This window comes from Festucalex cinctus, chromosome 15 (genome assembly GCF_051991245.1).
Source record: "Festucalex cinctus isolate MCC-2025b chromosome 15, RoL_Fcin_1.0, whole genome shotgun sequence".
In the NCBI taxonomy this organism is placed as follows: Eukaryota; Metazoa; Chordata; class Actinopteri; order Syngnathiformes; family Syngnathidae; genus Festucalex; species Festucalex cinctus.
In genome coordinates, this window is record NC_135425.1 from 18,815,578 (window position 1) to 19,054,866 (window position 239,289).

A 239,289-nucleotide genomic window follows, 5' to 3' on the forward strand; every position below is an offset into this window, starting at 1 on the left:
TTAAAGAAAAGCATGAGCTTACTTTTACTTGTGTAAGACATTTATCTGTCTAGCGAGTGACCCAGTTTTGCATAAGTTTCTATGAAAAATGTGTATTATATCGTCAATGTTAGTTTTAAAACATATTTTTCTACTTTTTGAAGCGCACAATTTCTGAGCAATGTTAATATCGATTTAATATCTGAAATTTCATTTAAATTTTATTCAAAATGTATAAAATGAAACAATTGACTATGTAACTGACTGGCATGTATGACAGTAGTGTTTAAGAAAGACACAAATTTGTTCACAGAAAGTTCTCTGTTGAGAAGACATTTGTATTTGTTTAAAAAAAAATGCACTAAATTACTCACTCTGAAGAAGACACCAGTTTTAATGGGGGTTTTTTTCAGTGATGGTATGAAAATAAACTATTTTGTCATTGAAAAAACATCAGTTTATGTCTTGAGTAGATTTATCGTGATTATCGTGGATTTATTTCCTGACCAATATATCCATAATCGCAGTACCATCATATCGCGAGATAATCGTTATTGTGAGCCTCGTATCGCATATCGTATCGTGAGGTACCCAGAGGTTCCCACCCCTAATCTTAAATAGTACTTAAATACTTTTGAAATGTTTTCCAGATACTGCAATGTTGACAACAAAATAAATATTAAAATTAGTAAGTATATAGTTGATTATAAAGCTGAGCAATTGCAATAAATAATTATGGTACATTATCTGCTTTTCATCAAAACAACCAAAAATAAATGGTGCCTATGTTGTTTTCCAATTCAGGAAGAAACTGTATGTAGTACTGTATTTAGCGGACAACTTTACAATTATGCTCGTCCATAACCAAGTAGAAGATGGAAGGTACATGCGTATTAGCGTCATCTAGTGGAACAATGATGCATTACAGTGTGAATTCACTTTCACGTTAGGATAACCGACATTGCCCATAAAAGTAATTTTAAGAGTATAAAACAAATTTGGGACTGCACAGTTTTTACTTCGTAACTCAGCTCCATTCATCAATTTTCAAATAAAGTGCAATTTTGTGTAGGTAAACTTTATTCAGCCCGAGACATTCTGCTACAGTACTGCATAGTAAAAGTAGTACACGAGTAAAGACTACAAATTTTTTTGTTTTTGTTTATTTTTTTTAATTGTCAAGTGGTCATGTAATAATTAAAACAACCATTTCGTACTGGACCAAAGATTAGTTTCTAATCAATAATTTCACATGACGGTGGCATCTTTCTTAACCATATATGTTTAAGAACATTTTGCAAGTGAATAGAAAATAAAACACATTCACGTGATGTTGCTCAATCAGTTTTATTCAGTATGGGGAAGGGGGAAATAATCCAAGCCAGCAAATCAGTTCACTTCTACTTCAACATCCAAAACTGATTGGTTGAGACACTAAATCATTCCAAATAATAATAAATAGTATATGTCCTCTCTTTTTGTCTTCCTTTGTATTAAATGTCAGCCTGTCAGTCACTAAACGTCACCTTTTGCACATACATACATATACCCAGCCACATCAATATACAATATGATACACAATTACAGTATATACACCCCACTCAACTTGTTTGATCACTCAGTCTCCTTCCTCACTTTCAAAGTAACAGTGTAGAGATACCACCCAAATGTATAGATAAGTATCAGGGGTGTGCCAACTGTTGGCATAGAGAAAAAACTGAAGAGCCACTTCGAAACTCTTCAACTTTAATTTAATAAACAAGCTAAAAGTCAAACCATCACAATATTATAGATTGCGACCAGAAACTATGGGACACCCCTGATATAGTTGGACCGCTCCCAAAGATCTACGTCGTCAAATGGTGGAAGAAAATTGGATTTGGAAGGAAAGTAACAGAATAAACAAATGAAAAGATGAGGAAACCAGGAAGTAACGCAACCTCCTTTGATATGGGACATGATCTGTATGGCTGCCCAGTACAATATGAGCAATACAGTTGATGATTGAATATAATACACAAATTTGGCAAAATGTGACGGGAAAGGTTTAGTAACTCAAACTCTTACATCCAACCTACTCATTCCTTTCAAAATGGGATCCTCAGCTGCATAGGCGTCATAGGATCTGTCATCCGGAAGCTTTGTACAAACCATTTTAGTGCAATTAACTTCTATTATGTCATCAAGTCTACAAAATTATACATGAGACCCCGCCTCACACAAGCGCACCCTCCAGTTTTGGATAAGTATACATTCAAACCTGATGTGTCACAAATAAGGAGACGCGAGGCCCTGTTATTGCACTTGAGCGTAGGGGAAAAGTAGGCGGCGGCCATTTTGGCTGCTGTCAAATATACGGCTAAGCGATCTCACACCACCAGGATCTTGACCTCGTCCTGCTCGTCGGGACGGTAGAAGAAGGGGATGCAGGGGTTCTCGCCCATGAAGGGGGGCGGCCGCGGCGGCCCCTGCGGGTTCTGGATCTCCTGCAGCAGCTGCATGATCTGCCGCGCCGTGCCGTCCTCCTTGGGCTCGGCGGGGGGCGAGGGGGCTTCCTGGCCAGCGGTGGGCTCGGAGAGGGAGATGACCTCCATGGCTTCTAGGACACAAAAGAGACGTTCAGGGGCAAATTTTTCCGAGCTGGAATCCAGGCGGACTGGCGCGCACCTGCTCCGCCGCCAGCACCGACGTCGTCCCCGTGCTCGGGGTGACGGTGGTCCTCGCCAAGAGGGAGGAGGTCGGGGTTGGCCGAAGCCACGCCGCCGACGGCGCCGGCGTATCTGCCGTACCAGTCGTTGCGTTCTGCCACCAGCCTCATGACCAGGTCCTGCAGCTCCGCCAGCTTCGCCTGCCAGACAGGAAGTTATTTTGGACATGCGGTAAAATTAATCTATCGATTATTTAACAATATGTACTATGCATAAAATTACTCCCCTCCATCATTTTCAATGGGTGTCACGTATGCACAAATTTCACTATTAAATTCACTGCCTTTGACAAGTATACTTGTCAATTGTATTTTTTAGAGCGGTGCTAAATGGGGGCGAATCTGATTATGCACCACTGTAAATATCAAACTTGGAAACGACTTTACTGATGCCCAACCGCCAGTAGATGACATTATTGCCCCATTTTATACAAAATAAACACAGTTTCAGAGTCCATGGGAGAAATGGCTGTATTTTGGCAAACCTGCTTTTTTCTACTGTCAATTATAAAAGAACGGGACGGGGCAAAAAGTAGGGAGTCTATTCTGTTATTTGGTAGATTCGGTTTATATATAATTATTGAATGTAATATCACGTGAGTATTGGAAATTAAAAAAATTTCTATAATGACTGGCAGTGAATGAGTTAAGATTCTCTGCTTTGCATGACAAGTCCATAGTATAACCTTATCAAAAATGTTCCAAAAATATACAAAGTTGTTGTATATCTTTTATATATTTGTATCTTGTGTTTAGTTTCACAAGTCTGTGAAGAAATGTGTGTTAAGACAACGTCCTTGAATTTTGGGGGAAAAAAACAAAAAAAAAAAAAAAAGTCTTTGAATCCCTGAAATATCAACTTCAAATATAACTTCAAAGGACAATGACAAAAATAAAACAATAGGAAAGTGAAATAAGAATAGAATGAACAAAATAACTGAAACTGTGCATTTTGGCCTCTCGGGGGCAGTGTGGTGCGTGTGAGTACAGAAGAGAGTTCCGATTTAATTCGATTAAAATAACTTGTTTTTCACACATTGGGAAGAATTTGTGCCTTTGCGTAGTGTTATCTCACCTGTGGGTGTGTGTTCTCACAAGATTTGTGTGTAGATATTAATTATCTTAAGGAAAAACACTCCCGACGTCAATGCTAACTTCCTGTTAGCATTTGAATGGGAGCCTTCTTTCGCTTTTCACAATAGCGCTAGGCAAGCAATGTTTTAATAACAAAGCATGTTTTGTGTTTAATTATACAGTGGATGTGATTCTTAACGTCGTGTTTAGTTTCATAGGTAACTCCAACTGAAGTGTCATTGAATAGATTAAAGGACGCTTACGGACAACATAACATATGCTACACACTTGCTAGTTGCTAATGCTACGCAAGCAAAATGGTGCATTTGGGGTACTTTCACAGCGTCGGAAACTTCAGCTTTCTTTGATAACGTTTTAAGGATAAAATAATCGTCCAATTGGCCAATGTTTGAAGGCCAATTAATCGGTCGGGGAGACGTTGTCATCAGTACCTTCATTTCTTCTTTGTCCTGAGCCAGCATGCTGATGTAATGCTCCTTCTCCTGATGCTTCTGCTTCATGATGGCCCTCTGGCTCTGGTACAGGGCAATGTACTCTCCTGAAAATCAAAGCAGCGACAACTTTTAGCGATTTCACCTTCTCGCATGGGGAACAAACCTCCATTCTCACCGATGGTGTCGGTCTCGCCGGACAGCTGGATGCAGCGGTGCTCCAGCTCCTCCACGCGCTCCTTCAGGTCGGCCTTCTCGTGCATGAGCGAGGTGAAGCGCTGTTGGAGCTTCTCCATTGCCGTCTCTAACGCCTGGTGAACTTCCACTGGCACTCCTGCTTCTGGGCACAAGAGTTCATTCTCCCGCATTAGCAGACTTAAAGCAACGCATCACGGAAGTTTCGCCCCAAAAAAAATATATATATCAGAATATATCATTTAAATATCAGAAATCTATCTGGAGCCGCAAAACATTTGAACATTGTGTTGAATGAAACAGTGAGTTAGTGTTAGTCTAATGTATGTAAGGCTCATTAATTAGAGCTGGACCAGAACAGAGAAATATATGTACAATACGTATAAGTAGAGATTCATCTTCACTTGAGGATTTATTTATTTATTTTTTTAGGGGGATAACTTCATTTGCCTTTCTGTCAAATTGCTGACGTTTTTGGCAATTTTATGGACATATTGTGGTAATTTTTTGCCTCGCTTTCCTTTTTTTGCTATCAATTTTCTGAATTTTTGGCAATTTTGTGGACATTTTATGGTCATTTTTGGGATTTCTTTTTTTGTTTTGGACATTCTATGGTTACTTTTTGAATTTTTTTTCCGCCTTTTTAATTCATTTCTCTGGCATTTTTGTCAATTTCATTGCAATTTTTATGCAAATTTTCTACTTTTCTTCCTATTTGGACATTTTATGGTCACTTTTTGGGAAATTTTTATTTTTATTTTTCCCCATCTACCTTTCATCACTTTTTTCTAACATCTTGACAATTTGGACTCTTGACAATTGTTGAGTATTCATTCAATCGTTAATTTATTTTATCTAAAAAAAAAAACATGTATAAAAAAATAATAATAATTTCTACTATTTTTTTAAGAGACCCATAGGGAGCCACAGAGGAGGGACTAAAGACAACAAAACTAAAACAATCAATCATACTATACAAATGCATCTTTTCTCACCTGTATGTTGGTGATTGTGTTCGCAGTGACTATGTTGGCCCTGAGTGTATTCATGCTCGTGATCATAATGGTGATCGTGATCATGATGGTGATCGTGATCATGATGGTGATCGTGATGATCACGCCCATTGTAGCTGTGCTGCTGGAGGCTGAGAGCCACGGCAGCCTGGTGCTTTGCGGCCGCGTGGAGCCGCTGCTCCTCCCTCAGCTGCCTCCTGGCCTCGTCCCGCTCAGCTTCCAAATGAGCCAAAGCATCGCGAATGAACTGCTCCTGCGGAGTAGGTGAAAATCGGTCACAAAAGTCGAAAATGCAAGCCCACATAAACGGCTCTTACATGGCAATATTGTTCTCACCATCTCTTTTTGGCTCTCAAAGTCTTGTGGGATGATGATTGAGGATGACTCTGGAACACTTTCTTGAGGTGACTGGCTCTCCACTCCGTCTCCTGAGCAACATCAATGATGTTAATAAACCTTTACAGAGAATCTGCTAATGATACACAGTGTTCCGTCATTTATCGCGGGTGTTACATTCCAAAAACTACCCGTGATAATGGAAATACGCGTTACTTAAAACTCATTCACTGCCTTTGACAAGTATACTTGTCAATTGTATTTTTTAGAGCGGTGCTAAATGGGGGCGAATCTGAGCATGCTCCACTGTAAATATCAAACTTGGAAACAACTTTACTGATGCCTAACCACTGGTAGATGACATCATTGCCCCATTTTATAGGAAATAAACACAGTTTCAGAGTCCATGGGAGAAATGGCTGTATTTTGGCAAACCTACATTTTTCTGCTGTCAATTATAAAAGAACGGGACGGGACAAAAAGTAGGGAGTCTATTATGTTATTCGGTAGATTCGGTTTATATATAATTATCGAATGGAATATCACGTGAGTATTGGAAATGTAAAAATTTTCTATAATGACTGGCAGTGAATGAGTTAAAAGAATAAAATAAATAAAATACTGTTAATTATATATATTTTTTCCTTTATTATTTGTTTTGTTTTTAAATTTGGTATGATTTCTACTTTAATTAAATTAATTCTTTTTCATTCATCATATATTTACATTCATTTTTTTCATTAAAAGTATGTTTCTTTTAATTTACTTAGTGCAGTATATATTTTTTCATGTATACGATTTTTTGTTTATTATGAATGTTTTTTCATTCATAGTATTTTTTTTCCCCCCATTAAAAGTATATATTTTTTAATTTATTTATTATACATCACAGTATATATTTTCTATCTCCTGAATGCAATGCCGTGGCGCGACGGGACAAACACAGTTGGAAAGGTCTCATCAAGACGAAGCCGCGGATGCCCATATGTCCCCGGTTGGACGTAGGCTTCGAGAGATACGGTCAAAGAAAAAAGCACGCCGTTTAAAAAAAAAAAAAAAAAAGCACACTGAAAAATCCACAAAACAGCGAGGCTGTGAAAGGTGAACCCGCGATAAACAAGGGAACACTGTATAAAAATTCTATTTTTTCCCCTATGTTCAAAACAAAATGACATTGAGAAGTAAGAGACAAACCTTCATCTCTGGGCGCCATGGCTAGAGCTGAACTGTTGAGTAGCTCCCTCACCTCAGCCTTCAAATGCTCGTTATCTTTCACCAAATGATCTAAATGCTCCTAAACAAGGTCAGTCGTTTCATTATTTCATGAGAAGAAGTGTGGGGGGGGAGGCACATGCTCGCATACCTGCGCTCGCTTCAGTTCATTCTGGCTGACTTCCAGCTGTGCGCGGCCCTGGGACTCGTCATGTTGCAGCCGGTCCATGAGCTGGCTCTGCGTTAAATACTGCCGGTGGAGCTGCTCTCTCTCCGAGACCAGCGTCTGGTAGGCGGCGCTGTACTGTTGCAGGTGGGCCGCCACCTGGTCCCTCTGCTCGGCCAGGCCTTGAGCCTCCTTCAATTTCTCTTCCAGCTGGTGGTAGGAGAATCCCGAAATTAGCAAAATCATCTGCGATAAATGTTTGGTATGAAATACAAAAACAACATAGGACAGTGACTCCCAACCATTGTTTCGCAGAATAGTAGTACAACGGACGTAGACCTTTAGGTTATCCAATCACCCAATTTCACTTAATGGGGTCGGTTAAAACCTGATCTCCTTTCACACCTGCAACCATGTCACACTTAACGAGCCACAGGCAAAAAATGAGGGGGAAAAAGCTAAGTACGAAATAAACACCATCACTGGCTAATAAACAGTAATCAGGGGGAAAAAATGCTTTTGTAACACACTTTAATATACAATTAGTTGATTAAATCGATAGATTGATCAATTCTAAAAATATTTGATAGTGACAGCACTAGTTATGTACGGGCTTATGAGGGGACAATAAATTTACACCTTTATACAAACTGTTCACACTGTCGCAAAGTGTCATTTATTAAGTTTTTAAAAATGTGGGGGGTGTACTTAATTTTGTGAGATACTGTAACTAACTTTTTTTGTGCAAATTTGTTTGGTTGCATACCGTGAAATCCTTATGATGTAAATATAAGGTACCTTGGCTCAATCAAGATTGTGAAACACTGACGTAGAAGACCGAACCTGCTCTTTCACATTGTGCAGCTGCTCTTGTAGCTCGCCCATTCTGCGTGCCAGCTCTTTCTTAACATGCTGCTCTGACTGAATGGCGGTGGTCAGCTCCATGTTTTCATTTGACTGCAAAAAAATTGAGAAAAACATTTTTCACTTTCACCTTGGAAACTAACTTCTCTCTTGAACATGAAAATTCCAAAACTCACCAGTTGAACAAAGCCATTCTGCAGCTCAGCAAGCTGGTCCTTCAGCGTTCGGTTCTGCGTGAGAGCGCGGCTGATGGTTGCCTTGTCTGACTGAACGTCTTCGAGCATGCGGCGGCGGTCGTCGGCTTCCTGGGCCTGGCTCTCCGCCTGCTGCTCCAGATCTGACAGGCGCGCCTCTTGCTCTGAGCACAGGCGGCTCAGCTGCTCGTTGTCACGCAGCTAGAAGGAGAAAAATGCTGTCTAAAAGACGCCCGGAAACATTTCCGGGAGACATTTTACAACATATCGGTGCACCTGCGACTGGTACTGCTCATTGAGTGAGTCCTTCTCCTTTTGCAGAGTGTCGAGTGCTTCTTGTAGAGCTATTTCGCTGTTTGAAGGGCCTGAGGACTGAGGTTCGGCAGCACTCTGCTCTTCTCTCTCTTGTGATAGTAATGCTCGAAGAGATGGAAAAAAAAACAACTTTTGTCACAGTTGTGTCGTTTAGTGATAAATTACGACATGTTCCAAATTCGAAGTATGTCGCCACCGTAAGAACAAAGCAACAGCAAACCAAGGACTAACGATATATTTTAGCTTACCTGCAGCATTTTTTAACTCCCCAATTGTAGCTTCAAGTTCTTGGACTCGTTCGATGTTTCTGTCCCTCTCTTCTGCAACCAGCGACACCTTCAAGATGGACACGGACATGCATACATTAGTTTGTATGATTTGTTTGTGTTGAGTACTTCAACAATAGTCGTTTATGTAAAACGGGTTCATAATTGTGGACGTGCAAGTGATTCTGACATGATCCTCTCAGGTTTAAGGGGACACCGGCTAAATTAACATGGATGGTTTGACTGCTAGTAATTAGTTTAGCTACGAAAAGTGCCTAAAAAGGTGGAAAAAATATATAGCGTCCCAATATTGATGTATTGCACTTTTAGAGTCAAAGTTCCCCATCGAATGGCCGCAAATCACACATTCTGTGGTGTTTAGAACACATATAACTCTTGGCATGCACACAGGCATTGTCTGCCATAAAAAAGATATTTATGTAGACCAGTCAAGCTGGTGTGTGGAGTCATTTTACACACAGAGCAACATATTACTGGCAATTGTTTATAATTGCATGGGATCCAATGAGAGAGGAATGAAGCCCAGAGTAGGCACGGGAAGGCTGCATTTACAATTACACTGTTAAAAAAAAATATATATATATATATATTTGGCTCTCAGTAGTAACTGCCCCTTCATCAAGTATGACATTTACCAACAAATATATATTTTGCTACCTGCCCATTTTTGAAATGATGCCGGTTTTAAATTGTGAGGGGGAAAAAAATGCACAAGGTCTGCTTGAAATCTTGCCGTGATTTACTTGTGTTAGCAGCTGCTCTGTTTTGTCCTTCCAAACACGGCCCCCCTCCTGGATCTGCTCTGCATAACAGTCCCGCTCTGTCTTCAGCTGGGCAACCGACTCCATCAGCTATAGCATGATGAACAACAAGGGGTTAAAAGTCAAATTTGTTGAAAAAGGAAAAGCAGCAATTTTTATAAAAACATATTGCAGGTGTCCACAATAAATAATCAATGTCTGCTCGAACCTGGTGATTGTGTACTTCCACCTGCTGCTTTTCTTCCAGCAGTAACTGGATCTGCTGGTTGGCACTATTAGGATCCGACTGAGTGGAGCACTGTGCCAACAAAAATAGAAACACAGCGATAGAGAAGCGTAAAACACAAATATGATTTAACAAACTCTAATCTATGACCAAGGTCACATGTATATACATAAACTGACCTGCTGCAACATGAGGTCGGCCATCTCGAGCCTCTTGCGGAGATCCTCCACCTCCAGTCGCAATGCTACCGTCTCTTGCGATCTCTGCCTCAGCTGTTCTGACAGCTCCGAACTCTGCTGTTTGGACTCGTCACTCAAATTGCTGGAAACAAATGCAAAAAAAATATGTATGAAAAATGTAAGATTGTGCGCGGCTTTTCGTTCTCTTGGTGGTCTTTTGTGATGAAGACAAAAAACAAAAACAAAAAAAATCATTATCTGGGGAAAAAAACAAAACAACCGAAGACCTCACTTACTTTTGCCGAAATACCTCGAGCCTCAGGGCGTCTCTTTCTTTTTCTAATTCTTTGTTGTGCTGGAGACAAAAAGAAAAAGAAGAAATAGTCACAAAACTTTCGGGAGAAAAGCATTTATTGTTTTTTTTTTATGCTGATCCACGGCCATTTGCGTTCGCCTTCTCACTGTTTCCCACCTTTTCAAATTGTTTTTGTTGTGTCGATACGGATGACAGCGTTCTCTCGAGCTCCGACACTCTCTGCTTTGTTGACTGCAGTCGGCTATTCAGCTCCTCTGCTTCTCCTGAACATTCAATCACATTGAAAGTAAAAGGGACTTGCAACTAGGGATCGTTTTTTGTATTTTTTAATAGTCAAACAACATTGAATCACACCCACCTGCTTTCTGCCGTGCAGCCTGTTGTGTATACTGTAGTGCGGTTTGTAGCTCAGATTTCTCCGACACCAGTATGCCAATCGTTTGAATGTGAACCTTGGGAGATTATCAAATAGAGTACAATGTTTTGTGTGATGCCCCCTTCATCAATCACTGCATTTACAGAATAATTGCACTTCCAACTAGCCATGCCTACTCACTAAATAAATGCAGATACATTTACAGTTAGAACATAGACAAATTTCTGTATTCCCTAACGTAGCTCAGTTCATTTAGAACACCAGAAATTAAATAGCAATAATAATTACATTAATAATGTTTTTTTTTTCTCTCAATTACAAACAATGCTACAATATTTTCTCTTTAAACTCCAGCATCAACTGGAGCACAGATGCCTGGTCTACTCTCCAGGCAGTCTGTGGTCATGACATCTATCACGAAACATGTTAATATTGTTAAAAGGGAAGTCAACACAAAGATTTTCTTCACAATATGCTCTATACACCGCCACTAGTCTAAACTCGGTAACCTGATTAATATTTGTGGAATATGAATTAAGCGGCAAAATCCACCCATTTTTATCCATCTCAGGGGGCGGCCATTTTGTTACTTGCTGTCAACAGAAAATGGCATCACAGTTACTCAGGGCTGAGATAACTACCAATCACGCCTCATCTGTTTTGTTTTTTTGTCATTTGTAAGATGAGATGTTATCAGTCTTTTACCTGAGCACTGAACAACTGTGATGTAGCTTTCAGTTGACAACGGGTGGGAAAAAATGGCCGCATCCTGAGATAGATCAAAGTGGGTGGATTTTGCCGCTCAATTCATATTCGACAAATGCAATATTAATTAGAATGCAACGTTTAGACTAGTGGGGGTGCACAGACCATATTGTTAAAAAAAATAATAATTGGGGTTGACTTCCTCTTTATATCAGTATATATATGACAACAATCCAATGACAAGACCTGTTACCAGAGACATTTATTTAAAGCTTTCGTGTTTAAGTGGATAGCACTACAGACTACTAAGAAATGGTGTCTTTTCGAGTGTAGAAATAATCCATATAGTATTATATGTTACGTAACACAAAGGTCTAATTAACATGTCACGAGTATGAGGATATACCTGTAATTGCTCCCGCATGGCTCCCTGCTCTTTGGAAAACTTTTGTTCAAATTCCTTCCGCTCCTGAATGAACAGAAATAAAAATGTCACCAATGTTCACAAGTCAGATGGGCCACAGGAGTGAAGATCAACAGGTGGTGAGAAAGACCTTCTGCAGCTGATCTGTGAGCTCCTGAGATTGTTGTGCCTGATAAAGCAAAAGGACACAAGCTATCATCGGTGCATTGTGACACAATTCCACCCTTTGCATCATAGACAAAAAGTTTATAAGTTCATGTCAAAACATCAAACACTTGGGCATTTTTGTTGAGCTAAATATAATAATAAATAAATACTTAGTACACTTTTGTTACAATTTACAGAAATGCATTCAGTAATGGGGGGGAAAAAAAACTGCACGACTTCCATGCATGAGTAACCATTTAGTGAGGATACTTAAGGTGGCGTGCTATGACGTTGACGTGCAATACAGTTCGTGCATTGAAGATGACTTGACTTGACTTGTGGCATTCAAAGACTCACAAACATACACGCACACGCACAGCTTCTTACCAGCTGGTCAAGCTTGGTATTGAGCTGAGAGTTTGTTAAGTTGCTGGACTCCAGGGCAGCAGACAGCTCCTGGTTCCGACTCTACCGTGTAACATGCATCCGGGAAAGGGAGGGAAAAAAAACGTAAGAAAGGAAGTGTTTGTGGCACAAGACAAATAAAATGGATACGACAGGGAAGGAGTAACATTTGTAAATGATTAGCACGAGGGCAAACAATAGCATCTTTTATGTTTGGTGCAAAAAAAAAAAAAGTGACCAATGGGGTGAGTGGGAAAAATAATGAGCATTGTATCATACGTCCAATTCTCTCTCGCCAACGGACGGGGCACTGTCACCATTCAGATGTGCAGCAGATGACTGAAATCACAAAAATGAATGAACTTCATTTTTAAAAATTCTCAGTTATTATAGTCGGATTTGTTTTCATCAAAGACTGCCGCAACATACTTCAGAGACCAGGCCGTTCAGTTGTTGAGACAGTTGTCGCAGGCTCTCTGTGGAAGACAGCTGTCTGCAAGATAACATATGCAGTACACTCATATATTTATTATTTATATATTTTTTCTTCACGTACAATTGCAGGTTGAGCAAAATGAGCCAACCTACCTATTTTCCTCTGATAAACTCTCATTGCCATTAGTGTCAGGGTAGTCCTGCAAAGACAAAAAAAAAAGAAAAATGGAAGCGTAAGATCAAACAGAAACATCAACAAAGGACACGTTCCAAAAATAAAACTGCATCCAAATGTAAATGCTCGGATAAAAAAAATGTCAACAAGCACAACTATTTCTTTGTTTCTATTCTGTTAGATTATTTTTTAAACACTATCTTCTAGTCAACGCTGCTGTTGTCAAGCATTGCCTTTGTGTCAGTATTCTGAGTTGTTTTTTTGTTTGTTTTTTATAAACACTTTTGGCACAACTTAGATTCAACATCAATGAATTCAACTAACCAATAAACCAAACCGATCAAAACTGAACTTTTGTTGGCGACAAACGTGCAAATAGAAAGTAAAACATTACCATAATGTAAGCAATCATTTAAATCAATAAAATTGCATATTACACATGCTGTGCAATGACGCTGAGTTTATATGGCAGAGAAACTAGGAATCGAGTTGGAGTGAGACACACCTGAGGCATGTCAGTGTGGTGTCCACTCTGAAGGTTAGTAGCGGTGTTAGTACTAGTAGCGTTAGACAGGGGTGAGTGCTGGTCAAGCTCAGCCTTGGGAGGGTGTCCCGGGGACGCGATGGTCGCCACGTCGGCTACGGTCTGAGGTGGCATGTACACATAAGTATAAACACAAGTGTTATGACAGACTTGACAGTTAGGACAAAACAGCGAGGCATTTATGTGTTTATGTGCATTCATATCAAGAAAGACAATGAGACAAGCAAGCATTGAGAAGCCTGTGGAAAATACTATCATCCAAACTGTATCATTTCTAGTAAGCATGCTATATGAAATGCTCAGCAAACAATGGTAGGAGAGGGGAGAAATACATGTAAAAAAAGACCTCACGCTGGGCACGTGCTCTCTGCAACATGTGACGAACTTAAAAGCCCTTCATTAAAGAAGTCGGTCAGAATGGGGATGCGAGCACTTCAATCATAAACACATGGAGGAGCAGGAGTAGTAGGAGGACACAGATGTTAGGAAAGCATTAAAAAGAAGAGCAGACACAAGGATAGATAGAGCTCACCTGACTTTTGCCATATGCAGGCAGGGCTACTCCATTGCTTTGACTAAGTGCTTTGAGAATATTGTCAAACTACAGACACGAGGGAGACATGGAAGGAGAGAGGAAATCTTTAGAAAAGAATGACAAACGAGTATAGAAGGAAGACATTTTCAAGATTGCTCACAGAAAGGAAATAAGGGTTTAAAAAAACAAATCTGATGCCTATCAAAACGTTGCTGAATAAAATGTTAGGAACTACAATAATAGTCTTTATAACATAATAATAGTAAAAATAATATTAATAGTAATAAAATTTTAAAAGTTTTGGAAATGACAGGAAAAAAAGCCAAACAAAGAAGCAAAACACATGATCAGATTTTATCTTGTGTGTGTAGACTGTTAGAATTTTCATGAGGCATTTTTTCCTCCAAAAACTTGCAGAAGCAGCAGCTCATTGCTTGACCATGCTTACATTGTCCGGAGAATTTCTGTCAATCGAGGGTGCATCGTACTGGTTGGGTCCTTTAACCTTCCTCTTCTTCTTGGCTCCTGCATCGCCTAGAACTCCTCCTTTTTCTCCTCCAACACTGGTTGGAGTGCTCTTCTGCTGGAACTCCTTGAGCTGAGCAAAATGTGACAAATCGAGACCTAATAAATTATGTTATTTAATGTGCCTTAGCTCTGTCAGCATATAAGTAGTTCAGCTTTTTCCACGTCCCGTCTCAGAGATATTGAGACAAACGTACTGCATCACACACAAGCCGGCAAGAGAATGACGTGAGAATGTCACACACGTGACAGGAGTATGTCCCATGCTCAACAACCCGAAATCGGTACGGGTAAAGCTTTACCACTCACCAAAGCATCCTAATGATGATCTATTTATTATGGGGAAAACTGGCTCAAAGACTGCACTTCGTTCACACACTAGCCGTTTTGTGTGCCGCTTGGTGTTAGGCCATAAAGGTGACTGGAAGGAAAATTATCCCACTTCTACTGTCAAAATTGGATAAAACTAAACCTGGCTCACAGAATATTAGAGGAAGAGGAACCTGCTCGTGTTTTGTTTTGTTTTTATTCAGAGTAGAAAGCTATTGAATATTCTGAACATCCATAATGCAAATGCATCCTTTCTACGGTGAAAACAAAAGGCGGATTGTATTGCTTTTGCCTGTGACTAGCATATAAACTATGCAGATTGAGATAGTAGTCAAACGACATTTCATTACATTTTGAAATTCTCACCAATGAAATTACTACGATCGAATGTCCAATGCTATTCAATGAGCGGAGAGCTTCCTTTCACAGAGCTAACCGCCATTTTGACTTGTGATGTAAGCTTGGAATTGTCCCTTGCCATCTAGGAGACATTATAGAGCGAGTAGTTACAAAAACGTGCACTACAAGCTCTCTTACCTCCCAACATCTATTTTACAATTAAACAAACTGGAGAAGACCTGAGTTGAATAATTTTAAAATTATTTCATGGTGAATAGAGATAATTTGAACAGTATCATCTGATATTTGATTTATTCATTAACTCTGTTGTATTAGTTTTACTGCTTGTACCTCGCTCTTATTTACTGAATTATTTTTTCTGTTCTAACAGTTGCCACAGTTTGATTTATTTAACCATGCTTCCTACCTGATTCTACCAGTGGTTTCTGTTGTGTTGCAATGTTTGTAATTGTCCCTAGTTGTGACAGAATGAATGTATACTATCCTATATTTTGAAGGATCTGATACGACTGGAAGCTCAAGGTTAGAGGTATGCAAGAAAGAATGCACCCAACCCAGTCACAATGTTCGACCTCCTCAAGTAGATCATGTTTCAAATGAAGCTTGGCATAAGTAACTCAGTCAAAAAGCTAGCTTGTCGGTCTTTGCTAAGCCAAACATGCTAAAAGTTGTCAATACTAACACTTTTTTTTTTTTGGTCTTTAATAAGTTTGTCATAATGGATTCATCATAAAACCGCACGGAATTCTGGGAAATTCTTCTTTCAAAAAATGTCATTTTAAAATACTTAACCTCGGGGCTAAATGTTAGTAACAATTAATTACAATAGCTGTTCTGAGCAAATGTCGACATAGTAGCTTCCTAAAATGTAACGTCGTACATCGTAAAGGCCATATTGTAACGAGCAAACACGCCTATAAAGCCAAACACACCGCGGGACAGGGAAGAGGGGCTGTCAGCTGTCAAAACACTCCCCATCATTCTATCCGTCTTACTGGAACTTACGACCAACTTAGTAACAAAAGGCCACCCTAAAAACAAAACAATTACACGCTGGCACTCGTACACCGTGATCCATAGTTACTAGTTACCTTTTTGCCAATTTCTTATTAGCCAAGTTAGCACGTCTCGCTTCGACGTAATACACATTTTATTTTGTCAGCTGAAAAGCAACTCAAACACCTTAAAGAATGAAATCGCTGACTGTTCAGATGGTGTCGCGTGGTAAAGAGGTCACTTGGAAATAAAAACAATAACCACAATTTAGAAAAGTTGATCTTAGAAAGTAAAGGCCTCAATAAAACACCGGGCTTTCCTGCGCATCGATGCAGTAGACGACCGACGGAGGCCGGACAAGCGTCGGCCATAGAGGTCGGAAGGCGTGTTGCGATACCACAATTGTGATAAAACAGCACGCAATAAAGGTAAACAAGTGCAGCTTTAAATGACAGTCCAAAGAATCTATTTAATCGTACCTTTTTCTTGGCTGCGGCGAGTTTTATTTGCCTGCTATGGTCGGCCATCCTGCTGCTGCTCTGGAAATCAACGGCCAGGACGGACGAACCACGTCATCAGTTTGCTGTCGGATGCGGTCCTGATCTCTAGAGGGCGCACTTAAGTCCGTTTGGTAAAAAAATATAATAATAATAATAATAATAATAATAATAATAATAACCGGATGGTTAGATTGACCCTTCGTTTATTTTAGAGTAATGGAAATTATCTATCTATCTATCTATCTATCTATCTATCTATGCAATAAAATGTACCACTTAAAATTATGACAGAAGTCTGTAAATTGCGTCATAGAAAACTTATAGAGACAAGTCATTTATTATCGATGGAATTAAAACATGTTTAGTAATACATTTCAACGCAGATCATCATGATATCTTTTGTCACATCTCTATGCACAGGGTTAAGGAATCATAGAAGTAGTCATGCTGTATTTATTGTCATAATTTGTCATTATAAAGGATGTACTTTGGCAGCCATTATCCAACCTTGACCTAGTTTTAATAAAATAATATCAATACAGTTTTGTTTGACGTGACCTGTTCACATTTTGATTTTGACTTTACCGTTTTTCTGAGTCACTTTAGTACATTACACTTCTCAGATCAGAATTTAAATTTTCAAAACAATATGTGCATTTCTTAAAACAATTCGCACTAATAGTGAAACATTGTGGTTCCTCTGCAAAAGCAATTTTCTTTCTCAAAATCTTTAGTAAATCGCGCAAAATTAAATATTTGTGTCACTGAACATGCCAGGGTTGTGAGACAATTCAACCAAGATCCCTTATAATACATTTTGATGAACACTGACAGAAGCAATAATGTGGAAAAACAGCAGAGAATTACTGGACATAATCATTTGACAAAGCATTTGCAATTTGTACCAAGAATGGAGAAACTGTTTTTTTATGCGCACAAGTGACACCATGATGTAAGAATTGGAAAAGCAGTTTTGAGAAATTCAATTCTGATTTGAGAAATGTTTCAAAGTGACAGAAATGCGACTGATGTAACTACCCAACAATACAAATAATCTGATGCAACAAAATACACTGACAAATAATCTACAGTACACTAACTGACATGTTCACATTGCGTGAGTTAACGTGAGTCAACCTTAAACGATACGAGAGGGAGATCTGTTATAACCTAGGTGCAATCCAACCTTTGATGTTTAAAAAAGAAAAACTCAACCAGTCATCATGAGTGGCGTGTAACTGCACGAACCTCTTTCCTATTCCAGCCAATCAGCGGCGATCTCGTCATAGCGTCACAAAACTGTGCTGTGTGCAAATCATCAGCGGCCAGCGTGCCAAAAGCAACCAATCGGCGCCTTCCAACGCGCAGCCTCTTGGCCAATCGCTGGCCTCCACGATTGGGAAGCGGTGACGGATTATATAGGGGCATCGCTCAATTCATTTAGTATCACATCAACTTGACAAGAATTCAGACACAATTTCAACTCACAACGAGCGATATCTATTGACGACGTTCCAAGATAACCCCAAATCCTTCAAATAAGGTATGTCCGCCTGTTTATTTGAGCAATTACTATTTATTACAAGCTACTTCATGTCTAATTTATTCCAAATCAAATACAGTTACCTCTAAAGACAACGTTACACGTGTACTGTAATATCCTAAATAACTGTTGTGTCAAGTTGCAGTTTGGTGTAACTGTTTTTTTCTATTTTGATTCGGTTTTGACACTTTAAAACCTAGCAATGTTTTTTATGTGAAAATACCCATTTTCAGTCTGCCGGACAAGCTAACCGCTTAGCTAGCTACCGGCCTAGAGGGGAAAAAAAATAGAATGGGTGGCTATGGCAGTGAAAATGTTTTAAAACGCAACACATTTCACATTCTGGGAACTTTTAAGTCGATTTTGAGATTCCCGTCGCACCATTCGAACCTTTTAGTGCGGCAAGAGGCTAACGTACTTGAACAACTTGGCAGACAAGGGCTTACGTCATTATTAACAAAGGCACCGTTTTTTTTTTTCCTCCCTTACAGCTTAGTTCATTCTCAAGGCGTTTGAGCAATAATAGACAACCCAAAATGAAGCTTCTGTGGCTGTTAGCGGCGCTGTCCTGTGCCCTGTGCGCCGTGTATACTGACGACGATGACAAGAGGGAGAATGTAGGCACTGTCATCGGTATCGACCTGGGGACCACCTACTCATGGTAAGATGGATGCTTTTAAATGAATTATTAAAAATAAATACAATACTAATATTGAAAGTTCCCTCCCCCATTTTCAGTGTCGGCGTCTTCAAGAATGGCCGTGTCGAGATCATCGCCAACGACCAGGGCAACCGCATCACTCCATCCTATGTGGCCTTCACCAGTGAGGGCGAGCGTCTGATCGGTGATGCCGCAAAGAACCAATTGACCTCCAACCCCGAGAATACGGTGTTTGACGCCAAGAGGTTGATTGGTCGCGCATGGGCCGACTCCTCCGTGCAGCAAGACATCAAGTACCTGCCCTTCCAGGTATTGTGATATAATTGATACATACTAAACAGAAATGCAATAATTGAGTAAATGTACTTATTACCATAAAATACTTATTAATATTGGTGTATACCTTTTTTTCTTTCATTGGCTAAATAAGTAAATTTTACGGTCCTCTTCAGGTGAATGACAAGAAGAGTAAGCCTCACATCCAGGTCGACATCGGTGGTGGTCAGATGAAGACATTTGCCCCCGAGGAGATCTCTGCCATGGTTCTGACCAAGATGAAGGAGACAGCCGAGGCTTATCTGGGCAAGAAGGTTCGTTAAAAGTGACAGATGAATTGCAACACTCATGAGAGACAATGTTGTAACAAAAGCTCTACCTCAGGTCACTCACGCCGTGGTCACTGTTCCTGCCTACTTCAATGATGCCCAACGCCAAGCCACTAAAGATGCTGGCACCATTGCCGGGCTCAATGTGATGAGAATCATCAATGAGCCGTAAGTATTTTGTTGACATATGATCTCCTTGCCATTTTGTTTTACTGTTTTGTGCTTAAATATGGCATCCTTCCTTGCAGAACTGCGGCTGCCATTGCTTACGGCCTGGACAAGAAGGATGGCGAGAAGAACATCTTGGTGTTCGACCTGGGCGGCGGCACCTTCGACGTCTCCCTGCTGACCATCGACAACGGCGTTTTTGAGGTGGTGGCCACCAATGGCGACACCCACCTGGGAGGCGAGGACTTCGACCAGCGCGTGATGGAGCACTTCATCAAGCTGTACAAGAAGAAGACGGGCAAGGACGTGCGCAACGACAACCGCGCCGTACAGAAGCTACGTCGTGAGGTGGAGAAAGCCAAGCGCGCGCTGTCTGCCCAGCACCAGGCCCGCATCGAGATCGAGTCCTTCTTTGAGGGCGAGGACTTCTCCGAGACGCTCACCCGTGCCAAGTTTGAGGAGCTCAACATGGTAAGTTCCTTTACCTATTTAGGAGTGATCATGATCTGACAAGCTTTTAATAAAACATACTGTGTTGTCCAGGATTTGTTCCGGTCCACCATGAAGCCTGTGCAAAAGGTGCTGGAAGACTCGGACCTGAAGAAGTCCGACATTGACGAGATCGTCCTGGTTGGCGGCTCCACACGTATCCCCAAAATCCAGCAGCTGGTGAAGGAGTTCTTCAACGGCAAAGAGCCCTCAAGAGGCATCAACCCCGACGAAGCCGTCGCCTATGGTGCCGCCGTACAGGCTGGCGTGCTCTCTGGAGAGGAGGACACCGGTAAACTGGCGCCCGATGCATTGATATGTTTACAAACGCACTTTTTTTTTATTTTATTTTTTTTTATGAAATTAAACTAATTGTTGTTTATCTTCTTTCAGGTGATGTGGTTCTGCTGGACGTGTGCCCGCTTACTCTTGGTATTGAGACTGTGGGAGGAGTCATGACAAAGCTGATCCCCAGGAACACTGTGGTGCCCACCAAGAAGTCTCAGATCTTCTCCACGGCCTCTGACAACCAGCCGACTGTCACCATCAAGGTCTATGAAGGTAAAGGCATCCCGCAAAATAGCCTTAAGGGCATACTTGACTCATTGAGCCATTTTCAACAGTAAGAAGTTAATATTTTGTCTGGAATTAATTTGATAACTTCACAATTTTTCATGTATAGTTAAAACACATTTTTACACTTGCTGTCAACTTAAGATGACATCACCTGTGCTGACGAAGTAGATGACAACCAATTATGGTTCACCTGTTTTTGGGGGGGGGGGGGGTTGGTCAGCAAACTGAACCATGATTGGTCGTTACCTATTTCCTCAGCACAGGTGATGTCATAAGTGGACAGCAAGTTGAAAAATTGTTTTTAAAGGTATTAAAATTAAGTTTATCAAATTCATTGTGAGCTAAATATGAACTTTTTACTGCTGAAAATGGGTCAAGTATTCCCTTAAAGGGGAAGTCAACATATTCTGGTTAATATGAGTTAAGCAGGTTTTTATCATCTCAGGGTGCGGCCATTTTGCCACTTGCCGCGTGAAAATGACATCACAGTTGCTCTGGTCTGGGGTAACAACCAATCGCAGCTCAGCTTCAGAAAACAGGTGAGCTGTGATTGGTCGTTGCTTGAGCCCTGAGCAACTGTGATGTCATCTTCAGTTGACAGCAAGTGGCAAAATGGGTGCCACCAGAGATGTATTAAAAACAACTGGATTTTGCTTAATAACTCATATTCCACAAATGTAATATTAATCAGAATGTCATGTTTAGACTAGTGAGGTCACAACAGGTTGTCCCCCCCCGTTTTTTTTTAATTAGCATATGCTACATCCAAAGTTCGAAACATCTCAATTGTGCTATTCTCTTTTTCAGGTGAGCGTCCCCTGACTAAGGACAACCACCTGCTGGGCACCTTCGACCTGACGGGCATCCCTCCCGCCCCACGCGGCGTCCCCCAGATCGAAGTGACCTTCGAGATCGACGTCAACGGCATCCTTCGCGTCACGGCCGAGGACAAAGGCACGGGCAACAAGAACAAGATCACAATCACCAACGACCAGAACCGGCTGACGCCCGAGGACATTGAGCGCATGGTGAACGACGCCGAGCGCTTCGCCGACGAGGACAAGAAGTTGAAGGAGCGCATCGACGCCCGCAACGAGCTGGAGAGCTACGCCTACTCGCTGAAGAACCAGATCGGTGACAAGGAGAAGCTTGGCGGCAAGCTGTCCGACGAAGACAAAGAGACCATCGAGAAGGCCGTGGAGGAGAAAATAGAGTGGATGGAATCGCACCAGGAGGCCGATCTAGAAGACTTCCAGGCCAAGAAGAAGGAGCTGGAGGAGGTGGTGCAGCCCATCATCAGCAAGCTCTATGGAAGTGCGGGTGACGTGCCACCAGAGGGCGCTGAAGACAAGGATGAGTTGTAAGTGGGCTCCACTCTCAAAATGTTGCTGTACATATTGGACTGATGGGACTTGTTGTAAGAGGGAGGGGCGGCCATATTGAATCTTCCGAAAGACTTTGAAGCGAGTTTCAGCTCGTTAGGTGTTCTCTTCGCTGACGGGCGGAGATTTGACAGCCTGGATTCTCAAGGCTCACTGCTGCTGTTCTCAGGCAGTTATGATGGGGATCACGTAGTAGTAGCAGTAAGGGGGTGGGGGGAGGGAGGGAATAGGTTGCTGTTCATTGATAGGCTGCCTAATGGCTCCTCAAGGCTAAAAGTTATTTATTGAATCTGGTTGTTGTATTTCTGGAAAGACATTGAAATAAATGTTTGATACAAAATAAGTTGCTTCCACTTTTTATTTACTCTTAAGTTCATGTATGCGGCACTGTGGCTGCAATGAATGTGAAATATTGAATTAATAATTGCGTGAGTATATTCTACTCGGTCTAATGCACACTCCCCGAGTGCAAGGTTAATCTTTTCAAAATTAACACAGTTTGATGTTAAATATTAAAATATTTTTTGAGGGAGGGGAAAAAAAGGTGGAATTGAACAGGTAAATTCCAGCTCATTAAAGGGATACTTGACTCATTGAGCCATTTACAGCAGTAAGATGTTTTGTCTGTAGGGGAATGTGATTTATTTCTCATGAAAAATACATTTCAAAACTTTTGCTGCTTGCTATCCGCTGAAGATAACATCACCTGTGCTGAGGAAATAGGTTAATGACCAATCATGGCTCAGTTTGACCAAACCCTGAAAACGGTTTATTTCCTCAGCACAGTTGATGTCATCTTAGTCAACAGCAAGTGGAAAATGTTTTTAAAGGTGTTAATTGTTCATAAAAATGAATTTATCAAATTAATTCTGGACCAAAAAATGAACTTTTTAGTGTTGAAAATGGTTAATTAGTCTTTAAAATACTCTTGGTCCTACATAAAGCACACATCTGCCATCATTCTAATGATTCTGAGATCCAAATGTTATTTAGAACTTCATAAAATCTGGTTTGGTTCCCTTCCCTCCAACTTGACTATTTAAGAGACATTTCATGGAGATGATCTCGTGTGCATGTAGGTGACCAAGTTGGCCATTAGGTGTCACCAGTTTCCGTTCACAACCTATTAAGTCGAAGTGCTCATTAATATGTAAATAAACGTCGACCGATAGTTTTTGACTGTCGCTATGAATTCGCCACTTTGTGTGCTTATTTTGAACGATTAGAACAGTTTTTTGTTTTTTTTTGTTTTTTTTTGTAACATTTGGTTATACTTGGAAGATCAATAACGTGAGTAAAGTATGTAAATAGTAGGATTTCATCACGACACTGTACAGTATGTCCCAGGTCCAGCTGAGTTAAAATAGCCCCTCAATCAAAACATGATGCTGCCATTGTCACTACCAAATCTGACTTTGGGTAGTGTTCTTTTGGTGATGTTTGTGCCTAAATAGTTTTTGGAATGTAGACCAAAAAGGTCAACCTCAGTTTCACTGGACAATATAACACCTCATGTGCTTCAGGACTATTCATGTTTGGGTGCTTCAGATTTTCACAATAATTGTAATGCTAAAAATTGGTAAACATGGTCGCTACTTCAGCTTTAGATTGTAATTTGTTGTGCAAATATTACTATGTTTTTGGATCTGGGCAAACCACCAATTTTCATATGCAAGGGCTTTATGCTCTAATATTGATTCTCATATCAAAATATCGATACTTTCCTAAGTCATTTGCAGTATATTAATATATTAACACACCGTTAACAGGCAGGCTGGCTGTTGGATCCTTAAGGCTAAATGTTATTTAGTGAATAATGGTTGTGGTACTTCTGGAAAGAGACATTGAAATAAATGCTTGATAGTGATACACAACTTGCTTTCGCTCTTTATTTCATCTACTGGCCATCATGTCACCACGGTTACGGCACAGTCGCTGTGTATGACGCCTTGTGTGTCCATCCCACCAAATACAAAAGCCAAGTGTATTCTCTCTGCTGGAGCGGAATCCAGCGCATCACCGCCATCGCCCACAGTTTTTACCGTCCATGGTAGCAAACACATGCAGTGGTCCAGACGGTTTGGGGGCAAATCCCCTTCAAATTTCATTCGGGTCCATGATTTTGTTTCTGCAAAAAAAGCCAAATGTTTTGAATTAAAATAAGTTGTGTTGAACAGTTCACAATGTTAAGGAATTGTACCTATGTTGAATGTGTACATGGCATTGCTGGCGCCATCTGCCATCAGCCCACCAAGGATGTAGATATTGTTGCCCAGCGCCATGGCCGAATGTGCTGCCACGCCAGGTGGAATGTCTCCTTCGGGGTGCAACAACTCCCACGTCATATTACCTTTAAAATGCACACATTGCACATACGTAAATACATCATTTTGATATCCAGTGTAGAAAAAAAAAGGTGAGTTACTGTGTTTCCGCCAACATTCACTTGACATCTTACTTGGATCAAAAGTGTACATATCATCCAAGAGATCATCGTTCGCCATGCCGCCATGAATGTAGATCTTTGAGCCTGCCGCCACTATAACGTGCCCGTGTCTGGCTGGCGGCTGTGCGCCTTGCGTTTCTGGCTGTGTCCAGGTGGAGGACACTGGGAAGACAACAATAATGCTAACACATAAATAACATCTTAGTGGTGATGTGTGTACTACAAACGAGTCAACCCAATACTCACCGGTATCGAAGATGTGAAGTTTGTGGTCCGAGACAGGCGATGCTCCTGCTTCTCCACCAGAAAACACGTATAATGAGCCAGCCAGACAAGCTGAGTTGGTGTGATATGTCCTTGGACTTGGGGGCTCGCCTGTTATTGGGACATCCTCCCAGTGGGCTTTGCTTTCTGTAGATCACAACAGTAGGTTACATTTCCATTGCACTACCAAAGACAGCATTTTTTTTTTTTGTACCTGCTACTTTTATTTTTTGAATGCAGTTGCGGTTGCCACTGTGCTCCGCACCCCCAAACACCCACATGCTCTGTGGTGGGCTTCCGGGCATTAGTGTGCAGTGCTCGTATCGAGCCTTCAGACCCTCCCAAGGCAATGCATCCCATTCAAGATACTCTAGAAGTGTCAGAGAGGATAATATTTGCAGCAAGTTAGAAAATAACATAAAATGCAATGATAAATGCAAAAAAAAAAAAAAAAAACAGTATTGAGGAAAATAAAGGCAATATGATTGGATTCTGGTAGGTGCTACTTGTATGATCTTTTGGCAATGCCATTACTTCACAACTCTGTGCTTATAGTGTAAAACAGCCAATTGTTAAATTGTTTAATGTGTAATGTTGAGTGAATCACAATTATCAATCTGGCTTGTGAGGTTATAGAAAACATATAAAAGCAATGTCTAAATGTTTTGTTTCCAATTAAATCTCGTTTTGGAAGTACCGTTTGTGTTGTTATTTTATTCGAGTCTGTGTAAATTGCTAAAATCCGTACTCAGATTTAAGGCGTGTGTATGCGAGAAGCTGCCACCAGGATTTGCTCCACCAACTATCAGGATCCTTCCGCTGCCACCATCCCCAGGTAAGTAGGTGCAGGTGTGTCCCACGCTCATACCCGGAGACCTCCCGCTCGGTATCAAGGAATACCTGAAAGCGCAGCAAGGCTGGAAAAACAAGGTTTGCCATTTTTTATACATCGAGACTCTCATTTGCTTACCATACTCCTTGTTTGGGCTTCTCTTGAGCTTCAAGCACCGGGAGAAGCTCCATGTCTTTAGATGGAACTAAGGAAGAAATCAAAAAGCTGTGCTATATCGTAAAGCCAACTTTCTTCTCACTGAATAATCGAGAAAGATATTTCCTGCAAATTGTGACATGTTGCGTTGCTATGAGCTAAATTTTGAAACGTGAGAGATTGTGCGCGTGTGACGTTGGTGAACCAATCGTATCGCTTCTGCTGGGATCTCACACAATGTCGGTATAAAGCTTACCGGTAGTTAGTGTGTCTTGTTGGTAAAATATAATCGACTATGACAAAATTGTGTTATTAAAGATTTTTATTTGACAGTATTGATGACAATATAATGAGTGAAGCACTTTTAACTGCTTGCCAACATCTTTCTCTTAGAACATCTCTGACACTTCATTTTGTTTTAACAGTACTTCCGCCTAGAACAGTTATGGTGCGTTCGATGTTCAACTGGGCAAATAAGAATCTCAAGATTTCTACGCAAAAACACGCAATAAACCCAGCTAAAATGCCCTACTTAAACGACTTCTAAAACCCTACATTGTTGCATTACCCATCAAAGGTAAGTGTAAATAACGTGTTACGTCTTAAAGCATAATTTACCCACACGTTAGAAAAAAATCAGCTTTTACCTGTTGCTAATTCATATTTGATCTTGATCTGGTTGCTGTTGGTCGGGTGCTAAAGGTTGAAGGCGCTGCAAGGCATGTGTGACGTGACATACATTGCCCGCTTGGGCAAATACAACCGCGAGAATGTACTGTTTGTGGAGTTCTTTGTACTGTTTGTGGAGTTCTTTGTACTGTTTGTGGAGTTCTTTCTGTTATATGACGTTTAACGATACGTACGTGAAGGGGATCTTGTGTTAGACCACGCCCACGTCAACGTTTACTTCCGATACGTCTGATATTTCGTTGCTCCCAGCACATTTAGTTACAGTTTGTGTTTATTCATAAATCAAAAAACTTATAAGGTTCATATTTCTTACATGTTTAACTAATAAACCCTAACGTTTCTCTGAACAGTGTGCCTGGTTTATACAATGTAGAATTGGAATGCATGTTGCACTTCGGCATTTACCCGGTAGGTGGTGTGATTGTCTTGGCAATAGCCTGGTTTATTGAGGACCAGGAATTCCATCTTTACTTTCCATTGTTGAAATCCCCCTTTTGAGCATCACTTCCTGTTTTCCTGTTCACCCTTCACCGTGCTATATTTGCAAGATCAGCACATGTTCTGCTCTTACTCTATGTGTTTATTTTTGGGCTCACTGTGAGTAAACGATGCACGGGAAGGTTGTTCAACGGATCTTACCCTGTTTCCTGTCAAGGAAGTGCAGTAAAATTGTCCTTTTGTTTGCCCTTCATTCCAACTGATAAGGACCCGAATGACCATGGGGGATTTTTGTGGTGGAAAAAGGAAGATGATTTTATTTTAATGATCCAGAGGGAAGGACTAGACTAGAAGGGGGAAAAAAAGAGATGATTGCAGATTTGAGTTTTGTCAGCAAGAATAGCATCCCTAGGTTGTTTTTTGAAATTGGAGTGGGTGGATGGATTAGCAAAATGGGTATAAATACGGCAAGTTCATCTGTGGGTTACTTGTACACTGTTGCCAGGCGGCATGTCAAAATAATACATGGTGGCTTTGTCTGCAATTGAGTCACATTTGAACCCGGAGGTGTGTAAAATCGTGCCGTGATTAATCTGGATTACAACAATGCAACCTAATCACCATTTTAGCTTCAATACAGACACAAGTACACACACCGATGACTTAATCTGTGCATTAAAAACATGTTTTTGTCTTTTAATTTGTCTGCATTGTACTGTTTGTTGTCTGTTTCTCGCGGTGTTTTAGGGACGTGGAAAATTTACACACACACTGGTGGCAGCCAGCATCAAATTTCTCTGAGTCTTGTTTGCAGCGGAATTCTCTCTGTGATGTCTTTCAGAGTTTACCTGCGGAAACCGTCCGGAACTTTCTCCAAAGCGCCATCCTTCCTGCTCAGAACTCATGGTGAGTACTCGCGCGTGTGTATGTTTTTGGTCATTTTGTCTCAATAGTGTTGTCTTTTTCATTAAAAACCATAATGGGGACCTGTGAGAGCAGCGTCACGGGCCATTCACCAAGCGCATCCTTCGGTGTGCTAATGAGACGGCCCATTGCATCATTTATGGAGGGTATTATCCGCACCTGCACTGTTTACCCAAATAGCAAAACCTCATCTATTATCCAGTGTTTGCCTGTTGCCACTATTCAATATAGATAGGGTCTTAAAGGGGCGCGGCCGTTTTTTATTTATTTTTTTATTTCTTAGGATGTTTTGACTATGGCTGACTTTATGTTTGAGAAGATTAAAAAAAACATTTGAGTGTCAAAATTTCAGGGTTAGGCCCTACATGAGATTGCCGTCGCCACCCGTACATTAACGGTTGTTTGTCTGCTCCCAGTTTCTCCTAAATGTATTTGCATACTTCTTTGCAATCTTCTGCATGAGCTCCAGCTATTCCTGCTTCTACCATGTCAAAGACTGTGCACCTTCCTGTGCAAACTTTACAGGGGATGAAATGAGCCCCTTTTATTGGCCAGTAAGCAAGCTGTGTTCACTCCCACATTGGCGCAAACACCCTTTTCTAACTGCACCAGTCTACGAAAATACCAAATGAAGGAAAACTCCACCTATGCACACAGTTAGACCGTGCTGTATGTCCTATATGCTATTTGCGCTGGGTACAAAAAATAAGACCATAGTGTTACATTAAATCTCTAGAGTGTTAGATAACGCCACTTTCACACCTTTACTAACCTCACTTTGAGGCGAGTCAGCACTATTATTATTACTATTATTATTATTATTATTATGAGTTTCATGTTCTCCCCATGCCTGTGTGTGTTTTCTCCCACATTCCGAAAAACATGCATGGTAGTTTAATTGAAGTGTCTAAATTGTCTCGAGGTGAATCAGTGAACCAGAGAAAGACCTAATTTTTGACGCATTGAAAATAACGGAACACAAGGTGAGGACACGCGGTTCGTTAAAAGGAGAACAAAGAGCAGCACCATAGTGCCTCCCTTCTATTCCGGTTTGGACCCAATGCGCTGAAATAAATTGTACGAAGTCCTTTACACTGAACTTCCCCAAATTACGTTAGTTCTCACAGGAATCCTTCTTCATGCTCCTGTCTGCTGGAAAGGCATTTTTTGTTTTTTTGTTTTTTGTTACCACATAAAGGCTGTCAGTGCCCGCTTGGCCTGGCATTATTGGATACCGGTGGGGCGCTTTCCTTTCAGATGTAAATGTGACAAATAAGCAGCAAAGCCAAATTAAAAGACAAGGTGGAGCAAGAGGGGAAGAGGCACTCCTCTTCCTCTTTTTTGATGTAAATCGTTCATCCCATTTCCGATGGGGTCTCTGTGTGGGGGACACAGGGGGCTTTGATGACGTGAGCTGCTTCTCCTTTAAGTTATACACATATAGTTGGTCATTATGTATTCAGTTTATCTCAATGTATTTGATTGGTAATCTCAATTGAATATTAATATTTCTATAGCAACATGAAGCAAAATGTAGTGTTCTGAGGTCACATTGCAAAGTTCAGCAGAAGTTGGCTTTCTAGTTTTTCCATGATTCAGCTAGTCTACACCAAAAAACTATGTAAAAAAAATACTTGGTTTGCGTTACCACATAATTGTTAAACAATATTTATTATTGTAAATCCTCGTGTGAGTGGTCAATACATTAACTACAAGAAAAATGACAAAAAGATCAGAAAAGCTAACAGTTAGCCTAGCTTCTCATGCTACTATTACCCTATCTTTTTTGTTTGTTTGTTTTTTTCTGGCAATTTGGATGCTCTATGACACTATGCTGCCTCTTACAGGTCTGCTTTGGTACTACATTGGACATTTTGTTATTTGTCAGTGGAGATTCTGAATATACATGTGACTGTGTTGGTCATCTTGATCACACCACACACTATAAAACTGTTAAAAACAGACATTTTCTCATCATGCGCGGGGTCATTTGCATCAAAAAGGTTGCCCACTTAAATGAAAATAGGTCCAGCTACTTTCTCCCTTTTGAACCCGTCATCAACTAATGAGAATAAAACCGTCTGCTTTGCCACGTAGCCATTTTGCTTGGCCGCTGATTCGCGCTGCCGCTAACACTCTTTGAGGCAACTTCATAGTCGCCTTTGTGTGGAACAAGTTCAGATGTACCAGGAAGACATTTTAAAACGGTGTTCCCGCCTTGTTCTTCCCCATCCCCGCGTGCCAAGCTCAGTGTGGGAACGACAAACATCTCCCGTACCCACCGTGCGAGCGGGGGCCCGAGGTGGCGGCGACGTTATCAGTGCGTGGCCGCGCTCTTTGGAGCGGGATAAATTTAGACGAGAGGCACGAAGCCAATGTTAGCGGTGTGCCATGTCGACATGGTTGTTAACAGTACGGAGAAACCAGCATAAGGAGGGCGAGACGTGTAACTAACTGGGAGGACACGAGACAAGACAGATGACTGACATTCAAACACAAGCAACATTCATTTATAGCTGACAATCTTCACACTCTCTTCTTCTTCTGCAGGTCAGCTGAAGCTGTCAATCATCCAGGAACAGGAAGTTCTTGCTGTAAGTGGTGAGTCCTGAGGGGGGGGAAAAAAAAGTGAATAAAATATGAAATGTCTTCATGGTCTATATACTGTTCAGTGTTCACCCATTAGCCACAAAATTAGGTACGTCAGCAGTATTGAATACAAAAGTGAAACAAGGTCATAACTGCATTTTTATTACCTTTTTATTAGCTTTATGAGAGGTACAAAATGTAGTGGAGCCTGTAATGTCCAACATAAACTGTTTTTCCCCCACAGGAAATAGAAAAATAATAAAACTCTAAAAAATGTATTAAGTATACAGACAATATTTAATTAAATTTATTAAGTGTCATTAAAACAGAATGTAAGTATAAAGTATGATAGACTATATTATATTGTATGTATGTAAAATACCACCTTTTCAGACCAATACCAGGATAAGCAGCACTCGGTCTCCAATCCTGATACCGCTAGCATATACTGTAAAATTCTACAACAAAACCCCCAAAACAATGACAGTTAATTTTAAAGAAATACCTATATGATATGGCATGTTTCCTTTTAAAATTTAATGAAATTAATTTCTTATTCTTCTAATTTCAATTTTTTGTCCCTTATTGTAAAACGGCCATAATTTCTATTGGCAGTTTTGGAGGCACGCGGTATGTTGCACGAGCACCAAGCGTCATGTGACTCCTATGTAAAGGTATGATACACATCTCTGCTTTTGGTGTCATTGTTTTTGTAGCTGCTATTTCAAAACATAATATATAAATAAAAGCAGAATGTGATGATTTGAACATCATTTTCAACATTCATCAGTTTGAACATTAAATCTTGTAGTGTAATCAAGTTGATATAGGTTGAAAAGTATTTACAAATCATAGTATTCTGTTTTAGTTACTAAGACGTAAGTCTCACAACAACACGACGTCCCAACTTGATTGGAATTGGGGTTTGTTTTTCCTTCTGGGATTGCATTCTACTCATTCCTAATATTTCTTTAACGACAAAAAAAAGAAGCTAGCCCCTTACAGTTCTGGAACACTGCAGGATGATGTGTCATCACATGTGGGGAGCACATTTTTGATTCTTGGCTCATTATCAACATTGCATGGGTGTCAAAATTAGATTTAAGGGCCTATAATTTACTTGCTTTTTATGACCGTTTTTTTCTTTTTTCTCTTAAAAATTGTTTTTAGAATTGAATAGTGAGTTCTTGAGGGTTCAGTATCCTGACCCACGGACCATAGGTTCCACATTCCATATCGAATCACATACAGTGGATGCATTAGAAGTCATAAAAATCATTAATTCAATTTCCATAAAAAAAAAAGTCAAAAATCATGCATGTTAGGTTAATTGAAAACTAAAGTAAGTGTGTGAATTTTAGATCATTGACTGAAGTTTATTTATTTTTTTGCATGTACAGTAATTTGCCACTTACTATAATGTGACTTGAATTATCAGGTGGGCATGTTTCCAGAAAGCGAGCCCAAAGAGAGGCAGAAGACGGCAACGGTCCCTCAGTGTAACAATCATGTCTTTCTACACACCTTTTACTTGTAAGGACTCATTGCCGACAATCTACTCGTATAGAACTTTTCACCACGCTGACATGCCTTTATTTATTTATTTGTTTATTTATTTACTTTAATTACAGTGTGATATGTGACAAGGACCTTCACAAGCGACTGCTATTCACAGTGTGGAACTCTGACTGCGCTTCCAGGTATCGGTCAATGCTAAAAAAAAAAAAAAAAAAAAAAAAAAGGGGTTTAATGTATTTTTTGCTTATCGGAGCAGCCGAATGTGACTTTTTTTTTTTTTTTTTTTTTTTTTTTTTTTTTTTTTAATGTTTTAAAATGTATTTATTTAGTTGTTATTTTTACATTTTCTAAATATTTTTTTCTTTTCTTTTTTCTTTACTTCTTTACTTCTTTACTTTTTTCTTTTCTTATTTATTTATTTTTTTAAATAAAATTAATGTTGCCATTTACTCTCCCCTCTCTGCCTCATCAATGGAACAGGGTCAGTGCTGGGCAAAGAAGACTTGGCTTATACACTTAAATATTTTTATTTTTTATTTTTTAGCAGAATACTATTGAGATTGACTTTTTAAAACAAAAAAATCAAAATGCCATTGACGTCAAACTCAATGCCAAAACTACCCCCGTCAGCCCACAAACGAGAATGATCTTCAAATAACTGAACGCACAAGTTCAAATTTATGAATGCCGTACGATGTCTGGGAATGTTCGTACACACGCTTTACGCACACGTGTGTGTGTGTGTGTGTATGTGCACTTGATAAATGAGGTCCCTGGTTTGGACCGTTTCTAGGGCACAGATTAAGAGCGATTTATTTACTCATCTTTGCGAAGCAATTAAGCCCTATTTACATCAAAAGTCTGCTGCTATTTATTCGGATAAGACATTCAAATAAAAATGTTCTGATAAGGCGAATTTAGTACACAATGTCTCCATATTTTTGGCTACTCGAAATATCTTCCGCCAATGCCCTTTCCTTTGAGCAAGCAGAATATGTCCTGCTTGAATGCTATAGAAAAAAGGTTGAATAGGTGCAATTTCATTCATCCAAGGATAACACGCATTACAACACCACATTTAAAAAAAAAAAAAAAAAAAGAGAAAAAAAAACTTTGTTGTATTTGTCTCCCGAATGCATGGCCTCTTTTGATTGAACCCAATGGCACCGAGGTTGAAGTAATCCAAGGAAAGGACAAGATTCGTTTTTATGATCATCATCATCCGTAATTTTCTTGTGAAAGGCTTAAAAGCAGAGCAGAACCTTGTGTCAGTGAAAAGAACCCTTTTACCCAGACCACAGTATAGCTCCCTCATTGATCAGTGTGTTTTTAATGCTGTTCATGTGTTTTTCTTTGAACAGGATGAATGCGCTGGTGGGCTGTATGAGCTTCGGCGTGCGCTCTCTCATACAACAGCACAAGGTGAGCTCGCCCGATACCACTACGCGGAGATTCTCTTCACACTTTCTGTGCGTGCGTGTTTGGGTCATGCACGCGTGTCTGGGAGGGAGAGAGGATGGAGTGTGTCTCCACCAGAACATAAATGGAACATTTGAGTGCAATGTGAATAAATGACAGTGGCCTGAATGGTAGAGAGCAAACACTTTGGGGCTACCCGTATTGATGCCAGCTGAGACACCGTGGAAGTCGGGGCACACACGCAGACACACCCACACGCTTAAGATGATGAAAATGACGTGAAAATTCAAGTTTTACTTCTTTCTGTCCCCCTTTCATGTCTTTTTTTATTTTTTATTTTTTTATTTTTTTATTTTTTTATTTTTTGTTTTATTTATTTATTTTTTTATAAAGAGTGATTGAATTGAAAGTATCATTCAGATACAAGTAACTCAACTTGGGATTTTTTTTAATTTTATTTTATTTTTACATCATTTTATTTATTTATTTATTTATTTTTGCTTTTACTGAAGCTAATTAATGCAGAAAAAAATGAATTTTGAATCGCTACTGCCACCTGTGGCCGGAGAATGAAACTGCATTTCCCCCTTTTCACTATACAACGCGCATCCGCAGACAGAGGGCGGAAAATTCAAACCCAATTCCAGTCTGCAAACTATTGGCCACAGGCTTGCAGGGGTTCACATTATGAATAGTTATGGTGTTAATCTATTAATTAAAAAAAAAAAAAAAAAAGTTTATTTCAGTCATAAACAGTCAAATAAAAAGATGTTTTGGGCAAATTGTTAAAAAGTGCATCTTTATAAACAACAATTTGAAATGTAAATGTGGCATTGAAATCAACTTTGCAACAGGAAGCAGCGGAAAATTCAAACCCAATTCCAGTCTGCAAACTATTGGCCACAGGCTTGCAGGGGTTCACATTATGAATAGTTATGGTGTTAATCTATGAATTAAAAAAAAAAAAAAAAAAGTTTCTTTCAGTCATAAACAGTCAAATAAAAAGATGTTTTGGGCAAATTGTTGAAAAGTGCATCTTTATAAACAACAATTTGAAATGTAAATGTGGCATTGAAATCAACTTTGCAACAGGAAGCAGTTTGGACAGGCTTCATGTTGAGTGCCACTCTCAGTTGAGCTTTACAGTCATAATTTGTACATAAAAATCAAATAGAATTGCACTGTTAATTTTAAACAACCCCATAGCCTTGCCTTTCGTAAAGTCCATTTAGCTTAACGCTAAACGCCATAGACGGGCTAATGAGTAGCATCGATGTTGCATTGTTAAAGCCGTTTAAGCAACGGATATTTAATTTAATACTGGTATTTAATACTCTATGCAAAACATAACTAATGTTACTGCAGCACACTCAAGAGTTGTGGCTGTCTTCATGTACATTTCTGTATTCTACTCTGTACTATACTGCCCCCAGGTGGCCAAGGTGTGCACACCAAAAGGAGCAGCACAAAGTCTTTGTTTACATTTTTGTCCTTGATGCATGTTTTTATACAGTAAAAGATTATAGCTAGCTGTTTTATGTTAAAAAAAACAAACATGTTACAATAATGGATTATTGGATTTTCCATTCATTTCAATGTGGAAAGTTGATATTTGATGCATTTGTTTTGAGCTACGAGCTTGGTCATGGAACAAATGAAAGTCATATATCAAGGCACCACTGTACATAAAACTAATATCCTGAGCAGCAGGAGTCCTCTAATATTTGCCCTCATTAATATTGAACTGTTCTCATATGTTAATGAGGGAGCAGCTTTGACTCACAAGGTGATGTGTCACTTTGTCCCTTTTGCCTTACAGAACTTGGTGCTCGGCTTGCCGGGCTTATTATTATTCCTTAAACATGATTCTCACACTTCTTTTCATATTCTCTCATTTAGTTTCTTTTTCCACTTTTGAGCCTTTTACGCATTTTATTTTTTGGTAAGCATTTAAGGAATAATATCGTAGAATAGTGTAAATCCCTTCCTGACTCTTGATCAGCGCATCCTCCCCTCCCCCACTTTGCTGTGTCCCACTGCCTGCAGAAATCTGTCCACTTGGATAAGATGCTTTTAAAGGAGAGATTATTGTTACTGTCCACAGCATGACATTGTTTAGTACAATAAGACGGGGCTTGCGCTTGTTTGGATGTGTGTGCGTGTGTCAGTGTCAAATGACGTATGCGCTTATGACGCCAATGTCCTTATTTTTGCATGAGTGTCCGCATCATTCACATTACAAATCAAACGCCTGCTTCCTTCAGCCCGGCATAGCTTTATGTAACACGCACGCACACACGCATGCACCATCTGGCTCACAAGGCAAAAGTGCAGAAGGTGGGTGGGGGTGTCATCAGCTGCTGGAATAAACTAAAGGACTGAAGTGAATAGTGACTAAATGTGGCCCTTGGAGGAACATTGGGAGTTGAAATCTGTGTGTGTTTTCCTGTACATGTTTAACACATTCACTGCCAGCCCAGCAAAAATGCATTGCATCATTTGACGTCTTTTTCCGTCAAAGGCAGTGAATGAGTTAAGCTTGATGCTGACACGAGCATTTTCAACATTCGCCGCTCTAGGAGGTCCGTGGATGGTACTACCTGCTTGGGGAGGAAGTTGGCGTGAGGAAGCATCTTCGAGTGCCCGGGCAGCAAAACTCACATGACGCCGGTAAGAATTTTTTATAACTGAACTATACAGCACTGTGCAAAATAAATAAAATAAAATAAAAAGTCTTCTACTACCATTAGCGCTTCACAAATTTAATTTAAAAATTGAAATTGTAAATTTGAAATCCCGAAATCTATACAAATAAGGCATTTTTAAAAATCTTTACTAAATAAATATTTGTATGAAAAGACTTTTGAATGAAAAACAGGTGTGACAAATCACATGGTTCTACTGCCTTCTCGTGAAGTGTTAAAGGTGACTTTAAAGTGGGGGTGGGGTGTGGGGCGATTAAATACTGTAACTGCAGTATTTTTCTCAATTCACAAAATTAACTAAAAACAAACCAAAAAAACAAACATTAAAAAACAAAAAAACATTGAACATCTGGTTCTTCAGTTACCGATATCGGTTATTTATAAATGGTAACATGGCATATATGAAATTGAAACGCACACATTTGCGGAGCTAAATGTGTAAATAAAGAATTATGCCTTACATTTCTTGAATTGAAGGCTAACAAACAAGGTAGGGGTCAAAGTCAAAATTGACTAAATTCCAACCATCCGCCTTGTTCAGCTTAAACATTCTTAGCTAGCTAGTCCAGCTAGCACACGAGCTGGACTTAAAACTTTCTAACCTGGATATTGGTAGACTTTTCAATTGTCCAGTCTTGACACTCAATGAGTGAAAGTGACGCGAATTTTTCACTGGCCTGTCAAACCCTGTGTCCAGTCCAGAGCTACTCTGGCTAACATTGTGCATTACCTATACAAGAAGAGTGGAACAGAATCACTCAAAGGAGAGAATTTGGCGACTCATGTGGAGTATGCGTTATGATGTAAAGCCCTGGTTTGGGGCTGAGGTAGCCCAACCAAAATGAGTCTGTCTGTTAATAGGCTGAAAAGTGTTCTATAGTTGTTGTTGTTGATGATGAGAGTTTAGACTTGCCTGCTAAAGCTGCTGCTGCCGTGACTCGACCTGATAAGCGGTAGTGAATGGATAGATGGATTGTTGAAAGCATGTGACACCTGGGAACTGTTTTAAATTGTGATATAAACTAAATGGTTATAGATATTAACTCGTTCACTCCCAGTCATTTTCACTGAAGCAGCCCACTTCACTCCCGACTGATTTTGCAAGGCCCACAGAATACTGTGCTTTATTGCTATAAAAACATGGAACCTACCAAAAGAAAGATTAGTCTCTTTTTTTTTTTTTCATCAGGGAAATAAAAGTATATTTCTATTTGTTTTCGTTTTGTAGTGATTAGCATTAGAATATAGCTTAGTTTCATCATTATTTACAAATCTGTTTAAAACAGTGGGGAAAAAGAGCTTGTTGCAACATGGCCCTGGTTGATCTCATATAGTCTGCTGCCACCTGCTGGCTGTTTTTGTAATAACTACCATTGCTTCAAGCATTGTCTTCAGTTCAAAGGCTGCATCAAAGACTTCTGTATGCTCTACCATAAAAAACAAACATAAAAAACGTATAAATACGTCTTTGGGACAATGGCAATATTTAAAAGAGAGCGTATTTATACATTTTTTGGGTGCAAATAAGTTATGTCTTCCCAAGGGAAATTAAATAAAATGTACAACATCTCCTTTAACATTTATACCAATATGAATAATAAAAATTCCATTGCACGGTACAAAAAGTCATATTTGCTGACTTCCTCTTTTATCAAGGTCACATTCTAGGGATAAATATTTGCCACGCACGTGTCACATACTGCACAAATGACTTCCAAGCTTGTATGTGTGACAGGCTTGTGGCTTCTTTGGATGGGAGGTGTTTAAGCGAGGGATTACACGGGGAAGAAAGCGAGGGTTTGGGAGAGTGACAACAGAGAGAGAGAGTGGGTGGGGTGGGGAGGGAGGGGTTTCTGGACCCAAGCCCGCCGCCGTGTCGTGCTCGCCATAGAGCGACACGGAGCCGTGCTGCTCTGCTCCAGCTGCTGGTGTGGATCTCCCCTTCTCACTGCGTACACCTTTCGTGCGTGTGCTGTCCTAGGCGTGCGCGTGCATGTGTGTGAGGCTCCACAGTGACGGCAGCCTATTGTAGGTGAGTACTGTTTGCGTTACCTTCTCGAAACAGCAGAAGTAAAGTTGCAAAGTGTTTTTAGACTCCTCCTCATGCTACTCCATCATCCACCATTGTGCATCTTTGATTACTTGGCATCGTTTTCCCAATTTCAGAACCCTGCCCAAGACCACCACCACCACCCTGTGTCCCTTTTTAAGGAGCTTAGTTTACCTGCACAATATGATGATATCCAATAGCTATAATAATCCAATAATAAACAATGTTTATTATTGTGGTAGTGCCTAATATTTGGACTCATTTCACATCGTCGAAGATGACCCACATGTATCCCACCCCAGCATGCCCCCTTTTTATATGACAATTGTCTTTATAAAGACAGAATATAATTGTTCTTGTACTGGATCCCATCACATGTTGCAGAATACGGCCCGACCTGGGCCCCTTTTCTCTTTCATGGTTTTTGCCTGAACTAGGCTCCTCTACATCTCATGCAACTTTAAAACAAGTTTTCCTCTGGGTGGAAGTGCAGGATGGGATGAGGTAGCAGCAGCAGCCGACCATAGCAAGGCTTGTTCAAGGGTTAGTTGAACTTCGACATGCTTTGCCATTTTCAATAATGCAGGTCGGGGTATCGAGCAGTAGAGGAAGTTGAATTTCGTTGAATAGAAGCACATCTGGCTTCATACTGTGATCATCTCATGCAGTGGTAATACTTGCCCCACTACTGTCTCATCAGATTCATATGCCAGCGTGTCTCTCTCTCTCTCTCTCTCTTGGGGGGGGGGGGGTACATACTCATGTGCACTTGAATGTTGCCAGGCCAGCTGGCAGAATGTAGGCCATGGCTCTACTGCACAATGACGTGCACAAACATGGAAATGATCAAAAGCCCATTTAGTACAATACAACTGTGCGTGTGCCCTCCTGGTGCATCTTTGGGATCATGTTTCCGGTTAGTCGTCAGTCTGTTGCGTGATTGTGACAGTGTTTAGAGAAAAGCTAGCATGTGGCAATCCACCTCCCATAATGTTTATTACAGTGATGGTTTAGAATCTAAACAGTTTATCAGCTGGATGGAATTCCAGAGTGTGATGGGACCGGTGCAGTAACTACAGTCTATGCACTGGGCTATAAGAACACAAATGATCACATTGTTATATATAAACAGCAAATTAATGAATAACTAGTTTTGAAATTAGAAGGCCAGTAAAAATATTTGGTTCAAATACTGCTTTATTTATTATTAAGAGGGGATTGGAAACAAAATTAATGCTTGCAATATCTCAATATTTTTAAAAGTGAAGTCAATTTGCAATTTTAATTTCAATTCAGTACACATAATATGCTTTCACGGTCACATAAAATGAAGTGGCGGGCCAGATCTGGCCCCCGGGCCTTGAGTTTGAGATCTGTGATCAAAGCTGACCAGAGCGTACAATTTTTGATTGTGTTACAGGTGCAAGTTTTCCGTTTTGACCCAAAACTATAAATGTTATTTAATAATAATAATAATAATAATAATAATAATCAGTGCAAAATAACCCACCAAGTAATTAGCTTATTGCGTGACACTTATTGAAAGCTGATTTCTTAAAAAAAAACAAAAAAACTGTTCAATTAAAAAAAAAATGTAAAAAAAATATTATTAAAATATTTAAATGAAATCAAAATAACCCCCCAAATATTAGTTTATTGAGTGACACTTATTGAAAGCTGTTTTCTTAAAAAACTGTTTAATAAAAAAAAAATGTAAAAATTATTATGATTAAAATATTTAAATAAAATCAAAATAACCCCCAAATAATTATCTTGAGTAACAGTTATTGAAAGCTGTTTTCTTCAAAAAAGTATAATGTATTGTATATTGCATAATAAAAATAATGTGAAAATTATTATTTTTAAAATATTAAAATAAAATCATTAAAATAAATATTACAAATATTTATAAAACATCACATTATATATTATATTATTATTACACATTATATATTTTATTATTATTATTATTATTATTATTATTATTAAAACTACTAGCACAATTAAAAGGTAAACAAAGTGACATACTTTTTTTCAGTTAGCAGATCATTTCTGGTTTCAGGAAGATGATGTCAGCTTCGTATGATTTTTGACTCAAACTAACAGCATTAAATCCTGAATCAAAAATGCGGAGAGCAGAAGTAGAATCAGGCTGAGAATAGGTGGACAGAACTGTCCCATTTGCATATTTGCAGGTGGCGGGGGCAGCTGTTCAGTGGTGATTACAAGCTGATTTGTCAGAATCAGAATTTTTGTATGAATTTGACACATTTAAATAGGTTTATCCTCCCTTCTACACAGTTTCAATAATATTTGAATTTAAATATCACTTTTTTTTCCACCGTGAATACACAGGCCGCAAACAAAAAAACATTTGTTGGGTTCTTTTGTTCCAGTCAAACTGGCACGGTCCCTTATCTTCCAGACGATGACAGTTAATTACACTCTTGGGCTGCCATAAAATTCCTGCCTCCTAAAGTCCTATGGAGCATGTGCCGAGAGGCGGAACCCCAAAAGCGGTGCGTGAGTGGCAGCCAAACGTTCTTCAAATGCAGAAAATGACATGGCAATTGTATTTTTAGGGCCCGAGCAGCGACCGCTGCGAGGTCCCTATTGTTTTTGTAAAAATTATTATTATTATTATTATTATTATTATTATTAGGGCCCGAGCAGCGACCGCTGCGAGGTCCCTATTGTTCCTGAAGGAATTCTTATTATTCTTCTTCTTCTTCTTCTTTGTTATTATTCTTTTCCGCAAACAACCACATTTTTGAGGCACTAAACATGAACGAAAACTCACCAAACTTTACACGCAGATCGGGTCTGGCGAAAAATTTGATATTTTAAAGTCGCCATACATGATAACAGAAAAATGGCTCTGTAGCGCCACCTACATAGGTTTAACGGATCCCTGTCCCGCTCCGATTGTCCTATGGCTACGAAAATAGTGTGGCACCTGTAGCACATCCAGATGAACAAAAACCTCTTTGATATGTGTACCCTAAAATAGACAGGAAGTGAGGTATGAGTATTTGAATGTCCAATTTTGGCCCATTTTTGCACATTTACAGGGGTCATACTTTTGCCCGCTTCTCCTACACGGTTAACCCGATTGACTTCAAACTTGGGCTGTACCATCTCAACACCTGGGACAACATCATGGTAAAAAATCTAAAGTTTTTGACATACTATATGACGGTGGCGGGGCATCAAATTTACAGTTTCAAAATTCTTACTTAACGAAGCATTGCCGGTGGTACGTTTAATCTAGAGCTACGAAAATTGGTACACATATGTAACAGACTATGATCTACAAAAAAGCCTGTTGGTGCCATATGCTAAACCTAACAGGAAGTCCGCCAGAGGCGAGGCATCAAATTTTGTGTTTCAAAATTCTAACTTAATGAAGCATTCCCGGCTGTACATTTCACCTAGAGTTACCAATATTTGAAGACATATGTAACAGCCCTCAAGGTACAAAAAACTCTTTTTGAACCATATGCTAAACCGAACAGGAAGTCCGCCATTTTGATTTACTTTGGAACGTGTTGCCATTTTTTGGGCCATTTCATAGGGGTCTTATTTTAACGAACTCCTCCTACAGAGTTTATCCGATCATCTCCAAACTTGGTGTGATTCATCTTAAGATGTTGAAGATGAAAAGTTATTGAAAGCTTTTTATTTTGTCGCACGCTGTTGCCGTGGCATGCACAGTTTGCAAAGGAAAAAATTACTTCTTAATGAAGCATTCCCAGTTGTACGAAGCAGCTAGAGCTACGAAAATTTGGAGACAAATGTAACAGCCCACGATGTACAAAAAAGTCTCTTGGTGCCATGTGCTAAACCCAACAGGAGGTCCCGTAGGGGCCGGGCATCACATTTTGAGCTAAAAAACTCCTCTTTAACGAAGCATTCCCGGTTGTACGTTTCACCTAGCGCTATGATAATTTAGAGGCATACATAAGAGCCCACGATGTACAAAAAAGTCTCTTGGAACCATGTGCTAAACCAAACAGGAAGTCCGCCATTTTGATTTATGATGGGATTTGTAGACTTTTTTCGTGGCCTTTTTTAGGGGTCATATTTTAACTCCTCCTACAAAATTCATCCGACCGTGTTCAAACTTGGTGTGTTTCATCTTAAGATGTTTAAGATGCAAATTTATCGAAAGTTTTTTATTTTGTCGCACGCTGCTGCTATAGCGATGCATTGGTTGCCAAGTAAAGTGCTGCTTTGTTTTTTTTTATCTATACATGTGTGAAAACTCGTGAAACTTTGCACACACATCAGACTTGTCATTAACATGAATTTTTAGCGATTTCTTGTGCAATTTGCAATAAATCGCACCCTCTATACATTTTTTATGGAGCATTTCCGATTGGATGATTCAAGCGCAAAATAACTAAAGATGACTTGACTTGACCTAGATTTGTGAAAACTCAGAGGCATACCTATTATATTATTATTATTTTTTGTACCTTACAAGATTATCTCTTGTGCCACATTAAACCCCTTTGCAGGCCTGAGCCAAACCACGGTCCATACATTTGATACCACTGCTTTATTTCAATGGTCAAGTACTTCATAACCACACCTACTTATGCTTGTCCTTGCATATATAGTAGACAACAAAGAGCTCTTTCAACAAAAGACATTTCCATCTACAAAGTCATACAAGGTAAGCACTCTATAAATTCTGCAATCACTACACTTCTATTCCTAAATTATCACTTCAAATACCAACAATGGTTAATACAGCTACAAATTTCTTGTATGTTTATGAAGTATGATACTGTATTTATTTCTACTCCTTTGCTTTTCTACAGAACATGAACAAATCAACAAGCAAATTCTCTTTTGATAAAGACCCTCTAATCATCTCCATACGCAAAGATTGCCAACTTTTTTCCGTAAGTATACAATACATAAACTAAACAGGACAACTTTCTCAATCATATACAGTATGCCATACATATATGTATTAAGTTCTCATTTATTAACAGGTTTGTTAAAGGCACCTTTAGTGTGTTTTTCTGTTTGTAATGTTTCTCCACGAGCACGTCTAGCCATTGATATCATGTAGAACACATATGCTAACCTTTTAGAGACAATTGAAGCTTACTTGCACAGTAGCCACTATCTTAACCACTTAATTCACATGTCTACTTGACAACTTATTACATGTAGTGAAATGGTACTTTGTGCGTCTTATGCTTTTTTCTGAACACTGCTTTTCAACTCTTTCCTTAAAACCAATACATGCGGCACTGTTATACTGTATAAATATATATGTCCGTGTGTATATATTTGTATATTCTTTCAAATAAACTCGTTTTGACACACACAGCCATTGAGTAACATGCAACACGACCACAACGTTTTGCACCAACACGTTACCTCTGCTATTTAGAATCATGGAATCTAACATGACTGATTTTCATTGAATGCTTTGTCATTACAGTATGCATGCATTGATCATGCTTTCAGTCGCAACGACTTATACCAGCGCAGCCTTGATCTTCATTCCCAAATGAACCAACTAGTCCATGTGACTCGAGTCAATCGAGCACTTGAAAAACAGATAGACTTCAAAACCAAGCTTGTGAAAGAACTCCAGACTGCATTGGATATAAAGGATGCATGTGATGCATTTGTCCGTGATGGTAAGCTATATGACATGGAAGACACACAAACACTAACACAGCAAGCATCCCCATCCTACACATTGTGTATAATGAATGACATGTTTGACAATGGACATTTTTACATTTTTTTGTTAATGCACGTTCCTTTTTTTCTGTTAGGAATATCTTGAAGGTAACATTGGACTGTTAACTAAAACACTGACTGATTATTGAGCCGCAATTTCTCAATGTATATAATGTGAATACATACTACACTTGATTACTTTCAAATGTGACTGATATCATGTAGCTATGCTGCGATCTTGCCCTCTTTCATCCACTGATAGACACTTCAAAGTTCTTTTTTTTCTGTATCTTCTCAAAATAACTGACATATTCATGGAAAAGATTGTATTTAAATTCTATCGTTAATAATTACTATTATTATGTTTATGTCTTTGCCCCTGATTATGATGTTTCTATACCATAGATTTTTTTTTTTTTAAATTTTTTGGACATACTGTGACTTGACCTTTACAATACTAATTTTTACTAAGAAAAAATCAATCACACACCATAATATTTTATACTTATCCTGCATGTATCTGGACACACCATGCCAAATTTGACACTTACATAACCATTTATGTACCTGTCGTATCCTTACTTTTATTCATCATTTCATCACACAATCCTAAAACATTGCTTTTTGACCCAGATGATTCAACTATACCATTTTTGCGTGTCTTATTACTTACTAGCTATATTATTTATTAACGGGCAAAAACTATGAATATACGATCACCGTCAAATATTACGTCTGTAATATCCATATACAGTGCATTACATAATATGCATTTGTATTAAGACACTACCATGCTAAAAATATGCACACGACTGTTCTGTAAACTACACCTAAGACAACCAAGCTTCACAGATCTAACATGATTCTTCATTCTTTTTTGTTCTACAGATGTATCAAATGCTGCCACACAGACAGAAGAAGCCACTGAGGACATGCACGAAGACGATGATCACAATATAACAGGACAGGTTAACCCCCCTGAAGTTTTAGCCCGCAGGTCAAAGCGTCCTAGGACTAATTCATCCATGGAGGTTACATTATCCTAAGACAGACTATGTGCTAACCCTAACTTTTTGACTCCAAGGGATTCATCTGTCCCAGAAAACTTTTACACTAAAGAGTTTATCTGTCCTAGGGCGCTGTTAACCCCAGGTTAAAGTGTTATTTAATCTGTCCTGTTACAACAGCTATACATAAACAGCTGCATTCCTCTCCTGTTCCATCTCTCGCACTTCTTTCATCTCTTTTTCTCCTCTACTTATACCTATGCTTGCTCATGTGCTTTTTTCCCCTTTAGATGATGTCATTGGTTAGCCTGCTTCAAAGCTACATTTTTTTCTTGAATAACTGTCACACATTTACTGTTTGCTGGACCCTACAAAACTGTCACAATACTTCACTATGTCATGAATACATATGTGTTGCACAGCGACACCACATTAAGAGTCATCAAAAAGCTTTTTATTTGATCACACACCATCTCTGTGCCATGCAATGTTTTCAAATAAACAGATGCTGGTTTTGAATATCAAACGAGCGACTTTTCATGAAACTTTGCACACACATCAGAAAGTCCACACTTTTGAATTTATTTTGGGAATTGTGCATCATTTTTGGCCTTTTACTGCACCTTTTTACACACAAGGCACGGCAAATGCATTTCTATTTTCCATGGTCCTTGTCTATTTAACAGTACCCCAACGTGCAAGTCCCCCGACTTGCATATACCCCAACGTGGCCCGGGTTGCGAGGGCCCTTTATAGCTGCTCGCAGCTCTAGTTATTATTATTCTTCTTCTTCTTTATTCTCCGCAAACAATCGCGATTTTGGGTACCTAAATATTCACGAAAACTCACCGAACTTTGCACACTCCTCAGGTCCGGCGAAAAATTTGATATTATGAAGTCGTTATAACAACGCGACTCTATAGCGCCCCCTAGCATAGAAAAATAAAAACCAAGCCCGGCACGTTTGAGCTAGAGCAACGAAAATTGGCAGGCACGTGTAGCACCCCGAGACGCACAAAAAAGTCTATTGGGACCATGTAGCTAAAATGTACAGGAAGTGAGCTATGAATTTTTTAATGTCCAATTTTGGCCTATTTTGGCACATTCACTGTGGTCATGCTTTTTCGCCCTATGCAAACATTTTTCATCCCATTGACTTCAAACTTGGTATTTATCATCTCAAGACCTAAGAGAACAGCTGGGCAAAAAGTCTTGCCTTTTCGAAATACTATATGACGGGGGCGGGGCATCAAATATTGCCTTTAAAATTTCATTTGTCCAGAAAGAGCAAATGCTGAATAACTCCCATGTACAAGCTCCAAAAAATCTCAAACTTCTCAGGCAACGTAATAGTCACGGCCTGAAAACATCTATATGACAAAATTCAGTTATACATATAGCGCCACCTAGTGGTTACAATAAATGTCATACTTTACGTTTTTAGCTACTGTGCTGAGCTTGTTGAAGGGATCCATTTGAAAATTGGTCAGAAAAGCCTTAAGATGTTGATCATGCCCCACACCGAATATTGTAACTTTTCGCCAAAGGGCGTGGCCGCTACGGTGACGCAAAGTCTGAAGATTTTTCGTGAAAATAAAAGCTGCATTAACTTGACCGAGATGATCCTATCTTCTCAAAATTTCACACATTTGATGAGAGTCCAGCCCTAAAGACATCTACTGACTTATATTTCATCTAACTGATAGCGCCACCTAGTGGCAATTTTTTTTATTACGAATTTTCTTCTACATTTTTCTCCAAACACGTTAACTGGACCTACCTCATATTTGCTCAGATGAGGGTTTCGGCCTTCATGATGTCACAACACGAAGTTTGTGAGTTTTCGCGAATTGCTGTGGGTGTGGCTAAGCGCTGTTCGCCAAGAAAACAACGCCAGTTTTGAGGGTCTAAACATGCACAGAAACTCATGAAACTTGGCACACACATCTGGCCTGGTAAAATGAGCAATATTTTATTGTTGATTGTGCTATTTTTACAAAAATGACTCAATAGCGCCCCCTAGACGTTTTTAACGAAGCAGCCCCGGTTGTACGTTTAAGCAAGAACGACGAATATTTTTAGGTGTATGAGGGAGCCCAAGACCTACAAAAAAGTCTCTTGGACCCATATGCTAAAATGAACAGGAAGTGAGCTACGAATTTTTGAATGTCCCATTTTTGACAATTTTTGCACATTCACAGGGCGCAGACTTTTGCCCACTTCTCCTACACGTTTCATCTGACTGAGTTAAGACTTGACCTAGACCATGTCAAGACCTGAGCCAACGACAGGGGGAAAAATCTTGACCTTTCGAAATACTATATGATGAAGGCGGGGCATCAAAATTTGTGTTTCGCACTGAAAAAGGATATGCTTAATAACTCCCCGGTACATGCTCCAAAAAATCCCAAACTTGACATGTATGTTTATCGTCAAGGCCTGAAGCTATCTCTATGACAACATTCAGTTATATATGCAGCGCCACCTAGCCCTTGAGGCATAAAAAAAAAATACCCCACATACGGTATTTTGTACAAAAAATGTAAACTCATTCTAAGTGTGATAACTAAGTCATTTATGAATATTCTTTTAGTTTCCACCACTCAAAATGTTCACTGGCATCAGACTTATCCAAACATATATATATTTTTATTTATTTTTGATAGCCTCTGTGGACATTAAAAGCAATATCGTGAATGAAGGATATGCTTAATAACTCCACGGTACATGCTCCCAAAAAAATCCCACACTTGACATGTATGCTCATAATCAAGGCCTGAAGGTATCTCGATGACAACATTCAGTTATAAATACAGCGCCACCTAGCCCTTGAGGCTTATATAAAAAAAAAAACCCACATACGGTATTTTGTACAAAAAAATGTAAACTCATTCTAAGTGTGATGACTAAGTCATTTCTGAATATTCTTTTAGTTTCCACCACTCAAATTGTTCACTGGCTTCACACCGATCCAAATGTATGTACGTTTCCATTTTGTTTTATTCATTTTTGATTGCCCCTTTGGACAATAAAAGTAACATTGTGCAATGAGTACAACGAACGATGATGTATATATACACTTTTACAAAAAAAATACCAATCAGGGCAACTCATTGCCTAAAAATAAAAAAGGACGCTGATTTTTGCAGGTCTTAACAATCACCAAAACCCGTTGAGCTTGACACACACTGGCAAAAAAAATATTCTACATGTAAACGTTTATTATGCCATTTTCAAAGAAATTTTGCTTCCAATATGCCAGTACCCCAACGTGCCAGGACCCTAACGTGCAAGTACCCCAACGTGCAAGGACTCCAACGTGGCCCGGGCTGCGAGGGCCCTTTATAGCTGCTCGCAGCTCTAGTTTTGATTTTGTTTTTGCAGTAGAAGAATAATTGTTCGAGCAAATGCTAACCCTATCATAGGTATATCTTATCATCTTATTGGTGAATTTAACATATTAAAATCAAGCTTTAGTAACGCGTTGCTGCATGTAAGCAATGAAGTGCTTGTACTGTATCCCACTGCAGTGACACATATCAGTGGAGTGCTCCTTGTATTGTAAATAATAAATGAACCAGGTGCTCCCTTCGAACACTTTACTTGCCGGTTTAGCGTGGCAACTTAGAGTACTCATCCGCGCTTGCTGCTGTGTGAGCAGATCTTTCCTTCCTGTCGCTCCATATATTAAAAATGCCCTTTTCATTTTGTCAAATGGACAACTGCTAGCTTTGATGTATTATACACATGGACAAATGGAATGCTGGGCCTGGGAAAACAGCCTGATTATTTCATGTTTGTTTTAGTCTAGTAGTGTTAGTGGTGGTCTTTCTGTTTCATGTTACAATTTTGGCACTTTAAGGCAGTTTGGACTTTATGCCCTTGTCACCCCCCCCACACACACACTTTTTTTTGGTGTGTTCACCTGGAACTCATTAGTTATATTCCTACCAATGTCTTTCCTGTTTACTGTATCCCACAAGCATGCTTCCGATCCAAAGTTGCTCAAGTGTTTTATTTTTTCATTTTATTTGGAACATATGTCTTTTTTTTTTCTTTTCTTTTTTTTTCTGTCATCCAAATTGCTTTTTGGATTAAAAAAAAATGTCTGAATGTTTTTTTTTGTCAGAAAGAAACAATATTCTTCAATGTTTTGGACTCTATTTTCATTGACAGTTGCTCGTGCACTTGGCGGAAAAAACAGGTGCATCTGTATTTTCCTGTCAGGGCTATTATATGTTTGGGAACTTGGCAGACAGTGTTGTACCTTGATAGGCATTCTGTTGTATTGTATTGCACGTCCCTGGCACATTTGCCAATTTGGTGACCCAAAGTAGATTAGATTTAGATTGTGGCGCAGATGGTCTCCATGCCATGTAGAGCTGCGCTGAATTCAAAGACAATGAGGGGAGCCACTTTGATTGGCTGTGAGTCAGCTGCATTCCCTCCCATAACTGCGCAAACGCGCACTTCTACCTGCGCTCTTAAAGGAAATTACTAAAAAAAAAAAACTCCACCCAAGCACACAGTTAGGCTGCTTTGCGTTAGATTTGTGCTGGGCACGAAAATAGGCCCCTTTGTGTGTTATTTTATGTATAATTGAATCTTTTTTTTTTTTGTCAGAGTTGATGAAACCAACAGCACGTGGTTAGCATGTCTACCCCACAGTGCATGTTCAAATATTGTTTGAATTTCCCCCCTGTGCTTGTGCTAGTTTTTGCACTCCAGCCTCCTCCCACATTCCAAAAATATTGTTCGATCCAATAAGGATTTGGATTGAACTTGAATGATTATCTACAGTATAATTCAACTTACTATGTGGCTGCAAGCCACTTGAGACTGAATCAAACATCCATTAATGAAAAATCAGTTTCTGAATGATTAATTATTGTCGTACAATAATTCTAAACTTTGCTGAAATAGCCTGTAAAGTTGTTGAATCAACAGCACCATTTGGTGGTGGTTAAGTAGTTTAGCATCCACATTTTGGATCTATTGCATCAAAACTTTATTAGTGCACTTTTTCTAGCCAGTACAAACACCTATTTTTCTATTTTTAACAGCTTTGGTAGCGGTTTGGGCCCCAATGAGTGCTATTTTGTTCTTTCACCTTAACAGTTTGATTGTACGTATTTAGCTTCGTCTATTAACCTTCTATTCCACTCTCTTAATTTGACAATCTCATTCTCGGCCTTAGCCTGAGCATGATCATCTTTTTCTTCCTGATTTCTTTTACGAAACCCATCGTGACACGGTTGACATGATGCTCCCCGGCTGTCTCGGCACTGGAAGTGAAATGTGTCAAGCGTGGGCTGGCTGCACACGGCATGCCCGATAGTCATGGCAGTCTTTTAATATGGCAGAGTCATGTGATAAATGAGTCGGTTGCAAAGCACATTCCAAAGCCACAGAGCAGCCGAGCGAATTGAATATACGTTGTTCGTTCAGATCTGCGTCAAGTTTGATATGTTATTGGCTTTTTTAGACAGTTGTGTTTGGAGATCTGACACGTAGTAGACTTTTAGAATATGTATGTGCCCTCTTTTGGCTGTCCCGTGGTGAGACATAATTGGCTAAGTGGATTTGTGAAATAATACTAGAAATATAGTTTGCTTTTTTAATGGTATTTTCGGGGGATAGTAAATGCCTTGCTATCATTCTATTCACTTCCAACAAACCCAACAGATGCTGTTCCTGTTTTGTGATGTGCCCCTCTCAGATTAAGCCTTCACTCTTCAAATCAAATCAAGTTACTTTGTTTTGAAAACGACAGCCCAACTGCTGCTCATTGTTTTAAAATTCATTCATTTGCAATAATCTGCTAATTGATGAAGAAACGGCGTCGCGCTACAAGTCTCCACTTTATCCATCAAGAGTTTGTTTGTTTGTGGTTGTCGGAAGGTGAAAAGCAAGAGCGAGTGTCAAGTGGATGAGTGGTCTTGACAAGACTCGAGTCGACTTGTTCACGCTGGAAGACTGCCAACGTCTTTATTTCCTTTCTTTGTTTTTCTTTCTCTAATCTTCCCTTTCCCCCTTTTATTCCCTCCCGTGTATACTTTTCCCACTGGCCGCTGCCGCCACCGTTTATTGTCACTCCGACTCTCCCTCTGTTTTGATGTCATTCATGCTTCCAGCTGCTTCCACGCCATCGTGCCCGATGTCCTAAGCAGACAAAAGGCTTCACTCCTGGGCCTGACGCCAGCCAGGTTGCCCCCACTCTCTTTCCCTGCCGGACCCCTGAAGTTTTTCCGAATCTTCTTTTTTTGTTGTTGTTTAATCTTCTGCATTTCCATGACGACCGCAGCCTGGAGACTGGGCCATGTACTGTGGGATTTGGCCAAAACGTGTCAGAAAGTGATGTGTGTAATTTTCTTTTGTCAGTGTACACGGCGTTTGGCTACATTGGAACTTTATAAAGACTAGCGGTATACTCATATTACACTTAGTATTTCTAACTTTACATTTTTGCGCCCCACGTTTGCCTATATTACTTGTTTTTATGCCACTAAAAATTGGAACAATTATGTTAAAAATAGTTTTTTGTAAAATGCACAGTTCTTTGTGCTGGGTCCATCTGAAGAGATGACGTAAAAATCCTAAGTCATAACAAATCCAATAAACAAGAAGAGTTGCCTTTATTCAACGTGTGCATTACGATGACCTGATGACTGAGAATAAATAAAATAACATTTTTAAGGAGGCACATTTGTAGTTTTTTAGTTGATATTGTGATGGGAAATTACGCTATTAGGTTAATGGCAATATGACAATATTTTCTCACTTTCTGTAACATTAAAGCTCATATCCCAATAGGGCAAATATTTGCGACGGTACAAAATGTTGATTTCACATCCGTGTTTGTTTGCGAAACATTCGACCAATGTTTTGATGATTTTTTTCTTGTTACCAAGAAATTTTGAACATTTTCGTTGAGCAAACACTGCGACCTTGAACGTGCCCTGACGTAAAATCAATATTCGCCCGCATCGCATATATCCATCGCTCATGGGATACGGCTTAAGGCAAACTTTTTGATACTGCCCCTGTTGGGTCTCATTATAACCATCATCTCAGTTAGCTATTTGGCTAGCTAGCAACATGCCTTCATGGTGGGGGCAACGTACCCGTCAAAGGCAATGAATGTAAATCAATAATTTCTCAGTTCATCATGGTTGCCTAATCAGCATGTTGATTTGCCACGGCATGTCGCATGTCACGAATTCTGGCGCTTACAAGCTGCAAAGTATCTTAAAAGTTGAAAGCACTACTATCTGAAATTCACAAGTCAGTTGATGGAGACGTGACAGAAAAGGGTGTGGCATTCACGCACAGATGGTTTTGAGTGGATTTGCGTTTTCTTTGGGAAGTCAACTCAGAACTTTGTGAGAAGAGGCGGACAAAGTGATGAGACAAGCTGTAAACACAGAGCCGGAATAGTTATCGAGGCGAAAATCCACATTGTGGCCCGTGTGTTGAATGCAGCCTTTATGAGCATTAGTTAAAAGGGACACATGAGGCGGGAGTCTCCTGTAACCATGGAAACCCTCCCAGGAGCCTGTGACGGACGGATAATAGAGTGAGAGAGGAGTTCCTTTTCTCTTCTTCAGCCCTCCCTCCTCTTCCCTCCCTCTCACTTGTTCTCCCTTGCACTCCTCTCTTGGGCACTTTTGTGAGATCCTCACATCTTGTGGGTTTTTACCAAACTCTGTGTTGTCATTTTTTTTTTTTTTTCCTAAGTGTGCGCTGACAAGTTTAAATCCCACTCCTGTTGGACAGTGCTTGCCTCAATTATCCACTGCTCATCTGAGAAACTATTTTTTTTTTTTTTTTTTTAATGGACTTTCTGAACTATTTTGGGGACTTTTGCACTTTAGCATCCAGAAGGTGGTTTTGTGGCAGCGGAAATGTGCTCCAAAGGCACAGTCTCAGCCCGTGATTCTTTTGTCTACATTTCAGAGGCCGTGCTGTCGAACCATGGTGCTGCCCCTGAGACACACCGACCCGAGAATATGCAATGCTTAACGGTGAGTAGCGCACATTTTTTTCCAAATATTTTTCTTCATTCATTTAAAAGCTTTCCTTTTTACGCGTTTTGGGTTGTTTTTCCTGGTTCTCGCATGCGTGCATATTCGCGGCTGCTGAGACGGATGACCCCTGACACGGCTCGGTGTTCAACAAACTCATCATGCACAAACACACCCTTACTAAGTTATCATTTGCGTGAGTTCCGTGTCACACATTCCCAGCCACCATGGCAACTAATCGAATTTGGTGCTTGAGGTTTGAGCTGCGAACGGGGCAAAATGAATAAGAAAAAAAAAAATGTTGAAAAAAAAAAAGTTCCCATGCTTGATTGAAGATGTACTGTATGTCAAGACGTGTTTGCATGTGACTTTTATGCGAAGTGAAATGATGGCTTGTCGTGAGTGAGGTTAGGTTGTGTACATGACAACACTAGAAAATGTGAGTCCTTTGGATTTGAAAAAAAGTTCCCGTAAAGACAACAATTCTCACTATATAAACACTGTAATGTGGATGTTAGGCCATTCTAGGTTTGTGCATGGCTAACAATTGACTAATACAAGGTCAGCTATCGCCATATTTCGTATTTGCTGGTTTAATGTGACTTAGAAGTAGTTTCATGTACTAAACATTGATTACTACTTTGTTGGCGTAGTTTAGTGATGACAAATGTCTGACTTGCGTCCACATTTCGGTTAGGTCACTGCCATAGAAATGCAAATCTGTTGTACAGTAAACTGAAAACCAAATTACAGCAAATGATAGGATGTCATTTTGTGTATGGAGGCTTGAGCCATGCATGAATTTAAAACATGAAAGTGAAAGAGCCTGTCGGCTGTTTGTACAGATTTTTAGCTTGTTAGACAACGCATGTCATTGACATGCAACTGGGTTTTGGCTTGGATGACTGGATGCTGAATCTCCATATTCTTTTGTGGCTTCAGCCTCGGGTTCTTTCCATAGTCCAAAGACGACCACCTGATTTTAAGTGGTTGATTGAACGGAATGCTTTCCACACTGACAGCTATTACAGAGGCTACCGCGCAGGTTAAGCTCTATAGAAGATGGTGGATCATTACAGTCAATCAGGCTGCAGCTAACAAGCATTAGAGCATTAGTGGCGGAGATTTGGTTGCCAAGCCTTGAGTTGAGTATTTGCCCTATAAAGCTCATTGAACCTGTAGAGCTTCCTAAGTCTTCCGTTGGTCTAGTATTGAAGCTTTAATGCTACTGTGTTACTCTTGTTCAATTCTTCATATGTGTAATTGTTTGTGCTATCACACATCAGTTTTCCCCTTTTACATAAATACATAATATAAATGTCACCAGTTTTAAAAATAATTAAACTGCTAAATAAAACACCCTACGGTTTAATCAGCAATAACGCAAAAAGCTGCTATAGCCAGTTATCTAGTTAGCGGCTAACGCTAGTGGCTACTTTTAGCAGTTGATACTGGGGATGTCACGATTAAAATTGCCACAATATCGTCGTTGTCATGTTCACAATATTTAAAAAGAACACATTTGTTAAAAAAGTCAGGTTGATTTCCATTTGTGCAGTTCTAGCACTCTAGTGGCTAGTTTATTAGTGCTATTTTTTTCATTAGGGATGTTTTGGCCTTCTATGTTTAAAATCTATGCTAATTGTCAGATGAAGGGGAACCTAATTTGCTTGTGAAGCGATCAATGTGTGCTTGCATTACCAAGTAAGTGCCTCAATATTGTTATTAGAGATTGTAAGGTGGTTTATGTACAAAAGCACAATATTGTTTTTTGTTTTGTTTTTTTTTTAGTATGAGCTCTCTTTTTTTTGTTTTTTTTTACAATATTGTGATCTTTTTATATATATCGCCAACACCCCCACAATGTCGTGATAATTATCGTATCGTGACCTTCATATCGTGATAATATCGTATCGTGACCTTCATATCGTGATATCGTATCGTGACCTTCATATCTTGATAATATCGTATCGTGACGTTTGGCTATCGTTACATCCCTAGTTGATATCCCACTGTTTTTTTCCGTGTCTCTTCAGCCTCATATTTTTCACCCATTCATTTTCGATAGCACTTTTTATTTGTCTTTTTGTTAAGGTGAGCTGGATCCAGTATACCTAATTGGTCGCTAGCCAATCACTGGGCACATTTAGACAAACATCCAATCACACTCACATTCATTAGAATGGTGCCTTGATAAATTAGTTCAATTTGTTCCGCAAAGAATGCTCTTATCTCAAAACACTCGTAACCTACCTATGATGTACCGTGACATACCTGTAGCTGAGGTTCAAACACAGAACCTCACATCTGTGTAGCAGACACGCTAATCACGAGGTCACTGTGCTGCGCTGTGGAGATATGTCCCCCTTTTTTTATTTTATCAGACGTACTACTCCAACCAAACGTCATCCAGTTATATGGAATGATTGTGCTTATCCTGGCCTCCCTCGTTTGCCCTCATATCTCGCCGTGGATCAGAGCAACAGATGATTGTGTCGTTTGTGTCGGGACGGTCTCACGGGAGAGAGGCGGGAGGGGCAAAGTACATTTACGAACAAATTAGAGGGGGAATGGAAAACCATTTTAGACTTACATCTGTTTTTTTTTTGTTTTTTTTCTTTGTTACCTTGTCCTTCCTTGGTCCTTCTTACCTCTCATCGTCCTTCCGGGCCGCCTCATGCACGCTCTCCTTTTATATGGATGACGCATGAGTTTTTCAGGGATTTACCCAAGGCTCATCGTGGGCTTTGGACACTTGAGAAATTGGTGTTGATAACACTTGATGTGTTCTAATAAAATCACAAGGTTATTCAATGAACAGTACTATGTTCAATGTAGGATGTGTTTACGTACAAGGGCTGCAGCCATTGAATATTTTGGTATTTGGAAATCCGAATGAAAATTCTATTGAATAATCAAGTATATCAATTATTAGCTTGCGGCTAACTACTAGCCACTAGATGCTAACGCGGCACAAAATGTAATCAATTCTAAATGATTTTCCATTTCGTTTTTCAGTTGGCGTTTTAAAGGCTTACATATAAAAAATAAAAATTAATAAAATAAAGGAAATAAATACTAAAAATAAATGCAAAAAAATATATAAAAATAAATGTGGAAATAACTGCAAAGATAAATATATAAATAGAATTAAATACCAGTTAAAAAAATAAAAATGCTCTGCTCTCACGTTTATTTATTTCATGCTGCAGATGCTCTGTCTGCATGAAATGTTATTCAAATGAGGAGGTGGTCCTAAGTGGGTTGGACTTTCAATGCCTTTCTTTTTTTTTTTTTTTTTTTTTGGATTAAATTTTTAAATTATATTTTTTATATAAATTTTTATTTTCATTTTTATTTATTTACTTACCCATTTATTTCTTTTAAATTTTGGCAGTTTTAGTCCTCCATACCCCATTCAGCAGAGGCATCATGAGTGTTACCAGCCGCTACACCCCCGGTTACCGCGTCCCTCTGCATCACTTTGCTTGTCGGCTTGCATTAACTCCTGAGCTGTCGCTGTAATAATGGCTCTGACACATGTGTCTGTTGGCCATGTATCAGAGCGAAGGGCGAGGCGGGCCGCGAAGCGGGATTTCAGATATCCCCCGAACAACCAAGATTGTTTTGATTTTGTTGGTGGTGCACGTCTCAAAAACTTGTCACGGCTTATTCTTTGAACCTCTCATCATTTTCAAATGCACGCAACCAATGTGTTTATTTTCACTTAAAGGACCAAAGCACAGGTGGGATAGCAGGTCACCCTTTAATGGAGTGGTTTGACTTCCTGTCATCTCCTGACCTTGACAAAGATTCAGAATCCCAGTGCAGATGTTCTGGCCGTGACAGTGCAAGTGTGTGTGCGTACTGTATGTGTGTTGTACAAGAAGCAGCCACATTAGATTAAACGACCAATTAGGCAGGGTTCATTTGTAATTGAATTTGGTGATGGATCACCTGTCATCTGCCTATACTCTGAATTATGTGCATTCTCCTTGTATTAGTTTGAGGGCCATATTGGTCCATTAATGTTTGCTTGTTAGCACTATCCTGATTATTGGCCAATATCAGAACAGTTAACACTGTTGGTTTTGTTTGTTTGTTGTTGTTTTCCAATGCAGGCATGTTGTTGTCCAAAAGTATGTCAATATTTTTCCCATCGGAAATACTGTATATAGAAATAATCATGACAAATTTAATTACGGCACATTATGCACACGCAATGTTTTAAGTATAATTTGAACAGGTTATTGTCATACAAATGTAAAAATAAGACAATACGGTAATTTGCCAATGTTTTTCTTTTTTTAACTTATTTATTTGTATCCAAAAACTAAAATGTCAGCCAGGTTAATTGACGGAGTAGTAGTGCATAATATAAATTCACACATTCATCTTGTCATTGCAGTTATGAACATTCTTAATTATCACCCAAGTGTAGGACAAAGTTAACCACTGTCAAACCTATAGTCAATAAAACACTTTACCCTTTTTATAATGTGATGAAGAGTAAAACATCTTGCTATTATGCACTTGTGACAAATGTTAGTGGTTGACTCCAATGACTTAATTAAAAATAAATAGATAAATAACTAAATTTTCGCCATATTTATGTTTTTCCTTCACAATTTTATATTTCAGTTTCAGAATTGAAAAAAATAAGTTAACCACTGTAAAATGAAGTGGATAAAACACCACTTTTTATTTTTTTTATAACATGGTGATTGAAAGATGCCTGTCAGCTACAGTAATTTACCTTTTCAGAATGTGATTATGAGCAAAGTAGCACCCGACTTCATGGACTTCCAAGTCATCATACTCCGTCCACTTTCTATAGCACTTACCTCATTAGGGTTCTGGCTGAGCTGGAGCCAGGTCCAGTTGACTTGGTGTGATAACCTTTGACTAGTTGTCAGCCAAACAGTTCGCCAGACTTTCATTTACAGCACGGGGGACAACAATCTCCACAACATGGATTTGGACCCTGAAACTCACAACTACGAGGCAAACGTGCTAACCACTCGGCCATTGTGCTCCCCATTTTAATACCTTTTTGTTCGCATTGAACATTCTTAACTGAAAACAAGTGTTTTCATGGTTTTTTGGCAATACATGCCAGTTGGACAGTTGTCTCACATCCTTCTCGTATGGAACAATGTGACCTTCAAAATGTTGGATCTGCCGTGTCGGTTTGAATGCTTCTGAGGGCGCCTCCTCTTTTGATAGCTCCTTTTTTTTTTTTTTTACATCCGGGAGAGCGTGAACCCACACCGCAAAAGACCAGATTGGCCTCATCTGGCCTGTGGACAAGCATTTCAATCTCCTCTCCCCGAGACATGCTTTTCTTCTCGCCCTCTAATCCGTCCTTCTGCCCATTTAGAGGTGAACAGCGCGGCGTGAAAGCGAGACAAAAGTGTTTTTTGTGCGCTTGACGTGGTAACCCTAGCCCCTTTTCAAAAAAGCAAACAGGGAAAAGCTGCCATTACCTCCGCTATGAGAGGATCTTAGGAAAATGGGCTCTCTGCGGCCTCTTTATTAGCGCTTTACAGACTTGGGCAACGCTCTCTCCCTTTTTCTGTTCCCTCTGTTAGTGTTTCGTTCCACGAGACGACCAATGCCAGCGATGAAAGGATACAAACCGTTAATTAATGGGATTTTTGTCTGCTCGCACCGGTTGCTGACTTGCGCGTGCGAAAATTGGATGGCGGGGACACAACTCTATACACTTTTGTGTAGAAGGGTGATGAATAGATCAAAGAGCCAGGGATAGGTGAGTACCGATACCAGGTATAAATATTGCCATTAATTTCATGCAATTGTAAGGGGAAAAAATGCTATATTGGGATATGTCGATCTTTGAAATTATCTGTATTGTTTTTTTTTTTGTTTTTTGGGGTTTTTTTTGGGGGGGGGGCGCAAATTATATTGATCAAAATTACTAGTAGTATTGGTACTTGGCATCATAAAATAAAAATACAATAAGGGCTACACATTACATTAAAACGTATGTTTAAGTAAAAATGACATCAAGTGACACTAAAATTACATTAAAAAAATACATTTTACGTAAAAGTCAAGTTCAAGCTTCAAAAGTCCCCCCCAAAAAAAGACGCATAAGTATTGTTTTACCGTGTTTATTTTTTTTTTTTTAGGAGACTAAGAAATTGGTATTTTTTTTTAATCATAATTAATTTCATGACTTCAATAGTTAACTCACAGATCATTTTACATTTGTTTTAAATGTACAATAAACATGTACAATAAAATATTTTTGTTCTAGGTTTTCATACCCTTGTGAACATAAAAATAAAAAAAAATGTTAAACTAAGAAATATGGCTGCATCTTTTTGTCATTGATTCAGTAATTTCATAATAAGTAATAAAAATTTAGTTAAAATTAAAACGATGTACTGCACTGTAAAAAACAACTGTGATATTGATTTGTTTTGAGGTCCTTGTTCTGCCACTAGAGGGCATAATTGCATATGGAAGACATTGGTGACAGCTCAGTGGATTTTTTTGTTTTCATATTAAGCGCAATACTAATTAGTTTTGCACCTTGCTGGAGGTCCTTTCTCCACTAACTGTCATTATTTCTTGTTGATGTGTTTTTTTTTTTTAAATGTCAGATTACCACCACTTTCCCATGGGTGTCGATATTAAAAACAAAAATACAAGCGCTGTTTGTCTAACTGGCAGAGGAGGAGAGATTGTCAGGGATTTGCAGAGTTGTGAATTTCCGTGCCGTGTGGTCGGCAGGGGAGGGGGCGGGGGCTTGAAAGGAAAAGCGGAGGAAATATGGAAGGTGAAAACATAACAAACAAGTCTGGATAGAGGTCGAGGGAAGTGTGTACTCACTTGCGTCATAGTCTTTGCACCATAAAGTGGTGCTCGCTTGCATTTTTCGGCTGCGTAAAAAAAAAAAAAAAATCATTCAATCTCATTCACACACTTGTTGCTCAGACACTCGTCATAACAGTCTGTAAAAGTGATCTGCAGCACCTATGAGAAGCTCATAGTGTGGACACAGGAAGCAAACGGGCCTTATCGCGGGCAGACACGACATCTATGCGGGCTGTGGAGGTTGGCGAGGTATGCGTGGGTCCATGTGTGCGTATATGCGTGTGTGTGTGTGTGTGTGTGTGTGTGTGTGTTAATGGGGGGGGGTTCGGTGCTGCTGGTGGTGGTGGGAGGAACTTCCTCCTATTCTTCTACTGTTGAAGAGTTCCCATGAGCGCCTCTGCCAGCAGCGACACTGTGGCCTTAGCGCCAGTCTCGCCTCCGCGTCGCCGGCGGTCCATGCAAGCGCAGCTCAGGAGGCCACAGAGCACCAATCTGGAAGAAGAAGAAGAAGACACTGAAGAAGCTCGTGACCTTGATGACATCATTACCACCAATGGAACATAGCTCAGCAAGCGGCACGACAAACTTCCTGGGAATTTGACATTTTCCACGGAAAAAAAAAAAAAAGAATTCCTAGTTAGTTGAAGACGAGATGATCCACAACACGCTCAAGTCTCCCCAGGAGGAGGAGGAGGAAGAGGAGGAGGAGGCGGCACCAAGTCCCGCACGCACGCACTCGGCCGCGCAGAGGCGGCTGTGGAGGTACTCGGGCTGCAAGGGCGCCGGGCGGCCTGAGAGTCAGCGCCGGAGCGTGTGCGTGCTCTCGGCCGACTTGAACGGGACGGCGGGAGGAAGAGGAGGAGGGGGCGTGATGCACACCATTCACGGGCTGTGTCACCTCTGCATCGGGTGTAGGCTGCCACAGGTGTGTGTGTGTGTGTGTGTGTGTTAGCGTGTCAGATAGAGTGCCTCATAGTACAGGTCCAAAACAAGATCAGTATCAAAACCTCCTTTATTTAACAATGTGATTATTCATGTGGGGCAGTATAGCGGACGGGTGGTTACCATGTCTGCGTCACTGTTCTCAGGTTCAAATCTCTGCTCCAGCTTTAATGTGTAGAACTTGCTCTCCCTGCACTTGCGTACTGAAGGTGCTGCACTCGGTCGTCCTCACTCAAAATCGGGCGCACCAACGAGTGAGGAAGGAACACAAGCATATCTCCAACAACTAGTAGCCATATTTACGATATATTTTTTCTACAGTGGTACTTTTAAAGCGTGACTGTCTGGTCCAAAGACAGATGTTTCACTACTTCTAATATTTTACACACAGACTGATAATTGGGCCGAATTTGAGCATTTTTTGCCTCCTTTCTGATCAAAGTTTATCGCAGCTGATTATCCTGTGGAGTGGGGTGTGTTAAGTGTGATTTTTCTTCTCCAGACTGCTAAAAAAAAATATAATAAAATAAAAAAAAATTGGGTCCAATGTTCGTAAACATAACTCCACATTTACCATTTAACTAGCAATTCCTAAATCAACTCGAATTGTAATTTTGTAGAAAAAAAAAAATTTCATAGTTCAAAAAATGATAAATTTGATCATAACAATAAATTTTGAATGCACTTACTTTTTATAGCACTTTAACTGCCACATATGTTGCCCAAAGCGTTTTGACCAAGCTTCATATTCATATCGAAGTTTATACCGATGTGCTAATGCAGCTATGTCAACTTACAGAATTATTTTATTTTTAACCTCCAGTATCCTGATTGCCATTCATTGGACAAGTTCAGAACAATTTATTTATTTATTATTATTATTTTTTTGTCCTTTTGGTAAAGTTAAAGTAATTTGTGTTCTGTGACAGCATGTAGCTAGCGCTAAGCTAACCTCGAACGGTTCATCTCTCTGGTCCAGTGTCCCAAGTTTTCAAACTGCCTTCGTGTTTAGGATGTCGTAAGAGGTTTAAAGTTTAGTTTAATGTTCATTAGCCGGCTAAACATTCCCATATACACGCACAAACACTTCCGGGTGTAAATGCATGCATATTTATTACGTTACACGCGCTGCCATTCAAATATTCTTGTGACACTAGTACATGTGACAATATGTTATTCATTCTCACTCGAATCCAGAAATTCTGATTCCGCATTCGTTTTTAACGACCAATTTGCATCTCATTTCAATTCAGTAGTCAACTACTCTCCATATTGTCTCTTATTTGGCCAAAAAACCCTCACATGACCAAAATACAGAATGACATTAGTAGTTCTGTGTGCGTGTGCGTAGCTCCAGTCGCTGAACATACTGACCCAGATAACATTGTCTTGCCAAGAGGAAGAGGAAAATGACTAGTTGACCAGGAGAGGTGTGTGCGTTGTGTGACATACAACCCGCAACATGCATTAACTCACAAACGATACACGCGTAAAACTGTAACAAATAAGACAAGCGGTGTATTGCAATTAGTGACGGTTCTTCTCCGTGCGGCAGTGCGCGGTGAGTGGTGGTGCACCGAGGCGTGAATGCTAAAAAGAGGAACGCTCCGGAACTCATGCATGAACACATACTTAAGCTCATCTGGGCCCGTCTTTCTAGTGTACAAGGGAGTTAAAACCTCTGCTTTGCGTCTCCTCTATATCCATTTAGCTGAAATATTAATCCTCCTGCTTTTTAAAATTAACACTGGGAGAAATGCAATGGGATTTTATTAGTACTCTGCAGTTTTTACCTGAACATGCGAGCGGTTGAACTGTGAAATACAGCGGAATCTGATTAGTTTGTATTTAGTGTTTACCGATACCTAGTTGACATATATCCAGTACTTTTGATAATTTAATACATTTTATTGATCATTTGACACACGGACATACAAATGTAAACAAAAACAGTTTATTGTATTGCTATCATTTATTTTTCTCCTGCATGTTTTCCCTTGATTTCTGCTGCCTCAAAAGTACAATTGACCCTCTTTTATTCCTGTCTGTCATTATTGCTTCCTTTATGACGGCGTATTAGGACCATGTATAATTCTTTTTCAGAGGGGGGTAATATTCAGAAGAAAAAGAACTCGCAAATTTGCTACTTTAAGTGGCAAATTTGTTGGAAAAAAACAACTCATAAACCTACGACAAATACACGTAGTTTAGAGTCTAACGTGAGGATTCATTGGTGGCTAATGTAAGACTGTTTATAAAATGAAAAGGCAGGATGGAGACGGATTTATTATTAATTTCAACTTTACTCGAGCTACAACACTTCCTGATCCCTATCAGCTGACTAACACAAACCAACCAGAAGCCAGCATATTTTAGATAAATGTAGCTGAATGACGGAGAGCAGCGGATTCGACACATCACGAAGTTACGTCCTTAGCTAAAAATACCAGAATGTGTAAATAATAATTCTGGAAACATAAATGTACAAGTAAATACGGATTTTAACAAATGAACTTAAATGCTTCATCCTCAGTGTGTGGACCTTTGCAAAGCGTTTTTCTTTTCCCTCGCAAATCTGCCACTTTATAAAGTCGCAACATTGCAATTTTTTTTCTCTGAATATTACAAACAAACAAAAAATAATCTATCTATATATGTGGCCTTAATACGCAGTCATACTTCTTAATTTCCACTTATGTAAGTTTTATTACTTCTCTCCAGGTACTTTTGGGGCACATTTATTTATTTATTTTAACCATATTGAGACATTTATGCAAATAGAGTATAGCAGAACAAGATATTCTATATCTCATTTGAGGCGCTTCAAAACGACCCGCTTCTGTCAGTCAGGTGGGGTTGTTTGTCATTGCTGCGTCACAGTGATTTGGCCTTTTACTCACCCATCTCTTTGTCGTCTTTCTCATGAATTTGCAATCACGTCTGACGTTTTAGGGTCATTGCAAGCTTCAGGGCCCCAGAATAGTTGCATTATGCCACTGAATACTTCCGTAGAGACCAAATGGGTAGTTTTGAGTTTTGTTGTTGAGCTAGTCTATCCCTAATTTCATTTACCTCTACTCGTCACTACCTAGTAGGATTGCGGAAAAAAATTGATTCCCGATTGAACTCTGTGGAAAGGTTCAGAATTGGACGTGGACTCGCTTGCATTATTCTGGGTCAGATTTGCTCACTACTGTGTGGAAAAAAAAAAAAAAAAAAGCCATTTCTTTCTTTGGAATTTGGTGGGATCACTGGACGTTTCCTTCCCTCTCTCCACCCGAGGGTAAATCTGTCACACCACCTCCAGTCAGTTCAAACAACACATTGCGGACAAGAAAAGAAGCCGCCTGAAGCCTGAATGCATGAAAGCATGCAATCAGCGCTGAAATCACGAGTTGGACATCTGAAGAGAAGACGCGGCAGCCTTGGACAGCAAACGACTCACGCCATCGCCGGTCCTTTTGCATTAGGAGTGTGAGAATTTTAGAAAGGTATAGGTTTTTAAGAGTTTTGGTCCTCTTGAACAATAGTTAAAAGTAGTTGTTTTGCCGTTAGTTTACATGACAACAGTGTTTTGGAGACTCAAAACGCTCACTCTTGGAAAATCATCCCAAAGTGGGTGACCATATTTTCATTTCCGATAAAGAGGACACTTAAATGATACTCAAAGTTTACAGTACATTCTAAGTATTTTAATGTCAACTTCTTTTTTTTTCAGTAGGGCAGGTGGGGATCGAACCTGCACCTTCTGGTTTGTGAGTCCAGAGCACTCCCAGTGAGCTAAACCTCCAAGTTCCAACCTATGCTAACCTACTTTTAGGTTACTTTAACCTTTACTTTATGTACCTACTTTACTTTTTCTTATGATAAAAATGAAATTGTTTTTATCAATACGCCCTTTTTCCACCGTGCACCCCTTGTGATTGACTTGGGAGCAGTCTGTGGTCTACCAGTTGCGATAACATGGTTCAGTCCGCCTCCCATTTGTCATGCAGTAAAAAACAGACATTTTTTTTTTTTTTTTTTTTATCAGTTTTAACACCCCAAAAATCACCAAATACTGTATTGGTCTTGCATTTATGTGCCAGCGTCTTCAAGTACGATTCCAGTTTGGCTGAATTATTTTCCATCATACACATTGCTGTTAGTATTTCCAATCACATATCTGTCTTTTCTAAGGACTATACATTTGTCGTCTACTACTAAATGGGAGCTGGGTTACCTGGGAATGCCTCATGCGAGGCATTCCTGCTCTGACCATGAACAAAGAAAGTCAGTCTTTCGTCTCTGGGAGTTGTTTTTCTCACCAGCTCAGCTAATTGACTTCCTCAGGAAAACTGCCGTCAAGACAGTTCGCATGGGAAGCGGACTCGGAAAACAAATCTGCTTAATCACTCCTCTCGTGTAGGGAGCCCGTTTGCTCGCCGGCTCGCTACTTTCAAATGATGATCCGTTTGTGTTTTTGTGTTCTAGGTGACCATCCTTCGAGGAAAGGATGGATATGGATTCACCATCTGCTCGGATTCGCCTGTGAGGGTGCAGGCTGTTGATCCAGGCAAGAATGTTCATATTAAGATGCATCCAAAACAATATGAAGCCACGTTTCTAGCAAGCAGTAAAGTTGATATATTGATATGATTTGGAATGTTACAGCAAATCTTGATTTGGCTTGTTTTCCTTTTTAACTCGTTCACTGTCATTTTCGCTCCCGGCTGTTGTACTGGATTTTAACTGATTTAACTGATTTTAACTGAAGGCCTACAGAATATTGTGTTATTTTGCTATAAAAACATGGACCCTCCCAAAGGAAAGATCAGAGTTCTTTCTTTCATCAGGAAAAAAAAGTTTATTTGTATCAGTTTCCGTTTTGAAGCAATTAACAGTAGAATATAGCTAAGTTTTGTCATTATTTACAAACCTGTGGAAAAGACTGGGGAAAATAGCTTGTTGCAACATGGCCCTGGTTGATCTCTTATACTCTGCTGCCACCTGCTGGCTGTTTTTGTTTTGTTTTTTTGTTTTTGTAATAACTACCATTGCTTTAAGCGACCGCTTAAGGTCAGAGGCTGCATCAGAGCCTTATGTATGCTCTAGCATAAAACACACACAAAAAAAAACGTATAAATAAGTTTTTGGGATCATGGCAATATTTATAATAGAATGTGTTTATACGTTTTTGGGAGCAAATGAGTTAATCAAACAAAGATTGTCTTTCCGCAGATGTGTACTGTGATATAGTTCAGTTCAGCTCCATTTGATAAATGTTTTGAAGAGTACAACTCTCACTTTTGAATGGCACAAAGAAAACAGAAGCAGTATACAATGACGGACATCTAGAAATGTTTTTTTTCACTATATGGAAGGAAGACAAGGCGTGTCTTGTGGTATCGTTCACTTCATCTCGCTCTGGTTCGGTCTGGAACAGTAAACCATGATTTTCCTTGCTTTTACACTGTGAAGCAAAGGAAAATGACAGTCATCAATGGCGGACATCCAAAATGTTTCCTTTGTGCGTGCATTGATCAAGAGTGCCTTGCTTTATAGTGCCGTGATAAAACGCAAAAGTGAGGGTACTTCAACACCCTTGGGTGTCAAATTGACTGATGGGCTTGCCAACAACTATGAATATGTGTCGTTTTGACACCCTTGACAACTTTGTACAATGGAAATGCACTGAACTGGAGTGATGGTGGAAACTGATTGTAACTGTATAATCACACATTACCATTCACCAATTTACTTCTATTGCTCGTTTCAGTCACTCAACTGCATTTAAACAGCCTCTTTTTCACCATATCGCACCCGTTTCCCAATCATCGATCCACTTTTGATGCCTCATGAATAATTCTCCCCATCATAAAAGTTTAATGTCACCTGTGGGCCTTCTGTTTTTTTCATCTCTTCGCTTTGAGGATTACTGTGAGGATCAAGCCGAGCAGCGGGGTGTCGTCGTTAATAGGGGGAGCCCGCATCAGTTTTCTCCTTGAATCTAATAAACAAGCTTGAAAAACCCCCAAAGAATTGTACCTTGAGTGACGTGTCTTTGTTGTGTTTTGTGTGGCAGGAGGCCCCGCGGACCAGGCGGGTCTACAGCAGCTGGATACGCTTCTGCAGCTCGATGGTCAGCCCGTGGAGCAGTGGAAATGTGCGGACTTGGCCCACGCCATCAGGTAAGAAAGACCATGTCAATGCCATCTTGTTTTATTTTAATAGCATTCCAAATCTATAATGGTTACTTATCCACTACAAATCAAGACGATGATAACATAGGTGGAAAAATAATAGACAAATAATAGTCAGGGTTCATTCTCTCACAAGTATTTTCTAACAGACTCAGATTGTTTTATTCTTTATTGCTCAAAGTCTTAAGTAGAAAATTGTGAATGATAAAAACAAAAGATGGAACTGATCAAACCTAAACAAAATATTATTTTTTTAATAGCGCTTCTCATTTTGTCCCATTCATCAGCATTGTAAATGAGGTTTAATTTTAGGATTTATTAAAGTCGACTCGTTTTTTTTCTTTACAATATGTTTGTGCAAACATGGCATTTTGGTTCATATAACATTTGTGAAATATAAATTAAGCAGCAAAATAAATATGTTTTGATCCATTTCTAGGTGGCTATTTTGCCGCTTGCTGTCACCTGAAAATGACATGACATCACGCACGCCTCTTCTCTGAAGCTGAGCCGTGATTGGCCGTTACCTGAACCCTGAGCACCTGTGATGTCATTACCAGGTGACAGCAAGTGGCAAAATGGCCGTCCCCTAAGATGAAAAATGGTAGATTTTGCTGCTGAACTCATATTTCACAAACACAATATTAATTAAAATAAAAAATTATTATATTATACCAATTGTATTATTTTTATGTCCAATTTTACCTGTTTGATTGTTTTTATGTGTACATATTTGTATTTGTTTGTAAAGCACTTAGTGCTATATTGCTGGAAAGGTGCAATATAAATAAATGTAGTAATAATAATAATAATAATAATAATAAGTACAGACTCAAAAGCTCCAGGTAATTGCTGGAAAGGTGCAATATAAAGAATTTTAATAATAATAATAATAATAATAATAATAATAATAATAATTACAGACTCAAAAGCTCCAGGTAAAAGCAACAAAAAAAAAAAATACATTACATAAAAAGGATATAAAAGACACCATTCATGACATATTTACAGTGCAACAACAAATAAAAAGTCAAAAGACCTCAGAGGAGACAAACTTAACAATGTTTCCAAATTTTGGACGAATACCATGCAGTGCTTAATTTCATGCTAGTCGAAGCCATAATTATGGAATTCTCTGATTTGTTCAGCCAACGTATACATTTATACATTAAATTTCTCAACATGGCTTGCAGTGTGTTGACACCTGCAACCACGAACATCTTTTCTATTATTATTATTATTATTATTATTATTATTATTAATATTATTAATCAGAATACTGTGTTTAGACTAGTGGAGTTACATATAGCATGTTATTGTAAAGAAAATGTTTGGCTTGAAGTATCCCTGATATCTTCAAAATGTTTGCGCTTGCTTCCAAAATGATGACGCAATCTTGTCATGTGACCTCAGAAACAGCGCAAATGAGATCACAGTTGTGGTGTGGCGCAGCGGCCCCTCAGCCAAGCCCAACTTCGAGGGTCTCATCCACCGACCCTCCTACAAGCAGCCCACCTCCAACTACGAGATGCCCTCGCCGCCCGCCCGCCGCCGTACCCCGGACCTGGGCGCCGGTCGAACCCCGCCGGCCGTGCCGCCGCTCCCGGCGCACCACCGCAACACCGCCGCCCGCAGGCTTCTGGTCAACGGCTCGGACGGCGTCGCAGCTGGCAGCGGGGGCTTAGGGGTGGGCACCCTGAGGTGGGGCGCCCAGGGCGGCTCGGCCGAGGAGCTGGACGGCAAGCCGCGGCACCTTCAGCACCCTCACACCGCCACGCTGAAGGGAACCAGGGTGAAGGCGTCCAACGGGGACAACTACATCATCCTGGCCCCCTTCAACCCCGGAAGCCAGGTACCGCAGACTGGTGGTGGGCTGCATCTTCATCATCTCCTCCGCCCTCCTCATCCTCACCATGGTCACATGATGGCTCATGCTAGATATGTGTCCTTACCCTTCATCCCCGGTGCTAATTGATAGAGTGACTTTACACAAGGGCTTCCTTCAATGTTCCTTTTATTGTGAACTCAGGAAGTACATTCAGACGACAATAAAGCACTTAGTCCGCCATCCTTATTTCCGGCCATACAAAGACATCTGGTAAACAAAGCATGTTTTTTTTTATTTTTATTTTTTATAAATTCTTCATTTATCTAACAGGTATCCTATTGACTTTGACCATGTTTAAAGCAACAGTTCATGGATGACACATTTTTCAGAACTGTGTACACTATGGTTGCATCTAGTGGTTGCCTCAATAAAGCAAACTTGTTTTAAAATCACAGACTGAAATGAGTTCCTTAGTTAATAACTGTGTAATTACACGTTACTAACGTTACTAACTGTGTAATTACACAATAACACATTTATGTGTGACTAAATAACAAGCCTAACCATTACTTCTCTTGCTGTACTTATAGTGTTGATAACTAGTTTATATCATCAAAACACTCCTTTTGTGCTTCATTGAGCTTTAGTGGGTCATGTGAAAATGTGTGATTACATCTTTGATTTGAAGTGAAAGAGGAGATGATTCAGGCGGTGAAAATGAATCACAATCACTGTACAAAATAATAGGGTCATTGCACAATACCAAGAATGAATCATTTAAGTAGTTACCATTGTCTACATGTGGAGGCTAAATTTACCATCAAAGGAATGTTGGAAAAACCAACACAATGCTATCATGTTATCTCTCTGCAAAGTGACGACATGACAGCATATTCACGTCAAGTTGGACCAAACCTTACATGAATGATTTAATTTGAGTGTCAAATGAGGTGTAACGTGCCAATTTTTGTGTTTTCAGATCTTGAGGCCAGTTTATCAGGACAATCAGGGAACGTTAGGTAAGACATCCGTGATTCATTCGGCAATAGTTTTCAATCAGTTCTTTTTATACACTCGCAGGGTTTCATGTTTGGGATACAAAAAAAAAAAAAAAAAAAAAAAGATGCAAATGCTAAGCTAGGCTAACCACAAACAGTTCATTTATTTGTCTGCAGAGTGAACATTATCAAATGTGCCTTCCTCACAATAAATTCATTGTAATGTTTGCTATATTGCCTTTTAGCTAGCAGGTTGTACCCCACACGGCAGACCTCCGGTGCTCAAAGCCAGGCCGCTGGTACTACCGGTGGCGTCGGAGCATTTTCGCCCCCCAGTTCAAGCGGAGGCGGTCCTTTCTCTAGCCGGAGCGGCTTCCTGCGTCGCTCCAACAACGGCAAGACGTCCAAACCCCCCTCCACAGGTACCGGCGTGCCCAACTACCCGCAGCAGAGTGCCAACTTTGCCAACTACCAAAACTGCACCATCGTCCGCTCTCACGTCCCTCATGGTAACTATGGATACGTCTCCGTGGCGCCCAAAATCCTCATCTTCCCCATCTTTGTTCAGGTGAGTCCGTTTCTTGCCGGGACGTTAATGTTCTTCTGCTATCAATACCATAATATAACTAACTTATGTGTGTAAGCAGCCTCTGGACCTGTGCAGTCGAGCTCTTATGATAACAGAGGAGATGATTTTACACGAGAGCAAGCATCACTCGCTCAAGGTAAGTCTAACCTATTACTATTAGTTAGATTCATTAAAATTTTACTTGAATAAAGTTGTGATTCTATCAGAAAGAAATGTTGGAATATTATGAAAACAAGATGTTTTACCAGGGGGATGGAAAAACACTTTTATCAGAATTAATTTGTAAATTTACTTGGGAAAAAAATCACAATTAAAAATAAAAATGTTGCAATTTTGTGATAAAATAAATTCTGAATTTTACCTTTTTTTTTTTTTTTTTTTTTTTTTTTTTGGTATTCTAACAATGGAAAAAGCAGCATTTTGTTGTTTATTTTACAAGAAAAAAATAATTTTACAAGAAAAAAAAGATTCACTTTATTAGGAAAAAGGAACATTTTAAAATCATTTTATTTGGGTAATATTTATTGAGAATAATGCCATAGTTTTTTTAATGGGAAGAAATTTGGAATATTTAAATTTGTGTTTATTTTTAATGGTAAAACAATAAGTGGTAATTGTATGAATAAAAAAAAAGAACATTTCCTCAATATGGAACTAATAAATTATCTTAATAATAATAATAATAATAATAATAATAATAAAACCAAATGTATTGACAAAAAAGGTCATAATTTTACTAGGAACAAAAGTAATTTTGCTCCCTCCCTCTTTATGTGGGACAAATAAATACATGGTATTGCATATGATTATATTTCTTAATAATGAATCCTGTTGGTTCTTTCATTGCATCATCTATTGTAGGTTACCGTATTCGTCTACACAGACTTGATGTTGGTCACGAGAGAGGACGAGCCTGGAAAGTGTAACGTCCTCCAGAGTCCTTTGTACCTGCGACACCTGCGACTACAGGACGGTATGTTTGGATTGCATCAAAGTTCAAGCTGGGAAATATTATGTTAGCTGTGGGTATCACACAGTTTTGTGCAGTTGTATACCACTGCGTACGAAAATAATGATAAGAACAATAAACTTGTTGTTAAGTGAACCATTTTATCATGAATTTAACCCGTATAAATTTAAACTCAAAATGGTCACCACATAATGTACCTCACTACAAGGCAGTCCAAGTGTGATGTCTCCAAGCCGTTCCAATTTTTTCGCCAATTAGGTGAATTTTTACAAAGAATTTTTTAAATTTAAATTTTACTAAAGTTGTCATTTTAGTATGGGGTAAAAAAAAAAAAAAAAAAAAAAACATTTAAAAATGAGAAAGTTGCCATTTTACAAAAAAAGGCATGTTAGTGGGAATAAAGTCTGAAATTTACCACAAATAAGTCATAATTAATTGAGCGTAATTGTAATTTTGCCAGGGAAAAATTGAAAGAAAGACAATTTACCACATAAAAAACATTTTGTGGGAATTAAGTTGGTATTTTACAAAGAAAAAAGAAGAATTTGTGTTTTTTTTCTTGTTGTATTTTTTTTTTTCGGTATGATACAGGGGGCTTAAAATACAAAATGGAAAATTATCACATTGTTTTGGCGTTTACCAGTGGTGCCTATGGGGTTGTAAAAAACAAACAACCAAAAAAATCACTGATATATACTGTATTTCATACACAACCTAACTCAGTATTTTTCACATACTGGAATTAAAAGTACAATATTTAAAAGCAGTTACAGTATAAAAGAGATTTAAAAGTAAATAAATAAAAATATTGCATACTATAATGACTATAGTGGAAGAACAAGATTTTGGAAAACATGATTTTAAAAATGCCTTAAAAGGCCTTAAACATAGGTACTGGAAAATAATGTTTTGTTGTTGTTGTTGTTGTTTTTTTTAACATGGATTTAAAAGCATTTCCACTTTATTGGTATGTTTTGATTTTTTATTTATTCACATTGTTTACTCTGATAATAAAGGTTACCAGCAAATCAGGGGACCATATTGCAAGTACAGATAAGAAAATGGCGTTTTAAGGGTGAGCTTGTATGCGTAATATACACACGCGTGTGCGTGTTATTCACAGAATAAAAAAATGGACTTTAACTGGGAGAAAGTTTTCATTTTAATAAGTGAATAACTACATTCAGAAAAAAAGGTTTTCAGTTTAAAATGTTCTCGGGTTCCGCCTCTCTGAAAGTGTCAATCAAAAGTGGACATTATACTCAAGGCACAATAACTCTTGTATTGGCTGTCATGAGATTGTTCTGATTTGGTCTATAGACAACCATGACAACATAAAAACATAGACAAAGGCTTAGCTACTTTATTTGTTTAAATGTGCTTTCGGGGCATGTTGAATGGCAACATCCAACTCCATTTAGCAGTAAACCCTCCTTTGACCTCAGGATATTTAGGGAGCGACATCCCCGCCGAGATCCTGCTGCTTTGTCTTTTCATTGCAGTCCCCAGTAAACAGTCACCTCCTGTGCCAGTGCACTCCGTAACTTGGCTGCAGCCAATGACAGCCTCATGTCATGGCTCACTATAAATATTTGTCTGTAGTATAGACATGCAGGGCGGCCAGTAATATACTTGGAGCTCCTCCATCTTTTTTTTTTTTTTCTCCCTGAAGTAGCACATTGTTTCACATGAATACTGTACACCATTGTATTACTTTGTATGCTCTTGTTTTCACAAATATTATGAGTGTCACACTGTTCAAAATCTTTGATGCATAATATTCTATTGGACTAAGTGCAGGGGAATTAAATAAACACTTGAAATACTTTTATTTTATTTTTTATTTTTGTAAATATAAAATTAAATACAAACTAAAAAAAAAATCAGGCCAGTTTTAAAATACAACAAGATGAGGTAACATTTTAAATAATTTGTGTTGATTCTAGATCAAATAAATTAAAAATTTTTTAAATAAATAAACATGAAATATAATACAATCAAATAACTAATGGTTGGTTGTGCATACAAAAAAAAACAAAAATAATATAAATTGATTTATGTTGATTGCGCATAAAAAATAAATTGCCCAAAAAATGTTGTCTTAAAATAAAATAATAATGAAATGTTTTAAATAAAATACAAACTCAAATTAAAAAAAAAAAAAATCATGCCATTTTTAAAATACAACAAGATGAGGTAACATTTTAAATAATTTGTGTTGATTGTAGATCAAATAAATTACATTTTTTTTTAAATAATTAAACATAAAATATAATACAATCAAATAACTAATGGTTGGTTGTGCATACAAAAAAAAACAAAAATAATATAAATTGATTTATGTTGATTGCGCATAAAAAATAAATTGCCCAAAATATTTTGTCTTAAAATAAAATAATAATGAAAATTTTTAAATAAACAGAACAAAATTAAATTGAATTTGATTAAAACATAATTTAACAAATCAAATTCATGTTGCCCTAATTTAAATTACATTAAATAAAATTATGTTGAGTGTAGACATTTTATTGCTACAGGCAGTGTTTTTGCACTGTAAAAGTATATTATGTCAATCTGAGGTCACCCGTGTCACTTGTCCACTTGTCACACAATCTGAGGTCATCGGGGGTCATATTCAGGTTTGCTCTTCACATTGTGTATGAGTGTGTGTTGTCATAAGCGGACACATCGCCGCCCTGCTGCCTGCCTGTTATTGTTTTTTTGCTTCGGCAGCGTCAGCCAGGAAAGAGGCGCCAGTGGGGGATTGTGTTTGTTTCAACTGTTTGTGTGTGTTTATGTGTGTGCGCACATTAAAAAAAATAAAATAAATATCCAGCCAGGACAAGTTCAATACAACAGCTGTCTACACGATACTTCCATTTTAAAGAGCTATTTAGGAACAATCTGTAAGCAGAAACAATCAGCTGTCAATTAAATTTTCTAGTGTGTTGCCATGACAACGGATTTTCAGCCACTAGTGAATGATAATTGTTGAGGTGTTTCTAATATTTAGCCCCTCTCATGAACCAAAACAAAAAACAAAAAAACAAAACAAAAAAGCCAACCTAACTATAGGAGACAGATATCGCATGTTGTAAAGCAGCTGTGGAAATAAATATATACAATAGTGACCTCTGCTGGTTGATGTTGGAAATGACTCCTACTTCATACATGCATGGACTGCGGTCGTGTATTTACATATTACAGGGGGTACCAGGTGCCTATTTGCATTCATTTATTTGAGAAGTGGCCTGTTTTGTTTTTGTTTTTTCTCCACAAAATGCTTAGTCAAGTGTGGACTATCTTTGTTTTATATTTCCTCATATGTGGCCTGGGGTTGTGTACAGTTTTTACTCAACAAACAGTGAGTACCAGTACTGAGTGCACATTTGAATTGATTTATTGGAGAGGTGGCCTTCATTTTTTTCTGATAAATAGTGGTGTATGGGTATTTTTAATTTCCTCATGTAGTTGCTTGGGGTGTGTATTTACCCATCTGCAGAGAGTACCAGTCATTTATTTGAATTAATTAATTTGAGAGGAGGCCTTTAGCTACCTGGCTTTTCTTTCTGAAGAGAAATGGGAGGTTTATATTTGCTCAATGACTATAGCAAATTGTCATGATCAATGATAACAAAACATTATCTGGGTGTAAAAGCAAACAAACAAAACAAAATAGGAGAACAAGGATAATTGTGTTCTTGTTTTATTAGTTGCAAAATCCAATGAGACATCTTACCACATATAGTGTGACAACATACCCATTGGTGGGGCAACATGTCGCATGTTGACTCCCTCTATTTGATGGCTTATAACACTGCACCGACACAAAGTACGAAAATGACATAAATACGAAAAATCATCTGGTATACATTTTGTTAATATATGATGTATTGATTCCAAGAAATATATCAAAGTATAAAAAGTGATACAACTAGCCCCGGAATTAAGGTGTTGTTTTTCCCCCTACAGATTATGCTGAAGAACTCCGATTCTACCTGATTCACATGACCGAGGTAAGACCCTCATTTACCAGCGCGTGTGTGTGCATGTATCTATGTGTGTGTTTGTGATTGTGTGTACTGACGATGAGCCAATAGAGTTGACTGTTAATCACATTATTGGTAAGACACGCAGATTAGCACAGAGCTCTAATTAAAATGCATTTTCCTCTTGCGTAGCGTTCAAACGTCTGCATTGTGGTTCAAAAAGAAGTCATCTAGAGTACGTCAGAAGAAAACAGAAGTGGTAGTTGAAGTCATTGTTTAAAAACAACAGAAAAAAGGCTATTCTGGAGAGACATTTGTACCCTTGATCATTTATTTCTCAGAAGCATTGATTTTGGGGTGGAGCAAGGGGTTGCCTTTTCTGTTGGGTGCAAAATTGAAAAGAATTATCAGGTGGTCCGTAGCGGCGCTTGTACCTTGTCACCTTAGAGCTTCCTGAGCCTCTGTTGTTGCACTGAGTGGGCGGTGCAAGAGAAGCCGACGCCCGGGGGTGGGACAATTCTTGGCGGTGTGAATTTTCAAATACATAAACTTTACTACTCATTTTACTACCATATTTTTTCACTGGTTGCTAAGCGACTGAACAGGAAGTAGCCTGGTGTCTTTTCCTGTGACTTTGGACATAAAGTAGGCCATAGCACTGCAACCATGTATTTGTCAATGTTTTCTATGGAAAGTCCTGGCTTTACTTATAATGTGGAGGAACTGTGTAGTTATGCGCTATATTTTTTCAAGCTAACTTTTAAGTTATTAAAAATGCTAAAATCACGTTTATACCTCCTTTCAAAAATATTTTGTCTAATAATGAGTGGAAAACAACTGTGTGTAACAACAATTATAGTCATTATAGAAGTTGGATGATACAAGGCGCCCCAACATCACAACATTTGTGTTGCTTACTTGCTTTACAGCACTGAAATGTTCTCCAAGTCTTGCTGCTGCAGACATACGCTACACAATATGCTGCACAGCCTCATTAGCAGCTTATGAATGTTTAAACGCCCCCTCAACTTTTTTATCTTCCCGACATTCCGTACAGAACAAGAGAAGTTTTGCTATCTGTCCCACAGGCTGGAAGAAGAGGAAGGAAGTGGCTACATAGCTTTCACTCCATCCAATTAGGAAAGACTTTATAAATAGCAAGCTCTTACGTGGGACAGCATGGGAGAGCAGGAGAAGGCCAATAGCACAATTTGATTCGACATGTTATCGTAACAGCCTGGAATTGGAATGTTGCCTCCGGAATGCCCCCTAAATGCTAGCATAACTGCAAATAATGTTTTTATTTTTCCCCCCCCACAACTGTAAAGAGAGGCATCAGCACCAACACTAGTGTTAACCGAAAACTAGCCCTAATGATGCTAGCACACAAAATAATAACCTGTCAATTAAAAACGGGAGTTCCTCATGTTGATGGTGTTATAACCACACTATTCAGTAACGTATGGTGAGGGTCATGACTATTTCTATATTCCCCAAAATAGAAGATTAGCATATATTTCAGTTTGGACCTAAATTGAACCATTTGAACTGAGCAACAATGTGATGGTAAGAAAAATTAAATAATATTTTAATACCTAGTCAAGTTTGTCGTTGTTGCTGCGTTATTTTATTTTTTTTGCTGATCTCTTTTTTTTTTTTTTTTTTTTTTTTTTTTTTTTTTAATTAAAAAGCATTAAGGTCATACCTTCATATTTAATATGTTGTGAAATCTGCAATTTTAAAATGAACCACGTCTGTTTTCATAACGGCATGTGAGATGTAGTGTTGTCACAAACTAATCTTTTTCTAATTGATTATCCTATCGATTACTTCATAAGTTACGCGAGTAATTGCCACCTCCCCGTACCCCCTCTAAATAAATAATTGATGGTTAAAATAATGTACTATACAGTATCTAAATTTAATTGACATATATTTTGTATTGAAGTGAACGATACATTATGTGTTGAATTGAGGCATGCTGTCAATTAGAGCGGAGGGAATACAGTAACCTACTTTCATGATACCCTCAAGGAATATAATTATTAGAAAGTAATGGAGTCGTGACGTTTGCTAGGATACGAGGCGGTCGTTTAGGGCTGTAGGTTTCTATTTACAAGCCAGTGTACCACCCAAATGTCTTTCAGCCGGACCGTGAATTGCCTTAAAAATAAGGGTGTGCCAGTGATTGAGCCTACGGTTGTCAACGCATGATGGTGAGAACTTTACAATTTGTAATGAACTTCAAATAGGCAATGTAGACAGTATCAACCAGCGGAGACTCTGTGCAGTGGCACGAGAACGCCATAATCTAAAACAGGTTAATAAATATAAATAAAAAGTGGACCTAGCATGGAACCCTGCAGCACACCCTTGTGAGCAAACACCATCATATCCAATGCACTGTGACCTTATGCGAACATTGTTGGAAAACCAAGCAATAGCTTCTTCTCAGAAGAATTTGACAGTCGGACATGTTGCTTTAAACCTTCTGAGACCTCAATAAAAAGTGCAACACAGCGTTGTTTCTCGTCAAGTGCTAAAGGAAGGTCATTCGCTATTTTCAGCGCAGCTGTGACGGTGGTTTGCCCTTTTCCGAAACCTGATTCATATGGTGATAAAATATCATTGCTGTATAAAAACTCCTTTAGTTGATCACTCACAAGACTTTCAAGAATTTTAGCCAGTGGTGACTAATTTGATAGAGGCCTGTTGTTGTTCAAAAACATTAGGGTCACCCCTTTCAATAACGGAAGGACAAAGGCAGACTTCCAAATTCTTGGAATTTTTCTGAGTGACCACTATGTGTCTCTGGTGTAAAATCATATGCTGGTTATAAGACAACAAATCTGATCCTGTCGTGTTTTTTTTTTTTTTTTTTTTTTTTTTTTTTTTTTTTTTTTTAGGATCGAGATGTTTTTTCAAGGCCTTATTGTTATCTTGTATAGAAAAAGGCACAAAATTGACACAAAGAGTAATTTGGCTTTCTTGATAAACGAAGAACATTTGATTCTTGGTGGTCTAAAAGCCGTTCAATCAGTACAATGCTTAGTTAGCTCTTAGCTATATTTGGGTAAGAATCACAGATGTGTGGTATGCATAATGTAGCTTTACTGATGTTGTGTAGGCAACTTCTCATACTGCACATTTGTAAAGCTGGTAAAATGGAAATGTTGCTTTGCTGTTTGAGTGTTCAGGTACGGTTTGTGTGGTGCTCCCGCTGTGGTGCTTTATCGCCCATCATGTAAACAGTCATCCATTCATTGAGTCAGCAGTTCATCTCACAGCTCCAGAGGGAAACGGCAAACGACATGTAGTCGTTAGTGATGTTGTCTGACAAGTGTTGTTTGAGAAGGACCAGTTTTATCCCTCTTCTTGTCTCGTCAACCTACGGTAGCGTTCGTTAATCTCTGAGCGGTGACAGAATCTCTACGAGAAGTGCTGACAGATGGTGCGCGAAGGAAAGCCGCGTGAGGGAAATATGTCGAGAGAGAGAGAGTGATGGGGTCCTTAAATAGACAGCCTGTTGAGTCGTTTGGCTCGTACGGCGGGGACAAAGATGGAAGTTTAAAGTACTCGAGCGACCGTGACTCTCACCTCAGTGTTTGTGTTTACTGCAATGCGGAAGGTGTTTGCAATGCAATCTCACACTTGCTAGCTCAATTACACTTTCTGGCCTGCAGAGGTCACACACACAAAAACATACATGCAGATAGACCATTGGCAAAAGGGATGAAGAACGAGCATTTGGATTTCAACAAAGCCTACAATCCAAAAGGATGAGGGGTGTTCAAACTACATCATTTTTGGGGGTTAGCTTAGCAGATTGATTTTATTTTGCTTCTTTGTCTGATTCTGCTCAGTTCAGGGGCATATCATTTTTAGTGGGATCCAGGGACACTAGCCACCCCATTTTTTTTCTCCTAATCTGTTTTTTATTAATGTTTTAAAATAAAATACATCAATAAAAACAATGTGGCTGTTGTAAGAAAAACACCCCTAAAATAAACAAACATAAAGCATCCACTTGTTGACTTTGAATATTTTTTTTGAGCATCCTCTGTGACTGACTGGCAACCAAATTCTCAATTATACGGCTTGCTAGCTTAAACTTCTTGTTTCAATTGTGTTACCTGGTCAATAAAACGGGACAGGAAGAGAAACGATTCCCTCCTGAATTTGGTCTGTTCTCCTTCTATCTTTTGTGTGTGCTCTGCTATGCGGGAGGTCACCCTATTTTAGCAGTCGCTCAAAACGGAACGGATCTAACCCAGATTTACATGTGAAAGAAAAATGTGTGCGCATCTACGGGAAGAAAGTGGGCTGGTCTGTGGAAAGTCAAGTGTGTGTAAGTGTGTCAGTGATGCAGGAGGAGAGGAAGTAGAGATACGGGCCACGTAGGTAAATCAGAGTGAAAACGGTGAGGTAAGGCCTGTACTGACTTTGAGATCAGCATCCGAAGCAGGAGGTTCATCACCGGCTTGTTAGAGCAGGTGGTCATGGGAAACTTGGCTGACCGCACAGCGCCCAAGAAGTGGTTGTCCAGGGAGGGCAGCTCTCTCGAGCAACACCTGCTGTCTGACACTGCAGATGTAAGTAGAGCTAATAGAGATAAAAGGATGCTTGGATCGCAGCGTGTTTTTGATGTATGTGTCATATGCTGACCCGTGGGGAGCAAGGTTGTCATAGTTGATGAAAAAATAAATAAATAAATAAACAAATACAACTAACATTTTTCTAAAAAAAATAAAAATAAAATAAAGCAACCTTTTACAAAACAATAAGGAACTGAAACTATATTTTACATTCATAAAACAAACTAAAATTATAATTAAAGTGAAAAGTGTTCTTCATTTTCTTATGTGAGCTTTCGGATTTCATTTTAAATGTATTTATTTGGGTATTACTGTATGGCTATACTGCGATTGGCCGGAAACCAGTTCACGGTGTACCCCGCCTGCTGCCCGAATCCAGCTGGGATATGCTCCAGCACCCCTGGGACCATTGTGAGGAATAAACCGTTACATGGATGGATGGATGGACAGAAGAAAGACAGCCGTTTGGTTATTGTGCTTTACTTTAATACTTAGTGACCATTTTTAATCTTGCACTCCACAAATGCAGATTAAAAAAAAATAATAATAATACTAGAACTAGGGATGTAATGATATCAAAACATCACGATACGATAATTATCACAATATTGTGGAGAGGTAATAAAAAAGGTTACAATATTGTAAAAAAAAAAAAAATGCTCATACAAAAAAAACACAACTTTTGCATATAAACAACCTACAATCTCTATTAACACTATAGCACACATTGACTCGGTTCACAAACATATTACGTTCACTGTCATCTGACCCTTAGCGTGGATTTTAAATATAGAAGGGCTAAAACATGCCTCGTGAAAATTAAACTAAATGAAAAACTATCCACCAGAGGGGCCTAGAACTGCACAAATGGAAATCAACCTTTTTTTTTTTTTTTTTTTTTTTTTTTTAAAACAGCTACTTTTAATATCGTTACATGACGATATTGTGGCAGTTTTAATATTGCGATATCACAACATTACTGTTATCGTTACAAAAAAAATTAAGCATTTAAAGAATAAATAAATAAAAATTAACAAACCTGTTCTAAAACTTACTAGAAAACTAGTAAAAGTAACTGAATTTAAAAAATAAATAAATAATAAACAATAACAAAATAAAAAAAACTATAATTAAATATCAAAAACTATTGTAACCCAGCTGTGGGTATTAATAATTTATGTCATGTATTTATGTTGGAGCTTTCTGCGTGTAAGTAAGAATTCTGTGTATTCATATTCCCAGAAATCTCCATTGTTATCATGATTGTGTAAGTGGCCCTGCAGAATTGCAAATGTCTAAAGAAATCTCGAATGTTCTCTTTAATCAACACAGATGAGTACATTGACTAAAAGGAAGCACGTGCATTCTATAGTGTCTTTGTTGGTTAATTGTTAGCAATTTAACATGAGAGACCAGTTCTGAATGATGAATAACATTAATGAAATCATAAGTTATGCAAGTGGACTCTAATGGCAAAATGTGAAAATTCCTCAACCAAGCTAAATAAATAATACTGGCTACTTGGCACAATGTTTTGAGACAATCTTTTGTTAATGACAACATACTGCATGGTGTAGCACTATATACAGTAAGTGCCCTCTATTACTTATGTAAGTCATCATGATCATATTGAATTTTTCATTTTTGGACCCAAATGAGTTGATTCAGGATTCGCTTGGTTAAACAGTCAATATTACTTTAGCAATAATTGAACAATGTAAAATATATATATGTATATATATGTTTGGCTTATAAAAAAGGGTGCATTCATTCTTATGCAATAAAGGTGTCACTGGAATAATCATGTGAACTGAATGAATGGTTCTGATCATAAATATCATAAAAAAAATAATGCCATTGATCAGAGACAGAAACTGAAATAGCAGAATCCCAGAGGGGTCAATCATGTGCTTATCATCCCCTATGATGTCTATAGGAAGGGCCCGGGGCCAAACATTCCATTCTACATGCTCCTTTGCTTCTTTTTTTAGGCTAACCACAGAAAGGTCGTGAAGTGGAAAAGCGGACAAACAAACTCGGAATAGATGAAAGAGTGTGGGAAAGACATTGAGGCAAACTACATTCTGTGCTCTGCTTTGGAAATTGTTTGGGGGAAATGTTTTGTTTTGCTCCATCAGCTGCTCAGTGAAGTTATCAGGGATTTTACGCTGGTGGATTTGTCCGCGTATTTTCGCCATCAGTTACAGAGCAGCCAAATGTTATGGCTTCCCCGTATTTTGTTACTGAAGTTACTGAACGTCAACTCGATACGGCCGGAACACTGATTATTCCGGATAGTTAAAAAATCCAGTGACACAGTGGCATATGCTGTCGGGCCAAGTTGTTGGCCAGTACACAGTTCACATGCATGCTACTGTTGTGCGCCTGCGAGCTCGGGCTGGCTAGCTAATGTGGCTAAACACGGTGCAGAGCCGCAAGTTCACTTGGCGTCTGGTGTCAACACAAGTCACTCATCATCGCCTCTGTGACAGTGAATAAGCTACACTTCTGATTTGTATTGTTATCACAAAACTTAAGATGGGAAGAAAATAGGAGAAGCCATGCTAATTGCTGAGATATGACAGACATCGATGTGAAACATCAAAAGAAGTGGTTCGGTAATTAACTAGGTCTGGCTGGAGCCGCGTAATAGCTAAGTGTAACCAACTTTGAACGGCTGACATCTCTGATCCAATAGCTTTCAAAATCAATTTCTAGCTAGAGCTTCAACATAAAACAATTGCACCTGATGGATGGCTGAAGCCCATTTGAAAACTGGTATAGAGATGATGATAGAAATTACTTTTGGCTTTTGATCTCTCCCTCCTGATCCATCTTGTGTTCCTTCAAAATCGATAGGGCCCTCGCTTTGAACATTTATAGATGATGGGTTGAAAGTTGTAAAACATCAAGAATCATGTGCCAAGAGATCTGACTTTTTGGCTTTTTTTTTTAAACATCATTCACCTCAGATATATTCTATGTGGAATGCAATCCAAGGATCTTGATTTCACAATACAGAAATTGATGTGAAAGTGGATGATCCTGACAAAAGAGCAGGACAACATCTGGCGACATTAGTGAGGGCTTCAAGAGGCCACTAGCTGCTTTAGCGTCATTAGCTCTTGTTAACATGACACTTGAGTGGAAGCCGCTTAAACCCGTTGAGTGGCATGCTTCCAAGACACATTAAATACCCTGCCGTGTCTCTCTGCAAGCGTGTATTCCATTTTGTTTATATGCTGTGGTACACCAAATGGTCTTGGCCTGGTGGTGTGCTGTAACTAACACGATTGTGATGGAGCGACAAGTCGTCATGCTGTGACTAATGGGCAATGACGCCTCTTCGTGTGACCATGTGTTGTTTTTTTCACCGAGATTTTGCAGGGTTCTTTTTTTTTTTATCCTTTGAAGCCTTGTATAGTAAGAAAGCAACCATGCAGCGTATGTCGATTACAGACTTGCTTCCCTCCAGCTAGTGTCCAGTCTGTCCTCTCTTGTCTCTCTGTCACTTCCTTCTCATGCCTCGTTCTGTTCAACTAACAGTTTCAATAAATATCCATAATACAAATAACCACAATGATAGTATATGACACACCACTGATGCAAAATAAATAAATAAATAAATAAATAGTTCCGGCATAAAATGCATACAGACCTCCATTCTGCATGACTTGAGGTTATGGTTGACGCACGAACGCTCCAGGCGAAAATGAGACGTGCGGAATCCAGCGAACACACGTTTAGCAGTCTTCATACTCAGAGGCTTGCCTCCGTAGTGGTCAATATTCTCCCAGACTATAGGAGGCAGTGAAAAGCATCTACAGCTTATGACCAACACTTCACCACAAGAGAAGTAGAAAACAAATGTATATATTCAGCGTACCATGGTGATTTTGCATATTAAATAAAATCATTGATTGATTGATTGATTGATTGATTGATTGATTGAATGAATTCCAAGGCTCTTACGGCAAACCCCATAAAGCCAAACGTATCATATTAAATACAACACATTTTGAGCCCTCTATTTCATGAGTATAATATTTTTTCCCCCCATTAAGACCCTGACGTATATGATCTGACACATGCATTGCACAGATGATCCATTAGAGGGCAGTATCTCCCACCCGATGGCTTTTTCCAGCGACCTTTTGCCCCAATTGAGAAAGGAGAGACACCTGTACTTATTAATAGTTGGAAATGGTCTTTCTGATTTTTGGAAATACTAATATGTTTGATATGTCTCTTTATTATTTTATTTTTGTCAGTTCTAAATGCACACATTTAAAGCATTGACCGGATGTATCAAATATGACACAAATCTCGTCATATGTGGAAGTTGCTTTTAAAAAAAAATATTTTTTTTTTGTTTGTTCAAAAGGACTAATAAATACTCTATTTACAAAAAAAATCAATAAATTCTCTCATATATTTCATGGTTCAGACTTTATAGGGCTAGAACACGCAGACAAACCTCACAGCATGACTCACCTTACCACCTTCTAATGACAGGCTGCAACCACTAAGATTTACAAGTTTCTGGCTTCTGGTATACCACAAGGCCAAAATTTGTGTCAATCACCTCTTCTGGTTGTTTTTAAGAAAGCAAACAAGAGCATTCACCAGCAGGGGAGATTGTTGTTGTGTATATAGGACAGTCACGGCCAGTGCACTCATTCAATGTTACGGTTGGCCTCTTTGCTGCCTTCTTGACCGAATTTCTTCTTCGTCTGTTTGCTTGACATAACTTCTGCCTTATATGCTACTTGTACTCATGTACGTACTACTCTGAACACCCCTTTTGAAGCTGCTACTTCTTTTGGATTGAGTGTTACAAAAAAATCCAAAAAAGAGAAGGCACATCAAGAATTCCTTTGATCTGTTATAAGAAAGTAAAACAAAGTCATATACTGACGGGGGAGATGGTAGTCGCCTTTTGGAGGACATGACCTGTACTTGCCAGAAATCTTTGAAGCTCTTTTAATGTTACTGCTGGTCTCTTTCGAGCCTCTAACGCAGTTTTCTCCTCATCTTTTCATAAAATAACATACTGATTTGATCACATGCTGACAATTTCAGACAAGATATTCAAAAAGTCTTGAAACCAAGCACATTTTGGCTAACTGAAAATCAGGCTCAAAACTGTTTTAGCTCGCAGTCTATCAGCTTCTGGCTACAGCGGAGCATGTTTACCACCGAGACTGAAATTGGTATCGATCAAGACCTCTGGCCGTTGTCAAGAAAAGCAAACAAGAGCATTTAACGAGCGCTCCTTGAAGGCATCCAGCTGACGTTACGATCAAACGCCGTACAGCTGGCCTATTTGTGACTTTGAATTTGTACAGGACAGTGAAAGCATGCAAATCAGCGCTGACGCATGGTAGGTGAGCGGCAGTGACATGCTGAAAACTCATCCGCCAGATGGCTCGGGAGGAGGCCCTCAACCAAGGGAGCACTTTCATCAATCTGATTATGCTGCCTTTATTTTTAGCCCCTCCATGGCAGTTGCCAGCGGCCATTCATTGGATTTTGCCCCATTAGCTTCTCATGCGGAGCTCTCGGACTGGTGCCGGGGTCACAAACAAGGAGCTGGACGCTGGACGACAGCCACCATTCTAGCCTGATGTTCATTTAATCTAGATCAATCTGCTGCTGTAACTTAACAATGTAAAAACACACACCTACTGTATCTGGGGAAGAACTGCTGAAAACTGTTTGGAAAGGGGCATTCACATTCAGAGCAAAATCCTGAAGGTCACTGGGTGAACATTTCATCTGTTACAGTAATCACAGGCCAATCAGAGTAACAAGTGAAAGGAAACTATCAAAGCATCCGGTGTCTTCTTGTTCTGATGAAACTGCCAAACCAAACTAATCCTTGTGGCTTACTTAGAGACAGTATAGTGATTTAGTATAGATTTACAAAAACAGGTTATCCAGCAATCTGACAAATGCCTTTCCCAAAGTGTTTAAACCACACACCACCGTCATCAACCCAACAGAGATAGCGCACACTCTAAAAATAAACAAATAATCAAAACAAAGCCACTCAAGACTATTGATTTTATCGACGAAAAATCTTTCACCGGCTTTCACTCATGAAATATTCGGAAAAACTGGAGGAAAAATTACTCAGAAAAACAGAAAAAATAAAATAAAAACAGAAACTAGTGCTCTGTTTTTCGAATTATTTTATTATTATTATTTTATATTTATTTATTTATTTATTTAACCTCTGAACTCCATGTGACTTGTTGCGTACTTGCAAATGGCACCTACGTACCTTCAACTATATCACTTACTGGCTCAGTTAAAGTAATTATACGAACGAACATGTCAATTGATTGGCATGATTTTAGTAAGCTAAAAGTTACGTTTCTATGGAAACGTATTGCATGCGGGAAAGTGTCCACCATTAACAAGTCACTTGGAGTTCAGAGGTTTAAAAAAAACAAAAAAAATCAGGAAAACAGAAGCTGGTGCAGGAATCTTTTTTTCTTCTTCTTCTTTTTTTCCCCCTGTTTCTCTGAATTTTTCTTCTGTTTTCCAGAATAATTTTTTCCCCTGCTTTTCTGAATAATTTTGCCATTTTTCAGAATTTTTTATGACAGAAAAAATATGCAGTAAAACAAAGAAATATTCAGAAAAACAGAAAGTTAAAAAAAATACTCATAAAACAAAGCTCCACACCAAAAATAGTCATACAAACAGGAGTTTTTATTCAAGTGAATGCAATATGCTTCTGTACAAACTTGCACTTTGAGACCTGATTTAAATGTTTGCCTTTTTTTTGTCTCCATGCAACTAAATGAAAAGTGTTTGAGTTAAAAAACAAACAAACAAACAAGCTAATGTGTGTAGCATCGAAGAAGTACTGTGCCGCAGCTCCAGTAAATGTACATGCATGTGTGATCAACATTTATCAGCTTCTTGTGTGCTGTGACAGTCTTAAACTGGCTGGCTCGAAGTGATGGATTTCATAGAACATTGACACTGATCCCTGTCTGCTTTGCCGACGTCGCTAATTCATCATCTCGCTGTGATGTCATAAATGTTTTGCTTTCTGTTGTCTTGTCTGTTTTCACACGTTTGTCCTCGACAAAAAAATCCTTTTGTTCTTATACAGTCACATTCTTTTTGTGTATTTTGCCTACTGCTTGTTCCACTTAGTGAATATCCTCTCAGATGGGACATTGAGGGTGATTGAAAAGGACAGGGAGCAACCAGGCAGGATATGATGACTCCCATGTTGTCGGGGGGAACATGAAAATAAGCAACTGCATCGTGATTCTCTACTAAGCGGGGCAGTGAGCGTGGAGACATAACCCTGAAGTTGATCTCAAGAGGGCTTGCACAAATTGGAGCAACAAAAATTGATGCTATTTATATCCCGACTTATGTCCAAAAATGTCAGGACTCAAATGTTTTTGCTTGAAGCGAGACACCAAGATGTCCAGAAGAAAAGGCTTTTTAACAGTCTGCATGTTCTTATGTTTGACATTGCTCCCATTAAGCCTGGAAGCCGTTTCCAATGTGCTGCAAAGTGAAGCTAAATGGTACTTTTGGTGGCGCGGTAGAAGCAAATGGAGCCATGACATCATTAGAAGTTTCATAAAAAAGCCAATATATGATTCATGATGCCAACCGCAGGAGAATTGAAACCCTCGCGGATGAAAAGCTCTCAGACCACCAGCTCCCCCCGTCTTGACCGCCGATTGTCAAATACGTACTTTCATGCATTTTCCCAGCAGGGCTTTATTGATTTGTTGGTCCACATATCAAATTCTGTCTCAAGTGCGCCCTGGCCATGATCTAATTTCACTAATGCTTGCACATTTTGCCCGGCCAGAGCTTCTACCCAGGATGCTGTGTCATAAAAACTGAGCCCAAATGGACATACAATGGAATATGAATTGCCATATTATATCACATTTGAACTGAGCCATTTTCCAACCCCCCACAAACGTGGTGGACATTCCACACTGCATATTGTGCCAGAATTCGAAAGTAGCTACTTCAGGGAAGAATCCTTTCAATTTTGGCGCGGATTTCAGAATTTATAGCCGTTAAACTGCATGCATTGAGGTCATTTGGATCAGTGACTTGCCATAGTCGGCAGATGTGGTTACGGTGAAAAAAAAAGCTTTACAACTTACCCAGTGAAATCAAACAAAACTTTTATATTACAAAAGAAAAAATAAATCAGACCAAAGTCTAATTTTCAAGAGTGATCCGAAAACAAAACATTCAGTAATGACAAATGAAAAAGCTGTGATACAAAAAACAAAACAAAAAAACGTTTTGTTTTTCTCAACTGGCACAAACATAAAAAAAAATATGTTATCCAGATAAGTTCTCTCGAGGACTGGAATTGAAGTCATATTTTGACAAAACGACTCATAATTCATGATTTGCAATGTCAAGTGAGCAATTTTAATCCAGCGCAAGTAGCTATCTAGCAAAACTTGAACTTCTTTAAGATGCATGAAGACAATACAAGAACACAATTTCTGAAGTCAAAGTGAAGACAGCCAGATTAAATGAAAAGGCTAAACTCCCTTCTCATTTTGTGCACCAGTAAACCCTCGAACTATGTCTTGAATTTGGAAAAACAAACACACAAACAAGCAAAAATATTGTATTTTTTTTTTTTTTTTTTTAAAGAAGGGTTCGGTGAATGCTCATAGGAAACTGGTGGGGTTCAGTACCTCCCCCAAGGTTAAGGACCCTAACCCCACCGGTCCTAATCTTATGTGTCCCCTAAACCTAACCTAACCCATTCATTTCCAGCTAAACCTACTAACTCTACTACCCTCATTAACCCTAACTCGAATCTACCTCATATTCCTTTCATGTGCTATAAAATACAGACAGTCAATTTTAACTACTCAAATTTAATGAACTACTCGCATTTTTTTATTTATTTCAAAACCACATGCCGTCTTCATCCTCCGCCCGTCTTGTTGCTCACCTCTCTCCTCCGTCTCTCTCTCTCTCTCTCTCTCTCTCTCTCTTTGTCTCTCCACCCTCAGAAGTGCGACTGCCTGCTGAGCCTGGAAGCGTACTCGTCCGAGCAGAAGCATCGCGTGTGCCAGTGCCTCAAGGACAACATCGACAAGCAGCTCCAGCTTCAGAGGAGGGAGCCCGCCGTTCAACATTTTAACCAGGTAACGGACACTCCCGGACACTCGCGGGCACGTCCAGCGAGTGTTCTCCCCACCCATTTCCGGCCTGAAACAGGATGCGGTCAAGACATGAACATGTGCGTGTGCGTATATTTGCATGCACAGTCTCATTCACGTGTTTTTTCAATGAGCGTGTTCTTCTTCTTTGGTCAGAACTATTTGTTTCCTGCCTTTTTTTTTCTGTATTTGGTGTTGACCGGAGCTGTGGTCATGATGTTTATAGCGCCAAGGTCCTCAAGAGGTGGACTGCAGCCCTGAACTCATCCCAGACACTTTTCTGTAAAGACACATCCATTATTAGATCATTTTGATGGACATTGCAGTCTAATACTTAATATATGTGTGCAGGAAATACACCAACCAATCATATGCAAAGCAGCTTTGCGAGTGGAGCAATCGGGTGTGTGTGAGGCAGTGCAGTAAGTGCTGAGGAGAGAAGTCCATTGTAGAAATGAATGTTGTTTTAAAATAAAAGAGTGAAGAAAAAAAAATCGACTCATAGCGACATGTTGGGACAGTATGAGTTATTTGCTAACTATTTTGACTGCAATGAATGAATATAGGTTTAATTTTCTTACTATTTTAGTGGGGACATCCCATTGACATAATGCACTTCCTAGCCCCTTACCCAAACTCCAACCAAAATCCAATTCAAACCTAAACTCTTTAAAACCAAGCCTTGACCCTCTAAAGGAGGTATTGATTTGTGGGTCCTACCAAAATGGCCCCACAAGAACATGTTGGTCCCCACAATGAGAGTTAAACCAGGAATATGGGACCCCATAATGTAGCAAAAATAAAAACAAATTGCATTTGTTCCAAAATGCACAAAATTTTGACATTTTAGCCAATGTTTTTCAGTGGAACATCACATCCAAAACAAGGACTTGAGTCAGACTTTTTTTTATTTTTTACATACAAATAACAGTACATGAACCAATATCACACAATTACTTGAATCTATTACATGTTTTTAAACAGTTAAAATATCCAAAAATATAACAAGTATGAGGGCCTGCTTTCTTCTGACCAATGAGTCAACGTGTTGAGGGCCTCAGCATGCTCAAAAGTGCATGTACAGTATCCAGCTGCAAATGAACAATATGTTTTCAGGTCTCTGATCATGACCCCTGAGAACTCCCTCAGTGGGGGGCCTGTGGAAACTTTGGTAGCTATCATAACATTATGCATGAAAAAGTATCAAGGAAAAAATATATAGTATAAAACTATTGTGTACTGAATTACAGTGCACATGCCTTGACTCGAAAGAATTGTCCAAAAAAGGACCACTATAACTTTTAATCAAGGATTTTCGCTTTTCGGTGGATGAAAAGCTACTTTCATTCAGTCATTTAATTCCTCCTTTGTACTATAAAGTACCTGTATTGTGCTTTGAGTTTCCGGCTTTCCTTGAAGTCCCATTAAAATTGATCTTTGGCTAAATTAGCTAAAACTGCAATAGCTGATGGCGTCTTGCTTTGTACAAACAAGCTGTGACATCTTCAAGGCAAGGCAAGGAAGACACGTGTAGTTTTATTGCCCATTTCATACACAAGACAGCTGAATGCGCTTCAGGCATATTGCGTGTGCACAATCTGTTCCATTGTCTCAAAATTTACTTTGGTTTGGCTCACTTGGTAAAGTGCAGCACAGTTGATAATCTATTTGATTCCCAGCGCTTAACGCCTCCTTTGAGCGCAAATTATTTTCATCAGCAGATACAATGGGGGCACTTATCACAGAGGTGGTTAACACTGAACATGACTCACTTCACATTATTATCACATGAAAGAGAAGACCGTGCGCGACTGGTGCGCTTCATCCCCAAATACTGTCATCTTATATCCATGAGGCGTAAATAGCTTTGAACTCCTCGAATTACACCGGGGAACACAATGTTTGTTGTGTTAGGTCGGGCAGCAAGTTTTTGAGCTACCCCTGTTTTCTTAAAACATATTAAATAATAACAAAAATTAAAATTATTATTATTATTATTATTAATATTACCAGTAGTTGTAGTAAAGTTGGTGGTGGTATTAATCATAATAGTAGTGTTATGAATTGAGATGTGGTGGTGGATCCAGGTACAGGGAAAACAGGGCGTGGAGGCAGAGGTGCAGTCAAAAAACATTTAATTACGGTAAACAAAAACAAGTATCTGGCTAACAACGAATATGTCCAACAAAAACAGCGAGGCAAAACTCGGGGGAATTCCTAGGCAAAAACGGGCAGCATGACGAGAGGAAAACACAATGAATCAACACGGACAGCGGGGAGACAAGAAACTAAATACACATACACTAATTGACAATTAGATACAGCTGGGCAAGACGCAAGTGGCAGAGGATGCTGATTGGTTGACACGTGAGGAAGGGCAGGCAAAGGTGGACATGACAGTGCTTGACAAAACTATGGAGGACAACAAAACAAAACACAGATCATGGCTGAAACTTAAAGAAACATGAAGATAAACTCAAACAAAACCCACTCAAAACAAGAACCCTGACAAAAGCAAAAACAAAAAAAACAAACCAAAAACCCAACCCACAACATTACAAGTACTTGTAGTCGTCGTTTTTTTTGTTTTTTTGTTTGTCCCCAAGATGAAGCTCATTTAAGCGCAACAAGCTGCAAACCACAAACGGTGTGCAAAGTGCGTGCTTGGCAGCCAGGCAAACATGTTAAGCTGTGTAAATCGATCGCATATCGACAGGCGGCCTATTGCTGTGATTCCCGACCTTTATTGAGTTTCACATCTCGCATCACATCACAAAATGTAGAAATACTGAAATAGTGATCTCCTCCTCTTAATGTGCTTTAACCATACATCCATTTTCTGAACCGCTTATCAGATAGACTTCAACAAATTAATAATAATAATAATAATAATAATTAATAAACACAAATTGTCTGACAAATTAAGTGAAGTTGGATAATTTCACTGATAATGTCTGATAGCACACCTGTCTACTCACATGTAATCAGGAAACAATGGCCATTGATTTGCGTATTCAATTTTGATTAACTTCACCCGTGTTTCCTATAGGGCTAAATATACAAATATTTTTGATGCACTAGCTCATACGGTAGACGGCGTGTGTCCTTCTTCACATACTTTAGCCATCTGCTCCCCCATATTAGAAGCCTTTCACTCCTTTTAACTTTGTTTGTATCACACGTTGTTGGACGAGCTCGTCAGTGTGAAAATAACATTCACAAAACGAAGCTTTCAGGAAAAAAACAAAAAAACAAAAAAAAAAACACCATCAGTGTCTGCAAGTCCTGATATAAGCCACTACTGTATACATCAATAACATCAATAATTTGTTAATCATTTGAAGCAATTTGACGCTGCGGCTTTCGATTTGTAATGGAGTGTTACTATAATACTAAATTGTGTTATCAGTTAGAGGTTTTATTTTTGTGTGAAGGAGAACAACAAATATTTGACACCTTGTCGGTCATGCCTTTGGTCTTTGGTTGTTTTTCCTTCAGTGAGGGCGAATAGAGATTGGCCCAAAGACATTATTTTTTTTCCATAGATAATATTTATAACTACAGCCTGGATTCGTACCCCAAATCCGCGTTCACATATTTGTTGACCAAATTCCGAATCCATTCGAACGGGTTACTTGTATTTTTTTTTTCCCGAAAAACACGTCATAGTTCAAAACCTGAAAAATCCAATTTGTTCATAGTGGTAAGTGGTAAACAAAGTGTACTTTTAGAGAGATGCAGCTACATTTGTTGTCCAAAGCAGTTTACCGAGCCTCCCTCATATTCTTTTTTGAAAACAGACTTCCGTCGCAACGTTAACCTACAGAAAGTTTTTCCTTTTCAGTTTAAAATAACTTACTTTCGCCTTCAAGATCCCTCGCCACTAGCAACGGCAGAACTCGGGACACTTTTTTTTTTTCTCTTTTGCTAACATTTTAAATCCATTCGTGTCATGTCTGTTGTACTACTACCTAGCTAGCACTAAGCTAGCCTCAGATGATTCATCTCTCCGATCCAGCGTCCAAGTTTGCAAACTCCTTCTGTGCTCAGAAGGCGTCACAAACCAACAGCGGAATAACGACATAGGGTTTGTTGGGCTTTGTTGACCGATTGCTTAACAGTTTAATATAATGCTCATTAGCTGGCTAAATATTCCCGTACTTGCGCAAACAGTTGCGGGTCTCGGGTCACAATGAGCATGGAACTGCCCACATACATATCACACATGTCGCCACAAAAACATTTTTGTGACACTAGTACACATGACAATATGCTATGATGTATTCTCACTCAAATCCAGAAATTCTCATTTTTTTTGCATTGATTTTTAACAGCTAATTCGCATCTGAATTTACATTCATTTCTAATGTACTATTGTCTGTGTTAACAAATATGACAAAAATGTTCATTTAAATTAGACTTAATAGAAACTGAAATGCACCCCCATCCTCTCTCATGTCTTATTCTTATGAGCAGCCTACATTAAACCGTGATTTAATACATCTGTTGGTTCATAGTCACAGTCATACGCCTGCTATCGTAAACCATCATTCGCTTTCAATATTCGCTCCTCCTTTTCCCCCTGAAACATCTTATTCGATCTAAATGTGCGCTGTCTCGAGGGCGCGGAACTGTTTGCTTAATCATATTGAACATCTCGACAAATGAGTTCACTTTTGATTGCTTTTGTGCAAACTACCTCAGAGGCAAATAGTTTGATGTTCAGTCAACTTCAGCGCCGCATAATTACATGTCAAATCAGGGGGAGAAGGGCTCGGTTTCCGCTGCATGGGGTCATCCGGTGTGTGTTTTTCTTGCAAAATTCCACCTATGTAACCCTTATTTTGGTCACTGTGGTGTATTAGTATCAGTCATCTGCAAATGGTGTATGCATATATTGGCATTTAAGAAGGACTGGCTAGACAAGCTGTGTACAAATTTTCCGGGGCCATTAGCGTCCCATTGTCCGATTAACAGAGCATGGCAGAGCTTAACATCCTGATTAACTCATTCACTCCCAAAAACGGATTTATACGTTTTTTTTTAGGTTTTTGTTTGCTAGAGTTTTTGTATAAAGGCTTTGATGCAGTTTCTGACCTGAAGTGGTCGCTTAAAGTGATGGTAGTTATTACCAAAAACAAACAAACACACAAGAAACAAAAAAACGGCCAACAGGTGGCAGCAAAGTATAAGAGATCAACCAGGTCCATGTTGCAACAAGCTCTTTTTCCCAGTATTTTCAACAGGTTTGTTAATAATGATGAAACTTAGCTAATTCTAATGCTAATTGCTACAAAACATAAAAAAAATATATATACGGTACTTTTTTATTTTTATTTTTTTTTTGGTAGGTTCCATGTTTTTATAGCAATAGAACATGAAAATGGCTGGGAGTGAATGAGTTAATAAAGCAAATTCAGCAAATACGGTGGATTGCAGTTGTTTGCTCTATTTGAAAAATGTCTTCAGTTCAGGTTGCTCCTTTTTGGTTAGGAATGTATAGATGTGATTCTGCTGCTGCTCAGTACAGCAGCGCATGTCCTCTATTTTGCTTTGCACTGCTATTCATTAGATAAAAACATAAATAATAATTCAAGCTCCAGAAACATCTGTTCTTCTCAATAAATACATAATTTGCATTGCCCTTACTGTCTTTTGCCTCCCTGCTGCAGACGCACGTTCCTGCTCATTGTCTCTAATTAGACATGGGTGAATTGCATTTGGCTTTGCTTCACTCGTCTTTCTCTGCAAGCTATTTTTGGGGATGCAAGGTTTAGATTTACATTTTTACGGAGAAGCTGGTGCTGCCTAAAAAGAAAATGTTTAGATATTAATACTTTAACACACAATAAGTCCCCGCATGAATGAGTGCATGATAAAATTCGGTGACAAGATGTTCCATCTCGCTAGTAATGACTAAGCCGAAATATATTAAATTATAATTGACCAGTGGTAAACAATGCAAAAAGATTTTTGTGAGTACACACACAAAAATAGTGCAAGCCTAATTTAAGATTTTTTTTTTCCTAACATAAACCTACCAAATAAAACTTAGCATAATAAAGCTTATGAATAAAGCACTAATAAAAAGTATAATTACTTCTTTTTTTTTAAAATGTTTTTTGTATGTCTGCATTCACTATCATCCGCAAAACAAAAAAATATAAACATGAAAAAAAAAGGACATAAGTGTTTTTCACATAGGTAATGCAATTATTATGCCAATCAAACAATACACTTTGTGCCTTTTAAATAATTACTCTCATTATTATTAATCCATTTTCATGACTGCTACTTAAAAAAAAAATAGAATGTATAATTTCTAATTCCATTATTTGCTATGTGTAAAAAATAAATAAATATAATAATAATAATAATAATAATAATAATAATAATAATAATAATAATAATAAGAGTTTTGAAATCCCCCCCCAAAATGGTCAACCATTGTTTCAAAACATATTGAGTTTGACTTTATAATGATAATCTTATCCATGGCCATTGAAAAAAAAAAAGAAAAAAACATTTGTCCACTGAAACAGTATTGCAGAACTTTTCATTTTGTCATTTTGCGTTCAATCCATCAATTGTTTATAATCTGGCATGGCCGCTTTTGTTTTATGGCGCTCATTAAGAAGACGAATGTCCAGGAAAGCAGTCCACTCGGTTTATTATGACTCTTCTCTCAACACCACAATAATGTTTATGCAGTGGGGATACAAGATTAGATGAAATCTGCTCAAGTCGGAAACAGATGCACACATTTTAGATGAAATATTAGAAAAACTGTATATACAAATATAAACATTAAAAAAAACAAAAAACTAATACTGTGCTGCACACAAACACAAAATATGTGAGAGGGAAAACTACGCAAATATTAAAAGAAAGAACATTTTCGACAAATATGATGAAGCTTATGCGGTCAAAAATAATACAAAATATTAGGCACAAAATTAATCAAATATTAGCAAAATCTAACAACATTAGGACAAAAATGCACATGTATTAAATGAAAAACACAAAATATATTAGATGAAAATGTTTACAAATTTTTGAAAACAGCTTCTGTTTGCTGAAAAATACACAAATACTGGAAGAAAAGTATACTGTCAAAAACATGACAGATATATACTTGGAAAACAGAAACAAATATTACTATAAGATAACTTGAACTCAAAATACTTTTGCCACAAATCATCACCAATCATCAAATTGTGCGTGCAATTCAAAGCAAAACATCGGCCAAAAAATATTGGATGGAAATATGATGAAAAAAAAATCACCAATTATAAAGATATTCATACATTGAAACAAAAAAGACAAAAATACAATAAAAATATTGCAATCACCTGGGCTGTCCTCCGCCATGTTTCATCATTAATAATTTGTCTTCTTCAGTGTTTGAGTTGTGTCTTCTTCTTTTTCTTCTACTATCAATAGGGTAAATAATTACAACAATAATACAAACGCATCTGAAATTCGTTATAGGTTTATCTGTCAACCTCTTTATTGACGTGAATGTAGCTTGTAGGTGAGAGCAAACAAGATGCGATTCTGCACCGCACAACACAACTGGAAAAAAACATGTCAATGGTTACATAAGCTGAAATCTTATTTGGTAATTGACAAAATTGTCCCTCTCGCTCTATCTTTTGCCTGTCGTTCACGTCCTCCCGCTCCGAGCGCATGCAGTATCTCCTCAGACATCTTCTCCCTGCTCATTTGGCCCACTTACTCTCTCGTCCTGTTTAGCTTTTCCTAAATATGCTCACTCACACACAGAAAGCCCATCACAGCGATGTTATGTTACCCAGCAGCCTGCAGTGGATTAATTCCCCCGTCCGTCTTTAAACATTAATGGCCTCCCTTCGGTGGGCTGGCGTTTAGCTTTATTTTAGCTCGACTTTAACTATTCATAAGTGTGTTGTGTAACAGAGCGGAGCGGGTTCGGACGGGAGCCACGCAGGCTCGACCCAGAGAGGGCGTCGCCGAGCATGAGATCGGTCCGCTTCCAATTTTAATTACGTGCATTCTTCACCCTGGAAAAAAAACATGAAGTCGTGCCAAGCACGCTGTTGTGCTGGAATAATTGAATTTGCGCTAGCTCAGTGGAACGTAACATTTACATACAAATATGTTGCATAAGAAGGTCAGCATTTCATGCGAGACTTTGGCAAATCTCGTGAGACTTCCGCTTCTTTAGTTGGATATTTTTTTGACAGAAGGCTATAGATCAGGGGTGTCCAAACTTTTTCATTTGAGGGCCACATACAGAAAATCAGAAGGACGCAAGGGCCACATAATGTTATGAAGAGAAATTGTGTTTAGTCCTAACAATTGTACAAATAATTTATTTGTGCTTTTGCATCGTTAGAAAAATGGTACAGTATATAAACCAATTTATTTGTAATATGGCAGTAGGGTTATTATAGTTTTGGAATTTTTTTATTTTAGCTAGTTTTTATTAATTTTAAGGGTGGTTCTGTTAGTTTTTATTGGTTTTAGTTCTTTAATAAATGCTTAGTTTTAGTTTATTTTAGTTAGTTTCAGTATTAGTATTCGTTGTTTTTTTTTAATTTAATGTGTATTACTTGTACGCAATATTTACAAAAACACCATGGGAGCGACGTCATCGGAAGGTGCTTTTCTATTGGCTGCTCCTAGATGACGTCACTTCTGTGTGACATACGACGTCATTATTCCAGTTGATATCAAAATAAATCTACTAAAAATCACACCAAAGACTAAAACGAAGTACATTTCTTGCTATAATTATAGTTTTAGTTAATTTTGTAAACATAAAATGTAATTTCAGTTAGTTTTCGTTTTTTTTAAAAAGCATTTTTGTTTTTATTTTATTTCGTGAACGAAATTGTTTTTTTGAATTTTAGTTTTAGTTATTTCGTTAGTTTTAGTTAACTAAAATAACCTTCAATAGTGCCTGTGTTTTTCGACACCTTCCCTTCTTACTTTGACCGTCTCCAAACATTTTTGTTTTTATTTTATTTGAACTAAGTCAACTGCAATTTTTTTAGCCTATGTTACGGGCCACTAAAAAAAATGGACGACGGCCCGCAAAATGGCCCCCGGGCCGTAGTTTGGACACCTCTGTTATAGATTAAAAGAGTGAGATAACCATGGAACAGGAAGTGAACCATATCATGCTGTAGAAAACCGTCACATGTGCTACTCCAAAAAATATTTGTGTCTAATTGATTATTCAGTTTGATTCCACAAAACAGATGCTAAGGTAATTAGCATGCATCATATGACAGCGCGCGGCCCCACGTAGAAGCAATGTTTTTAAAGTGACTCATTTAAATGAAGCATTGCGCAACATCCCTGGCCTGTTACTTTATTATAGTCTTTTTTTTTAATTTATTTTTTTTAACATTTGTTTGACAATTTGAATGTTAAAATACTGCTTATAAATGCCTGTACAATTGACAACGTTCTGAACAATAGTTTGACCTGTCATCTTGCAGCAAATCTATTTAAATGTTCCTTATAGGAGAAAAACAAGTTGATAATCTCCTTAAAAAAATGTCAATGGTTAATTTTGTGGAATCAGATGTCTTCAGTCCGACATGGTGGTCGACAAAGGCACGCACCGTGTAATCGACTCGATTTAAAATAGCCCGTCGTATACGAGCGCATGATGCGATTAGATAAGGTGTGATGGGGAGCTTGCGTCTCACCCTCGGGTCGGGGTCTCGCACAGACTTAATGACACGTGTGTCTCGTGGTCCCGCGTAACTTCCTGCTCTTTCGGTGGGGTTTGATTCACGGCTTTGATTTGTAACTTCTAAAAATAGCTCACCGAGAGGGAGGCAGGGAGACAGAAGGAAAGGACACTTGGATGCTTCGCTCTCTCGAGAGTTACTTTGAGCGTTTGATCTTTTAATGACCTTCACTCTCGTTGTGTTTACAAGACATTGAAGCATCCCCGTTCACCTCAGCCTCATCTGTTCTTCTTCTTTTATTCCTTTCCTCTGCTCTGTCCTTCACTGAACCCCCACCAGCCCCCTCCCAACCTTCCTGGAGCTTTAGCGCACTGTCTTGCTCTCTCACTATCGCTTGCGCGCACATTGGAACGATCCTGAGCCGGCGACGACCCGACAAGACGAGAAGCGCATCAGAAAAGGACAGCGCACGAAAGGGACATTGGATTAGCTGCACATCAGTGTGTGTGTGTGTGTGTGTGTGTTTGCGGGTGTGTGTGTCTTCTTTGCACGCCAGCCAGCTGTGCGTCCAGATGCCCGTGTCTAAGGTAATTCTTACCTTCTGTGCCAGTGAAACAATGACAATGTTATTCCCGTGGAAGGGATTATAATGGATGTTGAAGCTGTATTTTTTATTTTATTTTATTTTTTAAAGAGGGCATTAATTAGTGGAGGTTCCTTTCCTTGGATTGTGTTGGAAGAATATGCAAGAAATGTGGCAATTGACAGTGTAGTGGTTCACATATCTGTCTCTTTAATATTCTGTGTAAAATAGCTTGGCGTCGACAAAACATGTTTTGATTTATGTTGTGTGAATACAGGATTTAGTCATACAAATTCCTTGCCACAGATTATTGGAAGTGTAGTGGTTTACATAGCTGACTCTAATATCCTTTGCAAGTGAGCCATGGAGGAAGCAATTACATTTTGGTGTTAATAAAGATGAGAATCAAGGATTTATTTTGCACATTTGCCTGTATTGGCCATTGGGAGTATAGTCTTCCACATAGCTATCTCTTGAGTATTCTTCTGTAAAGAACTGGGTCGCAGAGCAAGCTACACAATTTTTTATTTTGAGATTCAGATGTGGATCCAGAATTCCAGTTTTCTTTCTGTAAGGCATTGGTGATATAGCGGTTCTCATGAATGACTTTCTAACTGTTCATCTTAGTTGTAGATCTTTCACATTTGTTGATAGTCGTGTAGTGATTCACACAGCTGACTCTTTGAAGTAGTGGGTCACAGAAGAAACTATTTCGCTATGGATTCAGATAAAGTTGTAGCTCTTGTATTTATTTTCACTTTTGATTATATGGGTCTTGGGCAGTGTACTAGTTCACATAAATACATTTATGAACTTGAGCCAAACTATTTTTCTAAAGATAAAGCATGGATCTAGGATTTTCTTTTGTCACTGCTGTGGATACGGAAATATGTTGCATAGTGGCGCACATAGCTGACGTATCTGTTGAAAGGAAGCAGGGCATGAAATAAACGGTGCAATTTTGATGTGATGCTTCATATGGGATCCAGGATAAAAAAAAAATAGTACTATTTTTCATGTATCAGTTCACATGGAATCTATTAGGGATGGGCAAGTACCGATACTAGGTATCATTATCAGGCTGGCACCAGGAACTATAAATTAGAAGAATAGAAAATTGCAACGTTAAAGAAAATCACTGTTAGAATTATGTCTTTTTTTGTTGTTGTTGTTGTTGTTGTTTGGGGGGGCATTTTATATATCAAAATACTAGTGGTACTTGGTATCGGTCTGAAACAATTGGTATCAAACATCCCTAGTGAAGTAGCAGTGCATTGTTGGGCCTCTGCAAAGTTGTGTATAGAAATTTTGGAGTGTATCACTAAAAGGTTACAAATATTACATGTTCATGGAGTTGTTCTGTAGTTGTTCTCGTTGCCGACTACTTATGCTCCGATTCTCACGAGGGTGTGTTGCAACAACATAAAAAAAACGTGACAAAGCTTGTGGTGTGACATCTTGAAGATTCCATCTGGGCTGACAGCTTGCCACCGACAGAAGATCAAATGAAACAGTTCTCTTGAACGTTGCAAATTCTTGCGATTTGGATCTCGTGCCCCATCCCTAGTCAGCACCTCAAAGGTGAAATGCCAGAAAGTTGGATTTGATTTCCATTCACAGCCTAAATGCATATAATTTGCATAGCGGACTAAATGGAAATGTCGTGGAGCAGCCTTTGAAATCGTTTTGTTTACACTGAACCAGAATGGGTCATTCATGTCAAGGATATGGCGGCAACGTATGACTCAGTGTAATTATAGTGTGCAAACAGGTCTATATATAGTCGTTCAATACATATTGCACCGTGACCCAGACGACAGGCAGAGGAATAAGGAGGCATTTACCAGCCTGTACTGTAACGTGCTGTTATGTAGCAATATAGTGATAATATACGGAATAATGACAAATTGTCAAGGAAAAATGTGATTTCTTGTGAGTAGTCACAACAAAGAAAAAGATATTAATAATGTAACAATTAAACAGATGAGTATGATTATGGCAAAATTTTTGTTCTGTTGCATAACAGCACATTACAAAACAATATTTTTCATATTGTCACTAATTTTTACGGCTTTTATTCTTCTGAGCGACTTGATTCAGGAAAAAAATGTAAAAGTATTTTTGATATTGTGACGTTCTTCTCGTAAAATGAATTTATAGACTAGGAACGAAAAGATACGACTTTATACGTGTAAGATTACAACTTTTTTTCCTCAAAAATTTTGTTTTATATAATTATAGCTCTTTAACCAGAAAGTCAGACTTTCGTCTGATAAAATTTACATTTGTTTGCTCAAAAACATAGTCATAACTGTTTTCCGTTGCAAAAAATATAATCATTCTCATGAGATGATGGCTTCTTTGGTAGCAGAAAAATTTTATTTTTCAAAAGATTTTGACTTAATTCCATACAGGACCAAACTTGCAATGACTTTTTATTTTTTTTAATTTATTTTTGTACTCGTACCCAAAACCAACTTTATCATGGTAAAACTGTAACTTTTGTTCTAGATAAATTTTGACATTTTCTCACATATGATACATTTGACTTTGAAAACTACTACTCCTGCCATAAGAACTAATTTCTCTGCTTTTTAGCACATCCAAAAGTTTCTAAATATTGTTGGCTACAGAACGCCGGCTACCTTGTAGCACATAGCAGGCTTAGCAAACTCACTGAAACTGTTTGTCTCTGAGGGAATCATCCGGATTACTTCTTTTTTTTAAATTCAGACTTTTAATTTCTTGACATTTTGTATAGGAATGCAATAATTCACCTTTTTAATTTTTAAATGTATTGATTTTTTATTTATCCAGATAAAGCAATGCAATCTGACTGCAGAAAGACGAGTAAAACAAAGTAAAAATAAAAGCAAATACAAATAAATACATGAACAGCAAACCGTACGATGCAACAATATTTACAAAATACATCACATCATTCATTGTATATAAAGTATTAAAAGTTCGTAACAGGCTGAAAATAGGTGCAGAAATCATTTCCTTTACTATTTTTTTAAACGCTGTTTCTTGGGAGAAATGGGAACAAAGAGGCTCATTTAACTGCTGGAACGGAGAATGCAGCTGGTGGTATGCATGAAGATTGGGTGGGGTTTTGTCAACGGGTGTTTTAATAGTAAACCTGGACTACTTAGTGAAGAGAGGGCCAATTAACCTGCTGCACCGGTGACATATCGTTGAGAGTTGAGAACAAAAACCATAATAATGATCCTTTCAGCATTACAGATGTAGTTTCCAGACTTTAACATAATTGTGTTGTAACTATTATGGCAGTAATTACCAACGCTGTTAATGTAAGGCTCGTAAACGGCAATGATAGATGGAGAAACCGCCAAAGGATGTAATAATATGTGCTTAGCGATGCGTCCGCTGAGTTCATTATGGACCAGTTGGCATCCAAACATAAAAAACATCCACGCTCTCTCTTCTCGGTGCTCAACTGTCTCTTCTCGTTACCAAGACTCGGGAGTCCACCTTCTTCGCCTCGCGGGCACTCACTCTCCCCTCCCTCTAATTCCTTGCCCCCCCCCCATCCTATTCTCTCCATCCTTCTCCTCGTCTGCGTTCGCTCTCTTGTCGGCTGAGCCCACACTGACACAATCGCAGCCGAGCCTCCGCCGACGCTCACTTTGACGGGAAAAGGAAGTAGGCCACTTGAATGGGGACGTGCGGAGTCTTTTTCATGACCTTTTAGTGGACATCAAAAACTCGGGACGACTTCCACTCGCCAGGTAGGAAGGATGTCCTTTGAATTACATGACTTTTTCTTGTCTGAGCAAGAAGGAAAAAAAAGTGTTGTTTTGCTCCTGCCGGGCAGGGAGTGGTGTGCTCATATGACTGGTTAGATGTGCAGGAAGAGATAGGGAAAAAGCAATAAAGGCTTATTTCTCATTGGGAATCTTTTATGGCAAGAGTTGTTTGCAGCATGTGTCATACGCACACTCCTCTGGTCTTCTTCTCTACTTTTTTTTTTTTTTTTTTTTTTTAAGCATAACTAAATATTTCCTCCTCATTTCAGGATAAGCAAGATTTATAAACCTTCACAGCTGTTTACATCCCAGCTCAGGCTACAAGTGACACTGGATTAGCCCATCCAGCCCTGCCAGAGACAATGCAGATGTTAAAGCGAGAGCATTAACAACACTCTGAAACATGTTATAGGAAGATAGAGACTTGAGAGAGGAAGCAAACAGAGCAAGTGGAAGGGGAGGAAGCACACTTGGGTGTAATTGCCTTTCTGGTATCATCACCAGGGGAATTATGGGGATTATTTTCTTATTTGAGGAGGCACAGCTAACACGCGAGGGGTGCGCTGTGTGTCGTGTGGATGGACAACTAATGGACTGGAAAGACGAGCTTTACATTGGAGATTTGCATCTGAGATGCGTCCTCCCCTTCAGCCCCCCCATCTTCCGCTTGTCCTTGATCAATAGGAGACACTGTTCGTTGTACACGCACACATGCGCGGACTCACATGTACACACGCAGCAGGATTTATCGCCTCACTCGCTTGAACAAATTAGCTGTTTGTTACATGTTAACCTTCAAACAGCAGCGTGCTTCAGAGCCTTCTGTTGGTCCCTATTTTTCACACACAAAGAAAAATGGTCCTTCTCAGTTTAGCCCGTTTTGTTGGTTTATTGTGATTTACAAGTCAGTTGATGCATTTCCCCCCCCCCCCAAATGCAAATGTCTGCAAGTACAACCTGCTGGTTTGACAGATTTTATTTTGTTATAAATTTGTAGCCCAGCGCCAAGAGATGGGTCGATAGTGTATTTAAACATCCCCAGTTCAAGTGCCATGTTTTTGGGATATAAAAAAAAATGAGGCCAAGATAAAGTATTTTGAAACTTTTTCCACCATTAACGTGACTTATATAATGTGTACAACTTACATGAATTTTCTTTTTAAGAGGGTAAGTAAAATAAACAACCGATATAATAGGAGTCAAAACACATCTGCCATCATTTGAAGTGCCTCTGATTAACCTCAAATCAAGTTCAGAAGATGTTCTAGTAGGCTTTTATGACATTTAAATAGAAGGCGACTGGAAAATGTTATTTATTATAATGAACATTAATCAAAAGCTCATTTAGTCAAGAAAATTATCTCACTACCTGACAACCAATAAGTGAAGATCATGAAAATCTGTTACCCAGTAAAACCAAGCCTGTGAGCATAAATTGGTCAAAAGTAATATATGGTTGATGACATTTCAGCCATTTAGGATAAGGGATGTCATGATAAGGGCAATATTGTGATATTGTGATATTAAAACTGCCACAATATCGTCGTCGTCATGTTCACAATATTTAAAAGGAACACATCTGTTAAAAAAGTCAGGTTGATTTCCATTTGTGCAGTTCTAGCCCCCTCTAGTGGCTAGTTTATTAGTGCAATTTAATTTTCATTAGGGATGTTTTGGCCTTCTATGTTTAAAATCTATGCTAATTGTCAGACCTAATAAGTGCCTCAATATTGTTATTAGAGATTGTAGGTGGTTTATATGCATTGCTGTTATGTACAAAAGCACAATATTGTGCTTTTTTGTAGTATGAGCTCTATTTTTCACAATATTGTGATCTTTTTTAAATATCGCCAACGCCCCCACAATATCGTGATAATTATCGTACCGTGACCTTCATATCGTGACAATATCGTATTGTGATGTTTGGATATCGTTACATGCCTATTTAGGATAGAGGCATGTCCCGTCAACATCGTTTGTCCATATATGGTCAATTATATAACCCGTAAAACCCCACCAGCATTATGACGGAAATGAAAAAGGAAGAACAAGAGGCTTTAGAAGACCAGCATGACTTTGATGCATTCAATGGAGTCAAAAGCCTACTTCATAGGAAGCACACAAACGCAAATTTACTGTACATGCGGCTCGTTCTTTGTGAGGAGCCCTTTTCCAGGCGCGCTCAGTGGTCACATTGTCCTCAGCTGCTTGGCGTCACACAGTAAAGCCAAGTTACGTCAATGCCATTCTCACAGTGAACCTTCAGTGTCTATCAATAACGCCTTTGCATCTTTGGACCACCAGTCCTCCACCACTATATACCCCCCCTAAAAACTTTTACGATGATGGATTGACAAATCTCTGAGAAGCGTATATTGCTTATGAAATACTTCTCCCGTGAAGCATGAAGTCAGTCTTCAATAATGGTCGCACCTCCTTGTTTTCATTGATCCATCGACCCGTTCCCCACTTGTTCTCTTGCACCCTGCTTCCGTTGCCCGTCATATCCTCTTCTCTTTGCCCCATCCGAATGGACGCCCGAGATGGATAAATGGCGGTGATTGCCTCGTCGCTCTTCCGTCTGTGAAAATCGAGGGTCAGAAGAGGCCGGTTCATCGCTGTGCATATAATAAGTCCATTTTGAGATTGATCCGCTATACGGATCCTCCATACATCGCCTCCATAACGCGTTATTGCTATTACACGCAGCGGTAATGGCTCTCAAATCACCAGAGTGCAGATTGTTGTTGGCATGTACGGAACAATCCACGTCAACACACCCAGTGGTATAGTTATACAAGAATATGCTATATCGCAATGTAAATATACATGGCTTTTGATGATGAATTGTGCTCATTCATTTTTAATGAATGGAGGGATTTATTTGCATTGTTCATGTATAGCAATGATATCGCTGATGGAGCACCCTCAAACGACGTCCTATACAGTTCCCCATTGTAATTAGTCCAATGCCTTACCATACTCGCGGGTCCACCTGTGGTCACTTGCCCAAGTATACTTCAATTTGGGCACACTACAGGTGTTCTTTTGCTTAAAGATCCCACTTCAGAAATGACAGGATTCTTGAGGAGCCTAAACCTTGACCCGCTGTCCTATACAGAGACCCAATTCCGTTGGGGCTTGTCTGGGGCCACCTATCCCAAGGGTGCTTCTCATGGGACACTTCACCTTTAGTGTCAAGCTGAGAGATCCCACTTCTAACACCATTTGCCACAGACCTTTGAGGAATAGAAACTTCAGCCAACCTCTGTTGGAGTGAATCTGTGCACTAAGCATGACCCGTAAAGGTGGCTCATACCTGCGGTCTCCAGTCCTGAGGATTCCTTCCAATACTCACACTTGAACACTGATGATTTCAAAGTTAGCCGTCACATTTTTCACAGACACTTAAAAAGCAACATGCTCAACATGGTTTACATACGTGGGACTCTTAACGGTTGAGGTTAGGTTAGGAAGAGACTGAGGTTGGAGTATGATTGACGTTACAAAACATGTAGTCAATATACTATGACCCGGGTTTGAGCCCCAGTAACTCCCATTATGGTTCAGTTTAATATTTGTTTTGCTATTTACATGGCCGATAGGGGTCGCTAAACTACACATTTCAAAATGACCTATGTGGTCATATTAATTTAAGGACTCTCTCCTTGGATGGTCACATGGTTTGAAACCACATTTCTGGCACCTTTTGTCAGAGCTAAATGAAGTACCACTCCCAACCCCGATTTAAAATTTTGTCCGTTGAGAGCCTTTGAGTGTCGCCAACACCAAAGGTCTTTCCACCAGGACATGCCATGAGTGGTCTAAATTTTTGTCAGAACTCAAAGTAGCACCTGCAACTCTGATTTGAACCCTTGTCTATTGGACCAACAATTTAGCATCTGACAACAAAACATTCTTAAAAGTTGCTTGGTCGAACTGGATTGTAACCATATCTAATGGGTTGAAAAACCTCTCCACTGACCACAATAAAATAAAATCCGATTGCGCACAAAGGTCCACCATGCCGATTATCAGAGTGCCTCATTGCCGTCTGGAGTCAGTCGTTCCATCTATCCCACTTCTTATACCATTTATCTATTTTCAACCATCAAATACTCACTTTATCTTCCCAGGGTTTTTCCTATGTACAAAATTAAGAGGCGGCCACCTCCACCTAATTTGCTTGCCACCTCCAGTCTGGGACATTGCTCAACACAGCGCTCCAGCCGTGTTGATTGAAAAGACCGAAAAGACCCGAAGGAACAACTACTGAAGAAACAGCTGGTATCAGTAGTCGCCCATAGTCAGGATGGTACCACCTCTGCCTCAATTTGAGCCAGGAAAAACCCTGCTTCCATACCTTGCATTGCAAGTCAGTCCACTGAAACATCTTAGAGACATACGTCGACTTCCACGCCCTTGTCACCCATCAAAAATGACTTAACATGCAGATTGTTTTGTTGGAATCAAATCTAAACATCGTGACAGCCAACTTGGTGTTGTTTAAATCCAGCTGGGATTCGTGGGGTTGGAAGGGCTATATGGGAGTGTGGGACTGCACGGAGGCAACCAGGAAGTGGAAGGAGAACGCATGTTTGGCAGTTGGCTGTATTTCTTACCGCTTTGCTAATTGAGTTGAGTCAGATTTATTGAGATTGTGCACAGATTTGGCATGTGGCTACATTAAAGCATTAATGTTGCTGTAAGTAAAGTGGAAGGAAGAGGGCCAGTGCTGATGCGCCTTAATACTGTGCTTTACTCGAAAACAACCACAGGAAATTAAAGGCAACACTGGAGGTGCCTCGCCATGAAGTGAGGGGAAAGAAGTGGGATGACAGAGTTCATAGGTGGGGATGTAACATTTGGAAGCGGCACAGTAGAGCGCAGCTGTTCCCCAGGGATAGGTCTCTCATTGTCATGGTAACTAGGACAGAGGTCACACGATTGTCCCTGAGTGACTGTCCATGACTCTCTGTGTGCGTGTGTTTGTGTGGCCCTACAGTTCTATTTTTATTACAAGCGTTTGACCTTCAGAAAATCACAAGGAATACTGCTTGGATATTGACAATATTCACTCATAACAGCACTAACCATATGTTAATAATGTTAATAACAATGACAAAAACAATAATAATACTTATATATAAGTTTAGTTCGAAAGTTGTAAACTACGATGAAAGTTATGCCCCCCCTTTTTACATGGCAAATCCTCAAAACTGTCCTTAAACTTTGATGCAATTCTCACTGTCAATTACTGTAATCCACCTGTCTAAAATTGTGATTGTGGCTAATATGGATGAATTCCCTTCTTGGAGTGTGTCGGTATATGAGCTTAGGAATTTCAAACCAAAGCTTCTGACTAACTTAAATTTCGGGCATGGTTCCTACTGAGCATCCCACTATGTCCACCAAAGATACATGATGTCTTCAAAAGATTAGAAATTCAAAAAAATTGACATGATTATAGTCAACCAGTCACAATGAAGTCGACAATCAAAGTCCACCTGTCTTCGACGCACATGCTTAGCAGCAGTAATCGTAAATAATATCATGGCTAACCAGTGTTAACAAAGTCCAAAAGTTTGGGAGCATCAACAACCACTCACACTCACAAGCACACCTGGGTCATTACGGCCTGTGAAAGAGTAACAGTCTATCATAACATGTGATGAACGTCGTCATTCCTAATGGACTCAGCCTGACCCGTGTATCCAGATCGCTTTCCGAAGGCGCAGCAGCGGATCATTACTCCGAGTGTTTGAGTTTGTAGGAAGACCTTCATCCTTTTAATAGTCCATCAACATACAAAAGTGCAACCCTTCTAAGTATAACCACCTCATTGACCTCTCCCATGATGTTGTTTTATGCCATTCATCTATGGGCTCTCCAACCAGAGGTTCACCTGTGGTTAATTAATCGCTGACAACTTGTACTGTATTAAAAAAAAAAAAAGCAGAATAAGCAATTGTTCATTAGTATTAATATTATGTGCTTTCTTAAGCACATTATCAGGACAAATTTGAACAATCCTCTACCCCATGCCTTCTGATCAGTCAGTCAACACCCCAAAGCTAACAGTTAGCCTAGCTTATTTGGTATTTCTTCTTTGACTATTATTCCTCTCTTTTACTCATTGTTTAGTGGCAAGTCTGATGTAAAACAATGAACATTTGATGTAAAGGAGTAACATCAATGGTGTTGAGTCCCGACGCTCAGCCTGTGCTGGTGGGACAGTCTGCTACTTCGTAGTCTGCTAGCTTTGCAATGGTTAAGTAAGTACGGTGAATGATGTCAGCTGAGCTGATGTTATAGATTCCAACAGTTTTTTTGCTGCGTTTAGTACTAGTTTGACACAACTTTCATGAGCCAAAGCAGCGAGCGTGCTGACTGCCAGTCACAAATGCAACGTGGCTCCTCTTGGATTTGTGATTGGATGAGCGAGTCGGGTGGAGGGATGAGAACGGAGCATATGAATGTGCGACTCTTCCTGCTGTCTGATTGTTGATTTAGCGGGCAACTATAGCTTGATATGTTTGCGGTCGCTATCCATTGTCAACTCAACTCAAGAAACTCAAACTCTAGAAATTATAAACACAATTGACAATTCAGAGATAATGACCGTCACAAGTCAAAATGGCAGTTCACTCTGTGGAGTGAAGTTTTCCACTCATTGAAAACCATTGGACTTTGGATCCTTGTAATTTGATTTGTCAGGCTTATTTTGATTTAAAATGTGATGAAATGTTGTTTGCGTGCTATCACAATCTGCCTCATTTGTATGATGGTCACAGGCAAAAGCAATACAATCTGCCGTTTGTTTTCACCGTATATGGTGAAATGCTTCCAAAGGAGAATTATAATATAATAATAATAATAATTATTATTATTATTATTATTGTTATTATTATTTTATTTTATTTTTTACCGATTCAACGTCTTATCATCATTGCTCTCTTTTAAAAAATAAAAAATAGAAAAATAAATATAATAATTATTATAATGTCATAATTATCATACATACTTTAAGACATTATTTTGCCATTTCTTCCTTGTTTGCTATGGAAGTGACAATGTGTGGAGTAAACAGTTTTAACTGAGCTATGTCATGCAAACGTACTGTGAAGTCGTTTGAACGTATTAATCACGTTGTTTGAACATATTGGCAAATGAGGGCTAATTGCTAAAAGCATTTCTATAAAGCCATGAGGTATTAACTTGCGCATGCACAGTTGTAGCATTACCATGACACATGGCAGTTCCATGCTTCCATATTTTGCAATGTTACAAAAAAATGTAAACATGCAAGTTTTTTCATAAAGCCCCCCCCCCTTCCCAAAAAAAAAAAAAAAATCAGTGAAAAGATTCTCAAATGAATGTTGACAAATGCGAACCGTCACTTTTAAAAAGGAATCTTTCACACGAGCTTGCGTGACTTTGTCGTTTGTTTTATGCGAGTCCGGTGCTGAGAGTGTGTGAGAGGGTGCAAGTGTTTGTGACAGGTGGCTCCATTGTGTCTCTGACCATGACTTCAACAGTCACAGCCTCTTTAGTGAGGACATGACAAAAGGTGACGGTCGGTGAGGTGGGAGAGGAAAATGTAAACATCACATTGTTGACAGCTCACTTTGTTGTATAGCTTATTGTAATGCGACCTCAGCACACAAAAATAGATTTTTGGAAAACTGTTATGCTACGTATAACGTATGAAACAAAATTGGAGCTGGGGTTGCATTCTGGTCGTCATTTCAACTAAGAAAAAACACAGTGAGTGGAATGGGTTGCCTAGCTTGAATTCCCCTGGAGGATCCGTTTGTTCTTTTCTGCAAGTGCACTTCATTGTTAATATACATCTCCATGCATCACTTGTAACATCACAATGGGGCCTTTAGTGTGGTCACAAGGGGGCTTTAAGTTGAGCGCCGAGGAGGAAGAAATTTCTGGATCACCTTAAGGCGAAAGAGGAAGCATGAAAAAAAAAAAACATCTGCTTATGCTTCTCTTTTGTGCGTAACAGTAAGAGGCACATCAGCAATGCATACAATCATCATTTGGCTTTTATTCATTAAAGTAATCACATTACCTCCCAAGCAGACACACTCTCAGACTCATTAGGGCCTTTTCTTTCCTTTAAACAAACCTATATGACTTCTACACAGTGAGTCTTTCACATTTCCACTTGACATGGCTTCCAACTCCAAACATTCCTCCCTCCCTACCTGCTAAATCACAGCCGCTGTTGTGCGAATAAGTGAACATTTTAGGGCATGATCGTGGCGATCGGGTGTTGTTATTTATGTGGTCTGCTTGGCAGGGCGCAGCATCGAATCAAATTGATTTACATGAGCTTGTATTAAAACAACCTGAGCCGACCGCAGTGCTGTGCAAACATTAGAGCGAACGGGGGCAGGACTCGTAATAAATAAAGAGGTAATGTAAACTTATGAGGTCGAAACAATAAAATGATTAATCGCAAAAAGGGAAAACAGCCAAAAGCTGTAAAGTAGCACTGGGAATGGTAGGATAATATTTTTGTTGTTTCTAGATGTGAATGTATTACATACGAAATGCTAAATACAGTAATCAAATTGGATGTTTTTAAGTTGCCTAACCTCTCTAGTTAACTGTTTTATTATTTTTTATTATTATTATTATTTATTTATTTATTTTTTATGTTGGGATGGCCGAGGACTGATACCAGGTGTATTAATTTAGTTAGTTTTAATTATTTTTCCGGGTGGTTCTGTTAGTTTTTTTTGTTTTTGTTTTTGTTTTTTGTTTTTTAAATAAATGCTTAGCTTTAGTTTAATTTTAGTATTAGTTTTAGTATTAGTTTCCGTTTTTTTCCTGTTTTTTTTTTTTTTATGTGTATTACCTGTGCGCAATATTTAACAAACACCATGGTAAAATGAAAAAAGTAACACATTTCTTACGTAGCGCTACATTTCGGCTGACATAAATGAAAAATCAGGCAAGCTGAGCTATTAGAGCAAAAAGACAAGCAGGCAAATTTGTCATCTAGGAGCGACGTCATCTGAAGGTGAAATTCTATTGGCTGCTGTGAGATGACATCACTTCTGTGTCACACATTTTCAAACGTCTTTATTCCGGTTAATAATGAAATACATATACTTAAAATCACATTTAAAATCATCCCCAAAGGCTCATGTACTAAATTAATTGCCAAAAACTAAAACAAAGGACATTTTCGCTATAATTTATAGTTAGTTTTAGTTAGTTTCGTAAACATAAAATGAAGTTTCAGTTAGTTTTCATTTTTTTAAAAGAATTTTAATTTTTATTTTTATTCGTCATCAAAATTGTTTTTTAAATTAGTTTTTTTTTGTTAGTTTTCGTTAAACTTATGTAAAATGTGGTATTTACAACGGTGGACGAAAATATTAGCCATAGAAAATTCTTGCATATGAACAGGATATTGGCCATTTTCGGTGAATTCCGCGGCTTGTACTGGGGAATTGATCTATAAATTCTTGAAATAGATTAAAATCCTTATAAAACACAACACAGTTGATTCCTACTGCTCTTTGTACAGTATTTAATCACTGTGTACATGATGAAAGAAAAAAAAGAAAAAATTGTTTCAATTCCAGCGTGTCGGAGATGGTAACTTGAGGCAAACGCATTGGTGCCGCGTTAAACAGCCTGTGCAGTCTCATGAGAGGACATCCTTCTTCACAATTAGCACCGAGCGTCTTGTGACCGCGCTGCGTCATCAGGGGTCAGCCCGACCGGCACAATGAGCCCCTTCACGAGGCTCCGAGAAGACGGAATTGATTCGCTCGACTCAGCGCAAGACTTATTAATTCATACATCCACTCATGAGTCCAGTAAATAACAAGTGTATCTTAATGGATGCTGATGGAACTCATGGACATATTTCTCTCTGACTCTGTTTGCCCCTGCTGGCTTGCACAAATGTGCAATTACTGTTGTTGTGTATTTGCATTTTACAGGTAGTTATATAACTTATTTGTCTTCTTCCATTCATGACCTTTCTCCATTAAAATAATTGGATATTTTCGGTTATAACACTACTTTTACTTGGCATAAATTGTGAACAGGGTTGTCGACATGGTCGGAAGATGAAGCCAATCACGTTAAAAAAAAAGTCCGGATTTTTACATTTTCTTAATTTCTAAAGTCATGAAAAATATATTTTCTATATCTTCACTTGACATCTTGAGATACTTTCATAAAAAAAAAAAAAAAAGAGATAATTGAGACAATTTTCTTAATTGCATTTAATTTCAGATGTATTGATTGTTAACTCTGTATTGACAGATACTCAAAATCAAGTGACTAATAGTAATATTTGAATATACCAACATGCGTTTCCTCGCTTCCTCCCATCTGTACTTGAGTACTTAAACGCTCTTGGACGATATTTGTGGAAACATTCTAAATTAAGTAGCTGATGTTCCAGGTCACATTGGTACACGTTTTAGGAGGAGTGTTTATGAATATGCATATTTTTACTATTATTATTATTATTATTATTGTTATTATTATTATTATTGTTATTATTATTATTATCATCTTTAATCAGTTCATCCAGAAAAAAGATTGCAGCTCTGCTTACCTTTTGGCCTTTTCATGATAGTGGGGGTGTTGTATCCTTGTGAGATGGAGCTGTTTCTACATGACAGTGCATCCGTAAGATAGTGTTTCCAATTGTGTACTGCAGCCATCTCTTAAAAGTAACCAACCATACAGGACTGTCTCAGAAAATTAGAATATTGTGATAAAGTCTATTATTTTCTGTAACGCAATTAAATAAGCAAAAATACCATATGCCATATAAATGCCATTATGACTTTTTTTTTTTTTATTTTTTTTTTTACTTGGTCTGAGGAAATATTCTAATATTTTAGATAGGATATTTGAGTTTTCTTAAGCTGTAAGCCATAATCAGCAATATTCATTTTATTTATTTATGTATATTTATATTTATATTTATATTTATATTTATATTTATATTTATATTTTATTTATTATTTATTTATTTATTTATTAAGATGGATTTAGTTGTTTAAATTCATGCTTGATGGGTGCGTAGGCACTCCAGTGACCTAATTTGTTTACAATTCATTAAAAAAAAAAGTAACATTTTCATAATAAGTCCACTTTAAAGCAGCCCGAGAAGTCTTATTCCTGCATTTAGGTTTGCAAGCTAGCACTCTCAACCCACGCCACCCATCACATTTTTTTATGTACAGTATTTTAATGCTTTGAAAGTTATGCTGACTTTGTAGGAGTTGCAGCTGCCTCCTGGACAACGGCCAACATGGCATCGAGTCACTTTTGATATTCTTTCTCAAATCACGTCAAATAATGTTTGAACATTAAGTCTATGGAAGCTTTCCGGTACTCATTTGAATGGTCCCACATACAAATTGAAGACCTCCCCAGCGTTACATCTTCCACTGCTTTGGTCTGATCACCATGCACATTATGAGCAAGTGAGCAATAACGCCCTCACGTTAAAAGATAAAAAAAAAAAAAAAAAAAAAAAAAAAAAGCCTTGTTTGCCATCTCATTTCCTGGAACGGTAATGAGCCGAGGTACTTAGAGTCACCATGTGATGTCGTTGCATCAGCAGTTGTTTTTTTGCAGTTTTTTTTTTCACACAACAGCAGTGTTGAACATCTAATATTCATTTTTATTAGAAATTTATCATCCTGAAAGTCGTGTTCGACCATGTGGGTGCAGACTGCAGATCATTGTTGGCACACTTTCTGACAGTTCTGTGAGCTGGGAGAGGTGAAAGGCGCTCGTAGTGAGTTTTGGAAGGATGGATGGTGCGTGTGTGCTGCAGGGTTTGGCTGAGGGTGTGTTGATTTACAGTTATACTCCAGCCATTCAAATATAGAGGAAAAATTGATGATGTCTGACTTTGACCATTTATGACTGTCATAACTTTGACAGAGGCTTGTCTTTTATTGATAAGTCTGCTTTTAACATATACTATGATGTTCATCAATATTGTGAGTCGTTTGCTTTTGTTCCCCCTGGTATTGAATATTGTGTACAGTATGACTCATCCCAAAGCAAACGAAAAGTAAATAAAACTAAGTATTGATATTTGGTAATTATAGAAGTATACTTAGACTTAGACTTGGCTTTATTGATCCCTTTGGGATGGCTCCCTCTGGGAAATTTATATGTCCAGCAGCAATAAGAACAGATAATAAAATAAAAAAATAATTCAGTCAATCAATAAATAAGGTTATTACACCAGAGATTCAATTAATAATAATAATAATAATAATAATAATAATAATAACAATAATAATAAAAATAAAAATTCAATCAATCAATAAATAAGGTTATTCCACCAGATATTGAATTAATAATAATAATAACAACAACAATAATAACAACAATAATAATAACAATAATAATAATAATACAATAAAAAAAATTTTTTATCAATCAATAAATAAGGTTATTACACCGAATTAAATAAATTAAAGTACAGTAAAGCTCAGAATCCATCCATCCATCCATCCATCCATCCATTTTCTTAACCGCTTGCTCCTCACAAGGGTCGCGGGGATGCTGGAGCCTATCCCAGCTGGCTTCGGGCAGTAGGGCGGGGTACACCCCGAACTGGTTGCCAGCCAATCGCAGGGCACACAGAGACGAACAACCATCCACACTCACAAGCACACCTAGGGACAATTCGGAGCGCCCAATTAACCTGCCATGCATGTCTTTGGAATGTGGGAGGAGACCAGAGTACCCGGAGAAGACCCACGCAGGCACGGGGAGAACATGCAAACTCCACCCAGGGAGGCCGGAAAATGGACTCGATCTTGAAATCTTACAATGTGCTGTAAATGTTTTGTAGCGTGCAACAAAAGCTTAGTTGTCAATGAATGCTATGCATCATTGGAAAATACGACTGTGTGGACGAAATGAACACGCGTTCCATTTTGTGAACACAATGTCAAGATAAATGGAGAAATAAATGGACAAATGGAGACATCTCTTATTTTCCACAATCGCTGTCATGATTCATATGGTGTGTGTTTTTACAATAGTGTTTCAGCAACCTATCAGAGTTACAGCAGCCTATCAGATTCATTTGCAGACTATGAGTCGGATGATGGACGTTGTTTTTTGCCGAATTATTCCTATGCTGTGCCGGGCTCCTCTGTCATTCTTGCTCTCTTTATTCCTCTGCTCACCTCCACAGCCCAAGTTAGTTCCACGCCTCTTGATCCGTGATACCTTCTCGTTGTTTCTGGTCTAGTCGTGAGTGTGTTCCGCGTAAACAAGATTATTTGTGTCTCTTATTTGTGTCTGCGTTTTTGGGATCCAACTCCAGAACATAACAGTGTCAGGTTTAGCATTTTGTGTGTGCAGTATGGACAAAGCCGTTATTGGATTTAGAAATGTGTGTTGACAATCGTGAAAAACTGTAATCTCATTTTAAGACTTCAACAAATCACTCCAAACAATGCGATTTATTTATTTTTTTAACTTATTGAGAGTACATATACATACTGTTTAAGCACAAATTAGAAATGTTCATACATTATTTTGTCTGAACATTTTGCATATTAATTATTTTTGAATAAATGAAAGCTTTAAATAAATATTTGCTGTGTTTATTAGAGTAAAATTGATTAAAATTGTAATCATCCTAAATAACTGAACATAAAAAAAACAAAGTTTTATTTATTTATTTTATTTAAACCTACCTTGAAATAAGGCTGGGTATTGGCCCAATACTGATACTTAATAGTTGGATATTAACACGCCCAACTCTAATAGTAATAAGTAGTAGTAAGAAGTATCAACAGTTGAACAGTATTTTCACTCATATAAGCAGCACTTCATCACCAAGATGCCTAATTACACAATTGTCAATTTGGTGTGCACATTTGTGTTTGTGGCGCATGCATCAGATGCAAATCGCGATTTCTAATGTGCATCTTATCCTCTCGTGTGTCTGTCCAGATGTTGGAGCCAAAGGTGGACGCGCCCTCGTGTGAGCTGGGCGGAGTCGGAGTGGATCGAGGGGGCGTGTGCCTCCACCTGCCGCCCCGCAGTTCTGAGGGGGAGGAGAGCAGCCTGTATCCGTCCAGCCCCTCTGAACCCTTGACCCTGAGCAGCCCTCACCCCTCGGATCCCCTCAGCCCTCTAAATGAGGTCTACCTGCCCCTCGGTAGGCTGGGCGGGTCGGACGAGCGCCACAAGGTGCCCCCCACGCCTCCGCCTTCCACCGAGGGAGAGGACTGGAAAAGCATGGACGGACACGAGATGGAGATCTGGCGAGAGGGCAGCCAGAGAGAGCGCGACTATGAGGAAGAGGAGAGTGTGAGCAGAAAAAGCGAGTTGGAGGAGTTAGTGGAGCAAGAGGAAGAGGAAGTCCACCTCCACCTGCTGGTTTCAACCGCAGACGAGGACAACGCTTCCGAGCCGCCTGACACAAACGCGCCTCCGTCGTCCTCCTCTTCCTCATTCGTCATCCCCGAGCTGCGCCTGGACCTCTCCTTCAGCGCCGACGCCCTCTCCTCGCCCAACACCGACGAAGAAGCATACGACGAGGAAGAGGAGGAGGAGGAAGACGAGGAGGAGGACGACGACTCCGAGGAGGACGACAGCGACGACGCCTACCTGCAGCGAAGCGACAGCAAGCGGCGCTCCATGGTGGAGGCGGCCACCTGCGAGAAGCACGGCGGCGGGGGCCTCAGCGTGCAGAACTCGCTGCGCCGGCGCACCCACAGCGAGGGCAGCCTGCTGCATGACCCGCGCGCGCCCTGCTTCACCTCCGACAACGCCATCAACTGCTTGGAGGCCGGCGGCGGGCGCCACAAGGGCGGCTGGACGCTGCCCTCGCCCAAGACCCTGAAGAAAGAGCTCACCAAGAACGGAGGTTCCATGCATCAGCTGTGCATGCTCTTCTCTGGGAGGAAGGTAAGCACGTCCACACTTAGGCTTGGATGGGGGACGTCCCATGCCAAATCACCAAGTGGGTTTAACCAAACACATTTTGATTTTAACTCATTCAAACCCAAAAACGTGTAAATACGTTTTTTTTTTTTTTTTTTTTTTGTTTGTTTTTTTAATGCAAGTGCATACAGCTGCTTTGTTGCAGCTTCTGTCATTAAGAGGTGGCTTAAAGCAATAGTAGATATTACAACAACAAAAAAAATGTCCAGCAGGTGGCAGCATAGCATAAGAGATCAGCCAGGGCCATTTTGCTACAAGCTCTTTTTGACAGTGTTTTCACCAGGAATGTGACTATAAATTAAACTTAGCTATATTCTAATGCTAATTGCTGCAAAACCAAAACATAAAAATAAACTTTTTTTTTTCCTGATGAAAGAAGAGACTCAAATCTATATATTTTTGTAGGTCCCGTGTTTTTATAGCAATAAAACACAATATTCTGTGGGCCTTGCAAAATCAGTCAAAATCCAGTAAAACAGCCGGGAGCAAAGGGGGTTGCTTCAGTGAAAATGGCTGGGAGTGGATGAGTTAAAGTTAAGCAAAATGGTTAAAATCTTCAGGGTGTTTTGGCGGGTGGTTTGGCTTGAGCATGACTGCACATGCTCATCCTTGTTTTTCTGCAGCTGTGGGGATGAACACAAAAGGTGTCAGAAAAGTTGCAGAACTGATGTCACAAAAGAAATATTTCAAACCCAAAGTTTTCCTCTTAAATGTAGTCGCGCTACCTCAGCTCTCGGAATCCAGTGAACTTTTGCCCACATGCTTTTATGTACATATCCTCTGTGTTAGGTCGTCAAACAATGAGCAGAATGAGTGATGATGAGAACAGACTTGCTAGGGGAAGTTCCGGATCTTCAAGGAACTTCCTGATACCTTATTATCTGACACGCTAAGCATCATCATGACGGTCTACTCACCCTGATTTTAAGTCGAAGTCAAAGTTTCTTGTGTGACACAAACGCACACAGTACACACACATCCCTGGTGCTCCTACAGTCGCAGGGATGCGTCATTGACATAATGCCTTCCTGAGCCTGTTGCAGCCAGGCGCGTAGTCGTGACCTCAATCTGACCTTAACTATAATCCAAATCTTCCTGGAAATGCAAACAAAGCAGTGGGAAATATTCAACACTCACGTGTCACTTTATTAGGTACACCAGTTGGCGACAACCTTGATGATATCCAACGCGCAATGCTCAGTTTGTAACAAATTTCCAGTCTGTTAGTTGTACTTAACTTGATGCTGTCTGCTTCATGTTGACTGGATTCTATAGAAAGAGTGACATCAAGTGGCAACAGGGAGCAAGTGCATGTTGGGAAAGACTTAAGTGGCACTGTTTACTGTATTTAGAACAAAAAGTCCCATGACTACAAATTATGATGGTATTACAAAACTTATGTATAATACCATCTTGTTTCTTTTACAGCCATTTAACAATTAAAAATATACTTTAATTAATAATTTAAGCTCAACTGTATATGGAACTCTAATTTGAATTTACCAACATTGCACAATGAATTGTTGTTCATGTGTTGCCACCATATTAACGGGACGCCGTCGCACGTTCTTTTCTCCTGAGGGGGTCTCCTTGCTACAAACGCTGCAGTATAAGAGCAGTATCACTAGTTGTCCAACAGAGGGCAGCATGCATCACATCCGCCTTTTGTTGTGACCTAAGACTTTATGGCTTTTGTGATTGGATTCTGTTCGTGTATTCAACAACATCCCCCGAGTTGTTGCTGAGAGCTCTTTTATCTCTTCATGATATGTATTTATTCAAACTTGTCACTCTAGTCTTGAATGCCTACATATGTCAAGAAGATCAAGTGGAGGACACTCCATCACTATTGGATTAGTCCGAGGCGGGCACTCCTCCTTATCTGGCCGCTCTTGCAACTGGGCCGTCAGCACATTTGGCATCCTTAAATGGCATTGAGATTGTAAATGTGTGAGTGTGCATGTGGGCAAGCAGCAGCAGCGGTGCCTCCCGCGCGGCCTCCTTGCTGGGTCGAGGCCAACTGGACCACCCCCGTTGGCGTCACGGCCATCTCATTTGAGGGAGTGCGTTTCCACTATTTAATGTCATCTGCCACCCTCGCACACAGATACAGAACATCTTGTGACACATAGTAATTGTGTGTGTGCAGTATTTGTGTGTGTGCATGGCAACCCGCAGGCAGTGAGCCATGTAGCTTGATGTTTTCACTTTGCCAGAACATCAGTCCTTTGAAGTGATTGTGAAGTTTCTATACATTTTTGTAGTTTGCCTGTATATGTAGAGCATGCATTTTTTTGTGTGTGTAAATGTATTCATAGTAGTCGTAGTAGGTGTCACAAGGTGGGGATCAAAGTAGTGCAAAAAAGTTACATAATAATAATTAAAAACCTAATAATAATTAAAGAAATGATCGAAGCAATAGCAATTAAAGTGATAATTATTAGGCTACTTTAATATCACTTGAATCGTCATCAAAGTGGTTTTACTTTGTACTTAATCAATTACTTTAAAGCAATTAAAATTTGAGTCATTATGAAAGTACTAATTCAAGTAATAAAAATTAGTTAAATAGTGATAATAAAGTAACAGTAATTATTTAATTGATATTAATTAATGTCAGGACTTAGTAAATATTGTTGTAACAGTTAAAATAATAAAGTAGTTAATCATAATAAAATGACTGTCAAAGTGATACTAAAGTAATAATTAAAGAAATAATAATTAAAGCGACAAAGTAATAAGAAATATTTGGTGTATGAATAATTAAATTGATAATTAAAGTAATTATATAATGAAAGTAAATACAATAATACAATAATAAACATTAAAGTCTGAATAATTATACTTACAGCAAAATCACAGTAATTAATTACACTATTAAAATACCAGTTAAAGTAATACTAAAGTAAGTGTTAAAGTAGCTACAATTAAAGTGATAAAAATTAAATTATTATTACAGTAATAATTAAAGTTATAAAGTAATAATAATCAATCATATCATCAATCAATCAATAATCCAAATATTTATTACAATGGTTATAATTCCAGTAAATTTAATTTTTGTTTAGTTTTTGTAATGACAGGGTGTTATTACTGTGCACGCAATAATGTGACATTTTAGTATGATTTTAAACAAAATAATATAGTGTAATTAGTAGAACTTTTTTAACTGCATTTTAAAAAAATAATAATAATACTAATTTAAAAAAAATACTAATAAAAATGTTTATTTGCCCTGAAATTGTAATTGAAATTTTTTAAACACAAAAGGTTTTAAAAATATACAATATATATCTAAAATATACAATGTACAAACATAAAAATAATACTCAAAATGATGGATTTGTTTGTACAGGATGTTGCAATTTCACACATTTAAAAATGCAAAGAGCTGTCCACGTTAAACAAAAATAGATTCCTTAACCTCTATCATACTTTCCTAATAAATTACTGTAAGAACACGTTGCTATGAAAGTTTTCCTTTCCCAAATCCAGTACTGAACCTTAAAAGTTCCACGTGGCCCCGAATTTGGCTTAGGTTTTGCTTTATGTCCCACGGAACAAGTGCCATCTCTGCGCCTGCACCGTCTCTCTGCTCTCTTTGACAGCAGAGGTGGACAGAGAGCAGATGAAGTGGAATAGTGTCGCTCTAAAGATGTTGCATATCTTTTTAGTTCGCTTTTGAATGCTTCCATGTTAATAAGACATCAACCAATATATGTGCTGCTTGGCTGCAAAGAAACAAATATGAAAATTACAAGATGATGTTTTTCAGGTATTTGCAACAGTATCGCAACATTTGATTGACATCACAACCCAGCAATTCCACCCCCACATTTACATACCTCCATTTTTCTTCCTGTTTATGAAGACGCTGCACTCACAGAGACCTTAGCGGACACACGTCTTAACATAAACATTTTGTTTATGGGCTGTAAAATGTTTGTTTGAAATGCATGTAAATACCGTCCGTCTTGGCAGACGTGCAATGGAAACAGTAACAGCGTAGTTGGTGGTCAGGTTGTTAAGGGCGACTTGCATTCCCTTGCGTTGTTGTCAAGACAAAAGTGGGCATACTGTAAGTTACGTTAGTTAAGTTACATACTGCGTGGGTGTGATACAGGATGAGTCTAGTGCAAAGCAAATATACTGGAGGGATACTTCCTGCTTGTTGTGTGGCACTGCAGTACATTTGAGGGTGTCTACATTTTACCCACCTCGCATTTTGTCCAAATATTGGTGTCAAAATACAAACAAAGTCATGTCCTCAAATAGTGGCCAGAGGCAGTTATTTACGAAAATACAGAAAGTACAGGGTGCTTATTTGAAAGTGGTGAGTACCTTCGACATAGACATACATTTACACAATAAGAGTTTAATAATAGCATGCATTAATAATAACCTAGTAATAACATAATAATAACATAGTAATAGTAATTATAATAATAATTCCACAACATTCTGTAGAGTCCCACAGCTGTATTGTCGCTAAAGACCCTTAACCTGACCCTAACAGTCCCATACCATGGGCAATTACTAGAAACTAATCTGGAGCCTGTGAACAAAATTATCGGTAAACAAAGTGTCCTTTTTGGGTAAAGTACAGCCGCTGTGCTCTACAAAGACAAATGTGCTGTTGCGACTAATGTGCTGCACGGTTTCTGCGTGTCACGCTGCTGCACGTGAGCGTAGCTGAAAATAGACTTCCACCATCATTTCATTGGACGTTTATGGAAACAGTGTTGAAATATCTGCCGATGATGACTGTTAATATTGTTTGGTCTAGATGGAAATGAAAAAAAATCAAGTCAGACCACCGTACTTATCACGAACAGCACGTTCGGGAACAGTCATTTGATCAATTGAATCACTCGAATCGGGTGTTGTTTACTTAGAAGGCCGGCACGGGACAAAAGTTCAAATCAATGCGGGGCAGCACAAAAATACTAAACTCTTACGGGTAAATATTTACGGACATGAACAAACTATCCTGTGAGCTGGGTCTATTGGCAAAAACTGGAACAAACTCAATTGCAAAGCTTGGCCATTTATGGTGTTTAACTTCACAGCTTGCAATAAATTCAACCACCGACTGTCTTTTTCAGTAAACATCTCAAGTGTGCTCTCCCAGTTTTGGAACTTTTCCCTTTCCATTTTATGACACTGGAAGATAAAACTGGACAAGTATATTTATTATTACTCACTTTGTTGTTGTTTTTTTCCTTTCATTTTGAATGGAACTGTTAAAAGGAGCAATCGAAAGAGTTAGCAATGAAAGTTTTTTACACTTGTATTTGCTTTTGGTAACAAAAGTTCTTCTCATATTGGCGTTTCCTAGGACTTAAAAAAAAATAGGAACAGTTTTGAATTGAATTTTAATTAGAATATTATGTTTCTTTTAAATGTGTTGACTAATCAAACATTTGACTGGCCAATTTTGTTTAATATACATCTAGATTATTAGGGATTTTGATCAGTAGGGGATGGTAGTCCAATAGTAAAAAAAATATATAATTCCAAATAAAAATGAACCTTTCCAAATATCACCATCACAAAGTATAAATATTTATGCAAGATTTCAGTAGAAAATGTTATAAACAAGAATTCAGTTCAAAAGTTGTACTATCATAAGCACGGTATTTGGGTGGAAGGTGTACCAACACAAGAATTTAACTGGATATCATACACAAACGAGACCAATGATTAAATTGGAAATTGTACAAACACAACAAATTTCAGTTTTTTTTTCACTTAAGGAACTACAAAAGGATTTGTAATTACACAAGCATTTTATCACAAATTGCCAAAAAGAAGCTTTTGTTTGGAAATGGTTTCAATTCAACAAGAATCTTACACGTAAAAATATGATCAGAAATGGTGCAAGCAGTAATTTAATACGGGGTAATAACGCAAATACAGCTATTCTCTCATAATTCAGAAGTTTAGAAAAGTTAATCACATAATACACTAAAAGGTACAAAACGATCCAATCCTGATGCATGTTTTACGTAGGCACCCCGTAGTATTTTGGAACAACACACATAACTTCCAAATGTCATTTATTAAGTTAAACAAAGCTCATGTCAAAACTTATGTAAGTATGTAACGTATGTCTTGCTGCTTACTACCCTGATGTTTTACCGTCTCAGTTTAAAAGCTTATACAGCGTCTGCTATAACGAAGGCTTCTCTCGATGATGTTTACCTTCTGCCGGAGACGATCCAGACGGCCGCGTGCTCATTGCCGCGTCATGTGAGTGTGTTTGTGGTTGTATACAAGCGCTGGTTGCCATGACGTTAGCATGGGTTAATCGGTAGTGTCGTTGACAATAAAGCACTTATAGCGTCATTGGACTTGTAGACCGCTAGAAGTGAAAGAATAAATGTTTTGTCACTGACTCAACCACTGCTGCCATTGCATCAAACTGTACACCGTGTAATGACTATCATGCAGCTGCGTTGGACTCGCAATCGGTAGCACTCAGGAGGTGTCACGAGTCAAGGTGAAGAACACATGATGTCCTCACAGGAAGCGGCGTGGGTCAAGGGAGCAATTAGACGCAAAGGTACACGAGAGGGGATGTTATTCATCGCCGTTTGACGTCTGCCCTGACTTCAAACTGACGCCGCTTTCATGCTAGCACCTTTCGTTTCCTCCCTCCATGCGGTTCAATTGGTTAGGGAATAACCAATAGCGCAGTTGGGGTGATCAAGCAATCTATTCTGTAATCAGAATTCAGATCATTTCTCCAGATATCGAACGTATATCAAAGTTCAGTCAGAAATTTGCCAACATATGAATTTTTGGAAAATTGTCAAAAAAAACAAAACAAAAGACCTCGATTGGAAGTTGGCCGACACATGGTTTTAGTCAGAAATAATATAATGAATATAATATAATGAAATAATAATTCAGCCAGACATTTTGCAGCACAAATATTTATTGGAAGTTTTCAAAATGTAGCTCATACAACACAATGTTGCAATTCTTGAAACTTTTGTAAGAAAAATGTACAATTTTAGTCACGAGAATCATCGGAAAACTGACAAACACGAAAATTTGGTCAAAAATTGTACAGCATAAAAACCTGGTGGCATTCGTAAAACAAGAATTGTACAACATGGGAATTAATTGAAATAAAAAGTATTTGGTCAGAAATTGTGCAAGATTGGACAAGCACCACATTTTGATTTGAAATCCTAGAACACAAAAGAAATTGTTGAGTACTAAAACAGTTTGTACAAACAGGAATTCAGTCAAAAATTACAAACATAATAACATTTGGTTAGAAATTCCACACACAGAATTGTGTATTAAATTATATAATCACAAGACTTCGTTTGGAACACAAAAAAGGAGAATTCAGCTGAAAATCACACAAGCACAAATTTACAAACACCAGAAATTGATTGAAAATCGTAAGAACACAAGACTTAAATTGGAAAGTTTGGAATCCAAGAATTTGGTTTGAAATCATATAACACAAGTCGAGTCGAGTCGAGTCAAGTCAAGTCAAGTCAAGTGTTGCATTTGCTCCTCTCCAATCTGAAGCGCTTATCGAACCGCTCTTGAATAGAACATTTTCCAATTACATTGAATGGGTGTTATGATTGCAGTGTGAAAAGGGCTTTTTATCCTCACTTGGGTTGCATGTGAGCTGGGGCCTATGCCAGCGGAATTTGGGTGAGATGCAGGCCACACTGAACTACGGATAATTTAGCATCTTCAGATAACCTAGTACCCTAAAGAACATGTAAACAAGGTAGGCCAGAGCCCAGATTTGAACATGCATCCTCAGAACTATGTCAGAGATTTTACTACACTTGTAAACCTTAATCTAAACAGACAGTAAGCGCTCAAAACTTCCGTGACTGCAACGTGTTGTTTACATCCAGCAGGTGCATGAGAGGGACATTTGAAGTTCACAACATTCCCCGTTTAATGCCTTACGTCTGATCCTGGCTCGTTTTTCCCGGTAGCGCGTCGGGCTTTTCCGAGATTCCAGCATCTTGTTTGTGTTGTGTTTCTTCAGAAGTAGCCAAAAAGCATCCTCACAACATCCTTGATCCGTTATTTATGCTACAGATGACGCCACAACGCGCTTATACAGAAACTTTTCTATGTGCCTCCTATTAGTAACAACAGTCCATGTTTACTGACCCAATCAGTTTGTATGTGCGTTTTTGTTGAAGGAAACCCACACAAGCATGTGAAGAACATGCAAACATCACACAGAAACGAAGATTTGAACCGACTTGAACGTCGCAACTGAACCGAAGTCAAGCTATAGAAATTTTCTATAGCTTGACTTTGGTAACAACCAATCATCCATTCATTTTCTATTAGAAAATGAATGGATGATTGGTCGGATTGCAGGCAAGATGGAATGACAGCGTGAGACCACCTGTCGTATCTTAAAATTCCCGCAAAGTGAAAAAAACATCGGCTGTAATTGTTTACGGGATGGCAGCAGTCAGTTCCGGGACTGGACTGGGTAACCTGATCACTTGTTTGAGGAGCTCGGAGAAGTGACGCACAAGCGTTTTACATCCTGTGACACGCAGGAAGCAGCCATCTCCTCAGCAGGGCTGAATAACAGGAGGCACACGCACACACGTGCATACTCGAGTCAGATTTGCAGACAATGCACCTTTTGTTCATGTGTTCATTGTGTGACTTGACGATGGAATGAGTCAGTATCTTGTCTGTGGGTCACCAAGTTTTTTCTCAGATACTATTAAGGAATGTTGTGGTTTTTAGCCCTCATTTTCCTTCTATTTGGAATAGTTGCACAAACGTTTCCTGTGGCAAAGACAAAGAAAGGTGATTATGCAATCAAACACAACGGGAGTGCTCTCTCAAGCCTGAAAACATTTGAGGTGGAGGTCGGCTTTTTTCGCTTGATGATCCCTCTTGTGTGTCTCCTTGTTTCCATAATGAATAGTTTGTATTTTCTAAGACGTAAAAAGCCCTCACAGAGAGACTTTTCCTTACCTCGAGCCAAGATCCACCAGGAAGATCTTATCGAGGCCGCTGCGATCATCCAAACACACCAACTGCGCTCATTTGTTTGTTTAGATTTGCGATCCGTGTACCCCTTACGCAACAGGCACGCTATAACGTTACAAAACCTCAGAGCATATGAGCAAAATAATATTTTTGCAGTTACCAGGAGTCACATTTTTTAAATATCTTTTTTTTCCAGCAGGGTCTGTCGACCACACTGACATATACTAAAATAGTCTAAATAATAAACCACAAAGTAATAAACATCTTAAGTAAACATAATTTTTTTTTTTTCGAGTTTTCCCCACATTCCGCGAATTCTGTTGTTGTATAGCAAAGAAGTTGATACAACTACTACTTACATTATGTGTTAATTATCCATCCATCCATTTTCTTAACCGCTTGTCCCTCACAAGGGTCGCGGGGGTGCTGGAGCCTATCCCAGCTGGGTTCGGGCAGTAGGCGGGGTAAACCCTGGTTTGGCTGCCAGCCAATCGCAGCGTGTTAATTATAAAATGCTAATGTAAAAAAAAAATGTGTCCAGTGTCAATAAATTTTATATTAAAATATTTATTTAAAAATTTGTGATGTAAGTTTTAAAAACAATATTCTGTTTCATCGTCAAAATTAGAGCAACTAAATTCTTTAATCAGATTAATCAAGAATTTTGATTAATTACGATTAATCACTTAATTAAAAAGGCTTTTCATCAACATTTCTTAATTTTTTCAACATTTAATGTCATGAGGACATTTTCAACACTTTTTGATCCACTGCACACTCTCATCCTCCTCTTTTTCTAATCAGTTAATTAGTTGCATAATTTAAAATGAAAATGCACAAATATTTATTATAAAGCATGTAGTTATGTTTATTGCTTAAACACAACCTGTGCTAACTTTAACATAATCATTCGCTGTCAAGCTAGAAAATAATCTGTGGTCAAAATTAATAGTGTGATTAATCTGTGTAAATACATGATTTAATGCAATATTTTTTTGTGATTAAACAATGAATTAACACTTTAACTTTGAGCACTAATTCAAACGAGCATGCATGGTATGCAGTATGTTGTGTTGGTCTCGGGCCTGATGCCACACAATGTCACAATTCTGATATATGGAGCAAAAAGATTTGTTTGTGTCCATTGGCGCCAACTTTTTTTTTTTTTTTTTGTCAAATGGAAGAATGAATGAGGAGGAAGGAAGAGGAGGCGTGATGACGTGTTAGAAGACAAGATTGATAGTCATTCCTTCACGTCTCGACTCTTCTGGCTTGTTTTGGCTTGACTGGCTCAAGATTGTTTCCCTGAGCGCCTTGGCTTTTGTTTTTGCTGGCAACAACAAAAGAATGTCAAGTTTTGTTGCGCCAGATATGATTTGGGCCAGTTTTGTTCGGCAAACCTCATTGACCTTCATCTTAACTTGTGCCCCACATTGTTTCGTCCGCTGGCTCGAAATTGTGTGAGCAAGATTGTCTGCAACGAAGATTGAAAGACGGGAAATGCCAGCTTCGACGGCCATTGTAAAATGGAAGATGCTTAGCTTATCAACGAAGTACTGCAAGGCTTTTTTTTTTTTTTTTTTTGAAGAGCTCAGAATTGTTCATTCGGTAGTCTTACCGATTCAACGTCTTGTCATCATTGCTCTTTTCCTTTTTTTTTTTTTTTTTTTTTTGTGTGTGTGTATGTGTGCGTGCGTTTGCGTGCGTGCGTTTGCGTGCGTGCGTGCGTTTGCGTGTGTGCGTTTGCGTGCGTTTGCGTGCGTGCGTGTGCGTGCGTGCAAATACGTATAAATTTATACTCATTCATTCACCTAAAACCTTATAAATATCCCATTACCCTTCGCCTTAACCAGGTACTTCAGAATCTTGCCAGAGTCGTGAGATTTAAATGGTCAGGAGACCAGAGAAAAGGTCAGAAAAAAAAGAAATAAAGAGAAAAGAAAGGTAAATCAAAGTGACATCCAGCACCGACCAAACACTTCCTGCCTTCCCCATGATTACAAAATCAAAGTCTTACGCCAACCCCGGAAGCCTCTAAATTCCAGCAAATTTAGCGAGATCTCAAGAGCCCAGAGGAAAAACTAAAGAGAGGAAGGAGGGAAGGATCGATAAGGCAGAGTGAGATCAATAGAAGCCAGTACATCCAATCCATCAAAGTGAAGTCCAGCACCAACAAGACCCCTCCTGCGTGGTTACAAAACCGGAGTCTTATGCCAACCCCAGAAACCTCATACTTCTAATAAATTAAGATCTCAAGTGACCAGAGGAAAAACTAAAGAGAGGAAGGAGGGAAGGATAGATAAAGAAAAGTGAGAACCACAGACACCAGCACCAACTGATTCAAGGGGCTGTGGGAGGGAGAGGGTACTTCTGTTGAGTTTCAGTAGATGCTGGTGCGACGGATCTGGCATGCATAAGGACCACCACCAAAGAGAGAAGCCGTCAACCGCGGTCCAGCAAAGCGAGCCCCCCCCCCCCACCCCCCCCGGAATCCCCAGGCCGCGGCAGCACCAAGGCCACCCCCAAGCCACCCGAGCGGACACCGGTCAGCGAGCCGACCCAGACACCCGGAACACCCCCGCCCCAGCCCCGGCCCACACCCCCGAGCCCAAGGCCGCAGAACGAGGCCCAGCGGGCCCCCACAGCGCCCCACCGGTCCCCAGCCCCCACCCCCCCACGACCCCCCCGCACCCCACCCAAACCCGCCATCCACCACGACCCAGGCCCCACCACCCCCGACCCCCAAACCCCCGAACACACCCCGACCCCCAGCACCCAACCCCCCACCCACCCATACCTCCACCCCCCCCCCCAAACAAGCCGCCCCCCCCCCCGACGGCCGCCACCCCCCCCCCCCGCGAACCCGGCCCCCCGCGAGAACCCCCCACCCCCCCCCGGAAACCGGCACCGGGCAGCAGCGCAGAGAGGGAAGATGTGCCCACCCCACCTCCAGCCGCGCGAGATTTGCACCGCGGCGGGAGGGGGGAAGCAGAGGAGGAAGCACCAGGGGAGAAGGCGGGACACCAGAACACCGAGCCCGGTGGGGAGAGGCCCCGGTCGTCACGCCAGAGTACAAGTGACACCTAACCCTGTTACTGAGTCCGCCAGCTCGCCGACTGGCGAGCTCTACCCTTACACCGTGAATGTGGCCCCACCCAGTGTATATACAAGTGTGTGCGTGTGGTGCATTAAAATTGGGAGCAGGTGAGTCGGAGCAGAGGGAAAAAATTTCCCCTACTCCGACACACCCGTATCCCCCCCCAAAAAATGAATATGTATATGTGTGGTGCATTAAAAAAGGGAATGGAGGGACAAAGTGGTGGGGCAGGGACACAAATGGGGGGGACCACAGCGCTGCCAGGCACTGCAGTCCATCCCCTCTGATGGCTCCCCGCCCCAACTCACCCCTCCCCTTGGACGTGAGGTGCATTAAAATTGGAGGGGAGTTGAAGGGTGAAGACGGTGTTTCCACCCTTCCCCACCCCACCAAGAAATGTGTTGTGTGCCCTATGTGTATATTTACAAAGTGTATAGTGCAAGCTAGTGAAGTGAGTAAGAGGAGCGACCAGCGGGGCCTCACCCAACCCGGCGGGTGTAGGTGGCACGCCCGCCCCCCAGCACCCCCACCCCCTGCCGCCCCCCACCTCATCCACCCGGCACCACAATGGGCGGACAGCCAGCGCAGCAGGGCTACCGGACAGCCCACCAGCCACCGGGGCCCGCCCGGGGCACCAGGAGTTATACCGGAGCGGGGCAGGCCCCAAACCCTCGCCCGGCCCCCGGAGCCCGACGCCCGGGCCGGGGAGGGAGCCCCAGGCCCAGGGAGAGGGAGGGGGAGGGGCCGCAGGGCAGACAGGGAAGGGGGGGGGGGGGCGGGGGAAGCGGGGAGAAGACGACAAGAAGGCGAAAGGGCGGCTGCAGGGCAGGAGGCGGGGGGGGAGAGGAGGAGGGAGGGCGACAAGGGAAAAGGGACCGGGAGGCAGAGGAGGATGGGCGGGAGGAGGCGAGGAGGGAGAGGCGACGGGGGGGAGGAAGGGGGAGGGGAGAGGGAACCACGGGGCACACCGGAGGCCCACCCACCCCGAACCGCCGGGCACGGAGCAGCGGACCGCGCCGGGACGGCACCGCCCCGGGCACCAGGGGAAGCACCCCAACACCGCACCCCACAGGGGGCCCAGGGAGCGGCCAAGACGCAACCGCCACCGAGCAGACAACGGGGGGGGGGGGGGGGGGGGGGCAGAACCACCCCCGCCCGACCACAGGGGACGGCGTCAAGAAAATTGACTAATTAGCATGCAGTAACACCAAGTGTTGATGCTTAGTGCCCACTAGAAATAGATCTTAAGGAGTTATTGAGTATAGTGTCGTATAGTGTGGTATGCTCGAGCCCACTAGCAGCAACTAGGTTCCTGACTATATAAAAATAAAAACAATCAGATACAAAATACCAAATACAGGAGCAGCGAAAACAGAAGTTGTAACGATGTGGTGGCTCTCGTTAACAGGCAGAATCTTGGCAGGATTAAGTTGCCAAATTGAGATTAAAATATTCTATGTACATAGACCATATTTGTTTAAATCTTGATACTTGATTTTTATTTAAGGCAGAGATTTTTTCCATTGAGATATAATTTATTAGTAAGTTTAACCAGTGGTCGATATTTAGAGATTGTTTATTTTTCCAATTGACAAGGATTATTTTTTTAGCAATAGTAAGGGCTATAAATATAGATTGAGATTGTTTACATGGTCGCTCAGTTATTGTTAAGTCACCTAGTAAACACAGTCTTGGAGATAAAGGAAGCCTACAGTTTAATATATCAGCGAGCTTTTCCAAGATTTTAGTCCAGAAATGCAGCACTGGAGTACATGACCATAAAGCATGAAGATAAGTATCGGCAGTGTTTTGTGAGCACTGGAGACAAATGTCGGAGTCAGAGAGTCCCATTTTTTTCATCATATATTGTGTAATATATGTTCTATGAAGTATCTTATATTGGATAAGTTGCAAATTTGTCTGTTTGGTCATTTTAAATACATTTTCACAGATTTGGGTCCAAAAGTCTGGTTCCGGAACTATAGACAAGTCTTTTTCCCATTTTAAAGTCGGTAAATACGTTTTATTTGTGTATAAAAATAACTTATATATTTTTGATATTTTCTTTATTGTTGTTGGAGAAAGCTTTATAATATCTTTAGCTAAGACAGGCAGTTGGAGCGTATCTTGAAGTGTTGGGATTTGTTTCTTAACCATATTTTTAACTTGCAGATAATGTAAGAAATTTCCCTTTTTTATTTCATATTTCTGGACCAAGTTTGTATACGATATAAACTTATTATCTGAGAAAAGATGATGAAGGTGTGTAATTCCTTTCTGCTCCCATAGGCTTAAATGGAACGACTGATTATTAAGTTGAAAGTCGGGGTTATGCCAAATGGGAGAGAGCCCACAGGGCGCCAATTGGGAGTTTGTAATTTCTAATGCCTTCCACCAGGCAGTCAGGGTGGCGGCTATCATTGGGTTTTTAAAACAATTATGTCGTCTTATTGATTTTGTAATAAAGAGTAAATCTGACAGTCTAAGATTATTACAATCCTTCTGCTCCAATTCCAACCAACAGTTAGTATCTCTGTTGGGTTGTGTCCATAGCACAAGATATTGTAGTTGATTAGCTAGATAATAGTACATAAAGTTTGGTGCCTCTAAACCTCCTTTAGATTTACTTTCCTGAAGAGTAGATAGACTAATTTTGGCTTTTTTTTTATTCCAATAGAATTTTATGATAGCAGAGTCCAGCGATTGGAACCAGTTAGACGTAGGTTTAAATGGAATCATTGAAAATAAATAATTAATCTTTGGTAAAACTTTCATTTTTATAGTAGCTATCCGTCCTATTAAAGAGATCGGAAGATTATTCCAGCGTTCCAGGTCACAACGGATACTATCCAATAATGGTGAAAAATTTAAAGAAGTTAATTCAGTTAACTTAGGTGAAATTTTAACACCTAAGTATTTTAAATTACCTGTAGGAAAGGAGTAGTGTGGATCCTGACTTGTAGGATTCCATGAATTTTCTGTAATAGGTAATAATGTTGATTTTGTCCAGTTAATAGAGTAATCTGATAAGTGAGAGAATTTAGTTATTAATTTAAATGCTTCCCCTAGCGAGATAGCAGGTTCTTCTAAATAGAGTAATATATCATCGGCATATAGATTAATTTTATGTTCTATTGTCCCGGAGTGGATTCCTTGGATCCGTCTATCCTGACGTATAGCTAATGCAAGCGGCTCAATAAATATAGCAAATAATAAAGGAGAAATTGGGCACCCTTGTCTTGTTCCCCTTTGTAAAGTAAAACTCTGTGATGTAATCCCATTAGTAGTAACTGTAGCTTTAGGAGAATCATATAATATTGAGACCCATTGAATGAATGACTCCCCGAAGCCGAATTTATTTAAGACAGCAAAGAGGAAGGACCAGTTAACTTTATCGAATGCTTTTTCTGCATCCAGCGAAATAACAACCGCCTTTTTATCATACCGCTGTGACATACTAATCAAGTTAAAGAGTCTCCTAATATTATTAGTAGAAGTACTGCAAGGCTATCACCTTCATGCAAAACAGCAACACCAGATCTCACATTCAACACTTTTACTTTTAATGCGAGCAAGGCTAGTCTGCCTCAATAACTGGCCGAAAGAGAAGAAGGGATATATTTTATTTATTTAGGGGTGTCACGCGATTACAATTTTTAATCGTAATTAATCGCATGACATCAGAAGTTAACTCACGATTAATCGCAAATTTTATATCTGCCCTAAAATGTACAATAAAATATTTTTTTCTCTAAATTTTCATACTCTTGTTAACATAAAATTTGTGTGTGTATGTGTGTGTGTGTGGGGGTGCGGGGGTGGGGTGGGGGGTAAAAAATATGGCTGCATCTTTTAGTAAAAAACAAAAACAAGTTTGATATTGATTTGTGTTGGTCATTTTCTATGCCACTAGATGGCACTGGCTTGTGGCGGCCAAGCGTTCATAGCGACGTCGCTTTTTGATCCTTCGATGTCGGCTCTTCCTATCATTGTGAAGCAGAATTCACCAAGCGTTGGATTGTTCACCCACGAATAGGGAACGTGAGCTGGGATTAGACCGTCGTGAGACAGGTTAGTTTTACCCTACTGATGATGTGTTGCCGCGATAGTAATAATTGCATAATTGCATTTGTAAGTACATTTTTCTAATCTTTAACATGAAGTAACTTGTGAAATTCTGCACATTTTTAAAATTGTAAAATACAACTTGATCCCAATCTCCACAAATATGTGCATTATTATAAAATGTATTACAGCACTGCTAAATTTTGACGTGGACGTGTCTTTTGCATTGTGACAGGCTTTCCAAGTTAGGGGCAGTCATTAATCGCGCGTTAAAAAAATTTGTGGCGTTAAAGGAACTTTAAATTAACTCAAAATTAACGCACTAATTTTGACACCACTAATTTTATTGTTATTGTGTCTCACTAGGCGGTACACTCAATGACGACAAATGCTATTAAAAATGGACGTATGGATAAATCACACTTAAAAACTGCTATGGCCTTAATTTTTTTTAATGCATATTTTATATTATACTTACAAATAGATCTATATATCAAACTGTTTTGGCCATTTTAGGATTTCCAGTTACATTATTCTGGAATGTCCTTGAAAGTTAAAAAAAAAAATGTTTCCAAGACGTGCTTGAGTTGACAAAAAGGCCCCTAAATAGCCAACTTGAATAGAACCTCGTGATCACGTTATCATATTATATATAAATATATGAATCCACAATTGCTTTCAGTGACGACCCAAATGAACAAAACGTGTTTGGTTTCACACGTGCTATGCGTCTATCCACATAGCCACGTTTCGCACACTCTCACAAGCAGTTGTGCTTATGCATGCGCTCAAGCCGTTATCTGCAGCGCGATTCCGCAACACCTAACGGCGTGTCAACATCTGCACCAAGCACCCTGCGGGGCCCCGCCGCGTGAGCTTTGGCAGGTTCTGGGGTTTGTGACGCTCTCTCGACGAGCATGTGAGCGGACTGTAAAAATCAGCACATATGCACACAAACACACGGCAGCTATTTTTAGGAAGGGCTTACACTTTAATATGGTTCACTGGTCAGTGTTTGTGCAGTGGGTCTGTTTTGCATTGGGGCCAGAGTGGGATATAAAAAAAATGAAAAGAACATAAGTTTGTTCATTTATTTCTTTAAAAATGTTTTTTTATGCCATCATTTGGACAAAAATGAGTTGACGATGTTTATGATTGCCTGTATCAATTGTCACCAATGTGGTGCCCCCAAGGAGGAGCCCGCGAGCCTGTTCTAAAAATAGCTAACTTATGATGGGATTTCCCAGGGATGTGGTCACATAAAAATGTAAACATTGGCAGAGATTTATAGAATTGTGTATTGATATTCATCTGTTTCCTATTACTGTATTAAAAATAACATTATCAGTGTTTAACATAAGTTAATACTATAGGGATATCCAATACCACTTTTTTTTCAGACTGATACTAGTATGAGTACACAATTCTTGAGTAATCACCGATATTGATAGCAAGTTCCGATAGCACTAGTACTTTTGGCACGTAAAATTTGCCTAAAAATACAATAAAACAATGACCGATAATGTTAAAGAAAGACCTACTGTTTACCAAAATATAGCATTTTTCACTTGTGATAGGTTCCCCAGAAAGAAAAAAATAGGTTAATTTGTGAACCTCAGATATGTGGCGGATTACTGTACAGTAAATGTTCCACTTGTCATGGCCAAGCTGTGCTGAAATGGAAAAGTAATTGTAGAATAACCATTTTTTTTTTAAATAATTTTTTTCTAGCATTATCAATATTTCATTTTATGTATTGTTTTAGTGCTGCTCATGATGAATACAGTTTTGCTGCTGCTTTATAGTGGAATGTTTTAGTCTAGCCTATTAAACATTTTTGTATGTTCTATTAGCGGAATGTCATTTTTTGTATTTGATATTTTGCGCAATCATAATAAAAGAGCTGTCATTTTCTCACTTGTCATTTTTACCATTTGTCTTAGTTGTTAATTGGAATATGACAGTTAGAAAATCTGATTTAAATCTTTTAGATAACACGGGCCAACAACTTTGGACAATCAAAAGTTGTACTACTTTCACTGAACTGAGTATCGTTTGGGTCAGCCAAAAGTATTATGAATATTTAAAGTGTATTTATGTATATACTGTACAGTAAAACTTTAATGCAAACCTTTGCTGAAATAGCGTAAACATATGCCAATATTTAAAGTGTATTTATGTATATACTGTACAGTAAAACTTTAATGCAAACCTTTGCTGAAATAGCGTAAACATATGCCTGGCTACATTAGGTCACAGTTTGTTTGTTTGTTTTTTCCTTTAAAAGTAGAATGCTTTTCAATTGAATGCATTTTTTTTTTTTGGTCAAAAAATAGAATTTTCAAGACTTTCAGCACTTCACCACCATCCATCCATCCGTCCATTTTCTTGACCGCTTATTCCTCACAAGGGTCACGGAGGTTGCTGGAGCCTATTTCAGCTGGCTCTGGGCAGTAGGCGGGGGACACCCTGGACTGGTTGCCAGCCAATCGCAGCACTTCACCACCAAACTTCCAAATTAAACTTAATTAGTCAGTTTGTGAAGTGGAACTGCATGTGGTATTGCGGACATATTGCCAAACACCTCGCAGATAGTCTGCTGAACTTGCTCACTGTTGAATATCTGTTGCTTATCAGAATGACACAGATTAGCCAATGTTAATCTGTTCTAACACTGCAGCTTTGCTTAACTTCTGTCTTTGACACAATAGTACCTTTGGTTAGTGAATACGCTGAAGGGTTCATGATGGTGACCGCTGATTTTCTTATTTCCATTATTGCTTATGACAACGTGGTTTTGTAATTGGACATGTCTGGTCGTCGCCAGATGGTGATGAAAAGTAGTGGTTCCCTGGTGGAGGTCAGCCGGCTAACTTGTGGATGGGCTCATCGTGGAATTGCAATGTGGCAACATAAGACACAATATTGCGTGATTTTAGATAAGAGAGCAAGAGAGAATGAGGTCATCACCTCTGACACATTCATCCATGTTGGATCCCATCCAGCTGGAACATAGCGCTACGGTGTCAAGTGAGCGTTGCGTCTTTACATGCAGGCAGCCAGCGGGACACGCGCTGGCCTGACTTGACACCCTCCCTCCCCTCTTGTTCGGATCCCCATTCCTTGTTTTCCTGATGCCACGTTAGAAGCTGTGTAGTTCATAAAAATGATTTAGCTACTCCTTGTCCTTGGGGTGCACACAACCGTAGCGCTGATTTCGAGCTGCTGTAAAATACAATAAAGCAAAACAAAATGATTGAATGAATCTCATATTTGATGTTTACTGTCAAACTAAACATAAAACAAAGAGATATTTTAAATACTGTGTAATTTACTTGGAAAATATGGGGATCCTGTGGTCTATTGTTTTCGTGGTGGTTGGGAAGAAATTCTGAAGTCTTGCATTAGGGTGCTCTAGCAGCTCGCACTGCTTCAACTGGTAAAAATAATTGGTGGTATTCCTTGTCTTTGTGAGATCATACACGACATAATTTGTAGTGTACGGTCTACTCTGTTTCATGTCAGAATCCACACTAGCAAACTTTTCGGACTGCGTTTTCCATCATTTCTTCCAAGGGAAGACTTCTACTACAGTCTTCTACTCATAGAATACTTGTTTTTCTAAGTTGACTTTGACCAATAAGTAAAACCAGTGAAAATCAGTTGAGAAATGAGCAAATTCAGATTTATTTTCATTATACATACACGCCCCCACCAATATGGCCGCCACATAGGCACGTCGCTTAGGCCGGGCTGCAACCGCTAGTCTACTATTGATATCTGCACATTCACATTCATAATACTCGTGCCCCATCCATTGCTCCTCTCAGAAAAATACAAATACAAATTGCAAGGTACTTGGTAGAGTGACATGTTTGAACCGGGTGTGCTTTCAATATTTTCAGTGCACATGCACACCAGCGCACCACTCATGTGCACGCCTGGCGATAGAAAATTGTTACTGCTCGTACAATACTGAGCAGCGAGAGCCTTTCAAGCATAAGCTCTATTTTCGCAGTTTGAAAGTGCACATTTTATTTTGACTTTCTAAGCATGATTACTTAATATCTTAATTACCAGGCTCTTCCTTACTTTTGATTTGATTTATTTTAATCAGCTAAAGGAAAATAAAGTTAGTAGTCATTTGTAGCAAACTAAAAATATGCAGCATCAATGCTTGTCCTTATTTTTAGACTGCTCCCTCCGCATCCATTCTCACAGTCAACTGTTACTTGAGTCTGAAAATGTTTTTCGAGCTTCAGTCAACACCCACTCCCCCGTTTGTGCCGACATCTTGTCGGGCCAAGCGTCCACTACTTACCTACAGAATAAACTGTTTACGCTATTACGTTGTAACTTGATAACGTGATCAAAACTTTGTTGCTTTGGGTATTGAATTGCATGTCACGACGTTTCAGACCATGAAAATGAAAATTTGATCGCAAAAACAGCACTAATGCACATGCACTTATTTAACAAAGCTTAAAAAAGCATAACACACTGTACACAATCTTGTTGCCTCCCCATTTGTAAGCTTTTAAGCTCACATAAACACTAATAAAGAGAATTCAAAATATGATTCTCAATAAAAAGGATGCAAAGTTTTTGCACCTTGCTGTTTTTTTATTATTTTTTTATTTTTTATTTATTTTTATTTATTTTTATTTTTTATTTTTTTGCCAGGCATACATTTTACAAATTAGATTTTTTTGCAAGTCTGTGTGAGCAGAGATCATTTACTAACAAACCGAAGACTCACTTTTCTCACCTTTCAACAAGATGCCATGAGCCGTTGAAAGTAAATAAATAAATAAATAAATAAATAATAATAGGGTGGCACGGTGGGTGACTGGTTAACACATCCGCCTCCCAGTTCTGAGGACTCGGGTTCGAGTCCAGGGTCAGGCCTTCCTGGGTGGAGTTTGCATGTTCTCCCCGTGCCTCCGTGGGTCTCCTCCGGGTACTCCTGTCTCCTCCCACATTCCAAAAATGCATGGCAGGTTAATTGGGCGCTCCGAATTGTCACTCGGTTCGCTCCTGAGTGTGGATGGTTGTTTGTCTCTGTGTGCCCTGCGATTGGCCGGCAACCAGTCCAGGGTGTACCCTGCCTACTGCCCAAAGCCAGCTGAGATAGGCTCCAGCACCCCCCGCGACCCTTGTGAGGAATAAGCAGTAAAGAAAATGGATGTATAATAATACATTACACATATAATTTTGCTGAATTGTATTTTTAATCAATAGTTTTAGCCTAAAGTTGCTAATTGTATTTTTAATCAATAGTTTTAGCCTAAAGTTGCTCTGCCCAATGAGTCTTCGATCTTTGTGAGGTTGTTGGTCTGGCTGGGCCATCAATGGGATTGTAGACTTAAAAGGCAACAGTAAAAAATTTAGTAGCTAGCTTGCCCACTAATGGAGAATAACAGCTGTTGTCAGCCTGGAGTCAAGATAGAGCCGTGAAGCACATATGGTCATGTATGTAGGAAGGACTCCTATAATGTCGGTCGGACAAGCAATGTGAATGTGAACGGCTCGGGCTAAATGGTCCTAATGGGTAAAAAAATAAAAAAAAATTAAAAAAAATAAAAATAAAAATTCTAATTGAGATGATCATATATTCTAATTCCACACTTAATTCCAATGTATGTTGTTTTCTATTCACTTATTTTCATACACTTTGACTACAATTTTAACTTTGTGGCTGCTGGAAAACGAAGACCAAAAGGAAGGTTTTTTGTTTTTTTGTGTTTTTTTTTTATCACCACATGTTTTTGTCAAATACTCAAAACAAACCTCAGGACCATGCGGACCCTTTAGCCAGAGTGGGTCACATATAAAAAAGTCCACTATGTGAACCGCTATACCTATATAGCCAATCAGTCAAATTCTTTGGAATTACAATATTATACAGTCTAAACCAACTTTTCCAAAATGACCGCATTGCGGCCTTCATTCCTCTCATCTTCCATTGAACACAAATGACTCAAGATCTGTGCATGCAGGGGTCCACTTCCAACAATAATGTTGGACTATTGCCAAAAATATACAAAGAGGGGAGATTCCCGAAACATGGCAAAAGACAGACGCAATAACGTACACAATGTGTTCCACCAGCTGTGGTCAGGAGCTCACATTCAGGTTCCTGTAATACAATGGCTCATTATGTGGAGCCCACCCCACACTCGCACACAATGGGGCAGTTTCAGGCCATCAGATTAGCAGTGACTGACCCCTTCCCCACCCTGAAGCAACTTCCCCTTCCCTTCCAAACCAATCGAAATGCAGGCTAGGCGTTAAGTGTAACGTGAAACCAGGAGGGGTGGCGTGGGGGGGGTTTCTTGGCACTACACTTCAAACCAGGAGGGGAGGGGTGCAGCAGAATCAACAGCCCACTCTCACACACAGATTGTCCCAGTCTCGATTTGCACTGTTTGCAAACACGAGCTGCCGCATGCAAACCATACAGACACTTTTCCAACTGTGAGATATTCACTCGAGGATCATATAGATGGAATGATCATTTATTTCAACGCGTTACTGGTCCGAGCACACCGATTCTGTCTTTCTGGGGGCCCTCTTTCTTCCTGTGCGGAGGTTCTCGGATGATGCAGTGTGTGCTCTCCTTCCTCTCCCCCCAGCTCAGCTCCGGATCCTCCTGCAGCTGCGAGATCGGCCCCGACGGCACCAAAAAGAAAAAGTCCAAGAACCTGTAAGTAATCCCGTAGATTCTTGTTGTTGCATGTATGCTTCTGTCTTTTGCCGTCTTTTTTATTTCATAGCTTGCAAGCATGTTATAACTGCACAGGCCTCCTAAAATCTGGATTTTGTTCAACAAATTTACAGATACTCATATTTTATACTCATTTTCCTATTGGGAGCATTGTCGACAAAAACTATTTCTATCATTTGGTCAGGATCAGAACCGGTTGCCAGCAATTGTCAATGGGACATTGAGCGAGAATTGTCTGATATGAAAAACCCGATACTAGCAATGCAATGGCATATATCAACTGGGGATGTAACAATATCTAAACATCACGATACGATATTACGATATGAAGTTCATGATACAATAATTATCACAATATTGTAGAGCGGTTGGCAATACAAAAAAGGTCACAATATTGTAAAAAAAAAAAAAAAAAAAAAAAGACAATATTGTGCTTTTGTACATTACAGCAATGCTTATAAAGAACCTACAATCACTAATAACACTTAATATTGAGGCACTTACTTGCTATAAGGGCCAAAACATGCCTTATGAAAATACAATTGCACTAAAAAACTAGCCACCAGAGGGTGCTAGAACTGCACAAATGGAAATGAGACTGACTCTTTTTTTTTTTAACAGATGTGCTGCTTTTAATATCATGACATGACGACAACGATATATTGTGGCAGTTTTAATATCGCAATATCACGATATTGCCGTTATCGTTACATCCCTAATATCAACTATATCCCAGATTAATACAGTACCTTGATTAAGATCTATGACCGAAAAGGTTCATTCCATCCACCATCAAAAATTCATCGATGTGAACCACTATACTACCAATGGCCCAAATCAACTAGCGGAAAACAAATCCTGCATCCATACATCTATCAAGATCCACAATAGAAAGTCATTGTTTGTTGTATTTCATGTGCCACAACTTCACAAAGATATTATAAAGCCGGATATGTGAACCACTACAGTACATGAAGTGAAAAAGAAATCCTACATCTGTACATTTATTTACATTTACATTTACATGTCCATTTATTTGTACATTTTAGACTCTTAAATTGGATATTTTTTCAACGCTCTACCACTTTACAAATTACCGGTACCGGTATATTAGAAAGACGGTTATGTGAACCACTATCTAACCAATCACTGTCATTTTAAGTGAAAAAAAAAATCAGGATTCAGACTGTTACCAAGACCCTAACTAAAATTGAAAAATTTCTTCAATGGCCTAGCCCTTCACAAATACAATTACAGTCAGCCATGTGAACCACTACACTGCCAATGACACATTATAAACTGAAGAGAGAAAGTTGGAATCCATTTTTCAGGATCTGAAGCAAAATTGAATATTTTTTTTTTCCACTTTACAACAGATATATTAGCAAGGTTTTGTACAATATGTTAAAGGCCTACTCCATGGCAGAACATTGAGTCATATAGTTCTGCATTTTTTAAATTAATGTATTTTATTTTATTTTATTTTTTTGCAGTCTGACACTGAAACGCTTGAAAACGCAGGACAAGTGCTTTTGTGTATCGTGTTATGTCTGGGCATTCTGAAGTATGTCACAGTGAACTACATCTCTGCAATGTTGACAAGGTGACATCGCCAACTAAATGTCCTCACATGCATATTACAGTGTTTTCAGTTTGATTTGAAGCTCTGTATGATTGTACATATCCTCACTCCGTACGTTAATTTCTGTTTGCATCGGTGTGAATTGTTCGGTCATTCTTCCGATAAACATATATTCACTTCAACTGAAAATAAAGTAAGTGAAACATGTTCAAGGAAGACTGTGATAAACGCTCCTCGTCATGGACTCAAGTGGTAAACAATGTGCGAAGACGGTGTGTGCGTGTCGCCATGTGTGCGAAACCGTGCTGGCGTGTGTATGCGTGTGTTGACGCCTGAGTGATTCATCAGCTGTTGAATGAGCCTTTTCACACTCCACTTCATCAAGACCAAGGCACTTTTACACTCAGCGGGACAATAAAAGCTGCTCAGAGTGGCAGCTTGTAGCGCCATGCGTTCTCCTTCTTGTCCACAAGCCGTGTTTGGTTAACCAGGAAGATTAAGTGATTAAGATTCCACAAGCCACCCCCCACCCCCAGCACTTTAAAGTTGTGGAAATTGTTCGTTTGTGGGGTTTGAGATTAACGCATTTTGTGATTTGAGTGCTTGGCAGTCATGACAGCAAATACATTGGTAGGAGTAATTGGCCTTATCACTAATGTTAGCATTTCTATGAGAATAGTGCGTTTGAAATAAAATGATCAAAACATTTGGTCATTTCAATGACAAATATTCCATTGCAATATTCAATCTTGGGGTTTCTTTGTTCACTTCAGCTGTGATTGGCTGGCAATCAACACTTTGGGAAACACTTTGTGTCGATAAAACACAATCGAATTTTGCCCTTGAGCGCTAAATTTTGCCCGTCATGCACCAATTTTCTGTACCATTGCAAATTGGATTCTAGTTTTATGAGTCTGTAAATACATTCCTTAGAAAAGTTGGCGGGTTTCTTGCACCGAGGCTGCTTGTTAATATTATTTAGAGAATTTGCGTCATTGAGTGCAACCGTCCCATGTTATTAATTACATAATAAATTACATCTCATTCTTCTTCAGTGCTTTGCTTATCTCCATCTGAATCAGAGCCTTTATTATTTACATGCTATTTTAAGCCATTTTTTATGAACCCAGGCCTAAATAAGCAGTAAACGTTTGAATACAAGAACTATATGTTGCATCTATACACTATATATAGATATTTTATAAAGCCGAAACCTGAAAGGAATGAAATCATCCAGATGTGTGAAATTAAAATCAGGCAGTGGTTGTCTGATTTGCTCGTGGCTTTGAAAGGCCAATTAGATGTGAGAGTACATTACATAGTGATGGTGATAATAACCTAGACTGCCTGTGGGTGCATGTGTACGTTATCCATGACTCATCCATTATTTCCAGTATGAAGCCTTCTATTGTGAAGGGCTTTGATCTTTCCCTAATCCAGAGTATTTTAAGACAAAGGAGGAGGATACAGCTGGTTGGGTGATGCTTGTGTTTGTTGTTCCCCTTGTGTTCCTATTTAACAGCTTTTCTTGATGTGGTTAGCCGATGCACGTGACTCTCATTTGCTAATGAAAAGATATGTAGCATTGATCTTGATAATCTCATCATCGCTGGAGACAGAATAGTACATGAAACAGGTTCTTGTTTGTCTGTACAATGTGAACTAGAAATGCCAATCAACTCATTTGCAGCAACTGCCTACCGGGAAGTATAATAAATGCCTGACTTTTTTATTTATTTATTTATTTATTTATTTATTTATTTATTTTATGTTTATCGCAAGATGGACACCTCTAGTCTAATGTGTCATATTTACACCATATTTAATTGCAAGGGTTTTGCTTGTAGTTTACATTCAAAATTGTTTGTGTTGTTTGGGTGGGTCTATTTCAGTGCTCACATCGATAGGGTATATCCGATCTGTGTAATAAATGACAGGGTATATCCGAAAGATGAGTTTTCTCATCGGAGGATTTTTACCCACATTCTCAAGAGGTCTGATTCCCATCTCAAGATATCCAATTGGAATTGTGTTACCTGATACTATTTGATACATCTGGGGTTGTTAGGTGAGTTGGAGTTCACTTGTGGCCTGTGCGATATATCTGGCAGAAAAGGGAGCTAGAGTATGTTGGTCAGGGGGAGGGACAGGCAAAAAGCTCTATCTGACTATTGGTCAATGCCAAGGAAACAGTCGTAGGACGGCGCAAGGCATGCCAAACTATGCAGCAAGATGTACAAAAATTCTGACATGCCAGATTTTCTACGCTGTGGTCGTGATGACGACCAATCGTTGAGTATGTCACACAACATGGGCTAAGAAAAGACAACTCGAAATCGGCCACGACCAGTAAAGGTTTGTCTGTCAGGTCAAAAACAAACTACATTTTGGTAGTCTGACCTTGGCATAAATCAAACAGTTGGGGTCAAAACTCCTAAATGTTAAACCTGTTCAATAATTTCAATCAAAAATCCTTCAGAAACAGAGTTAAGTTAAGCAACAGACTCAGTGATTGTGACGTGAATCAGAATTTCTATTAAAAAAAAAATGTCCCTCCCCAAATTTGAATGAATAGAGGCTGTGTGGTTTAATTTGAGACATAACTCCTAGCAATATGGTAATATTTTGTAAAGGCCCGTCTGACCAGCTTCCTCTGCCTCATTTCCTGCACTTATTCATCGCATTGTTTTCTCTTTTTTTGTGGCATATTAGTGCAGCTGTCTTCCTGAAACCATCCCCAATATGTCTGCCATAACCTAACCCCAGATCACCCTCCTCACTCTTTTGTGTTGACTCGGGCCAGGTGTTGTTTTCTCCCCCAAGCAATGTGAGCCAAACACACTCCGTTTTAGTCGCAAAAACAAAGTAAACCGAAAGTGCTTCAGAGATGCCAAAGAAATGAAAATGGGTGGACTTGCTCACATAAAACCAGTGTTGCTTTGGTCGCTTGTTTACAAGACCAATGTGTTGCCTGACAACACAAAATGACCTAGAGTGGTTGCATCAGTTATTAAAAGTGATGTTGTTCCACCTAAACCAAGCGTGTCCAATGTCTAGCAATTGTCCCTAAATGTGCTTGGGAGTGTGAGGTGTTGTTTGTTGTCTCTGTGTGCCCTGCGATTGGCTGGCACCCAGTTCAGGGTGTACCCCGTCTACTGCCCGAAGCCAGCTGGGATGGGCTCCAGCACCCCCACGACCCTTGTGAGGATAAGCGGTCAAGAAAATGGATGGTCTTGTTCTGAAGAATATTCAAAATACAGCTGAACCTAAAATATCAAACTCCCAAATTCATAATATGACCAATATTATCTAGAAAAACATGCAGAAAAATATTTGTCTATGTGTGGATACAGCACGAAAACAGCACACCGGAAACAAAACCAATAAGACTCAAAGGAAAGTAATTGCAATCTTATTAGAAAAAAAAGTGGAAATATTACATTCATACAAATTTCTATTGCCTTTGTCACCTGTACTCTAAAAACAGTTGGGTCAAATATTACCCCAAAAGGGGCCAACCCAATTTAACCCAATAAATATGGCCGAATGATTAACTCACAAAACAAAAATTGGGTTGCTTTGTGGATTATTAATTTTTAGGTTCATTTTTGACCCAATTCAATTAGGATATTCAATTTCCCCCCCAAAAAATTGGTCAAATGAATAACCCACAAAACAACACCACAAATTGTTTTTTGTTTTTTTTGTGAGTTATTTTTATTAATTGACCCAATGTTTTAGATTTAAATAACTAAAAACAAAAGTTGGGTTAGTTCATTTTTGACCAAATTCAGTTGGGTTATTCAATTACTCCAAAAAGTTGGGTCAAACGAATAACCCATCAACAAGCCAAAAAATTAGGTTGCTTTGTGGATTTACTCCAATATTTGGCTCGGTCCATTTTTGGACTAATTTGGGTTCCCGGTATTTTTGATCGAACTGCCTTTAGAGTGTATAAAACAACATTTTGGTCTTTGTAGGTGTATCAAAGACATGTTATTATGATACACAAGAACTTTAAAATGATTGACTGAAATGTTTTAAGTTGTGGAAGAATTACATGTCTCACTCTTATTAGCATATGTTGCTGCTGAATGAATGAAATGATCTTGTAAACCAAGGACCCAAGGAAGTTTAAACTTCTCTCAGGCACATTACATCTTTCAAGTAAGCTAAATTATTTTCTAGTGCGAATGATAACATCCACTTGCCGAACCGACTTTGAAAGTGGCAGTGATTTGTTTACAAAAAAAGAAAAAAGAAAATCAAATATGATGTCTGTGTGCTGCATACAATGAGCAAAGCCATCCAAGCTCAGTGGAAGGAATCTATCCACTCTAAACACTCAGAGGCGATTGGGTGGTGTGAGTGAGGGTCCGCCTCCTGCAGACTGTGGGCACTATAAAGGTTACCGCCGGAGCCTCCAGGGGGTGAGAGGAATGCGATTGCCAAATAAATCTGCACCCTTAAGACACACGCTTACATGCCGTCACACCAAACAAATCTGGGCCCATGTTTCACTCCATGGTCGATTTCTCTGAGAAGTACCTGGAAAGGTAAGAATGAGGAATGTTTTGCGTGTGCGTGTGTGTGTTTGAGCATCTTGTACGAATTCTAAGCTTTGGCAAAAAGCTACGTGACCCCACCATAGATCTCATTTGACCGTCTCAGCCAGGGTTAGGGAGAATTCCCCAGTGAGGCCTTCCCAGCTATTTTGTATAGGAAGCCACTTTGACTTCTAATTGGAGACCTTTTTTATTAATATCATCACACCAACCTGGATTTTAAGAATAGGCCATGTGCATGGTCTGTGAGTGTGTGTGTTTCGAGGAGGCTCAGGAAATAGAGCTCCTCTTTTTAGATGTCAATCGAGGGAAAGGCGTGCACACACGTGGCTGCGTTGGGTTATTTATGGATACAATTAAGGACAATTCCCCTTTTCACCATTCTTCTAGGAATATTGCAGTGACCTTCTTTGTGCCGTGATTAGATTTCCATGCCCACATTACACTTTCCGCAGTGCCTCTGGACTGCTTTTGGCAGTCAGTCTGCAAAGAAGAAGACAAACAACGATCATTAAAGTGTCACTGGCCGACGACACTGGCTCAAACACAAACATGGACATGATTTGAGCACAGTGTCACATTGTTAGCCTTCTGCAAATAAAGCCTGTGTTTACATGACAACGAGTAACAAGTGGAAAGTTTTGGGTTTGGTGTTTTTGGAAAGTTTTATGGGCAGATGGTGCCACGCTGTAATGTACATTCCAGGCCAGTAGTTGGTGCTGTGCACGACCCACAACTAGTTTTTGGGGAAGAGAGTCAAGGTTGTCAGTGGAGAAAATTTTGCGTGTGATGTTTTTTTCCTTGTCATATAATGTGGGTATTCTCACAATTTCAAAATTGATTTACTGATCTATACGAATTTCCAAGATTGAACATATTTCATTTGCATGTTTTGAAAAGAATGAAATACAGTGGTACCTCTATTTACGAAATTAATTGGTTCTGGAAGAAAGTTCTTAAGTAGAAATTTTTTTAAGTAGACTCATTTTCTATGTAAATGCCCTAATCCGTTCCAAGCCTCCCAAAATTCAGACATAAATGTTTTATAAACCATAAAAATTCATCAAAACGTAACAATTAGATTATTGCACAATAAAAGAGAGTTGTGCATAATGTAAAAAAACAAAGAATAGAGTAAAGAATAAAAATGGTCATTTACCTTTTTAACTGCTGTCCTCATCCATCGTTTTTTGCCCTCTTTGGTTCATGTTCTCTCTCAGAAGTGTTTTTTTGCCTGGTGTTTTGTAAAGAACAGAACCAAGGATGTTTTTTTTTTTTTTAAACAATCTTTCAAAAATGTCTTAGGCAAATATCGTCATAGTAAGCGATCGCCCAACTGGTGAACACTTTTTCTGGGTGATTCTTTCCAACAAATTCTGAAACTTGATGGAAACTTCAGGTACGCGAGGCATCTTTTTCCAAAAAAAGGCCCGTCTCGTCGCAATTATAAGTATGTTGCATAAAGTCTAAGTCTAAGGAAACTCTGGGAGCTGCGAGTAGCAGCCCATACTGTAGTTTTACCTTTCGTATCCTGAAACTTCTTTCGTAACAAGAGGCAATATTTTCCTGTTAAGGAGATTTCGTAACTTGAAAATTTCGTATGAAGGGACGTTCGTAAGTAGAGGTACCATTGTAATGGAGCATCTCTGTCACAAGACCTCTAATAACTGTCATAACTGAGAAAATAATTTTCACTACTGTAAAACAACACTACAGTATACTACGTTGGTACCGAAATGACAAAATGTAAGGGAGACTCTGGTGACCTAAAGTTGGCTTTAAAGATAGAGTTGGAAGTCTTGAAGCCGTTCACAAAATTTGAATATAGCCTGACTCTTCCATTTTTTAGCGTTTATACAGAAAATATAGTGGTTTTAAAAAAATTCCACTTTGAGATTCTTTCAAAGGTGCTGTTGTCATATAAACAGATGGCTGAAAGGATGGAAAGTTTTAATCTGGTTTTAGCTTAAAACAGTGTCGTGTCAACAAAGGCACTCCGGCATTTGTCATTTTCGACCTCACCTCAGTGCTACGCCGTCATCTACAGCATGCCTGCAGCCTCTCCCAGGGTGTGCAGCCTACTTTGCACACGGCCATTAGCGCAACTAATGTGAGTCAAGCAAGTAGGGAATACAGAGGGTCCGGGGCCGTCAGATAATTGCGGAAGCCCGCTTAGACCCTAAAGCCTGCAGTCCTGTGTCACGACGTGGACCAGGCGTTCGGAAAATACAATCAGGGAGGACAGCGGGGGTTGAAATGCCATGATGCGCTAATGTGATCATCGCAAACAGGTCATGTTCCAGCCGCAAAGCAGATTAAGCTAATTTCTGGGGTGTCGTTTAAAATCAGATGACGATGCAGCTATTTTTGGTGACTCAGCTGGAGAGATGACGAAAAACTGAATCGCTTAAATGTGAGGTTATGTTTTAAAATGGGCACTTGGGGAACGGCCATTAGTGCATTGAGAGTAGACAATAAAAACTCTTGAACAAGTACTCAATAGCTGTGCTGATATTGACTTTTAATTATCACATGCATCATTTCAGGTTACAGTCTAACTTTATCACATCGGGAAGGCTTTACAATACAATATAAGAACTCTGCTGTCATCACAGTCAACTGTTTGCCAACAGAACTATTAAGAAAAAGTCAGTTTGAATATCATCTTCTATTTGCAGGTGGTACGGTTCTTTTGTACCATTGACACATTTTTACGTTGGCACCTTAAAAGGTGAAAATCTTGGCTTCGAGCAATGATCCCACTGGGTATTGTCGATTCAGACATTTTCTGCATCCAGAAAAATCAAAGGTTGCAGTGGTCACTTTGAGCTGCGGGCCCCAAATGGCTCTTTCACAGTGCTATCCAGAGTAGGGTATATATTCACCAATAAGTGGGTCTAACTTTTTTCCCCCACCCGATCAAAGTCAAGAATGACCCTATACAATGACCCGATTATGACCCGAAGTGATTATTCTCCGATGTGAGGGTGTTTTAAATGTCCCCAGCGCTCTCCATGAAAACAGTCTACTTGACAGTGTTAACCCTGTTCAATATTTGCAATAACAAATCCTTACGTGTAGCGACATGACGCTCGCACTTGTGCCAGACACAGAGAAGCAGCTGGTTGGTTATGTTGAGTGTTCGTGTCTCACAAGTCATTCACCACATTAAAATGATGAGTAAAGTTTGCCAACCCAATTGCGTTACAAAATTAGCAGTTAGCTTAGCTGCCTCGCTGTCTTCTTCTGTTGTTTTCTTCCCCCACCCATTGCACAGGTTTTATTTTTTTCTTCATTAAAGAAACTTGGGGCGATAATTAGTGAACCGCCTGGTTTGTCTTCTTTTATCTTCTGTGTTCCTTGTGACGGGTTGTGACTTTGAAAACAAATTCCTTGTATGTTTTTACATACTTGGCCATCGAATCTGATTTTGACGTGTACTACTGTTTACATGCAGTCAATAACCCTTTTAAAACCTGAATATTAGCAATATTCGGGTTTTGAAAGACCATGTAAACATACGCATGAACTTGAATATGCCTTTTCGAACTTGAACGGACTGGTCAGGATACCCTAATTGAACGGGGTATTGTTTTGTGCTGTGCACGTGCTTAAGTATATAAGTCCATGCTTCTGGCACACTGCCCACAGGTAATATTCAGGTAAAGGTAAACAAACATGACGATGCAGCAAAAAAAACACTCGTTTGGCGCAAGGAGGAAATTGACTACTTTATTTAGCATGGCGAGTAACAGGAATATAACGTCTTTTATTGACCGTAGAAAATGAAAAGGGGAATTGACGTCTATTTGCGTCATGACGCTGTCCGTGTGTCGCAGTTTGACCATGTATACGGGAGGAACTTTGTCCGCTCACGCATGTAAACGCTTTATCTTTCAGAAAACGGAATTTTGACATGAACCCGAATATTGACTGCATTTATACGTGTTAGGGTCATGCAAAGGGTGTGAAGTTCAGCACCTCTGCCCTTTGCACATGCCTTTTTGTATCGAAAGCAGGTGTCGCTGTTCCAGAGGCTAACATTTACGTGGCCACACATTTAATTATATAAATTCCCCAAACAACATCTTCAAACACCAAAATCCCACTTCGGATTCTGCATGAAAGCTGCAAAGGAATAAATGTAGACTTTAGTGTTATGCCTGCGAGGTGCAGACTTGGCACAAGCTGCATAATAGTGGGAAATCAAACTCAAATTGTGCAATATCTGTTGACAGCCACACGATGGCAGGACAAAAGCACACTCGCTTCACTCAAAAGTCATTACATCATCTTTACTTTCCACAAAGGCACCAGCATTAAAACACTGTTTCTCTTAAAATAAGAAATCCATTTTTGTTGGGTCAGCAAAATATTTTCAACACAAAGTATAGTAATTCAGTGTAAACCCTCACCCAAAAACAGAGCCTGCTCTTGTGTTAGGAGTTTGTTTAACAGCAAGAGGTTTTATTATTGGGGTAACAGTATATGCGTCGGGCTAACACGTGTGAGTTGTCATATCAGAGTGCCCCGTTGTTTCCACAAGAGAGAAAGAGCCCAAGCCTGCATTTCACATCTGCTTTAAGGCTGATTCATGCAGTGCCATGAGAATCTTTTCAATCAGCCGATGAGTCATCACTGTGGGTGCGTGCGTGCCTGTGTGTGCCACTGGATCGACATTGTTGTGTTTCTTCAGATTAGAAGAAGTAGGAAGAGAATTTATTGTGAAATCGGTTTCAAGGGAAGGTGGGGGACTGTTGATATTCCCTCAGAATTAACAATAAAGTTATGTTGATGTGAATCACATGCATCACTTGTATAACAATTGTAAGTTTAATTCTGATTGTGTCAGGTTATATTGAAGTGGAAACCGTCATCTGTAACCTGCGCACAGGCCTGTTTCCTGCATTGCCTAAATTGATATCCGGATGGATGGATAGTATTAGAATATAACTAAGTTTCATCATTATTTATAAACCTGTTGAAAACACTGAGAAAAAGAACTTGTTGCAACATGGCTGATCTCTTATACTTTGCTGCCACCTGCTGGCCGTTTTTTGTAATAACTACCATTGCTGTAAGCGACTTCTTCAGGTCAGAAGCTCCATAAAAGCCTTCTATATGTTCTAGCATAATGAGTTAATGAGTTAATTTTGTTACCCACCCCCACCCCCCTTTTCCAAAGGGATGGATGGGGGTTTAGGTCAGTCACTGGTAGAAGGACAGTCAGCAGCCACATGTCGGTGGTGCACTTTTAGCAGGCCTGCCAACTCACAGTGGAAATCAAAAGCAGGGACTCAGGAAATGGGTGTTGAGTGAGGTCACATCCCAATTACAGCGCATGTGCTTCAGGTCGGGAAAAGCCAGGACATGTACCGTGGGATTAGGAGAATGTGCACATTTCCGTCGGACGCCTCTGGGAGCGTTCTACCTTGTGATGAGCACAGCGCTCGCTCTCTCTCTTTTTGTGGCAGGGGTGTGTGTTAAAGAGGGTTAAAAAGTTGAAGCAGGCATAGTGGGCGGTCAGGAGAATTTTTGGGATGTAGCGGATGAATTCGGGGGGTCGCCGAGGCCTTGGCCCCTGGGGTCAGCTCCCGCTCAGCATCCCCTCTGGGCACACAGAAGAATGGCATGATCAAACCAGAGGAGTGAGGATTGAGTCTTTCTCCTCCTCCTCCTCCTCCAACACTTTGGCTCAGTCCCTGCCGAGGAACCTGCCAGGGGCACATCTACAGGAGAGAGTTTTTTTTGTTTTGTTTTTGTTCGATAAAACCACTGACATGAGAGCGTAACGGCAAGTGACAACACGCCTTTTCGGAATATCCTGTCTTATCGTTCCTGCCCAACTTCCTGAAGACTTAAAATGTACGCATGCCTTTATTTTCTTCATCTTTTCTCGCTCATTTTGCATGGACTGGATTTACGACACTGGATAATGGATTAGTTCTCAGACTCTGTTTTTTTGGGACTCTTCTGATTCTTCTCTTATCCACACAGGGCCAAAGACATGAAGAACCGTTTGGCTTTCCTGCGGCGGAGGAACGAATCTCCGGGAAGCAACCCAGCCGGAAAGTTGGACAAAACCATGAAGTCAGTCAAGTAAGTGGCCACTTCCTATGTGTGGGCGTGTGAGCCACCTTTCCGGGTCTAGGCTTGACTCCTGATGGCCGTCATGGAAAGGTAGATGTGTGCGCAGTTGAATGAGAGGCATTTGATACGTACTGGCATTGTTTTGATTTATAACTCAAGCTTATGATGAACATATTGTTGTATGCATACGCAAAATATGACTTAAGTATTCAAACAATGTTGCTTCATTTGTAAGGAATTTGGGAACAGGGCTGATGGAGTGTGGGTGGGTTGCAAGCTAAATTCTCAATTTACAGTCCCCACATTTGACAGTGAAAATTCCTTCTCGTGAGACGATTGAGAGAGTAGTAAGCCATTAGTGGTACATTGGGAGCAGTTGGGGGTAATCGAACTTGGGACCCTTGAGGTCAGTCTTTATTCTTTAAGATTTTACCCTATAGTAATAAAATAAATGCAGAATTTATTTTGGCTGCATGGCAATTAAAGTCAATTAAAATAAAATGAAGACGTGCAGATATAATTAAATAAAAAATACACATTAATATTCATTTCTATTTTAAAAAGTAATTTAATACATTTGACCCTTATTCAGAATTTTACTCACCATGTGTAAGGGCACATTAAATACGTCTATCTATCTGTCTCTCTAACTCTAACAGATTAACGGCAGATCATTTAAACCAGGGGTGTCAAACTCATATTAGTTCAGGGGCCACAACAAGTTAAATATATTACCAAGGGGGCCGGATTGGTAAAATCACTATATATAATAATAATAATAATAATAATAATAAAAATGCTGTCAATTATACGCAGATTTTCGGTATTTGTGGCCAGCCCTAAATTGTTGGACGCAACTGTAAATATATTGTCCCAAAAAAATAACACAAATGCAAAATGGAACGCAGCAACACTGAGTTCCGGGCGTGTTATATCTGCCTATTTTGCATATACCTGTATATTGTTCACAGAATGCATAAATGACGTTATATGGACGTTATTCCTTGTCATACGTGTAGTTGAATGTGTGTCTTATTCAGCACGTTTGTGTTTGATTTGTTTGTTTATATTTTTATTTTTATTTTTAAACAAACTTCCAGAGCAATTCTGTGTACAAGTTGCTTTGCTCATCTGAGGATTGCTTGTGAATTTAAGACTTTATATGCTTTGACTGTGGCTGGCTGATTAATTGGTCCAACATTACTCCTTTTATTTATTTATTTATTTATTTATTTATTTATTTATTTATTTATTTATTTTTAATCGTCTCGCGGGCCAGATTAAACCCCTTTGCGGGCCTTATCCGGCCCGCGGGCCGTATGTTTGACACCCCTGATTTAAACTGTCATACATGTTCCAAACTTAAACCCTTAAATTTTCTTAAAAATGACATTTCATCATCTATCCGCCATTCAAAAGTCATAAAATGATGCATAGGATTGTGTCAAACAATACTTATTTTACCAAAACTCCAAGTTATTTTATAAAGCCATTAACTTATCATGAAGGTTGTTAAAGTTAAAGCTGCATTTCACATTGTTCCAGACACAAGTAGCATGTAAATACCACATCATTATAAGACAGATTGTCTGACGAGTTCAAAGATAAGCTGCATGCCTCCCTATGCAGTGAAAAGAGCGTGAAAGGCAGTGTCTTGTGGTGGAGGTTGGAGGCAGATTCTCTTGAGGGAGGAGGCTGCTCAAACCAAAATATCCCCCCATTGGCTATTCCAAGCCCCTCCTCTCCCGCCTCCCCGACTTCCATTCACTGGGATTATAAAAGCCTCACCCCGGTGGAGTCAAGCAGACATACTCATGGCTCTCGTTGCTCTCGCCACTCATAAGCCCGAAACCAGCCAGTAAGAGCATTACGATTCGGACTAGAGTGACCAGGAAGGAAAGGACGGAAGCGGCATTTTGGCTCAATCGTGTGGCACAGGGCTTCTAGCGAATGGGTCACACCATGAGAAATCTGGCAGAGATGGGCTTACTCAAGAACCGCTCTGCTTTTATCTGCAGGCCCACCCCGGAGGATGCGCTCAAGTGGGGGGACTCGCTTGACAAGCTGCTGGGGCACAAATGTAAGTGACTTGAATTCGTTTCTCTTGGACTTTGCTGTCGCTTCATGCATGTGGTTGGGTACATACTCTTAGGGGGAAATCAGAAGCATGCATCATCAACACAAGTAGAAAGCAAGTTAATTGCCGATGCACCACAAAGAAACCCATGATGAGTCTTACTTGTGTTCCCCAACCGCCACCTCCTTCAGTCTAATCAAAGCAGAATAGCTGACGTAAATCCATTGCTACATCTGTTGCTCATTCCGCATGTAAATTCCTCTCTTGCGAGGAGTGAGGTAAGACTCCCTCCCTGCCTTGGCTCGTGCTTATCAGCCATGCCGTTCGATCCATGGGAACGGAAAGGGGAAGGCGGGGATGTGTTGGCAGATCCGGCTTCCTGCCATTCTCTCTCGGAGATTCAGCCTTCCTCAAATCATTAACTCAGCTCTGAAAAGTCCACCAGCTGCAATAGGCTCCAGTCCCATTGTTGTAAAACAGCAATGCCTTTGTCCGCGGTAGCCCGTGAGGACAAAGTCAATGAAAACCTACTTTGTCTAAGGTGGGGTTTACTCAAGAATCAGGCGTACTGTTCTGCAAGACCAAGTGCCAGGTCTAAGTGAGTGGAGGACAATGTTTCTATTGGGGATTTTGCTTTTTGGTGTAAGACATTTTAGTATTAAAAACATCAAGTGGTAGGACTGTTCTGCAAGACCCAGGGCCAGGTCCTACCCACGTTGAGGACTTTCCAGCATTTGAGGTCTTACTTTAGGTGTTTTAGAGCACAAAAATATGCTAAATCAAGACTCTGTACTAACCATCTGAAAGACTCTGCAGCTTTTGAGGGGCCACTTTTTGGATTAGGGCTTTCAGTGCCGAAAACACTAACGGTACTACAATTCACCAGGAAAAAGTACAAAACAACGGAAAAGTCATTTACTGCAAAACAACATGTAATTTTACTAGGTGGAAGTACTTTTCTCTAAGAGTAAGGTCTAACATTCCTTGTAGTTTTTTGGTGCCTCACTTTTTGAAGTTATGGAGTTTAGTGCCCAAAACAGGCAAAATCATCAAATAGTTGTTCTGTTGTGGAACACCCACTACCATTTCCTAACAGTGTTGAACACTATGCAGGTTTGGGGGTCTCATTTTAAGGAATTTTAGAACATCTTTCTGCAAGTGTGAGTTCTGTAGCTAGGAAGACTGCTTTCTTTGTTTACTTTTTGCTTTATTCCAACCACATGACTCAAAACAGCAGATCTATTTTTAGGCTCTCCAACTCCAAGGAGCGTTGTCATGACGCCCCAGTCAACGCTCCCTTTTGTTTATCCTCCTCATCATTGTTCCTCTCTCCCTCCGCTCTCCTTCAGATGGTCTGGCAGCCTTCAGAGCGTTCTTGCGTACCGAGTTCAGCGAGGAGAATCTGGAATTTTGGCTGGCGTGCGAGGAATACAAAAAGATTAAGTCGCAGTCCAAGATGGCCTCCAAAGCTAAGAAGATCTTTGCAGAATACATCGCTATCCAGTCTTGTAAAGAGGTGAGGAAGAATCTTGACGCCATCACAACCTTGATTTTCGGTCTTCTTTATATTAACGTCTCATTTTTTCCTGATCTAGGTGAACCTGGACTCGTACACACGGGATCACACGAAGGACAACTTGCAGAATGTGACGCGGTCCTGCTTTGAGTTGGCGCAAAGGCGGATATACGGGCTGATGGAGAAAGACTCATACCCCCGCTTCCTGCGCTCAGAACTCTACTTGGACTTGATCAACCAAAAAAAGGCCAGCTCCACTTCGACGTCCTCTTCATCATAAGAGGCAAAACGATTCTCCCCAGAGGAGAGAGCGTGTTTGGGATGCCAAGTTTCCTCGTATTGCCTTTTTTTTTTTAAGTTCTGTCTATCATCCAGTTTGCTATAACATCTTTTGTTTTGGGGTGGAAAGCTAACAGCACTGCAAAGGAATGTAGTTTACTCATCAAGTGGATGGACTGTTTGCTAAAAACAAAATGAAAAAGCCTCTAATTGAGGGCAGAAGCTGGGTGCTTGTCAAATCACTGTCTTGTAAGAAAGAAGAATTAAGGACGGGGTTTCAAAAAAAAAAAAAAAACTGCAGACACGAAGACAGTCCGGTACTGTTTGTCACTTTTTATTTGCTTGTATTGTAGTCCTTTTGCTTCCTCAACGACGTCCACGGTAAACCACATACGAACTGTTGGTACGACAAAATCGCCCATCTTTGTGTCCTCAACATCCTGAAGAGAATTGTAGCTCTGTTTCAGGATCATTTGCGACCCTTCTGAATGACTGTGACACGGATGGACGAAGAATGCAATGGATGGACTTTCTTTAAGACTTGAATAGACGTATTGACAACAAGAACAAAAGGACTTGGAAATGAGAGGAGAAGCCAAATGCCATTTTCCACGTAGCTGATAAACAAGGAAGCATCTCTCAGGACATGATTTAAATTTTTCCGACCGTCTCCCAACTTGCACTCCTTTACTTATACTGAGCAATACACAAGTAACTTGGAAAACTTCACTTTGCCTATCTATTTAGAGTAAACGATAACTGGCTGGACACCTCCAAAAGCACTCAGCTCAAAGCTTTCCTCTTGACCACCAAACAGGTCCAATGCTGTCCTGAATTTAAGTGCAATATTTTTATTTTTCATGTTTTATTATATTATTATAATTATTATTATTATTGTTATTATTATTATTATTGGTTTGTTCATTTATTTAGATTTTTGGGATGGGGAGACAAGCGGCTTTAGCTCTCAATTAACTTTATATGTTAGGAGAGAAAAATTAGAGCTCTAAGTTTTACTTAACAGTGAAAACTCTCAACAAACCAATAAGTTGTTTCATGGATTTAAAGCAAGTAATGATTTTAACTGTGTGTTTGACCCCCGGCAGCGGGCCGCCGGGAACATTATGGTTGTACATATAATTGTTTAAGAAAACTGTGTGATAAAAGAAGCAAAAAATTAAAGTGACAGGAGGTTCCCACAGGTTGTGAAGGTGGGATTCAGCTGTATTTATGTAAATATAAGAGACTCCAAACTATAAGATGACATGTAATGCTGATGAATAACAAAATAGATGATGAGCAAGAACAGGGCACCATGTCTGCCCTCTCTCTCTCTCTCTCTCTCTCTCTCTCTCTTTCTCTCTCTCTCTCTCTCTCACATACATAACACTGCTTGTAAGAAGTTTTCTGAATACATTTGATCATTTTCACTGTTTACAAGTCAAAAATGCATCTTCTGTGATATCAAGTGAAAACAGTAGATTGCATCTGGTGTCAATGCTAATTATAAATAAAAGAATCAGCTGAACAAGTCGACCTGTGTTGTCCCTACTCTCTGCACTATTTTTTGTTTGTTTTTTACAATAGATGTCCTCTAACATTTACAAACAACAGCAACTACAAAAACAACAGTATCTCATTTAAGGCAGGTTAATATCAAGATAAACAACCAAAACATATTATTTTATCCTTGAACTTTATAAACAATTATGTCAAATAGTCAAGACCATTGGCACGATTAGCAAGGTTGTGGCTCTAACAAGCTTAACTTTAAAATAAAATAGAATGAACTACATCTATAGGCCTATTGTCTTACTATTGTATTTGACCATATTTCAAAATGGACCTTTGATATCTTAGCCACTATCCATATTGCGCTTTGGTTTTGACTATCGAACACGTGTCAAGATCCGGTCCTCGAGGGCCAAAGCACTGCATGTTTTCTAGGCTTCTCTACTCCAACGCACCTGATTCAATGATCAGGATAATTATCAGGCTCCTGCAGAGCTTGCTGATGAGCTTAAATATGAATCAGCTGAGTTGAAAATGGGAGGCCTCGAAAACCTGGAGGGCTGTGGCCCTCGAGGGATTCAGTTTGACACCACTGCTCTAGAAAGTTGGGTAGTTAAACATTTAGCAATGACATGAGTTAGTATAGCTAGATGACTACTCAGTTCTTAAAATCTAACTTCCTACACAATAGTAGCCATCAAAATGGTATGATGTAGTGTCACTTCCCCACCCCAAAGTAGATGAACTACCAAGCAGGTGAGGATTGTGAGCAGGCTTCTCCAGGGCTTGCTGATGAGCTGTCATTGGAATCACCTGCGTTGGGAATAGTGAGACATGGAAAACAGGCTGGATAGTTGTTCCCCGAGGACCAAGTTTGGGAAACAAGCGAGTCACCACACAGAGCTCAACCTACACTTCTGATGCGGAACTCCAAATTCAAAGGTGAGTTCTCGTGCACACTTCCTGGTTTGAAGTCGGAAATGTGCGACTTCCCACCTTCCTCTTGTGCAACAAATGCAACATTAGACCGCCATTTTGACTTGTGATGAAATTGTGATGTGAGCACAGAATTGTCAATGGCCCCATTAGAAATCTGTGTAGGCCCAGTTAGGCGATGACATTTACATTTTGAAATAAAATTTTTAAAACTCAAACGAGATTGGAAAATTTATAAAATAGTGTTAATTGATTACAGTTTTACGAGAAAATAACCTTATTTTGATGTACTAGTGTATTATTATTTTTTTTTTAATATACAGATCGTGACCACTAACATGGCGGCAAAAAAAAAAAGTGCATGTGTGCAAATTGCAAAGTGTGACTTTTCTTCACAAAATATATGAGTTGTATACAAAAATGTCCTCATTTAATTTGAGATGGATGATGAAGAGTGTGCAAAGCTTCAAAAGTTTGAAAACGTAATTGCACTTTTTGTGACCCGCCAAAGAAGGGCAGTTGGTCGAGACACAAGGGTTGGGGTGTTGTCGGGGTGGGATTAGTGGAAACAGTTGGAGTTGTGTGCGGCCATTGCACGTGTTTGCATGTGTGCGCGTGTTTGTCTGAAAATGAGGGGGTTGATCAGACTGAAGTGGTGCTGTTGGTCTTAATCTCCTTGAGCAGCTGCCATCTGTTTTGACACACTGTTTCTTTTTGGCTCGTTTCCGTCTCACCCTCTCTCGACGCTTTATTTTATTTTTATTTTGTCACACTCGTGAGCAAGGGAAGTCCCTGTGTCAAGATTCTGTTACAGAATCCCTTTTGTCCACATTTCCTTCCTCCCGTTGTCTGTGCAAACTCTATCGCAGGATCTGTCAGTGTTTTGGAAACCGTCATGACTCTTCCCTTTTGTCTTAGACTCTTTTTCCAAATATGGCCACATTGGGGATTCCTCCACTGTCTCTTATCTTACAATGGCCATTGCTCTATGCCATGACTTTGACTTTTAGTATCTTTATTTACAGCTTCTTTCAACGTTGCATAACATTTTATTGTGTTTATCCAGAGAGGAAATCCTCCTTTTAATTTTTATTTATTTTATTTTATTTTTTTTGTCCTTGCTGCTTTGTACTAGCAACCTTGACGGGAACCTTGCGGTAAAAAAAAAAAAAAAAAAAAAAAATAGGTGATGACTTTTATTTAAAGGTACAGGACTTAATATAATATGTCACACAATAAAAGAAGAGTGTAACACAGATCTCAACCAAGGACTAACAATACCAATGTAATGGTAATAAGAGAAGTGCGCATCTCAAATTCAAGGTGCATTATGGGTAGTGGCGTGGTGCATTGTGGGTAGGTGAAACTACCAAACTGTCATTGAAAATGAATTGGATCCAATGGAATCAGCTCTGATAGAAACGTGTCAACCGCTGGAAAGTTGCTGTTTTTTATTTACTGACATCAGGGAAGTTGACTTGCAAGCTTTAAAGTGTACAGTTGCGCAAAGATTGTCTCCGCTCTAATCTCCGACATTCAAATTGATAGGGTAGTTGGTAGCCTCGTTTTTTTCCTCGCGCATGCGCAAACTTAATGCGCACTTCGCTTATAATGAAAACTTTGAAATATTCATCAGCTTTAATGCCATGCTCGTCCGAGTAGGCAAAAGAGATCAGCAACGTGGCATCGGCCATTTGTCTAGGACGCCTGCATGTATTTCCAATTAGCACTCATTTGGACGAAATCTCAAACTGGAGTTTTTTTGTTTGTTTTTTTTTTGTCCCCAAAATGTCTAATTTAATCCAAAATGGCCTACTTCTGTTTGAATTTCACACCTGGGTCCTTGAAACTTTTTCGTGTGCCCTGTCATGATAGGCATAGCCACCAATTTTCACGTCAATCAGTGAAACACCTGCCATGGGATTTTTGTTTTAGAAGTAGGAAGCAAGACTGATTACATTTTGAGGATGATTGTGTTTGGATAAAGTTGAGTTGAGTTTGCGGATTTTTCATCAGGCACGTTGTTGGACCGCTAAAGGACCCAATGAGTAGATTATTGAGTCCGCTCGGCCATTCACGGCAGTATTCGCGGCAGTTACGATGGTGTGCTCCTCCTACACGGTGACGTTAGTGAGGAAGGAAGATAAGAGGCAATATCTGGTGAACTGTGTTACTTATTGGAGCTTGCAAATTGGAACTGAGTCACCATTAAAGCCACATTATTTCCCCTACACTCTTTAGTGATTGTGTGAATGTGGAGCTCCAGCGAATACGTTCTTGATGACGGTTGGCTGTCTTTGACGCAATGGTCCTAAAATATTGGTGACAAACTGCAATTTAGCGATAAAGGAAATGCGGTTAAAATAATGATGATGGAGTGATGGACTGATGATGACAGTCTGATTATTTCAACAAATTATGGAAATCACTTTTTTTTTCTTTTTTTTTTTTCCTCCAAACATCATCATCACAACATTGATCCAAACATCCCCTCTACATAAGTGGTAGAGTCGTGGATTTTTCAGGAGCCTGTGGCATATACTAAAGTACATTTTACAAGGCAAGACTATTTTTAAAAAGAAAAAAAGTTGAGATGGTGATAATAGGAAAGGATGGTGTTGAAAAAATAGGTGCTGCTAACAACTAATAAATTTGTTTATATACTGTAGATCTTTTCTAGAAATGCAAATATACAATGAAATTATTACTATAATTATATAAGACTAAAATAATTTCTCTTCCCTGTGGTGAATAAGGATTATTCAACTTTAGAATCAAAAAAGGTTTATTCCACTTTATGCTTTGTGTCGAGGTCAGATTTATGAAAATATCACATTATTGATCCACAACTAATAGGATAATGTGCTGTTGGCCAACCCAAATTAAATTTGTTGCTTATAACCTTTAACAGAATGTAGCAGTTTATAACATTAACTTGGAAATAAACAATATATATAATTACTTGCATGATTTATTTTACCATAGATTAAATCAGGAAAAAAAATAATTTAAATTGGCCGTTGCATTTTTCTGTATGTGGCCCTCAAACGAAAAAGTTTGGACAAGCTTTCCTGTGAGTGCAGCATGGTGGGAAAGTTGGATGGATTCACCATTTTTCAGGATTGTGAAAAAAGGGTGCATGCAGCTTCAGTATTTCTGAGCAATATTTCTAAGAAACATATCTCGCTTGCCGATGTGTAAATTGGCCGTGCTACAGGTAACATTGATTCATATTTCTCGCCCCTTCGTAAATGCGTCAATCTGTCAACTCGTGGATAAAATGCTGCTAGATTTCCTCAGTCAGGCACGCTGGAGAAAAATTCATCCCGGCTTGACCGAGCTGAGGGGGCTGCAACAACACTGACCGCAGATTTATTGTGGAATATTTTCAACTTGGCACACTCGACTCGGAAAGCAGCGCCGCCAACATTTATTCGCTCGTTTCCATTGCTGGCTCGGAGCACTGCAAGGCTTGTGCGGAAGTCGGCGTGCGTCAAGGGAGCCTTTGACTTTGACATTGCTCTGGGTCGCAAGAGCCGAGATAAAAACATGTTGCAATTTGACATTTAACCCAGAGACATGGAAATGGCCCACAAGAGGATTTGGGGCTGTTTTTACAATCATTCACTCTATTTTTAGCACAGCCAGAGAGAGGGGGACGAAGTAAGAGGCCAGACTCCGTTTTCTTTCCAACCAAACACTTTAAATGATGAATGTTGTTGGTGCTGAGCTTCAATAATGGACTCCCCTAATAGGATTGCAATCAACTGACTTAATCTGATTGTTTTGATAGCCCCAAAAATTCTAAAGAAAATGTTTTGCTGACCAATCTTGCAGTTGAATTCAATAGAATTAACTGCTTTTATGCCCTTACTGTGTGAATTAATATGTTTTGGGTATGACGGCAAAATCCCAAAGGAAGAATACCGTTTTCCATCAATCCTATAAGTGGGAAATGCAAAGACTGTTTCTTTTGATACTTAAGAAGCATTTTTTTTTTTTTTTTTTTTTTTTTTTTTTTTTTTTTTTTTTTTTTTTTTTATGCTGAGTCTACTAAATAAAAAAAATGCCCGCCCCAGTGGTCAAGTTTCTACCCCAGTGCTGTAGGTGGCAATAATGCAAATTACTACTTTGAACGAAATGACTCATCTGTGTACTTGTCGTGTGTATTGTATGTGACTTTTCTCACCCTATTTGTATTCAAAATGTTACCGTGTGAAAATCTGCCATAAAACAGATATTTCATGTCTCATTTTATGCAAATTACTGGAAATTTTGTGCAACTTTAGTCAAGTAATATGAAACACTGCTTCCCAAACTTCTCTTTGTATATGATATATTCAGACTAGACGTATGCCATCCAAATATTTCTACCCTTTCTTAAAGGTTTCTACTTTACCAGCTAATTAGTTCCCCGTCTCACTAGTGAGTCGTTAGCAGACGCTGGCGCGATCAAACGACGTAATGTGTCATCTCAAGGGAGGAAGCGCTTAAACGGAAATGAATCAAGTGCCTACCACGTACATTACAACAATGTTTGACTCATGGTGGATAATATCCTTATTTGCCTTTATGTTGCCGGTGCAGAAGAATGCACAACTAACAAGAAAAGTTAGGGCAACTGGAAGGAATGTACGGAGGATGCAAAAACCCAAGAAATTTGTTTGGTTTCTGTAGCCGTGCTATTCTTGGAATATTGACATATTTCAAAAGAAATAAACTGTGGCTCTTTTACGAGCCACAGTTTCTCTCTAAACAAGTCTTTTTTTTTTTTTTTTTTTTTTTTTTTTTTTTTTTCTTTTTTTTTTTTTTTGAGGCTTACTGCAGGGATGGTCGGAAAAAATGTTGCTCACACGTCGTTTCATATGAATGGCGGCTTGTTTCCAGATGAATGGCCTCTTCGCTTCTGAGCAAAAAAAACAAATGTGTCATCTTCCAAGCAGTAGCATCAATGAGTGAAGCCAACCAGGTTAGCAGGAATAAAACACTTGCCGGTGCTAGGAAGCAGTAAGAGTTTGATTGGTAGACCTTGTAGGAGGCCTGCATTCATTATCCTGGTTTCATTTATTGTCAAGCAAACATCTTCCCAAAATTATTGAGAGGACCAATTCCTTCACCTCACCTTACTTGTTCAGCATCTGCTTCCTCGTGGTTCTGATTATGTTAAGGCTCAATCAAGGAGGACACTCCCACCAGTAGGATTTGGATGCATGTAGGTAGGTTTTTGATTATTTTCTCATTTTCCTTTTTTTTTTTTTTTTTTTTTAATGTAGTAGATGGATAAATATACAAAACACCCAACAAAATAAATAGGAACTATGAGCAGCCCGATGAAATTCAAATAACCATTTTTCAAACATTCACTTATTTGATTTTATTACATTTAAGTGGCAGCATACATTCCATTCTAAATTCCGTACCGAGTTATTGCTTTTGACTTACAGTCACAATATCACAATGTTAGGTAGACCTGCACACTTTTTGTTAATTGCCTATAGTTTAAAAAATAATAATAATAAAAGAAAATCAAATCAGCTCATCAGATTTTAAAGGCGTTCCTAATAAAAAGTGACCGGTGACTGCATGCCATGAAGTTTTGTCTAAATCTCAAAAACATTGCGCAACACTGAGGATTTTTGGATTAAAACAAACAAATGAAAAAGGGAGATATGTATGCCTTTCATTGGACGAAGACTTGCTTTTTAGGTTCTAAACAAATTTGACCATTTATTTGGAGGATTATGTTTACCACTTAAACTACCCACTTTACTAATCAGTAGAGCACATTAAAAACCTTCGCCTTTGCCAAAGATGCCAGCTCATCTCTTTGGTAGACTTTCTTTTTAAATAAATGGGATTTACAGTTTATAAAACATTTTAATTTTGTAGAACTCAAATAAAGGTATTTGTAGTAGATGTTATTCACAATAAATGAAAAATCTTGCCTAATGTCAAGAATAGGCTAAAGTTCACTGATCACCCGACAAGCGTTATAAAAATATATTTTCATTGAACAGACTAATACAGTACTTTTTGGAGAGTTTAAAATGAACATATTTCTAGGAATATGATTGTCACAAAAGTAAAAGTGGCCCGCAGGAGTGATAAAAGAAAAAAGATAAAAAGACATTAAAGCTGCAATTAGCAATGAAGTGGCCCTTGAAACACTTTATTCATAGTGAATCCTCAAGGTAATCATTATTCTTTCAACTACATGTTGCGCTGACATTGGTTTTATAGTCGCCCATCTGTCTACTTTCCTTTGATTGGGGCTCATTTGGATGAATTTCCTGGTAGGCGTCCATCAGTTTTTGGGCAACTTGAACCCTCCAGAAGACCATTCATTCATTTGAAGAATAAGCACAGCGATCCTAAGCTCAGAGGATCTATATAAAAAGCCCCACAACATTTAAACAACTACTTCTCGAATATATGATAATAATGTACACATCTGTATGCTTGTCACATTATATTTTCCTCCAAAAATTAATATAGCCCTCAAAGGACTGACTAAAAATTGAAACAATCCCGACAGGACAGTGTTGCAGTAAATGATTTTCCACCTCAGCTATATATGCTTGAACAATAAATTTCTTTTAAGGCAGAACACATGAGCATGTCTTTCGCATTGGCCCTCTATTAAGCGTGCAAAGTCACGACATGGCCCCAATTGATGTAGACGGATTAGGTGTACCGAGCTTCATCTGCAGGTGTTCGCCACAGCTCTTTGACGGATCCTCTTTTTCCGTTTCCCCGTCACAGCCTCACTGTTACGCAACCGTTTTAACTCTAACCAGACAGTCTTGGCCTTTCTCTTGTTTTCCATTCAGTCACAAATCATTCTAGTATAACATATCTTACTGTGTAGTGTTTGAAGTTCAGGGACATATGTTTTAACAAAAGAGGTGCAGAAATAGTGACAGAAGGAGTACTGCAATAATAATAAAAAAATTAAAAAAAAAAAAAAAAAAGCCACTCGAGGCCAGGGGTATTTTTGTACCTCATTCAACCAGTGAAATAAAACCATCATTATTTCGAATAAACAAAAGTTTGTGAAACTAAATCGATGTGTATGAGATAAATATGGCACAAGTCTCACTCCCAAGTTTGAAGGAAAGAAGAGAAATATTGGCCAGCAAGCTCTGCAGTGTTAAAGTTCCGTCACTAAGTTGGTGCTGAATGGTGGTGAGTAATGCTTCTGCCAGCCAGGGCTTCCTTCAGGATTTGTGAATCATTTGAGCCTGTGCAAGTTAACAGGAAGTAAAACAGATGGAGTGATTTACATGTCCATAGCTTCTTGTAAATTAAAAACTAATTGCATTAACGTGCAGTACTTTGGAGTATAGAATAGGTAGGGGGGATTTTCAAAAAAGAGCTAGGCCTCAGAAGTTGTGCAAAAACTTTGATCTATGTGAGCAAATCTTTGCGAGATGCCTGCAAATCTCACAAAACACCAGCATATCTTGTGGGCCTTCAGATCAGGGATTGACAAAGTGCTTTTGTTTTGCCTTTTCACCCCATTATTTAAATTTTCATTTCAATTTTCATAACAGGTTGGACATTTGCATCCAGTTAGTAGTGCATTTTAAGTTCAGTTTCACCTGAAAACTGAATGACGAACTTATTGTATGAAAAAAAAACAAAAAACAAAAAAAAAACAGTAGCACAGCACTTGCCTCCTGGACACACACTGCACCCTCTCCATGTTTATTAAGTACAAAGTTGCTTTTGCTTTAATACCCAGTGGCCAAGTGTAAGAATGTTCAGCATTATAAAACTGATGATGTTTCAAGTAAACTCAACAAGCCCAAGTCTGCACGTTATTTTTTATTTATTTTTTTAAACCGTGATTTACTATTTTTTTTTCATTTACTTTCTTAGTGGTATGCACAGATTACACCTTGACTCACAAAACAGGTCTAAATTTTGCTACTGATATTGACATTTCCTGTTAAATTTAAGACCACCTACTCTTCTTAGAAAACGTGTTCCTTGAAGGATTGTTGAAAAGCCATTACTGACCAAAGCCAGGAGTGAGTATGAACATATCAGACAGCCAGTACTGTAGAAATGAAAAATACACTTTTGGTACTTAGCCCCACTTATATAATTTGAGAAGAAGGCTCCAGAATAAAGAAGTAAAACTACATAAATATATCTTTAACCCTAAAGAATAATTTTGTATAAAATCCTTATGGGTAAAAGAGAATCACATCTAATAAGTATTCAAAAACAGCCTCAGTGGAATTGTTGCGTTTGCATAGTTAGTGTCTGACATATGAATGAGTCGTTGCCTGTCTCCTATTTGTCATATGAATGGGTGGGTGGGTGGTTGCTGGTCATAGAGGATCCGAAGCTGACACACCAACAGCTGCTCACCAATGGTGTCGGGTCATAAGCTTTGATTGCAGCTGCACCTCGAATTTCTTAATGGCGCATTTATATGCTGCCGGGCATAAATTGATTTGAAACTTCATGTAAAAATGGGACCAAGAAATGATGGGGCTTGGGTGTGCAAGAGGAAGGATGGTGTGAATTATGAAGCAGGACATTTGAATGAAAGGGCCACACGTGCAGATTAGCACCAACTAAGGGAATCATTTATTGTTGTATTAGGGGAAATTAGTAAGGACAACAAATCATATTTGATTCATTACAAAATGTCAAAGACACTAATCCTCATGCTACCCTTACTGATAATGCCAGTCCATGTGGTCCTTCATTCCTAAATTCCACCCAGCAGCACTTGGATGAAATTCCTGGATGGGAAGACACTGAATCAACTTTGTTTTGGGATATCGTACCCAAAGATGGGGCCTCAAAATCAGACACGAGGACAACGGAGACCAAAGCCTCCATCCCGCATGCCTGAGCTCCATAAATTGGAATCATGGAAGCTAGGCTCCACTCCTCTGTCAGGGAGTGGAATTCCAAAATGTGGAATCTTGGAACCGGCAGGTTTCAAACGTGGGCTGAGTGTAATCACCATTGTCTACCAACTCTACCTCCCTAATCAAACTCCTAACCCCGAATCCTGGCCCTAATTCTACCCCTAATATCTCAATAAACACTACAATGACCTTAAAGTTACACTGGTCAGTCTAGTCTTGCCACCTTAATATTCTAATTCCAGCTCTAATCCAACCTAAAGCCCTAACCTTTAATTCTAACCATAACTCGACCCTCAGCCCTTTTTTGGTTCATTTTCTAAGTCAAACCAGGTTAGTAAACCTCCTATCGACCCTCCATCTTCTCAGCTAATCGGTTCCCTGCATTTCCTTGTGTATTACCCGCCTGTATTCCATTGTCACATTAGTTCTGCTTTGTTGGCCGTCTTCCAATTTCCATCAGAGCCGTTCTAGTTCTCCCTTTGTCCTACTTGGAGAGTTTCCGATTTTGTCGTAATTTCATTTGTGTTCTACCAGCTGTGTTGCGTTTTAAGTTATTTTGGGCCCCGCTCTCCGTGCTGCGTCTTTCTGCATTTTGAGTTCACCTGGAGGTTGGGTATCAAACGAATGGCAGGATTGCTTTGAACAAAGATATTAAACAGTTTTCATATACCTAACTAAAGATGGGCTGTAGGTGTAGCAAATGCCCAGTTGCAGAGTTCAGCTCCCCAAGACCTCTTCTGTTATTAGAAGCACTTGTTTGACAAGGGCAGGAACAGAACAAGTGAATATATCATAGTTATAAAAACACCAGGAAGGACTTTTACAAATATATTTAAGTGACTGAATAGACGAGGTCGAGTCTGTTTAGGTAGACTCTGCCCTGCAGCTCCTCGTTATGTTGTTTCCGGTGATGGAATTTTTTTCCGAGAGCACATCACGCGAAGGTATTGTTTCCTTATTGATGACTGGAAAGATTTCTCAACCGGCAACTTCCAAGGTTTATTTTTTTTTCCGATTATCATGTAAGCGTATCATTCGGTGGGTGAAAAAGACACAAATTTGATCAAGGTGTACTTGATTCGAATAGACAGAGGGTGGACTGGGCCTATGCTCCATTGATTGGTTCCACCAAAACAAAAATTGGAAACACATATTTTGGAAGTATTTTTTTATTTGATACAGAATTCAAGTTTATACATGAGCTACTGCTGGCCAAATTTAATTCATCAAATTAAATAACTTGGATTGTACAGATTCTAACTCGTGCACTATTTTTAAAACTAATGTGGAAAAATCCTGTTAATCCAGAACAAGGGCGCTATGGTCCCTCCCCCGACTCCCAATAACGAGGGGGCAGGCATGCGATCCATCTGTGGTCCATCTTTACTTTAGCGTATTTATCATACATTTGTTTTCAATTCGGTTCTGTCCTGGCATTCGGTCACAAAAACCTCCCAGAAAGTCCAGAGAAAGATTGCTGTACAACAATTCACAGTTGTTTATGTTACTTTCCCATTGTGTGGCCTTGGTTGATTGCTGCTCCTTTTTCCATGAAATTGATCAATTGCACACCATCTAGTTCTAAATACTTGTAGATGGATTCAATAACTACTTTTGATTATTTTGTCTCCATGTCTCACAAATTGCTACAGCTTCTTTTCCTCTCAACTTCATACTATTAAAATCAAGTGTTTGTGTGGGCCCACTTCTAGACAAATATAGTATGTTAATTATTTAAAAAATGGTGGAAGTGATTATGGGGTAATCCCTTTTCCAGTTCTGTGGCCTTCGTCAAATTTTGTCTTTTTGAGAATTCACAGTATTTTTTTTATTTTTTTTATGTTAACTGTTTGACCTCATAGGCCAGGGGTGTCCAAACTTTTTCATTTGAGGGCCACATGCAGAAATTCAGAAGGACGCAAGGGCCACATAATGTTATGAATTTAGTCAGTTTTAATTAGTTTTCAGGGTGGTTCTGTTTTTTTAATTAGTTTTGGGTCTTTAATAAATGCTTAGTTTTAGTTTCGTTAGTTTCAGTGTTAGTTTTAGTTTTTTTAATATGTGTTTTACTTATTCTATTTAAAAAAAAAACACCATGGGCGCAACGTCATTATTCCAGTTTATATGAAAATAAATCTACTAAAAATCACCTTTAAAATCATCCCCAAAGGCTCATATATTAAATTAATTACCAAAGACTAAAACGAATGGCATTTTTGCTATAATTATAGTTTTATTTTAGTTAGTATTGTAAACAAAATGTAGTTTCAGTTAGTTTTCTTTTTTTAAAAAGCATCTTGGTTTTTATTTTATTTCGTTAACGAAATTGTTGTTTTTGAATTTTAATTTTTTGATTAGTTTTAGTTAACTAAAATAAACTTTAATAGAACCTGTGTTTTTCGACACCCTCCCTTCTTACTTTGACCATCTCCAAACATTTTTGTTTTTATTTGATTTGAACTGAGTCAAATGCCATTTTTAGCATATGTCGCGGGCCACTAAAAAATGGACGGCGGGCCACAAATGGCCCCCGGGCCGTAGTTTGGACACCCCTGTCATAGGCCCAAAATGTGTCAAGATTAACAAACTTGTATCAAATCCTGCTAAACTCTCACAAGAACAGGTTACATGAGAGTACCATCCCTACCATTTCCAATATTTGTGTGTCCTGTAATTATATTCCATAATTATCCTTTCATTGCAGGGTTTAGGAAAAATGATTGTCGTCATTATTCGTTCGGCTAATTGGACGTGCTGGTAAGTGTGATGCCGATGTTTTGAGAGCAGGACACTCAGGACACAAACAGCTTCTCCCTTTCAGTGCAAATGTCAAGAGCAGAGCGCAGAATCACTTGATGGTGCTAAACCTTAGAGGGGAAAACATCCGGCCCTCACCCACAATTGTGTTACCTAATACTACGCCGCTTAATGTCAGCGTGTACCTGCAGGAAAACAGAAGCATGTTCAAGTCAAGCCAGAGAAGAGTGCGATGGACAAGCAGATCAAACTGTATTACTTTCAAAGTCATTTATCTGAACTGGTGATGACAAAGAGAAATGTCATTCTTTCTAATAATAATTCTTTGTATTTACGTATTAATTTGGTGTGTCTTGAATTTTTCTGTTCAGGCACTTTTTTTTTTTTTTTTTTTTTTCATTGTGCAGCACCGATCAATAAGATTGTCACACTGACCTCATCAGAGACGGAGCCAAGCTTATTTTAGAGCACATAAAACGAGAAACTATTTTCCATCAACTCGTTTGAGATTTAGCATCATTTCCCTTTTCTAATTTTGGTCTTTCTTGACTTCACGCAGTTTCCCTCATGGTCAGTGACTCACTCCTACCATTCCTCTCGGCCTATGACTTTCCATTAGTCGCCTAGCAACCAGGTTTCAATCCCTTTGGACGAGGTTGGGGAAACTCCCCCGTTACCTTTTTTTTCACTCATTAGAAAACAGGAACCATACTGTCTACGTCAGTGTCTTGACAACAAGTGAGTTAACTAAAGGTAGCAGAAGGGAAAATATTAAGACAACTGTACCTAATTGTAATTCACACGTGGAAAGAGTGTTTCAATCAGAGGGGGTTCTTAGTTTAGAAGAGTTTTGTCCTCAAGGTGGAAGCATAACTGGAATTTGTACATACGTAAGTCCGAATGCATCTAACCTCAGTCATATAATTACAGTTCATATTTATATGATAAGAACTTCTAGGTCATATGCATATAGAACAATCAAGTGAAAGTTGCTACACCCTACCACAATTAGGCTTTAGCCACAGGTGCGTCTACTCGGCCGGCTGGTGAGAGCTTGTTGACCTGCCGGTCCAAACGGTGGCAGGGTTTTTACTTTCTGGACCGAGTGTTGACACCACTGATTGGAATAGAAGAAACACATATTCTGTGTCAATAGGTGAGGGGTTTAACGACATGATTCAGTACAGAGCAGTACAGTTCCTGACATTACGGTTGTTTAACTCATTTGCTCCCAATAACGTGTAAATACGTTTTGGTTTTTTGGGTTGTTGTTTTTTTTTTAATGTTTTAAGTGTCCCAAAGACGTATTTATACGGTTTGTTTTTTTTGTTTTTGGGTTTTTTTTTATGCGAGAGCATACAGAAGGCTTTCATGCAGCCTCTCAACTACAAAGAACGGTTGCAGAAATGGTAATTACACAAACGGGCAGCAGGTGGCAGCAGAGCAAATGCAATCAACCAGGGCCATCTCGAAAAAAAGCTAAATTACTTACAATTTTAAACAGATTTGCAAAAACTGATGAAACTTAGCTCTCTTCTAATGCTAATTGCTGCAAAACGGAAACAGATAGAAACATAGTTTTTTGTTGTTGTTTTTTTTCCTGATGAAAGAAGAGACTTTAATCTTTCTTTTGATAGGTTTATAGCAATTGAACACAATATTCTGTGGGCCTTGCAATATCAGTCAAAATCCAGTAAAACAGCCGGGCGCGAACGGGATTGCTTCTGTGAAAATGGTTGTGAGTGAATGAGTTAATAGTTTGGTTGGAATTGTTCTGATTTTCACTTCTTGGCCCTTCTGAGAAATCAGGAGTAATTGTGTCATTTTAGTATGAGCAGCTATGCATGCCACTATAGTATCGTCCTAAAAATTAATTGGCTTGATGCCACCTGACCGTGTAAATTTGTGCTTTTAAAACACAAGGAAACAATAAGAATCTGCCTTTGGCATCATCAGGAAGTGGCTAATCTTTTAGTTGCTTATTGCATCATCGTACTTGTGATGTATTATGAAATAAGAATCGCTTTTTCCCGCTTTCCTCATGACTCCAAATCACTCCCACTTACCAATTACTGAATGGGTGACATAAACGATGTGTAACACATCACAGCGCTTTGAAAACTCAACAATTTTTACACCTCAGTCATTTCAATAATCTGTTAAACTCACTGCCTCTCTGACAACGGTGATGACCTCACACTGAATATTAACCGGAGTGTTGAAATAGATGCTGAAACACTGCTGGAGGCAGCTAAATCATTAAATACATCACATCCTGATGCCAAAACTAAAATGCTACGCTTAAGAGATGTCATACCGTGATATTCAAGAGTGAATAATATGCAGCCTCCAAAAAGTAGATTACATTCCCCTATAGAGGTAATCCTGGATGCCTAGGATGGAAGATGGCATGAGGACCATTGTGCATTTGTTTCAGCACTGTTGTGTAAAATCTCAGCTAGTTTTTATAAGCATACACATTAAAGGTTGTAAGTTGTAACTGTAAAAAAATTATGTATTTTACTAGCAGCAGTGATCCTGTAAAATACTGCATGTTTCCTATAGTATGTTACTGAATTTATAATTTCCAGTGTAGTACTCGAAGTACTGCGTAGTACTATTACATTTTTTATTTTTTTTAATAAAAATATAATAATTTATTTTTACTTACTCTAATTAAGTTTTATTAGATTGTTGTTATTTTTTATATATATATATATATATATAACATTTTTTTGTTTTTTTTAGAATTTCACTATTGTTTTTACTATTGTGATGAAAACGCTGGTAACAGTGACAATAAGCATATATATCGTATGGATGGATGGAGACTATAAGAAAAAATTGCTATGTGTTCACCCTGCTTTAGGTATTCAGCATTTTCAGAAAGCTGCAACATTTACCAAGATGTAAGCACTTTCAAACTCAGTCCGTGTGAATTCCAGCAATCAGCTCTGAAATGTTTATCTCCCTAAAAACGAATCAATCCAAATCTTTCAGGAAATCTGCACGTTATATAACCTCCTGACTGAGTGGATCATGTCAAGACCTCGTGCCCATGAGAACCCAAACTGGAAAAAGATGCTTGAATTATTAAATCATTTGACCAGATACCAGAACAGGAGTATTTAGTCAAGCGACAAGACCACTTAAACTGATATTTTTACTTGTTCATTCACCTACCGGAAGCCTGTAGACGCATTAAGGTCACCGCTCAATCACATTGTTACTCATAAATTAGATAAAAAGGTGCCCGATCCCAGATTAGCGCTCACGTTTGATTTAGCGTAATCCTCAAAGCAGGCAGTGTCAGCAAAGAATTATGATTGCAAATGATGCGCATTCACACGCGTGTTACACTGCATTCATAACCTGCCTCCGTCATAGGGGAGTGGGCGGCGGGAGGGAGGAATCCATTAAGGTTATTTGATGGTTATTTTTAGGTGACTGTATCTAAACACAGGGATGAATAATGTCACAAAATACAGAGAAATGTTTTGCTTTTGGTCTGATGTATTATTTATACATGGACAAAGAGGAAAAACTGTACAAAAAAAGGTAGGGTTGTTCGATACTGCTTTTTTTGTTTTTGTTTTTCCAGGCTGATACCAGTACAAGTAATCACCTCATGAGTAGTCACCAAAACCGATACCAAGTACACCTACTACTTTTGATTCAGAAATCCCCTCACCTCCCCAGAAAACAAGAACAGATCATTAAACAAAAAACAAAACATAAGTATACTGGTTATCAGCCACTAAGGTGAATACAGTACTAATACCTTGAAAAAAGGCCAGTTGTCAGCCCCAAACCAATACCTGTTATCAGAACTCATCTATCCCTAATAATTTTATATATATATATATATATATATATATATACTACAATAGATAAAGTCATGGAATTAGGCTACTGTATGAGAATAATGATTTTTTTTTCCCTTCCAAAACTATTTTATTCTGTAATATCAAATGTATACTTGTCTTAATAAAATCTCATGACAGCACCATTCTTGTAAAATTACAACTTATCTTAATATTCCAAATGTATTCTTGTAAAAATATAATATAGATTAACAAACTTGTATAAAATCCCAATATAATATTCTTGTCTATTACTTTTTCTTGTAACATTATCACTTTCTTGTACTATTTTACTGTTATACTGTATTGTATTTTTCATTAATATTCTTTTCAGTGAGGATGAATATTCTGATATTCTTTTGTATCTACGAGATAGCAATGGTAATGACAAGTCATTCATTGCTCCTTTCATGGATGGAGAAAACGCTTTTCCTGTAACGAGCAGCCTATTCCCCCTTGCCGCCAAGCCCGTTATACCTGTAGGTCAGTTGCATAATTTGCCGACAATTAGAGCATATGCGTGAGTAGCTCTTTTCTGTCCCACGCAGTGACGTTAATGGGGCTGACCCGTTGCAAAAGGAAGCATACAATCTCAAAGCAGCGAGCTGATCGTGTCAGTCGCGGTGTCACAAGGTTTGCACACGCAAGTTTTTGCATTTGCTTGAATTCCTTGGGTCAATTTAGAAAATAGTCGTTTTAGAGTGAAACGCATTCCGCAGTCTTGTTTATCAGAACACTGTGATGTAATAATTTAAGAGTGCGGACTTCAGTGTTTTTCTCACACATTTAGTGCAAATGTTTGTCAGTCTGTCTTCAGTTTCAGACAAAGCTAATGGAAATGGGACGTTACGGTTTCCAAGTGTTCATCCACACAGTCGCTACATTTCACATTTAGATAATATGATGGAGTTAAACTTCACACTCCACTTACACAATGATGTTCCACTTTTGGTACTACCTCTGAAACGGGCAAATTTGTGAGTCGGCTTAAAGCCTCCAATACAGCATTGGTACCTTCCACATCAAGCCTGGGGGAAAAAAAAAGGAAAAATTATGGTTTAGCTGGCCAGTACGAAAATTGATGTCAACTCTTGTTGCGAGTATTTTATTTTATTTTTCGTCTTTTCTTGGTTTCTGATTGGCTAAAATGGCATTAGGGTTTACCGGTTTTTGTGCCACCTTTTATAAAAGAAAAAAATAATTTGATATCTCTTCAGTGATATATGGAAGAGACACATTCATATCAGGCAATTTTGGTCAGTGTTAGCTTGGTAATTGACAAAAGGGAGTAAATTCACTTCAATATCAGTCGACTCATATCTAATTTCACTTTTCCTCATTGATCATTGTGGTTCTTGTCTTCAGATTTTTTTTTTTTTTGCCAATCTGATCCTCCAGTTAGCTGACACCAGAATGCTATGAATATATATGTTTCTTTTGGCATTTTGTCCAAACAAACAATGCAAGGCTTCAACCATGTTTTGGGGAAAACTGGCATTTACTTGTAACCGACTTACTCCTGTTATGCCAGTATAAAACAAAGTTAAACATTGTACTCTATAATAAAAAATAAAATAAATAAAACTATTTACTTTCTGGTGCTGTCAGCCAGTAACATTATGCTGCTGTTTCTGGAATTAGTTAGCACTTATGTTAGCATCTGTATACTAAACTTAATATGTACTTGTAGCCACTACCTAGCATGCCTTTTGATGTGAATTGAATTGTATTTCTGTGTAATGTTGTGAACACCTGAAATTAGATGGTGGGGATAACTGATTTTAGAAACTAAAATTTTTTTTATTACTATCTTAGCTTGAGTATCTCAGCCAGAATAGCCATCATCGCAAGCTCCTTGTGTAACGTCAGAGCTCACAATCAGTGGACGGCTTCCAGGAACCCCCCCCCCCCCAAAATGCTCAAGTCAATAGTAAGACACTTTTATTTGCAAGCCTGCCCGTGTTGCAAGCATTTTTTGGAATTAGAATGTAGTAATCCAGCCAGTGTAGGTATGAGAGGCGCACATATACTGTAGATGCTGATAAAGTAGGACATGGCTGCAGTGTTAACAGCAGCAGTGCGCTGAAGCTTCAGAGTTCACAGCCTGGGCCAATTTCATTCACAAGTGAGGCGGGAGGAGGAACAAATACTGCGGAAGAATGTAATACGCAAACAGGGAGGAAAGGCCGAAAATAGCAAGTCAGATGATGAGACGATCATGCAAAAGTCATAAGACAATTTTAAAGACGAGCGACGCGAAAGGCCAGTATGGAAAGACTTTGGTTCAAGTTGTGCAACATTTTTTATTTTTTTTTTCGTTTTACATAATGCAAAGTAAACAGCATCTGTCAGTCGACTGCTCCCAAACAGTGGAAAACATGGATAAAAATAAAAGTTGATGACATCAGTTGGGTATGAAAATCAAATTTAATGACATCAGTTGTATTTTTCCCCCCAAAACTTTGGAAAAGTTTTTTTTTTTTTTTATGCTTTACAAAAATTCAAGGTATTCTGAGTGGATAAATACGCTATGCTAAATAAATGGGGATGTTAAATACTGATGCTGATGAACCTATAATTAATTAAACAAAATGCTCAAAATGACAAACTTTGTATACTCTGTTTTTCCAAACAAATGACTAGTCTATTGTGCAATGTGGTGTCTGATTACTGGGGTAAATTCAGAGTTTTAAAAATACATCCCCAATGTTGTAGTAATTATTAATACTTCATATGAATGTATAAGTGTTTCTAATGAAGTGGCCTGTGAATGTTTTAACAGTAAAGCACTTTATTACCATGATAAGGGAAAAACTCCCTTATTGAAAAAAGAAATTAGCCGAACCAGATGTCAGATAATTTGATCAATTGGCTTTAGATAAGATTAGATAGGGTAATAAGTACATCATTTTAAAGGTTTATAAAACAAGAATTATACCATGAAGACTTCACCGAGCATTACATCACTGGCACAATTTGTCCTTGAGATGCCCTCACCTCTTTTATAATATAACCACCGGCGTAATGAGCTGCCTCTTATAGACTGTTCATTTATACGAGGCCAAAGTAGAGGTCGAACAAATATCTGCATACGAGCCTTTTAATTCATTAAGAGTTGTCTCAAAGGAGTGTGTTGCTCATGGGTAAATGAAAGTTACAAACACCTTGAGAAGCCTCTTTACTTATTCATTAGTCTGATAATTGACGTTGGAGATTCCTCTTGTCCCAGATTATTTCCATTGCATTACCGCCTTTATTTTTCAAGCACGAGTGGTGTTTTTTTGTTTTTTTTTTATAGAAAAATAAAAAAAAAATAACAGAGCTATGGTATTTACTTCTTTAAGTTTCCATTTAACTTTTTAAGACGTACTGATAACCTTGGGAGGTCCCTGAATTTTTTTATTTTAGAAATTTAAAATGAAGTATATTGTCTAAGAGTAGAAATAATAATTATAAAAAGTTTGAAAAATTGTTTGACAAGCATTAATTAAGACATTACAACAAATTAAAGATTTGGCATTTGTATTTAGAAAAAAAAAATGCCGCCAATATTTTTCCCCCTTTTTACTGAAAGTGAATTATGGCTTCAAATATCGGTTATCAGCCTCCTTGACTACTATTTGCCATCAGTAAAAAAAAAAAAAAAAAAATCTGTCTATCTCGATCATTCACAACTATTTCTATTGCTGTGTGTCATCTCTGACATATTGATCACATTAGTGTTTGGGCCGACATTTTTTTTTTTCCCCCAGGTTAGAAACCTGCTCATCTGCATGTATAAAACATAAGACTTGCCTTTGGTTTATTCAATTTTTTTTCTTCTTATATACAGCTACCAAGACAACTCGTACAATAACTGGAGGACCCAATATATCCTTTCCTATCTGAGTGAGATGACATACAAGTACTTGGACGCAAGCTTGTTTCAATTCAAAATTCTAAATTGAATTCACTCTGTGTGAATGGGACGTTTGTTTTAGATCGCTCATGTATCGTTATAGGGACTTGGCAATTTTGACTACTATTATGCTATTACGACTAATGCATTTTTCAAGGAAACATTTGCAACAATTTTATTTTATTTCATTATTAGATCTCCTATAGCCAGTCAGTGGGATCCGATATGCTGGTTAGAAAGACTTGTTAGCTGTAGGGTCGAAGTCCTCATCAACAGGATACGGATTCATGTGAGCTCAAGTTTCAGCCTTCACTTGGCCATCTGCTGATTCTGGCAAAGATCTTTTTTGTTTTTCCCTCCATAGTTGGGATGCTTTGTGATCAGACTTGAGTTTCCTGGCTTTGTTCTCACAGATGACGGTAAAGTCATTGTTGGTCAAACTAAATCTCATTGAACCGATTCATAAGCACTCTGTCCCAATTTTACTACAAAGCTGACTCAACTGTTGGTCCTATAGCAAGGCAAAAGTGCCTTTGCCTGTTTTAATAACATGATCGTATCTGTGCAAACTGAGCTTTCACTTGTCTTACTGAGCTTTCACTTGTCTTTCTCTAGAAAGGTTACTCTATTTATAGCCCTTTAGGGAGGTGAAAAAATGGAGGTTGCTGTAGAGATGAGTCACCTGTGGCCCGAATGACCGAGACCGAAGAATGACTGACACGAGGGGGGAATACAGTGCATGAGAGAACTGAACATGACGGTTACAAATGTGTAACTTGCTGATACAAAGCACCACACTATGATAAGAAACTGTCCCGAATGTGCCCTGCTTGTTCAGAAAAGAACAACATGCTGTATCTCTCTGCTCAGGCCCTAACATTGCACAATTTGGAATTCAGCCAAAAATTTTAGGGATGGTGTGCCTCAGAACTTGCACATTAATTTATCTTTGAAACATGGTCATAGATGATGTCATCATGTCAAGCAAGACCATAGCATACATTGCAAGACCCGAGCCTAACCCTAGATATGGAGGTGCTGATTTTCATCCCAACCACTTCACACTCGGCTACAAACCACTCCAGTGAGAGTTGGAGATCACGGCTTGAAGAAACCAACAGTACCTCATCTGAAAAAAAAAACCCAGAGATGCAATACTGAGGCCACCATATTATTAATTAATCATTAATATTGTAATGATCTTTTTTTTCTCTTCTTTTTTTAAAATGTAGACTAAATTTCTATCCATCCATCCATTTTCTTGACCACTTATTCCTCACAAGGGTCATGGGGGGTGCTGGAGCCTATCTCAGTTGGCTTTGGGCAGTAGGCGGTGTACACCTTGGACTGGTTGCCAGCCAATCGCAGTAAATTTCTAAAATAAATAACTAAATAAATAAATGCTTTGACCAGTTCATACATATAAATGACTGAAAAAAATCACTTATTTTTCTCCAAAGCAATGCTGACAGAGTAAAGTTAATACAAATACGGGTTTGTGCATAAATATGCTCCATGACACTAACTGGTGTCATGTGTGAGATGACCCAAAGTATAGTACACCAGTGTCAGTCTGGAAATCATGTCTATATCCTTATTATTGTGTTCTTTATTTGAAACATTTCTTTTAAAATCAAAAATTCTAACTGTGAATGTACTTTTATAAATGACATCATGTTGGCTTTTTTTGCCCCCTAACCATGTCTTAGTAAACTGATCATTCAAATAATAAATAGCACAGATTTTTCTACATTCAGTTTCAGATTTGAGTTTTGTCTGTGCAGATTACATTTACAGTGAGAAAGTATTTGAAAACCGGAGTGCTATGGATGAAAGACAAGCATTTGTAAAGTATTTGTTCTTCTTATAATCCAAAATCATAAGTAAAGTTATTTTTGTTAGTTTACGTGTGTTGAAAGCATTCAAATACTGGCAGTACATACTTTTCTGCAGGCAATTTTATTAACTGAAATGAAAGCAATAAATCAGTCAAGAAAACCACTGGGTGCTAGATGTGGCACCAGGGCAGTTAAATACTGTGTCGAGTTCTTTATTAGGACTAGCATGCTTGGGAGTTTTTCCTGACCCCGGACCAACTTATTCAGAGAATAGCATCACATTTGTATTGTTTGTTGATTGGCTAGAAGAATTAGTCATGAAAAAGTGAGAGGAAAAAGCCACTTGATTGTAAATCAAAGGCAAATGCACACGTTAGAGTGCACTTGTGTATATATAAAACTAGGTTTGCACATTTTATTTAAAAAAAATAGTAAATTAGTATTGTATTAATAATGAAATACAGTAAGTTTAAATATATAAAGTAAGGGGGTAGGACTAGGTAAGATTTTAACTTCTTCCTACTCCCTTTTGAACATGTAAACTGATTGATTGATGATTTTATTGGGGTTTTCTTTTAATTTCTGTTTTTCTGCTGTTTGCTTGTTTATATGTGAAATGTTAAATAAAATTTCAAACAAACGTGATTTTTTTTTTTTTTATTATACTAACAAACTTCGTAAAGTCCTTTATTTTCTTAGAGAATTTCTCTGAGCAAGGTCAGGTCTTACGTAGTCCTGCACCTGATAACAGCTGCAAAGAGAAAAAGTTACTTTCTTCCCAATGAATGGCTCCCACAATATAAGTGTGACACTTTTCTGGGGTCAATTTTCCAAGGTCTGGCAGTGCCCAAGCCAAAGTTGGCCAGCAAACAAGAAAAAGAACCATTGTTGTCAAGATTTCTCACCTGGTTATGTGGAGTTAGAGGAATGATTTGTGGCATTGGGGACAGTGAGTTTGCAACAGGTAAAAATATTGGACACTGGTGGGCCTTTGCCTGATTTTATATTTTGTTATTGATTGATATGACTTTTTTTTTTTTTTTTAATTCATCCATCCATCCATCCATGTTCAGGGGCCTCTTTGGACTCTTGTTTATGCATAGGAAATTTTCTTTCCTATCCTATCGGAGTGAGATGATCTCGAAGTACTTGGAGAATAAGAGCATTCAAATTCTACAAATAGGAAAGGTGCCTGTATGCCACCTTTAGCAAAGGTTACTTGTGACCAACCTTTACGAAACGATATTACCCACAATTCATGGCAGCAAGATTAAAAGCAACAGTGCATTAATGTAGTTACAGTGCATCAATGTAGTTGACAGACGTGACACTCGAGAATCAGGCTCAAGACATTAAAAATAATCTAAAAAAAACACTCATTTAATAAAAATTGTTTGTTTTTTTCCACAAGTGGATAGTCAATGAAACCATTAATTTACAAAACAAAAGGGACAGAAATAAAATTATAAACGCCTTTCCATAATTTATTTGAAAATAATCAATTTATTTAAAAAAATAAAATCAATTCAATGATTTATGTTTTCTAGGGTGTAATTGTTTAAATGTTTTTACCAGATGGTCTCATCCCCATTATTGGACTTTCTTCTCTGAAGTAAACATGAGGTACTGTTTATGATATGCTCACAAGCCACTTTGCTGGCAACAGTGGTTATTGTTAAGTGTGTTGCTGCCCTCTGCTGGTTACACCATGTTACTGCAACCAGATGAGACTAAGTAGGAGATAAAACCCCCCCCCCGCACACAAAACAAAAACAAAACAATGACCCCTTTATCATCCCCCAACAGTTTACAGACTTTTATGAAACAGAGAGTGCATGTATGTTTTTTTTTATGCTAAAACTTTTAACGCACTCATTATTTTTGCCCCACTTTTTTGACACATTTTTATCCCTTCAAATTCATATTGGAATTGGAATATAGACATATTGGAATATACATTAAACCGCGTTTTTATTCCAACGTGATGTTTTTTTGCATTGGTAAACGCGGCATACGTGAATTTAAAAAAAAAAAGGGGGGGGGGGGGGAATGTCCAATTGGGTTTTAAAATAAAAATGTTGGCCAACCAAAAAGAGCTCAGTTGTTATCGATTTATTTGATTAAGAAGCGGTAAATGCATCGACTGAATATGTATGGGAGTATTTTATAATAATAAAATAGATTCACGTACTTCGACATGATGGCAAATAACACGTCAGCTACGTAACAGGAAGCATTTGAAGTTCTGAATTAGATCCTACGTATCACAACTTACTGGACGTGAACCTTTTTGGTCGGCCAACATAATTCTCCTCCTCCGCCTCCCCCTCCCCGTCTTCCCAGACTTTTTTTTTTTTTCCACCATTTTTTTCCTTTTTTTTTTCTCCCCCTTTTTTTTTTTTTTTTTTTTTTTTTTTTTTTTTTCTTTCCAATGTAGGCTAGTGCAGGCCGGCGCTGTAATTTTGGAATCTGTCCTTGTGTATGGCGGACGAAAAAAAAAATCCTCACCAGGAACGGCGACACAAGCTCTCTCCCGATGCGCGAGCCGACAGCCCGCACGATCGGAACAGTCGTCTTTTTGACGACTCGTTACGCTATTTACTCAAAAAAAAATGTAACGTAGCGTGTCGAGGTGGCGAGGGGGGGCAAACACAAGACTGGAGGGAAATTTCTAACATTTTTGAATTTCCTCATAACTAATTCACATTTTTCCCCCCTCCCCCTGAGGAGGAAGCCGTTGTTGCAGTCACCCCTGGCCGGGGAGGCAGGCTTTTCGTCGGGAGTGTTTTCGCATGATCTACGGCGCTTTTGGGGGTAAGTCAAATCGCTTAATTTTATTTATTTTTTTGAGGAAAAAACGAATTTGCAAATTTCTAGCAGCGAGCTAACGTCAAGTTTATCGCTGTTCCACTTGACTAATGGACGCGTCAGCTCAGTGGTCGCCTTGCAAACCAGGTGCAGCCATCATTGAGGAACAATTTTGCTCGTTTGTCGCGGAATTTTATTTAGGAATTGTAACTTTTGGGTAATGTGCTGAGGGAAATGCAGCTAACCGGTGCTACGTGCGAGTTATGGTGGCGAAATGAAGGGCGAGGAGGAAGGGGAGGAACAATCTAATCACACACAAAAACCTCCTGCAGCCATGTTTTTTTTTTTTGTGAATTTTCCATCAAATTTGAGCAGGGCTCCGGAGTTGCCCCCCACCCCACCCCCCCTTTTTTTCTCTCTCCGGTACTCAGGCCACATTCACGCCGCTTCTCGGTGCTTCTTTGACTGCCTAACACACTTAACAGATGGATACGTATGCCACTTTAGTGTCCACGCGTAAAAACATCTTGTATTGCATTTCCCCCACCACCATTTTTTTTTTAACACAAGATGGACGGTTTTTTTTTGTTTTTTTTAATATCTTAAATGTACGACTGATTGGCGCCACCTGTAGGTGGCCATTTGAAAAGTATCAATACGGTCAACATAATTTGATTAGTTTGGGAATTGTTGACCCACATTGAAAAAATTCAGTCAAATTACATTTTTTTTTGTGCTCCAAATGGAAATTAAGCCACTTTGATGTTCAACATAATAAAATCACAATGACCTTTTAAAAAAACATAAATCTGCATCCATCAGCAAGGGTGCAAGTCAGCTTTTTTCCTCCCCTGTGTTTTTCCCCTGTAGGAGCCTCTGGCCTTGAATGGTTTTGCTTCAGGGTGACAAATCTGTTCAACTCAGTGATGATTTAAAAAAAAAAAAAAAAAAGAAAAGAAAAGAAACAAAACAAAGCAACTTGCATTTACTTGACTATATTGATGCCTTCAAAGATTTCATAGCAACCTGATTTTCTTTTTCTCCTTGCAGATTTATTGCTAATTTTGTGATTCCTACAGATTGGGAATTTTGCATGCAGAATCAAAAATAATTCAAAATGAACAGAGCAGCAACGGTTGAAGGAAAAACAACCAGAAGCAGCACTCCTGTGGTTTATTTTATCAATCCTGTGGACGCCTTTTGTATTTTGCTCGGCTTGCTTTTTTTTAGTCTGGTTGCCATTTTTGCTGGGGGTAATTTGAATGCTGACCTTCAAGTCAAGTTCTCATAATAAATTCAGTAGGCTGCTGCAAAATTATAATAAATCTGGCAGGACAAGTCTGCCTTTGTTTATTGAAATGAAATTTAATCTCAAATAAGAAAATTGTTTGTTTTTTTTCTTTTTAAGCAGGAGACCTCCCTAAGGCTTAAACATTTGCCATGTGCATAATTAATGATTGAGCCACAATCTAGGATCTTACCAGCTGAAGTAACAAAGTTTAATTTTGATTCAAATCAGTTTTCTTCTTGGAGATGGGGAACAAAATGTAATTTGATCTAAACACATCAGACGTAGCTTTGAAGAGATTTGACAAAGCTGCAACTAGCGTCTGAACATGTTAAATGAGATTTTCCATGTAAAATTTTGATTGCTTCCACATGCACAGTCTGGTTCAGATCTGGAAAAATCTTGGTCTAATGTCACTGCCTGTTATCTCCCCCAACACACATACTAAAACAAAATGTGTTTAAACCAGATACAATTTCGCATAGACGTGCTTGAAAAGGGGCCTTTCATGTTTAATTTTAATTACTACCAAGTGTGCATGCTGGATTGGAGCCAGGAGACTGGTTTTCATGTTACAGTTTGTGACCCTGCAAATTTCCTCTTTCGTTCACTATTGCTAAAAAAAAAATGTATATGATTTAAAAAAAACAAACAAAAACAACTTAGTTGTAAAGGTTCACCATTTAATCATCAACTAATTGGTGATCAAAATTTTTTTTTTCTTATTTTTGATAATCAATTAACCGTCAATTACAAATATAAAAAAAAAAAAACAGCTTCTGAATAGTAAATATTCTGATTTCTGTAGTCCTCTTTGTTGAATCAGAGTAAAATGTTTGTTTTGCTTTGGAAAACGCTGATACTGTGTGTGTGTGTGTGTGTGTGTGTGTTTGTGTGTGTGTATATATATATATATATATATATATATATATATATTTATTTATTTATTTTTATGTTACGGATCAAACCAGCAACTGAATCATAATTAACTTGTCTATTTTCTGCACCGTCAATTTGAAATAATGTCCTGTTCTTTTAATAAATAGATGGAAATCAAAAAATTTTTTTAATCCGATTGTTTGTTTTAGGTAGCCATTTAAAGGTAACTAGTAAAATTATCAAGGATTATACAAGTATAAAAATGACGTCTGTACACTCATGCAGTATGTAATAATTAAAAAAAAAAGTATGTAATAACAAAACTGGCAAAAAATTATGCTTAATGTAAACATTGTGTTGTACAGCATACATTTTTGTTCATAAGTAATCAAAGAAAAAACAAAACGTGCCGTCAATCCTTTTTATGTCTGCGTGAAATGTGCTGCAGTATCACTTGGCGCTCTTAAACGTAGGTCGCGCTTGACGTCATGCGAGTCAACGGTTGTCTTCAAGTTTCGATTCAAATGTTTGACTTTTGCAGTGAATGACTGTGCTCCTTCTTTTGGAATACTTGTGGTAAAGAAAAAGTGACTAAAAGCCAATGACCAAAAAAACAAAACAAAACAAAAAAAAAACTGGCTGGTGTTAGTTGATGGTACTCGTTGCACTAATGTGCTAGCATCTTTCAAGTTTAGAGGCTTGGCAATCCTGAAAATGTAGGTCAATTTTATTGATTTTATTTTATTTTTTAAACGGCCGTTGGTGCTTTTGACGTAGATTTGCCGCCGTCATATGTTCTTTTGAATAATACCGAGAGCAGAGAACAAAACCTGTAGGTTTAAATTTGGAGAACAGATGGCGGAAATTTCCAGTCTGTGTAAAAACGACAGTGGTCTGTCTTGTCACAGTGAGGGGTTTTCTGTTTTTAGTCGATATCAACTTGCTACCAGAGTTTCTATTTTCTAAAGAAGAAAGATTTGCTTTCTTTGATTCCTCGCCAGTCCTTTTAAGCACTATTCCGGATGAGTGATGTGGGTTAAAATGAGCCTTTTAGAATCCATTTGGAGCATAGCAGGCATCCAGTGTTCTCTTGTGTTCTCAGTGGCTGTGCTGAAAATGTCTGAAAATTGCTTAATTTATATTAGTCCCTGGGAAATTGCTTTTCAGGGGTTAGGGCCGCCGCATAAAATCGTGTGCTTTCCGCTCATATTTCTTCCTCTCCTTTCCCTTGTAAAAATGAACCTTATTGGTTTGATGAATAATGCATTGGGACATTCATTTGCTGCAGCAGTGAAAATTAGGCTTGTTTACGTGCAGCGGTTATGTACACAAAATTATGTTGTCGTTTTGTTTTTGTTTTGTTTTTTTCACTTGACCATTTTGTGAAGGTTGAGCCTGTGTTGCTTTTCTGGGGGGGGGGGGGGGGGAAATCAGCAAATGTAATTTCTGTGCGTGGTACAAAAAAAATGGGGGAGGGCTGTAACTGGTGCAGGTTTAATGAATCCATAAATCACAATGGTGCCAGGTTTGCCGCGCCCGCGTGTGTTTGCAGTGTAATTTTGACTTCCATCAAAAATTTAATCTGCCAGCCTACAAGGGTTTTAGCTGCCTATCGGATGCTGTCTTGAATTTCTAATTTTAGGGCCCTGATCTTTCTGGATTTATTTCTGCATGATTCAAGTCTGCTTTTCAATATCTCCTGTTATTAAAATTTAATTCACAGCATTAACATATAGATTGAAAATGTTTTTTATGGGGGGTTGTGGAGTGAATAGCACTGGAATTTTACTAGACGCCAGTTTGTTGCATAGTCTCTGATGTCTGTGTATGTTAGTGTGGTTGCTGGTGGGGGATTTATGTATTTCTTTGCGTTATTGCTTTTTGAAATGATAGTCAAGCTTAATATTAGAAGACATTTATTATGAGCGGACAGCAAAATGTATGTTTGATGAAGGAAGGAGGATTATTTCCCCCCCCCCCCCCCCCTCCCCCGTGTCTCAGCTCTGGATAATACAAACCAATGCAGTGATTGAAGTGACCCGTCCGTCCTCCATTTTTAACTCGCTCCTATTTTTACTCCCTCTCTTGAGAGTGCAAACATTTTCCTGATCCCTTAAGCAAATTTGTATTTCATATTTGGATTTTCCTTTCCAGTGTGCAGTATTTGACTTGCAAAGCAGATGGATTTTTTGGGGGCAATGTTAAAACAGCAACCTCAGTTAGTGCTAGTTTAAATGTGCTGTTCCTGAGAGTGATTGATTTCTTTCATTATTGTGTACCGATACATGTAGCAGCACTTTAATATAGATATAGGGCAATTATTTTTGGTAGCTAAGCCGTAGTAACACTGGATTAAGAATCCAGTGTTACCACTATTTAGGATGGAGGATGCAAAAAAATCAGTTTTAATGTCTAACGTTAAAGCCATAGGAAATGAACTAGGAGGCTTTGACAAATTTCTTGATTTGATTGACTATCGGGGAAGGAAACATTAATTGATGTGAATAATGGCACATTAATTCATTAATAATTATTTTTTTGTGGACATTTGTCATTGCATGGTGCGGTTGCCATGCAACTTCCCATAGCTCATGTTCCAGCTATAGGACTAGGGGTACAACAGTTTCCGATTTTGGTGTACGATTATATTGTGAGGAAAGAGAGAGGGGGAAAAAAAACACATTACAGTTATTCTTATAGACATAAAAAAAAATCACATCAGCATTCTTTGAAAATATTTATTTTTGACAACAAATAGCTGAGAAAAAAAACTGCGGCCTTTTAAAACATAAGGCACACAAGTACATAAATAGTAGTACAAAAATGAAATATAGTTTCAGAACATAGAAAGCTTTAACTTTAAGTTTATTTTAACAAAATGAAAATAAATAACTAAATAAATAAATAAAAAAAACAGGTGAAATGTTCATCCACAGCCTTTAAACTGCTGCACATTGTAACAATCCACAGTGTGGCACCACCTTGTTTTTGTTATTCCTATGCACCACTTTTTTAGTTTTGGCCATCAATGTCTTTGACGCTGTAGATGTACGATAAGCATTTTTGTAAAATGCCCACTTCTGTCCGAATGTTATTGTGAGTTGTAATTTGTCCGAAGTGGTAGAAATCTGGATCATGGATGGGTGGTTTACAAGACATGCTTGGAATAGTTACAAACTACTTACAAATCCGATTTTTAAGGCTGACAGTCCACACTGTTTTTAGTAAGTGTCCAAATCTGATCTGACTCAATTTAGACAGGGCCACATTTTGACCCATCTGACAGGTTGCTGAAGCAACAATGATGTACAGAGGTATCGCCCAGCACATGCAGTGTTTGATGTCACATTATTGCAACATTGCTTACAACTCCGCACTGCCTGACTGGTTCCTTGCAAGCGCGTTATGCGTGAGGAACGTAAAATGTACACATTCATAATAGGACCTCTATTTCTTCTTTCTTTTTTTCACCTATCACAGGCGACCATGGCATCACCTACGGAAAGTAAGGGAAGACTGAACAGAGCAAATACGATGAATTTGAAAATAGGATGCACAAACAGAAATCTCTAACTGGCTATGATAACATAAGAACATAAGCTGAGTGATGAGTATAGAAATTAGTTACAATAGGAATGGTTAAAGTTTTTTTTTTCTTTGTTTTCAACCTTAACTTTTTGGCATTTAAAGTTGTATCTTACATTTGACATTTAAATGCCATCGTTTCCATTTTCCCTTCGAGCCTCGTGTGCAAACGAGATGCCAGCTCTAAAAGGAGGAACTCTGCAACTAATGGGCAGCAGGGGGAGCTTGACTTTCTGTTGTGAAATATTTTTTTCTTGACTAAGCTTTTTTGTACTGAGCAGCCATGCTTCACTTCTTCTATTTCTGGTTCTGTGGCCATCATCACACATTTACACTTTCCCATGACCAGCATCTTTATTTCAAGAAAAAAAAGAAGGGGGAAAAAAAAACCCCAAAGAAAATCAAGCCGTATGCAACGTTATTTCTCTACCTACACATTGTCACTTGTGAAAGAAATTCAATCAATTAAATCAGTGCTAGCAATGATGATTTCCAGTTAATTAATTTGTTATGACAAACAGTGCTTTCAAGCTGCAATTTTTTATTTTTTTTTTGCCAAGATTTCCTTACTTCACCTGTGGCACACTACTCATTAAATACCCAGGAATATTTAAATCTTCGATGATAATCAAAACATTCAGTGGCATCATTGAGATTTCTCGTTTTTAACACGTTTTTTTTTTTTTTTTTTTTTCTCTCTCTCTTTGGTAGTGGTAGCGAAGGGTCAGACTCAGATGCATCCATCTATCCATTTTCCAAACCACTTATCCTCACAAGGGTCGCGGGCTTGCTGGAGCCTATTCCAGCCGTCTACTGGCAGTCAGTGTGGGACACACACCTTGAACTGGTTTCCAGCCAGTCACAGCAGTGTTCCTTGAAATTCAAGCACTTGAAATGTGGTAATAATGCAAAATTGCCAGTGGAGGGTAGCAGTGCACCAAGTTTGACATAAAGCCATCCATGCCTCCCCATCGTTTGTGTGGAGGGAGGACTCCCCCTCTGCACTACTACTACTACTGCTAATTTCCTTTTGGTCATGAAATCTGAAACACTTGAATAGGGAGCATATGTGAATAGAATTCACAGTAGGGCAGGGCGAGATGGCTAATTTCAGTCAGTATCAATAATTATTGATGTTTTTTTTTTTTTTCTTCTTCTTAAAGGCGCAGTCTGCTGGATTCACTCAGGAAAATGCACTTTTAAATACAGGATGTACACACGTTAACTTTCTCTCAGTCTACACATCTGTGTTTGTTATCTTTGGTGGTGATTTCGTCCATGACTTTGTATATTTATCTGTCATTAATCATGTGGAAGTTCAGGGCTGGAGAAGGCGGAATCATGAGTGCACAAGAGTCACCCAATCCTGGCAAGGACCTGGAGAGCGGCGGGAGCAACGGTCCCCCTTCCACTTCTGCCTTGGTCAGCCAGGACGCGGGCAGCCAGAGCCAGGACGCCGGCTTGCCGCCAGTCACGATCAAGAAGGAGCCGGGCACCACAGAGACGAGCAACGGAACATTTGGTGACACCAACCCAGCGGAGATCTGCGTTGTCATCGGAGGAAACGACGGCAAAACGAGCGGAGGTGGATCTCGCAGAGGCCAGACGGAGGGTATGTTCGCTCTTGGTACTCCTCCCCCAACCAAGAGCACAGACTCATGCATAGGTGTGTGACCACGCACATACATATATTGCACACGTTAAAAATTTCAATTAAAAATCAAGGTTTTCCAAATGTAGGGGCAGGACCCAGAGTGGCTTACAGGTAGGAGTGTAACAAAAACAGATTTCAATCGGAAAATCCTTTTTCAGTTTATTTATTTTTTATTTTTTTGTGCCGTCCACAAACGTGTAGCGTGCCAACACTTTGCTTGTACTAGCTTTAACATCAGACGAGCATGCCATATTGTTCATCTCTACAACATAGTGACGAAGGTAAAGACATTCGGTTTCCTTCCCATCATGCATTGCATGACACAATGCTTTGAATGTGATTCTAGTTTTTTCAGACCGATACTTCCACAATTATTCACTCTTTGGTACTCATGAATACGGAGTACTGATACTTTAAGTACTTTTAATACATAAAATTAAGGTGACCTCTTTTGGGAGGACAGACCACTTTCAATTTTATAAATTCATGAAAATGTCTTGACATTGCGCGACGATTAGGAGGTCTAAGTGCAGCGTGTTAGCGTGACTGGTACCACGATCTCGAGGCGGGTCGAGTTTCCTTGAAAATTTGGTCATTGGTAATGGCAATTCTCCTACATCAAATGTTATTTAACACAAGGACAACAAATTGTAAAGAGAGAAATTTTCATCTGACGCAGATGATGATTCGCTGATGTGTCAAACTGCCTAAGTATAGCGCCAACCTCTACTGATGAGGACTTTTTCAATATCAGATCATTTATTTATTTATCCCCCCCCCCCAAGAATTCCATAAAATAAGGCCAGTTTTGACCCAATACCGATGCCTGGTATTGGTACTCGCCCATCCCTGATAAGAATGTTAATCCTTGTCATATTTAGTCTCATATACAGTCCGTGTTTGTGTTAGCAGTAGTTTGTTGAGTGACTTATTTAGCTGTCACATATGTGGTTGATTTATGTTGTGTATTTTTTTTTTTTTCAACCTTAGTTCGCGTAAAGTTAAGTTAAAGCATCATCGTACAGCAGAGTAGTGCACATGGTGTATCATTCTCTCCAGGATGCGCTGCAGGGGAAATAAACATAATGCCCAATTGCCCATGCATTACCATTATGCATTTGTGCCTACTAGTCATTTTGATAGTAGGCTAATATGTATGTCTCTATCAACATTTTGGGTTGCCGACCCCTGGTCTAATCTATGTGCACGCAAACACACGGAACAACATTTTTCACAATACTAACTAAGATATGGCCTTGTCCACTTCTAGTAGTTATTAATTCAGATGAATTATATGTACTGACAAAACCTCTCTCCTTATCTAGGTTCCTATGTATGTGGAGTTTGTGGGAAGAAGTACAAGTATTACAACTGCTTTCAGACGCATGTTAGGGCACACAGAGGTAAGAAATGGTCCCAAAATGTCATGCACAAAAAGCAAAAAATATTCACGTGTTTATGCAAGTAAAAGACTGCAATTGATTCAGGCAGTCACAATTAAAAAAGTGAAAAAAAACTCTACAAGGCACCTTTAAGATGAATCCTATATTTGGGCTGGGGGGTACATAGTGCATAGGCCTGGAAGCCAGCCTCATCACTATCTGTGAGTGAGTCTGGACACAGTTGCCATCAAGCACGTTTCTATGGCGGGGCAAATCTAACGAAACAGACAGTTGAAAGAACCAATCAGCGGAGAGCGCAAGTTACGTTTTCTGATGTACTTTGACCGAGTGTAGTTGGCGAACCATTTTGGACAACATTCTGCGCAGCCAAACAAATTAAATAAAAAAAAAAAACCCATCAATGTTGACTAAAATACTGTGCAGATATTGGCACATTTCAAATGTCACCCAACCATCCATTTTCTGAACCTCTTATCCTCACTATGGTCGTGGGCGTACTAGTGCCTATCCCAGCTGTCTTCGTGCTCTAGGCGGGGTACACCCTGAACTAGCCGCCAGACAATTTCAGGGCGTACATAGTTGAACAACCATTCACACTCATAATCGCACCGATAGGCACAACTTATTCATATTCGATTGGAGAGTCTCCAACCTATTTTCTATGATTTATTTATTTATTTTTTTAATTATGTACATCTTTATAAATTATTTGTGTGTTTATTTGTGTGATGGCCTAATGCTGAGTTCCCCTGAATTACAGAGTCTGAGAGCATGGTTGCGGATCTACAACCACTGCCCAACAGTGAGTATACTTTTAATAGTGAGTGTTACATTTTGACATGGATGGATCTTGCGTCTTTAAAGTTTGAAATCAAAATCAGAGCTGACCGGAGCCATTCTGCCCAGTTTTGCAGGCAAAGGCCCACTGTGTTTGAGGTCATTTTGTTTCTCGGGCACATTAGCAATCCTTCCCAAGATTCCTGCTGGAAGTTAAATCGTGACTAATAATTCTCCTACCTCAAAGTACGAGATTTTTAAATATTCCGACATGCACTCACTAAAGGATTAGCTAAGACTGCGTCCAATCTTTTAACAAAACACGACCAGCTTTATTAATAGTTACTGATATGCGTCAGAGCTTTTGAGATTGTTCGATTCGCCGTTTGATGATTTCAGAAAGTAGCAAAACATGCAATTGTACATTCATGTCATCCTCTATCCACAATAGTTAGAAATGAGTTTTTTGTTTTTTTTCTGTTAGCATGCAACGGCAGCTATATTTGTAGTATGCATTACTTAAAGGCAGTAGTATCAACATGAGGGAGGGACCCGAAAGCCAAATTGTCATTATGCTGACAGATACAATCTGTAGTTGTATTTAAAAAAAACACAACCAAGTGGAATCAAAAGCTCCATTCGAATGAGTAGATCACAGAGGATGCTTGGCAACAAATTATGATGGATTAAATTGTTAATCATTTATCATTCTCGGTTACATCCTGTTCTTTCTTTTTTTTTAATTCCACAATTAAATAGTATATTTGTTAATATAATATTTGTCTCTGAGTATTCCATAAAGTCAGCACTTTGCCATTTTGACTGCAAAATGGGTACTGTACTGTAATGCTTCCCAAATTAAATGCAAACTGCCTGTGTGTTTCTTTAAGGGATGTCAGAATTTTCCCACATGTATCTCTTAAAATAGCTCAAGATCGTCCATGTCATCATTCTACCAGTGGGCTGTATCTTTAAGTCCAGATTTTATGATAACAAAATCTTTGCTCTATCGTTGCCCCATCTTTAACCTTAGCCCTTTTCTGAAGCTTTTCAAAACTAACAAAAACACCGTAACTAGGTAAAAACTCAACAAATAAATAAACCTAGTCAAGCAACTTTTTTTTTTTTTTTTTTTTTTTTTTTAAGACAGAAGATGTTTTTGCTTATCAGTGATCATTTTTGTAAAGTATAAAGCTGACGCCATGCTGAAAAATAAAACGATGACGACGATGATTTTTAACATTACCACATTAATATTCTGTTAACAGTTCTTTCATGTTATCTGTTGTTTCACCCCCCTGGTGAATGCTAAAATCTCTTTAGACTTTAGACTGGTCTTCCTCTCTAGGACAAATGTTAATGTTTTCTTGAAAATATAATGAACACGACAACATGAAGGGCTCGTTGAATCAAAACATATTATCCATCCAGCCATCCATCCATCCATTTTCTTGACCGCTTATTCCTCACAAGGGTCGCGGGGGGTGCTGGTGCCTATCTCAGCTGGTTCTGGGCAGTAGGCTGGGGACACCCTGGACTGGTTGCCAGCCAATCGCAGGGCACACAGAGACAAACAACCATCCACACACAAGCACACCTAGGGACAATTCGGAGCTCCCAATTAACCTGCCATGCATGTCTTTGGAATGTGGGAAGAGACCGGAGTGCCCGGAGAAGACCCACGCGGGCACGGGGAGAACATGCACATATTAACCAAGTATTTCAAAATGCTGTGGCAGTGAATCAACAAATTTTCAATAATTTCTCTCATATCTGCTCATCTGTAGGTGGCTTCCGTTACTCCTGTGACATCTGCGGCAAGAAGTATAAATACTACAGCTGCTTCCAAGAACACCGTGACCTGCACGCAGTGGATGGTAATAGCAAATTGCAGTGGGCTGAAAAGAAAATGGAATAAACAAAAACTAACAATAAGGAGAGCTAACCAATGATCCCGAAGGAAAAGTTTTATTTTTGGCTAAAGTATATTTGTAGCTAGACTTATGATCATATGTGTTGAGCCGTGGAGGTAAGCATACTGTCAGAATGTACAGTACCCATAATGTCTACATGTATTTTTGCGATACATACAGAACTCGGGTTTGGAATTTTTAATCATTGTGGGTGTTTTTTAGATTTAGATCCATTCTGATAAACGAAGCTACATTGTATGATGAAAATGAATCATTTAAGCTCAACTTTTAGCATGCATCTTCTGCCCTCTCCTTTAGATCCATATGAGCAAGTCATGATACCCATCGATGGCCTTAAAGAGGAGGAGCCGATTGAATCTTATCCTAAAATTGGACCAAGTAAGACCATTTAATGTGTTCATGGTTCACCAGCAGTTTTATGCATCTCACTTAACCCATTAGGCCGAGAGCATATTACTGTGTTTCTACCACTAGTACCGGGAGCGCTCTTGCGCTTTTCTACCTTTTAAAGGCATGAAAGTGGATCGTCATTATTTGTTAAATATTTCTAATTTTTACTATTATTTTTTTTTAACCAATTCTCTGTCTCTTAGCTGATGAAATGCATCAGAATACTGTATACACGTAAGGGTGACGTGGGCCTCGTAGCATTTCCTGGAATTTTTTTTTCCGAACATTCATGGCTGACGCAGATTCGCAGGAGTTGTGAAATAAATGATGGTAGAGATAGATGATGTGCTGAGGACTTCGAATCACTGTAACATTAAGTTGACAGTGATGTATTGTTAAGACATAGCTAGACACTGAGAATGTCGAACATTTTGACGACTTTGAACCGGAATAGAGGACGAATGACCTTGATACTCTGACGTTATTACAACAGCGCCCCAGTGTTGAAGGTAAATATGCCATAGCAGATGCTACACAGTTGCAGTATTGAGTCACTTTTTTACTGAAGATCTCTGGGCGCACCTTGTTATTGAAACCAGTATTTACGGTGACCCAAGCCAAAACACTCCAGCTACGGCAAAAATGTCAGTGGTCTCACGTGACTGCTCAAGTATCACTTTTTTTATTGGGCTATTTATCGGTAATGGGGGTCCCACATAATTATATATTTTATTAAATCATCAAGCTTCACTCAAGGAAATAAAATAAAACGAAATACAATAAACAAAAAAAATGTTTGAAAAGTCTATTTTGATTGTTTTATGGGATGTCTGTGTGTGTTGATATACTGTATATATTTTTTTTATTATTTTTTTTGTTTGAGCAAGCGTGATGGAGCAGTTAATTATTTTTTTTCCTCAGTCAGAGTCAGAGACTCAGAATTGCTGTTTCTTTAAGTCATTTCCTCTCCAATTCAAAGAATGGTTATGTGCTTGAGACTCACATTATACTGTATTGTACCGCACTGTAAGTTTCAACATTAGGTATGATACTGTCAATTTTTTGCCCCAATTTGTTTCAGTCTTAATTTAAGACACATTTTCCCGTTTCTCCTCTTCTGCAGAAACGGGCAGCTTTGTTTGCGAGTTCTGCGGGAAGCAGTACAAATATTTCAACCCATACCAGGAGCACGTTGCGCTTCACACACCCATGAGTGAGCCCTTTCTTTGTTTCTTAGTTTCTATATTTATTAGTCCTAAGTGAAACCGTGTTTTCTTCTCTTCTGTATCAAATAACCTTAATATGTAATGTCTTTTAGTGCACTCGATTAGCTTATATATTTGACCTCTTCCTCCCTCTGCACCATAACTGTGGAGCCAACAATTAAATACATCAAGCCAGTGTGTCAGTCTATTGTAAACGTACCTCTGCCTTTTTATAAAATGAACAAAAAGTATTCTGCAATGAGTAACTTATGTGTCAAGGTTAGACAAAATTGTGGTTTTGAGGACCCCCACCCTCTCGCCCCGTTCCTTTAAAAAAAAAAAAAAAAAAAAAAAAAAAAAACTATATACACACACAATCATCACATAGTAAATAGAAGCTAGACTGTCAATAAACAGTGAAAACATTTAAAAAGTTGTTTAAAGCAATACAAGATTTATTAAAACCTAACAAATATTCCATGAAATAGTTTCAACTCTTCCATGAAAAAAAATGTCATGAAATGATAAACACATCATATATTAAGACTTTTTAGGGTTATTTCTGCATTAGGTACAATAGCGGCCATTTTTGGACAGTTATGTGATCATTGTGCCGTACCATGTGCTGTAAAATCACATGGCTTTACAAGACTACAGAGACACTCATGAGTAATTATTTCGTACCACGGTGGACATAAAAGGGAGAATTACGCCATACAGCAACGACCCGCTTCTTCAAAAGCAGTATTGCCACGGGGGACTCGCCCAAAATTTGCATCCAGCCGAAAGTGAAAATTAAACTGTGGCCTCTGGTAAGGACGCATCCAGCCGCCCCATAGCGAATAAAAGTTAGGGACTAACCCAAGTTGCCTTTTACAGCGTGAATAAAAAAGAAGAAAAAAAAAACTCAAGTCGCAGCGAATGACAAAAATGATGGTATTTTAAATATTTTGTTAGACAACCTATTGTGACCAGCAAGCCACTATATAATGGGTGCATTCAGAGCACAATTCCGGTCATCTGATTGGAGCCCAATTCATTTTTCAACACTTAAGCGTCCTTGGTTGACTTGACAGGCTTTAAATAAATTTATTCTATTATTTTCAAAGGAGCAGAAAAGGTCATTATTTTGTTTAAAACTAATTGACAAAAATTAAAAGGGCAAGCAAATTTCATTATCCTGGCCTAAAAATATTTTATACATGCATAGAGAAATGTACTATATTAAGAGCATGTATTGTGTCCATATTTAAAATACAATTTTTGTGATTCATCTGTTTAGGAAGTGCGTCATCCTATGTGGTCCCCCGGGAACGCTGATGAAAAATTGTGGCCACCTCCAACATTTAAGTTGCCCATCCCTTGTCTATTTAATGCCATTGTAATGTAATGTTCGCTCTTGTGTCTCTCCTTTTAGGCTCCTTTGATTTGAAGACGTCTCGAGTGCAGGAGTGTGGGAGCTTGGACATGAGTAAATTTGGCCCCAGCCAAACTGATAAAATAAAAAGTAAGCACATTATTTTCATTCCCTCTTTCTATTTTTTCCTCTGTAGATGCAGATTAGACAAAGGCAAGTACAGTACAATATGTATTAGGGCTGAACAAGGAGAGGATCTGCGCCATGCAGCTTGTTGCCGCGACTGCATGCGAACTTATTGTCTATCTGTTCCCTTAGCTTAGCGCCTCGCGTTCTCAATCACGGACTGTGTTATCAACTCGTCAAGCAGCCGCGAAACAAAGTTGGCACCGCTCTGTTAAGGAGAGAAAAACCCATAGTGGTCACAGAAGTAACTTTAATCAAACATGAGACATTGCTTTTCAACTGCGATTCAACAGAATTATTATTTTAAAAAAAGTAAGCAAGTAATAAAAGAAAAGAAAAACTAATACAATAGAGATGGACAAAAATGATACTACTACCCTTAATATTTTCTTACACAACATTTTGAGCCAACGACTGTCATCATACAATGTTGTAACTTTAAATGGAACTACTCTCAGCAGATATTTTATTTACCGTATTTGTATTATAATTTAAGCTCACATTTTAAATGTGATAAGAACATTTAGAAAGTTTTGGATGAGATGCACAGCACAATTGAATTCACTAGCTCAATTGATCTGTATGCTGTATGTTAACATTTAAATTGCATATCAGTGATTTTCATGGCTGCTTTCAACAACAACAAAAAAAACACCATATGTAGCATTAAAATTACGATCTATTGTTTTTATGCAGGCAGTCAGTTTCGACGGAAGCTGGACAATGCATTACAGTCTAGTCTGGTTGATACAAACAGTTCACAGAATTCAAGCGGTGAGTTGTCTATCTCGTTTTTTCCCTTGTTCAGCATCAATTCGAGAAAAGTGTTTACCCTCTGAATAATATTAGCGGTACAATGTCTGTGCTTGCACTACTTTTCTTTGATTGTCACTTGTTCCTTACAAGCGCCTGTGTGACACTTGTGCACAGTTCCGTGCCATAAATTAATCAAAATGCAGAATAAATGAAGCAAGCACCACAATGATTATATTAGCTTAACTCTCTCTTCTCATCTTACTCTTTACAGGCACTCCGAGCCCTCTGGTGGCCACTTCCTTCCCTACACCTCAGAGTAAGTACCAGCCCTACCCCCATAAATCTTCCTTTATGCTTCCACCAAATGCACAGTATGTATATGCAGCATACATTTCATCTCACTTTTAGTTCTCTGAAAGCCATTGTGCGTCTACACATTTTCTGCATTTATCATCACTGATGAACGAACGCACAAGGCTTATTGTACACCCGTAGGAGGCTTTGATCCGGTCTCCACACTGAGCCGCCCCTTTGACAACATAAACAGGATAACTCCATTAAAATACATGTCAAAAACAAATGAACATAACCTAATTTTTTAATAACTTTGCAAAGAGTTTATAAAATTTGAAGTAGTAATTTTTCAACTTATCACATTGAGTTCTGACACAAAGTGATTTCATTACTACACACCTATTTCTCTCTTGCTAGCCTTTGTTAATGATTTTAGTATCTGCCCTTGTTTAATGTATTTTCTGGCTCTTAAGTTTTGAATTTTCAGCTCTCCCCTGAGTTTGCTCCCCTCACTCCAAGAACAAAAACAAACAAATCGATTCAGCATTGTGTGCAGCTGAAGTCGGCTCAGTATTTTTGTTTTTTATTTTTTTCCTCCAGCATTGGCTGCCTCAACTTTTGTGCAAGGGGTGCCAATCTAAAATATTTTACTCTTTATGCCTTTGTCTTATGTAGTGATTTTTATATCTATATTTGGTATGCGACTACACCAATATGTTGGTTCTGAGTTGGGAAAAGGTACACTGAGGTTACATAAGCTGCTTTTCCACCAACACGCCCAGGATCTTTGAGTTCTGGGTAAAGGGAGTTCTTGGTTGTAAAGGCTCAGCAGATAATTTAGAATTGTGTTTCCACAGCATCTTAGAGTTCTTGGTAATCAATTCAAATGAGTTTGGTGACATATGAGTTTGATGAGCCCAGCCGTTGTTGAACCTGAATTTTTCAGGAACTGGTAAAATATCAGTGGAAAGTCAATTCCAATAGCAGGTAAGGCCATCGTCTGAGATTTGAGCCCTTAAACGTTTTGGAAGTTTGACCTCTCAACAGATGAAATCAGCCTCAACTTTGAAGATCACATTCAGCTTCTGAAGCATCAGCCAAAGTTTAGTTATTTTATTGTTGCTCCTGTGGTGTTTCCTTGTTTCAATGAGGTCATAATACCCCTTTGGGAAATTTGAATTCATAATTTTGTGTGAATCAAATGGGTATTTGCAATTTGCTGGCCTGTGACAAGTAACACACACGCAACATAATACACAAGGAACACAATACTGTATTTACAAGTCACTCCTTACCCTGCGTGGATTTTGGGGCGGGGTGACTCGCCATCACAGGGACCATCACAATGATTTTCATATTCAAGTTTCATATTTCACATTTTATTTTAATTTCATTCTACTTAAAGACCATAAAGTGAAAATTTGTGGTGATATATTAGACTCAGGCTGGTGGTAAATTTAATTCATTTATTTTATTTGTTAAAAAAAAATAGTGACCACCCCGCCACAAACCCCCCCCACCCCCCAACGCCTACGAGCTGTTTGTCTAATCTGTACATATACCGTATATTTTATACAGTAGTCTGCTCGGGCTATTAAGCTATCCAGACATATATTCAGATCAGTGCATTAACCAGGGCCAAGCTAACGAAAGGGTAATGATTATTTAGCTTTATTGTACCTTACCTCGGTAAGTTGTTTCAGATTGGACGGGGAATTCTTGCAGGCAGCTAGCTTGTGGACTTTAGGTTTACACAGGACACAATACATTCTTCATGAATTGTTCTTCGAGCCGACCAAGGTGAACATTTAAACACAGGTAAGGCCATGGGTGGGCGGACCGGCTAGCCAGCCGACTCGCTAGCTCCTTCTGAATCGAGTCCATAACGTTGACAGTTTCAAACTTGTTTCAATTTGGACACTCTCCACTATTGCGTCATCTCATAAGTTGAGATGGAGCCTATCACAAAGCGGGGATGTCGGAGACCGTGTGTAATGCTTCATATGATTGGCCGTGATGGCCGAGCCAGGAACATAACGCGGAAAAGCCGACATCACTTTTTAATCGTTGTCATGCACGTAAAACAAAAGTAACGAGTAATGACCCTCTGTTTTGAAAACGTATCAAGTAAAAAGTACAGATACTGTTTTTAAAAGGTAACGGATAAAAGTAAAATGTATTCTAAAAATAATAATAATAATCCGTGAATTGCAAAGTACTGGAAAAAACTACTCAAGTACAGTAACGAAGCATTTGTACTTAGTTACTTCCCATCTTTGTTGCTCTGTCATCCATCCATCCATTATCAGAACCGTTTATCCTCACAACATTTATATAAATCATTTGTGAACGACGTTTTAGGCAGGAAATCCGGGTTGCTTTTAAATAAACAGGTACGAAGATGCGCCGCTAGCTAGCAGTTACGAGATGCACACTGTCTAGTTGCTCATTTTCATACACTTCGATTAAATTTCTTACCTTTGTGCTGCTTTGAAAATGAAACTAGAGACCTCAAGGAGGCTATTTGTGGAAAAATCTTAAAATCGACATGTTCGTGCAAACTGTACGTTTTCGTGTAGCTCGTTAAACATCCTTCCGACAACCGGACCATTTTGCTGGATCGAGTCACAAATGCTTTTGGCTACAGAAGAGAAAAAAAAAAAAAAAAAAAAAAAAGATGACAAAAGGTAATAATAAGCCTGGCCTACACGTGGCATAGAGCCCTAATGAAGGCAGCCGAATGGACAGATGCATTAGCATTTGCATTTTTGTCACTGAAGAGAGATTCAACTCTCTTCTCGGCCTTGTGATTTTTTAGAACCCTACACTTGTGGTGCCTGTGGCATCCAGTTCCAGTTCTACAACAACCTGCTGGAGCACATGCAGTCCCACGCTGGTGAGTCCACTCTCACAAATGCATGTTGAAGCTCAGCAGCGAAGCAAGCATTGAATTTAAAGTCTGTACAAACCAATCATGTCTAGGCATGAAGTTCTCCCATGTGGTTGTTGCAGATCTGGTTCTGGGACCCCTGGTTCAGATTTTTTTTTCTTGCCCCAGTAGTACAATCATGTAGCTGTGCAGTGGCTTAATTCTAGTATTTCTACTTGATTTAAAAAAAAAAAAAAAAAAAAAAGGGTTTTTACATGTGCAGTTTTAGTGAAAAACTAGGCGTATCCAGGCTTTAATTATTTTTGTATTATGATTACCTTCCATTTTATTTTTTAAATCTTCCACCGTTTTGTTTTGACGTTAAGTCCGTTCATCAAATTAATTTGACATATGTCAGATCTGCATGTGAGAACTGGTTGTTGCAATTACTCATCTGACGTTTTATTTAAAATTTGGTCCATATTTGAAACGTTCAAATTCTTCCCACTTTCTTTCCACTTTGCAGTGCTCTTCAGCTTTTTTTTTTTTTTTTTTTTCTTTCTTGCATTTCCACCTTTCAAGACTATCTGATAAATTTTGTTTCCATTCCCTCAGCTGACAACGAGAACCATACCAAAGGGGACTCTCCAAAAGCCTCCTCAGCCTCGGGTCCTCAGGAGCCGCTGTGGAGAGTGTCTTCGGCTCAGGCCCCCCATCCTCCAGTCAAACTACAGATACAACCTCAAAGTCTTGCCCAGAGGAACCACAATGTCACCCGTACGTTTTGACTAAATTATTATATTCATACAGTGCAATTGGAGCGTTAAATTGTTCTTTCTAAGCCAACGGTATATAGTGACAGGTATAACAAATAAATGCTCTTCGTTCAGATGGCAAAAGGTACAATCAACCGGTATCTCACCACCTGTTGCCATTCATTAGAACAGAACATATATCATCTTTTTGTTCAACAATAAAAGCCCAGATTTCTAAGTATTTGAGTTTTAACATTTTAAAGTACATTTTTTACTGATGACACAAGATCATTATATTTCAATATTTATACCTTTTATGATACTTTTGTTGGTGATTTACCCCAATTCATCCATTTTCTGCACAGCTTAACCTGAAACAGCCTAGGGGTGCTTAGGTGACTTAGGGAAAGTAGTGGGATACACCCTGAACTGGTCAATGGGGGGAAACAACACAATTCATACCTGTGCATACGTAATTTAGAATCTTCAATCAAATGTTTTATTTGGAATGTGGGAGGTAACAAAACAAAACTCCTCACCAGTCCTTAACTGAAAATTTAAATGAATAGCTCCCTGAGATTAAAATGGTTTTAAATTTACCTTATATCGGCTATAAGATATTAAAGGCCGATACCAATATTCGTCAAAATGCCCACTATATCGGCGCTTATCTCTACCCTGAACCCATTCTATTCAGTTGAGGTTCATTGTGATCTATTTTTTACGGTCTATGATCTATTTTTACTGTCTATATTGTCCTAACTGATGTTTCTTTCTGTCCAGATAATAATGGGCTGCCTGAGAAAGAGCGGCTACAGGTGGCTGAGCGTCTCTTACGGGTAATGTGTTCTGATCTGAACATGCTCAACGTTCTCAACAGCAAGGACTTCCTCAAGCTGGCCCAGACGCTAGTGGACACAGGGGCACGTCACGGTGCCTACTCCACCCGCGACGCCCTCGGCAACATGAGTGCCTTGGCGCTGCGTCAGCTGCCCCGCATGTACAACCAGGTTAAGGTCAAGGTGACGTGCGCGCTTGGCTCCAACGCCTCGCTCGGCATCGCAGTCACTTGCCACTCCCAGACGTCGGGCCCGGACGCTTGCTACGTTCTGACGGCGTACCAGGTGGAGGGATCCAGACTGAAACGCTATGTGCTTGGCGTGCGGGAGGCGGAGCTGAGGGAGGGGCCCGAGCAGATTCACCACTGGGTCCAGAACGTGTTGTCGGAGTTCGTGATGTCAGACGTTCGCACTGTGTACGTGGCAGAGCCCCGGGTGTCGGCGGCCGGGTTCGGGGCATCCCCGCTCGGCGGCAGGGGCAGGATATGCTTGCGCTGCGCGGGGTGTTCGCTCGGCGCCGTGGTCCAGGCCGTCCTGGGTAAGCGTAGCCTGCAGGCCCGAGGCCTCCACGAGCTGGCCGAGCTCCTCGCCACGTGTAAAGACATCTCCGCCTCCACCACGCTGGCACTGAGGCAGGAGCAGCACACCAACACTCCCCAAAGCACGACCGAAGAAGGCGCGCAGGGCAGCGCCGCCCAGTTCCCCACCCCGCCCTGCTGGGACCGTACGGCTGAGGCTCTGCTGCAGGTCCACGCCCACTTTGAGCACATCTGTGAGACGTACGGGCGCAGCAAGTCCACAGCACCGCTGCTCCAGGGCCTTAACAAGCACTTGCTTGGCACGCTGACTTGTCTGCTGGCCCCTCTGCGCCTGGCAGCACTGGAGCTGAGCAGCCAGAGGCGGCCCACCCTCCAGCAGGTGCTTCCTGTTTACCTGCGCCTGGAGAAGTTCTTCACTTCCAAAGCTGGAGAGGCGGGAACCGGCATGGCCAGCAAACTCTGCCACTACTTTCTAGAAGCGCTCAAGGAGAACTTCAAGGTAGCATTTCTTACCATTTCCTAATGTTATTGTTAGGACTAAACTCTATTTAATCACTATTACATTTTCACATGAGCAACAAGTATATTAGAACAGTAACTTCATTTAAATGCTTAATTCATTTGCTCCCAAAAGCGTATAAATATGTTCTATTTTAAATGTATTGTCACAAAGATGTATTTTCTTTTTTTTTAATGCTAGAGCATACAGAAGGGTTTGATACAGCCTCAACTGCAGAGAACAGATGAAAATTTGTATTTACAAAAAGGCCAACAGGTGGCAGCAGAGTATAATAGATCAAGCCAGGCCGTGATTGTTATGTTCTGGGGTTGGAAAAAACGCAGACACAAATAAGATTTTAACTATTTATTCACATCGAGAGGCGTGGAACAAACTTGACTTGACCAGAAACAACGAGAAGGCATCGCGGAAGAGAGAAGCAGGTGGCCAGCTGGACAGAGGAATGATCCGACAAAGACACACATTTCTCAGACAGCTTATATAGACAGTGAATCGATCTGATTGGTTGTGGCTAGACATGTGGGTAACAGGACGGACATGGAATTATCTGATTGACTGTTGACCAGATAAAGAGATTAAAGACCCTTGACATCACATAGCTTAAGACCAATTGTAACTAGATGCTGACTACATCAGTTCAAAACACACTTGACCTCAGTCATGGCTCAAACATAACCCTGTCATGACACAGTCATGACAATGATGAAAATGAGCTGTTTCCCCACGATTCTAAGCAGATTTGTGAATCGGTCGGGTCACTCGTATGTCCAGGCACCACTGTATTTGAAATGAATAGATAATTTTTGCCGAAGTGAAATTGAATAATTTCTCGTGGCATCCCTAATTATCTCATGATGCACTAACTTGGTTTGTGAGTCACTGCTGTAAGATGTATAGATAAAGCATGGTATACTGTACTTGCGATACTAAAAACATCCCTTTTATCCCCAGGTTGAGCGAGCCCACCAGGTGGCGATGGTATTGGACCCTCAGCTCAAACTACGTTTGGTTGCGGCTTACCAGCACGAGGACATCATCTCCCGAGCATGCGAACTTGCAGCCGAACCAAGGGATGGGGGCATGACTGCCGCCGGCTCGTCGTGCGGTGAGGAGCGGGACAATGACGGCCCACCCATGCCCAAAATAACCCGAGTGGAGGGGTCCGGAAACAACGGAGGCCTTTCCAGGGTCACCTTGTCGGCCAACGACGACAACCAAAGCCACGTCAGGCAAGAGATCTTCCAATACCTTGCTGAGCCGCTCCTCCAAGGCACCACCGATCTCTTCCACTACTGGAGTTCGACAATGGGCGACAAATTCCCCAGGCTCGCCCGCCTGGCACTGTGGCTCCTGGCTGTGCCCGCAGTGGGCATACGCAGCGAATGTGTAACGGTATGCGAGCAGAGCCTGGCTATGAAGAGGAGGCAGCAGGTAACCGCTGAAGAAATGAACAAACTCATTTTCCTTCGCTCCAACATGGGCTAACTAACCAAACCTTCCACCAGAGACATATTTATATATGCGTAGACCGACTGTAAAGCTAATTGTGTATGGAAAAGACAGGAAAAAAGACGTTTTTTAGGTTACAGGCATTTGGAACAGTAACGCTCGTAACGTACGATATGACACACTGACATAGAGATATTCAGTGCTTTAGGGACGGAACAGTAGCTGTTTGGGTGTCAGGCATGAAGACTCAACTGCTTTAAAGGCTACATGCTGTTAGACTTACGGGATTGCAGGTAAGATCGGTAAGAGTGAGGCTACACACAAACGGTTCCGAAATTTCACTGCCTTTTGCACCTCAAGTCTCACAACCGAATTTGTGGCAATGGCACAGAGATTGGATTTTTTATTTTTTATTTTAAATTAATTATCTCAGCAGCTTGCACAAAAACTGCTAAGCCCATCAACTTTTTATTCAGAAATCTTTAAAAAGAAAAAAAAAAAAGTGGATTACAATCTTAAACTTTGTCATATTAACGTCATCCGCTGGTTGTTTTCTTTGGCTGGATTTACATGGCATGTCTAAGGCCAGTCCTGATTTAATGCGGAATTGCCTACACTGAGTCCTTGTTTTAATGGTCATATTTTTAATCTTTTACATCTGGCTCCAAACTGACCAAGTCGGACAAGGGTGGAGTGCCTTCTCTGGTCGGGGATGAGATCCGGCCCTAAGTGGAGGAAGGAGTTCAAGTATTTTGGGGGTCTTGATCACGACTCGATCGACAGGCGGATCGGTGCAGCGTCTGCGGTGATGCAGACTCTGTATCGGTCTGTCATGGTGAAGGAGTTGTTGAGCCAAAAGTTGACGCTCTTAATTTTCTGATCAGTCTGCGTTCCTACCCTCACACAGCTCGTGACCGAAAGAGCAAGATCCCGCAGGGAAGCGGTTGAAATGAATTTCCTCTGTATGTTGTCCAGGCTCTCCCTCGGAGATGGTGAGAAGCTGTTTATGCAGATACCATTTCCACGACCATGACACATTTAAATTGACAACAGAAACCAGACTTGTTTCACCGGAATCATGCAGTGTAAATCCAGCCTTTGTCTTGCTAGCTGCACCGCTTGGCTTGTAGGCACACTTGACAACTCTGATCAGATGTTTAGGATGGTACAACCAAGCTTCTATTTAATATATTTAAATCACAAGGCCGTTTTAGCTTGCTCACTGTAGAGAAGCATACTGACCTGCTGTTATTTCGTTTTTTTTTTATTTATTTTTTTATATATATTATGTTGGTGTTTTTCCACTGTTATTTACAGGAAAGCGGTAGTAGTTGAATAGCCATGGTTCTGTTAAATACATTGCTGGTAGAATTATTTTTATTCTTTTTAATCAATATAGTTTAGTCTTCCTTAAGTGGGGCTTAATGTGTTGATTTCTTTAGGCAATAAGCTACAGTACAGTGTGTGGTTGTCGGGCAAACACGTCATCTACTAAAACCGATTTGTAGCAGACACCCTGCTCCCACTGGTAATCACTTTTTTTGTTTTTTTTGTGGAAATTAAAACGGAAATCTCCCGAAGGAAAAAATTAAACCCGTCATTTCCTTCACTGTACTTTGACTTCCCTATTGAGGTACATGGTACACTCAAATACAGCTTGTAGTGTCGTTTGAAATAAACGTGGTATTGTGAGACAGATGCACTGGCATGGCCACTAATACCCACCTGCCGCCAACATCCACACTAAAATTGTTCCTTTTGATCATTTTGATTTATTTTATTTTTATTTTATTTTTTGTGGGCTAATACCTCCTTAAATTGCCTTGGCTTGGATGAATGAGTTTCGTTTGTGTGTTCTTTACCTTTCTTACCTTTTGTCAAGAAAAAAAAATGCCTTTATGTTGCTAAGTCATTGCCTTCTCTGCAACATCCCATTTGTTTGTATTTTTTTGTTGTTGCTTCGCAAAGCAGGATTTGCCTGACTGTTTGAAACTGCGCCCTCCACTGGTCAATTGTATGAACAAATGTACTTACCAAGTGCTTTTTGAGCTGCCACCCAATTCCCTATTGTAAGAATTTATGCTCATGAGGTGTCTTCAATAACGAGAGGTCCGTAATTGTCTTCAATTAATACTATATTAGTATATTTTTTCAGTATTCTATTTAAACAGTGGAACAATCTGTAAATATACATCTTAACACTCACAAACTGCTTTAGATGCCATACGCACATTTTTTTTTTTTAACAAAAGATGCTTGTAGTTTATTGAAAATCTGATTTTTAGCATTTATTATTTTTATTATAGTTTTCCTTTTCCCATATTTAAAATCATGTCTTTTTGTGAGTAACCTGATTCCGTGCAACCTGGATTTGGGGATTAGGGAAGGGCATTGGACTATATTCCTTTGAACTTTTAATTAATGAACAGTCGATTAATTTAACAATGATATTTTTATGTCTAAAAATGTTGCATTTCTTTATACCATATATTGTTGATTTCTTTATTTAATGACTTTTAATAATAGTTGTAAACATTTAAAGGAGAGGCGTAGTAGTCTGCGTTGTTTTCACAATCTTAAAACAGTTCCCCAGTCATTGAATTAACATCTGTGACATGCTTTTGTCAAAATACCCCCCGGATCAACAAGACCCCATTTCTTGTCTTCCTGGCATTAGCCCATATTTAGGGGAAATGTGAGACAGCACTCATCCTCATCCATCCCAGCTTTCATTACGACGACGACTGGGGACAGAGCCCCATCTTTGTGAATCGCGGCTTCGCATGACTCCTTTCATCTCGCCTGCTAGTGTATGCATAAGCTCGGGCTGGATCTTGCCAGCAAGTGTGCGTGTTCCGGCTGGCGTTTGGCCACCTCTTTTGCCGCATCGATCGGCGGGCCAGCTCTCGTCCTCATACCAGCAACTGTGTGCTGCGGTCAGCTGCTTGCTCCTACTTGAGAAAGCAACGTTCAAGTGTGGAGAGAAAGGGAGGGGAAAAAAAAAAAAAGCCAGTGTCCGTCAAGGAAAAAAAAAATCATTTTAACTTGAAGCAGTTGTTTAAATGCTACACTGTGGATCGAGTATATACAGTGTAGTGCCAGGGGCTCGTTTTTCAGCCATCACTTGAAAGTGGCCCTCAATTATCAACCAGTCTAGCGTTTGTGTCATGCGTGGGTCGTTATGTAAATTAACCCCACTTATAGTTGTAGAAGATGCACACGGGCCATTTTCATCATCATTTTTCCCCTTCCCAACCAAGGATGTAAAATGCCCGACTATCTTATATTTTCTAAGATTGCATTATTAGAATATCCTTTGGGTGTGGGGTCGACAATCTTAAATATTCAACATTCAATAGTTATGACCAAAAATCTTGATGTGTGCAGGAAAAGTCGACTACTATTTGACTTTGTGAACTGTGACTCGAACCTAATGTAGCCAATCGAAGAAGCGCAATGACATAACAAGGAAGCGCCGGTGTTAAAAATGTCCTGCCCAATGACAAACGTTTCCTCAAATAAAACACAATTTTAAGATTTGAAAAGATGCTTGTGTGTACCAGGCCTAAAAGCTTGTTTCTCCAGTTTGCTTACAAGCCATTTAAAAGTCACTTTTTCCACACGTTCCATCTCAATGCTTTGTAAAACACAATAGCTGACTGAAGTGGTCAAATCATGCACTCCATTTCACCTCCATTAACAATTATGTGCTATCGACAACAGTTCGTAATCACGTAATCATTTTTTGTGATTGCCATTTTAAATGAGTACAGCAAAAATGTACTTTATTCGAAATATAACAATTTAATACTTTACCTCAATATTTAAAAGGTATTGTTGCTGCTCATTGTCAAAAAAAGAAAAAAGAAAAAACTATAAATGCTTTGAAGTTAGTGGTTTTCTTTGCCAGGAATAGATGAAGGGATTTGTAACGTTTTTAAAGTATGTATTTTAAATAGGACACGCTCTGGGACAAAATGCCATTAGTTGACGTCACGACGATTGCGTCAACATAATCGAAACCTAGAACTAGCGTTTTTTTGTTTTGTTTTGTTTTCCTGCTTAAATGAGAATTCTATAGTAAGATAATTATGCATGCTTTTTAATAAGATTATATGATACGGTTTGAAGCCAGTGTTTTGATTTAACCTCTCGGGTGTGGAGGGTGGCGGCCAAGGTACTGCTGATCATGGGGTGTGCGAATGCGTGGTCGACGACATCCGTTTTCCGAGGACGTATTATGTAAATACGAGAGAACTGCTGTTTTTTATGCCACGAGAGGGCGCCGTCAATACAGAGACACATTAGGGGAGCGCCGATAACATTATACCTCTTTTTTCTACAGTAGCATTTCAAGGAGAAAAAAAATAAATAAAGGTCTTTTGATATCATCAAAGAACTCAACTTAGATACTGTTAGCTAAGCCGCTATAAGTTTGATTTTAACTTAAGACGTCAATTGTAAAAATATGCTAACACTGACATGTGTTCTTTGGCTTCTAGTCTGCATTATCAAATCAGGTTGACAACCATGTGTTGCTTTTAATCCTATTTTACAGGCGTTTTCATTTTCTACTGTTATACAACACGTTTGATCCAACCCCCCCCCCCCCCCCCCCTCCTTCCCGTGTAGATTCCCACCTGAGTTGTCTTATTAGTAAGCCTAATTTATACTTTTGTAGCAACACTATTTTTATATAATGACGAAGTAAGGGTTCAGTATCTTTTTTTGTTTTGTTTTTGTTTTTGTGTCTTCTAATGGCAGCGCTGTTCAAAACTGTTTCTGGACTACATAACCCACTGTAGTATGTGATGTGTGAATAAACTCCTAATCTGTGTCTGAAGTCTTGTATCAATGATGCCATTCTTGTCAGAATAGAATAAACAATTAAGTCATCAATGTACCGTGATCCAGGCCCAAAACCTTTGAATGTGCACATACAGGGCAAAAATTCCATTTTAACTTTAAATGCATTGCACAGTTTTTAATATTTTATCCAGCAAATTTTGATCCTTTGCGACTATTATATATTCGAGTGTTTTTTTTTGTTTGTTTGTTTTTTGTGTTTTTTTGTTTTGTTTTGTCCTGTGACGTTTTCATTGCTGGCCCACCGTGAATAATGTAGAAAAATAATACCATTAAGGTGGGATTTGATTACTCAGTCTAAGGCAGTGGTTCCAAAAATGCTTTTAAATTAATCACAACATAATAGCTTTTGTGGGGGCCATATTTATAATTTTAAAATAAATTTAGTGTATATGCGTTTTTGTTGTTGTAAAATATTTTCAGTAAAGGTTCTAGAAATATCGGAAGATTGCTCAAGGAACCTAAGCAGTCCAGTCCTTTATACTCTACTTGACCGCTAGATGGCAGTGCCCCTTCACATTTAATACACTACTTGGTCCAGAGTTGTTTGTCAGTCCCCCAATTAAAAAAAAATACAAATAAATCACTACTATATGAGTTTGTGGGCGTTTAATTTGCTAGTGACCTGAAATTGGGAGAAAAGATCATGTTTAGAGTAATTTTTTGTATTTTATGGCAACTCATCGAATTTCCTCCAACTGCATAATTCAAATTTTGTAATTCCTTTTTTGTTAAATGTCGCCCCCCCCCCAACACGTCATTCAACGTTTGTTCCTTGCCGCTTGCTAGTGTGACATCCACCCACTTGCACCACTCGCATAGCTACTTTGATTGAGTGAACCATTTAAATGGTTGAGTGGGGTCAAGTTGGTTTATGTATTTTCTGCGCTCATATAACCATAATGACCACAATAAGCGTTTATCAAACAAATCTAATAGTTGTGGAGCTGTATTTAAAAGGCGTCTGCATCTGGACTTGAGTCGGACCTATTCTGCTCGTCTGCTCACTGAGCAAGAACAATCAATCAGGAAGGAAGGAGGAGGCATTCTCCTCTCCCTCATCTTCCTCTCCTTCCTGTATGGAGCACCTGACTTATCAGGAGTGACACGAATGTACAGAAGTACCGGGGCGCATCCGGCCGGCCTGCTGTCAGGTGTCGTTCCCGCTAACACTCCACATAGGCCGTGACCTCACAAGCCCCCTCAGCCTGCATCCGGCTTCTTGCCCACATTTACTGCACTGCTTGCCTGCTCCACTGGCTGCATTTGCATTTATACTACGAGTAGATGTGTCAAAATTCGTGAGTTAATTCAAAGTTCCTTTCACCCCTCGAATTTATTTTTTAACGCACGATTAATGGCCGCCCCTTACTTGGAAAGCCTGTACTGTGAGAATTCCAGTTGCAATGCAGCTGACATGTCCATGTCAAAATTTAGCAGTAATAATAATGCATATATTTATGAAGTCTGGGGCTAAGTTGTATTTTACAATTTTAAATTGTGCAACATTTCACAAATTCATTAAAGATTAGATAGCTCTCAATGTGAAAAGAAAAATGCACTGAGCTGTCACCAGTCTTATAAATGTAATTATGCCATCTAGTGGCAGAAAAATGACCAACACAAATCAGTATCACTCGTTTTTTTACAGTATAGTTTTGTCCTTTTAATTTTAACTCAATTTTATGAATTATTATGAATTGTTATCAATGACTAAAAGATGCAGCCATATTTTTATTAGTTTAACATTTTTCCACTTTAAGTTAAGAGTGAATCGTAGAAAAATACTTTATTGTACATTTTATTTTATTTAAAACAGATATAAAATTTCAAGTTACAATTAAAGTTTTGACACTTCTAATTTATACATATACAATATGTACAGTACATGCATCCTGTATGTCAAATAGACGCTGTGTCAGAAAAGTTCCAAGACTGGTGTCACAAAACATATATTTCAACCTCAAACTACAAAGTACTGTAGATGTTTTCCCTGTCAAATACAAATAGATTTGTTCAGTGCGTGAGAAGAGGTGAAAGTCAGGATAACTCATGGCAGCTCTACCATGACATCATAGATGTCATCGTCCCGGAAGAATATGAGTTATTCTGACAGAACAATGCAATTAGAGTGATATAAGATGTACACTAACAATTTTGTTAAAGTGTCATTTCTTCAGTGTTGTCTCATAAAATGGATTAATTGACAGGAGGCCATTATTCAAGGAGTTTCAAATACTGATATTAGCAGTACAACTGAAAGAATGTCTTTTGCGTGACAGCTCACAAGCACACAGGTAAAGTCAAACATCAGTGAAGCCCCGTGATGGGGAATTTCCGAGGCATTTAAAAAATTCATGTGCAAGTGACGTTTGACTGAAGGAGGCCCGACTGCGTGGCCACTGTGCCGAAAGGAGGTCAAGGTTAAATTTCTGCTGCGGTGCTATAAATAGTTCCTAAAACATCGTCCCACCCCTCCCAACCACACAGATCTCACTGTTATCATTTATTCATTGCCACCATGATCCAGACGTTCCGTGCAGCTGGAAAAAGCCCGCGTGTCATTCGCATTGTGGACTGTTGGATTTAGGGAAACGGGCTTGTTTGCTCTCCCCACACGCGTCATTGCCAGCACTGATTCCCTATGAGTGTGCGTAACTTGGCGGGGAAGTTACTATGAGTTGCGAGTTCAAATCGACTCCTCTTCCTCAAACAATCTGCTCCTCCTGTTATTTCTTTGCCTTTTTTCTTTTTTTTATCCCCATGTCTAAAATGTCTTCCATTGCATCTTTATTACATTACATCTCGTACCAATAGCTTGAAAGAGCCTCAAATGTTCATTTTCTGGCATCATTGTGCAGAATACACGCTGGTGTCAAAACTGAATTCCCATCAGTCTAAAACAAGTATCACCTGTCCAGTAAATGTACTTCCTTATGTTTTCTGACTTCCCTATTTTCCTACCAGTGGCTTTTGCTTTGTTGTGAACACAAGTGATGAAGGCGTCAAGTCCCAGAAAGGAGCAGCAAATAAACCCCGTTAAAGCAGCTCAAGGGAGGAAACACAATTTTCGTGACATCAGTGGACTCGTAAGTAGTTGAAAATGATGTTCATGATTGAACGAACCGTTGAAAATGGAGGTACTCTTCATCAAAGGACTTTTTTTATTTTATTTTATTCATTTTTTTATTTTTTTTTACTGAATGGATAATGCTAAATCTCAGAATATGGAAAGTTATGTTGTTTTAAAGGTTTGTATACAAAGAATTGAACCTGCTTATTCATTTAATATGAAATTCAACCAAAATCAATTTACTTATTTATTTGCCTATTTCTGATTAGCAATATTGTACAAGTCTCAAAATTAGCAGTTTCACACAGCAGTTTGCAAGGCAAAATTAGCATTATGCGCCTCATCAAAAACCAAAACTGAGAATCAATTACAGAGACAGCCGCCAAAAGAAACCGTAAGAAAGAAAACCGCAAAGATGGTCGTGTGTCCCAGGAAAAAAAGAAAAAAAAAAAACTTTGCTGGGCTCACATCACCTATTGTGCGTAGTCAGAGGTTGAGGGGAACTCAGACTTGCACCACAGAAGTTAGCTAGCAAAGAGTTTCAGATGGCTACTACTGTAGTGCTCTTTTCTAATTCAGTATTCATCTCCTCTGTGGCAATTCTGTTATAGTATACATGACAACTACCACCACACTGAGTTTCACCGCCCGTGATTTGGCACCTAATGCTAAATTCGCTATTGTCAGAATGATTACAGTGTTAGCAAGGATTAGCATTAGCTAATATCATGGCTGTCTGCTAGCATACTCAAATATTTTTCAGAAATTGACAACATTTGATGATGTATTTTGACACCTTTGTCATGAAATTCTGCCCTCGGAAGTGAAAATACAGGATGTTTATGATTAAACTAGCTAGCGGTAGCTTTGCGAATGTATGTCTCTGGATGGTGGTCTGTAGGGGATCGACTCTCAAGGGACTCCAATAATAACACTACAAAAAGTCACTACATTGGGTGCTCGCTTTTTATTTTTATTTTTAAATAAAATAGTAATCTGGGAGGGATAAAAAAAAAGTCCATAGGCCTATAAGCGAAAAATTTGGCAACGAGTAGTCGCTCACATCGCACGCTTTTGCGTAAGATACTACCCCAAAACCGAGCGATTTGAACCAGAGTGTTAGAAACAGCTAGTAAATGTACTGCAATTCTTTATCCTTTGTGTATTTTGACAGAAAAATGTCAAGAGACCATTTAGTAAGACACTTGGGAACTGTTTCATATTGTGAAAAACGAAATAATACATCTCCTTAGAAGCAGAAAGTTGACACTTCAATCACATTTAGCTGACTTTATTGCATACTCATTGAAAGGCATAAAAAACAGCATTATGCGCATACTTCTGGACCTAACTGTTAGTTCTCATTAAATGGCAAGTGGCCTTATTGTTGTGGACTGTTACTGTACTCTATACAGCTAGGAGAGTACATTACAATTGGTTTAAAATGAATATTTTACTAGTAAAGAAGAATGGGGGGGGGGGCCGGGCCGGCTAAATTGTAAGTGATTTAGCATCCAGTGCAGTTTTTTATCCTATAGTCTCTCCTTTCATTTTCCATGATTTGTAACCCCTTTTGGCTCCGACTATTCCTGTGGGAGAATAATTCCCTGGCACAGGCGCCAATTGGGCAATTTTGATTTGATAGGATGCTGAAAAATGACCCATTTATTAGCTTTGATAATTAAAGCTAATGGATCATCGCAATTTTCCAAAGCCTGGCATGAAAAGGGAATGAGCTTGCAATTTGGATACATGATGCATGATTTATAGTTAAATGGGAGTAAGCACGGCTAATCGCCGAACTATTTGATGTATTTGTTTTTTTTTTCTCGCCATGGCAACGTGTCAATAGGCTAATATGAGCTCAAACAACGTCGAGTGTGTGCATGTGTGCGGGGGTGAATGCGTGTTTGTGTGTACTATGTGGTTGTGCTTTCCTCGCAGTGTCGCAGATGTGGCGAGGACGCGAGGGCACTCCAGGTGCAACGTGATGACGCACGTCCATGCGGGAGTCCTTGCCAGTGTCCTTCAAAACGAGGGGGGAAAAAAATGTGAGGCAGCAGGCAGGTTTGTTTTACAAGGTTTAACGATTCCTTATGTCATTAAAAAAAAATAATAATAAAAATAAAAAATGAGCTGATTGATCAGGTTTTATTGATCGGCCACAACCCTTTGACCTCCTGATTGATGTGGGCCTTATAATGAGACCTCGGATCAGCAGCTATAGGGTTTGGGAAAGGCTACCCATGGGAATGGTGGCTTACATACACACCCAAACACACACACACACACACACACATTCAGTGCAGCTCAATCAACTTGGTGCCATTGTTACATCGCCATGCCCTCGATAACCCCAATTTGCATAATCGGCTTTTTGCATTGTGTGGCCCAGACACATTAAGGTGCGGCGTTGCATTGTTGACTGCGAATCAGCATGCACCCATTGTTTACTCATCTGCATTGTTTACTTATGCCGCAGCATGTGTTTTTCAGCTTTAGCCCGCCCGCTAAACGCATTACGCCGCCTCCTCCGCGCCCGCATATACATTACAGCCGCGCACCGCCGTCGTGTCAACAACGCGCACAATGTTGTTGACACACCGGGCGCACCCAGAAGCGCGTGAGTCGTATTCTTTGCATCGCGTTGTGTTTACGTTGTTTACCATATGCATTCTGGACATTCCAGACATTTTTTTCTTTTTTTTTCCCCCTGGCGGGAACTTAAATGTAGTTAGAGATGGTGGAACCGTCCGTCCAGCATTTTTAAATCGTTCAGTCAAGTCACAATGGTGAATGCATAATTGAACATAATCAACATGTTAGTAATCAACAAGTCTCCACATCAATGAGTGTAAATCTGACACTTCTTTTTTCACACTTAACCAGTGTTACTCCAACACCGTATAGTGTTAAAAAATCTATACTGGTAAACACTTAGGGGCCTATTCACTAAAGGTTTGCGTCGCCTTTGCACGGCACTAACCAATAAAAATGGAGCAATGACTAAGGTCGCTGCCAACCAGATTGCGCCACGGTGCGGTAGTGTTATTTGCGCGTATGTTAATGAGATCATTTGCATACATGAAACGCAAAATATGCCCACCCCAATGCAAATGAGCATCTAATTCACTAACGCCAGCGCAAATAGCCATACGGCGTTTGCGTGACGCAAATAATGTTTATGGAAAGCATGCATAAACCTGCCGCAACCTCGATCCCGGGGTCATGACAGCAGTGCATGTGGCACAGTGCACGTCCCTTTCTGGCTGATGAGAGACAGAGAAAGAGAGAAAAAAACTTCTATGTTGGTTTAGGACACATAACGTAACCCGGACTGATCGGCAATGGCGGGGAGGCATTTTACAATCATTTTTACATGCCAGATGCATTCTGTACGCCCACGCCAACCTCTGAAAATATATTTTCAAAAACCGATCGCAATAATTTGTACTTTATGAATGAATTTTGCTGCTGTCGTCCTCTCTGCTATGTACATTTTAATGGCGCTTCAAACGCTTACTCTCGGTCCAACCTCGGTTTCTGATTATGTCATCTTTCTCACAACTGTTACTATACTACAATGTTCTTGGCGCAAATCCATTGCCATGTGTGGTAAATCAGGAGCAAATTTGCTCCAAGCTGTCAGTTTTGTGGGCGTGTTTGCGCCGGTATATGATTAAAGCAGAATGGGCGCAGAATGCGGGCGCAGTTGTGGTGCAGTATTTCGCGCTATTACCGGACGCAGCACATAGTGTCGGTGTTAAACATTTAAATCTGCCAAACTAATGGTGCTTGATTAATATAGCAGTTTTCTTCCTTACAAGGCCCTCAAAGCATTTTGACGACTGATGACACGGCATCAGGAGCAACTGGGGGGGTTCAGTATCTTGCTCAAGGATACTTTGACGTAGTCACACTGGCCTTGGATCGAACCCACTGAGCCACGCCACCCGAACAACAATAACAACTGGATGTATCACTATTGAGATGTCGATAGAGCACTGGAAAATTGGACAGCTTCTCCTTCACCGGAAATTAGGTTGTGTTTAATTTAATACTCAAGTGCTAGTCAGGTTACACCAAACATCTACCCCAACACGCAAGGAAATTTACAGTGTGTAACTTTTTTTTTCTTTTTTTTTTTATCCTAACAGAGTTAAAATAACACTGCAAATTTGATCGACCACTGGAAATTTAACACCGGCTGATTTGCTCTGTAGCATGTTCACCAAGGTTATTATAAGTGAGCAAAAACTAATGAAATAACTAAAATTAAATAGGAAAAAAAGGTTTTAATAATAATAATAATAATAATAATAATAATAAAAACTGCTGAAAACTAAATAAAATCATTGTGCAAAAATACAAACAAAGAAAAACTAACAAGCTTGCACTACAAACTAATTAAAACTACCTGAATTTAAAAAACAAACGTTTGAAATGATATTAAAAGGGGTGCGTGACTCCAACAGTTGGGGAATGGCTGATGTAAAGAATTAAGAAGTATTGTAATAATTTCATGCTCAGTGTGGCTCGCAGGATGTAGTTGAGTCATTCCATCTGAATCATAGGCTTTATCAACATTAGTTCTGTGTAAATACGCTTTTGATGGAGGACCAGGCTGCATCAAATGTACTGTATTGAGCAAAAAGTCTTTGTAGCATTTAAAAAAAAAAAAGAAGTAAACTTTAAGAACACTTGTGAATGCTTTGAATTTGTCGGCATGTTTTTATGTTGGGTTTGGCTGACAGGTTGTTTCAAACCTTTCAAATGACGCTGCTTGACCTATGTTCTCTTTGTAAACATAACCTCAATGTAAACATAAGGAAATCATGTAAAGTGAATGAACGTCTTCCAGGCTATCAAAATTATGACTTTTATTCTTCCCCCCAAAATGTTAATTTTGTAAAATTACAACTTTTTTTATATAACATTCTAACTTTATTCTGAGTATCACCACATTGTTTTATAGGAAGACATTTTATCTTCTGAGTGCATATTATAACTTTTTCTTTTACAAAATATTGCGATGATTAGGCTATGGAACATCACAACTTTTTTTTTTACGTTCACCTTATTTATGCTCCTATATATAGGATATTTACGGCATTATGATTAATATTGCAGTTGTTGTTTTTATCCATCTCAGGGGGCGGCCATTTTGTCACTTGCTGTTGACTGAAAATGGCATCACAGTTGCTCAGGCGTCGGCTAACGACTAACCACGGCTCACCTGTTTCCTGAATTTGGTCATGTGACATTCGCAAACTGAGCCATGATTGGTCGTTACCTGAGCACGCAACTATCATGTCATTTTCAGTCGACAACAGGTGGCAAAATGGCTGCCCTGAGATGGATAAAAACTTGCGGATTTTTTGTTTTGACTATAGTGGTGCTACATAGAACATATTGTAAAGTAGGGGTGTGAATTGCCTAGTACCTGACGATTCGATTCGTATCACGATTCACAGGTCACGATTCGATTAATCAGTAAGCTTGTAGAGTGTAAGATTTATATGAAAATGTATTATTTATTTATCTGAAATTTCAGTCTTATAGAGGTTGTAATTTGTTTCATGTTTGAACAGCATTGAAATAAAATATTAAGGCTTAATGTTCCGTTCATATAACATTCTTCCATGCTTAAGGTGTGAATCCTAAAAAAAAAATTAAAAAAAATCGATTTTGCCGATTATTGAATCGATTCGAGAATCGCGCGATGTAGTATCGCGATATATCGCCGAATCGATTTTTTTTAACACCCCTATTGCAAAGAATAATTTTGACTTGACTTTTTGTTTAAAAAGTTTGGGAATGTGGTGACCCACAAGATATAGATCACCAGGGACCTGTAACTTGAAGGGAGGGGGTGGGACTAGACCTTTTATCGGATTAAAAGTCACAATAGACATCAAAGGGTTGCTGAGATGTAATGTTGCTTCAAACATTTGAGAATAGTCTGTTTTTTGAGGTTGTGCATGAAGTTATTTTTTCATATTCTTCCAATGGGCCGTATCCCATTCACCTTAGCAGACATTTTCCACTCATCTTCTCCCAAAGGGATCAGCCTACCTCAAGTAAGCGTTCCGAGGAATCATCTCTTTCCTGACGCCTTCCCTGTTCCAGCCACGCTCGGCAGCAGCGTGGCCTCGTGCCAAAAAAATCCCGGGATGCGTCAAACCGCTTCATTCGTCCGCGCAGAGCACTCGAATTAGTGTTTTTATGGACGAGCGTCAGTGCAAGTGTATTTCAAGCGGGCCAGCTAACGAGCGCGTTAAATATCTCCATATGGACGTTTCCTAGCGTCTAGACGGAGGGGCAGTGGCGGTGGAGAGCGGCGGTGTGCTGACTGCGCCATATTCGGCGCATATAATTCTTGTCCCGCAAGCAGCGCAATTCAAACAAGGTTCCAGCGGCCTTGGTTGTGGTCGCCGAGCCGTAATGGATTAATATTATTTACTACACGCCTCACTCCCAACGGCCGCAGCCCAACTCCAGGATGTGGCTGTGACGGCCACTTTTTCAACGCCAGGGCCTTCCTGTTAGACTAATTCATCACACTTTCTCCCTTTTGAGGAACAATTGATCTTCTCAAAAAGTTCCATAAAGGCTGGCACCTTAACGCTTTCGTCTATATTACTGCTTAACCGTGGGGCAGCGGCTATAAACTTTGTGAGCTCATTAATTTTCCTAATGAACCGGCATAAACCAAAAGTGTCCAAAAATACTCAGTCAACACATCCGCTGGAAAACACCTCTCTTAACACATTCATTGCCAGACCAGCAAAAAAAATGCATCATTTGACATCTTTTTCCGTCAATGGCAGTGAATGAGTTAAAGTGTATTTGTGAATCCAGTTTCAATGTTTTGGCTAATTTATCACCTTGTTGTTGGAATGCTTTCAGCATTCCCACATATGCTATTCGTATTCTTTATTATTATTGTGGGAATGCTGAAATCACCCCACATATGTTATTCAGATTTTTATTCTCCTCACTTATTTGCTGAGAACAACTCCCACATAATACTTCCAATTTACACCGTTCAAATTTCAACTTGCTTAAAAAATTCACGCCTTCCGGGGTATATATCATTTGATATTATCCACATTACTTACAGTCCTCGCACAATTTAACGTTAAATGTCAACTTTCCCCCATTCATTTCCAATGAGATTGACATTGAACTTTTCCCTTTCCATGCCCACTTCCATACATACAACTGATCACCATTACCAACTCTCTGATACTGCTCAGTGGTGCACTTGGTTAAGTGCATTGTCCAGTAACTAGGAGGTCCTGGGTTCGAATCCCACGTCTGACTGTAGATTGCAAATATATTCATGGCAATTATGCTTAGTGATATAACTGTATACCAACTGACTATCATATCAGGAAATGCATTACAATTTCACTGAAATTATTAAATGCATGCTGGCTTTCATCAGATGGCTATTTTTAAAATAAATACGCCATTAGCCAGGAATTTGAACAAGGCAAGTTAGCTCAGTCGTACATTCTATGGTTTGATACCAACTGACTATCGTTTCAGGGAATGGATTATAATTTCTTTGAAATGATGAAATGCCACCTTCGACAGATTGCAGTTCAAATTTTCTTCTCATTCATTTATCTTTTAACTTCAATTTAAACTTTGTAATTTTCACATAATTTCAAGCATTCAGCTTCACATTCAGCTATTAGCATTCAGCTTTCAGCATTGCAGCGCAATTTCTCCGGAAAGTGCACTTCGTCTAGTTTCAGGCACGTTTTATTGTCCTCGCTTTTTTGCCGTCAAACATCTCCCACATAATACTTCCGATTTACACTTGCTGAAAAAATTCACGACTTCTTGGGAATATATCGTCTGACTCTTACAGTACTCACATAATTTAATGTGAAAGATCAACTTTTCCTCTTTCATTTTCAATGGGACTAAATTTGAGATTTTTCTAAGTCCCACTTTCCATGCCCACTTCCACACAAACAACTGATCACCACCAGCAGCTCTCTGATACTGCTCAGTAGCTCACTTGGTACAGTGCATTGTTAAGTAACTAGGAGGTCGCAGGTTCAAATCCCACCTCCGACTGTACATTGCAAATATATCCAGGGCCATTATGCTAAGGGATTTACATGGATCCCAACTACTTATCGTATGAGGAAATACATTATAATTTCACTGAAATGATTAAACACATGTTGTTACTTTCAGCATCAGACGTCACGTTTCACTTTTCATTTTACAAGTATGTTCGAACATACTCGCCAGCCAAAAATGTTTACTCCACATTGGCAGCTCTACGCTTCCGTACGTTGACTGTCAACTAATGCAGCATTTAGCATGATGTGGGTCGTTGAGTCACTCACGAGGTTGTTGGCAAAACTCAAGTGCAACCACAAAGTCGCAAGCAAGAGTCCAAGCGGCATGCAGGACGGTGGATGAATAACACGGTGGCATCCCGCCTGTTGCTCCGTAGCTGGAAGCTATGACTAATGGATGGTGGGGCACGTGGAGGAGGGAAGATCAAGTGGCCGACCGGGAGGAGTTAGAGGCGCTGGGATGAAATATATATAAAAAAATAAAATAAAATCAGTAAAATGTAATAGATCATGACATGCTGATGGAAAGGCTCATGGGAGACGTCATTCAAGGCCAGAAATCAGAGATGAAATGACTCAACTACACGCTGACATCCACACTGAGCTAAGCAGCCTAAAGCTGAAATGTGACCTTACAATTATTTGCTTCATAATCCTTTAGATCAGCTGTTCCCCAACTTTTTAAGCCGCACCCTCTTTCAACATCCCGACAAAGCTTGCGCACCTCCTCCCCTCAAACGCTTACCCTAAAAAAAAAAAAGGCAATTTTAAACGTTTGATGCCACGCATCATTTCAGGATCCCAACAGAATTAATGTACCCACAAACTTTTGATGGCTCACACACCCTTCAACATCTCGACAGAGTTGCCGCTCCCCCTCTACAGTACACACTTGAAAAACAGCCTGCACACTTTTTGGTTTGCACATTATAGAAAGGCCGTCTCCAAGCTAGCACACCGTACCCCCTTAAATATACCGAAAGAGTTAGCGTACCAAGATGATACCTTGAAAAAAAAATCTTGAACCCTGACAGAGAGTGTGCATTCCCTGTCTCCAGTGTACAACCTCAGAAAAGAAAGGAAAAAAAAAAAAAAAAAAGCACTCCTGATTAAGAATTAATTATGGCATAGCGATCGTCAGGGATGGTCACATGCTGATTGGGCCCTCCATTATTTTTTATTATTTTTTCAAAACGTTTTTTTTTTGTTGGGGGAAATTATAAACATCAGGAAAAGAATCATCTTTATTGGCCAAGGACATATTAAAAAACACATCAGGAATTGCCTTTAGTCCAAGAAACATGAAAAATAACATTGCCCAACAGAGGGAGACAGAACAGGAAGCCTGACAGTTCGCTAATTAGCGCCCAGTGTTTCTATAAACTTGTTTCCTCTTCTACACTGGAGCCCCACATACTTGCAATCCGGCACCCGTGGTTTCACATGTATGCGGATTAATTTTCAATCACATTAATATTTCTCTCTTGAGGAGACAACCTAGTTTTTTTGTTGTTTTTTTGTAGAAAATGCATAGTGGAGATTTCTAAGCATTTTTTTTATTTATTTTTTTATTTTATTTTTTTTTTTGGGGGGGGGGGGGGTACAAACTATTGGAAAACATTTAAACAATGTGAAAATGTTATTTTTCTAATTAATCCCACTGTAAAATCAAAACAAAAACACTTTATTTATTACTTTTTTTAAAGAGCGTTATTCACTGTATTTTACAGTATGTGAGTTTTACTGTCCTCATATTTTATTGCCTTTATTTAAAATAGCATTTTTATCATACATCTGGTCAGGACGTCTGCGGTCCCCCTCTTTGTGGGTTAGGGTTCCGTTATTTAATTTGCCCATTCCTGGCTAATATAATACAAAAAACAACAACAACAAAAACATCAAAATATGCAAATATGATGCACCATTTTTGGTGTTTAATCTTAATTTGTGAGGAATAAATTTTCATAAGAAAGTATAATAATGCAATTATTACAAAAAACAAAAAAACAAACACTTTTAATCTTTCCTAGCTCAGATGACGCTAACCAGGCCCTCTCGTGTTGTTTTCGTATTAGCTTATATGCTAACTTGCCTTTTTGGATCTTGTCCCGCTATTTCATCTTTCCCTTGTCCAGCGTGCATACCATATAAATACTCCGGTGTTCATCTGAACTGGCTGCCCTTCCATGCTAAGCGCATCTAAAAAAAATGACAGCTGTCAAAAGCATTAGAAAAGATTAAACCCGATTTATGTGTATTGCGTATACATTTCCCAAAATCTTTGCCTGTGGTTAAAAGTAAGGAACAACACCTCGGTCCCTCACGGCCCTCGTCGACAAGTGGTTTCTTTTTGAGCTTGGTTGCAACATTCTGCGTGACAGTTTTCACGGAATGGCTGAAAGTTTGAGCCGCTGCCGTTAGTTTGTAGTTGGGATTATACTCTTAAGGGCTTTAATGGGTTATTCTCTAACACTATTTCGAAAGAGAAGCCCATGTGAGAGTCTGGAAACCATCACAACAGTCCTGTTTTTGATATATATTTTTTTTATGCGGGTGTTCGATAGTCATTGATATTCTTGCACATTGTTGACACTTGGACATAGATGACGTAAGATCAGCAACAATATTTGAAAAGAACCAAAGCATTTAGGTTTGCACTTTAAAACAGTCACGGATTAAGCTCGGTGCATTAATGGATTACTAGGCTGTGTCCCCCCCCCCCCCCCCCCCCCCCCCCCCTCCTATTTATCTACTGCCGCTCGCTCCACGGTGGCTCGGATGACGCAGTGGGATTATTGCGGGAGCACGCCGCAACCGCTTTTCTCTAAACACAAGTGAGAACGAGAGACCACATCGCCGCGGGAGTTGGATGATGTACACCAGTTAGTGCGCTGTATCGTAAAGGCCCTATGCTAACATAGGTCATCCTTCGAAGTTGTGGATGTGCACACTTTGCGTCACGGGAGGCCGGATGCAGTTTCTCGAGGTTATGGAAGTCCGTGGGGTCTGTGCACTATGTCAGCTAAGGCCTCTTAGGTCTGTAGGTTAAAACTGGGTATTTTTATTTCTGCACGGTGTAACCATAAGGCCGTTTTAGTGAGTTTGAATGGTGGTGGTGGAGTAGGGTGGGGTGCAGGGCGGTAAAGCAGACGAGTAAAACAATCTCATTGCGCAACAACAGAATGCAGAATCCCGTAACATTAGGACCACGTGCGTGATCGAATAGCAAAAACAAACAATGGAGGAGTACCGATATACCTGGTTTTGGATTTCAAGGTATTGGTATTCATAACATCGGCCGATACCAATTTGGGATGTCACGATAAGGGCAATATCGTGATATCGTGATATTAAAACTGCCGCAATATCGTCGTCGTCACGTTCACAATATTTAAAAGGAACACGTCTGTTAAAAAAAGTCAGGTTGGTTTCCATTTGTGCAGTTCTAGCACCCTCTAGTGGCTATTTTATTAGTGCAATTTAATTTTCATGAGGGATGTTTTGGCCTTTTATGTTGTGAGCTTGTAGGTGGTTTATATGCATTGTTGTTATGTACAAAAGACCAGTGTTGTGCTTTTTTTTTTTTTAGTATGAGCTCTTTTGTTACAATATTGTGATCTTTTTTCAATATCGCCAACGTCCCCACAATATTGTGATAATTATCGTATCGTGACCATCATATCGTGATAATATCTTATCGTGATGTTTGGATATCGTTACATCCCTAATACCAATCTTGTGTCCCTTTTTACAATCAGGAACTATAAATTAGAAGTGAGAAGAATAAAAATTGCCATTAATTCATTGCAACTTTTTTGTTGCGCCCTCTCAGAAAAAAAAGCCCCACCCCCAACTTTCCACCGTGACCACAAATAACCCGCCCTGGCATTTTATCTTAGGCCCATGTAACTCTACCTCTGATGATTATTGGTTCAGTTTGATCTCTATATTGTAAAATGGATGAATGGGCTGCTCCTTATAAATTGTGGGCCGGTCTCGCCGAGTAAAATGGAGGCAAATAATAATTTAATAGCATCACACAGCCCTAAAGAACACTGGCCCACCGGGCATCTGCCCTGTATGCCAGATGACCAGTCCAGCCCTGGCCGCGACTATAAATAGTATCATTTGTTTATAAAATTGTTGAAATTTGGTGTTTGTGGTTGGAAATGTTGGGAAAGCTACTTCCAAAATGTACCATTAATATATAATATATTTCCAGTTTTTTTTAACCTTTATTTAACCAGATGAAAAAAAAAAAAAGATATTTCCAGTTACTATCATTCACTGCCTTTGACAAGTATACTTGTCAATTGTATTTTTTAGAGCGGTGCTAAATGGGGGAGAATCTGAGCATGCTCCACTGTAAATATCAAACTTGGAAACAACTTTACTGATGCCCAACCACCGGTAGATGACATCATTGCCCCATTTTATAGGAAATAAACACAGTTTCAGAGTCCATGGGAGAAATGGCTGTATTTTGGCAAACCTCCATTTTTCTGCTGTCAATTATAAAAGAACGGGACGGGACAAAAAGTAGGGAGTCTATTCTGTTATTTGGTAGATTCGGTTTATATATAATTATTGAATGTAATATCACGTGAGTATTGGAAATGTAAAAATTTTCTATAATGACTGGCAGTGAATGAGTTAAAAGTGGATCCTCGAGTTACCAACGACTGTTTCCTGCAAATAATGTATTTGTTTTCACATCTGTGACACTTCTTTTGAAGGTTATACACTTTTTCAATTCGTCAATATGCCCCCCCATCACCGACCAACCCCCACACAACCCGTGCAAGTGACACAAAGGGAAATATGTGGGCCGAAGTCACAACAACGCACGAAGGAGGAAGGCAAATATTGAATGTTTGTTCCCGCTTTTCCTTTTATGGACGGCGGCAACGCAAAAAAAAAAACATCAATGGAGGAGCACATTCAACCTGATGACGCTCTCTGTGGAAAAAGGTACCACATGTAACACACTCTACATGTAAAGTCGATGGAAAGATATTACATGTGAATATAAAGTTTATGGAAAGAAACGTCATGTGGAGTCTATGGAAAGACGCTTCATGTTTAGTATGTGGAACAGTTCTTCATGTAAATGTACATGGAAAGATGTCAAGTAGAGTATTTGGAAATACACTTCATGTCAAGTCACCGTTTTTGAAGCTGAGAACTGTTTGGCAACTGATTAGTGCAAAGGGCTATCATGTTGGATAAACACTTTTTAATAGGAAAAAAAAAAGAAACTCAAATTACCCTTTAATTATTATATGTTATATCAAATTGGGGGCGGGGACATTACCCAAGTAATCGATGGAATAATGGAGGGCTGTTCAATTCTAAAGTCATTAAGAATTTATTAGTGACATCTTAATTATTAATAATCAATTAGTCGTTTATTTAAAGACATTCATCATGTTAATAATTTCTCACAATAATTAAGAAACAAATAAATACCAATATAAGGGATGTTCAATACCACTTTTTTTTTTTTTTCAGACCAATACCAGTAAGAGTACTCATCTCTTGAGTACACCAAGTACCAATAACACTAGTACTTTTGATATATTAAATATTACCCCCCCAAAAATGACATAATATATGTAGCAGTTTTCTTTAAAACTGAATGAAATTAATGCCAATTTTTAAAACTTTGCGAGTCCCAATTCCTTGAAATAAGTCCGAGTATCAACCCAATAACGATACCTGCCAATTCCTACCCAATATGCCGCACTTTATTTCTATAAATCTCTTCCATTTTAAATTGTCAAATGATCACTTGTACAAGTCCTAGAAGATCACAATACCTCATCACTGGCGAGTTATTTTTGGAATTTTTACTATTTTTTATTTTTTTTTAAATCTGTTTAAAAACAAATTAGGTATGTGACATCATGACACATCATTTAATTCAAGTTGTATTATTTTACAGACGGTGGCGACTACTTCTTTTTATATGACTATGAAAAGTGTTAAAACGATGCGTTTCAAAAAATGTCTTACATATTTATGATGGTGCCAGTTTTACCCCTGAACTTGTAATTTCCATATTATTTTTAATTGGAATTGATTCCAAATGCAATCAATGAAAATGTGGATTTTAGAGAGAGTGCATGGAAAGCTAGTTCCGTTTATAGCCACTAGGGGGATACAGCACACGCAATAAACAACACTAAAATCTCAGCATGCAGTGGACAGTGAGAGTTCCCTACCTGCGAGTGTGTGGAGCTGTGAGGGAGGGAGGGGGGTTGGGTTGGGTGGGGTGGGGGTTGAGGGTTTAAGACCACAAACACACACATACACAGGCGAAACATTTCAAACATGAGTTGTTCTTTTCGAATACACACACACGCACACGCGAGACTCTTGCGCGCACACACTTGGGGAGAAACCGGCTCCTCGAGCGAGGAGCGACTGGTGCGCACAAGTGTGTCCGCTTTAGGCGCGCGTGAGGACGGCGATGTTGCGGCTCGGCGCCCCCCGTCCCGGTCCGCAGCAACTTTTTTGACTTTTTTTTTTTTTTTTTTTTTTTTTTTTTAAACAGCATCCGAAAGGAAGTTTGGATCTTTTTTTTTTCCTTTTTTTTGTGGGGACTCTTTCAATAAATATGAGAGGTCGTCTCGTTGTCACTTTCCCACGCCTTTTAATTGGTGAAATGTCTTATTCTGTTTTAAGGGTGGGATAAATAATTAAAAGAAAAAAAAAGGGGAGAGAAAAAAGGTGTGACAGCAGCTTGGCGGACAACTGTGGATCTCCGCGAGTAACTCCTACCGTCCAAAAGGGGAGTGGGGGGGGTGGGGGTGAGATGAGGAGGGGGGTGCATCGGCCGTACCCCCCTCTCCTTGATTGATTAGTTATTAGTCATCCCTTTGGCTAAATGGGACCCATTGAAAAGGCACCGTGGAACACATACATGAATCAAATATTCCTCGTGTCCCCTCAATGTCTCCACAGTAGTTTTGCTTAAGAAGAGAGGGGGTCGTGGCTTAGCATTATAAAGAGAAGGGGAAAACAGCAAAGCTTTATAAGGTTTATTTAGACACGAAAAAAGAAGAGGATCCCAAACAGAAGAGGAATTGTGGACTATATTTTTCTATTTTGGCTTTTGATGTCACAGTTATTGGCATTTTTAATTGTGAGAAAATGAAACTTTGGACGTCTCCCTGGCTGTCCTGCCTGGTGATTCTCATCCTGTGTTTTGGATCAGAGTGCGGGACGGTAGAGCGGCGGAAAGGCAGATCCAAGAGGGACTTGGTGCGCATGAGGGAGGCGAGAGCCGCCGTCCCGGGGGCTTGCGCCACGCGTCTGCCCCGGGGCAAGCGCTCCCTGGCCGGCTTGGAGCGCCGGGGGCTGCGCCAGCGTCGGCGCTCCTCCTCGCAGCCGGAGGTGAGCTCCCCTGAGCGGGGCAAGGCTGTTTATTTCACCGGCAGAGGCGACCAGCTCCGGCTCAAGCCCGGCGTGGAGATCCCAAGAGGGAACTTCACACTTGAGATGTGGATCAAGCCGGAGGGAGGTCAGCGATCACCCACTGTTATAGCAGGTAGGAATTCGCACACCTTTATTTTTCATTTGTGACGAGCGCTACGGGTGCTTTTTGTGCAGTTTAGGCGACTTAATCCGCGTTGCACAATGATGTCATGCTTCAACTTTGCATCAATTAAGGACAGAGCGACGCACTTGCGTGCAGCTTGGATGGAGCAGATTTGTGCGTCAGCTGGTGTCGTCGCGCGTTCACGCGTATTCCTCCAAAAGCCCACTTGGCTATTTTTAAAACTATGATGTAATGGCCAAAAAGTTTGGCGGCGCGGCCACGTCACAAGAAGTTGATATGTAGCGCGTCACGTTTTTTTTTGTTTTTTTTGGACGTTTTTTTTCAAGAAGATTGGCTACATTTTGCGCACTTTTAGGGGTCACGCAGATTCCCTCCACGCAAGAAAAAAAAATCTTTTAAATAGATCAAGTGCGTGATAGATAAAAACGAGAAGAAGGCGGGCTCGGGCTCTGCGTAGAAAGCGTCACCAAAAAGTCAACCAATTTACAGCGCACGACAACGCGCTACATCGACTCGCCGACAGGGGGCGTCGCGCCACACGTTACCTGCTTCCTCTGCCGTTTTTGTACAGATGGCTGCTTGGCTGCCTTTGAACCGAATTGAACTGGAATGAACCCGGTACCTCCGCGCGTAGCAGGCAGCACGTTTTGGTGGGACTTTCACTCTTGCAGCCATATGAGCAAATTTACTTCTTTCTTTCTGTGTCTGACTTAACACACAAACAATCACAGTAATGTGTGTGTGTGTGTGTGTTGTTTGCTCAGCACACTTTTTAGAGCTGCCAGTTGGCAGTGGGATGCTCTGCAAAGAAAAAAAAAAACATTGTAAGAGTTTGTGGTGGCATTTAATGATGATGATAAGTACACACATGGCCTGGGAGGCAGTGCAGGATCCACTTTAACACCTTTAAAGATGCACTGAATGGAATTGGAACATGATTCCAAGACAAATGTTGTTTTTTTCCCCTCGCCATCTCTCACTACTTTGTCGCCTTCTGCCATGCTGGGGGTGGGGGAAAACCGGGGTCCCTAAAGAGAGCAAATAAGATGATCAAACATTCCCAATAAAGCCTAATCTTTTAAATCTAATTCAGGCCTGTGCAAATGCCCCATCCCCTTGTTTTGATCCACGGGGCTTGTTTGCAGCAGCTGTTTTCTAGACTGACTTGTTTTGACCATTGCAGTTTTCTCCTTTCCTGTGTCCCCAGCAGGACCCCACCCCCACTTCTCCCTCTCTCTTCTAAAGTTTCTTATTTTTGACCTGTTTACTTATGTTGTTATTTTTCATTTGGAAAGTTGGGGAAAACCGTGCGTGATGTCACACTGGCTAGAAAAAAAAAGTCACCTCAGTGTCTTTGGACGTCATATAGGATGCTCTCTATAATGATTAATTCTTCAATTATGGGCTGGACTAGTCCTTAAAACCTTAAATATTTATCTTAGCAAGACATTTATAGACCAGGAGTCACCAACATGGTGTCCATGAGCATCAGGTAGCGACCAAGGACCACATGAGTAGCCCAGGAGCCTGTTCTGAAACGAGCCCAACAATTATATAATATTGTGATTTCCTAGGAGCTAATCTTTTGAAACTGTTTAACGACTTAAAGAGATTTAGAAAAATGTGACAATCACTGTTGTTTGTATGGCTTTTGTTGTGCCCATTGTCCACTCTAGATGAATGACTGGTTACGAATGTTTACCATCACTCTGTAGCTGATGGCTAATTTTATTCATTTTTTTTTATTTCTATTCATGCTAATTTATTGTCCGTAGCAGTTTACAGCTGTTATGGGGATGAGAGGTAGTATTTTAAAAGAGTAATACTTTACAATAGCCCTGTAGCCTGTGTGGCACAAGTTAGCTTAGCATTTAGCTTAGCAACATACTGTTTGTCTGAATTTGTAACATATGAAGTCATTCCCTGGGTTACAGATGTTTGCGGTTTATGTTTTCACTCTGTAGCTGTTGACTCTTTCCCTTTTATTAAAGAAAATCTATTCTTGGTAATTTACCGTTTGTAGCGATTTACTGTTGCGCACCACAGACGGAAAAAAATTACAAAATGTCCCAGCAGTCTGTGCGGCGCAAGTTATCGTAGCAATTAGCTTAGCAACATAATGTTTGTCTAAATTGGTAACGTAGGAACCTGGGAAGTAATCCCCTGTGTCACAGATGTTTGCAATGGCTGTTTTCACTGTGTAGCCGTTCACTTTTTCCCTTTTTTAATCCATATTCTTGCTAATTTACTATTTGTAGTGGTTCACTGCTGTTATGGAGGCAATGATTAGGCTAGTATCTTCATAGAGCTAGGTATAGGAAAGAATTTCCAGTAGACCCTCTCCATGTACCCTGTGCGGTACAAGTTAGCTTAGCACTTAGCTTAGTGCTCCCTATGGTGTTTCTCGAGCAGCCAGGAAACCAGGGAGATTTGTGACTGTTTGCCAAGTGCGTATTGCCAAAAGTATTGGTAGCCATGAGGTCCACTGGCCAGAGGCTGAGCTGGACTGTTTTTGTTTATTGAGTAGCGTGTGGCAGTTACAACTCTTGTCCCTTCCCTGATATGTTCCCTGCGGTTTCTTGTACCAAAAAAGGGGACATTATCTCAGTTACACGAAGGGCTTCTTAAGAGGGGTATTTTCCCTTCTGACCAGAGAGCTGGCGAAGTCGTCTTTTTGGCCGTCCAATACTGTCAATAGGCATCCGTTAACACTCAACGGATCAAATCTTTGGGTACGTCTTGTGCTCTTCTTAAGCTAAGAGCTGCTGTGACTGTTACATGTGGTCAGAATTGATCCCAGCTTGTTACACACAGACACACACACAATCAGAACATCAAGTTCTGCGTCCAAATGTTATGCAAACTTTGTTGTGGCCTATTAGCCCCGTATCCGGGTCATGTTGCGTTGTCCCGCATCAAGGAAAGAAGAAAATAAATGGTAAGGCAAATCAGGGTTCTCTCCAGGGACAATTCCATGCAGACGTCGGCTGATATTTGCTGAGATAATAGATGTGCTATAACCCGGCGCTTCAGTTGCTTGGGTTGTATTTGTTTCTGGTACAAACCAGATGAAGGCAATCATTTGTACATTACCACAAACACTGTCATACGGAAGAAAAGAATTCATATGTCTATTTGAGATTTCCAAATGTCTGTAAAGTATAGACACCGGCACGGCTTCCTGGTTAGCACGTCTGTCACCCAGTTTTGACCCTTGAGTGTTCGAAAATCATCCTACATTTATAATGCCTGTAGTTGATTATATGAGTGGCAATGGTTATGTGACAGAAAGGTTCCAGGATTGGTGTCACAAAGATTTATCCAACCATCCATCCATTTTCTTGACCGCTTATTCCTCACAAGGGTCGTTGGGGGTGCTGGCGCCTATCTCAGCTGGCTCGGGGCTTGTTGCCAGCCAATCGCAGGGCAAAGATTTATTTCAAACCTAATCTACAAACGACACGTTTTCCCATTCAATGTGGGCCAGATGATAAACCAGCATAGCTACTATGAAATCCGGTGGCATTCGCTTCATTCAGTAAAGAGAGGGGACAAAAGTTGTGGCAGGACAACTCGTGGCTGCTTCACCCTGACAACACGCCTGCATCTGACAGTTCCTGGCCAAGAAGAATGTCATTGAGTTGGATCAAGCTCCCTACTCACTTAACATAGCTCTGCGTAATATTTCCAGCCTCTCGTTTCCAAGTACAAGGAGGTCATCAAGGGGGCTTGTTTTGAAGACAGCGAAGATGTGGAGGATCCTTGCAGAAATTTCAGGGAAGACTGGAAAAGAGTGCCAGATTCTAGTGGGATTACTTCAAAGGGGTAGCTTGGATTTGAAATATATTTTTGACACCACTTTTGGAACCTTTCTGACACATCACTTTTGTGCCCTACAATTGGCTGGCAACAAGGGTGTCTAATGCCCAAAGTCAGTTGAGAGGGGCTGACTGAAAGTGATAGAGGTAAACAAAACAATCTAAAAACAGCTAAATACATACCGGTATATTTTTAAGTATTTTTAATTATTAATATTTCCTCCATTTTTACCCTATTGACAAGCTGCCACTGGATTCGATGTTATATTTTCAATTTCCCAGCAGTCTCAATCCAGCATCCTTTTTGATGATGCCTATACTCGACAAGTGTAATTGGGCAGTCTGATGATGACGTGTTGCCTCCCTGAATGAAAATATACCGAGTAGTCTTCTGGCTATTGAGCTGTACTTGGTATTAGCCCTGCAGGACAGAAAATTTAGAGAGCAGTGGTTCATTTATATGAGACAAAACTGCTCATTTCTGTGAGGCTCAAAAATGTGTTGTGTGCTGTTTATTATTTTATTTTGATTAAAGCATGTCACAGCCATGTTTTTAAGACACATGAACCATAGATTATAAAAATATGTCTCCTTGAATTTAAGCAGAGGCACACTTAAGCAAATTGAAACAACATCCTGTTCTGTAAAGACATTATTTTTGACATTCTGTCAGGAAAAAATAGCTTTTTTCTCAAAAGAAAAATCTCAATAGTCTAATTTCTGGCCGTGTAAACATAGTAATTGTCGTCAACGAGCCAAAACAAGAATGGACGGGCTTTATAAGAAGAGTCAAGTGTAACATCAGCGATCATTATCTCAACCTGAACTCTTACTCGTTTCGCCATTGAGCGAATATGAGCGCCGCCAACCACCTTAATGGGATGTCAATGTCACAATAAAAAGCTACGGTGCAAAAAAAAAGCTGTCAAGGTCCAATAACATGAAACCCTTTTAACTGAATCTTATTGGCAGACTCGCAAGCGCGAAGAGTCCAAGAAGTAGTCTAGACTATTCAAGCCTGTCAGCCCAGTTAAATGTTTAAAGTCTCAATATGTGATGTCATGACATTTTTATCATCAATATCTTTTTATTTGTTCATGTTTTAGATTAAATATCAGCGGAATTTTCCATCTTCCTTCAGGGAATCTGTGGCTTTAGGACGAAGAGTTATTTCACCTCTCGTAGGGTGACAAAGTCAACACACTCTTCATTGTTTGTCGAGTCAAAGCCGATGTGTTTCTTTGTCGTGTGTGTGTGTGTTAATACTGCTTTACTTTTTCAAGCCATTTGTTTCCTGAGGGTGTTTTTCTTGGCCTGAGACGAATGCAAGGCAGCCTTTGGAACGAGTGCAAATCTCTTAATGAGTGCGGACACAAATGGATTGTATATCATATGTAGCATACAGTGGTTGCGCTTGAAGTTCACCCCAAATGTACAATTTGGAGCTCAACCAGAAATTCTCGGGACAAAATTCAAAGGATCATTGAGCACTACACCAGACCATGTCGCCGTCCACAAAACGATCCAATATGATAATTAGGAGTATTGCCTTTTCCTTTGGTTTTACTTATTTTCTTACCTACTTATGATCTTTATTGTTTTTTTTGTATTACTACATTTTGTTTTACCTCAATTCACCACATGTCTGACTTTTATTCCATGTACAGCACTTTGTATGCAACAATGGTTGTTTTAAAGTTCTTTGCAAATACAGTTGAGTTGATTTTGACTCATTTTCAAAGTCAGGTTTCCAAGTGGTTGCTACACTATGACAAGTTTTGTTCCTATTAATTATAAGTGACATAGTACTTCATATCAGCGATTTTAACATTTTTGAAACAAATCACTTTCTGTGACTGGTATGGTGCATTTGAATCCATCAGTTTGTGCTGTTTGACAAGAAGGAGCCCTGATGAAGCATGCATGTTAATGTTAGCTTCTCATGCTAGCAGCGTTCTGGGTATTGCCCAATGAACGTAATTAATTAATTAATTAATTGAGCATGGCAGAATAATGACAGCTGTTTACACGAGGAGCCCTGCGAGCATTGGAGCACAACTTTTAGCCTTGAGTGCACTAGCTGACAGATGGAGGGCTTTTTCCTTCCAACCAAGTGAAAAGGCTGCGAGCATCATCCACCTTGAGGCCTTGACCTTGATGCTGAACCCAGGCAATCGCTCTCCTTTTGAACATTAGTCCATTGAATTAGCAAGTTAATGAATGCATTCTGGAGCCGCTCGCTGTCTAATGAGAACCAGATCAAAGTTAGCGCTCACCATTAGCCAGAGGTGGCCTGATTGATGGCGGAACAAAGACATGGGAAGAGTGGGTTGAGACCAAGAGGTGTTGATTGTTACTATTATGATTAATATTAACTTAAAAATGTCACTTGTTGGCACTAATTGTGACAATTAGTGGGCATTTCTGATATTTCCACAAAGCAACACAATGCAAATGCTTCCTTTATGGGTTGCATGCTATCATATATATATTAGCCTCTATCAAGCTAACTTGTTTAATATTCAAAGAGCAATACCCGGGAACTATTTGAAACTTACATTCTACACAAGTTATTTGCATCATGAAACTTTGAAAAACTTAATTTACAAATAGAATGTACGCTTGGGTAAGAAGCATCCTTTTAAGAGAGTCAGCATTACTAGTTAGCATGCTCACAGATAGATATTGGAGAGATATTAACCAATGCTTTAGATATTTAGAAAATAATTATACATTGTAATGTCTTTTAAATCAGTGTCACACATTTTTCACACATTTTTTCATGAATTAAACTTGATTCAAACTGCAGCATTAGCACTAATGAGTGTCACTACTAACAAAAAGGCAGGCGGACAGCTTTGTAGCTTTTGCAGTACATTTTATGAATTATAATTCCTTCCGTATTCACTCTATGACGACTCTTGTTGTAAGATAATGTTTGTAAATCACAATAATCCTTATGCGGAGTTGCAGGGTGCTTAGGACATACTGTATTAAGATGTCTAAGGGTGTTCTAAAATGTTTGACAAACCAGGTGACACCATTCTCCCTTCAGTTGTTAAGTCAAAATCCTCTCTGATGCACCATGTGGGACATGTCGAGGTGTCTTTGAATCTTTGCAAAACCTCCATGCAGCAGCTTGGGCCACAAACTTGCATTCATGTTGAACCCTCGTGGACCCGAACGTGTGCGCCGGTCACATACGTACCTCAACAAGCGTTAAACAAACAAACAGTTAGCATTCAGAGATCCCGTAAGAAGTGAAAACACATTACCATGCTGGAGCTGACACACATGGTCCAAGTGAAACAGGAAAAAGGTGTTTTGGTGCCTCTACAAAAACAAGGCCTCAGCAGAAAACTGGCCTTTTCTGGCTACTTAGCTGGCAAGGAACATTTACACTAACAACTTTAAATGCACTCAGTGTTCACGAAAAGCCTATACAGAGAGATTTCCATGGAGTTTCCCTTAGCCAAACATGCACTTCAACCCAATTTCCAGGACAACACACCCTCAGATATATAGGAGAAAAATAAATCATATTTATGTATCTGCTTTTCGATCTTGACAGCTGGAAATAACAATTACCGGAGTCTTGGATGTTTTAGATTTTTTGTAATGTATAGGAGTGAGTTGAGTTTAATGGAGGTTTTTGGCATGCATAATGTTCTCATATGCATTGGTGGGTGATTACATTTTGACTCTGTGGATAGCCTTGCGTGACGGATAAGACAGGACCACAATATCTGACCAAATCCACAGCTCTATTTGGGCAAAAGCACCCCCCTCCCCCCCCAAATCTGCATGGAATCTCATGCTTCACGTTTGCCTGCAGAGACATATTTGTACCACGCTTACTCCCTCCGGCTAACAGACTTCATTGTGTTGCCGCCAAATATCTGAAGCTTGAACATGTCAGTCCAAAGCAGCTGCTGTTAGTTTTCTACCACCTGAGTTTCTATGTCCTTTAACCATGTGTATTCACTTAAGTATAACAGGACCTTTTGGTATCTTGCAAAGATAACCTCAGATAACTGCAAGGGACCACTTTCTCTTCTTTTGATGTTCTTGTTTGTTTACGCCTTGTTCCATTAATAAATGGAAAACGTCCCTCTACAAAGTAGTGAGCTGAACCTTGGCACTTGGGAAGCGACATACTGCCAGAACATGCAGCCGTATAGACTAAGCAAATGCACATATTAACAGTGTTTTCTTCTGTTGTCTTCCCAGGTCTTTACGACAAATGTTTCTACGCCTCCAGCGACCGAGGCTGGTTGCTCGGCATCCAGTCGGTCAGTGAACACGGCAACCGAGACCCTCGCTTCTTCTTCTCTCTGAAGACGGATCGGGCTCACAAGGCCACCGCCATCCACTCCAACGCACGCTACATACCAAATCAGTGGGCGCATCTAGCCGTCACCTACGATGGCATCTACATGAAGCTCTTCGTCAACGGCGCCCAGGTTGGCGTGAGTCGCGAGCAATCGGGTGACGTCTTCAGTCACCTGACCAAAAAGTGCAAAGTGCTGATGATCGGGGGGAACGCACTGAATCATAACTACAGGGGGGCGGTGGAGAGGGTGGCTCTGTGGCGGCATGCCCGAGGGCAGAGGCAGATTATCAGGGATATGCAGGGCAATGACGATCCGCAAGATCTACCTCAGCTGGTCATACGTGAGACTTTTGAGCACCCGGGCAGGAAGTGGCTGACTGTGAAAGACGGAAGCTTCCCTCAGCCAGAGCAGAGGATGGGACGGATGGGTTTTCAGGGTGGTGGAGGAAATACTGAAGGATTATTAGACACAACGCTAGAGCCTCCAGCTTGTGGCCAAACGGTCTGCGACAATGTCGAGGTCATCAAAAATTACAACCAGCTTTCCAGCTTCCGACGCCCCAAGACAGTACGATATCGCGTGATAAATATCTGGGACGATACGCGGACCAAGCCAACTGTGTCGGATCACCAAATCAGCTTGCAACACCAGCAGCTTAAGGATGCCTTTGGTCCCTACAACATCACCTGGGAGCTCAGCATTCACAACATCACCAACTCGTCCCTTCGGAACAGGTTGATTCTTGCTAACTGTGACATCAGCAAAGTGGGTGACGACGCTTGTGACCCCGAATGCAACCACCCTCTCACCGGGTTTGACGCAGGAGACTGCGTGTCGGGCCATCGGAGCCGCTGCCCTGAGAGCAAGCAGGGTAACGGCGTGTGTGACCCGGAATGTAACTGGGAAAATTTCTACTACGACCTCGGTGACTGTTGCAACCCCGATGTAACGGATGTGACCAAGACGTGCTTCAACCGCTCCTCTCCACACAAGTAAGAACACTGCTAATTTCTTTTCGAGTTCTTCAAATACAGTATGACAACATTCCAACATTCCTTGGTTGATTTTCTACAAGTCATGATGAAATAATTTCAGTTGACCAAGTCCACACCTCATTCCTCGATTAATCAAAAGACAAATCTTTCGGTGATGGGCTTGGAAGTCTAGTCCTTCTGTTTCCTGACCATTTGGTTTGCGGCTGAGTTGTAACTCAACTCCCAGCCTGTGTGGCCTGGGAAATCCTCCGGGGGCAGCTACTCCAATCTTACCT

General features: G+C 39.3%; 6 protein-coding genes and 1 long non-coding RNA gene across 26 annotated transcripts; 5 read left to right on the forward strand and 2 right to left on the reverse strand.

Moving 5' to 3' along the window:
• Positions 1–1,310: 1,310 nt before the first annotated feature.
• On the reverse strand, positions 1,311–16,875 carry golga2 (golgin A2). Of its 2 annotated transcripts, none has more exons than XM_077497033.1 (28): positions 16,713–16,875; positions 14,471–14,620; positions 14,020–14,088; positions 13,449–13,589; positions 12,922–12,968; positions 12,763–12,826; positions 12,613–12,672; positions 12,316–12,396; positions 11,912–11,950; positions 11,764–11,826; positions 10,635–10,728; positions 10,433–10,539; positions 10,257–10,315; positions 9,961–10,102; positions 9,764–9,853; positions 9,538–9,645; positions 8,756–8,843; positions 8,469–8,611; positions 8,175–8,393; positions 7,978–8,091; positions 7,120–7,344; positions 6,951–7,050; positions 5,757–5,848; positions 5,403–5,673; positions 4,391–4,552; positions 4,213–4,319; positions 2,647–2,827; positions 1,311–2,575 (listed from the first exon to the last, which is right to left on the reverse strand). In XM_077497033.1, the coding sequence occupies exons 1-28, from the start codon at positions 16,758–16,760 to the stop codon at positions 2,349–2,351; spliced, it is 3,291 nt and encodes a 1,096-aa protein (XP_077353159.1). In that variant the 5' UTR covers positions 16,761–16,875; the 3' UTR covers positions 1,311–2,348. The 2 variants fall into 2 exon arrangements, with proteins under 2 accessions (XP_077353159.1, XP_077353158.1); XM_077497032.1 differs by having other exon boundaries at positions 1,311–2,578.
• Positions 16,876–18,107: 1,232 nt separating this feature from the next.
• hspa5 (heat shock protein 5) lies at positions 18,108–22,500 on the forward strand. The gene is made up of 9 exons (XM_077497034.1): positions 18,108–18,276; positions 18,768–18,937; positions 19,015–19,246; positions 19,390–19,527; positions 19,598–19,710; positions 19,791–20,181; positions 20,254–20,491; positions 20,593–20,760; positions 21,583–22,500. The coding sequence occupies exons 2-9, from the start codon at positions 18,813–18,815 to the stop codon at positions 22,137–22,139; spliced, it is 1,962 nt and encodes a 653-aa protein (XP_077353160.1). The 5' UTR covers positions 18,108–18,276; positions 18,768–18,812; the 3' UTR covers positions 22,140–22,500.
• A 1,518-nt stretch (positions 22,501–24,018) lies between these two features.
• rabepk (Rab9 effector protein with kelch motifs) lies at positions 24,019–26,670 on the reverse strand. Of its 2 annotated transcripts, XM_077497036.1 has the most exons (8): positions 26,503–26,670; positions 25,838–25,904; positions 25,616–25,767; positions 25,082–25,237; positions 24,850–25,014; positions 24,616–24,765; positions 24,358–24,507; positions 24,019–24,285 (listed from the first exon to the last, which is right to left on the reverse strand). In XM_077497036.1, exons 2-8 carry the CDS (start codon positions 25,888–25,890, stop codon positions 24,065–24,067), a joined length of 1,047 nt encoding a protein of 348 aa, XP_077353162.1. In that variant the 5' UTR covers positions 25,891–25,904; positions 26,503–26,670; the 3' UTR covers positions 24,019–24,064. The 2 variants fall into 2 exon arrangements, with proteins under 2 accessions (XP_077353162.1, XP_077353163.1); XM_077497037.1 differs by lacking the exon at positions 26,503–26,670 and having other exon boundaries at positions 25,838–26,391.
• On the forward strand, positions 25,635–158,613 carry rgs3a (regulator of G protein signaling 3a). Of its 13 annotated transcripts, none has more exons than XM_077497021.1 (24): positions 25,635–25,797; positions 27,825–27,889; positions 30,458–30,508; positions 31,112–31,170; positions 31,935–32,029; positions 32,128–32,196; positions 33,376–33,436; positions 36,013–36,103; positions 52,861–52,928; positions 65,187–65,268; positions 66,778–66,883; positions 68,309–68,747; positions 69,703–69,742; positions 69,967–70,289; positions 70,369–70,446; positions 71,172–71,283; positions 75,253–75,296; positions 88,900–89,034; positions 117,075–118,034; positions 140,877–140,947; positions 153,113–153,214; positions 155,224–155,285; positions 156,632–156,798; positions 156,878–158,613. In XM_077497021.1, the coding sequence occupies exons 4-24, from the start codon at positions 31,129–31,131 to the stop codon at positions 157,076–157,078; spliced, it is 3,348 nt and encodes a 1,115-aa protein (XP_077353147.1). In that variant the 5' UTR covers positions 25,635–25,797; positions 27,825–27,889; positions 30,458–30,508; positions 31,112–31,128; the 3' UTR covers positions 157,079–158,613. The 13 variants fall into 13 exon arrangements, with proteins under 13 accessions (XP_077353147.1, XP_077353149.1, XP_077353150.1 ...); XM_077497023.1 differs by having other exon boundaries at positions 30,458–30,501; XM_077497022.1 differs by lacking the exon at positions 25,635–25,797 and adding an exon at positions 26,101–26,432.
• Positions 42,406–45,455, forward strand: LOC144002533 (uncharacterized). The gene is made up of 3 exons (XR_013278763.1): positions 42,406–42,866; positions 43,015–43,098; positions 44,786–45,455. It is a non-coding gene; the product is annotated as an uncharacterized LOC144002533 (long non-coding RNA).
• Positions 158,614–159,166: 553 nt separating the features above from the next.
• znf618 (zinc finger protein 618) lies at positions 159,167–211,102 on the forward strand. 6 transcript variants are annotated; one of them, XM_077496965.1, is made up of 15 exons: positions 159,167–159,531; positions 183,503–183,586; positions 190,650–190,998; positions 192,312–192,389; positions 193,150–193,191; positions 194,954–195,043; positions 195,398–195,478; positions 196,614–196,703; positions 198,113–198,202; positions 198,935–199,012; positions 199,266–199,310; positions 202,107–202,184; positions 202,773–202,934; positions 203,696–204,789; positions 205,762–211,102. In XM_077496965.1, exons 3-15 carry the CDS (start codon positions 190,674–190,676, stop codon positions 206,293–206,295), a joined length of 2,787 nt encoding a protein of 928 aa, XP_077353091.1. In that variant the 5' UTR covers positions 159,167–159,531; positions 183,503–183,586; positions 190,650–190,673; the 3' UTR covers positions 206,296–211,102. The 6 variants fall into 6 exon arrangements, with proteins under 6 accessions (XP_077353091.1, XP_077353093.1, XP_077353094.1 ...); XM_077496971.1 differs by having other exon boundaries at positions 159,433–159,531; positions 190,655–190,998; XM_077496967.1 differs by lacking the exon at positions 183,503–183,586.
• A 17,816-nt stretch (positions 211,103–228,918) lies between these two features.
• On the forward strand, positions 228,919–239,015 carry pappaa (pregnancy-associated plasma protein A, pappalysin 1a). Its single transcript, XM_077498386.1, has 2 exons — positions 228,919–229,855; positions 237,916–239,015. Exons 1-2 carry the CDS (start codon positions 229,459–229,461, stop codon positions 239,013–239,015), a joined length of 1,497 nt encoding a protein of 498 aa, XP_077354512.1. The 5' UTR covers positions 228,919–229,458.
• Positions 239,016–239,289: the final 274 nt, after the last annotated feature.

Coding starts and splice junctions, on each gene's coding strand:
- rabepk (XM_077497036.1), bottom strand. CDS start 25,890: ATGGAGCTTCTCCCGGTGCTTGAAGCTCAAGAGAAGCCCAAACAAGGA. Junction 25,768..25,837: donor AAGCCCAAACAAGGAGTATG/GTAAGCAAATGA, acceptor CTGCGCTTTCAG/GTATTCCTTGATACCGAGCG. Junction 25,015..25,081: donor TCAAAAAATAAAAGTAGCAG/GTACAAAAAAAA, acceptor TGTGATCTACAG/AAAGCAAAGCCCACTGGGAG.
- pappaa (XM_077498386.1), top strand. CDS start 229,459: ATGAAACTTTGGACGTCTCCCTGGCTGTCCTGCCTGGTGATTCTCATC. Junction 229,856..237,915: donor ATCACCCACTGTTATAGCAG/GTAGGAATTCGC, acceptor TTGTCTTCCCAG/GTCTTTACGACAAATGTTTC.
- znf618 (XM_077496965.1), top strand. CDS start 190,674: ATGAGTGCACAAGAGTCACCCAATCCTGGCAAGGACCTGGAGAGCGGC. Junction 190,999..192,311: donor GAGCACAGACTCATGCATAG/GTGTGTGACCAC, acceptor CTCCTTATCTAG/GTTCCTATGTATGTGGAGTT. Junction 195,479..196,613: donor TTATCCTAAAATTGGACCAA/GTAAGACCATTT, acceptor CCTCTTCTGCAG/AAACGGGCAGCTTTGTTTGC.
- rgs3a (XM_077497018.1), top strand. CDS start 26,930: ATGTTGCACTTCGGCATTTACCCG. Junction 33,437..36,012: donor CTCTCATACAACAGCACAAG/GTGAGCTCGCCC, acceptor TCGCCGCTCTAG/GAGGTCCGTGGATGGTACTA. Junction 156,799..156,877: donor CTATCCAGTCTTGTAAAGAG/GTGAGGAAGAAT, acceptor TTCCTGATCTAG/GTGAACCTGGACTCGTACAC.
- golga2 (XM_077497032.1), bottom strand. CDS start 16,760: ATGGCCGACCATAGCAGGCAAATAAAACTCGCCGCAGCCAAGAAAAAG. Junction 14,089..14,470: donor ACAGAAATTCTCCGGACAAT/GTAAGCATGGTC, acceptor TCGTGTCTGTAG/TTTGACAATATTCTCAAAGC. Junction 10,729..11,763: donor CCATGCGGGAGCAATTACAG/GTATATCCTCAT, acceptor TAATCTCCCAAG/GTTCACATTCAAACGATTGG.
- hspa5 (XM_077497034.1), top strand. CDS start 18,813: ATGAAGCTTCTGTGGCTGTTAGCGGCGCTGTCCTGTGCCCTGTGCGCC. Junction 18,938..19,014: donor CTGGGGACCACCTACTCATG/GTAAGATGGATG, acceptor CCCCATTTTCAG/TGTCGGCGTCTTCAAGAATG. Junction 20,182..20,253: donor AGTTTGAGGAGCTCAACATG/GTAAGTTCCTTT, acceptor TGTGTTGTCCAG/GATTTGTTCCGGTCCACCAT.